The 264,236-nt window shown below is 45.3% G+C and overlaps 2 protein-coding genes across 7 annotated transcripts; one reads left to right on the forward strand and one right to left on the reverse strand.

The window, feature by feature from the left end:
* The first annotated feature begins 18,672 nt into the window (after positions 1–18,672).
* pebp1 (phosphatidylethanolamine binding protein 1) lies at positions 18,673–33,153 on the forward strand. The gene is made up of 4 exons (XM_038791305.1): positions 18,673–18,916; positions 19,909–20,018; positions 22,862–22,962; positions 32,771–33,153. Exons 1-4 carry the CDS (start codon positions 18,674–18,676, stop codon positions 32,986–32,988), a joined length of 672 nt encoding a protein of 223 aa, XP_038647233.1. The 5' UTR covers position 18,673; the 3' UTR covers positions 32,989–33,153.
* A 7,242-nt stretch (positions 33,154–40,395) lies between these two features.
* On the reverse strand, positions 40,396–233,528 carry taok3a (TAO kinase 3a). Of its 6 annotated transcripts, XM_038791229.1 has the most exons (22): positions 233,315–233,526; positions 217,013–217,150; positions 209,419–209,527; positions 201,653–201,885; positions 168,425–168,496; positions 168,148–168,249; positions 160,362–160,407; positions 155,624–155,720; positions 150,907–151,020; positions 138,478–138,569; positions 120,833–120,926; positions 120,301–120,382; positions 105,846–106,013; positions 95,444–95,647; positions 88,998–89,135; positions 74,346–74,582; positions 69,217–69,345; positions 67,840–68,043; positions 64,064–64,303; positions 57,521–57,733; positions 43,433–43,615; positions 40,396–41,474 (listed from the first exon to the last, which is right to left on the reverse strand). In XM_038791229.1, the coding sequence occupies exons 4-22, from the start codon at positions 201,782–201,784 to the stop codon at positions 41,313–41,315; spliced, it is 2,709 nt and encodes a 902-aa protein (XP_038647157.1). In that variant the 5' UTR covers positions 201,785–201,885; positions 209,419–209,527; positions 217,013–217,150; positions 233,315–233,526; the 3' UTR covers positions 40,396–41,312. The 6 variants fall into 6 exon arrangements, with proteins under 6 accessions (XP_038647157.1, XP_038647167.1, XP_038647147.1 ...); XM_038791239.1 differs by lacking the exon at positions 217,013–217,150 and having other exon boundaries at positions 201,653–201,871; positions 233,315–233,527; XM_038791219.1 differs by lacking the exon at positions 217,013–217,150.
* Positions 233,529–264,236: the final 30,708 nt, after the last annotated feature.

Raw genomic sequence — 264,236 nt, forward strand, 5'->3', positions numbered from 1 at the left:
GCAAGAAATATAAAATAAAATACATACCAATTTCTTACATTCATCACAGTGGCAAAGTCAGGATGATATGTGATTTGGAGGTGGAGATGTTCCCATGCACCTATGCCCATGTTCTTCTAAATAACAGAGGCAACGAGCTTGGAAAAGTATTATTGAAGGAGTCTGCACAAGTTTATGCAGTGCATCATGTACATGGCAGATGCTGCAGCCACAGCACTATCCATTTTAATACTGTGGCTACCAGGGCAGGTCAAATGCCAGGAATCCTACATGGAGTAACTCACCTTCTGACCCCCCCCCCCAAAGCCTGTTAACCATCTATTAGGCACAAGTCAGGAGTGTAATGGAATTCTGTCCACTTGCCTGTTTGAGTGCAGCTCCAACAACACTCAAGAAGCTCGAAACCATCCAGGACAAAGCAGTCCGCTTGATTGATCCCCCTTCCACAAACATTCAAACCCTCCACCACCGATGAATAGTGGCCGCCGTGTGTGTAGTGATCCTCACTTGAGTGTGTACAGAAGGGGCTGATGGGAAATGGAAATACCACCAGGGGGCAGCACGGGGAAGTATAAGGGTGACGCCGAAGGCCCTCCCCCTCACTTGGGCTGAACTGACGGTGAGGAGAACAGTGACGGAAGTGAGCTCAGGGCTGCTAGTGTGGTCAGGCCTCGTTGCAGAGCATAGAGAAGTGTAACCTTTACAAGTGCAGTTCTGTAAGTAAGAGCTGACGCAATCATTTAAGTTGTGTAGCACAATAAACCTTCCTTCAACTACTGGATGACTTCTAGCATTCTTTCCAGTAACATAACATGGTACAGGAGTGGCTTATTTGAACAGCACTAGATAGATCAGGTTAGAGACCAGGTTAGAGACCAGAAAGAACCAACGCAACCAGCAAAAGCAACAGGCCGGCCGCCCGACTGTGGAAGACTTCGCAGCATTTTGATTCCAGACAACCTACTGAAGCGATGGATCGCACGCTACTTCCAGGGATGCTGAAAATTAACGGTGATTTAAATAGTAACTGGAAAATGTTTAAACAGCAGCTTCAGATATACATGGCAGCTATGGACTTAAATGCAGCCACCGATGATAGAGAAATTGGACTATTACTCTCATCGCCAGGCCAGCAGGCGATAGACATTTATAACTCTTTTACGTATGGTGATACTGAAGATAAAACTAAATATCAAGTGATAGTGGCAAAATTTGATGACCACTGTAAATCTCAATCAAATGAAATCATGGAACGATTCAACCTGAGTAACAGATTCCAAAAAAACGGGGAGACTATCTCCAATTTTGTCACAGATCTCCGCTTGCGAGCACAAGGCTGCAACTATGCTGATGTAACAGACTCAATCATCAGGGATCAATTAATCTATGGTCTTTCCGACGAAAATCTAAGGGAATCATTAATGCTGCAAAATGACTTAACGCTAAAAACCACGATAGCAAAATGCTTACAACAGGAGCAGAAAAATCAGCAGTACCTGGAGCTTCTTGAAAAACAAAACATGGCGAAAACCCACCACTAGGCAGACGTAAGAATGGTGGCCTCTCCTCACAGGCCTTCTCTTCCGGTGGCTGGCGCCCATAACAGCACGTCTGCGCATGCGCGCAATCCGGACAGACCCGACCCTGGAAGGACCCATGTGCATTACCCACAATACCGGCCCCAGTATGAAAATCGCGCTGCACATGCGCGAACGCTACAAACGTGTGACGCCACGGACGTCATGACGTGTCACCGCTGTGGCACTGCCCATTTAAAAGGGCAACGTCCTGCACAAGGGAAAAGGTGTCTAAAATGCTCCACAATGAACCATTTTGCCTCCCAGTGTCAGTCCACAGCCAAATACTACTCTACAATGCAAAGGCATGGAAACTTTAAAATATGCACAGTAGATGCAATGGACACTCCGGGACCCGAAGAAAATTTCTCCGACCACGAAGAGTTCCACTCCTGGGAGAACACGTATGGCGTTGGAATCATAAATGTCACAGCGGAACCACATGAGCTGACCACACAGCCTCGATACGTGCATGCCATCGAATTCACAAGCGAATGGAGTGCCACGGTGCAAGTCAACAACTCCCCCATTACGTTCAAGCTGGACACGGGAGCATCCGCAAACTTGATGACAAGCAAAGATCTTGCATCCATCCCAGGGACGCACGAGATGCTACCTGCTGCATGCAAGTTAACAGATTACAATGGGAACCAGATCACCTCGAGGGGATCATGCCGCCTATAAGTTGCCAACAAGACAGTCACAACAGGACTACGATTTGAGATTGTGGACGACAAAAGAACTTCACTGCTAGGTGCTCAAGCCCGCAAGGATTTGCGGCTAATTCAAAGGATCTTCATGCACGCGGCTGACTCATCACGACTGGCCAATGACATACAGCTTCTTCTCAGTGAGTATCCCGACGTCTTCTCTGGCATGGGTACGCTACCCTACAAATACAAAATCCTGCTCATAGAGGATGCAATACCGGTCATTCATGCGCCAAGGAGGGTACCAGCTCCGTTGTGGGACAAGCTAAAAGCTGAACTCCAACACCTCCAATCTCAAGGCATTATATCACAAGTCACACAGCCAACTGACTGGGTCAAGAAGCCATCTGGTGAACTCAGAATCTGTTTAGATCCCAAGGATTTGAACAAGAACATTCGCAGGGAACACTACCCTATTCCCAAGCGAGAGGAGATAACAAGCGAAATGGCAAAAGCTTGCATATTTACCAAACTTGATGCCTCACAGGGCTTCTGGCAAATGCAGCTCGATGATTCCAGCCAACTGCTGTGTACCTTCAACACGCCGTTTGGACGGTACTGTTATAATCGGATGCCCTTCGGGATTATATCTGCATCCGAAGTATTTCACCGAATAATGGAGCAGATGATAGAAGGCATTGAAGGCGGCCGTGTTTATGTTGATGACATCATAATATGGTCAACGACAGAGGAAGACCACATTGCGCGGTTAAAACAAGTCTTCCAACGAATCCACCACTTTGGTCTGAAGCTCAACCAGGCCAAGTGCACCCTCACATGGTCCTCTCTGACCTTCCTGGGTGACACGGTGAAGCCGGACGCTGAGAAGATCGCAGCAATTCAGAGCATGCAGCGGCCACATGACAAGAAAGCGGTGCTCAGGTTCCTGGGATTCATCAACTTCCTAGGCAAGTTCATACCGAACCTAGCAGCACGGACGACGGCGTTAAGGCAAGTGATAAGGAAGGACACGGAGTTTGCCTGGACCCAACATCACCAAGATGAATGGGATGATCTGAGACACCAATTGATGGTAGCTCCAACGCTGGCATTTTTTGACCCGGCAAAACCTACAAAGATCTCCACCGAAGCCAGTCAACATGGAATTGGTGCGGTGCTACTGCAACAGAATGACCAGTCGGACTGGGTCCCAGTGGCTTACACTTCGCGAGCGATGACCGCCACAGAGTGCAGGTACGCACAGATAGAGAAGGAGTGCCTAGGGCTGATCACAGGCGTGACCAAATTCCACCACTATGTGTACGGTCTTCCCACGTTTCTCGTGGAAACTGATCACAGACCGCTGGTAAACATCATCAACAAAGACCTCAATGACATGACGCCGTGCCTACAACGCATGATAATGAAGTTGCGGAGGTACGACTTCACGCTGGTCTACACCCCTGGTGAGGACCTAATAATAGCTGACACATTATCCCGAGCCATTGACGCTGACAATCCGCCTCCGGCTTCCATTAATGATGTGGAAGCTCATGCACAGTGGTGCAGGGAGACACTCCCAGCAACGGACGATAGGCTGCAGCAAATTCGTCAGGCGACACGGGAAGATGCCACCCTCCTTCAAGTCATGCACAACCTTCAGCATGGCTGGCCAAGAGGGCGGTGCCCACAGTTTTAAAAATCCAAACTGAACTGTCCATGGTGGATGGCATCATACTGCAGAATGACAGAATCGTCATCCCACTGGCGTTCCAGGCGGACATGCTCCACAGGATTCACGAGGGGCACCTTGGTGCCTAAAAGTGCAAAAGGAGAGCACGACAATCCGTTTATTGGCCTGGGATAAACAAGGACATAACGAACATGGTGCTCACATTGGACACGTGTCACAGACATCGACCAGCACAATGCAAGCAGCATGAGATGGCTCCGTCACCGTGGGACAAATGCTCTTCAATAGAGATGTGCGGACAACGCTACCGGCATTACACTCCGCCAATCCCGATCACTCGCCAGACCCGGACAAGATGCGTCACCAACGACAGGTACAAAAGCAGCACTATGACCGGCAGGCAAAAGTACTGCATTTGTTAGCAATCAACGACACGGTGAGGTTGCGACACCCGGCTGGGGGGTTGGTCTAACATAGTGACAGTTCTCCGCCAAATATCGCCACGATCTTACGTTGTGAAGTCTGACGATGGAACACTGTTTCGACGCAATCGCCGAGACCTGCTAAAGGTTATTCCTCGTCAACCTGCATTTCCAACACTAGATCTGCAGGACGCTGTCATGCAACATCCTGAAACTCCAGCAGCGGGTGTCCATATGGACGTAAAAGACTCTGGATCTCCATGCCCACTCAGGAGGTCTAGCCGGATCAGACGTGCACCCAGCCGTCTGAACTTGTGAACATGGACGCTCTGCTCTGTCTTTGTATATAAAACTAACTGTGTTTGAATTTGTGTTTAGTTACGGCTCTGCAACTATGGAAACAAAAAGTGAAAAAGGGGGATGTAGTGATCCTCACTTGAGTGTGTACAGAAGGGGCTGATGGGAAATGGAAATACCACCAGGGGGCAGCACAGGGACGTATAAGAGTGACGCCGAAGGCCCTCCCCCTCACTTTGGCTGAACAGACGGTGAGGAGAACAGTGACGGAAGTGAGCTCAGGGCAGCTAGTCTGGTCAGGCCTAGTTGCAGAGCATAGAGAAGTGTAACCTTTACAAGTGCAGTTCTGTAAGTAAGAGCTCACGCAATCATTTAAGTTGTGTAGCACAATAAACCTTCCTTCAACTACTGGACGACTTCTAGCATTCTTTCCAGTAAAATAACAGTGTGTACCATCTGTGGTGAATGTAACATGGTAATTCACATTGTATCTTTATAAGCACAGTAGCGTTATCCGACCACTAGGGGGAGTAGCTCTGGGAATGCTCAGGAGCTTGTACAGGGCTCCACCCTTGGCTCCGCCCACGACTCCTCCCTCTTGTGCTGCTGTATAAATACCCTTGTCCAGAGTCAGCCTGCAGTTCACCGAGAGTTCATCAACGGGTAACAGGCTGGCTCTGTAGTAAGTAGATTAAAGTCTATATTCATATCGGAAAACACGTGTCTGGTGAATTGATGGTTCCATCAATTTAATCTACTTAAGAACAGTCAAGATCCATCATGGAATCGGCCCTCAAGCCTGGACCTCGACCCGCAGGATGCAGAGGCAAAAGAAATCTTCTCCCACTGGCTGCGGTGCTTTAAGGCCTACCTGGCAGAAGCGAGCACAGCCGAAACAACAGAGGAACAGAAGCTAAGTCTACTGCACGCGAGGGTGAGCCACCGAATCTCTACGCATCTAAACTCGGCCGGTTCATATACTGCAGCGCTAGCGGTACTCGATAAGATGTATGTAAGGCCCATTAACGAAGTTTACGCACGCCATGTGTTCACGACTCGCCGCCAGCGGCCTACAGAATCACTCGCCGAATTTTTAAGGGAACTCAATAATTTGTCAAATGACTGTAATTATCAAGCGGTTACCGCGGCTGAACACAGAGAACTTGCTGTACGCGATGTTTTTGTAGCAGGCCTCAGGTCTAATTATGTGCGCCAACGGCTGCTGGAAAAGAGGGCCCAAGACTTAGAAACGACTGTGGAAGCTGCGACCACGATGGAGGTCTCCTTCCGCAGCCTTAACTCATTCCCCACGGACCCCGCGACCCAATTGTGGGCCCCCGACCAGCGACACCCCCAGGCCTCTGCTACGCGGCCGCCCAGCCACCATGCTGCGCCAGCCAGCCATTATTCTGCTCCAGCCAGCCACTATGCTGCTCCAGCCTGCCATTTCTGCGGCCAGAACCAGCACCCGTGGCAGCACTGCCCGGCCCGCAACGCGACCTGCAGCAGCTGCGGGCGGAAAGGCCACTACGCAAGAGTGTGCCTCGCTAAAAGGGCCCCAGCTTCCAACTCCCCAGCGGCACGAAGTAATCGATCCCCACACCCGCAGGCCCGCGGGGCCCGAAACGCTGCGGCCTATGCCCCGACTCCACCCCCTCCCGCCACGTGCGATCCATGGGGGCCGCCATCTTGGCAAACCTCCACCGCTCTGCCGGCCACGTGCGACTCATGGGGGCCGCCATCTTGGACACCATCTTCCTCACTGCCCGCCACGTGCGATCCACGGGCCCGACCTGCATCTCCACGCTCGGACAACTCATCGGAAGAGTACGACTATGAACTCAGAGGACAGTCATCACGGGGCCACTCCAGCACAGCTGATCGAGCCGCTGACTACCCGCAACTCAGCGCAGTCACTCTGGACCAATCACGCCCGAAGCATCTGCGAAATTCGATGGCAGAAGTCCAAATCAACGGGTACAAAACGCCATGCCTCTTCAACTCCGGGAGCACTGAGAGCTTCATACATACAGACCTGGTAAGATGCTGTTCGATCCCCGTTTTCCCCGTGCAGCAAACTATCTCGCTCGCTTCAGGCTCCCATTCGGTCCAGATCCAGGGGCGCACCGCCGCGACACTCACGATCCGAGGCGCTAGCTACTCAAAATTCAAACTCTACGTTTTGCCCAAACTCTGCGCGCCACTCTTATTAGGCCTAGACTTTCAATGTAACCTTAAGAGCCTCACCCTCAGCTTCGGCGGGCCCCTGCCCCCACTCACTATCTGCAGCCTCGCTATGCTGCGAATCCCCCCCCCTCCTCTCTTTGCCAATCTCACAAAGGACTGTAAACCCATAGCCACTCGTAGCAGGCGGTATAGCCTGCAGGATAGGGTATTTATCAGAACAGAGGTCCAAAGGCTTCTCAGTGAGGGGATTATAGAGGCCAGCAATAATCCCTGGAGAGCTCAGGTGGTGGTCGTTAAGACCGGGGAAAAATTCCGCATGGTTGTCAACTATAGTCAGACCATAAATAGATTTACGCTCCTCAACGCGTATCCCCTCCCCAGGATTGCAGACATGGCAAACCAGATCGCCCAGTACCGGCTCTTTTCCACGGTGGATCTGAAGTCTGCATACCACCAGCTCCCAATCCGCCCGGAGGACTGCCACGACACGGTATTCGAGGCCGAAGGCCGCCTCTTCCACTTCCTCCGGGTCCCTTTCGGCGTCACTAATCGGGTCTCGGTGTTCCAACGAGCAATGGACCGAATGGTGGACCAGTACGGGCTGCGGGCCACGTTTCCGTACTTGGACAATGTCACCATCTGCGGCTATGACCAGCAGGACCACGACGCCAACCTCCACCGTTTTCTCCAGACGGCACAGAAACTGAATCTCACGTATAACAAAGAGAAATGCGTTTTCCGCACAGACTGGCCATCCTCGGCTATGTCGTGGAAAACGGAGTCCTGGGCCCAGATCCGGACCGCATGCGCCCCCTCTTCGAACTTCCCCCCCCCATTGCCCCAAGGCCCTCAAACGGTGCTTGGGCTTCTTCTCCTACTACGCCCAGTGGGTCCCTCAATACGCGGACAAAGCCCGCCCATTCTTTAGGGCCACACGATTTCCCCTGTCAGCTGAGGCACGCCAGGCCTTCGACGGCATCAAGGAGGACATCGCCAAAGTGGTCATGCGGACGGTGGATGAATCCACTCCATTTCAGGTAGAGAACGACGCCTCAGAGGTAGCGCTAGCAGCCACACTAAATCAGGCAGGGAGACAAGTTGCATTTTTCTCCCGTACCCTCTCCGCTTCAGACCTCCGACACTCCTCAGTCGAGAAAGAAGCACAAGTCATTGTGGAGGCTATTCGTTACTGGAGGCACTACCTCGCAGGTAGGAGGTTCACCCTCATCACCGAGCAAAGATCGGTTTCCTTCATGTTTGACAACTCGCAAAGGGGCAAAATTAAAAACGACAAAATTCTGAGGTGGAGGATCGAACTCTCCACCTATAGCTACGATATTAAGTATCAACCCGGGAAGCTCAACGAGCCTCCGGATGCCCTATCCCGCGGGACATGCGCCAGCGCGCAGATTGACCGATTGAAAGTCATCCACAATGACCTCTGCCACCCGGGGGTCACCCGGCTCGCCCACTACATCAGAGCCCGAAACCTGCCTTTCTCCAACGAGGAGGTAAAAGCGGTCACCAGGGACTGCCCGATCTGTGCGGAGTGCAAACCGCACTTCTATAGACCAGACAGGGCCCACCTGGTCAAGGCTTCGAGGCCCTTTGAACGCCTCGCGATTGATTTCAAAGGGCCACTCCCCTCAACTAACAAGAACATTTACATTCTAAACGTCGTAGATGAGTTCTCCCGTTTCCCATTTGCTATCCCGTGCCCCGACATGACCTCCCACACAGTCATTAGGATGCATAGCATCTTCACCCTGTTTGGTTTCCCCAGCTACGTACACAGCGACCGGGGTTCGTCCTTCACGAGCGACGAGCTGCGTCAGTACCTGCTCGACAAGGGCATTGCCTCGAGCAGGACTACCAGTTACAACCCCAGGGGGAACGGGCAGGTGGAGAGGGAGAACGCGACGGTCTGGAAGACCGTCCTACTGACCCTCCGGTCTAGAAAGCTCCAAGTCTCCCAGTGGCAGGAAGTCCTCCCTGACGCGCTCCACGCTATTAGGTGCCTTTTGTGCACAGCGACCAATCAGATCCCTCACGAGAGGCTCTTCATTTTTTCCAGGGGCACTACCACGGGGGTCTCACTTCCGGCATGGCTGAGGACACCGGGCCCCGTGCATCTGAGGAAACACGTCAGGGCACACAAAACCGACCCCCTTGTTGAAAAGGTGCGCCTGCTCCACTCCAACCCCCAGTACGCATTCGTCGAGTTCCCTGACGGCCGTCAGGACACTGTATCCCTCCGGGATCTGGCACCCGCCGGATCCAGCGCCCCCTCTACACCCACAGAAGGACCTCTCACCCTACACCCCATGCTGCCACCCCCTCGCGCTCCCGAGCCCATGAGCTCGCTCCACCAGTTCCGTGCACCCACGCCAGCCAGCCCCCAGCGCCCTCAGTCGAAGCAGGAGAGTATGAAGCTCGGATACAACCCTCCCTGGAGTCCGCCATCGTACCCCAGCACACAACACCCATCCAGCCACCGCAAGAGACTGCAACCCCGGTGCTCCGCAGATCACAGCGGACAGTTCGACCACCGGACAGACTGACTTTGTAAACCACCACCCCCGCCGGACTTGATTTTTTTGCAGGGGGTGAATGTGGTGAATGTAACATGATAATTCACACTATATCTTTGTAAACGCAGTAGCGTTATCCGACCACTAGGGGGGGGGGGGTAGCTCTAGGAATGCTCAGGAGCTTGTACAGGGCTCCACCCTTGGCTCGGCCCACGACTCCTCCCCCTTGTGCTGCTGTATAAATACCCTTGTCCAGAGTCAGCCTGCAGTTCACCGAGAGTTCATCAACGGGTAACAGGCTGGCTCTGTAGTAAGTAGATTAAAGCCTATATTCATATCGGAAAACACGTGTCTGGTGAATTGAGGGTTCCATCACCATCTACAAGATGCACTGCAGTAACTCCTCAGACAGCACCTTCCAAACCTACGACCACTATAACCTGGAAGGACAAGGGAGTAAATACCTGGGGACCCCACCACCTGGAGGTTCCCCTCCAAGTCACTCACCACCCTGACCTGGAAATATATCGCCATTTTTTCACTGCCACTGGGACAAAATCCCTCCCTAACAGCACAGTGGGTGTATTTACACCCGAAGGACTGCAGCGGTTCAAGAAGGCAACTCACCACCACCTTCTGAAGGGCAACTAGGGATGGGCAATAAATGCTGGCCTAACCAGCGACGCCCACATCCCGCAAATGAATTAAATAAAGTGCCATGGTGACTGATAGAGCATTGTGTGGGGGTTATGGATTGTGAACAAACTTATTGGGCAGAAGATATGGGTGTGGGGAGCACGGTTTACATTATGAATTGAATAATAAAGTTTTCATGACTTTCTGGTTTCTTCCAGCCTGATGCCACTTGCCTCAGATGCAGTGTACCTTTTGCAAAATCACTGCTGTTGGGACACAGAGCTAGCTTTATGTAATCATTATTTCATAGAATCATAGAATTTACAGTGCATGAGGCTATTTGACCCATCAAGTTTACACCGGCCCTTGAAAGAGCACCCTACTTAAGCCCACACCTTCTTTGGACACTACGGGCAATTTAGCGTGGCCAATCCACCTGACCTGCACATCTTTGGACTGTGGGAGGAAACCGGAACATCCCGGAGGAAACCCACGCAGACATGGGGAGAACATACAGACTCCACACAAATTGAACCCAGGTCCCTGGTGCTGTGGAACAAGTGTTAATTTCTGTGCTACCGTGCCACCCTTATTTGTTGCTGGATATTAGAAATAATGTAGAGATTTAAGTATGATTAATTTTTGTTTCTGTGTTAAAAAGGGTTAAACTTCAATTAGTTTGTCTTAAACACAGGTACTTGCATTTATGCGGGTTTTGGTTTCATATCAACTTGTAGGGCAGCACGGTAGCACAAGTGGATAGCACTGTGGCTTCACATGTTCGATTCCCCACTGGGTCACTGTCTGTGCGGAGTCTGCATGTTCTCCCTAGGTCTACGTGGGTTTCCTCCGGGTGCTCCAGTTTCTTCCCACAGTCCAAAGACATGCCGGTTAAGTGGATTGGCCATGACAAATTGCCGTTAGTGACCAAAAATGTTAGGAGGGGTTATTGGGTTACGGGGAGAGGGTGGAAGGGCTTAAGTGGGTCGGTGCAGATTCAATGGGTCAAATGACCTCCTTCTGGACTATATGTTCTATGCTGTGCCTGTGTTGTGATTCAAGGGTTTATGATGTGAAAACAAACAAGCATTAAAGAATGACTCAGCTGTTGCTTAGCAACCAGGGGTCACTTTACGGTAGAAAGAAATGTTGAATTTAATTTTAAGCTGGACCCAATAGCGTTTAGAATTAGATAGCTTGAGAGGAAGCGGCACTCACAGACACTGCAAGAAGAAGAGAGGCAGGATTATAGAGTAATGGCAAGAAAGCATGTCCCAGAAGTTAAAGAACAGAAAGTGCTGGAAACCAAAGAAAGGAAAGAGAGCCCAGGAAGACGAAATCCAAAGGGTCAAAGTAACTGTAAATTGAACAAGGTACTGTTCATTGAAGTTAAAGGGGCAGAGATAGAGAGGCTTGCAGTTAAACAGTAGATATATTCTATAACTTGCGTTACCCTTCAAAATTAGTGTGCATTTGAGAAGATATAGGCGGGATGAAGGAGTATTGTGTTATAGTTTGAGACATCCTGAGTGAGTACGCGGTCAATTCCAAACCCACAGGCCCCGGAGTCCCAACATAAATGAATTAACCAATAATTTAATAATAATTATTTTTATTGTCATATATATGCTTACATTGCAATGAAGTTACTGTGAAAAGCCCCGAGTCGCCACTTTCCGGCGCCTGTTTGGGTACACAGAGGGAAAATTCAGAAAGTCCAAATTACCTAACAGCACGTCTTTCATGACTTTTGGGAGGAAACCAGAGCACCCGGAGGAAACCCACGCAGACAAGGGCGAACGTGCAGACTCCACACAGACAGTGACCCAACGGGGAATTGAATCTGGGACCCTGGCGCTGTGAAGCCACAGTGCTAACCACTGTGCTACCCCGTATAAATGTTTTGGGATTTTTGACCCCAGGCTTCTCCAATGGCTTAGAGGCACCAGATTTGTAATTAAAACACAAAAATTATGTTTATTTACAAGAGATAAACACTTAATGCAGATAATAGATCAATGGTCTGCTAATGTAATTATTCCCTCCTCCACCCTCTACCCACACATACACACAAGACAGACACACAGTGGAGTAGGGAAGGATTAAAATAATGGGGAAATTAAATGGGGAAGTGGGATGAGTATCTTCGCTGCTGAGTTTGTTGTCTCTGCAGTCGACTATCTTTTCAGAACGTGGAGTGTTGTAACCACCAGCTGGTTTGGATCTTCTAGCCAAAACAATCAGGCTTGGTTCTCAGGCTGTGGAATCCCGTCTAGAATGATACTTTAACTTGGGTTGAGCTGAGCCTCATCACTGAACATGCACTTCAGGACTGTTTAATTGCTTTTCTGTTGTCAGCTTCACCAGACGTGGCCAACAGTTTGTCTCAGTTTAACACAGTATCAGAGCAGCAGCTTTCATGTGGCCTTGTAGGAACATAAGAACTAGGAGCAGAGGTAGACCGTCCGGCCCTTCGAGCCTGCTCCGCCATTCTATAAGATCATGGCTGATCTTTTCGTGGTCTCAGAACCACTTACCCGCATTCTCGCCATATCCCGTAATTCCTTTATTTTTCAAAAAAACATCTACCCTATCTTTAAATATATTCAATGAAGTAGCGTCTACTACTCCTTTCGGTAGGGAATTCCATACTTTAACCACCCTCTGAGTGAAGAGGTTCCTCCTTGATTCAGTCCTAAATCTGCTCCCCCTAATCTTGAGGCTATGCCCTCTTGTCCTACTTTCACTTACCAGTGGAAACATCCTTTCTACTTCTATCTTATCCATTCCCTTCAAAATTTTATATGGTTCTATTAGATCCCCCCTCAACCTTCTGAATTCCAGTGAATATAATCCCAATCTACTCAGCCACTCCTCATACGATAACCCCCTCAACTCCGGAATCAGCCTAGTGAACCTCCTCTGCACCCCCTCTAGTGCCAGCACATCCTTTCTCAAGTGTGGAGACCAAAACTGCACACAATACTCCAGGTGTGGCCTCACCGGCACCTTGTACAACTGCAACATTACCTCTCTGCTTTTAAACTCAATCCCCTTCGCAATGAAGAACAAAATTCCATTTGCCTTCCTAATTACTTGTTGCACCTGCAGACCAACCTTCTGTGACTCATGCACAAGTACACCCAGGTCCCTCTGCATAGCAGCATGCTGCAGCTTTTTACCATTTAAGTAATAATCCGTTCTATTGTTACTCCTACCAAAATGCACGACTTCACACTTATTGACATTATACTCCATCTGCCAGACCTTTGCCCACTCACTCAATGTGTCAATGTTCCTCTGTAAGGTTTTACAGTCCTCAGTACACTTTGCTCTGCCACACACCTTCGTGTCATCTGCAAACTTGGATACCTTACACGTAGTTCCCAACTCCAAATCGTCTATATAAATTGTAAATAATTCTGGTCCCAACACCGATCCCTGAGGCACACCACTCGTCACTGATTGCCAGCCAGAATAGCACTCATTTATTCCCACTCTGTTTCCTGTTAGACAACCAATCCTCTATCCATGCTAGTACTCTACCCTTAACACCATGCATCCTTATCTTATGCAGCAACCTCTTGTGCGGTACCTTGTCAAAGGCCTTTTGGAAATCTAGGTACACATCCACTGGGTCCCCTTTGTCTACCTTGCTCGAAATGTCTTCATAGAATTCCAAGAGATTCGTCAAGCATGACCTGCCCTTCATGAATCCATGCTGCGTCTGTTCAATGGGACAATTTCTATCGAGGTGCCCTCCTATCTCTTTCTTGATAATAGACTCAAGCATCTTCCCCACGACAGAGGTTAAGCTAACCGGTCTATAAATCTCCATCTTTTGTCTACTTCCCTTTTTAAACAGTGGCGTCACATTTGCTGTTTTCCAATCCTCTGGGACTGCCCCAGTGTTCAGCGAATTTTGGAAAATTACCGCCAGTGCATCTGCTATTACTCCAGCCATCTCTTTCAGTACCCTGGGATGCATTCCATCAGGGCCAGGAGACTTATCTATCCTGAGCTCCATTAGCTTGCCCAACACTTGCTCTTTTGTGATAGTAATGGTTTCCAGGTCCTCACCTACCTTCTTCTCTCGGTCAATTGCTGGCATGTTATTACTGTCCTCCACTGTGAAGACCGATACAAAATATTTGTTCAACGCCTCCGCCATTTCATCATATCCCATAACTAAATGACCACTCTCATCCTCTAACGGACCAATGTTTACATTAGCCACTCTTTTTAGTTTTATATAATTATCAAAACGTTTGCTATCTGTCCTTATATTCTGTGCCAGTTTTTTTTCGTGTTCTATCTTACTTTTCTTTATGCCTTTTTTCGTGGATTTCTGCTGACCTTTAAAGTTTTCCCAATCTTCTAGTTTCCCGCTGATCTTGGCCACTTTGTAAGCCTTCTCTTTCAATTTGACAGCCTCATGTATCTCCTTAGACACCCATGGTAGATTACCTCTTTTCTTACAATTCTTCCTTGTTACTGGAATATACTTTTGTTGAGCACTATGAAAGATTTATTTGAAGGTACTCCACTCCTCCTCAACTGTCCTACCATAAAATATTTGTTTCCAGTCTACTTTAGCGAGGTCCTTCCTCATTCTATCGTAGTCCCCTGTGTTCAAGCATAGGACTCTGGTATTGGATTCTATCATCACATTCTCCATCTGTATACTAAATTCAACCATGCTGTGATCACTCCTCCCAAGAGGATCCCTAACGATGAGGTCATTAATTATTCCTGCCTCATACACAGGACCAGATCTAGGATAGCTTGCTCTCTCGTCAGTTCCATTACATATTGTTCCAGAAAACTATCCCGGATGCATTCAACAAACTCCTCTTCAAGGCTACCCTGACCGAGCTGATTTGACCAATCTATATGCAGATTAAAATCTCCCATGATAACTGCTGTACCCTTTTCACAGGCATTAGTTATCTCTTCATTTACTGCCCGTCCCAGTGTGATGCTATTATTTGGTGGCCTATAGACTACACCTATCAGTCTCTTTTTCTTCTTAGAATTTCTAATTTCTACCCAAATGGATTCAACCTCATTCTCCATAGAACCTATATCATCCCTCAATGCCACCCTGATGTCGTCCTTGATTATTAGTGCTACTCCACCTCCCTTACATACCTGCCTATCCCTCCGAAACATCTGGTACCCCATGATATTTAACTCCCAGTCATGACCATCCTGCAACCATGTTTCCGTAATGGCTATCAAGTCATATTCATTTGCGATGATTTGTGCCGTTAATTCATCAACTTTGTTACGAATGCTATGAGCATTCAGGTAAAGTGCCTTAATGCTGACTTTCTTATCATTATTAGAGAAATTGGACATCATGAGATGTCCTAAGTTATCCTTCCTTTTTGCTTCATTCCTAGTCTGCCTTGAACTTAAACCCACTTGCACACATGCTAACCTGCTGCTTATCCTTCCATTTAACTCCCTACTCCCTGTCGCTTTCCCTTTCCCCCGACTCAGAAGTCTAAAGTCCTACTGACCACCCTATTTATCCTTTTCGCTAGAACACTGGTTCCAGATCGATTCAGGTGGAGACCGTCCCAACGGTACAGATCCCCCCGGTTCCAAAACTGGTGCCAATGCCCCATGAAATGGAATCCCTCTTTCCCACACCAATCCCTTAGCCACGTGTTTACTTCCCTAACTTTCTTATCCCTATGCCAATTAGCACGTGGCTCGGGCAGTAATCCAGAGATTATGACCCTCGAGGACCTGTTCTTCAATTTCCTTCCTAGTGCTTGATAATCCCCAAACAGGTCCTCCACCCTAGCCTTGCCTATGTTGTTAGTCCCAACGTGGACCACAACAACTGGATCCTCCCCCTCCAGTATCGTTTCAAGCTGGTCGGAGATGTCCCGCACCCTGGCACCGGGCAGGCAACACACCATGCGGGACTCCCTATCCGGCTTGCAAAGGATACTATCTGTCCCTCTAATTACAGAATCCTCTATAACAACTACTTGTCTTTTTGCTGCCCCCTCTTGAATGGCCTTTTGCACCATTGTACCATGGTCAGCTGGCTCATCCTGTCCACAGCCCTTTTCCTCATCCGCACAGGGAGCAAGAATCTCATACCTGTTGGACAAGGTCAAGGGCTGAGGCTCCTGCACTCCTGAACTCCGAATCCCCGTACCTGCCTCACTTACAATCACAGCCTGTTTTTCATGAACACTTACTGAATTTGAATTACTTAATCTACCGGGTGTGACTGCCTCCTGAAGCAAAACGTCCAGGTAACTCTCCTCCTCCCGGATGTGCCGCAGAGTTTGAAGGTCAGACTCCAGATCATCAATTCTGATCCGGAGTTCTTCCAGCAACCAACACTTGCTGCAGATGTGGTCACTACCATTCACAATGGGATCAGCCAGCTCCGACATCATACAGCTACAACACATCACCTGTCCAGCCATCTCTACTTATTTAATCAACGTTTACAAATTTATGTTAAATAATTTCTAGTACTTCTCTGCTAAATAAAAGCTTAATTCAACTACTATAATACTCAATAATAAACTTATACCAAATAAGAGTTTAAAAAAACACTACCTTATCAAATTGGTTAGAGGATCTGGTGTGATTTCATGTGGCCTTGTGATCATGTGATCTGGTAACCTTACAGGGAGAGAAATCCAGAAATTTCCTCCCAGTTCTGTCTTCAGGCTTTAAATACTCACTAGCTGGATAGAGAGAAAACACTGGTTCCTCTGTCTACCTGGAGTGAGATCGAGCCAAGATATTAGAGAGAGAAAGTTCCACCCTTTCTGGGAGGGACATTCAACAGACTTTTACTCAGCTCCCAGGTTCAGATCAAACACAGATAGTCACATAGCCAGGACCCTTCCAGAACAATTTGGACCAATCTGCATTGAGTATTTGCCAAGTCCCAGGATTCCAATGGAGCCGATTGGCTGCAGGACAAGTCCATCAAAATGTGACACCACTGGACCAAACCAAATAGCACATTGCCCTGGGTGTGTCCTTGGGCGAGAGCACGTAGTACCTTGCACTGGGGGTGTTTCTGTAATTGTCCAGATACAAAGTTTAAGTGCCAAAAAGGACAAGGCATTATAAAAGAAAATAAGGGGACTGACAAGGATTTACAAGAGATGCCTTAATCTTTTCATGTTTAATAAATATTTTATTCTTTTGTAAAAAGCTATTTGCCAGTCCTGTGACTCTGTTCATCCACGTTTCTAAAAACAAAAGTAAAAGTTATGGTCTATTGAGACAAGGGTTCCATTCTGAGAAACCTTCTTGTAACATCAGCTGGGATTGTTACACTGCACTGCTGCCCACAGTCGAAACGAGGGAGAGAAGAGTACATGTTCCATCTTCCGACCTGAATCACATTCTCACTCATGCTCCCCTCTTTTAGACCTGGCATATGTTCTTACCATAGTCGCTAAACCCCTGCCCTTTTCTCACCCCAATGTTCAGACAGATAAACAGCTGGTGGATGTGAAATAAAAAGCAGAAAATGCTGGAAATTCTCAGCAGGTTTGGCAGGATCTGTGGAGAGAAGTGCTGAGAGTGGCCAATAGGAATGGAAGAGGGCTGAGCCAATTGGAATGGAGAGTAGTGGGTGCGGAGAAGCCAATAGGAATGAAGTGTGCAGAACAACCAATACAAATTGAGCGCTGAGAGGAGCCAAGAGAAATGGACGGTTGAGAGCTGAAATAGAAAATGCTGGCCATCTCAGCATGTCTGACAGCACCTGTGGCGAGAGAACGGAGCTAACAGTTCAAGTCGGGATGACTCTTTGTCAAAGCTAGAGAGAACTGGAAATCAAATGAGATTTATGCTCTGTGGGGGAAGGACGGACAGTGTGAAGTAGTGCTGCTGGATAGAGGGACAGCGATAGGTGGAGATTGGCAAAGATGTTGTGGACAAAAAGGACAAAGGGAATGTAAATAGTGATGATAATAACTAAGAAGGGTGCTGATATTGGCACATCAAGAGATCAGAATGCGTTATTGGCAGAAGACGTAAGCAGTGCATCAAAGGACAACATGGAACAGGGAGTAGATGGTCCTAGTGGGGTGGAGACAACGGTGAGGGAAACTGGATCAATGGAAAATATTTGAATAAATTAATAGAAATAAAATTGGGATAAAGGTGGAGGAGACAGTTCACAGTCTAATTTGTTGAAATCATGTTAAGTCCAGAAGTTGTAACTTATCAGAAGATACAATGCTATTCCTCCAGTTGGCGTTGGAACAGAAATGCTGGAAAATCTCAGCAGGGCTGATGGACTGGAGGGCTGAAAACAACCAAATGAATGGAGGGCAGGGAAGCCAGTAGGAATTTCGGATGGGACAGCCAGTAGGAATGGAGGATGGGGCAGCCAGTAGGAATGGCGGATGGGACAGCCAATCATGATGGAGGATGGGGCAGCCAGTAGGAATGGAGGATGGGGCAGCCAGTAGGAATGGCGGATGGGACAGCCGGTAGGAATGAAGAATGGGACAGCCAGTAGGAATGAAGGATGGGACAGCCAGTAGAAATGGAGGATGGGGCAGCCAATCATGATGGAGGATGGGGCAGCCAATCATGATGGAGGATGGGGCAGCCAGTAGGATTGGAGGGCAGTCCAGCCAATAGGACTGGAGGATGGGGCAGCCAGTAGGAATGAAGGATGGGGCAGCCAGTAGGAATTGGGGACGGGGTAGTCAATAGGGAGGGAGAGGTGGAGGCGCGTGCTGGGGTGAAGCTGCAGCACGGCGCAGGCATATTAGCAGCGAAGATGGCAGTGAATCTGGAAGAGTGGACTGGGCCTCTGGCCCTGACCGAGGTCGACGTGAAGCCGGCACAGCCGCTCCAAGTCAGCTATGGCGCCGTGTCTATAGATAAGCTGGGCAAGGTGCTGACCCCCACCCAGGTACTGACTGACTAAATGCGATTGACAAGGTGAAGATTGTGAAGAGCTCAGCGTGTTGGAATGAATCCAGCGAAGCTTCTAGAAACGGCTGAGACCGGGCGAGCTGCACTGACCTTCACTTCACATGCTGGGGGAGGGCGGGGGAACAGTCTTTGTTTAATCTAAATCTCGGAAGCCAGCTGCATCGGTATGTTTGTTTAATTGGCTGCAGTACAAGCTGCTGCTCTCTTGCCTCTGGCTGCTCCTGCTGGCTATTTACCCGCCCCCCTCCCTAGCGGCAAACCTGCAGATTAAATATTAACAGATCCCTTTGGGAAATGTAATTTTTTTTTTGATGGCCATTGCCAGCTGCCAAGACCCTCGGGACACATCGTCTTGTAGTCTCCTGTGGTGCTGCGTGTGTCGGACGGGGGATTCACCTCAGCTGCCGTCTGGTCCTGTCTAGGTTTAGCAACACGTGATGCTTGTAGGCCGGTTATTTATATATGTTTTATGCTGGAGGGGCGGGGGTGGTAAAATTCCTCTGGACACTTCCCCCATCCCGCCTCAATTTAGAGTGAGTGGGAACTATTACTCTGTATCCTTTCTGTTGAATAGCAAGGCACCAGTATTTAAACAGTCCGCCTGAACTGATTTAGTGCTGACCAGATGTGACTCTGAGCTCCTTCCGCCAAGATCATGATAATTGCAGCTTTCGGCCCATATTTTCCATCCCATCCAAAGATGCCATTTCAGGGTTTTGGCCTGCAATCCCAGGAATTACTGCTACAATCCATCAGGATAAAACGAACACTCAATGCATGTTGCTCCACTGGTTTGTGTGAAGAATTCTTCAGTGGGACTCGATCTTTTCCTTTAACTTAGCTTGAACCCAATCCTATCGTTGCAGCTTTAATTTAATATAATTTTTACTCTTCCACACCCCTAACTATCCTGTTTGACCTGACTTCTTTTCAGGGCTGATCTTAAAAGCATTTGATTTGTACTTTCAGGTGCAGAACCGCCCAGCCAACATTAACTGGTCCGGAGGTGATCCAGGCAAGCTTTATACTTTGATTCTAACTGACCCAGATGCTCCAAGCAGGAAGGCACCAAAGTTTAGGTAGGTTATTCTTGCTTATAATGAAAGGGCTGGGGTTGGAATATTTTCAAAGTCCACCTCTTAACTGACAAAGAAACAAAAGTTTACTACAGTACTTGTTAGAATGTTGAATTCCCAGAGATGTCAAATTTGAAAATGTGACATTATGCTTGTAGATTGAATTAAGGTTACTTCCAGCAGGCAGATATTATTGTTTGGGCACTGAGTCTCCTTACTTGGCCCTAACAATATGCTTTAACCTTCATTGCAAAGATAAATATTGATGTGGACTACTGCTTGTTTCACACCGGTTCATCCTTCCATTTAAAAACCTACAATCCTTGTTTTTGTGCCTGCCGTCCCTACCCCAGTATCTAATTTGGTCATGAATGATTTGGGTCTTAATTTCCACTATTTTACCTCTTTCTATGTAAATGTGCTTCTGAAAATCAGTCCCGTACTTGCTTTTAACCACTTTGTTCTTAAACCCTGTCCTACAGTTGAAAGTACCCAGAGCTAACCTTTTCTACACCTTTTGGTACCTTGTGTACTTCCATATTTATCGTGGGGAAACCTGGATTGAATTTTTGTCGCACTAACTGTACTTGAAATGTCTCAAATGAGGGGTTCAATTTTACTTAGTTTCCATTTTCGTGAAAATAGGAGTATACTTTGTACGGGTTGTTATAGTTTCAATTTTGCTCCCACATGCAGAATTTTTACTGGATCTATGAGACAAAATGTACTATTTTATATTATGAGATGAGGGGGTGGAGGGAAATGGGAGGTAGTCTGGAATGGTTTTCCAGCATATTCTGTATTCCCTGTCTATTATTCATTAAAATCACTGAGCTAGTGTTTTAATATAGCATTGTATTTACATAGTTTAATACCAGTCACTGTTTACAGTGAGTTGCAGCGTACAATTTTTAGACTCCCTTAGTAATGCCCTTAATGGGCTAGCCTCCCCTGTAGGGAGGGATGTTGGCTCACCTAAATAAAGTGTTATAAAGCAGAGAGCATATGGGGGATGGAAAATCACCAATGCTATCAAAAAATACCTATTCACTTTGACCGAACACCAAAACTTAAACCTCCTTAGTTTGCAAAAGATTCTGGACTTCCTAACAGGACTGAGCTTACTAGTCATCTTGGATGTTCTAAAAAATTACTGAATATATTTAAGCTTGTGTTATATTAAATTTTAAAATATTGCAGCATATGTTTTCCGTTTTTCTCTATTAAGAGAAAGACAACTTAACTTTCAATTTGTTGTAGATTTGCAATGTTATGATCCACAGTATTTGATGCTGGAATCATACAAATTGCTATTTAATGCAAAGAATTTCAAGGCTCAGTCTTGGAGTCAACTCTGGATCAATCTGAAGTGGTAGCAACCCCCCATTGCACACCCTTTCCCCCCAGTAGAACGTTTGTGACAAACATCTCCAGTAAATGCATTGGAAGCAGTTCAGAAAAGGTTTACCAGATTAATACCTGGTTTATAAAAGGTTAGACAGGCTAGGCTTGTATCCACTGGGGTTTAAAAGAGATGACTTGATTGAAACATACAAGATCCCGAGCAGTCTTGACAGGGTGGATGTGGAAAATATGTTTATTTTGGGAGAACCTACAACTAAGGGGTCACTGTTTTAAAAATAAGGGGCCGCCCATTTAAAACTGAGGTGAAATGTTTTCACTCGGGGTCGTGAGTCTTTGGAACTCTCTTCCTGAAAAGGTGATGGAAGCAGAGCCTTTTGAATATTTTTAAGACAGAGGTGGATGAATGCTGGATAAGCAAGGAGGTGATTGGCTATTGAGAGTAGGTGGAGTGCAAATTTGAGGTTGCTATCCGATCAGCCATGATCTTATTGAATGGTGGAGCAGGTTCAAAGAGCTGATTGGCCTCCTCCGTCTTGTTTGTATCTAAATGTTGATAGGTTACAGTCTGCCTTAGCCTTTACTTTTCTTGTATTTATATTAATTATATACACATTTCTTATGGAGTGGGGTGCTTTTATGAGAGTTATATAACCACTTTTTTAAAAATAAATTGCTGATATAAAGTTGCATATTGTAAGGCTTTAAATACATAGCTTTCAAATATAAGCAAACTAAAACCAAACGCTTACTAGAAACACATTGTACAGGCTGTTAACTTTCTCTTTCTACAGTTGAGTTGTGGCGGAATCTTTAATATTTGAGAAGCAACAGTGGAATATTTTCGGGTTCCGGTTTGCCTGTTTCTGCTCTTGGGGTTATTGCATTCAGATAACAGAGCTGGCCTGATGTGCTGACGTGTGCTTCTCCCCACACCAATTTCGATAATCTCATTGCCCCATGTGCAGAAACATGAAAGTCTGATTTCATGTTAGATCGGGGAATTCTGCACTGTGATTATTGATCATGCATTGAGTAGCTTATTAAACATGTGTTCTTCGTTGCCGCTCCAAACTGCATCTTATTTACACCCCCCCCCCCCCCCCCCCAAAATCTTCAACTCCATCGTTGAACCCAATGTTTAAAGAATGGAATCATTTTTTAAAATAATAATAACAATAGTTTGTCACAAGTAGGCTTCAATTAAGTTACTGTGAAACGCTCCTAGTTGCCACATTACGCGCCTGTTCGGGGAGGCCGGTACGGGAATTGAACCCGCGTTGCTGGCATTGTTCTGCATTACAAGCCAGCTGTTTAGCCCTTTGTGCTAAACCAGCCCCCTGACCTTGTTCACCTTCTGCTCACTAACTTCACTGAAAATCTCTTCATTTTTAAACTTTGCTTTCATTTCTTGTTTAGTTAAATGACAAAATTCTTTGGTGCAGCACGTTGTCCAATTATTAATCTTGTTCTTTACTTGTTAGGGAATGGCATCACTTCATTGTAATCAACATGAAAGGAAATGATATTAACAGTGGAGAGATTCAGTCTGACTATGTTGGCTCAGGTCCTCCTCAAGGAACTGGTGAGTACATAATTTGGAAATATAAATTTGATATGTTTATAATTAATGATCCACATTAATTTTAGTTATTATCCATTTGAGTTCATTTTGTGGCAAATGTCAATCAACATATTCTCAAACGTTTTGAGGTATGTTTTCCATGTGTCCAGTGAACAAAAAACACTTCTGAAATACTCAATTTAGTAATCACAAACATGCTATTTGGAGACTAGTGGTGCAGTATTGGCATATTGCACTTTTCATCCTTGGAACCTGGATTCAAAGCCAGCCCTGATTTATGGGGAAAGTCCATTCTAGCTCTGACTGAGGCATCTGTCCTTTAACTGACTGGAGAGAGAGCACCTTGAACATAAAACTTTACAGGAGCATTATAAAGCACAGCACCAGGGGCTGGAGAGAGAGCAAACCTGGTACAGAGCTCAGGGCAGAACAGTGCAGTGAACCTTCACTGAATCCAGAGGTGAAACTCAGGATTCAGAAAGTAAAACGGAGCAAGAGGAGGCAGCTGATTGGGTCAGTGGGGGCAAGTGCAGGCCAAGGCAGGAGTGCTGGGGCATTAGTTGCAGGAGCACTAGTTGCAGGAGCACTACAGTATAGAGTGAACACGTCTGTGTGATATCACAGGTAAGTGACTGGTAGTCAAGTCATTCTCTCCTTCTACCTTTGACTTTGGAAGTGAAGGCTAGGTAGGGAATCAGAAATTGAGAAGTGGGGCAGCACGGTGGTGCAGTGGTTAGCACTGCTGTCTCACGGCGCCGGGGACCCAGGTTCGATCCCGGCTCTGGGTTTCTGTCCGTGTGGAGTTTGTATTCTCCCCATGCTTGCATGGGTTTCACCCCCACAATCCAAAGATGTGCAGGGTAGGTGAATTGGCCATGCTAAATTGCCCCTTAATTTGAAAAATGAATTGGCTACACTAAATTTATTAAAACAAAAAAAAAGAAATTGTGGGAGTAAGTGAAGGCTATGTATGGAATCAGAAATTTCAGGAAGTAAAGATTAATGGTATAAGTAAAAATAAATTGAAATTCTAAATTAAATAAATTCCAATCAAATAAAATATGGATGCAGGGACAGGCAATATGTTGTAGCTGTAACATGTGGGAGCTGTGGACCCCATTGTGGTTCATTGGGACCACATCTGTAGCAAACGTTAGTTGCTCGAGGAACTTCAGCCCGGTTAGTGAGCTGGAGTCTGAGCTTCGGACATTGTCACAGAGGGGGAGTTACATGGATAGTGTTTCAGGAGGCAGCGACACCCCTTGGATTAACTGCCTTAAATTCTGTCAATGGCCAGGGACAGGAGGGTGTGACTGCAAGTGTGGCAGGTAGAGGGATCCAAAAGATAATACTACAGAAGCCTCTGCCCTTGTCCCTGTCCAACAGGTATGAGATTCTTGCTCCTTTGATGGTCAAGAGGGTACTTTTAAGGAGGATGAACCAACTGACCAAGGCACTGTGGTTCAGGGAGCTGCTCAAGTGGGGGGAGAATAGACAAATGTAGTCGTAGTTGGGGATGGTATAGTCTGGGGAAGACATTGTTCTCTGTAGCCAGGATCAAAAAGTCTTGACGGTCGTATTACCGACCCGGTGCCAGGATTTGTGGCATCTGCTCTGGCCTAGTGAGAAGCTTTCAGGGGGAGGATCCAATGTTTGTGGTCCATGTCGGCACCAACAACATAGGCGGAAGAAGGTTCTGAGTCGGCAGTTTGAGGAGCTAGGCACTAAATTAAAAGAACAGAACTGCTATGGTCATAATCTCTGGATTATTACCTGAGCCACGTGCAAATTGGCAAAGGGTACGTAAAATTAGAAAAAAAGACTGTGGTTCAAATACTGGTGTGGGCAAAGTAGGCATTGGTTAGTGAGACATTGGCATCAGTACTGGGAATGTAGAGTCTGTACCGTTGGGATGGCCTACATCTGAACCATGCTGGGACCGGTGTTCTTGTGGACTCTATAACTAGGGAAGTGATTGATTGATTTATTTATTGTCACATGTACCGAAGTACAGTGAAAAGTATTTTTCTGCGGCCAAGGGAACATACACAGTACGTACATAGTATGCCAAAAGAATAATCGACAAAGTACATTGACAAATAGTACATCAACAAATAGCGAATGATTACAGTGTGGAACAGGGGCCAAACAAAGCAAATACATGAGCAAGAGCAGCATAGTGTCATGAATAGTGTTCTGACAGGGAACAGATCAGTCCGAGTGAGTGTCGTTGAGTCTAGCTGTGGGGAAGAAGCTGTTCCTATGTCTGGATGTGCGGATCTTCAGATTTCTGTATCTTCTGCCTGATGGATGGGTCTGGAAGAGGGCAAAGCCTGGGTGTGAGGATCACTGACAATGCTGTCTGCTGTACTGAGGCAGCAGGTGGTGCAGACAGAATCGATGGGATGGTGGCAAGCTTGTGTGATGCGCTAGGCTGAGTAATACACCCTCTGCAGTTTCTTGCGATCTTGGGCTGAGTTGCCATACCAGGCTGTGATGCAGCCGGATATGATGCTCTCTATCGCACATCTGTATAAATTTGTGAGCATTGATGCAGACATGCTGAATTTCTTTAGCTTCCGTAGGAAGTAGAGATGTTGTTAGGCTTTCTTGACTGTTGCACCAACATGAGTGAGTGGACCGGTACAGACTGTTGGTGATGGTGACCCCCAGGAACTTAAAGCTATCAACCATCTCCACTCTGGAGCCATTGGTATAGACGGGGGGGGGGGGGGGGGGGGGGGGGGAGAAGAAAGAGGGGGGTGCTACACCTCGGAAGTTGATGATCGGTTCCTTGGTTTTGCTGACATTTAGAGAGAGGTTGTTTTCGGTACTCCATGCAACCAAATGATTTATCTCCCTTCTGTAGTTTGATTCGTCATTGTTTGAGATACGACCCACCACGGTCATATCATCTGCAAACTTACAGTTCGAATTGGGGTTGAAACTTGCTACACAGTCATGTGTGGTTATAGGGAGTACAGCAGAGGACTGAGCACACATCCTTGCGGGGCCCCCGGTGTTGAGGACTATTGTAGAGGAAGTGCTGTAACCTATCCTGAAAGATTGCGGTCTGTTGGTGGAGGAAGTCGAGGATCCAGCTGCACTGGGAGGGGTCAAATCCAGTATTGCAGAGTTTGGTTACTAGTCTTGTCGGGATAATGGTTTTGAAGGTGGAGCTGTAGTCTATGAACAGCAGTCTGACGTAGGTGTCCTTGTGGTTGAGATGCTCGCGTGTTGATTGGAGGGCCTGGGAGACAGCATCTGCTATGGACCAGTTGAGGCGATAGGCGAACTGCAATGGATTGAGGCTGGCATTGATCCGTTTCATGACAAGACATCAGGGCCACTGGTACTGGTAGTCGTTGAGGCCTGCTATCTTGTTCTTCTTTGGCACTGGTATTATGGGAGTAGTCTTGAAGGAGGTAGGAACCTCGGTGCAGAAAAGTGAGGTGTTTAAGATGTCTGTGAATACACTCGCCAGCTGGTCTGTGCAGGATCTGAGTGCTTGCCCTGGAACTCTTGGGCCCGTCGCTTTCCGTGGGTTCACTTTCCTGAGAGGTTGTAATAGTTGGTAAGGGTGTGTCCAGGGCTGTTGGGGCAGGTGGCACTGATGTATTGACTGTCTGTTCAAAGCTGGCATTCACCTTGTTCAGTTCATCGGGGAGGGATGCTCCAGCCCCAGCCCCAGAGATTCCACCTAACCTTGCTTTGTAGTCCGTAGTCTCGTATAAGCTCTGCCATAGACGTCATGGATTTGTGTTGTTGGCCTGGGACTCTAGTTTGATCCATTATTGTCTTTGGTGTCCCTGGAACTCTTGTAGAGGTTGTGGTCGTCGGATGTGAACGCCTCCATCTGAGACTTCAGCAGGGAGTGAACCGGTCGGTTAAACTAGGGTTTCCGATTGGGGAACACCCGTATTGTCTTCTTTGGTACACAGTCCTCAACACACTTACTGATGGAATTTGTGATTGTGATGGGGTACTTGTCCAGGTTAGCTGCTGTGGCCTTGAATGTTGACTTTTGGGTACTCGTCCAGGTTAGTTGCTGAGGCCTTGAATGTGGACTTTGAGAGGGCTTTAAACTAAAATTGGGGTGAGGGTTCAGTTGCTTGGAAAATTAGGAAGTAAAAGTTACAAGTGCAGATTAGTGATCAGTCTGGGTGTCACCCGAAATGAAATGAAAATGAATGAAATGGCTTATTGTCACGAGTAGGCTTCAATGAAGTTACTGTGAAAAGCCCCTAGTCGCCACATTCCGGCGCCTGTCCGGGGAGGCTGGTACGGGAATCGAACCGTGCTGCTGGCCTGCTTTATAAGCCAGCAATTTAGCCGAGTGAGCTAAACAGGTGGGGACAGATCATATCATTTTATTGCACCAAGGACTCATACAAGAGCCCTAACGACAAAGTGGGGGGTTCCAAGCACAGGAGGTTTAGAAAATCAGGGGTATACGAGAGAGAGCGGTGGCACAGGATTGTAAGGGGGAACTTGGCTGTCATAGTGTGACAGGCCGGGTCAGGAAACGTAAATAAATATATGTAACATAAAGCAAATCCAGAGTTGTAAACAACTGTAAAAAATCAAAACAAAATTTATCTGAATGCTCGAAACATTTGCAACTAGGTAGGTGAGTTGATAGCACAGATTTCAACATGAGTATGATTTATTAGCTATTATAGAAACCTGGTTGCAGGAAGACCAAGACTGGGTGCTCAAATTCCAGGTTATACAATGTTCCAAAAGAACAGGGGAAAGGAGGTGGGGGAGTGTTGTTAATCAAGGAAGGTTTCAGAGCAGTGCTGAGCTGTGATATAAAGGCAGTGGATAGGGAAGACAAGGGTGGGAGTAAGTTTACAAACCCCCAAAATATGGCCCCTCAAGATCAGCGTAAATGGGGAAATACCAATTATCATGAAAGATTTTAATCTGCATATTGATTGGACAAACCAAACCGGCAAGGGTAGCATAAAAAAAATTTGAGGGGGCAGCACGGTGGTACAGTGGTTAGCACTGCTGCCTCACGGTGCTTGGACCCCAGGTTCGATCCTGGTTCTGGGTCACTGTCCGTGTGGAGTTTGCACATTCACCCAGTGTTTCCACATCAGGGATTGCTTTTTAGAGCAGTATGTTGTGGAACCATCTGGGAACGGGCTATTTTGGATTGGTTTTGTGTAATGAAGAAGGGTTAATAAGGGATTGTGTGGTTGAGGATCCCCTTGGGGGTAGTGACCACAACTCGATAGAATTCCGGATATAGTTGGAGGGTGAACGCTATCGGCCCATAATCAGTGTCTTGAACTTAAATAAGGGAAATTATGAAGATACGAGGGAGGAGTTGTCTAAGGTGAACTGGGTAAACAAGCTAAGATACAGATCAGTAGATGAGCGGTAGCAGATATTCAAACAGCCGGTCCATAATGCTCAGCAGGAGTTAATCAAAAAGAGGGATTCCAGGAGAAAGAGGCAAAATCCATGGATAACCAAGGAGGTCAAGGATAATGTTCAGTTGAAAAGCGAGATATACAAAATGGCATGGGTAGTGGTAGACCAGAGCACTGGGAAGCCTTTAGGATCCAGCAGTAAAAAAACCTCATAAGGGAGAAAGTGAATTTTGAGAGAGAACTTGCATGCAGTATAAATATAAACAGGAAGAGTTTCAACGGATATCTAAGGTTTTTATGGATATACAAACTGTGTGGAGTCTACACTTCTCCCCGTGTCTGCGTGGATTTCCTCCGAGTGCTCCGGTTTCCTTCCACAAGTCCCGAAAAACATGCTGTTAGGTGAATTGGATATTCGGAATTCTCCCGTGTACCCGAACAGACGCTGGAATGTGGCGACTAGGGGCTTTTTACAGTACCTTCATTGCAGTGTTAATTAAGCCTACTTGTGACAAAGATGATTATTATTATTATTATTAATAAATAGGAAGCAGGCGGCGAAGGTAAATTTGGGACGTCTACTGAACGAGGCTGGTGAATTAATAGTAAACAAATAAATGGTTGATATGCTAAATAAATCTTTTGCATCAGCCATCACCATGGACGACATTACAAATACCCCTAAGATATCAGATGGGCTGATTTCAAATAACATGGTCGTACTTCCAAAAATCGCGATCACAAGGGATAGTTAGAGAAACTCAACAGGCTAAGGTGGACAGGTCACCAGAATCCAATGAACTGCATGCTAGAGTTTTACTGGAAGTGGCTGCAGGGATAGTGGACCCATTGGTTGAGCTTTTTGTAAATCGCTAAATTCTGGAAGGGTACCAGAGGATGACCCCCTTGTTCAAAAAGGGAGAAAGATAGAAAGCAGGAACTATAGGCCAGTTAGTTTGACATCTATTATTGACAAGATGCTGGAGTCAATAATCAAAGAGTAAATATCTAATCATTTAAGGCGGCACAGTGGTTAGCACTGCAGCCTCACAGTGCGAAGGTCCCAGGTTCAACCCGGCTCTGGGTCACTGTCCTGTCCATGTGGATTTCTCCCCATGTTTGTGTAGGTGTTGCCCCCACAACCCAAAGATGTGCAAGGAGGTGGTGGATTGGCCATGCTAAATTGCCTCTTAATTGGAAAAGATGAATTGGGTACTCTAAATTTATTTAAAAAAAATGAAAGCTGAATATCATCAAACCTAGTCACCATGGTTTTATGAAAGGTAAATCATGTTTGACAAATTTGCTAAGATTCTTTTGAGGATGTAACGGAGAGAGTAGATAGAGGGGAACCTGTAGATGTAGTGTATTTGGATTTCCAAAAGGCGTTTGACAAGGTGCCACATAAGAGACTGGTGCAAGTAAAAACCCATGGAATTGGAGGAAGTGTGTTAGCATGGATTGAAAACTGGCTCTCACATAGAAAACAGTTAGAATAAATGGGTCCTTTCCAGAGTGGGAAGTGTGAGGTCATGCACTGTGGTAAGAGGAATCAAAAGGCAGATTATCTAAATGAGAGGCTGCTGGTGCGTGAAGTACAGAGAGATCTAGGTGTTTTAATGCATGAATCACAGGAAGCTAGCAGGCAGGTGCAACAAGTAGTCAAGGAGGCAAATGGTATGTTGGCCTTTATTGCAAAGGTGTTGAAGTTACAAAAAATGGGGTTGTGTTGCAATTATACAGGGTGTTGGTGAGACCTCACCTGGAACAGTGTACAGTTTTGGTCCCCTTAACTAAAAAAGGATATAGTAACGTTGGAAGCAGTCCAAAGAAAAATAAATACCAGGCTAATTCCTGGGATGAGAGGATTGTCCTATCAAGAAGTACTAAATAGTCTGTGTCTGTATTCCTTGGAGTTTAGAAGAGTGAAGGGTGACCTTATCCAAAAATACAACATCCCAAGGGGGCATGACTGGGTAGATGATTAGATGTTTTCACTATTGTGAGACTCTCGAGCAATGGAACATATCTGCAGGATAAAGGGCCGGTTGTTTAAAAATGAAATGTGGATTACTCCTTGGAGAAGTTACTACTTGCAGAGGTTTCTGTATCGGTGGGTGGGAAGCGAAGAGGGAGAGAGGCTGGATCATTAGAAGTATTTAAAGTGGAGATGGATAAATATTTTGATAGATGGTGGAGGACTATGGGGAAATGGCACAGAAAAGGAGTTGAGGCTGGTATAGTTTATCCATAATCGTATTGAATGGCAGACTTGAAGGGCCTGGTGGCTTTTTCCTTCTAATTCTTGAACAATCCAAACTGTACTAGTGTCCTTTACCAGCCTTCCTTTGGCCAACTTGTTATTGATTAAGAGGTCATATGTGTAGACTCCTTCCCTCTTGGAACAAAGAGTTAATATCAAGTAGTTACACTAGTTTGGAACTTTTATGTTGTATGTCTACCGAGCAAATACAAGATCATAACATGAATCAGTGCATTTCAATGGTGAGGTGGAGAATGAGTTTGTACAAAGCTAATGCACAACTCACAAATCACCCCCCTTGCTTGAGGTTGTAACATTTTTTGTTCAAAAGCAGTAAATACTGTTGAGTCCAAAATTTGCTGTGTGTAAGTGAGGCTCAATTCCCAGCTTGGGTCACTGTTTGTGGAGTCTGCATGTTCTGCCTGTGTCTGCGTGGGTTTCCTCCCACAAGTCCAAAAAGACATGCTGGTACGTAATGTGGACATTCTAAATTCTCCCTCTGTGTACCCAAACAAGTGTTGGAATGTGGTGACTCGGGGCTTTTCATAGTAACTTCATTGCAATGTTAATGTAATTCTACTTGTGACAAAGATTATTTTTTTTAAACATACATTGTGACCAAAAAAATTTCTTTTTAAACTTACGGCGTTAGGAACTCGTGCTATCGTTTTCCCTATTTGCTACCTCTCTAGCCTGAACTTTGAATTCAGATCTGGCTCTATTTCTCAGATTGCACCACAGTGCATAATGAGTATAGGGACATCTTAACTCGTATTGAAGTCTATCGGTTATTGGAAACAGCTGGAGTCCAGCAATTAGGACTAAATCAATTATTGTTTTCTCTGCTGCCCCAATCCTAGTAAGTAGTGTTTGTTAGGTGAATTGGACATTCTGAATTCTCCCTCCGTGTACCAGAACAGGCGCCGGAGTGTGGCGACTAGGGAATTTTCACAGTAACTTAATTGCAGTGTTACTTGTGATGAGAATAAAGATTATTATTCCTCGCCCATCATTCTGTTCTTGCTGATCTACTTTGGCTCCCTATCTCAAAATGCCTCCAAATTGAAATTTCCATTTTTACTTTTAAATCCTGTGTCTGGATTAGTGACTCAGCAACAAAACCACTGTTATCATGCCTGATCAATTAAGTTTCCCTTCTAGAACGTTTTACCACAAACTGGAAAATATTTTGGCTAGTTTTGAAATATAAAGTCCTTTTTTAAAAAAATGTTTCACTGATTAAGCCCAGTAATTTATTGTAAGTGGCAAATTGATTTTCATTCTCTTTTTAAGCGAGTTATTTACAAAGTAACTTCAGATGGTATTTAAAGTCAGTAAAATTTAAGGTTCCTATAATTGACAATATTGTGGCAACGTCTAGCAGACCATTGGGGTCTCCATTTAAATGCACTGTTAGTGAGTATTCTGTTTTCAATGTTACCGCTGTTTACTGTATCTGCCGGTTCTTATTTGAGGAAGCTTTCGACAGGCTGTCTCCACATTGACTGTTAAACATAGAAACTAGGAGAAGTAGGCAATTTGGCTCTTCAAGCTTGCTCAGCTGTTCAATATAACCATGGCTGATCCTCTATCTCTATGCACATTCCCACTTTCCCCCCCCCCCCCCAATACCGCTTGATGCCATTAAATCTAAAAAATTGTCTTTTTTTTGAATACATTGTGACTTGGCTCCACATTTATCTGGGGTAGTGAATTCCACAGATTCACTACCCTTTGAGGGAAGAAATATTTCCTCATCTGGTCTACCCCGTATCATGAGACTGTGTCCCTTTGTTCTAGATTCCCCAACTAGGGAAACATTCTTTGTGCATCTAGTTTGTCTGGCTCCGTTATAATTTTATATATTTCAATCATATTTCTTATTTTAAACTCTAGTGACTACAGGGACAGTCCCAACAACCCTGGTATCAGCCTAGTGAACCTCCCATTCCCTGTATGGCAAATATATCCTTTCAGGAGACTAGTCACAGCTTCACTTAAAATTGGATTATATCATGTTTAGGGAGGCATGGTGGATGTGAGAACTTTTTGAGCTATGTATTGCAGCACAAGTTGGAACAGAAAGTATTATGATATTTTCTGCATGGTGTTAATTGTTATTTCTCTATGTTGCTTCGTCTTACTAAAATTTTTATTGCAGGCCTTCACCGTTATGTCTGGCTGGTTTATGAACAATCCCAGCAACTGAAATGTGACGAGCAACGGTTGACCAACCGATCAGGTGATAAGCGTGGATCATTCAAAACTGCAGCATTTCGTAAGAAGTACAAGTTGGGTGCACCAGTTGCAGGGACATGCTACCAGGCTGAATGGGATAACTATGTCCCAAAACTCTATGATCAGTTATCTGGAAAGTAATAAGGTGTAAAAACACACCAATGATTTGTTTTTCTTTTTACAAAATATGCATTTCCTTGGAAGAACACAGTTTCAGGCTCTGTACAGCCATCAGTACAGTACAATGTCAATGATGCATAGACCTTTGTGTCTACAGCCCTAAATAAATGTTAAGTTTCAAATGGAGATTTTGTTTTCCTTGTACTTTTCAGCTACACAGGTTGCAATGTGATTTTAAACTTGCATAAATTATCCAAGACATGACAAAATATGGTTCTGTTGCATTCAGTGAAAGGAAGTGATGAGATACTTGTCATTACAAAATTTTGTACTAAAGGCTATGCCTATAAATATCTAGAGCTGAAGTTTCAACTAGTTATTTTCACCTGAAATTGTTCGGTAGCAAAGGGTTTTGGAATTTTAAGCACAATTTACATCCAGCACAAATGTTCCTCAATTGAAATAGGGAAGTTGCTACCAATTGTGCCCATGTAAGTAGACTCTCAGAAGCAGCAAGTTTAATATTTAATTACTAAAGTTGACTAATGTATGGTGCGTCCATCAGGGATGAAGCATTTCATTGGGAAGAAACCGTAAATGCAATCTGAACTTTGGCAAAAGGTGGATTGCAGTTTACATAGAATTAAGATCACTGTTATAAAAACTGTCTCAGCCACGAACAATCGCATAGGACTCGAACCGTGAATTCTTTCTTCTCTTTTATCATTGAATATTAATTTGCCCAAAAGTTAATCTCTTCTACCTGAAATTTACTGTTGAAGGTGAGGATGTTTACCTCTTCCCATTTTTTTTTTTTACATGGGTGTATTTTTAAAATCAAGAAAGATTGTCGGACTTTGCAATCACATGTAAATTAATTGATACCTTCATCCATAAAAATTTCAAGACTCATGATTAATTGAGGGTTGGGAAAGTCCTCCGATATCCATCCTCACCCAGCCATAATTGAGTTAGAATGCCTTTATCTGTGGGCAGATGAAGTACTACTCCCGTTTTGCTGGCTACAACATAGAACATGAAATGATTCTAGCTAATCTTACTCTTGTTCATTTTGGCAAAATAGTAATTGAGAGGTCACAAAGATAGCTCATGTGGGAAGTTATATAAATCATGGTGTCTTACTGTGCGGTCATGCTTTATATTGGTAATGGGATAAAAGCAATTCATTTATGATGCCTAGGATGGCTTGTATCCTACTGTTCTCTATCGATCTTATTTTAAATTGCATCAGTTTTCAGTTGTGAACTGAACCTTTTATTTGTGAATTACTAACATTTTAGTTATGTACTTTAATCTGCAGTTATTTTGAAAATCTTTAAATTAATTAAAAGCCCAGTTAAATGTGTATTTTTAATAGTGAGAGAGATTTTTTTTAAAAAAATGCCCATTCTCACTTTCAAACCAGACAAATACCTGAATCAACATCTGTATAAGTTACCTGGCAATATTGGGGAAACTCAAGTTATTCCTGCATGACTCCTGTGGACTACAAAGGCTATCTACATATGTAACCCAGGCTGACCAATGGGAGCCTGCAACCTTCCTTTCAATTTTTTTAATAAACAATTTTATTGATGTACTTTTGGCATATAAAACAGCAATATTATACCGTAGTGTACAAAAAGCAAATACGACATAATGCAAGCATTGCCTCCCCTCTCGCAAGAACCTGCCTAAGCAATCCCCTACTCTACGCTACCCTAACCCAGCTCCCCACCGTCGCTGACTGTTAATTCTCTGTAAAGAAGTCAACAACCTCTGGGGGGAACCCTGACAGCGATCCTCTCAAGGCAAACTTAATTTTCTCCAGCCTGAGAAAGCTCGCCATGTCCACAAGCCATACTTCAGGGCTTTGACTCCCTCTATGCCAACAGTATTCGTTGCCGGGCTACCAGGGAAGGAAGGGCCAAGACGTCGGCCTCTTTCTCCTCCTGGGCCCTCCTCAACCTCAACAATTGCCACCTCCAGACTCATCGCTACCCTAGTTTTCAACACCCGGGACACGCTGTTCACAAATCCCTGCCAGTACCCCCTTAGTTTAGGACATGCCCAGAACATGTGTACATGGTTCACTGGTCCTCTGGCACATCTAGCACATTTGTCCTCCAGCCCGAAGAATTTGCTCATCCGGGCCACCGTCATGTGGGCCCGATGTACGACCTTGAATTTGATCAGACTGAGCCTGGCGCCTGTTGTGGTCGTGTTTACTCTCCTCAAAGCGTCTGCCCATATGCCGTCTGCTATCCCCCCTCCCCCCCCCAAGCTCCTCCTCCCACTTAAACTTCAGTTCATCGGTCCGTGTCTCCTCTGCTCCCATTAATTCTTTATAAATGTCAGAGACTCTTCCCCTCTCCTCTGGAAACTACCCTGTCCTGGATCCCCCTTGATGGGAGGCGTGGGAAGGATGATACCAATCTGCGTATAAAATCCCACACCTGCAAGTACCTGAAATCATTCCCTCTCACCAGCCCGAGCTTCTCCACCACCCTCATGCTTGGGAAGTTCCCTTCCAGGAATAGATCGCCCACCCTCCGCCATAGTTGGAACCCGGTGTCCATATTCCCCGGGACAAATCGGTGGTTACTGCAGATTGGGGACCAAACCGATGCTCTCACTTTCCCCATATGCCTCCTCCACTGGCCCCGGATCCGTAGAGCCACCACCACTATAGGGCTGGTGGAGTATCGTGCTGGCGGGAGCGGCAGAGGCGCTGTAAACAAGGCTGCCAAACTGATGCCCCTGCACGAAGCAGCCTCCAGCCGCTCTCAAACCGACCCCGTACCCACCATTCTTTTCCTTACCATGGCTATGTTAGCTGCCCAGTAATAGTCGCTAAAGTTCAGCAATGCCAGCCTCATCCGTGGGGACTTTCCCACCCAAACAAATCCCAGGATCATTTTATCTAGCCTCTTAAAGAAGGATTGCGGAATGAAAATGGGGAGACTCTGAAATATGAACAAGAATCTCGGGAGAATCGACATCTTCACCATCTGCACACTCCCCGCCAATGACAGCGGGAGAACATCCCATCTCCAGAACTTGTCCCTCACTTGCTCCACCAACCGGGTCAAGTTTAGCTTATGCAACTTACCCCAGTCTCGCACTATTTGTATCCCTAGGTATCTGAAGCTTTCCCCTACCAGCCTGAATGGCAGCTCTCAGCCTACTCCCCTGACCTCTCGCTTGCACTACCCACATCTCTCACTTTGCCAGGTTCAACTTATATCCTGAGAACCGACCAAATTCCCTCAGGTTTTCCATGATTCCGTCCATCCCTGCCATTGGATCTCACACGTATAACAGGTCATCCACGTATAACGATACTTTATATTCCACTCTTTTCTCTTTCCTCCCTCTGCCCCCCGGACCAGCTCTTTCTAATTCCTTGCAGCTCTCTGAGCAAATGCCAGCAGCTCTAGAGCCAGCGCAAACAGCAGTGGGGAGGGGGGACATCCCTGTCTAGTTGAGCTGTTCATCCTCACACTAGCCTCTGGGGCCTGATATAACACCCTGAACCCAAAACATCCCAGCACCTCCCATAAATAGTCCCACTCAACCTGGTCGAAAGCTTTATCGGCATCCATTGGTACCTCTGCCTCCCTGCTCTCCGGGGGCATCATAATCACATTGAGCAGCCCAGTTTGGTCCTCCATAAGCACATCTGGTAGAGTCCTCAATTCTAGACACCAAGATCTTGGCCAGTAACTTAGCGTCTGCGTTAATCAAAGAGGTCGGCCTATAGGACCCACATGCCTCCGGGTCTTTATCCCATTTCAGTACAAGCGAGATAGTGGCCTGCGACATCGTCAGAGGTAAAACCCCTCTGTCTCTTGCCTCGTTGAACACCCTGTCCAGCACCGGCCCCACTATCTCAAAGCTTTATAAAACTCCAGCGGGTATCCATCCGGCCCCGGGGCTTTACCCGACTGCATGACCTTCAGGCCCCCCAGTACTACTTCGGTCCTGATCGGGGCCCCCAGCCCGTCTACCAACCCCCTACCTACTCTTGGGAACGTCAGTCCATCCAAAATGCGCCTCATCCCCTCCGGTCCCGTGGGGGGGTTCAGAGGTGTACAGCTTGCTATAGAAGTCCCTAAACACCTTGTTCAGTCCTTCCATGTCTCCCACCAGGTTTCCCTCCCCGTCGACTACCTTTCCTATTTCCCTGGCCGCTTCTCTCTTTCTTAGTTGTTGTGCAAGCATTCTGCTGGCCTTCTCCCCATGCTCGTATATTGCAGCCTTCCCTGAAGACAACACCCCCAAACTTGGTCTGCAGCCTCTGTCGTTTCCTAAGTAACTCTGGCATCGGGGACTCCGCATAGCTCCTGTCCATCCGTAAAATTTCCTTAGCCCGTCGATCTGTTTCTGCCCTGTCCCTATGGGCTCGGATGGAAATCAGCTCCCCTCTCACTACTGCCTTCAGCGCCTCCCAGAGCACTGCTACGGAGACTCCTTCAGTATAATTTACCTGCAGGTAATTATGCATGCATTTCCTCAGCCTCTCACACAACGCCTCATCTGCCAACAACCCAACTTCCAGCCTCCATTGTGGGCGCTGAAAGCTATCTTTGCAAATCTGCAGATAAACCCAGTGCGCAGCATGGTCTGAGATGGTGATTGCCAAATATTCTGCACCAGTCTACCAATCTCTTTGTCTTATTTACAAACTACATTAACCACAGGAAGTTTTACATTAATTTTTTAAAAAACCTTTTACTCTGTGCAATTGAATTCTTTGACCTCTTCAGTACTGTGCAAAACGATTTTCTGGACATATTTTGCACCTTATTTGGCATACTCTGAGCTTCACAGGACTTTTCTTTGGGATATTTGGTTGTATATTGCTTTAATACGAGTTTCCTTCTAAGCAGCCTGGAATGAATTAGTACATTAACTGTGAGGGGTAGCATTCACTTTGTTTGAGGGAGGTGATACATAAGCTTTTATTCCATTTTTTGCTCCCTTTTTCTGATCAGCATGGTGCATGAGCTCTGGTTTAAAAATATTTAATCCTTTATTTCTAATGGTTAATGGGCCCAAATTCTTTGATATAGTTTAATCCGTTTTATCATCTGGGATGTGAAATGTCCAAACCACCCAGTAAAAATAAATGAAGCTCTCCCTTATTTACATTACTTGATCAATCTGATCATTTTCAAATACAGAAAGGTGAGGCTGAGCAGATGTTTTGTTCTAATTTTCATAGTAAAGCGAGTGTTACTGCAATTCTAATCCTTATAGTCATTCCCCTTTGTTCAGCCGCTAGAGTTGATTCTCATGACCGATATGTTATAGTACAAGGCAGACTGTTTAAACTGTCCATTGATCCAAGGTGATGTATATGTACTCAACTGGGACGATCACAGTTTCATTTCAAATATTTTGAACCCGTCTCCACCACACTTCTAGGTCACCTGTTCCTGAACCACTTGCTGTGTGAAAGTTTTTCTCACATCACATTGCTTTCTTTGCAAATCCCTAAATCAATGCCCTTTTTGTTCTTGATCCTTTTAAGAGCAGGAACAGTTTCTCCCCATCTGTCCAGCCCACTCATGATTTTGAACGTCTATCAAATCTCTTAGCCTTCTTCGCTCCAAGGAGAACAGTCCCAACCTCTCCAATCTGTCCTCAAAGGCAGTTTCTCATCCATGAAACCATTCTTCTAAATCTCTTCTGCACTCACTCCAATGCATTCGCATCCTTCCTATAGTGTGGCACCCAGAATTGTACAGAATATCCAGCTCGGGTCTAACTAGCGTCATGTACAAGTTTAGCATAACCTTCTTGTTCTTGCAATCCAAGTGTCAAATACTATATGCTTTATTAACTGATCTATCTGACCTGTCCTGCCACCTTTATTGGTCTATGCATGTAGACACCTAGGTCCCCCTTCTTCTGCATTCTTTAAGAATTTTACCCCTTATTTAATATTTTCCTACATGTTCTTCCTCCCAAAATGCATCACATCACTGCATTAAACTTCACCTGCCACCCCTCTACCCACTGCAACTTGTCAATATCCTTTTGAAATTCTACACTCCTCTTCACAGTTTACAATACTTCCAAGTTTTGTGTCATCTGCAAACTTTGAAAATGTTCCCTGCAAACGAAGATCTGGATCATTAATTTATATCAGGTAAAGCAAAGGTCCAAATACTGACCCCCAGGAACACCACCGCAAGCCTTCCTACAGCCTGAAAAATATCAATTGACCATTAGTCTCTGCTTCCCATTACTCAGCCAATTTCTATCCACGTTGCTACTGCTCCTTTTATTCCATGAGCTACAGCTTTTACAGCAAGTCTGTTGTGTGGCACTAAATTAAATGCCTTCTGAACGTCCATGTACACCACATCAACAGCACTGACTGGTTACCTCTTAAAAAACTCCAGCAAGTTAGTTAAACACCATTTCCCTTTAGAAATACATGATGGTTCTTCCGAATCAACACACATTTTTCCATTAATTCTATCCCAAATAATTGTTTATCAAAGCTTGCACAGCACAGATGTTAAGCTGACTGGCCTGCAATTGCTGGGGCTATCCTTACAATCTTTTTTTGAATGAAGACATAACATCTGCAATTCTCCAGTCGTCTGGCACCTCCCGAGTCTAAAGAAGATGGGAAAGATTACAGCCTGAGACCCTGCAATTTCCATTCTCACTTCCTTTGATGCATCTCATCCGGCCCTGGTCCCTTGTCAACTTTCAGTATCAACAGTCTATTCAACACTTCCTCCGCAGCAATTTTGAACCCTTTTAGGGACAGAGTTTCCTTGTCTATCAACATGTCCGGGGTAGCATCTACCCACTAAGCTATCAAGTGAAAAACTTGCAAATTTTGAAGAACTGTAGAAACTAGACTGAGTCTCACCTATTAAAATTGAAGTTAAGCAGGTTTGTTTTAGGGAAAGCCATCAAAATACTTTTCAAATTAAGCCACAATTATATTTTGATCATATTCCACTCGACTTGGCCTTTTAAAATATAATGTTAACTGAGGTGTATAACTAGGAAAGGTATTTGAAAAGGTTCACTTTGAAGAACAAACCCCAAGTTTATGTCTCAATTTTGGGATCCATAAATTCTTAAAACACAGCTCTTCTCTCTGGTCCAGAGAACATGAGCACCCACAATGTGGGGGTTGGTGCTTCAAGAATGACAAAGAATGTCAATTTCCCTCCTGTTAATCTAGCTTGGTTTGAGTTATCAAATGAGTCACTCAATCTTGGATTATAGAGCACTGTAAAATTACCCAACTCCCAGTAACACACATATGGTTATGCAAAATTAACTAGTCATCACAAGTATTTTGACACAATGACTAAGCCAAACAGGATTCCCATTCAGCATTTCTATTAAACTACATCTGAAAAGAAAAATGACTGCAGATTTCAAGGTACAATCTGCTAAAATAACTCTCAACACAATGTGGTGAGCACTTTTATTTACAAATATGATTAAAAGCTTACTTTTGCCTCGACAGTCATGCTATTTTACCTGAAAAAAATTGGAGTGCATGCAATAGTAAAGCATCTTACTGGTTTGTTTTGTAAGAAAATACACAGCTTGTAGTATGAGTAAGCAACATTTATGGTCTAGATGGAAAATTCTATTAGAAGATCCCACTGACAGCCAGATTTACCTCCATTTCCTGAACGAAAAATCATTATAAAATTAATTTGAGGAACCATTAAAATACTTTATGAAAATAAGTAAAAGCTCTCCTGAATTCCATCTATACAATATATATGATAGTGCCTTGGCCCTATTGTGCTACTTGGGTCCCAGGATTCACATACAGTATGCACATCTGCCACAGCAGAAAATGTTTTTTTTTATATATATATATGATTAACACTGGGCCAGGATATCTTTGCCAGCATTTCTTTTTAAAACTCTATTTCCCAGAAGCACTTTGTATGATCGACATGTACATCAAATTCTTTTGTATCAAATTATTCAATCTTAATAAAATTTCCTGATGAATAAATACCAAAAGAAAGCTAGCAGCGAGTAAGATAAGGCTGCAGATATAACATTTGTCTTTCTGCACAGATTTACAAATTATTTGTAATGCATGATCATATAAGCGATGTACATCCTGCTTTCCAATTTCACAAAAAGTATGATTGCACATATATCAATACTGTGTCATTTTAAAAGATGACCAACAAACGGTCAGCGTTCTTGATAACGTTAACAATGGGGCCCTGATTATAAGGAAATTTTAGGACTGTACAGGCACTAGTCCAGAGGTGATGTCTGCCCTCAATAAGTGAGCCCATGATTAAAATACCTGGGCAAGGATATGGCAATGTTTTTCATCTATAATCTTCCTTGGGATAGTCCAATGTAACCAGATTTCCAAACCCAAGACTGAGGCTTTCCATGTCAAAGCTGTCAATTTCCCGCGCTTCCCTTTCCAATAAATTTCGTATTCTTTCAGTGCGTTCCTTCTGAAGTGCAGCCAGTTCCTCTTCAATCTGGAAAGAAATAAGTGGAGAATTATCTTTTAAGAAATTGTCAAGCAACATTTTTCTGTTCCAATAAACGGTACCCAGAGCATTTTTAGAATCCAAACTGAATCAACTTTCTCCCCCAAGTCACCTTCCTCTTCAGGAGACCACTCGGCAAGTAGTTATCCTTCATATGTAAATCTGATGAATGTTGGCAAGCTATCGGGTAACATAAAATCATGACATCCATAAAGGTCAGGGCGTTTTTAGCTGCTCCTGTTATGCTGATTTCACTATATATTTGACAAACCTCATTTAACATGAGCAACTAAACTGCCTTCCAGTGATGAATTGGGAAGTTCTCAGGAAATTCCCAACCTTGCACTTTCTGGAAAAAGGGATGTGACACAGTAATTAAGAAATGTTTTGATACAATATTTCCCGATTATTATTTGGACATGTTTGCTAAACCTTTTGACCAATTATGATCATTTTAAATTTCAGATTAGGATTCAGCTGTTGATGGGATCTGGAGTATAAATTACCTACATTTGCCTACATAATAGCCTGCTTCAAAACGCATGGAGTTGAGATACACAGGTGCTAGATTTAAGATGTGTGTGATTGAAAAACGTAAATTACCACACATCACCATCGACCTAGTGTATGAGACAATCCCATTTTGTTCAAGGCTCCAAAATCAAGTTTTTGCAGATACTTGATGTTGAAGTCAAATGCCTCTCCAGCCATGACATGCTAGATCCACATTAGAGTCAGCCTCAGTTGTTCACCTCACAAATGGATGTTTTAGTTAATGGTACCTATAATGAGGTACAAGGTAATACAGGCTATGTTACAAAGACAGGTGGGAATTTAAGACACTCACACAAAGCAGACCCTGCATGGCGAATTACAAAGATGGTGGCCATCCACATCCATAGTTCACAAATGTTTGGTGCATACATTGATCGTTGTTTTTGGAGGGATTTTCAAAAGGCTGATATATTTGCTGACATCTATGGTAATGATTAAATTCTCAGACATTTCAGCCTAACATTTTATTAAAATTTACTAACTAGAATTTGGCTCAATACAATTTTAAAGTCAATTGATTTTTTCAATAATGCTGCAAAACACAGCGTCTTCTTGTATTACACTTAACTGAGGAAAAATATTGCAAGAATTCAATTATTTGTGCGGTATAACTGATGGAAAGATTAACAAAAGAAAATATTGCATACTTCACAAGTTATGCCAACAGCATCTGATCTCTAAATACAGATACCAAAGAAATCAACAATATTCAACAATATTTTTATTTTGCAGTAATCTTAGCTTCAAAGGACAAGTTAAATTCAAAGTAAAGCTCCCAATTCCTTTCAATACCCTATTAATAGAGTTTAACCACAAAATCTCAAAAAAAGATGAATTTATTTCCAGTAGGAATTTGACTGCAGTAGCTTAAGTTGATTTCACTTTATCTAACATGAAAGAATAGTAAGAAGTTGAAAAGGAAAAGTTCTAATTTAAGACTTATTATACACCACCTATGGAATTCTATCAGTGACATTTAATCTAGTAACTCAGTTGCGAGAGCATAGTCTGGTGCCAACTGATGCCTCCCTCTAGAATGCGAAGCACCAAGCCTTTTATCACCAAAACACGGAAGCGTGATAGTATTAACTCGATTTATCGAGAGACAAGGATCATGGAGGCGATGCCATGCCCCAGACCTCCAATGTGCACCAGGTCAAAATCCCAACATTGCAAACAGTACCACAAAACATTGTATTCAAACTGCTGTGCTATGTTTCTACCCACAGAGAACATTAATGATCTTGTGGTGTTTCATGTAAAAAATGTTATTTCTATTTTATAAAGGGACATCATCACACCACACTTAGCTTGCTACACTTACAAAAAGGTTTGAGAGGACACATGCACTACTATAGACAAGGAAATATGCAGATTTGATTTGAACTGACCTTTTGTTCAAGGCGCGCTCTGCGCAGTGACACAAGCTGCTCCAATTTCTGAAGTTCTCGCTCATGCTGTGCTTCAGTTTGCATCTTAATTTTACTCTGATAGGCATTAAGTAGCTCCATTTCTTGCTGAAGCTGATGTTTCAGGGCTTGGCACTCTGCTTCCTGAGCTTCATCTAACCGGAGCTAAATATTTAAAAAGTATTGTCAATGCCAATACATGCATCGGAAATTTCAAGAACATGATAAGTGTGATCAAGACCTCAGCCAAAAGAATAGTGGATTAGATCTTTACGGGCACAATCTAAACAATTCTTTATGAAGGCAGATTGCATGAATAAGATAACTAAAGTTTATCACACTAGCTTAGTGTTTGAAGGAGCCAAAACCTGAATAGAAACAGAAAGATAAATTTCTCCCATTTCCATCAGATCGTAAGACATAGAAGCAGAATTAGGCCACTCGGCCCATCGACTCTGCTCCGCCATTCAATCATGGCTGATATTTTTCTCATCCCCATTCTCCTGCCTTCTCCCCATAACCCCTGATCCCCTTATTAAATCAAGAACTTGTCTGTCTTAAAGACACTGTGATTTGGCCTCCACAGCCTTCTGCGGCAGAGAATTCCACAGATTCCCCACTCTCTGACTGAAGAAATTCCTCCTCATCTGTTTTAAAGAATCGTCCCTTTAGGCTGAGATAGTGTCCTCTGGTTCTAGTTTTTCCTCCAAGTGGAAACATCCTGTCCACTCTATCCAGGCCTCGCAGTATCCTGCAAGTTTCAATAAGATCCCCCCCTCATCCTTCTAAACTCCGAGTACAGACCCAGAGTCCTCAACCGTTCCTCATATGACAAGGTGTTCATTAAAAAGAATCATTCTAGGGCAGCACGGTGGCCTAGTGGTTAGCACAACCGCCTCACGACGCTGAGGTCCCAGGTTCGATCCCGGCTCTGGGTCACTGTCGGTGTGGAGTTTGCACATTCTCCCCGTGTCTGCGTGGGTTTCGCCTCCACAACCCAAAAATGTGCAGAGTAGGTGGATTGGCCACGCTAAATTGCCCCTTAATTGGAAAAAATAATTGGGTAATCTAAATTTATTTTAAAAAAATCATTCTTCAGAACCTCTTCTGTACCCTTTCCAAGGCCAGCACATCTTTCCTTGGATATGAGGCCCAGAACAGCTCACAAGACTCCAAATGGGGTCTGAGCAGAGCCTCAGAAGTACTTCCCTGGTCTTGTATTCTAGCCCTCTTGACATGAATGCAAACATTGCATTTGCTTTCTTTTTAAAAAATAAATTTAGAGTACCCAATTATTTTTTCCAATTAAGGGGCAATTTAGAATGGCCAATCTATCTATCCTGCACATCTTTGGGTTGTGGGGGTGAAACCCACGCAGACACGGGGAGAATGTGCAAACTCCACACGGACAGTGACCCAGGGCCGGGATTCGAACCCGGGTCCTCAGCGCCGTAGGCAGCAATGCTAACCACTGTGCCACCGTGCTGCCCCGCATTTCCTTTCTTAACTGCTGACTAAACCTGTACGTTAACCTTAAGAGAATTGTGAACAAGGACTCCCAAGTCCGTTTGTGCTTCTGATTTCCTGATCATTTCCCCATTCAGAAAATAGTCTGTGCCTGCATTTCTCTTTCCACAGTGCATAACCTCACACTTTTCCACATAGTATTTCATTGCCCACTCTCCAAGCTTGTCCAAATCCTTCTGCAGCCCCCTTGCTTCCTCAATACCACCTGTCCGTCTACAGATCTTTGTATCATCTTTGATAGCAACAATGCCTTCAGTACCTTCTTCCAGATCATTAATGTACATTGTGGTCCCAGCAGACCCCTGAGGCACTCCACTAGTCACCGGCTGCCATCCTGAAAAAGATCCTTTTTTCCCCGCTCTCTGCCTTTTGCCACTAAGCCAATCCTCTATCCATGCCAGGATCCTACCCTTAACACCATGGGGTCTTAACTTTTTTAATAATCTCCTATGCGGCACTTTGTCAAAGGCTTTCTGGAAATCTAAATAAACCACATTCACTGGTTCTCCTTTGTCTAACTTCCTTGTTACCTCCTCAAAGAACTAACAGATTTTGTCAGACATGACCTCCCTTTGACGAAGCCGTGTTGACTCCGTCCTATCTTATCATGCACTTCCAAGTACTCCGCGATCTCATCATTAATAATGGACTCAAAATCTTACCAATGACCAAAGTCAGGCTAGCCAGCCTATAATTTCCCGTCTTCTGCCTCCCTCCCTTCTTAAACAGTGGTGTTACATTAGCCACTTTCTAGTCCTCTGGGACCCTTCCTGCCTCCAATGATTTCCGAAAGATCACCACCAATGCCTCCACAATTTCCTCAGCTATCTCTTTTAATACCCTGGGGTGTAGACCATCCGATCCAGGTGATTTATCCACCTTCAGACCTTTTCAGTTTCCCCAGAACAGTCTTATTAGTGATGGCCACTGCACTCACCTCTACCCTGATTTCCCTGGAGCTCTGGCATCCCACTGGTGTCTTCTACCGTGAAGAATGCTACAAAGTAACTATTCAGTTCGTCTGCCATTTCTTTGTTTCCTATTATTACTCCTCCAGCCACATTTTCTATGGTCCAATGTCTATTTTTGCCTCTCTCTTACCTTTTATATATTGAAAAAACTCTTCCTATCTTCTTTTATATTATTAGCCAATTTGCACTCATATTTCATCTTCTCCCCCCTTATTGCTTTTTTAGTTGTCCTCTACTCGCTTTTAAAGGCTCTCCAATCCTCTGGCTTCTCACTAATCCTTGCCCTTTGTATGCTTTTTCTTTTATGCTGTCCTTGACTTCCCTTGTCAACCATGGATGCCTTGCCCTCCTCCTCTCAGCATGTTTCATTGCCATTCAACCATTAAGCAAACATTATATTTGTTTAGAGTGAAATTGGTAAACTCCTCCAATCACAAATGGTTAGTTGAGGTTTGGTAAACTCTTCTGCAAAAGGTAATTGATGCCAGATAATTAAAAATCTCAAATCAAGTGTTTTTTTTATTAACTTAAGGTATTAAGGGATATGGGGCAAAAGTTAGGTTGCACGGTCTCCTTGAATAGCAGAGCAGGGTTGATGGGTTGAATGTCTACTTCTATTATATTTCATTTAGAAGCATTTTTTAAGAATAGCAAACGCATACAGTACTTAGACCATTTTAATAAAGATAATGTCCAAATTCACAAGATTCTGGATCCCAGCAATTTTGTACCAGGACTGCAAAATCCTATAAGCTGAGTGAAAATACATTGTCCATGCTTTTTGGAAGAATTTCAAGTGTTCATTTGGAACTTAAAGTATCCTAAGGGAGAAAATTCAAAACAAAAATCTGTGGAGAGAGAAACAGAGTTAATGTTTCAGGTCTGTACATTACCAAGCCCCAAACACTCATTTTAGCTGAAGTGGTGTTTTACTTGCATCTTCTTCAATTTGGTCTACTGTATTCACTGCTCCCAATCCAGTCTCCTCTGCACTGGGAGACTAAATGCAGACTGGGTGACAGCTTTGGGAAACACCTTTGCTCAGTCCACAAGGACGTCAACCTTTCAGTTGCTGCCATTTCAACTTACCATTTTGCTTTCATAGCCACATGTCCATCCTTGGCCTGTGGCAATATTCCAGTGAAGCCCGATGTAAACTGGAGGAACAGGATCTCATCTTTTGTTGAGGTGCTTTACAGCCTTATGGACTTAACAGCGAGTTTAACAGTTTGAGACTGTGAACTCTCTCCATCTTGACCCCCTTTTAAAAAATCTAAATGTTTTGTCTCAAATCATGAGACATTTTACCCTCACATAGCCATCTGTCACTTACGTTTTGCTTCCACACAATGCTGACTTTTGTTCTGCTATTAAGATATTTCACTATCTTACCTTTATGCCACTATCAGCACCCTCTCTCATCCATAATATTAACACTTCTTTTATCTTGTGCCCAAAATACCTTCATCCAATATCCTCTGCTCCGACCTATCTCTGATCTTCTATTTTGTTCCAACCTCTCAAACAATATAAAATCCATCACATTTCTCCTGCTCGCTCTGAAGAGTCAAACGGGCTCAAAACATTAAATCGGTTAATACGAAAGTATTGTTCTGCGTGCAGCTCAGACAGATCATTCGTAAATGAAAATAAAATAAATAATAGGTGGTCTTCTTGAAGCAGGTGGGGACCTCGGAACAGAATAGGGAGAGGTTGAAGATGTGTGCAGACAGATCGGTCAGCTGGTCCGCGCAGGATCTGAGTGCATGACTAAGGACCCCGTCCGGACCTGCCGAGGGTTCACTTTCAAGGCGGCCAATCTTACTTCGGAAGCTGTGACAATGGGTATGGGTGGGTCCAGAGATGCTGGGGCAATCAACAGCGGTTTGATGATTTCCTGTTTGAACCAAGCAGAGAATGCATGAAGTTCATCAGGGAGGGGTGCGCTGCTGCCAGAGATTCTGCTCGGCTTCGCTTTGTAGCCCGTTATGTCGGTTAAGCCTTGCCACAACTGATGAGAGTCAGTAACGCTAGTCTGTGACTCTAGCTTGGTCTGATATTTTCTCTTGGCATCCCAGATGACTTTGCGGAGGTCATATCTGCATTTTTTGTATAGGTCAGGGTGACCTAACTTGAACGCCTCAGACCTGGCATTCGGTAGGAAGTCAATCTCTCGATTAAGCCATGGCTTTCAGTTGGGGAACGTAGGTACTATGTTTGGCACACAGTTGTCTACACATTTGCTGATAAAGTCTGTGACAGTGGTGGCATACTCGTTTAGGTTGATCGCTGAGATCTTAAATCTGGACCAGTCCACTGACTCCAAGCAGTCGCGTAGGAGCTCTTCTATTGCCTTGGACCTGCACAACCTCCTTAACCGGATTCTCCCGCTACAGTTTCTGCTTGTATGCCGGGAGAAGGGGCATTGTCTTCTGGTCCAATTTTCCATAGTGCGGTTGGGGAATGGATCGGTAGGCACCCTGAATGTGCAGCAGTGGTTTATAGTGTTGTCGCCCTTAGTGGGACAGGAGCTGCGTTGGTGGAATTTTGGTAGTACACTCTGTTTCATTGTTATATATAAAAGGTGTACAATTCGCCCAACGCCTTCTTCACTTCTGCTGGGGGGGGGGGGGGGGGGGGTGTAGACCACTGTGATAATGGCTAAAGTGAACTCACGTGGAAGGTGGTACAGTCAGCACTTCACGGTCAAGTATTGCAGTTCCGGGAAGCAGTAGGCCAGGGTCGCCACATCCGAGCACCAGGAGGAGTTGACGAGGAGACAAACCCTTCCACCTTTTGCTTTGCCAGATGATGCCGTGCGGTCGGTGCGGTGTATTGATAAGTCTTCAGGCTGCATAGCACAGTCCACTGAGGCAGGAGTGAGCCATGGCTCTGTGAAACCGAGTACACAGTAGTCTAATACTTCCCTCGGGAGGTAAGTCTATCGTTATGTTTGTCCAGCTTGTTTTCGATTGCTTGGGCACTTGCCAGGAGTATGCTGGGGAGAGGAGTCTTGAAATTGCGCTGCTTTAGTCTCACCTGCAGAACGCCGTCTTTCCTTCGCTTCCTCGCTCGGCGGCTGCGTCTGGATGGTCCCAGGGTCTGATGAGAGAAGTCTGACCTTGTGGAAGGTAGGTGGTTGCAACTGGCGGGGACTGGGTACTGGTTTCATTTTTGGGGTTGCGAGGCATCACAGCCATCACCTTCCACCAGTGCAGACATGCAACTCAGTGGGTGACATTAGTGGACAGGTTTCTGGGGCACAATCTGGATAGCACCACACACTTGTTGATGCACATCAGGCAGAGGCAGGAGCATCCAAGGAGACAGCTGTCGATGGTCAGCTTGTTCCCAGCACTCGGCTGAGTCCCAGTCAGATGCTGGACAAGGTTATCCCAGAGCTGATACAACTGCTGGGACACGGCCATGAGATTCAGGAGGGGATGCCACCGACATTCCGAGTGCCAATTGGAGGATTCCCAAAAGGCTGTGGGTGCAGCATAGAACATTACGGCGCCGTACAGGCCCTTCGGCCCTCAATGTTGCGCCGACCTGTGAAACCACTAAAGCCCATCTACACTATTCCCTTATCATCCATATGTTTATCCAATGACAATTTAAATGCCCTTAATGTTGGCGAGTCCACTACTGTTGCAAGCAGGGCATTCCACTCCCTTACTACTCTCTGAGTAGAGAACCTACCTCTGACATCTGTCCTATATCTATCGCCCCTCAATTTAAAGCTATGTCCCCTTGTTCTAGCCATCACCATCTAATCCTCTGATCATTTTGTATGCCTCAATTAAGTCACCTCTTAACCTTCTTCTCTCTAACGAAAACAGCCTCAAGTCCCTCAGCCTTTCCTCATAAGATCTTCCCTCCATACCAGGCAACATCCTGGTAAATCTCCTCTGCACCCTTTCCAATGCTTCCACATCCTTCCGATAATGGGGTGACCAGAACTGCACGCAATACTGCAAATGCGGCCGCACCAGAGTTTTGTACAGCTGCAACATGACCTCATGGCTCCGAAACTCAATCCCTCTACCAATAAAAGCTAACACACGATACGCCTTCTCAACAACCCTCGCAACCTGGGTGGCAACTTTCAGGGATGTATGTACATGGACACCGAGATCTCTGCTCATCCACACTACCAAGAATCTTACCATTAGCCCAGTACTCTGTCTTCCTGTTATTCCTTCCAAAATGAATCACCTCACACTTTTCTGCATTAAACTTGTTTTCCACCTCTCAGCCCAGCTCTGCAGCTTATCTATGTCCCTCTGTAACCTGCAACATCCTTCCGCACTGTCCACAACTCCACTGACTTTAGTGTCACGTGTAAATTTACTCACCCATCCTTCTACGACTTCCTCCAGGTCATTTATAAAAATGACAAATAGCAGTGGCCCCAAAACAGATCCTTGTGGTACACCACTAGTAACTGAACTCCAGGCTGAACATTTCCCATCAACTGTCTTCTTACTGTGAGCCAATTTCTGATCCAAACTGCTAATTCACTCTGAATCCCGTGACTCCGTACTTTCTGCAATAGCCTACCGTGGGGAACCTTATCAAATGCTTTACTGAAATTCATATACACCACATCAACTGCTTTACCCTCGTCCACCTGTTTGGTCACCTTCTCAAAGAACTCAATAAGGTTTGTGAAGCACGACCTACCCTACACAAAATCGTGTTGACTATCCCTAATCAAATTATTCCTTTCTCGATGATTATAAATCCTATCTCTTATAAACCTTTCCAAGACTTTGCCCACAACAGAAGTAAGGCTCACTGGTCTATAGTTACCGGGGTTGTCGCTACTCCCCTTCTTGAACAAGGGGACATTTGCTATCCTCCAGTCTTCTGCCACTATTCCTGTAGACAATGACGACATAAAGATCAAAGCCAAAGGCTCAGTAATCTCCTCTCTAGCTTCCCAGAGAATCCTAGGATAAATCCCATCCGGCCCAGGGAATTTATCTATTTTCACACTTTCCAGAATTGCTAACACCTCCTCCTTATGAACCTCAAGCCCTTCTAGTCTAGTAGCCTGTATCTCAGGTATTCTCCTCGACAACATTGTCTTATTCCTGCGTGAATACTGACGAAATATGTTCATTTAGCACCTCTCCTATCTCTTCGGACTCCACGCACAACTTCCCACTACTGTCCTTGACTGGCCCTACTCTTACCCTAGTCATTCTTTTATTCCTGACATACCTATAGAAATCTTTAGGGTTATCCTTGATCCTACCTGCCAAAGACTTCGCATGTCCCCTCCTGGCTCTTAGCTCTCTCTTTAGGTCCTTCCTAGCTAACTTGTAACTCTCGAGCGCCCTAACTGAACCTTCACGTCTCATTTTTACATAAGCCTCCTTCTTCCTCTTGACAAGTGATTCAACTACTTTAGTAAACCACAATTCCCTCGCTCGACCACTTCCTCCCTGCCTGACAGGTACATACTTATCAAGGACACGCAGTAGCTGTTCCTTGAACGAGCTCCACATTTCAATTGTGCCCATCCCCTGCAGTTTCCTTCCCCATCCTATGCATCCCAAGTCTTGCCTCATGGCATCATAATTGCCTTTCCCCCAGCTATAACTCTTGCCCTGCAGTATATACCTATCTCTTTCCATCGCTAAAGTAAACGTAACTGAATCGTGGTCACTATCACTAAAGTGCTCACCTACCTCCAAATCTAGCACCTGTCCTGGTTCATTACCCAGTACCAAATCCAATGTGGCCTCGTCTCTTGTTGTCCTATCTGCATACTGTGTCAGGAAACCCTCCTGCACACATTGGACAAAAACGGACCCATCTAAAGTACTCGATCTATAGCGTTTCCAGTCAATATTTGGAAAGTTAAAGTCCCCCATAACAACTACCCTGTTACTTTTGCTCCTATCCAGAATGATCTTTGAAATCCTTTCCTCTACATCTCTGGAACTTTTCGGAGGCCTATAGAAAACTCCCAACAGGGTGACCTCTCCTTTCCTGTTTCTAACCTCAGCCCATACGACCTCAGTAGACGAGTCCGCATCAAACGTCCTTTCTGCCACCGTAATACTGTCCTTGACTAACAATGCCACCCCTCTCCCTCTTTTACCACCTTCGGGCATCGGAACTACATTTTGAGCAGTCCCGATGCACCGCTTAATGACAGCGCCAGTTGCAACGTGGGCTGCATTATGACAGGTCCCTGCCTCAATTTCCAGCCTCTGCACTGGCGTTATCAGCCAGGACCTCAGCGGGTTCCCCTTATCCCCCAAAAAGCAGCTCGTCATTCGTCATCCTCAAAGACGCCAGGGCCCTCAAGAATGTTCGAGGATGTAGCTGTCACGCATGCTCCCTGGGAAGCGTGCCAACATTGCATGATCCAGAGGTGGTGGTCACAGAGTTGAATATTTAAGGAGTAGAATCCCTTCCCATTAATGCAGGGCAGACCCCGATTCCCCGATGCATGCAGGTGACATGAGTACCATCCGTTACCCTCTGGAACTGGGCATCCCGGCGATGACAGAGAATCCTGCAGCCCCGGCATCTTAGTGTGCTTAGTCCAGCTTAGATTTGATATAGTCAGCTGCCCAGCATACCTGGCATCCGTGATTTCACGGATATACTTGTGGGCTGTAGCTTGTGAAATGCCGCACAAGTCCCCGCTCGAGCAATGAACTGGGGGTAAAGTAGTTCAGGGCTGCGGTGATCTTCACGGCCACAGGGAGCAGGTGTCCTCCTCCTCCATGGGGTGCCAAGTCTGCAAGGTCGTGGCACTGGTGCTGCACCATCCCTTTTTTGAGACGGAGCGTCCTGCAGAACATGCTGTCCATCATCTCCTTGAAAGATCAACGATGCCTATTTACGTTGGGCCATCGGTGGCGTCCCCATCTGTGTTACTTCTTAGTCTGATGGGCGGCCAGGATTTCGGAGTGTGCGGCAGCCCCCTGCACATGGGGTACTGCCTCCAGCCTGCGCGATGCCTTCTCTGGCTGCCTGGGTTGCCACCAGCACTGCGGGACCGACACCACCATTTTGGTATCTTTAAGGAATTGGAGGAGGAGACAGATGACAATTAGATAGGGCATCCACCCTGGGACCCTGAAATCCCCCAAGCCTCACCCACCCTTGCGGTCCCGCCTTCTCTCAAAGTGCCATCCACCGAGCCGGTTGTGTTGGAAAGCCTTATTCTGCACACTCATCCACGGCCACAGCAGGTGCTCCTAGACTCCAGCCCCATGCCGGGAACATGAGCGAGACTGTGCTCAGGTGCCCTCCCTTGATCCACACACACCTTTTGGCCATGAGGATATCCCCAATGTGGAAGTCCAGCTCTCGAGTGCTTGATTGTTGGCTGCTGCCTTTATGGTGCCGTCACTTCCAGAGGTCAGGCAAACTGTTAAGGCTTCAAAGTTTGATTGAAACGTGATGCAATATTCATTGTTTGAGACATGGCACGTGTAACCACAAGAATCCACTTGGGAATATTTTATTAAATGGTAAACAGTAATGAATATTTGAAAATCAACTATGGAACATTCCACACATCACACTAACCATTAAACAAAAAGGAAACGTCACCGTTCCATATTGATACCAATACAAAGCTGTATCAGCTCATTTTCACAAAAAAAAAACACACAGTATCAGCCCTCGCAGGTTCCTCAGCAGAAACAGAGGAGAAGCCTCAATGTGTTATCATATCGAGACCTTTGCCGTAGAAATTATCTGTCCAATGTGTTACTTATTTCATGTATCAGTGTCATTCTCCGTCCAGGAGTCGTAGCTGTGTAGGCCCTCCCACACAGCTCAATCTCACTGGAAACAAATCCTGACATCGACATATTCCACTGGCTCTCAAGGTGCAGTTGAACATCCTTGACTTCCAGCGTGTTTAACCTGCAGTGACATGCCAGTTACATGCACCACACCAGCAAAAGCACCAGCAATCTGCGGAAGCATTTCTTCAACAGCATCATTTGGATCAATGCCGTGCATCAGGTCCCTCAGCGTCTTCTTGCTTCAAACCGGATTGCTGTCTGGACTCCAACGGCCCTGAGCCTGGTGATCCAGGACCCAGGAACCATAGAAAGAATTGTCTTTCTTTCTGGCTACAGAAAAGGAAGGAAGCAGCAACAGCAACCTCCAGGTATTTGTAGACACAAGCAGGAGCAAGCACAACCTACAGGTGTGATGCGCTCTCAAATGTTATCACAACAAACAAGGCCAATTCCTTATTTGCAATAGCTTCTGCTGTGAAGATAGAGGCTGCACACAGTCAACAGGAGTTAAAGTGACCATTAGCATAGAACCAAGAACAGAGCTGTCCTGGAAATGTTTGGTGAGACTGACAGGCAGTAATTGCAGTTGCCCCTGCTATGGATACCCAGAGTATTTAAAGATGGTTTGCAGGTCCCACAGATGAAAAGCCCCTCAAACCAAACCAACCCCCTCCCCAACAACCCAGGGGCTACCATGCCCAACCTGCAACACCAGTCCCTGATCAACCCCAACCCCCCATGAGGATTCCCCATTCCACCAGAGCAGTAGGGCGGCAGTTCCAGTGCCCTTGAGCTGCATGCCCAAAAATGGAAATGGCTACTCATCTCCTCCGTTAACGTTTTTAAATAGGAGTACTAAACGACACCCGCATGATTTCTCGCTGGGGGAGCGGTTAATTCCCAGGATACCAATACATTCAACTGTAATCAACTGCAATCTCGCTAATGAGATGGAAACTAATGCAAATTGGGGTCAATGAAATGTTTACCATATGTGGGTGAGATCCGGAACGGGCCGGCACGAATCTCAATTTGGCCTTTCCCACTATTTACCCAGCACACCCAGATTGGCACTGGGCGCAATGCAGTGGTTAAATTGTGCGCATAATCTTTTAAATTTTATCATGAGCCTAAAATAAATGAGAATCCCAAAGATACAAAAAAAACATTTTTGTACTATGTCATGGGAATGTCACTTTAAGAAATGTTTGTCAAGTGGCTGCAATGATGTCATTGTGTGGGTGGAGCTGGGCTCTGGTTCTGCTTTTTACTTTTGCTTTGAGCTGGAAGCTGTTTTTGGCTCTGGGTTTTACTTTCGGTTTTCAGTTGGGGAGCTGCATCCAAACCAATAAGGTGTATTTTGGTCTCTCTCTCTGCAAGCTAAAGAGTGTCTCAAGATCACTGTAAGGAATGCAAACCTACTGTTTTTGTAGGGAAAAAAGGGTGTTTGGCTTATGGATGTTACGGGGTTGGGTTACGGGTATAGGGTGGATACGTGGGTTTGAGTAGGGTGATCATTGCTCGGCACAACATCGAGGGCCGAAGGGCCTGTTCTGTGCTGTACTGTTCTATGTTGTTAGGAAAGTTACTAAGGGTTACCTACAGAGTACTGTATCTTTGGGGGGGTGGTATCAGTGTTGATAGTTGATCAGATGTTTACTGTGTGTTTATAAAATGTTAACTGGATTCATAGAATAAACATTGTTTTATTTAAAAATACTTAAGATCACTGTTGCATCACAGCTGGAAAGTGGGCCCTTGTGCTCCTCATAACCAAAATCTATTAAAAGTTGTGGGTCAGGTGAACTCCATGATATCCTTTGGTGTTCTTTAAACCCTGGCCCATAACAACTAAAAGTTCCATTTCCAGGAGGGAAAATTTAGTAGATGTAACATTAAACTCTCCACTCACTAGCTACCCCAGGGAAGGCAGTGGTGTTGTGGTATTGTCACTGGACTAATAATAATCCGGAGATTCAGGGGTACCCGGGTTTGAATCCCACTCGGGCAGATAGTGGAATTTGGGATCAATAGAATTCTGGAAAAGTCAAATGATGAGCATGAAAACCATTGTCGTAAAAACCGATCTGGTTCACTAATGTCCTTTAGGGAAGGAAATCTTTCATCCTGGTCCGGTCTCGCCCACGTGACTCCAGATCCACAGCAATTGGTTGACTCTTAAATGCCCTCAGGGAATGGCAGTAAATGGTGGCCCAGCCAGCGGCATCCATATCCAATGAACAAATTAAAAACACTTCTGAAGGTATCACAATTTCAACTGGACCTACTGGAATGGCATAGAGCGAAGCCACCAAGGGTCATAGAGGTGCATCAACTGCAGTACTCCTCTGAAATTAATATTTAGGACAGAGCCAGAAATTACCTGACTTCCTGAGTCACGGCTAACACCAAGATACAAGAAGGGATTGTAGAATTGCAATCCCCTCCAACTAGACTCAATTAACTATAAAAACACCAAAACCCATGGACAACATGAAAACACAGAGGCAGGCTATACAGTATGGGATTAATTTCAAACATTCCAACATTGGAGCAGAATTGATACTATGAAAGTACATTGGAACATTATCACAACAGTGGTACAAGATAGCTACCATTAGATAACTCAATTAAGAAGCTAAATGGCACCATGCAACAGCTATCACACAAATAACATTCAATGGTCAAGGAGAGGAACTTTTAATTGTCCGTCAGTTTGGGAGATAACTCACCTTTATTGAGTCCATTGTTTTAGTTTGTCTAGACCAAGGCCAACAGACTAAAAAGAGATCAAAAGGTATTAAGCACTGACCATCCGACAGGACGACTTCAGGAAATACCATTCAGCAGTTGTTCACCTTTCAGCAGATGGTTTTCAGGAAACGTGTTTATGATATTTCAATAAGAATCATCATAAAAAGACCATGATCGAAGGGTCTGGCACTGCAGTCAAGGAGACTCAGTAAGAAGTCTTACACCACCAGGTTAAAGTCTGACCGGTTTGTTTCGAATCACTAGCTTTCGGAACTTGGCTCCTTCCTCGGTGGCTTCGAAAACTAGTGATTCGAAACAAACCTGTTGGACTTTAACCTGGTGTTGTAAAACATCTTACTGTTCTCATCCCAGTCCAATGCCGGCATCTCCACATCAAGGAGATTCAGGAACGATCGTCCTGATTTGCAGACCGACAACATTTTTTGGTAGGGTTCAGCCAAATCAGAGTGGCACTGGGGCTGAGGTGTTAAAAATAATTTAAGGGTAACACCCATGTCCTTAGAGGATTTGGATTGAGTTGAGGAAGGTTTGGACAGAACCATGGGGTTTTTCAGTAGAGGTTTTTAAATAAGTCATGATGAATTTTATGTCATTTAAATGGAAGCTGAGGTTAAATTGTGGAGGGAATTAAACTGAACAAACAAATTAAGTGTTGTGCTGTTACACTTTTATAGAGCTCTTTGCATTAGGGCCTGAGAAGCATTTTTTTAAATCAACATGCCTGGTTGAGCCAAACCCTGTGCAACTTTGTCCTTTATAAAATCCTAAAGTGAAAAACCATCAGTAAGGGAAAACAAGAGTGTGAATCGCTTGCAGGACTTGGAAGAAATATTGGGGAGGATTGAACATTCAAAGCCTTATTCTTATCTAATAAAATATGTGCAAAAATTCAACTAATCAACATAGGTTAAGGGCAAAGATTAGAGACAATTATCCGTTAAGGTACAGAGCAGTTTTTTCTTAGATATCAAGAGCCTTTAAAGAAATATGCTACTTCAAGACAGATTACATACCGCCTGTGAGGCCATCATCTCATTGATACTTTGTTCATACTGTTCTGCCAGGATTGCCAGTTTCCTTGTCTGTTCCTCTTTAAGTGCTTTTAGGACCATCTTGTGGTCACTTTTTGCAGTTACCTCCAGCTGGTGGTTCCTCAGTGCTTTGTACTGTTTTGTTTGAACTTTACAGGTGTCTTGGAACTGCTTTTTTATCTGTAGCTCCATAGCCTGCACAGAAGCATAAAGCAAGAGTCACGCTGTGTAGGAACCTTTAAATTGGCTGTGTTTTGAAGAAATAGCTTGTGACATAATTACAATATGCTTAAGCAAAGTACGATTTTACTGGCAGACATCTACTGCAGTGTTTTTTTTAAAAAAAGAATTGTGAAAAACTGATCAGAAGAGATTCAGATCTAATCAGGAGAATTTAACATTGGCAATTGATCATTAAACCTCTAAGGCCACATCAGGGAAAATAGTACAAAGTTAAAAGTATATTTTAAAAATAATTTTAAATATATAAATAAAAATATATAAATATATATATATTATATATATAAAAATATATTATATATATGCCTTAAGCCCAGAAAATCAAACGTAAAATAAGAATAAGTGGAGTAAGAAATAACAAAAGACATAAAAATGTTGGTGAATGCAGTTCATTGGCCTCCCAACAGATGTTGGGACAGGCTAATCTAACCAGAAAATTAAAGAAGCATGTAACACAACAGGTATCGCAATATTATTTGGAAGAATTTTAATCTTCATATAAGATTGACCAAACAAAATTGTAAGAGTAACTTGGAGGACAATTTCATAGAATGCAGTTATGACAATTTTCTGGAACCAACTGGAGAACAATTTATTTCTGACATGTTACTGTGCAATGACACAGGGTTAGTTGACAGTTTTATGGTAACGGATCTTCAGCGGAGTATTGACCATATCATGTTGATATTAAGATTGAGAACCGTATAGTTAAGTCTGAAACTAGGGTTAAATTTAAACAGTTAATTATGGATAAGGGAGATGAATTGGGCAAGACAAATTGCAAAATTAGGTTAAAATGGTAGCAGATAATTCACAATTCTTAATGAACATATGCTCGCTTGGAGGATAAAAGCTCCACTGGAAGAGTGGCAGCTTTGGAGCGGTTTGGGATTGGACAAAGATTTGTGGACTGCGTAAAGCTACTATTCAAGGAGCCGAGGGCGGGTGTCCGCACAAATAACATCAGCTCGAGATACTTTTCTCTCCACCGTGGGACTAGGCAGGGATGATCGCCCTGCTGTTTGCACTTGCGATTGTGCCATTGGCCATTGCATTAAGAAGTTTGGAGTGTGTCAAATTGGAGGAGCATTGGGGCACAAACTAAATCTAGACAAGTGAGAGTATTTTGTGGTGTCTCGGCCGGGGTTGGGGGCAGGGGTGGGGGGGCTGCCTTTCCGTAGGGCGGGGACTCACTTCAGATACCTGGGGGTGCAGATTGCCCGGGAGTGGGGGAGGGGCTCCGCAGGCACAACATTTCTAGTTTTGTGGGGAGAGTGAAAGCTGATCTGGCAAGGTGGGATGGTCACCCTCTGTCACTGGCGGGTCGGGTACAAGCTTTTAAAATGAAAGTGTTTGCCGCGATTTCTGTTTATTTTCCAATGCCTGCCGAATTTCCTGTCAAAGGCATTTTTCAGAGAAATTGAAGGAATGATTACCTTGTTTATATGGGGACGGAAGGTGGCCAGAGTTAGAAAGGTGCTGCTACAGAGGGGAAGGCAGGCAGGGGGTTTGGGTCTTCCGAACCAGATGTATTATTACTGGGCGGCGAATGTGGAGAAGGTGCGGAGCTGGGTCAGAGGGATTGATTCCCAGTGGGTCAGAATGGAGAAGAGTTTGTGCAGTGGGTCGGGATTAAAGGCACGAGCAGCAGCGCCGCTCTTGATGACCCCAGGGAAATCTTCAGGGAGTCCGGTAATAATACCTTCATTGAGAATTTGGAGGCAGTTTCGCCAACACTTCCGGTTGGGGGCAGGGTCAAGGGAAATGCTGATTCGGGGAACGACAGATTTGAGCCAGGGAAAGTGGGATGGAAATTTTCGGAAATGGGAGAAGGGGATTAAGACACTAAAAAATTTGTTTCTTGGGGATCGGTTTGCAGGATTGAAGGAGCTGGAAGCGAAGTATGGGCTGGAGCAGGGGGAAATGTTTAGATACATGCAGGTTCGAGATTTTGCCGGAAAGGAGATACAGAGCTTCCCGGTGGAGCCGGCCTCCACATTGCTGGAGGAGGTGCTGCCGACAGGGGGACTGGAGAAGGGGGCAGTGTCGGCAGTTTACGGAGCTATTTTGGAAGAGGAGAAGGCACCATTGGTAGGGATCAAAGGAAAGTGGGAGGAAGAGTTGGGAGAGGATATGGAGGAGGGGTTCTGGTGTCAGGTGCTCCGGAGAGACACCTCCACCTCGTGCGCTAGGTTGGGGCCGACACAGCTGAAGGTGGTATATAGAGCTCACCTCACGAGGGCGAGGATGAGCCAATTCTTTGAAGGGGTAGAAGATGCGTGTGAACGTTGTTGGGGGGGTGGAAATCATGTTCATATGTTTTGGTCCTGTCCAAAGCTGCAGGATTACTGGAAGGAGGATTTTTGGGTAATCTCTAAAGTGGTGCATGTGAAACTGGACCCGGGCCCTCGGGAGGCCATATTCGGGGTGTCGGACCAGCCGGGGTTGGAAACGGGTGCGGATGTTGTAGCCTTCACCTCGTTGATCACCCAGAAGGCGGATCCTGATGTGATGGAGAGCAACCTCTCCATCCTGTGCCCTGACGTGGCAGATGGACCTGTTGAATTCTTGACTCTTGAGAAGGTTAAGTTTGAACTGAGGGGAAGGATGGAGGGGGTTCTACAATTCATGTGCATTATTCATTCTGCACTTTCAAGAACTGGATAACATCGAACATTAGATGGGGGGGGGGGTTGGGGGAGTTAAGGAAATTCAGTTTGTGTGTGTTAATGGCGACTATGGGTGATTCCGGATTCCTTTTTGTCATTTGTTTATATGAACATGCGGGCTGACGTTTGGTGGGAGGATGGGATTGTTGTTATTGATATGGGGATTGTCATATTCGTTACTGATTATTGTTGGTGGGTGTAAATTTGGGAGAAAATGTGAAAAAGGAGGGGAATAAAAATAGTTTTAAAAAATTTTGAGGGGCAATGCAATATTTAAATGTTTGCTGACAAGACAATACAAACCTAGGGAGGTAAGCAAGCTGTAATGAGGATTTAAAGTGTCTACATAGGTAAACAGATTGGTTAAGCGAATGGGCAACAAGGTAGCAAACGGAATACAATGAGAAGTGGGAAATTATTTCAAGTTGCCACTTTACACTCTTTCTACTAAAATGTATCACTTCACACTTCCCTACATTAAATTGCATCTGCCATGTCATGTCCTCCTATAGTTTATCATCATTCTCATTGCTAATTACATCTCCACAAATTTTTAAATTGTGCCTTATATACCAAATCTCGGTCATTAATATGTACTACTGGGGAACTCTCGAAGAAAATAATTCAACAAGTATTCTGAGGGTCCAAATATACTAATCATATAGAGCTCTACCATCAACTTTATTTGCACCATCTTCAAAAAACTTTAGGACTTTTGATATTGATCAGTAACGTGGTTCTGTTTTCATTGTCATCGAACAAATGTAATTTGTCAGTTTGTCGGACCAGTTGAGAAGTGTATGAGAGCTGATGACTGCATAGATAACTTGTCCAATTTTATGGTGCACACAATCAACTTGTTTCAAACCTTTTTTGACACAGTCCTTATCTAAAAGAATTTCAGGTTTCCAGGAAAAGGGATTGTAAATTTAGGTTACTGGGAAATCAGACTCTGATCTCAGGTTGTTAAGGAAACAGAAGCTGATTTCAGAAGCAGAGCAGTATAGAAGCAGAAGCAGGAGAGGGCGTTTCTGGCACAGCTTTAAAGGAAACCTGAAGGCTGGATTTAGTGATGAGATAAGAGAAGCAAAGTTGCTGTTTCAGTTATTTTTGAAGGGGCGGATGAATCATAGCTAGCCATTTGATGAAAACCATGCCCATGGGACTCGGGTTGGTTAGGAGCATCTATTGGAGGCGAATCAAGTGGTTAAAAATTGCACGTAGATAGAAATTGGGACTTTACTAGTGGAAGAGAAAGTTCTGAAGGACTGAGTAGCTGAATATAAATTCATGAGATCTATCTTTTTGTCTCAGCACTTTAAAGTGTAACTTATAGTTACCACTGAATACAGTTTGACTGTTAGTTTTCAATAATGTTGATTTTGATTTGATTGTTAAGTGAAATCTTGTCCACTGGTTTCTTCTATTTGGGTCATTTGGTTTGGTTCTTTCAGCTTATTGGCCTCCACAGTGATCATAACACAAACATCACCAAGTATCCCCCTTTAGAGAAAGGCATCACTAATAAAACATTTTCACAAAAGATCCATTTCAGCTGAAATTTGAAAAAAAATTATAATTTTATCCTCAATGGTACAATTTATGCCATGCAGTGTTCACTGGTTGCACAAGGGCCTTGTGTGCATTGACTGGTATCACGGGAACCCTCTCCAGGGCCACCAGAGAATATATAGACAAACGGTTGGAGAGACTCTAAGTAGTTACAACTGTCGCCTCCCAGCTGCAGAAGGGTAAGTAGCTTGGGTATCCATGAAGTGACTCTTTTAAGGCTTTAAAGGCCACTGCTCTATGCAGCACTCCACACCTCATGTAATCACTGATGCACAAGAGCCCATCACTGAAGGCACTACCTATACTGAACGACAAAACTGCGTGCCAAAGTAATCCAACAGGTCTGTTCAGTAGAATGAGATCTCCTCCCAAACCAATCCAGACTGGTTTTCATTAGGTTCTTGCCACATTCATACTACCCCATTCTACTATTCCCTAGAAGGGATACATAATTTTTTATGTTATTTCTGTTGTTTCATGAGCTTGCAAACACCTAGGTCAGATTGACATTCTTTTTAAATGAACATACTATGCTTGTTTCCAGGTCTTTGTCTCATTGCTGTACAATGATTTCTTCATCTTTTTAGAGTTTAGGATATGAATCATGAACCAACAAACCCAGTTTTTAATTCACTGTCTGTTAAGTACCTCACTGCTGCATATTTTCAAAATCCTCAAGGTTTCCTGCTAAGAAAGCTATACCAAATCGTAGACAATTCCACCTGATTCTTTCATGGTAAACTTACATTTGGAGCTCCTTAGGAGAGGACTGAAGTTTAAAGTGGAACACAGATTACCATTAATTCCTCATAAATGTAGTCTTCACAAGAAAGTTATTTGTATCATTTTCCTTTCTATCTCTTTTTCAGCCTCATATGGAGCACGTGCAGACAAAAACAACAATACTATGCAAATATGACTTTGCAAACCTTTATTGTTGCCTACATGGTCAAATTCAGGCAACACGGGAGCACAGTGGTTAGCATTGTTGCTTCACAGCACCATGGACCCAAGTTTGATTCCCTGCTTGGGTCACTGTTTGTGCGGAGTCTGCACCCTCTCCCAGTGTCTGCGTGGGTTTCCTCCGGATGCTCTGGTTTCCTCCCACAAGTCCTGAAAGACGTGCTTGATAGGCGAGTTGGACATTCTGAATTTTCCCTCAGTGTACCCGAAAAGGTGACGGAGTGTGGCGATTAGGGGATTTTCACAGTAAACTCATTGCAGTGTTAATGTAAACCTACTTATACTGGAGAAAGGGGTAGTGTCGGTGATTTACAGAGCTATTTTGGAAGAGGAGAAGACACCACAGGAAGGGATCAAAGCAAAGTGGGAGGAAGAGTTGGGAGAGGATATGGAGGAGGGGTTCTGGTGTCAGGTGCTCCGGAGAGTGAATGCCTCCACCTCGTGCGTGAGGTTGGAGCTGATACAGCTGAAGGTGGTATACAGAGCACACCTCACGAGGACGAGCCGATTTTTTGAAGGAGTAGAAGATGCGTGTGAACGTTGCGGGGGGGGGGGGGGGGGGGGGGCGCGCTAATCACGTTCATATGTTTTGGGCCTGCCCAAAGCTAGAGGATTACTGGAAACAGGTTTTTAGGGTAATTTCTGAAGTGGTGCATGTGAAACTGGGCTAGGGCTCCCGAGAGGCTATATTCGGGATGTCGGACCGACCAATGTTGGAAACGGGTGCAGGGGCAGATACTGTAGCCTTCGCCGCGTTGATCGCCCGAAGGAGAATCCTGGTAGGTGGAGAGCAACCTCCCCACCCTGACATATTTGTTACTGATTATTGTTTATTGTTGGTGGGTGTAAATTTGGGAGAAAATGTGAAAAAGGAGAATAAACAATAATCAAAAATAATTTTTTTTAAAATGTAAGCCTACTTGTGATACGAATAAAGATTACATACTAAATTTGTATTTTCCGGTCACCTAGGAATTTTCACTAGAAATTATAGAAGAGTGCAGAATCACTGATTCCATCAGTCTAATGAAGATGTTTGGATATCTCATTAACTGTATCGTATGAAAAGTCCACCTCATACCTTTAGGCTCTTTGGCTGTTGTCGGAGTTCCAGGACATGTTTTCTGTGTAGTTCCCGCTCTCGGCGGGTATTATACTCTGTTTGGTTCTCCAGCTCAGTCTGATGCTGCAAGCGGATTAGATCAATCCTAAGTTTTTGCAACATGTTAAGTTGTCGAAATTCAAGCTCTTGTGTGGACTCATCATGACGAATTAACATGGCATGCTCCATCTCCTTTTGCGTTTGCTTCTTATTCACTTCCTATTAGACAGTCATATTAAATGTTTATATTGTGCATGCATTTGAAGTAATCCAATAAATTCAGCAGCTACGCCATGTTCTTATATTAGGCAATTTTAGTCTAACTTTTAAAAAACACACAAAAATCTCATGTTGGCCCGAGTTCTGGAGAATCTCCTCTGCACCTTTTCAAGGAGCCTCACATTCTTCCGAAGTGTGACCCTGTTGTGGCCTAATCAAAGCTTTATGCAAGTTCAGCACAACGTCCCTGCTTTTGCACTCATTGTCACTAGTGAAGCTCATATGCATTGCTAATTACTTTCTCAATATGCCCTGCCACCATCACAGTTCTGGCACATGAACCCCCAGATGTCTCTGTCCCCTATCCATTCTGCCAAATTCCATTGCTTCTCACCTCTCAATATTAATTCCAACTCCATGTGTCGGCCAACTCTGCCAGCCTATTTCTGGTTGCAGTTCACTGGCATCAACCTCACTGTCCGTCACACCTCCAAGTTTGGAATTGTCAAATTTTGAAATATTACATTGTATTCCAGTATCCAAGTTGGAACTATTTTATTACAGAATCTACTTTTTACCTCATCTGAAAATAAACCATCTATTATGACTCTGTTTTCTGTTGCACCAGACATTTTTTTAATGCAGACTGACACGGACCCTACTAATCCATAAGGTTTAATTGTGTTAACCAGTCTTGTATGTGGTATTTTGACAACATCCACTGTTTTCCCTTCACAAACCTTTTTGTGTTACTTCATCAAAAAATTCAATTAGTCAAGTACAATTGTCCTTGACAAATCCTTGTTGGCTATCCTTAATTAATTTAATCTTTCCAACTGCTGTTCGCAATCCTTAATTAATTTAGTCTTTCCAACTTTGGTGAAATAAAGCAGGTAACAATGGAAAAGCAAACTGAAAAGTAAATATATTTGTATAATTATTTTCTTGAATAAGACTGCTCAGAAATTAGTTTGAGTCGCTGCTTTGGTCTTCAGTTTTATGCTGAACTGTTTTACCTACCAGATGATACATTAGAACCTATGAAACTTGCTGAGGACCAAATACATATTTTATTATTTTGTTATTTACAGACAGGAGGCCATTTGGCCTATTGTGCCCGCATCGACTCCCAAAAGACCTAACCAGCTAGTCTCATTCGCTAGCCCCATCTCCGTAGCCCTCAAAATGAATCAATTTCAAATATGTAACCAGCTCTTTTGAAACCTCCCATGGAATCCACCTCCACCACTTTCCAGGCAGTGCATTCCAAATCCTAACAACTCAGAATAAAGAAGTTTCTCATCAAACTCCTAGCTCTTTGCAGACCATCTTGAAATTATGGCCCTAGTCACTGACGTAGCAACTAGTGGAAACAGAATATCCTTTTTTACCCTGTCAAAATTGTTCAGAATTTTGAACACCTCAATAAGGTCACCTTTTATCTTCTCTGCTCCAAGGAGAACAAGCTCAATTTCTCCAATTTTCCTTGTATCTAAAATTCCTCATTCCTGGTAGCATTCCAGTAAATCTCCTCTGCATTCTCTCTGGGGCTTTAACATCCTTCCTTAAATAAGCTGCCCAGCACTGAGCACAATTCTCCAAATGTGGTCTGACCAATTATTTGTACAGGTGGTAGCATCATTTCCTTGCTTTTATACCCTATGCCTCTATTACCCAAGAGTCCGATAAACCTTAACAGCTGTTTCAACTTGCCTGGCCACCTTCAGTGAATTATGCACTTGAACCCTGAGGTCCCTCTGCTCCTGTACTCCCCTTGAGTTGTATCATTGAGCTTATTCCCATGTTTCTGCTACCAAAATGCATTATCTCATATTTTGCTGCACTGAAATTCATCTGCCAGATGTCTGTTCAGCTGGCCAAATTGTCAATGTCCCCCTGACATCACTCAGCGGCATCCTCACAATTCACTATTCTCTGTAGCTTAGTATCATCTGCAAATTTAGGTATTTTGTCCTCAACACCTCTAGATCATTATCAGAAAAAACAGGGTCCCAACACTGAGCCCGAGGGAATTACACTTTCAACTAGTCTTCAATCTGAGGAATGCCCATTAATAACTACCCTCAATTTCCTATTTCTCAGCCAACTTCTAATCCATGTTGCGTCAAATGCTTTCTGAAAGTCCAAATACACAACATCCACGACACTACCCTCATCCACTGCCCATGTGACCTCGCCAAAGAACTCAATTAAATTTGTCGACAAGACCTACCCTTGACAAAGCCATGCTGACTGTGTAGTATTAACTTATTTATTTCTTGAGTGTATATTTTCATTAACTTTGTATGTTTCTAATGTTACGGATGCCTGATCAACCCTCAACAATGGCCAAGATAGTGAACCAGATGCTTAACGTATTTAAAGTTTTAAGACTGTGAAAAGATTGATTCGTTCCAGAAGTGATAATAAAATAAATAGGGATTTGTTATTTTATAAACAAACTTTATTAAAACAAAAGAAAACAATATTTAAACTTTTACTTCAGCTAACACCAACAAATTACATGCAGTTTCTTAGCCTTAACACAAATTCCCATTAAACCACACCGCACTTGAAATGCAGCTCTTGTTCTACTTACACAAACAGACAACGTCAATACTTGCATTTGCGAAGCACTTTATTTCTGTTAAGGATATTTGTTCAGAATCTTTTTTCCAAGTCTACCTCAGTGGCAACTTTCATGACCTTCCTGGTCGATTCCACAGCCTTCACTGTTACTGTTCAAACAGCATTTCCTTTCTCTCTAAGTTCCGCCCACCCGCTCAAACCTCTCTCCTGAGATGGCCAGGCTTAAATCTCTTTTCGTTATCTTGGCTGATTACCCACTCCTAATTTTACAAAAGAACAGAGCTATGCCATTTATATGCAACTACCAGTCCATTGACAGACAAATAGGTTATCAGACTCTGATAGGCTGACGGCTGGTCCTGAATGACGATAGATCTTGAGTGGATCTTCCTGACTAACCGGGACACCCTGTGCATTCTCACTAACGAGGTTTACGTTTGAATGGGACAAGGTAACTCAGGCTGTAGGCGTATCCCTCTGACCCAACTACTAGCAGTCTTTTCCTTCAGTGTGTTTAACCCCTAAATTGCCTGCTACATCTTGGACCTCATTTCTGGACCCAAGTACCTAATATCTCCCCATCATGACACTAAATTATTTTTGAACACAAATAATTCAGAATAGGCCCGATGACAAAAGATTTAGCCTAATTTGAAAATGAAAATTTCTTATTGTCACAAGTAGGCTTCAAATGAAGTTACTGTGAAAAGCCCCTAGTCGCCACATTCCGGCGCCTGTTCGGGGAGGCTGGTATGGGAACTGAACCGTGCTGCTGGCCTGCCTTGGTCTGCTTTAAAAGTCAGTTCTTTAGCCCTGTGCTAAACCAGCCATTTGTGTTGTATGGCATTCATTTGAATCATCAATGATCCCAACATTAAAATAAAGTGGATGGCATTAAATGAGGAAGATTAGTACAAAAACATTTTGCTTTTTTGGTAATATTTTACCTCACGTAGATGCTCCTGCTCCAGACTGTGTCGTATCATCATCAACTTCCGCTTAAGCTCCCGACAGTTTCGATCATACTGCAATCGTTGACGGCCAAGAAGTTGGGATTCTTCTTCTGCCTGTGTGTGCTGAAGATTTTCCTTATGCCTGGATAATCGCTCTTGCTTTTCCTTCTTCGGTGTACTGTGATCTTCATTCATCTCCTGTACAGATTCAAATATTTGAGTCATTCCTGTGAACCATTTCTGTTGCTTCTGCCAATTTTTTTTATCCAAGCTGACATGGACCCTCCTAATCCATGAGCCTCAATTGTGTTAACCAGTCTTGTATGTGATATTTTGTCAAACACTTAAAATCTATATAGTCAACAACCCATCTTCCTTCATCAACTTTTCCTGTTTCTTCAAGAAATTCAATTAGTCAAGTAAAATTGGCTTTTTACAAATCCTTGCTGGCTATCCTTAATTAATTATTTTTTTCCCCAAATGCCTGTAGTTTGTTTTAAGCTGATTGTTGTTTCTAGAACCTTACACATCACTGATGTTAAATTGATCATCCTGTAATTATTGATCATCCTGTAATTAGTAATTATCCGTAAACACTCACTTTTGTCACTCTCCAATCATGTATCACTGTCCCACAATCTAGGAAAGATTGGAAGATTATGTATGGCAAGCACTTCTGCTATCTTCACCCCTACTTCTCTTAGCAACCTGAGATGCAAGTCACCCGGACCAGGTTACTTAACCACTTTCCCTTCATCAAGCTTTAACAAAGAATCATCCAGTCTCGAAACATTAGCTCCTGTCTCTCGCTACATATGCTGTCAGACCTGCTGAGATTGTCCACTATTTTCAGTTTTTGAACCATTTCACTTATGTTGTCACTTTGAAAGACCACTACTTTAGGACCAAGATTATTAGCTAACTTGTCCAAAACTATTTACTCTCCAGCATTTGCACTCAGCTAATCAGGATCATTACATGGGCTGGCAATCGTCAGTCGAGGCAAGCAGAGCTAATGTTGCAGGTCTGTGACTTTTACATCAGTTCCGATGAACAGTTACAGACCTGCCTGCAATGTTAATATTGTTTCTCTCTTCACAGATGTCGCCAGACCTGTGTTTCGAGCATTTTTTGTTTTTATTTCCGAGTTCCAGCATGTGTAGAATTTTGCTAGTCATTAGAAACGTGAAGTGATTTATCATGAAAATTAATTGACTGATTGTTATTTGCAATTGTAATTGGTGCCATTTGGTCTCCAGATCTTCTGCCATCTCACATCCAATATACTACCAAAAAGCCATTTATATTATAATTTTAAGTGGTGACGAACAACCTGCATCCCAAAGACCTTCCCTCCCAGTTCACACTTGCCTCTTTAATCTTTTCTTTACAAAGTTTGTACTGGCGTTTCTGATTTTCTAGGAAGGTGGTCAGTTCCTTTTTCTGTTGGGCTGTAATTTGCTGCTGGATTTTCTTCTCATCCTGTGCTGCGCCTTTCATCTGAAAAGAACAAAATTAATATTTAGCATGCTGACCAAAAGGCTCGTTTATTCAACCTGATGATAAATGTATACTTTACACATAAGTACTGACCATTGGTTTTCCAGTGCACAGAGAAACAATCTTTGGCCATGTGAAAGCAAACAAAAAATTCAAACCATCAGATTACTCTGAAATTTGGGATCCAATCAGTTAAGCAACACAATCGGATGTGCAAAGAAAGGAGGATGCAATTTCTTCAACATACCATGCAGTGTAGTTACATAGTCATGGATTTTAATGATTGTACACCGAATGAATAGGGCTATTTTAATTTGTTCAGTAACAGGGTCTTAAAATTAACATTTTAATGCTGATTTGACTTGGAGAGGGAGGTCAGGATGAAGCATTAGAAATGAGACACAAGGTGTACACAGAGGACTGGGAGAATCAAACAGCATGTGAATAAGGGACTAAACAGGGGATAATGTGAGGCATACCACAGTGCATATCTGTAAATGCCCAGAACATGATAAATAATGTTGGTGAACTGAAGGCAGAAGTAGACAAATGGAATTATTATAAGGTGCAATATCAGACACCTGGCTCAAACAAGGACTAACGTGCATTTAATATTGCTGGCTATAACGTACTCAGAAAATATATTGAAGGAAACAAGGGACGTACTTGAAATTCAAAAAGAGGATGTATTGAGTTAAAATTGAATAGAGGAACCTTTCCATGGCTGGGTGTAAAACGTAGGCTAGCAAATAATTGGAAGGAGATAGAGAAGCATATTTAATGGAAAACAGCAGAAAGATGCACTAACTATAGAGTTGTGATAATGGGAGAGTCAATTATTCCAATGTAGACTGGAAAAATAATAGTGAAAGAGCAAAGTTGGAAAGAATTCCTGAATTGTGAACGATAAATTTCTTAAACACACTGCTTGCAGTCCAATGATGCAGGAAGCGATGTTGGATCAAGTTTTGGGGAAGTGGGAGAACATTTGGGAAACAGAATCACAATATTAGGTTTAGAGTACGAATGGAAAATGACAAGGGAAAATCAAATGTGATTACATATAGAACTGAAGGAGAATAGGTTTCATCAGGTTGAAAAGGGATCTGGGCCAAGTGATTTAGAATCCAGGTAATACAGTAAACGTGCAATGAGTGACCTTCAAAAGAGGAGGTGGTCTTGGTATAGAGGACACATTCCTACAAGGCGGAAAGAGCATGTAAAGCTACAGTTCCCTGGACAAGTAAAGATAAGCATCATAGAATCCCTACAGTGCAAAAGGAGTCCATGCAGCCACTCAAGTCTGCACCGACCCTCTGATAGAGCACCCTACATAGGCCCACTCCCCCGCCCTCCCTCCATAATCCTGTAAGCCCATCTAACTTTTTGGATACTAACGGGTAATTTAGTATGGCCAATCCACCTAACCTACACAGCATTGGACTGTGGGAGGAAACCCATGAAGACACAAAGAGAACGTGCAAACACTACATAGTCACCCGAGGATGGAATTGAACCCTGAGGCCGGAATTGAACCCGGGTCCCTGGCACTGTGAGGCAGCAGTGCTAACTAATGTGCCACCGAGATTAAAATGAAACCGAAAAAAGAAGCTTACAATAAAGGTCCCATTCATTATTCAATGGAGGACCAAGCTGAATACAAAAACCATACAGAAGGACTGAAATAGGGAGAAGACCAAAGAGACTGAATGCTAATAAATTAGCAGGTAAGCGACCCCAAATATGTTTCGTAAATATAAATATTGAAGGGTAGTCAAAGGAAGAGTGGGTTGATTCACGAAAGAGGAGGATTTTGCTAATGCCATAGTAATGGCGGTTGTAGAGAAATGTGTTAATTTAAAAATAGAACAGGTCTACCAAATCTCAAAGTAGAAAAATTACACGGTATAGACAGGATGCATCTTAAGTGGCAAAGAGAAGCAAGGATGGAAATTGCAGAGGGTGGCTCTGCCCACAATCTTTCAATCTTCCTCATATACCAGGATGATTCCAGAGGACTGGAGGAGTGAAAATGTTACACCCATTCATGGGGAACAAGAAGGCTGTCGATCAAAAGTTCATGATGGGGAAACTTTGAAGCAATGATCAGGCCAAATTTGTCATTTAGAAAAACATAGGTTAATAAATGACGGCGGGGAGGAGCTGAAAACGAAGTGGGAGGGGGAACTGGGGGAACAGATCGAAGACGGGACATGGGCTGATGCCCTGGAGAGGGTAAATTCTTCCTCCTCGTGTGCGCGGCTTAGCCTCATCCAATTCAAGGTGCTGCATAGGGTCCACATGACTGGGATGAGGATGAGTAGGTTCTTTGGGGGTGAAGATAGGTGTGCCAGGTGCTCGGGGAGTCCAGCGAACCATGCCCATATGTTCTGGGCATGCCCGGCATTGGAGGAGTTCTGGAAGGGGTGGCGAGGACGGTGTCAAGGGTGGTGGGATCCAGGGTCAAGCCAGGAAGGGGACTCGCGATCTTTGGGGTTGGGTTAGAGCCGGGAGTGCAGGAGGCGAAAGAGGCCGGTGTGCTGGCCTTTGCGTCCCTAGTAGCCCGGCGAAGGATTTTGCTACAGTGGAAGGACGCGAGGCCCCGAAGCGTGGAGACCTGGATCAATGACATGGCGGGCTTCATTAAGCTTGAGAAGGTTAAATTCGCCCTGAGAGGATCGGTGCAAGGGTTCTTTAAACGGTGGCAACCTTTCTGGCTCAACGATAGGGTACTGGGACAGTAGCAGCAGCAACCCGGGGGGGTAGGGGACGTTGATTATGTTGGCTTATTTTATTTAAATTTGATTTATCTAATTTTAATTTATGGTTAAGTTCTCTTGTTTGGGTGGGTGGGGGGGGGGGGGGGGGGGGGGGGAGTGTGATACATGTGATGTTACGGTATGGGGGGAATTGTGGGTGTTATGGGGCTGTTAGTTGCATATTACTGCTTTTTGCTATACTTGTTGTTATATTTTTATATGTTATATGTTCTGTAAAAAAATTCCAATAAAAATTATTTTTTTAAAAAATGACGGCGGGTAAGAATTTGTTAAAGGCAAAATCGAGTTTGATTAATTTGAGCAACTCTTGGCAAGGGTGCAAAAGGCCAGTGTGGTTGATATTATATGTATGGATTTCAAAGGCATTTCACAAAGTTCAACATAAGAGACTTAACAAAATTGAATCCCATGGGATTAACTGGACAGTGGCTACAAGGATACAAAACTGACTAAAAATTGGGAATAGTGCTGAACATCCCTTACACGCCCCCATTCCCCGTAACCTAACCTGCACATTCCTGGACACTAAGACGCAATTTAGATTGGCCAATCCACCTAACCTGCATATTTTTGCACTGTGGGCAGGAACCAGAGCATCCAAAGGAAACATAGATCCATACAATGAAACTAAGGGAGTTTTCAATTATCTGGACGTTTACATGGCTCCAATCACTTCCTACTCCCCCTCAGTTTTGGATTAGTGATATGGTCTTATATGTTTTCCTCGGCGTTGGGGCTCTGTCGAGGATTCCTTGTGTGGACTCTTCTCATGAAGCTCCCTGTGGAATTTAGTCTGCTGGTAGGATCATTAGCTTCAGCAGGCAAGCCTGGATACTGAACGCTGATCTATTGCTACCATGCGTTTCATTACTGGAACACTACGTCCAACACCACTTCCATGGCTCTCTGTCCTGGCAAACATAATTCCTCCACATATCCACCGACTTGCAACAACCCACAAAATTATAGGAAAAGTTTGCAATGTTCCCCCCTACTTGCCATTCTGTGCTGATATATTCAGCCCACCCAAGGTACAATTCCCATCAAGGAGGCCAATCTGGAGAAACCCTCCCACACAGAACTTCAATGCAAATTCCATCGGGACAAATGATTGAAAATCATTGGACATGACAAACAAGTTCCTGGTCTAAAACCGAAGCGCTGCCTGATTTTAATCTTCCAAGGCAAAAGTGTCCACCTTAACAGGTTCAGGACCGTCCCTGCTTGGCCAACTTCCACAGATGGGACATTAGTGTTATTATGGGCCAGGGTTTAGAAAACTCTGAAGTATATCATGGAGTTAACCTGACACAATTTCTAATAGATTTTGGTTGTGGGGAGCACAAGGGCCACTTTTCAAATGTGATGCAAATGAGACCGTAGGAATCTTTAAACAAAATACAACGTTAATTTTTATAAATCCAGTTGCCACTTCATAAACACCCACATTAACATCTTATCAAATACTAACACTGGTACTATCCCCAAAGAAACTATTCTATAGGTAACCCTCAATCTTTCCCAAGGGGCTGGTTTAGCTCACCAGGCTAAATCGCTGGCTTTTAAAGCAGACCAACATTACGGTTCGATTCCCGTACCAGCCTCCCCGGACAGATGCCGGAATGTGGCGACTAGGGGCTTTTCACAGTAACTTCATTGAAGCCTACTCGTGACAATAAGTGATTTTCATTTCATAAGACAAATACCCTTTTTAAACACAAAGATCAGGTTTAAATTCTCTACTGAGAGCAGTTATCACTTTTAAATTAGCAAGTGATTTGAAGACATTCCTTTGATACAGAGACACCAGAATTACACCTGGTTTCTCTGGATGCAGCTCCCAATCTGCAAAACTAAACCAAACGCACCCTGTAGCTGCCAGCCCAGAGCGAAAGTAAAGCAGACAGACAGCCCAGCTCCACCCACACTCCGACATCACTGCAACTATTTGATAAACACCATTTCTTAAAGGTATATCCGCTACAGCTATTTGATAAACACCCATTTCTTAAAAGTACTCTCAAATGACAGGATCAGCCCCTAATCTGCCTGTGGGAGAGAAAGACTATGTAGCACATCATAGAAGAATTACCAATCCACAGACTCAGCGGAGGCCTATCGACACTAAACAGCACTGGACTGGAAGAAACTGCTTGGCTTAGGGACTTTGAATTCAATAAATAAAAATAAGTTTTCCTCAAAAGCCCTACCATAACTTACCTCTTTTTCCACAAAAATCTGATGTTTCTTTGCCAATTTCTCCAGTTCAATAGATGCATTGTTACATTGAGTCTCTACTTCCTTCTCCAACTTGAGACGATGTTCGTCCATCTCGGCCTTCAACTTATTCTCTAAAGCCATCAGCTGCTTCTGGTGCTGTCTTCGCATCCGTTTGTAGCCCGACATCTGTTCACGTAACTCGTTTTCCTGTTCATGCTCATGGATCTGTCTTGTAACCTAGTATCAAACATAAAATGATAATGGAATGATGAATTACATTTATTAAAAAATAAAGGAAGCATCTGAAAAAAAAAAAAAATATTAGGTTAGGTTACATTATTTAACAGATTCTTTCTTGGAAGGCAGTCACACAGGTTTAGGTAAAACAATAGCTGTCTGTTTCGAAAAACCGTTGAAAAGATATATCACAGTCTGATTAATATCTGTACATCTGGGACAGCCTGAGACATCAGGATGTCCTTGATGCATGACTTATACATGGTCACCATTCCAAAAGGTCATTCATAGCATTTAGCACAGATAAAAGGATCAAGGCCACTCATTAATTTCAAACTATTCTATATCAATGCAGTCCTTTGGAGAATTTGGTTTGATTGATCAACAATCTGAGGGGCAAACAGAAATTAAGTTTGAGAAGGAGCACAATTTTTTTTGCTGTATCCTATTGAGTGTTCTGCATTGTGAACTAATGTTTGCCTGCCTGTGCTCAAGTCGCCTGTATGAAGATAGCAGAACTGTAACTAAATAATTTTGACCAAAGTAGTGATCTACCTCATGATCACATTAAAGGCCATCATAGAAGAAGCATAATTTTTTTCATTTTCAATGTCAAACAACATAAACTAAAGGATGTCCCGACGCGTGGTACATTGGCGAGACCATGCAGACGCTGCGACAACGAATGAACGGACATCGCGCGACAATCACCAGGCAGGAATGTTCCCTTCCAGTCGGGGAACTTCAACAGTCAAGAGCATTCAGCCTCTGATCGCCGGGTAAGCGTTCTCCAAGGCGGCCTTCAGGATGCACGACAACACAGAATCGCTGAGCAGAAACTTATAGCCAAGTTCCGCACACATGAGTGCGGCCTCAACCGGGACCTGGGATTCATGTTGCATTCATCCCCCACCATCTGGCTTGGGCTTGCGAAATCCTACCAACTGTCCTGGCTAGAGACAATTCACACCTCTTTAACCTGGGATTCCCCTATCTTTGGATATGTAAAGATTTAATTACCTGCAAATGCTCGTGTTCTAAGCATTGTCTGGCATCTCTGAATTTGTCTATATATGTGTTTCGGGAACATACCTCTTCATTCACCTGAGAAAGGAGCAGCGCTCCGAAAGCTAGTGTTTGAAACAAACATGTTGGACTTTAACCTTGTGTTGTAAGACTTCTTACTGTAACATAAATTAAGGTAAGGTGTTTGTACTGGACACTGTTCATTTACCAGTTTGATGTTTAACAAATTTGACAATTGGTCTATAGTTTGTACATGTATGTAAAAGCCAGTAAGCTCGAGTATCGTAGCAAATGATTTCTACTTAACTCCTGCATCATGCCATATTTAATCAGATGTAGGGCAAATAAATGCATACTCTGGATTTGTTGGAGATACCAAACCTGCTTACAGGAGTGGCGCTGTGCTGATCTAATGACATACCAAGCATAAAAATGTCAAAGTTTAATAGATTCCTCTTGAAGCTCATGGATCTATCCTGTAATCTGTTGCCAAACAGTAAATTATTGTAAAGTGGTCACTAATTTAAAATGAAAATCAGCATGGTTTTGTAGCAATGTTGCATACCTGATTGGAGATCACATTTCCCAATTGTGAGAATAATATCTACACAAGTTTAAAAAGAGGTTATGGCGCACAACTAACTAAAATTCAATGCACACTTTCTCAACGGAGATTCTAGCAAAAATACTATAAATTTCTAGCATTGCATTTTGGTTTCCAGGCCAGCAGCACTCATTATCCCAGGATCTAAATACTGCTCTCTCACATTTTCCTTCCAATTTGCTAACTTCAGGTCATTAGACATTTAAAAACTGACTGCCGCAGAGATTATTATAGCTAAATAAACTGCATAACACAGATATTACATTGCACATGGGGAATAAAACAGCAATTAGTAACTAGGGATGTCTTGGTTTAGTGGTAGGTATCTCAATTGAACAGCCCCAAGGACAATTGGAGCGATAAATTGGGAATGCAGAAGCTCTTTTCAAACTATGGGGAAACAAACTTGGATTCTGGCACATGCATGCTCCTCTCTTACAACTCCGGATCAAATGACTCGCACCAGCATTGAGGTTTTCTGATGTCAGTATATTCCAATGTCAAAAACATGACATAGGGTGGCAACCATGACATGGTTCCCCCAGAGTAGTTAATCAACCAGCTCAACTCTGCTATGTGGAAGATACCAAATACAAGAATTCTACTGGTCCATCTCACTTAATTTGGAGTTAAATATATCAGGGAGAGTTAAGAAGAGCGAGGAGAGGACACGAAAAGTCGTTGGCGGATAGGATCAAGGAAAACCCTAAGGCTTTCTATAGGTATATCAGGAACAAAAGAATGACTAGAGTAAAATTAGGGCCAATCAAGGATAGTAGTGGAAAGTTGTGTGTGGAATCAGAGGAGATAGGGGAAGCATTAAATGGATATTTTTAGTCAGTGTTTACACTGGAGAAAGACAATGTTGTCGAGGAGAACACTCAGGTTCAGTCGACCAGGCTAGATGGAATTGAGGTTCAAAAGGAGGAGGTGTTAGCAATTTTAGAAAATGTCAAAATAGATAAGTCCCCTGGGCCAGATGGGATTTATCCTAGGATTCTCTGGGAAGCCAGGGAGGAGATTGCAGAGCCTTTGTCCTTGATCTTTATGTCGTCTTTGTCGACAGGAATAGTGCCGGAAGACTGGAGGATAGCAAATGTTGTCCCCTTGTTCAAGAAGGGGAGTAGAGACAACCCTGGTAATTATAGACCTGTGAGCCTTACTTCGGTTGTGGGTAAAATGTTGGAAAAGGTTATAAGAGATAGGGTTTATAATCATCTTGAAAAGAACAAGTTGATTAGCGATAATCAACACGGTTTTGTGAAGGGTAGGTCATGCCTCACAAACCTTGAGTTTTTTGAGAAGGTGACCAAACAGGTGGATCAGGGTAAAGCTGTTGATGTGGTGTATATGGATTTCAGTAAGACGTTTGATAAGGTTCCCCACGGTAGGCTATTGCAGAAAATAAGGAAGTATGGAATTGAAGGTGATTTAGCGGTTTGGATCAGTAATTGGCTAGCTGAAAGAAGACAGAGGGTGGTGGTTGATGGCAAATGTTTATCCTGGAGTTCAGTTACTAGTGGTGTACCGCAAGGATCTGTTTTGGGGCCACTGCTGTTTGTCATTTTTATAAATGACCTGGAAGAGGGTGTAGAAGGATGGGTTAGTAAATTTGCAGATGACACGAAGGTCGGTGGAGTTGTGGATAGTGCTGAAGGATGTTGTAGGATACAGAGGGACATAGATAAGCTGCAGAGCTGGGCTGAGAGGTGGCAGATGGAGTTTAATGCGGAAAAGTGTGAGGTGGTTCACTTTGGAAGGAGTAACAGGAATGCAGAGTACTGGGCTAATGGCAAGATTCTTGGTAGTGTAGATGTCAGAGAGATCTCGGCATCCAGGTACATAAATCCCTGAAAGTTGCCACCCAGGTTAATAGGGCTGTTAAGAAGGCATTTGGTGTGCTAGCCTTTATAAGCAGGGGGATTGAGTTTCGGAACCACAAGGTCATGCTGCAGCTGTACATAACTCTGGTGCGGCCGCACCTGGAGTACTGCGTGCAGTTCTGGTCACCACATTATAGGAAGGATGTGGAAGCTTTGGAAAGGGTTCAGAGGAGATTTACTAGGATGTTGCCTGGTATGGAGGGAAGGTCTTACGAGGAAAGGCTCAGGGAATTGAGGTTGTTTTCGTTAGAGAGGAGAAGGCTGAGAGGTGACTTAATAGAGACATATAAGATAGTCAGAGGGTTAGATAGGGTGGACAGTGAGAGTCTTTTTCCTCGGATGGTGATGACCAACACGAGGGGACATAGCTTTAAATTGAGGGGTGATAGATATAGGACAGATGTCAGAGGCAGTTTCTTTACTCAGAGAGTAGTAGGGGTGTGGAACGCCCTGCCTGCAATAGTAGTAGACTCGCCAACGTTAAGGGCATTTAAGTGGTCACTGGATAGACATATGGATGAAAATGGAATAGTGTAGGTCAGATAGGCTTCAGATGGTTTCACAGGTCGGCACAACATCGAGGGCCGAAGGGCCCGTACTGCGCTGTAGTGTTCTATGTTCTATGTTCTAGACCACAGGGTGGCGCCAATGCCTACTTGGCACACGACAAGGATGCACTGACTCGCCTCAGGGCCTCCTCCCATAATCCAGCTTCCAACTTCCCACCCAGCTCTTCTTCCCACTTTCTCTTCATCTCCCCAATCAGGGCTCCCTCCCACTCTATCAGTTCCTTGTAGATCTCCAAGACCATCCCCTCTTTTACTCATGTTCTCGACACCACATTATCCTGTAGCCCCCCGGTGCGGGAAAGTCGAAACCTGCCTTTGCACAAAATCTTTCATTTGCAGATACCGGAACCCATTCCCACCTGGCAACTCAAACTCCTCCTCCAGCTTGGAAAGGCCCCATCAATTAAAAGATTTCCAAATCTTTCGATCCCCGCACACTGCCACCGAAACCCCTCATCCAGCCCCTCTGGGGCAAACCGATGATTACCACATATTGGTGCCCACACCGATGTCCCCTCTAACCCCATATGCTGCCTTCACACCCTCAGGGCTGCCACTCCTACCGGGCTTGTGCAGTACCTGGCCGGCGAGAACGGCAGAGTTGTCGTTAACAGTGCCCCCAAACTCGTGTCTTTACATGAGGCTGCCTCCACCCGCTCCCAAACCATCCCCTCCCCCACTACTCATTTCCTGACCATCGCAATATTTGTTGCCCAATAATAATTCATAAAATTCGAAGAGTCAGCCCCACTCCAGCAACATCTTCATCATCCGCGGGGTTTTACCCGCCCAGAGAAATCCTGAGATCACCGCATTTACTTTTTTAAAGAACACCTTGGGGTTAAAAATTGGAAGACTCTGAAAGATGAACAAAAACCTCAGGAGGACTGTCATTTTCATTGACTGTACCCGCCTGCCAATGACAATGGGAATGCATCCCACCTCCGAAAGTATCCCCTCATTTCTCCACTGACCGACCCAAATTCAGCTTATGCATCTGCTCTCATACCTGTGCTACCCGAATACCCAAATATCGAAAGCTCCCTCCCACCACCTTGAACGGCATCTCCCCCAATCTCTTCTCCTGCCCCCTCGCCTGGACTGCAAAGACCTCACTCTTACCCATATTCAATTTATTCCCCGAAAACCGACCTCTAATATCCCCATAATCCCTCCAATCCTCCCCAGCGGGTCTGAAATGTATAAAAGTAAATCATCCGCGTAAAGAGAGACCCTGTGCTCCACCTACCCCCTGCCCCGTACCATCACCACCTGACTCTCCATGCTCTCAGTGCCATTGCCAGCGGCTCTATAATCAGGGCAAACAGCTGTGGGGTAAGTGGACAGCCCTGCCTCGTCCACTGGTGTAACCTAAAATAATCTGATCTCACCCGGTTCATCCACACACTCGCCACCAGTGCCTGACATAACAATCGGACCCAGTCCAAAAAACCGTGCCAAACCCAAACCGCTCCATGACCTCTCATAAGTATTCCAACTCCACTCAATCAAAGGCCTTCTCAGCATCCATGGCCGCCACCACCACCTCAACCTCACATCCCTCTGGAGGCATCATGATCACATGAAGTAACCTCCTGATGTTGGCCGCCAGATGAATCCCCTTAACGAACCTCATCTGGTCCTCCCCTGTTATCCCTGGCACAGTCCTCGATCCTCAAGGCCATGACCTTCGCCAGCAGTTTGGCATCCGCATTTAACAGGGAGATCAGTCTATATGACCCACATTCTTCCGGATCCTTATGTCACTTTTAAATGAAGGAGATCGACATCTGTGACAACGTCGGGTGGAGTACTTCCAGCTCCTTTGCCTCATTGCAAGCTCTTACCAACAGTGGTCCCAACACCCCTGAGAACTTCTTGTAAAATTCCACCGGTACCCGTCTGGACCAGGGGCCTTACCCGATTGCATCGTCTCCAGCCCTTCCACTACTTTTGCCAACCCAATTGGAGCCCCCAGGCCTTCCACCAACTCCTCATCCTCCTTCGGGAACTCCAACCTTGCCAGAAACCACCTTACCCCCTCCTCCCTTGCTGGGGGTTCCGACTCGTACAATTTACTGCAGAAGTCCCTAAACACCCCATTCACCCCTGTCGGGTCCAAGACAGTATTCCCACCTGTGCCCTTCACTTTCCCAATCTTCCACGCCACCTCCTGGTTCCTCAACTGGTGCACAAGCATCCTGCTCCCTTTCTCCCCATACTCATGTACAGCCCCTCTCGCCCTTCTCAACTGTCCCACTGCCTTACCCATAGATACTAGCCCAAACTCCATCTGCAACCTTTGCCATTCCTTTAGCAGCCCCGCCTCCGGGGCTTCCGCATATCTCCTGTTCACCTGCAGGATTTCCTCCACTAGCCTTTCTATCTCAGCCATCTCTGCCTTCTCCCAATACGCCCGAATCAAAATAAATTCCCCCTTGACCACTGCCTTCAGTGCCTCCCAAACCATACCTGCTGAAACCTCCCCCGTGTCATTAATCTCCACATACCCCGAATGGCCTTCCTCACCGGCTTGCACACCTCTTCCTCCGCCAACAGTCCCACATCCAGCCTCCTGTGGGCGAAGCCCACCTCCCTTTGTTCACTTGTAGGATCACCCAGTCCAGGACATGATTCGACAACACTATTGCCAAATACTCGATATCAACTACCCCTGCCTACGTCTTGTCAAACACAAAAGAGTCTATTCGGGTATACACCTTGTGCACATGGGAGTAAAAAGAAAATTCTTGTCACCCTAGGTTTCCCAAATCTCCACAGATCCACTACCCCCCCCCCCCCCCCCCACCCCACCCCCCACCCCATGTGCGCCATGAATCCCCAAAGCTGCTTGGCTGTTGCTGACACCTCCCCGACCTCGAACTCGACCGGTCGAGTCTCAGATCCAGTCCCCCCCCCCCATAATTAACTGATGAGAGTCCAGGTCAGGGATCCTCCCCAGCACCTGCCTCATAAATTCAACATTGTCCCAGTTTGGAGCATAGATATTTATTAACACCACCGGCATCTCCTCCAGCTTCCCGCTCACCATAAACATACCTTCCCTCAGAGTCAGCCACTGTACATCCCACCTCAAACGCCATCCGCTTATTGATCAGAATAATGGGCAGCACGGTAGCACAGTTGCTTCACAGCTCCAGGGTCCCAGGTTCAATTCCCGGCTTAGGTCACTGTCTGTGCGGAGTCTGCCATGTCTGCGTGGGTTTCCTTCGGGTGCTCCCGTTTCATTCCACAGTCCAAAGACTAGTTAGTTGGATTGGCCATGATAAATTGTCCTTCGTGTCCAAAAAGGTTAGCTGGGGTTACTGGGATAGGGTGGAGGCATGGGCTTATCAGGGTGCTCTTTCCAAGAGCCAGTGCAAACTCAATGGCCCAAAAGGACTACTTCTGCACTGTAAATTCTATAAAAATGACCACCACCTTCGTTTTAGAGTCCAATCTCAAATGAAATACTTGCCCAACCCATGCTTTCCTCCATCTGGTCTGGTCCCTTACCCTCAGGCGAGTCTCCTGTAGCATGGCCGCATCCACTTTTAATCTTTTTAAATGTGCAAACACAGGGGCCCTCTTGACCGGACCATTCAACCCTCATGTTCCACGTGATCAGTCTGGTCGGGGGCACCAACCAACCTTTCCCGCCCCCACACACACACACTTGCCGATCAACAATTGTCCCACGACCCGCACCTCCTCAGGCCCGCCCTTGAGCACCCACCATCATCGAATCATTGATCCTTCTCCCATTACATTTTAAAATCCCTACCTCCATCAGCAGTACGTTCCACCCCCTCCACCCAGTTCCCCCAACAACAATCACTGACACCATCTCCCCACTAACCTTCTGCTCACCCCCCACTGAGCTTCCATGAACTAGCCCACCCAGCTAGCTTGCCAGCCCCCGCCCATGGCGCCTTGCATCCAACCCGCCACGGATTCTCCTCTCCACCGCTCAATCATCCTCCTAGTGCAAACAAAAACAACCCCTCCCCAAGCCATTCAAAGAGATCAACACCCCTTCTTCCAACAGAGAACAAAAACAAACCTGAAGCCGAAAAAAATGGCCCCAAACGCAAATTTAACACGAAAGTCCACATTCTCCTGCCAGTCCATTGTCTCTGAAAAATTCTATCACCTCATCCAGCTTCCCAAAGTACAGCTCCTGGCCTTCATAGATCACCCACAGATGTGCCAAGTACACCAACCCAAACTTCACCCCCTTGAATGGAAGGTTGTGACCAGTGGTGTTCCACAGGCATCAGTCCTGTGGCCTTTGTTGTTTGTCGTGTACATAAACAATTTGGAGGAAAATGTAGCCGGTCTGATTAGTAAGTTCGCGAATGACACCAGGGTTGGTGGAGTGGCAGATAGTATTGAGGATTGTCAGAAGATACAGCAGGACATAGGTTAGAAACCTGGGCAGGGAAATGGCAAATGGAGTTCAGTTCGGACAAATGTTAGAGAGGAAATATTCCGTAAATGGCAAAACTCTTGAGAATATAGAAAGTCAGAGATCTGGACATGCATATCCACAGATCTTTGAATGTGGCAGCACAAGTGAAGGTAGTCAAAAGCCTACAGAATGCTTGCCTTCAATGGACGGGGCATCGAGTATAAAAACTGGCAAATCATGTTTCAGCTGTATAGAACCTTGGGTCGGCCGCACTTGGAATATTGTGCACAATTCTGGTGCCACACTACCAGAAGGATGTGGAGGTTTTGGAGAGTTTGCAGAGGAGGTTTACCAGGATGTTGCTTGGTCTGGCGGGTATTAGTTATGTGGAAAGGCTGAATAGACTCAGACTGTTTTCATTAGTAAGACTGAGGTTGAGGGGAGAACAGAGAGTCATCTAAAGATTATGAGGGGCATGGATCAAGTGGATGGGGTCAGTCACCAGGGGGAGAGGTTTAAGGTCAGTGGAGCAACGTTTAGAGGAGATGTGCGAGGCCAGTTGTTTTTTTTTTTACAGAAGGTAGTGAGTGCCTTGAACGCATTGCTAGGGGAGGTTGTGGAAGCGGATACATTAATGGCTTTCAAAAGGCATCTTGACAAACACATGGATAGGATGGGTATGGAGGGATATGGCACAAGGCAGTGCTGACGGTTTTGGTAACGGTTGATATCATGACTGGTACAGGCTTCAAGGGCCGACGGGCCTGTTCCTGTGCTGGATTGTTGTTTGTTCTTGTAGAGGGCTGCCTTGACCTTGTTAAAACTTGCTCTTCTCTTGCACCCAGCTCTGCACCCAGGTCCTTGGAAACAAGGATTTCGCTGCCCTCCCACGTGCAGTGACTGGTCTGCCTGGCCCATCTCATGATCCGCTCCTTGTCCAGGAAACAATGCAAATGCACCACCATTGCCCTTGGCAGCTTGTTACTCTGGGGTTTATTCATTAGAGCCCTATGCGCTCCAGAGTCCGTGCGAATGCACCCTCTCAGAGCAGCTTCTCCAGCATCCTCCCCACGTACACGCCAGCGTCGGCTCCTTCACTCCCCTCCAACAGGCCCACAATTCTAATATTCTGCTTGCACGATTGGTTCTCCAGATCTTCGACTTTCTCCTGGAGCCTCCTCGGCTGATCTCACATCAGCCCCATCTCGCTGCCATCGAGGCAAACTGCTCCTCATGTTCTCCCACCATCTCTTCCAGCTTTTGGATCGCCTGACCCTGGGCCTCCAGCTTAGTCTCCACGCAGTCGATCACCGCCTTAATCGTATCAACCACCGAGCCCAGGTCCTCCAGATGTTGCTGGGTGAACGTCCCATTTAGGAAACCCACCAGCTGCTCTGTTGATCACTGAGCCAGCAGGGCCATTCCCTGAACCTCCGCCATGTCCAAGTGCGTCGCAGGCACCGCACCAACTCTTGCAGTCTGATCCCCTTTTTTGCAACCGCTTCTGGCCTCCAGCTCCATATACCAGTGGGTCAATCTCTTCCACTCTCTCCAGCACCCTTTTTGCCTCTTCACATTTACCCCCTTACCGGGGAAATGGTCTGAAAAAAAACGCCACGAGCGGGAGCCACCAGATGTGTGACCACTCACACCATGGCCGCCACCATTAGTCCCTCACCACAGACCGTTTAACACCTTCCAAACCCTTAACCTAGAAGGACAAGGGCAGCAGAAACATAGGGACACCACCATCTGCAGGTTCCTCTGCAAGCCACACACCATCCTAACTTGGAACTATATCACTGTTCCTTCACCATCTTGAAGCTCCCATCCTAACAGCACTGTGGGTGTACCAACACCACTTTGCACTGCAGAGGTTCAGCAACAGCTCACCATCACCTTCTCATGGGCATTTGGGATGGACAAAAAAATGCTGGCCTTTCCAGCGACACCTACAGCTGTTGAAAGCATTAAAAAGGTGGCTCATTTCTCTACTTTCCTTTTTGTGCAACATTGTTGCCATCCGCAGTGTGTTATTTCTGGGGGTAGATCTTACTCTGGGGTTAGTGGTGGGGCTGAGCAGCATAGTGCCCCTCCCCCATAAAATCCTGTCCTGTGACTGCACTAAAAATGTATTTTTGGATTGGATTTGTTACAGGGCAATAATTCAGAAAATTAGGAACAAAATACATTTTTAGTGCAGTCACATTACATGATTTTATGGGAGAGGGGCACTATGCTACTCAGCCCCACCACCAACCACAGAGTAAGATCTACTCCCAGAAATAACACACTACGGATGGCAATGAGGAGGCAACTGTGGGCCTGATTGGTCAGCAGCTTTTGTTGTCCTGACAATAATGGGTGCTGTCAGGACTGCAAACAGGCCCACGATGGAAGTCCCAATAGATCCCAGACTCAAACAAGTCAGGGATAATGAACGGAAAGAAATGGATACCTTGAGGACGAGGGGAAGGGAGCGTGCTGGTGAGAAGGAATGGAAGGGTTACTATTTATTTTCAGGTGGGGGGGGGGGGGGGGGAATGCTGTTCAACTCCAATGTGCAAAGGACCCCCCCGTGCCCAAATGAAGATCATACCCGCCCCTTGAAAAGAAAAAAAAACTTATTTGGCAAAAATGGTCTGCCCATTCTGCCTGCTTGCCCACGCCAACTGTGTTACCTCATGGACAAGCTCAATTGACTTAATTCTTTATTTACATAGCGCAGGAAGGCTGCCGATTTGGGTGCTTGCCACCCATCCCTCCTTATTATGGATAGCTCACGTCTGGGCGAGATGTTGAAGGCTAGCCACCCCTCATATTTTACATCCCCTTCTCCCAACTGGCTAAAAACACACCTGCTGGAAAATCCACCCCAATGTTATACAAAGTTTCATTAGTTTAAAACAGGCATACAATTTTTGCTGTGGTACTTATTCTATCAAATAAATACTGCATGCAAATTGTATACTTCCATATTATTAGAAGTGCAAGCCTAGTGTAGAGGATAAGGTACGGTAGGTAGAACACAACAACTGAAATTTTGAAAGCGGAGAAAAGATAGAGTGATTTTAACAAGCTGAATTTTAAGACATTTTTCCATTTTAAAAATATTGAGCAAACCTGAATTTTCACTTAGATAGATCTCTGCTAAGAGTAGTGGAATTCAAATTAACCTGGATGGACAATCAAATTGAATTTCCCTCGGTACATGCATTTTAACTTGCTCTGAACTAGACACAGTGAACTATAAAAAGTGAATATGAAAATCTCGAGTAGTAATGTCTCCCCATCGTTCAAGAACAGTAGTAATAAGAGTCTTGAAGAACTCAGCCAAACTGTCCTCCTCAGCTTTATCGTACCCACTTGAAAGGCGCGATCTACCGGCCTGTTCACGTGGCGGGATATTCTGGTTCCAAGCTGGCGCATGGGTTTCCTGGCGACGATGGGTGCAGTCACTGGGAAATCCCGTTGACAAGGGGCAGCAGGGTAGCATGGTGGTTAGCATAAATGCTTCACAGCTCCAGGGTCCCAGGTTCGATTCCCGGCTGGGTCACTGTCTGTGTGGAGTCTGCACGTCCTCCCCCTGTGTGCGTGGGTTTCCTCCGGGTGCTCCGGTTTCCTCCCACAGTCCAAAGATGTGCGGGTTAGGTGGATTGGCCATGCTAAATTGCCCGTAGTGTCCTAATAAAAGTAAGGTTAAGGGGGGGGTTGTTGGGTTACGGGTATAGGGTGGATACGTGGGTTTGAGTAGGGTGATCATGGCTCGGCACAACATTGAGGGCCGAAGGGCCTGTTCTGTGCTGTACTGTTCTATGTACTGTTCTATGTTCTAATGGCGGAGTCGGTAATTCCCACTGGTGGGCCACCTCTGCCACCGAAAAACAAGTGGTGGGTTGGTCAGTAAATACCGCCCGAAGTCCCCAAGTAAAATCTGTATAAAATTTAGTTTCTTGGAGCAATTCTGATTTGGAATTTTGAAACAATGCAAACTGTGAAAAACTAGCAATTGTAAAAAATCTTTTGACTAGAACATATGAGATTTAATATATTTTTTGACAAAGTACAACATAGTGGGAAGGGATGAGCAATGAATGAAGTTAAAAATATAAACCATTATCTAAAATGAGAGAAAAACATTAAAGTGCATTTAATTAGTTATTTCTCTAATCTGTATCCTATATTGAAATATATTGTACACTGCAATATTTGAATATTTGAAACAGCAGTTAGGGAAAAAAATGGGTCAATAGTTGTGACAGCTCATTATGTCCTCATGCACACAGCTAGCCAATATGGTTAGGCCTGCTGGGGACAAGAGTTTCCTATTTTGTATCTGAAAATATTAAAATGTATTAACTATATAATCACCGAAGCCAACTCAACCAGTGGAAGAGCAACTATAAACTGGCATGACTCGAATGATGGGCACACCTAATTTCTTAGAAGTCAACAGCGAACGATTGAACGAATATCTGGTGAAGAAGTGAAACAACACAGTTGCATTGAAAAAAATCAATTGTTTTAGAATAGGTAGATGAAATGGATGAAGGTAAAACTTCTCTGCATACAAAAAAGGAAAAACGTTCTTCTAAACCATCAGGATTGTAGAAGCTCATTGGGGCAGAATACCTCATTGCAAAATTAGAACATTAGCTGCTCATATTATTTCACTCATTGATTTTGATAGGCACAAAGTCATGAGCAGTCTGATAAGGGTTTCTGCTGCCTGAACTTTGACAATCAACATTGAAAAAAAAAGAAAAATCCATCCATCTCAAAGTGCTTCCCCCACAAGACGACTAGATTTTTAAGAATGACAAAATATTTTCATAAATCTGCTGTGGAAGGTTTTGACGTTTTCGGGACTGAGGTGACTCAAGTGCTCAGTCTACACATTTCACAAGCCCTTGCTGGAATCACTAACACGAATAAATGGAAATCGACCACTTTTGTACACACCATTTTCTTAATGCAACAAGATATTCAAAATCACAATCATGTTAAATGCTCCAAACAGTACTGACTAATAGAAGATGCAATATGTACACCTGAAACAAGTGAAGTTTTACAACTTCCACCTGAAAAATAGTTAAAACAAAGACGGAATGTGAAACCAGATGTACTGTGGTATATGCAAACACTACCATTGAAACAATGCCCTTTCACCTATAACTACAGCTTCAAATTGCTATTTAAAACACATGGATTTTTAAAATACATATCAAAATGTTTTCTCCAGAACTGGCAAACTGATACTCCGAGAGCAACCAACCATGGGAGCTCTGAAGAAAGAGGAGTCCGTTTTAATTTTATTTTTTAAATCACTACAAATTTGAGAGCCAGAGTGGACTTAAAATCTAAAATCATCTGTTTATAAGGTCCTGAAATATTTGTTCATCTCTGTATATTTGATTCAGCGAAGAAATTATTTTACTGCAATTCTGTCCACATAAACCATTCACATTCTTAAAGCTGACAAGTAGGACACAGAATAAAACATTCTGCAAGTTAGCATTAAAGGGCATTCTTCTGACACAGAACCGAGACATACATATATTATAAAATATGCCTATACATTAAAATGCTATATACTCTCTTTCAGGCTCACGTTTGTTACATTAGAGACAGCCATCTCACTGCTTCAACAGATTACCCATTAGAGATTACATTAAGTCTCTGCAACCATAAATCCTCTAAACATTTAGAATATCTTAAAATGCTGAGACTCTGCTACATTTGTTTAAGCATTTTAAAACATTTTAAAAAAGCAAAAACCTCTCAGATCTTTTATGATACAGATAAAATCTGGCTCACAATTAGTGAATGAAGAAACAAATTATGCTTTGACTAAAAATAAACATGGTTAACTAGCCTAAATGGTCACTGGAGAAAAAAAATCATTTGTTTTACATTACTTACCAGAGATGCTGTTCTGATTGTAGCAAAATGCTCTCGGTTCTTAAGGAGAGAGGCCTGACTATGGAGAGATGGTGTAGGCCGCAGATCAGGCCTGATGTCTTTCTGGCCTGCTTCATCCCTTATGAATACATGATCCTGCTGAAATGGGATAAAACAATACAATGTCAAACTGTGTGCTTTCCCTGCTGGATATCTTTGTATTACCTCTGCTTCTTTTGCAAGCACTGTATGAAATGCACAGTTAGCTAGCTGTACCAGTCACTGCAGCTGAACAGTGAGATGAATAACCAACACATTGCAGGAGAGGAGTCAGCTGATCAGTAGTGGGATGCTTCTTGAATCTCTGGCAGACCTTCAGCAGCACAAATCTTTTGCAACACTTGGAAGCTTATTTTCTTATTTGAGGAAAATGCATATATGAATTCATATTTTAACATTACATTAATGTTTTGATATCTAAATTGGCATAAAAACTGGCATCACAAAGGATAAGAAATTATACATTTGTTATCTGCTTCAGTATGTCCACAAATTCTGTTATCACAGCAATAATAAAATCATACCTGCGCTTTGTGTAATTATTTTCAAAGTACTGGTCAAATTTTAAATTGCATGTAGGCCCTTATTAATAAAAAATTGTCTCGTACTAATACAGCTGGTCATCTTTATTTCAATTCTCCTCCTTGAAATACTTAATTAAACTAATTGGATTCATAAGAAAAGCTAACAAAAGAACTAGAAACACAATTAGTAAGCATCAGTAATGAAAATAAGTTCTTTCAGTAGCAAATGTTTTTAAATTACAAGCTTTCTGGTAAAAAGGAAATATTTTCCAAAACGGACAATAGGAGCTCGGGAGACAAAGAAATTGCCGCAACATTCATTATACCGAAAAGAAACCCAAGATGGTAAATGCCACATTGAACCTTCGTACAGAATTACATGCCATTTATGGCAGTGCATTTTAACTCCAAAACTTTCATAATTGTTTAAATTAAAAGTACACCGGTACTGGATTTGCGTCCAAAAATACTATTAACTCCACTCAAAGTTTCACAGAACTGATACGGGGCATAAGTAGGCCATTTAGTCATCGTGTCTGTACCAGCTCTCCAAACGAGCATCCTGACTTCCTGCATTCCCTTGTCTTGTCCCCAAACTCTTGCGCATTGTTCAGATTCAAATAATCATCTAGTGCCCTCTTGAATGCCTCTATTGAACCTGTCTCCACCACACTTCCAGGCAATGCATTCCAGACCCAAACCCGTGAACAGGTTCTCTCACATTACATTTGCTTTGTTTGCAAATCACTTCAAATCTATGCTCTCTCATTCTTTATCCTTTTATGAGTGGGAAAAGTTTCTCCCAATCTACTCTGTCCAGCTCCATGATTTTGAACATTCCAAATCTCCTCGCAGCCTTATTCTCTCCAAAGAGAACAGTCCCAACCCCTCCAATCTATCCTCATGACTGACATTTTCTCATCTCTGGAACCATTCTTGTAAACCTCCGGCAGTCTGATTGTTTTCTGAATTAAGTCTCCAACTCATCAAATACTTATTGCTGCCAATGCCACTCACAGCAACTTTGCTGGAGTTGGATGAATACTCTCATCTTTTTGCACCTACACAGGTAACTCCAGATGGATTTACAGCAGCATTTCACAGCTCATATACTGCAACTCCAGATCTACCTTTGCCATGGAATTTTAAGTAAAATCATAATCCCCAAAATTATAATTATTGCAAGTAAAATTAAGGCAAACCTAAAAATTGAAGAACTTGCTGCACAATCCACTTCCTTAAATAAGAAAAAAAGTTGATTTGATCTTTTGACTTGTATTTTGGGGACATGAAAATGGCAGCAACCATCCAACCCTATCAGAATTTTCACAACAGGTTTAAAATAGCTTAACATAATTGAATTCAGAGAGAAATAATTCCACAATTCCAACTATTGAAAAGTATTATTGAGGAGAATAAAATTAATTGTTGCAAGTGTAAAATATATCGTATCTAACAAGCACTTTTAATGAAAAAATTTGGCCTTAATCATTTGAAGATTTATATTTCCTGTCAGCAATATTGATAAATGTATTATTGTTGCCATTTGGGAATGCCAAAAATGAATAACTCCATGGGAAAAGTTAGAATCCTTTAAAATTCAATACTTGTGATAAGAATCACTTCAATTAGAGTATGTCCAGTTTGACATGTTACCAAGGAAATAGATGTTCTTTAGTTTCTTTTGGGTGTTGTAGGTTGATTACTGAAACATGGCTATGGGAGGGGCAGGACTGGCAGCTCAATGTTCCAGGGTACAAATCCTATTGGAAAAATAGAAGACGACGCAAAAGAGAAGGAGTTGCGTTTTTGATTAGGAAGAATATCACGGCAGTACCGAGCAGGGATATATCCGAGGGTTCACCCACTGAATCTATTTGGGAAGAATTGAAAAATAAGACGGGAGAGATCACTTTGATAGAATTGTACTACAGGCCCCCAAATAGTCAGTGGCAAATTGAGGAGCAAATATGTAAGTAGATTACAGATGGCTGCAAGAAAAATAGGGTGGTAATAGTTGGGGACTTTAACTTTCCCAACATTGACTGGGACAGCCATAGCACTAGGGACTTGGATGGAGAGTAATTTGTTGAGTGTATTCAGGAGGAATTTCTCATTCAGTATTTGGATGGCCCGTCGAGAGGGGGGGCAAAACCTGACCTCCTCTTGGGAAATAAGGAACAGCAGATCACAGAAGTGTTAGTGAGGGATCAATTTGGGAGCAGAGACCATAATTCCATTAATTTTAAGATAGCTATGGAGAATGATAGGTTTGGCCTAAAAGTTAAAATTCTAAATTGGAGCAAGGCCAATTTTGATGGTATTAGACAGGAACTTTCAAAAGTTGATTGGGGGAGTCTGTTGGCAGGCATGGGGACGGTGGTAAATAGGAGGCTTTCAAAAGTGTGTTAACCAGGGTTCATGGTAAGCACATTCCTTTGGAGTGAAGGACAAGGCTGATAAAAGTAGGGAACCCTGGATGATTCGGGATATTGAGGCCCTGGTCAAAAAGAAGAATGAAGCATATGACAGACATCGGCAGCTGGGATCAAGTGGATCCCTTGAAGAGTATAGAGGTTGTCGGAGTAGAGTTAAGAGAGAAATCAGGAGGGCAAAGTAGGGACATGAGATTGCTTTGGCAGATAAGGCAAAGGAGAATCCAAAGAGCTTCGACAAATACATAAAGGGCAAAAGAGTAACAAGGGATAGAGTAGGGCCTCTTAAGGATCCACAAGGTCATCTATGTGCGGATCCACAAGAGATCAGTGAGATCCTAACTGAATATTTCTCATCAGTTTTTACTGCTGAGAAACGCACAAATGTTTGGGAAATTGGGGAAATAAATAGCGATGTTTTGAGGAGTCTACATATTACAGAGAAGAAGATGCTAGAAGTCTTAAAGCGCATCAAGGTAGATAAATCCCCAGGACCTGATGAAATGTATCCCAGGACATTGACCAGGGATGTACTCTGGCTGTCTAAGGCACTGCTCAGACCCCATTTGGAGTATTGTGAGCAGTTTTGTGACTCGTATCTAAGGAAGGAAGCGCTGGCCTTGGAAAGGGTCCAGAGGAGGTTCAGAAGAATGATCCCTAGAATGAACAGCTTGTCGTATGAGGAACGGTTGAGGATTCTGGGACTGTACTCGGAGTTTAGAAGGATGAGGGGGTATCATATTAAAACTTACAGGATACTGCAAAGCCTGGATAGAGTGGATGTGGAGAGGATGTTTCCACTTGTGGGAAAAACTAGAACCATCTAGAGGACACCATCTCAGACTAAAGGGACGATACTTTAAAACAGAGATGAGGAGAAATTTCTTCTGCCAGAGGATGGTAAATCTGTGGGACTCTTTGCCGCAGAAGGCTGTGCAGGCCAAATCACTGAGTGTCTTCAAGACCGAGATAGATAGGTTCTTGATTAATAAGTGGATATGGGGTAATGGGGAGAAGGCAGGAGAATGGGGATGAGAAAAATATCAGCCATGATTGAATGGTGGAGAGACTCAATGGGCCGAGTGACCTACTTCTGCTTCTATGTCTTATGGGAGGCTAGGGAAGAAATTGCAGGTCTCCTAGCACAGATATTTGAATTGGCGAAAGCCACAGAGTTGCCTGAAGATTGGAGGGCAGCAAATGCTGTGCCTTTGTTTAAGAAGGGTCGCAGGGAAAAGCCTGTGTGAGCCTAACGTTTGTGGTGGGTAAGTTGTGAGAAGGTATTCTGAGAGACAGGATCTACAGGCAGTTAGAGAGACAAGGACTGATTAGGGACAGTCAGCATGGCTTTGTGAGTCGAAAATTATCTCACAAATTCGATTGAGTTTTTTTGAAGGGGTAACCAGCAATGTAGATGAGAGCAGTGCAGTCGACATTGTCTATATGCACTTTGGCAAGGCCTTTGACAAGGTACCACATAGTAGGTTGTTGCATAAGGTTAAATCTCACGGGATCCAGGGTGAGGTAGCCAATTAGATACAAAATTGGCTTGATGACAGAAGACAAAAGGGACTTGTAGAGGGTTGTTTTTCAAACTGGAGGCCTGTGACCAGCGGTGTGCTTCAGGGATCAGTGCTGGGTCCACTGTTACTGATATTAATGATTTGAACGAGAATTTAGGAGGCATGGTTAGTAAGTTTGCAGATAACACCAAGATTGTTGGCATAGTGGACAGTGAAGAAGGTTATCTAGGATTGCAATGGGATCTTGATCAATTGGGCCAGTGGGCAGATGGGAGTTTAATTTAGATAAATGATGCATTTTGGCAAATCAAATCAGGGTAGGACCTACTCAGTTAATGGTAGGGAGTTGGGGAGAGTTACAGAACAAAGAGTACAGGTTCATAACTCCTTGAAAGTGGAGTCACAGATGGACAGGGTGGTGAAGAAGGCATTCGGCATGCTTGGCTTCATTGGTCAGAACATTGAATACAGGAGTTGGGACGTCTTTCTGAAGTTGTACAAGATATTAGTGAGGCCACACTTTGAATACTGTGTACAGTTCTGTCACCCTATTATAGAAAAGATATTATTAAACTAGAAAGAGTGCAGTAAAGATTTACTAGGATACTACCGGGACTTGATAGTTTGAGTTATAAGGAGAGGCTGGATAGACTGGGACTTTTTTTTCTCTGGGGCGTAGGAGGCTTAGGGGTGATCTGGAAGTATTTGTGGGATGAGCTGATGAAAAACCTTATACAGTTACATCAGCAGCTAGATTAATTTCTGACCCTTTAGTGTGATGATATTGAGGTGCGGGTACAATGTAGCATTTTGTGAAATTGAAATAACCTCTTTTAATGCCAATAAAGTTGCAAGTCAGGGCATTGCACCTCCACTCACTCCCACACAGATTTGAAAGCTTCACAATATTTAAGCAATGTAATACTTACCTGGGTTTGGCAACATTGAAAATTCTAAAATTCCTGATATGGATTCTAAAATGAAGTACAGGCCCTATCAAAACTAAGGGTTTATTGTCCACTGATAACAAAATACTTTTACATATAACTACATAGATTTAGGTATCAGAGATCAATTTTCATTTGATCAGAAGGGACGAAGTTGTAATTTCACTAACTTCAGAATTGTTCAGCAGAATTTTGCTGTAACCTTTTTTGATTGGACTAATTAAAACAGTAATTTGAATGAAGCAATTGCAGAATAAACTGCATAAGAAAAGCTCAAGTTAGTCACTTACAATTTGAAACCAATTAATTACATACACATTATAAGTATACAACTTTTTAAAAACAAATGACATTCTTAAATCAGTGGGTACAATCAGCAATCCAGGTGAAAAGTTGTCCACTTTGAGCGGTTCAATTCTGTCTGCGGATGACTGTGTGGGGTTTGCACTTCCTCCCAGTGTCTGCGTGGGTACCTCCGGGTGCTCTGATCTCCTCCCACAGTCCAAAGATGTGCAAGTTAGGTGGATTAGCCATGCTAAATTGCGCCTTAGTCGGTTACAGGGATAGGCTGGAGGTGTGGGTTTAAATAGGGTGCACTTTCCAAGGGCCGTTGCAGACTCGATGGGTCAAATGGCCTCCTTCTGCACTGTAAATTATACAAAATCCTAGATCTTTAGATCACAATGGGGTGAATTTCTGCAGGGCTCCTCCCATTTCCTCACCAGCCTCTGTCTCCAGGTTTATTACGCTGAAGTTTTAGAGGATAATTGGGTTAACCCTCACTATGGAATTTAATATTTAGGAATTACAAAAACCAGAGTGTGGATGATTGATCTGTTGATCTGAAGTTATTTCCAAACAGTTAGTTTTAGCTTCCATGAAGCTCGATTTCTCTAAAAAGATTTAAAAACTTTATTCCATACATTTGCAGAACACTTCAGAGCAGCAACATTTCCAAACACAATACTGCAAACCTACCTTTCTGTGGATGACGGAGACATTAGATTGCAAGGTGTTATCACCATCATGCATCATGGCGATCTCTGAGCTATCATCAAAGACTTCATGCAGACTGTTAACACTGCTATTCTGGCTGCCTGTGCTGATCGACATACTGGGAATGGACTGATTACTTCCCAGGCTATCTACTTTACTACCTAAGCTTGCACCATGCTCACTGTCCTGCAAGATAGAGGAAAGCAATGTTAGTGTAAGTGAACATGCATTAGTGATGACATGCATTTAAAAATCACATGCACTGAATAGAATTTCTCATTATTACAGGAGGTTAAAACAATCATTATCTGATAATTCAAATAATTCAGTTAGAGCAAGTAAGCAGAACCCGGTCCAAGACCCCAGCAGAGAGATTGAATGTGAATAATGTTCTACTTGAATGACCACAGAAATTTAAATGTTCTGAGGACTGGATATGGGTTTCGGCAAGGTCAAAAACTTTTGGTGAATGTTTCCAGTGACAAATTAGAGGCGGTTTAGGGTGGGGTAGAAGAGAAAGGCCCATCATCTTGTATTAAAAAAAAACTCCGTATCATCACTAAGGGGGAAGAAGAAAAAATATTTTTGCCAATTCGCTTAAGGCATCATACATTTAATTCATCTCAAACTGCTCCCATCACCATTTTCATAGCAACCATTGGTTATATGCAACTCAAAATGTTTTATAGATACAATTCAAAGATTAAAAGGTACATCTATCATTATACTGCACCAATACTTGGAATTTTTAACCATCCAAGCAAGCATAACATGAATAGCTGATATGTTCATCATACCTTACTGAAATCTTTGTGATAGCTTTGCAGTCATTGAGCTGTGTTAAAAGGTGAAATTGTGGGGCTGTAAAGTGAAGCAAGAACCCTATTTAAAGATTAGCAGCCCTCATTTGGGGTGACAGTAAAAAATTTTATGGCATCAGTATGTTCAGCTGAGATAAGGTAAATTATAAAAGGCTGAATGGCCCCTTCTGATCAATAATCAGTAAACTTTACTGGAAATAGCCCTTATGGATTTCAGGCAAGGAAGGAATCAAGCTCATCAGAAATGCACGCACAGTGATGGGCATGGGTGGTAGGACCCAGTAGAACCTTAGCCTAGACTGTGCTCCTTCAAGAAAGAAAATGATGGGGGTGGGGCAATGATATGTATTTTATAATCACTGCTTTTAATTGGTTGAAATAATGTGAATGGAAAGGGTATTCAAATACACAATTTTGAAACATCTGAACACATTATAGCAACGTACAATACACAGCACAAAACACTGTCCTGTCTTTACAATATTCATAAACTTCAAAAGCCTATATGGTACCGCAGAGACACCCAGAAGTTAACGTTTCTAAGACACAAAGTAAATGTTTAAGCAGTATAGAGATCGCCATTAGCTGAACCCATGTTAGCTGTCCATATGAAGATTTTCAACCTAGAAGGGAGGTACCTGAAAAGTATGCAGTATAACAGGTTGGGAAAGATACATCTAAAAGTGGTAGGCGTGCGCGCAGGCGGAGAAATTGAAAAATGTGGAGGAGGTACCAAGACAGACTCGCGTCCTTGTGGAGGCTGAAATGGCGATTGTCGGAGACAGGAACAAGAGCTCAAGGCGAAGTTGGATAATTCAGAAAATAAGTCCAGGTGAATAAACCCAAGGCTGGTGGGTCTACCGAGGGAGTTGAGGGCGCAAGGCCGACTGAATACTTCACTGCAAAATTTTCCCAATTGATGATCAATGATTTTTTTTTTAATTAAAATTTAGAGTGCCCAATTAATTTTTTCTAATTAAGGGGCAATTTAGCATGGCCAATCCACCTCCCCTGCACATCTTTGCGTTGTGGGATGAAGCCCATGCAAACACGGGGAGAATGTGCAAACTCCACACGGACAGTGACCCAGAGCCGGGATCGAACCTGGGACCTCGGCACCGCGAGGCAGCAATGCTAGCCACTGCGCCACCGTGCTGGCCTTTGATGAGCAGTGATGAAATATTTGCAGTGCCTGAGTTGGCAAGGCATACAGGGCTTTGAGGAAAAAAATCACGACCAAATGAGCCACCTTGAGTAGTGATCATTTGGTTTCATGCTTTTCAAGAGAAAGGAGCAGGTCCTGGAATGAGCCAAGAAAGCCCGAAACATCAACTGGGACATCAACGTGGTAGGGATTTACCAGGACATTGACACGGAACTAGCGAAATATCGGCCGGCCTTCCATAAAGTGAAGATAATCCTGTTTAATTGAGGAGAGTGATTTGTGGTCGTGTACCCAGCGAAATGAAGGGTCACATTTGACTCAAAAGATTTCTATTTCGAAACACCCGAGCAGTCGGAGGACTTTATCAAAGATCGTGGTCTGGACATGGCTTGAGGGATGCAGGCAGGGGGTCGGTCGGTTGGGATGTTAATATTTGACTGTTTCTTTTGTTCATGTTAAGTTGTTGAGTTGGGCTAATGGTGGAGGTGTTTGGATAGGGTCATTTCCTCTGTTTGTTCTTCTATAAGATTTTCCTTCTTTACAGGCTTAGTAGCTTCTGGGACAACGGAGGGAGGAGGGAATGGGGGGTATATCGTTCCTCAGTTTAAGACCTTTTTTTATTATGGGTGCGAAAGAGGATCGGGGGGGGGGGGGGCGAAATGTACTTGGGGCAGATATGAAGGCGATGGTTAAGGACTAGGTGGGACCTAGAACAGAACAGAACAGTACAGCACAGAACAGGCCCTTCGGCCCTCGATGTTGTGCCGAGCAATGATCACCCTACTTAAACCCACGTAACCCGTAACCCAACAATCCCCCCATTAACCTTACACTACGGGCAATTTAGCATGGCCAATCCACCTAACCCACACATCTTTGGACTGTGGGAGGAAACCGGAGCACCCGGAGGAAACCCACGCACACACGGGGAGGACGTGCAGACTCCACACAGACAGTGACCCAGCCGGGAATCGAACCTGGGACCCTGGAGCTGTGAAGCATTGATGCTAACCACCATGCTACCGTGAGGCCCCACCTAGGGTGGGCTGGTCACCTAACTAGTGCTAGAAAGTTAGCTAGTTAACGGAAGTCATGGGGGAGATGGGGCTGCGATTTATTGGACCAGTTTGGTTAAGTTTGATGGGTTGGGGGGTGGGAAAGAGAGAGGAAGAGACTGACAGTGACCAGTTATCTTTTTCTGCTCCACCTGTAGGTGGGATGGGTCGCCATCTTAGGTGGGCCTGCAGCTTGGGAATCAATGATGAAGCTATGACATTTTTTGGTGGTAATGACTGACTCGAGGCTGGAGGGAATATGGCGAGAAAGCAAGTCAGCTACTGACAAATAAACTGAAGAAACAGGTGGCTCAGCCAGAGATTAGGACATGGGGGTGTGTGAGGGCGGGCGGGGCAGGGGTGGTCTCGGATCAGAAGGTAAATGAGCTATTTACGGTCGTTTACCAAAATTTATACAAGTTGGACCCTCCACAGGATGGGCAAGATATGGTGGAATTCCTTGGTGAGTTGGAGTTTCCCCAAGTGGAGGAGAAGTTACGGGAGGGCTTTGAAGCTCCGCTGGAGTTGGATGAGATCAAGCAGGCGATGAAACCGATGCAGCTGGGGAAGGCACTGGGACCCGACAGGTTCCTGGTGGAATTTAATGAAAAATTCCTAGGTCTATTAACCCCTCTATTGTTAGGAATGTTCAGGGACTCTTTGGAGAAAGGCACTTTGCCACAGACGCTGAGGCAGGCTTTGATTTCTCTGATCTTGAAAAATACAAGGACCTCTTAGAATGTGAGCCACGTCGGCCAATCTCCCTATTAATTATGGACGCGAAGCTGTTCTCCAAGGTGTCGCATTTAGACTGGACCCTTGTCCACTAGAGATGGTGGGGAAAAGACCAAACGAGTTTTGTTAAGGGGCGGAGGTTGACAGTGAATGTGAGATGACTGTAGAATGTGGTGTTGCTCCGGTGGAGGGTCGGGTACCAGATATCTTAATCTTGTTCGATGGAGAAAAGTCATCCACCCGTGTTGAGTGGGACTATCTACTGGTGTTTTAAGAAAAATTTGGGCCCAGCTTTGTAGCGTGGGTGTGGCTGTTATGTAGGGCCCCATTTGCCAGTAGTTGCACTAACAAAGTGGGTTTCAGCACCCTTCCTCTTCTCTTGTGGTCCCTCCCCCCCCAAACCGGGTTGTGCAGTCCTTTGGTTCTTCAGCTTTTTATTTTCCCTGGCTTACTCCTCGTTGCTGGCCTCAAACAGGTGAAAAAATGAAAAATGAATGGAAATGAAATGAAAATGTAAATCGCTTATTGTCACGAGTAGGCTTAAATGAAGTTACTGTGAAAAGCCCCTAGTCGCCACATTCCGACGCCTGTTCGGGGAGGCTGGTACGGGAATTGAACCATGCTGCCGGCCTGCCTTGGTCTGCTATAAAAGCCAGCAATTTAGCCCAGTGTGCTAAACCAGCCCCTGTTTTTGGAACAAGCCGATAAACTGCCCCCAAGTATCCTGGAAGCCTTCCTCTGACCCTCGGATGGCGTACTTAACCTTCTCCAGGTGGCCAAAATCCAAGAGGTCAGCGAGCCAGTCTGCAGCTTTGAGCAGTGCTGCCAATCGCCAGCCAAGCAGGATTCTCCGGCGTGCGATTAGGGAAGCAAAAGCAAGGGCATTGGCCCCCCTTTCCCCATGTGTAGCTCTGGCTACTCCGAAACCCCGAAGATTGCCACTATTGGGCATGGCTTTACCCTCACCCCCCACAACCTTGGACATTGCCTCGGGGAAGGCTGTCCAGAACCCAGTAAGCTTGGGGCAAGCCCACAACGTGTGGGTGTGGTTGGGCGGGCCCCTCTGGCACCGTTCACATTTGTTCTTCACCTCCGGGAAGAACATACTCATTCGGGTTCTGGTCAGGTGCGCTCTGTGCAGCACTTTGAGCTGCATTAGGCTTAGCCTCGCGCAGGAGGAGGTGGAGCTCACCCTGCTCAGTGCTTCGCCCACATCCCACCTCTGTCCCCAGTTCGTCCTCCCATTTTTGTCTGGTCCCATCCACTGGTGTTCGGGCTCTGTCCAGTAACTGTCCGTATATTCTCCCACATAGCCCCCCCTTCTCACTGCTTGTGCCTATCAGGTCCTCTAGTAGTATGCTTTCTGGGGCCCCGGGGTACCCTACTGTCTCTTTGTGGAGGAAGTGCTTTATTTAGAAGTGTCTCAATTCCTGTCCTCTTGATAGTTTCCACTTCCTCGTCAGTTCGTCCAGTGTCGCCAGTCTGCGCCAAAGTAAAGTCCCCGACCGTCAGTGTACCTTGTTGAGGAGGGTGGAGTGCTGTTGTGGCCAGGGCCCGGAGGGCTGTTCCTTTACAGGGTGCCTCCTCCATTTGTACCCAATCTGTGTCGGGTTCCTGTACCCATCCCCTCACTTTTTCTGCCGTTGCTGCCCAGTGGTAGTATTGTAGCTTCAGTAGAGCCAGGCCCCCTCTGACTTTCCCTCTTTGCAGTGTCGGTTTGGGAATTCTCAGGTTCTTGCCCCTCCCCACACAAACGTCATGATTAGCCTGTCTATGTTTTGGAAAAAGGCCTTGGGGATGAAGACTGGGATGGATCTAAACAGGAAGAGGAACCTTGGCAGTGCGTTCATCTTGATCGTCTGCACTTTTCCCGCCAGGGAGAGTGGGAGTGAGCCCCACTGTTGAAGGTCTTTTCTTACTTCCTCCACAGGTTGGTCAGGTTCCACGTGTGGATCTGTGTCCAGTCTCTGACTATCTGGATCCCCAGGTAACGGAGTCTGTTCTGGGCCGTTTTGAACGGGAGCCCTTTCAGCTCTGTCCCTCCCCCTTTTGGGTTCACTGAGAATGTCTCGCTTTTGCCCAGGTTAAGTTTGTAGCCCGAGAAGGTTCCAAACTCTTTCAGTATTTGCAATATTGCCTTCAGTCCGTCCTGTGGCTTTGAGACATAGAGGAGGTCATCTGCTTATGGTGAGACTCTGTGCTCTCGGTCTCCTCTCCGGATTCCCTTCCAGCTTTTTGGGTCCCGCAGGGCTATCGCCACGTGTTCGACCGCTAGCGCGAACAAGAGTGAGGACAGGGGGCAGCCTTGTCTTGTTCCTCTCTGTAGCTGGAAGTATTCAGAGCTGGTGGTGTTAGTTCGGACACTCGCTTTGGGAGCGTTATACAGGAGCCTCAGCCAGGGAGTGAATCCCGCTCTTAGCCCAACACCGTTCTAGTACCTCGAGGAGGTAGCTCCATTCAACTCTGTCAAAGGCCTTTTCTGCGTCCAGGGAGGCGATCACCTCTGGTGTTCTCTCCCGGGTTTGGGGGGGGGGATCAGGTTTTTAAAATCTTTTTTGGGTATTAGTGAGATTGTGGCCTGCGCTAGCGTTGGAGACAGAGTGCCCCCTGCCAGTGAGTCTGCGAACACGTCCCTTCGGTGTGGGGCCAGGACTGGTGCAAATTTTTTGTAGACGTCCGCCGGGAACCTGTCAAGTCCCGGTGCCTTCCCTGCCTGCATGGAGCTGATGCTCTCCATGATTTCTCCCAGGTCTATTGGCGCTTCCAGCTCCCCCCATCTGTCTCTCTCTCTCCCCCCCCCCCCCGCCCGCCAGTTCCAGTCCGTCTAGGATGGGGAGGAATAGTTAGAGGTGGGGTGAAACACAGGGTCTCGCAGTACGCCGATGGAGGCAAGATGGCACAGTGGGTGGCACTGTTGCTGCATAGCTCCAGGTTCCCAGGTTCGATTCCCGGCTTGGGTCACTGCCTCTGCGGAGTCTGCATGTTCTCCCCGTGTCTACGTGGGTTTACTCCGGGTGCTCTGGTTTCCTACCAGAGTCTAAAGATGTGGGGGTTATGTGGATTGGCCATGCTAAATTGCCACTTAGTGTCGAAAAGGTTAGGTGGGGTTACTGGGATAGGGTTGAGCTGTGGGCTTAAGCAGGGTGCTCTTTACAAGGGCTGGTGCAGACTCGATGGGCCGAATAGCCTCATTCTGCACTATAAATTCTATGATTCTACATGTGAACGATCCTGAGGCATCAATAGGTAACATTACGGGAATCGTGCAGCATTTTGGGGACTTTTCTGGTTTCAAGATAAATATAGGAAAGAGTGAATACTTTGTGGTTGGGTTGGTGAGGCAGGGAGGGGGTTTAGGGGGCACCATTTCGGCTAGCTGCAAGTCATATTCGGTATTTGGGTGTCCAGATAGGAGGGGACTGGGGGGTTTTCAGGAGGTTGAATTACACAAATCTGGTGGTAAAGGTGAAAGTGGACTTGAAAAGATGGGACAGTCTCCCATTAATTCTGGCGGGCAGAGTGCAATCGGTTAAGATGAACATCTTGCTGAGACTTTTATTCTTATTCCAGTGCCTTCCAATATTCTAACCCAAGGCTTTTTTCAGAGAGATTGATAGTCTGGTGACTGGGTTCATTTGGGCAGCTAAGAGTCCAACAAACAGGATGACATTGCTGCAGAGGGAGAGTAATTAGTGAGCTTGGCCTTGCCAAAGTTTCTATACTTTTTTTAGGCAGCTAATGCTGAACGGTGCTAGAGTGGTTTGGAGATTCCGATGAGTTTTGGGTTCGGGTGGAAGCAGAGTCTGTGATGGGAGCAAGCCTAACAGCGCTGGTATCAGCTCCGTTACTGGTGGCGCCAAAGACTAAGTTGGTCGTAGTAGCCACGTTAAACATTTGGAGGCAACTCCACCATCACTTTAACTTGAGGGCCGCCACTAGGCTCACATCCATCTGTGTGAATCAATTATTCAAACTTGCTCGGTCAGAGGCGAAATTTAGGGAATGGAAGGGTAAATGTTTAGAGAAAGTGGGAGACTTGTGTTTAGATGGTCAGTTCTCTAGCTTAGGGTAACTGAGAGAAAAGCATGGGCTCACTGATGCTGATGGGTTCAGTTATCTCCAGGTGCACAGCTGGGTCAAAAAGTACTTTTCAACCTTTCCGACGAAGCATCCTTCTACCTTGCTTGAAATAATCTTCTCCTGCTCTGGTTCGGATGTGGCCAGCATGTTAAGTACGTACCAACGAATGATGGGGGAGGAGATGGGCTCTGTTGAGGGTGTGAAGGCAAAGTGGATGGAGGAGCTGGGACCAATCTTGGAGGAGGTGGTTTGGAGTGAGGCGCTGAGTAAGTTGAGTCTCACCCATTGAAAATGCTGTTCCGGGCACACCTTACGAAGGATAAAATTAGTCGATTGGTTGAAGGAGCGGATGACAGATGCGACAGCGTCCAGGGAGTCCGACACATCATGCGCACATGTTCTGGTCATGCTCAAAGCTGGTGGACTTCTGGAGGTCCTTTTTTGAGACTACGTTGGCAATTCTGAACATTGGATTGGAGCCTTGCCCATTAGTGGCGATATTTGGGGCTTTGGTTATGCCACAACTCCAGACGGGTGCAGACATACTGGTGGCAAGGAGCCGGATCCTCATGGGCCGAAGGTCGACTACACTGCCAAGCGCCTCGGGGTGGCTGAGTGACTTGGGAGTTAAATTTACCATGAGAGGATCAGTGGGAGGGTTTCACTGCAGATGGCGGCCATTTATATAGTACTTTAAAGAGCTCGTCACTGTTAACTGATGGGTGGGGTGCCCGTTTATCTAGTACTTTAAAGAGCTGGTACTGTTAGCTATTGAGTGCGGGGGGGGCGGATTTAGTAACTAAATTTTACTGTTGTAAGGCAAGTGGGGTGGGGGAGCGGTCTCTTACTGTTCAATTGTTATTCTGTGTTTTGTAGGTTTTGTATTAAAATTGTTTAGAAATTTCAATAAAAATATTTCCGAAAGAATAAAGGGCAAGTAGGACAAGTGATTCAAACTTGTGAGTGGCAAATTTAGATTGCTGCAAGCACCGTCTCATACAATGTCATAATAAAGCAAAACAGCCCAGAATCTCATAGTAAATAACTGAATACTGCAATGAGTGAAGACAGAGAGATTTGGTCTTCCACATCCATAATCATCTTGTGACTACGCTTTTTTTTTTAAAAAAGAGCAATTTAACTATATGCAATTTATTACTAATCTTAATAAATAACTTCTTGGACGTCACCTAAGGGATAGCGAGCTGAACAACATTGAATTCATTCGCGCAGCTTTTAGAAATTTTGGTACTAGTACAGAAAAATTACTTTTTCAATAAAACTCCAAACAAAGCATTGATAATTATTCAAATTTACTGAGTTAATGTAAAGAAATATTTCCCCCTTGCTTGTCCTCTGTTACTCCTGACTCGACTAGAAAACACGTGTGCTGAGGGGTCTGGTTCCATATAATATTCACCAATTGTATTCGCCCAAGCAATATTCTTATTTTGTAAGGCTAAATGGTATGTGGTGCTGAGTCATTCATTCAGATGGGAGGCACCACAGGTGAGGTTGGTATCTTTTCTCAAATTCCCACGTAAATGGCGACTCTGGCTGGGAACACTCAATAACAAAATCAGGAGCAGATATTGTACAGAGGTTTCCTGCACCAAAGAAGTTGACAAAATTCAAATCTCCCCCCACCCCCCGACTATCATCCCAGCTAAAATTCAGGAATGAAACCTCTTTCTTGGTGTAATTGGCTTATTAGTACAGCAGTGAATTACCCATAACGCTATCAGGAATATAAAAACAGTACTCTGTTTGTACCCTCTGTTCATTCGGCTCACCCTCAGTTTACAAAAAGCATTGTAAATGAAAAGTACAAAAACTCAAAAGTTGACAATTCCTTTAGTCACCAGAAGGTTGAATTTTGAAATGTTGACACAATTCTTTCATTGAACTCTAGCTGTACTTGAGTAGTGCAGCGATAAAGCTGTACAGGTCAGAAGGTCTGAGTTCATTTTTCTGAGTTAGGTAATTGATCTTAGCCGAAATTAGCAATTCGGCACTGAAATTCGTTTAAATATCCACTGACTGGACAGGGTGGGAGAAGAGCAAAAAAATTATTGCTAGCCAGAATTTCTAATGATTCCTCTGAAAAAGCATGTATTTGGATACCAAGGTAGATTGGCTTCACCTACGATGCCCTGCACAAATATTGCTGCACTTCCAGTGTTTTGTTTTACATATAAAGAAAGAGCTGCTGACACTTGAGGAACCAAACTTTAGGTTGGGAATGTGCAAAAGGAAGAAAATTAGAGAATTACTTTAGGACAAAACATTTGGCTTCTTTGTTCAGTTAAATTGATGGTCGAGGCTGAAACATTCAGCTCATTTAAAAGGTACCTGGGTCTGCATCTGAAGTGCTGTAAATGTACATGGGTATGGAGCTGGAAAATGGGATTAAAATGAGCAGTTTGTTCCCTTTCCCCTTTTTTTGAATGCCCTCTTTCTGCACCCTGATGTTTCTATGGTTTTTATTTTGATTTTAATCCATCACTTTAGCACCTAATTCATCTTACCTCCTCTTCCTCTTGCGATTCTGCTGTTGGACCATTGCGAGTTTCTTGAAAAAGAATTTTTTTCATTTTTCTATATTGAAGATTATCCAGCTCTCGAACAGCATCTTTTGTTCTTGCAATAAGGTCACAAAGAACTCTTTGTGGATGTTCCCGGCGAACAAAATCATGCTGATAAGACAGACATAGCAAATTATCAATGTCCAAAAGCTGAACAAAAATCGGTGCATGATTATCTATATTATCTACAGAATATAAAAGAGAATGCTGGAAAATACTTCCTCTTCATTATTTAGGAAAAAAGATCAGTTTGGGAAGCAAACCATGTGCAGTATATTTTAAAAATGGTATTGTGATTTGTACACAAAAGTAATCTCAATGTAACTGAGCAACTGAACACATTTTCAATGTTTGTAGCAAGATTTTTATTTTCATTTAAGCATTCTTGTGATGTTCATCGTGGACTATGGGTAAATTTCAAGAAATGTGTACTTTCCAGCCAGTGTTCGAAGCAATTATCCAGACTGTAATTGGAATATTTATGGACACATGTAGGTACACATTGCTGTAGACGATGTATGGGCAGTCTACCCATGCTACAAATGCACCATTCCCTTTTCACACATCGAAAGCATGAACCAGAATGTTAACACTGTATGTCGCAAGTATAATATGAAACACAATTGACTCATTAGCACATAATAATATTTTAAGATTCATTAGTTGTATTCTTTCCAGTAACAAATCAGGTCAGATTCCATGTATATCAATTCCAAAATGGCTACTTGTGTGGCTTGAAAGAGAACATACAAATATTTAAGTAGCTGTCGTTATTCTTGGTAGCAAATAAACATGAAATGAAATCATGGAAATATGGATTGTGAATACTATGTCTAATTCTTCTCACCAAGACAAATGTGAGCTATTAAGAGTTGGTGTAAAAAGAAAAGCAAAGTTCTCCTGTGAAAGAAGAGAACTGATATGCTACTTGAAAAAGTTGGACAATGGCTGCAAGATCATAACTGAAGGCAACTTGAGGTCCATCAATAGTTCTTCAGACAAATGTAATGTGCTTTCAGGTAGAGTCAGAGTGAAAATCCTTCAGGCATTTTAGAAACTGACATTTTGATGTAAGAACTAGGAATGACCAAATATGCTTCATTCCTTTTCTTTATAGTACTAAATGACACAAATTTGGATAGTGATTGGGTATGCAATTCAAGTGATACAGGGCACACAATTCATACATTAATATGTAAACAGTGGCAACAAAAGTCGAAATACTCAGGTCTTGTAGAGTTGACTCTGCAGGTTGATTAACTTAAAAGGTTAACTCGGTTTCTTTCTTCATATTTGCTGCCAGGCCAGTGTATCTCCAGCATCCATAGTATTTTACTTTCAACTAGTGGAATGTTTTACTCTCTCGAGTACACCTTTTTAAAAAATAAATTTAACAATTTTTGCCAAATCCTTTTTAAAAAAATGTTTTCAGTGTTTTCCTTTTCATTTATCAGATAGCTTTTACATTTTGGGATTTGGAACCACTTTTTCCACATGAAGGATGTGAAATAAAAGCACAATGTTGCTTTTTTAAACTAAAATCACCAAAATTAAAAACACACTGGGGCATTAAGCAATGTTTCAACCAAAACCAAAGACAATAATCAAGCTATCAAATTCTGCTAAGTGGCAATTATCAGAAGACAATCGAGTTGGAAAACCCTAGTGGTTGAGTGATCCAGTGAACTCAGTAGGGATTTATCTGCTGTCAATTTGCCTCTGTGGATGGGTACAGGGAACTTAAATTAAGAGCGAAAACAAAAAAAAAAGGACAGATTCAGATAATTAGAAAGCAGATGGTTACTTAGGTGTTTTTTGAGTTAACCAAGATGACCAACTGATATGATAAGTTATTTAATTTGTATCATACAAAGACAAGCTGGTTATACAGTAGTCCCCCGTTATACCGCGCCCCGCAATACCGCGGTTCTCGATATACCGCGGGGGGGATTATGGACCCCAACTGTCAGTTGTGTCAATTTCAGCGGCCGGCTGATTATTTCAGTGAGAGCAGCTTCCCTCTCTGGATCAAAGTGAGCCGGCCGCTGAAATTGACACTGCTGGCTGCTCTCTCCCTCCAATCAGAAACATTAAAACTTAAAAGTTGGATTGGAGGGAGAGAGCAGCCAGCAGTGTCAATTTCAGCGGCCGGCTCACTTTGATCCGGAGAGGGAAGCTGCTCTCACTGAAATAATCAGCCGGCCGCTGAAATTGACACTGCCGAGGGGGGGGCGGGTGTTGGGGGGGAGAAGAGGGGGGGCGGGTGTTGGGGGGGGGGGGAGGGAGAAGAGGGGGGGTGGGTGTAGGGGGGGGCGGGTGTTGGGGGGGGGGAGAAGAGGGGGGGTGGGTGTAGGGGGGGCGGGTGTTGGGGGGGGAGAAGAGGGGGGGCGGGTGTTGGGGGGGGGAGAAGAGGGGGGGCGGGTGTTGGGGGGGGAGAAGAGGGGGGGCGGGTGTTGGGGGGGAGGGTGTTGGGGGGGGGAGAGGAGGTGGGGGGGAGAGGAGGGGGGGCGGGTGTTGGGGGGGGGAGAGGAGGGGGGGCGGGTGTTGGGGGGGAGAGGAGGGGGGGCGGGTGTTGGGGGGGAGAGGAGGGGGGGCGGGTGTGGGGGGGGAGAGGAGGGGGGGCGGGGGTTGGGGGGGGGGGGAGGGGGGGGGGGGTGTTGGGGGGGGAAGAGGAGGGGGTCGGGTGTTGGGGGGGGAGAGGAGGGGGCGGGTGTTGGGGGGAGAGGAGGGGGGCGGGTGTTGGGGGGAGAGGAGGGGGGCGGGTGTTGGGGGCGGGGAGGAGGGGGGCGGGTGTTGTGGGGGGGAGAGGAGGGGGGCGGGTATTGGGGGGGAGAGAGGAGGGGGGCGGGTGTTGGGGGGGAGAGGAGGGGGGCGGGTGTGGGGGAGACCCCCCTGTGGGTGTGGGGGAGACCCCCCTGGGGGTGTGGGGGAGAGAGGGGGGCCCTGCGGGTGTTGCGGGAGAGAGGGGGGTCCTGCGGGTGTTGGGGGGGAGAGGTGGGGGGGGCGGGTGTTGGGGGGAGCGGGTGTGGGCGGGTGTGGGGGAGACCCCCCCTGTGGGTGAGGGGGAGAGAGGGTGGACCTGCGGGTGTTGGGGGAGAGAGGGGGGCCCTGCGGGTGTTGGGGGACGGGGGAAGAGAGGGGGGCCCTGCGGGTGTTGGGGGACGGGGGAAGAGAGGGGGGCCCTGCGGGTGTTGGGGGACGGGGGAGGAGAGGGGGGGGAGGGGGCGAGCCGGAGGGTGTGGGGAGGGGGCGAGCCGGAGGGTGTGGGGAGGGGGCGAGCCGGAGGGTGTGGGGGGACAGGGGCAAGCTGGACGCTATGGGGGAGAGCAGGAGGGTGTGGGGGAGAGGGGGAGAGGGAGCGAGCCGGAAGGTGTGGGGGGAGAGGGGGCGAGCTGGACGCTGTGGGGGAGAGCAGGAGGGTGTGGGGGAGAGGGGGAGAGGGAGCGAGCCGGAAGGTGTGGGGGGAGAGGGGGCGAGCTGGACGCTGTGGGGGGAGAGGGGGCGAGCCGGAGGGGGCGAGCCGGAGGATGTGGGGGGAGAGGGGGCGAGCCGGAGGGTGTGGGGGGAGAGGGGGCGAGCCGGAGGGTGTTGGGGGGGAGAGGGGGCGAGCCGGAGGGTGTTGGGGGGGGGAGAGGGGGCGAGTCGGAGGGTGTGGGGGGGAGAGGGGTCTAGTTGGAGGATGTGGGGGGAGAGGGGGCAAGCGGAGGAAAAAAAAGAAATTGACACTGCCGGCTGCTCTCTCCCTCCAATCAGAAACATTAAAACTTAAAAGTTGGATTGGAGGGAGAGAACAGCGGGCAGTGTCAATTTCAGCGGCCGGCTGATTTCAGTGAGAGCAGCTTCCCTCTCCGGATCAAAGTGAGCCGGCCGCTGAAATTTTAATTGGATCCACGATGGGGGTTTTAAATTTATTTAAAAATCTATGCTAGCGCTTCCCATTGTGAGTCTACGGGGGTCTGACCTCTCCCCCCGCCCCCCGTAGCCACTCAATGGGAAGCGCTAGCATAGATTTTTAAATAAATTTAAAACCCCCATCGTGGATATCCGCGGCTCGGTTGCAACGCGGGTGGCTGTCTTGGACCCCAACATCCGCGTTATAAAGGGGGACTACTGTACTAGTTAAATGAGTTACAATTACAACTGTTATTCCATTTACTTGTTGTCTGAGAAATAAAACAGCTTAATGATATTTAGTACTTTAGATTCTTTTGAAAGAAAATTTTGGGTATACATGTGGAGACACTTGACAGAGCCATCCAGACTTGAAACGTTAGTACCTGTGGAGAGGGAAGGGAGCTATCAGACCTGCTGAGATTGTCCAGTATTTTCTGTTTTTGTGTAAGGGGAAATTAATGTCCAGTTTGGTTCACAAGAGCATCCTATTGCAACCGTGAGTTGTGCTGTTTTATGGTTAGAGATTAGGATTTGGCAGTACAAGCATACTACTAAACAGGGACCTCTAAGTGTAATCAGACAACAGACACTAAGTAAAAGGAAATTTCATGATAGGTAATCAAAAGCTTGCTCAGAGAGGTTTGCTGTGAATATCTCTCAAAGAAGGGAGAAAGGTGGAGAGGCAGAGACATTTAAGAAGGGAATTCCAGAACTTGGGACCTAGACAGTTGAAGGCACAGCTATCAAAATGATGGATCAAAGGAAATAAAGGATACATAACCAAGAGAGCAGATCTGAAGTTCATCAGAGATGCATTGGAGCATTTTTTTTGTTGGCTCAGGAGAACAGCTTTTATAAATTGCACCATCTCCAGTCTCTCCGAACAGAATCTCCAAGCCATGCTTGACACCTTCATGGAAGCATACCAAAGAATTGGCCTCCGCCTCAACTTCATGACTCAAGTCCTTTACGAACCCACCCCAGAGCAAGATCCGGTCTCTCTCTCTCTCCATCAAAATCAACAGAGAAACTCTATAAAACGTGGAACATTCCCCACCTGGAGAGCCACCTCTTCTCCAAGACCGACATGGATGCAGAGATCCAACATCATATCCAATCCATGAAAGCCTTCCAAGGGCGAGCGTCTTTGATGACTGCAACATGCTTGCTGACACGAAGATCTTTGTGTGCAAGGCAGTCAGTCTCCCAACTTTTCTATATGGCTCAGAAACTTGGGATTACATACAGACTCCACCTCAGACTCCCAAGGCCCTGGAGAGATACCATCGACGCGGTCCAAGACGGATTCTCAGAATCAGCTGGGAGGACAGGCATACCATCAGTGTACTTGAAGGAGCTTGGAACATCAGCATCGAGGCCATGATCATTCAAAACTAACTTCTCTTGGCCGGCCATGAGCTTAGGATGTTAGAGTTCCGACTGCCAAAGGAAATCTTCTTCACTCAGCTCAAGGAAGGCTCTCGAAGAAGAGGATGACAAAGGAAGTACCTCAAAGTCATCTTAAAGGCTTACCCCAAGAAATGCAACATAGACGTCAGTACCTGGGAGACCCTGGCTCAGAAGAGACCTACCTCAAGGAACCTTCTGATTGAAGGGACACAAATCTTTGAGGACACCCAACGGCAAGAGGAGGACCGGAAAAGGAGCCTGAGGAAGGAATACCTGTGATGTGGAGTTCAAGGACCGATCCCACCTGCCTAAGTTGCGGCTTCAGGTTCGGGCTCACCAGTCATGCAAGAACCCATGACCATTAACATGGAGTTTCTTAGGTGGACAATCATTCGAGTGATCGCTGAAGATGATTTCACAAGGGCAGCACGGTGGTGCAGTGGATAGTACTGCTGCCTCACGGCGCCGAGGTCCCAGGTTCGATCATGGCTCTGGGTCACTGTCCATGTGGAGTTTGCACATTCTCCCCGTGTTTGCGTGGGTTTCGCCCCCACAACCCAAAGATGTGCAGGGTAGGTGGATTGGCCACGCTAAATTGCCCCTTAATTGGGAAAAAAATTAATTGGGTACTCTAAAATTTAAAACAAAAAGATGATTTCACTTCGTGAAAGAAATGTAATTGGAGCAAATATTAAAATAACCAGTTTTATATTTGTTTCTCATTTATGTTCATCTCTCTCTCTCAAGCCTCCCCAGGAGACCACAAGTTCTGAAAATGAGCTGCTTAATGACAAAGGAAACACAAGTGACGAGAGCGACAAATTACTGCCCTTAAAACGCTAGTCTCTCTTTGCAATTCATTGCATAAAATGAAATATCCACCAATAAGTGGCACAGAAACAGGCCTTTTGACATAACTAGTCCCTGCGAGTACTTCAGCTCCACTCAAGCCATCTCCTATTGCGACTCATTTAACTCTGTCAGAAGACCCTCAGTTCAATTCTTCATCATTTGCTTCTCCAATCTCCCCACAAATGTACCCCGACAAGTCAGCTCAAATGCTCCTTATAATGTAAATTCCACATTCACATCAAGGTTTCTTTTGAATTGCGCATTTGATTTCTTTGTGGCCATATTTTATTGATGGCCTCCAGTTTTGCTGTTCTCCAGAAGAGACGACATCCAGCTTTTCATTCTTTCCTGATCGTATTAACTTTTTGCAGTTCTGGCATCGTGCTTGTAAATTTGTCTCGCATTCTCTCCGGTGCCAAAACAGCTTTTTAAATGATATGGTGGCCAGAACTGTACAGGTTTTGATAAGTTTAGCATACTTTCTCTACTTTTATTTCAATCCCTCCAGAAATAAAACCTAACATTTGGCTTGCTCGTTTAAAAACAAGATGGCCTCATTAATCTGCATCACTACTTTGTGATTTGTGTATTTGTATCCCTCAAATTCATTTTGCTTTGCCATTAAATTTAGATTCTTATTTTTAAAGTAATATGTGACCTCATTTTGCAAATCATCCTTAAGGGAGTGTGAAGGGAGAAGTTTCCTATAATCCAGACAGCCATCAAAATTCATAACTGTCTGAGGAAGAGATATTAAAAATGCAAGTCCTGGATGTTGAAACAATGGCTGCCATAGACAAACACAACCAAAGCCTCTTTGAAATACACAATGGGCAAAGTATTTCAAGGCAAGGCTGTCCAACCACCCGAGAGATTGCAAGTGACGCAGGTGGTATCAAGGAAATCTTCAGCAGAGAAAACAGGCTGATGGCTTTGCTCTTTCCCTGTCTCTCTTTTGAAATAAGTGTAATCTGGTTCATGACGCCACTTCTACCAAAAACCAGTGAACCAATATCTCATAATAATTGCAACAACTGCATCTGACTGCATCAAAGAAATCAGCTAACTCAAAAAGGCCTTAGTATTTAAAATCTATGCCCCGACAAAGGCACTTAATCGTATATTCTATCGCTTTTTTCAATTGGATCCCAACTTACTTCATCTTTAATACCTGTGTGCATGTGCCCTTCTGATACAAAAACCTTGTAACTCTAATAATTTTAAAAAAAAACTCACTTGCACTCTCAGTAGTGTCTTTACAGGGATTTGTAGCTGCAGTCAGAATGATAGACAGGCCTGTGATCACCGACTCCTATTATTTTCTGCATGGGGTTTGTGTGCCCCAACAAATTCCACAGGTTTTTTTGCATAACACCCTGCAATCAGCACTGGGTACAGTCACATGGGGTGCTAGAAAGGCACCATCAGACCCTAAAAACATTCAGGGCATCCTGCCACAAGTACCCCCATGACTGGGAAAAAAAAACTAGGTTTTCTTCGCCAGTCCAGTGATTTTACACCATTTGAATTAGTTTACAGACACCAAGTGAGAGTCCTCTGAAGCTAATCGAGGAAGAGGGGAGAAAATCTCCATGTTAGACCATGTAAGTGTTCCATGAACGATTCACGAGAGCCTGTGATGTGACACATGGACACTTAAAAATCGCCCAAACAGCAATCAAAAATAGGCAGATGGGTCCAATCCGCTCAGCCAGGAGACTACATGCTCCTGCCAATGTTGGGTGCACCCCTAAAAGTCCAGTTCAGTAGCCTCTACAGAGTAGCAAAGCAGCTCAAGCAAAGTAAACTGTCTAACTAATACCCCAGATCGTAGGAGAAAGCAAAGGCTGTCATGTCAACATGGTGAAATAATATCACAGCTGAGAATATGACAAGCAGGTTAACGTTCTGTCCAATAACAACAGACACGGAGGACGAGCGGAACAGTGAGGGCAAAATGGAATGAGATGTGGATAAGGCCCACACTGAACCCCCCTACTGTCCAGCTAGAAAACACAAATTCTAGTGAAAGTGGATACCATATTCATCTACTTAAATGCAGAGCAGTGAGGAGACCTGCCAAGATTTTGAGCCATTTTGATAAACAAGTCTGTGTTAGCAGCTCCAGACTTTAACTATGCATTTAAAGTAGTCAGACAAACATCAGAAACAGTATTCTACAGTAGAAAAAGAAACCCTAGGTTTATTTCTGCCTCTCAAACGCCGAGATACATCTCTGAAATGGATATAGACAAGACGTCAGTCTATACAAGCCACACCCATTTAACCTTTGTGGAGAAGTTCAAAATTCAAGAATGAAAGGTTATTCCTTTGGGAGTTTGTTTTACCAACCAGATTGTCTAAATATTATGCACGCTGCAGGGAAGTCGAATGCGACTGCGACCAGAACATAAAGAGACCGAGTTAGACCTGATGGGACAATCCAGATCATGGTTAAGAGAATGAATGGAAGTGAATGCATTTTTTTCGTTTTGTATTTTTAATGTGTAATGAAATTAATTTTATTTCAGTGTTTTGTGATGGGGGTGGTGGCTCACTGCTATGCCCTTTTATGTTTTTGAAAATATGATTTTTCATACTTTTAACTGACTGGAAACTTTGCCATTTGGACTGAGACAGGGCAAACTACTTAAAAATGCACGGTCACAGTCCAATATGAAGGTGAGAAACAAACAAACCACCTTCAGGGGAGTGTGATGAACGAGACACCGCCTATAATTCAAACATACATCAAAAATCATAACTAAAAGGCATTAAAATGCAAAGCACTGGATACTGAAGCAACGGCTGCCACAGACAGATGACCAAAACCTACTAGAAATACACAATGGGTTAAGTATTTCAAGGCAAGGCTGCCTTTGAGACAGATTGCAAGAGACACAGATGGTGTCAAAAAAGTCTTCAGCAGAGGGAACAGGCTGCACAATCTACCTCTTTCTCCTTTGAAATAAGTGCATCCTCAGTTTGAGAAGCCTATCAGTGAACCAAGATCTCATAATAATGGCAACACACATTCTACATCTTGACTGCATCCAAAAAAGCAGCGAACTTAAATAGTGTTTAAAATCTAGACCGTCCTGGAGGAACACAGATTTTTCAACTCAGTGAATCAAGAGATATGCAGAGGACGCAGGGGAAGTGGAGTTGAGGCACAAGATCAGCCATGAGCATACGGAATGGTAAAGCAAGCTAGAGGGTCACATGGCCTTCGACTGCTCTTATTTCTCATGTTCTAACGTCCTTGGGTTTTCAGGTTATTGACCAATTATCTGGTTTCAAATGTTGGGGACATGATTAAGAAGTTTGCACATGGTACAAAGAAAAGTAGCATATGGAATACAATCCAAAGAAGTGCAAGAATTAATTTAGGAAGTGCATGCTCAATAAATGGTGCAATACGGGAGAGTGTAGAGAAACAGAGCACTGAGTGCATGTACCCAGATTCTGAAAATAGCAAGACAAGTAGATCAGGTGGTTAAGATGGCAAGCCACATACATTTCTTAACTAGCCACAACACAGAATACAAGAATAGGTAGGCTATGGAAAACGGCATTAAAAAAATTAGGCTATAGCGAAAATACTGCACACCGTTCTGGTCATCACATTACAAGAAGAATATGATCACATTAGAGAGAAATTTAGCTAGAAGGAAAGACTGGATAGCCTGGGGCCATTTTCTTTGGATCAGAGGCAGTGGAGGAGAGATTTAATTGAGGTGCATAAAATTCTGAGGGGTTGAGAAAAGTAGATAAGAGATCAATACCAGGGGCATAAATTTCAAGAAATTGACAAAATTAGAAAAGGTGTTAAAGGGAATTTTCTTTTTAACCCAGAATAGAACATAGAACAGAACAGTACAGCACAGTACAGGCCCTTCGGCCCACGATGTGCCGACCATTTATCCTAATCTAAGATCAACCTAACCTACACCCCTTCAATTTACTGCTGTCCATGAGTCGCTTAAACGTCCCTAATGACTGACTCCACCACCTCTGCTGGCAGTGCATTCCACGCCATCCACCACACTCTGTATAAAGAACCTACCCCTGATATCTCCCCTATACCTTCCTCCAATCACCTTAAAATTGTATGCCCTTGTGACAGCCATTTCCACCCTGGGGAATGTCTCTGGCTATCCACTCTATTCATGCCTCTCATCACATTGTACACCTCTAACAAGTCACCTGTCTTCCTTCTTCGCTCCAGTGAGAAAACCCTAGCTCCTTCAACCTTTCTTCATAAGACATGCCCTCCAGTCCAGGCAGCATCCTGGTAAATCTCCTCTGCACCCTCTCCAAAGCATCCACATCCTTCTTATAATGAGGCGATCAGAACTGGATACAATATTCCAAGTGTGGTCTGACCAGTTTTATAAAGCTGCAGCAAAACCTCTTAAACTCAATCCCCTTGTTAATGAAAGCCAACACACCATACGCCTTCTTAACAACCCGATCAACCTGGGTGGCAACTTTGAGGGATCCATGTACATGGACCCCAAATCCCTCTGTTCCTCCACACTTTCAAGAATCCTGCCTTTAACAGGATTCTGTATTAAAATTCTGCCTTTATCCTGTATTAAGCATTCAAATTTGACCTTCCAAAATGAATCACTACACATTTATCTTGGTTGAACTCCATCTGCTACTTCTCAACCCAGGTCTGCACCGTAGTAACCTGCAACAGCCCTCAACACTATCTACAACTCCACCAACCTCCATGTCATCGGCAAACTTACTAACTCACCCTTCCGCTTCCTCATCCAAGTCATTTATAAAAACCACAAAGAGCAGAGGTCCCAGAACAGATCCCTGCCCAACCTTCATCAATGTGTCTCGTCACATCCTCAAAGAATTCAATGAGGCTTGTGAGGCATGACCTGCCCCTCACAAAGCCATGCTGACTATCTTTAATCAAACTATGCTTTTATAAAGCATAAATCCTATCTCTCAGAATCCTTTGCAATATTTTGCTCACCACAGGCATAAGACTAACTGGTCTGTAATTCCCAGGGATTTCCCTATTCCCTTTCTTGAACAGTGGAACAACATTCGCCTCCCTCCAATCACCCGGTACTACTCCAGTGGAGAGTGAGGACGCAAAGATCATCTCCAACGGCGCAGCAATCTCCGCTCTCGCTTCCCGTAGTAATCTTGGGTATATCCCGTCATGGGCAGAGGACTTCTCTTTCCTGATGCTTTTCAAAATTCCCAGCACATCCGCCTTCTTAATGCTTTTCAAAATTCCCAGCACATCCGCCTTCTTAATATCAACCTGTTCAAGTCTATTAACCTGGTTCACACTGTTCCCATGGGCAACAAGTCTCTCTAGTGAATACTGAAGCAAAATATTCATTTAGAGCCTCCCCTATCTCCTCAGATTCGAGGCACAAGTTCCCTCCACTAACCCTGATCGGCCCTACTCTCACTCTGATCATCCTCTTATTTATCACATAAGTGTAGGATGCCTTGGGGTTTTCCCTAATCCTTCCCGCCAGGGCTTTTTCATGCCCCCTTCTAGCTCTCCCAAGTCCATTTTTGAGTTCCTTCCTGGCTACCTTGTAACCCTCTCAAGCCATGCCAGATCCTTGCTTCCTCAACCTTAAGTTTCCTTTTTCCTTTTGACGAGAAGCTCCATTTCTCATCATCCATAAGAACATAAGAACTAGGAGCAGGAGTAGGCCATCTGGCCCCTCGAGCCTGCTCCGCCATTCAATTAGATCATGGCTGATCTTTTGTGGCTCCTTCCAAGGCTCCTTCACCTTACCATTCCTTCCTCGTCTCAGTGGAACAAAACTATCCAGCACTCGCAGAAAGTGCTCCTTAAACAATCCCCATATTACTGTTGTGCATTTCCCCAAGAACAACTGTTCCCACTTTATGATCCTCAGCTCCTGTCTAATAGCAGTATAATTTCCCCTCCCCCAATTAAATACCTTCCCATACTGTCTGTTCCTATCCCTTCCATGACTATGGTAAAGGTCAAGTTGTCACCGAAATGCTCTCCCACTGAGACATCTGACACCGGAATGTTGTGGGGATTTGGAACTCGCTGTTTGATAGGGTGCAGAGGCTGAAACCCTCTCATTTTAAAATGAAAAAATCCTCAAGTGCTACAAAAGCTGGGAAAGTGGAATTTGGCTGAATAACCATCTTGGCTGGCTTAGCCACAACGGGCTGAATGGCCTCCTTCTATGGCATGAGATTTGTTTCTATGCTAGTTCAGACTTTAAACTGTTCTCACTTCAATGGTTTAAGATCCAGCAGCAGGCTTTTGAAGAATTGGTTTAATTAGTTATAAATTAACCAGAGCATAAAAAGATAACCCCTTGACAAATAGAGAATCAAATCTAGCATCCAATGCAACCAACTAAATTATCTAAAATCTTCCTCTCGTTAACAAACACAGCGTGTCACCACTTTGCAGAAAGGAGAGAAATAAATAAATATTTTTTAAAATTGAAACACTTGACAATTGACTTGGATAGTTCAATAAATTAATTTCAACCACTTCTAATCTATAATTTTCTATTTTGAAAATGTAAGTAACTAGCAATGACTGAGAATTCAGGTTACTCAGCACTGAGTAGTTAACATGGTAACACCTTAATCTACAACCTTTGTCTACCAGTACACAGGGGACTGATTTAACACCCCACATCTCCCTAAGCTGATGTATTTAAGTTTACAAGTCCAAATGCATCGTTTCTTATTTAAAATTAATTGAATCCGTTTTGTTTTAATTTGTGTTAACAAATTTGAAGTGCTTATGAATTCTTAAACACACATTAAAGCCTTGAGACTCATCAACACAGCCCAGTCCATCACGCAAACCGCCTCCCATCCATTGACTCGGTGCACACCTCCCACTGCCTTGAGAAAGCAGGCAGCATAATCAAGACCCCTACCACCCAGGTTATTCTCTCTTCCAACCTCTTCCATCGGGCAGGAGATACAAAAGTCTGAGAACACGCACTAACAGATTCCAAAACAGCTTCTTCCCCGCTGTTACCGGACTCCTGAATGACCCTCTTATGAACTGAACTGATCTCTCCATGCATCTTCTCTACTGAGTAGCAATACACTGTGTATTTATCGTATGTCCTATGTTTTTCATGTATGGAATGATCTGTCTGGATTGTATGCAGAACAATACTTTTCACTGTACCTCCCTACACATGACAACAAACCCCAAATCCAAACAAAACATAGGGAAATTACTGGTTTAAAAACTGACCATAAATTGATGCAAGGAAGGCTGCCAGGCCAACTGTGCAGCGAATTCAAAAAAAAATTCAAGAAATGAATGGATGACACTGCAGCCAAGAATAGAATAGTTTAGCCTTTAATGCTATTAAAGCATGGAAGAGATGACGTGAATTTTTTTTAAAGATATCGCATCGGCCAAAGTGCACCACAAATTTGAGAAATGTATTGCACTGTGGTATAAAAAGGCCATGAGTACCAATACAATCAAAATGCTCTTTTACTTTGACATGAATGCATAGTACTTCCCAATTTTCACATCGAGAAATTATGCAGAATTTATTATTAGTTAACCACTTTGGAGAGGGGGGCGAGGGAAAGGTGAATTGGTTTAAACATATAAATGTTTCAAAGGGACACTTCTAAATTTTATAAGTAATCAGCTATGAATCGCTCAATAATTTATTCATTTTTAAATTCTGAATCCAACAAATCAAGAGCATCCATAGTATTCACCAACGTATTTTAACCCATAATCCTGGTAATTAAACAGCAATGGCTTCTATGCTTATAATTTATTTTGAAAAGTGTGTTGTAGATAAAAATATAGATGGGCATTTAGCAGTTACTCACTGCGTTGGATATTTGTCCATATAATCAGTGGCCAAAGACAAAATTTTATTATCCTTTGTTAAAGTTGTTTTAAAATGTTGATTACACAGGTCCTGAACATGCTGAAGTTCAGTTGATGAACTGGATAATTAATTTTAATTTCTATATTATACTTTTTGAGAACACTGTGAAAGATAAACAAACCAATATTCGGAAAATAGACTCAAATACCACACCTGGTAAATTATTTCTAAGTAGGGTACAATTACAGGGTTTCAATACATTGCACTGAAATTAATGACAAACAAATGCATCATTTATTATTTAAATTGAATTTATTTTCAGTGATTGAAGACTGTGAATATTTATAACTGATCAGTACGGAATAAAGTACTCAGGTTCTTACCCGCAGAAGCTCCAATGATGTTGGTCGATCCTGTGGAATCTTCTGCAGACAGTAATCCACAAAATTTCTAAAAAAGTGAGACCTACCAAATATAAATCTGAAATTAGAAGCATTAAAATCTATTTTCAGCAACAATGTTTTTTTCTGAATTCCTTCATACTCCTACTTTCAGGAATCCATCAACAGCATAAATTTAAACTGTTTCGTCAGTCTCAAGATAACACAAAAGAGGTACCAACTTTAGATACTCTATTACCACCATAAAATGCAAACCATAAGTCAGTATATTAAGAAATTGAAATTTAAAATATCTGAGCAGTGGGATAACAAAACATACATAGGACAAAACAGTAATGACTGAACAGCGGGCACATTTGGCAAACATACCGATGAAGTTCCGAGTTATTCCGACAAGTTAGGATACTTTAAAATTTCTCAAATTAAATACAAATGCCAACAAGTACAAAACATAAAGCATTTAAATATTATGTAAACTAAAAATTTAACTTGAAAAATCCATTAATGAACTTACCATTCATTTGATTGAAGAGTTGGAGATTCATTCTGGGCAATGTGATATAAGGCACTCATTGCATTCATGTTGAACAAAGGTGGTTTGCGTTCAGCTAAGAAAAATACAATCGTGAGAGCGTGTTGAAAAATTGTCTTATAGCTACACTGGTCAGTAATAAACCCATGTGGATAAGAACTGTTGTCATAGAGAGTAATCCTATTTTAAGATCACCTGTTCAACCTAATAAAGATCTATTGTATGGTAAACAGACAAGGTACAATGTTTCATTGAGCATTCACAATTTTAAAACCATTTTATTCTATGAAGTCAAATACAAACTAATTTTGCTCTTTAAACATTGAATCATGTATTTAAATAAAATTAAGCATTATGGTTTTTTTTTAAATTGATTTTTACTGGATGTAGGCTTCGCTGGCTAGACCAGCTGCCTTCTTGAACCACTGCAGTCCATGTGGTGTAGATGCACCACGGTGCTATTAGGGAGAGAGTTCCAGGATTTTGACCCAGCGACAGTGAAGGAACGGCGATATACATTCAAGTCAGGATGGTGAGCGACTTGGAAGGAAACTTCCAGCTTCCATGTTCTAAGGTATTTGCTGCCCTTATCCTTCTTGACTAGTCGTGGGTTTGGAAGGTGTTGTCTAAGGCACCTTGGTGGGTTTCTGAAGCCCAACTTGTAGATGGTCCACATTACAGCTACTGAGAGTTGGTGGGGGAAGAGTGTGAATGTTTGTGGAAGGGATGCTAAGCAAGTGAGTTGCTTTGTCCTGGATGGTGTCGAGCTGCTCGGGTGTTGTTGGAACTGCCCTCATCCAGGCAACTGTGAAGTATTCCATCACACTCCTGACTCATGTCTTGTTGGTGGTGGACAGGCTTAAGGGAGTCAGGTGGTGAGTAACTCGCCGCAGGATTCCTAGTATCTTAAATGTTTGCCTGCCAAGCTGATTTTGAACCCCAGCCATCACTTACACACACTGCAATGGTTCAAGGTGGTCGCCCACTATGGGTTTCACAAGGATAACGACTTTCCTCACTACTTCTCCCAATCCTTCTATGCCAATGGTTTGTCAGGCAATTTGTATAATATTCAGCACTGGATAAGCAGAGACTTCCTCCAAGTATCGAGAAGACTGAAGTCGGTCTTTGGTCTCCACCTCAAGCTCCAATTCTGAGCAATTGACTTCATTCAATTTCCTGCCATCTGTCCTAGGCTGAGTTAGACTGTTCACAACCTGGTGACATATTTCAACCAGAGCTGAGCCTCTGACCACATATACATCACCAAAGCCGTTCCATCTCTGTAACACTGTCCAATTCAGCCCCATCTCAGCTCACCTCTCGCTCAACCCCTCACCCCATCTTACATAAACCCAAGGTCCTTTAAAACTTTACTGGCCATATCCTAATTTGCACCAAGCCCTGTTTACCCATCGCTCCTGGGCTTGCTGATGTGCACTGACTTCACATCCTGAAACTCATGCTTATAAAATTTCTCATCCTTCTAGCTGTAGACATCTGGAGTCTCTGCACACCTCTAAATCTGGATTTTCTGAGCATCCCCAATTTTTGTAGTTCGCCCCTTGACAGCCATGCCTTCAGGTGCATGGGTCATAAACTCTTGAATTTCCTCCATGAACCTCTCCACCCTCTCACCTCCTTGAAGATGTTCCTTAATCCAATCTGCTGCAATATCTTGTGTGGCTCGGTATCGAATGTTTGACAATGCTCCGGTGAAGCACCTTGCAGCTTTTTTTCTACATTAAAGGAGACATGTGACTTCCGGTGGCGGCCATGTAGGAGTAGGTCGCACATTTGATAGCTACCACCTGCGATGGACTTTTGGACCTTTTCCCCCATGTTTTTCTACGGATTTTATTGGATAAATCGGTGAAGAGTGAGACAGTAAGGAGAAATCTCCATCCGGTGTATGGAGAATTGGTGAGAAGACAAAGTCCTATAAGGAAGACACGAGCAGAGCTGGTCACGCGGGAAAGCATGGCGGAGAAACAGGGCCGCGGGGAGACGGAACAGTGGTCGATGGAGCAGCTGATGAAGTTTTTAGAAGATTGCTTCGCCAAGCTGACGAAGGACACGCTGGACCCGATTAAGGCTTCGATTGATCAAGTTGCGCAGAATCAAGAGACCCACAGGAGAGCAATCCAGGTGGTGGAGAAAAAGGTGTCCGAGCACGAGGATTACATAACCGTGCTGGAGATCAAGATGGAGATGATGAATGACCGCCAGAAAACAATGCAGGAGAAGCTGGAGGACCTGGAGAACAGGTCCAGGAGGTAGAATCTTAGAATTGTCGGCCTCCCTGAAGGCAGTGAGGGATTGGATGCAAGCACTTATGTGACGGACATGCCGGAGAGGTTGATGGGCGCTGAGGAGTTCCCTCGGCCCCTCAAAGTGGATAGAGCACACAGAGCCCTCGCGAAGAAGCCCCAAGCGAAAGAGCCGCCGAGGGCCATGGTGGTACGCTTTCATAGTTTCCTGGACAAGGAACACGTTCTGCGATGGGCCAAGAAGGTACGGAGCAGCAAATGGGAGAACTGTGAGCTGCAAATTTATCAGGACCGGGACCCGGATCTGGCCAAGAGGAGAGCTGGGTTCAATCGGGCAAAAACGGCCCTCATTAAGAAGGGGATGAAGTTTGGGATGCTGTACCCAGCCCGTCTGTGGGTCACGCATGAGGAACGGGACTTCTACTTTGAAACACCAGACGAAGTATGGACTTTTATTAAAGAAAAGAGGCTGGAGGCAAATTAAAAGACACAAAAGCCTTGGAGAAGTACTGTGGTGGCGATTTGGTGAGCTGAGCTGTATAAATATAAGTAGTGCTATGTATAATAAGGGCCTGTTTGGATGGCTAACGGAAACTTTGTCTTGCAGGGAGCTGGTTAGAGGGGGGATGGGCTTTGGGGTTGGTTCTATTTTTTGGGTGATTATTTTTCCAAAGTGGCTGTTTCTTCACTGTTTTTCCTGATGTTTGTTAACTGGGGAATGTGATGCTTTTAAAATGTTTGTCCATGTGGAGGGAGAGGGGAGAGAACAATGGGGTGGACAGACTGCTTAATGCCAGTGCCGGGCGCTATCATGTCAGCATGGGTCAGCTGACTCTCTGAAGCATGGGTGGGGGTGAGCAGGTGTTAACTTGGGGGATTAGGTTTCTAGTGTTGTTGCCGGGAAGGGGGGGGGGGGGGGGGGGGTGCTTTGCTGACAGGGTAGGAACTGTTACTAGGGGACAAATGGGAGGTCGGGAACGGCGACTGTCCGAAGCGTGGGGGCTCGAGGAGGCGGCGGGCACGAGCTAGAGGCTGGCCTAAAAAGGGTGATGGCTAAGAGAGAGAGAGAGAGAGGCTGGAAACCCCCCCCCCCCCCCCCACCACCCCCAAATGAGTGGCATTCGAGGCAGGGAGAATTGTGTCAGACAAGGGGGGTGTAGGTACATAATGGTGAGTGGGAGGCTGGACGGGATGCGGGTGGTACTCGTGAACATATATGCTCCGAATTGGAACGGTGTGGAATTTATGAGGTGGGTTGTAGGTAAGATCCCAGACTTAGAGTCACAGAACCTGATCATGGGAGGAGAGTTTAACACAGTAATTGATCCGGAATTGGACTGGTCAAAGTCCAGGACAGGGAGGAGGCTGGCTGTGGCAAAGGAATTGAAGGAGTCGTGGAACAGGTTGGGGGGGGAAGAGTAGTAGTAGACCCATGCACGGCCAAGGGCGACGGAGTTTTCCTTGTTCTCACATGTCCACAAGGTATACTCTCACATCGACTTTTTTGTTCTGAGCAGGGCGCTAATACCGGAGGTAGTGGATACTGAATACTCGGCAATCGCAGTGTCAGATCATGCCTGGCACTGGGTGGATCTACGGGTTCGTGTGGAGAGAGGGCAACACCCGCTGTGAAAATTGGATGTAGGGTTGCTAGTGGATGAAGCATCTGTGGTCAGGTGAACAAGTCCATCCAGAATTACCTAGAAACACATGATACAGGTGAGGTCTCCGCAGCAACAATCTGGGAAGCTTTGAAGGCAGTGGTCAGAGGGGAATTAATCTCTATACGGGCCCACAGAGAAAAGGCGGAACAGGCTGAGAGGGATAGATTAGTGGAGAAGATACTCCAGGTGGACAGGAGATACTCGGAGACCCCGGCGCGGGGCTACTGAGGGAGCGGCGGAGTTTGGGCTGTTGACCACAGGGAAAGCGATGGAACAGTTGAGGAAGGCAAGGGGGGCAATTTAGGAGGATGGTGAAAAGGCAAGCAGAATGTTGGCACACCAGCACAGGAAAAGGGAGGCGGCCAGGGAGATAGGTAAAGTAAAGAGTAGAGGCGGGAATACTGTCCTCGACCCAGCGGGGGTAAACGAGGTGTTTAAGGACTTCCGACTCATATAGTAAACTATATGAGTCGGAATCCCTGGCTGGGGTGAAGGGGATGAGGCAGTTTTTGGATCAGTTGAGGTTCCTGAGGGTAGATGAGGATCTGGTGGAAGGGCTGGGAGCCCCAATTGAGATTGAGGAAATAATCAAGTGCTGGAGGGCATGCAGTCAAGTAAGGCCCCGGGGCCTGACGGCTACCCGGTGGAATTCTATAAGAAGTTTTCAGAGATGTTGAGCCCACTGCTGGTGAGGACATTTAATGAAGCAAGAGAGAAGGGAGTCCTCCCCCCAACAATGTTGCAGGCCTCGATTTCATTGGTCCTGAAACAGGAGAAGGATCCGGAGCAATGCGGGTCACACAGGCCAATTTCTCTTCTGAATGTGGAGGCCAAACTGCTGGCTAAGATACTGGCCACAAGGATAGAGGACTGTGTCCCGGGGGTGATAGGAGAAGACCAGACGGGATTTTTAAAGGGCAGGAAACGCAAGGCCAATGTTCGAACGCTTTTAAATGTTATTATGATGACCTCAGAAAGAGAAGAGGTGGAGGTGGTGGTAGCGCTGGATGCGGAGAAGGCTTTTGATCAGGTGTAGTGGAATTACCTGTGGGAGGCTTGGGTTTGGTGTGGTCTTTATTGACTGGGTGCGGTGGCTCTATCAGGCACCAGCAGCAAGTGTGCGTACAAACCGTCTGAGGTCAGGGTATTTTAAACTACACCAAGGGACGAGGCAAGGGTGCCCCCTGTCCCAGTCACTGTTTGTTTGTTCTGGTCATAGAGCCATTATACTCTCGGAACTGGTTCTGTGTTGGGGGGAGGGGGGGGGGGGGGGGGGGGGGGGGGGGGGGGGCCGAGGAGGAGGAGAGAAGCACCGGGTCTCACTTTACACAGATGACCTGCGCTTGTATATTTCAGACCCGTTGGAGGGATGGGGGAGGTAATGCAAATCCTGGGGGAATTTGGCAATTTTTCAGGGTATAAATTGAACATGGGGACAAGCGAGATGTTCGCGATCCAGGCAAGAGGACTGGAGAAGAGACAGGGAGAGCTGCCGCTTAGAAGGGTAGGAAAGAGCTTTTGATATCTGGGAATCCAGGTGGCCCGGGAATGGGAGGGACTGCACAAGTAAAACCCCTCCCGGTTGGTAGAACAAATGGAAGGGGACTTTAAGAGATGGGACATGGTCCCGCTATCACTGGCGGGGAAGGTACAGACCGTGAAAATGACGGTCCTCCCCAGATTTCTGTTTGCCTTTCAGTGCCTCCCCATCTTCATCCCAAAGGCCTTTTCAAGCAGGTGAATAAGGTTATTTCGGGCTTTGCGTGGGCTGTTAAAACCCTGTGAGTGAAGAAAGTGTGGCAGCAGCGTAGTCGGGGGGAGGGTGGGTTGGCGCTGCCAAACTTCTGCAATTACTACTGGGCGGCTAATATAGCCATGATTAGGAAGTGGGTAGTGGGGAAGGGGTCAGCATGGGAGCGGATGGAGGTGCTTCATGCAAAGACACCAGTTTGGGAGCACTGATAACAGCACCTCTTCCGTTCTCGCTGGCCCGATACTCCAGAAGTCCGGTGCTGGTCGCAGCTCTGAGAATCTGGGAGCAACGGAGGAGATGTAAGAGATTGGAGGGAGCATCGGTTTGGACCCCGATTTATAATAATCACGGTTTGTATCGGGTAGGCTAGATGGTTGGTTCCAGAGATGGCAAGGGAGAGGAATTAGAAGGATGGGGGAATCTATTTATAGATGAGAGCTTTCCCAGCTTGAAAGGCTTGGAGGATAAATTTAAATTGCCAGCTGGGAATGCGTTTAGGTATTTGTAGGTGTGAAACTTCTTGAGAAAACAGGTGCCGTCCTTTCCACTGCTGCCTCCACGGGGGATACAGGATAGAGTAGTCTCCAGTGCCTGGGTGGGAGAGGGGAATGTTTCAGATATTTACCAGGAGCTTTTGGAGGCGGAGAAAACTCCGGTGGAGGAGCTTAAGGGTACGTGGGAGGACGAGCGAGGAGGAGAGATAGAGGCGGGTCTATGGGCAGATGCCCTGAGCAGGGTTAATACCTCATGTGCCAGGCTCAGCCTGATACATGACAGCGGCTACGATGAGCAGGTTTTTCGGTGTAGAAGATAGGCGTGCGAGGTGCGCGGGAAGCCCAGCAAATCATGTCCACCTGTTTTGATCATGCCCGAAGCTCAGAGGGTTTTGGAAGGGTTTTGCTAAGGCAATGTCCACGGTGCTAAAAACAGGGGTGGTGCCGAGCCGGAGGTAGTGATCTTTGGAGTGTCTGAAGAGCCGGGAGTTCAGGGGGCGAAAGAGGTTGACGTCTTGGCCTTTGCCTCCCTGGTAGTCCAGAGATGGATCTTGTTAATGTGGAGGGACCAAAACCCCCGAGTGTAGAGACCTGGGTTAGTGATATGGCTGGGTTTCTCAGTCTCGAGAAAATAAAGTTTGCCTTAAAAGGGTCAATAGTCGGGTTCACTCGGAGGTGGCAGCCGTCCGTCGACTTGCTCGGAGAAAATTAAAATGTCAACAGATGCAGTATTCCGGGGGGTGGGGGCACGCATTGTTGTTTTATGGTTGAGGTGCGTGAAGATTGAGATGGGGGGGGGGGGGGGAGAATGTTTCTTATACCATGTTGATGTCATTGTCTATGTCATTTTCATAAACATTTTCTAATACCTTAATAAAAATATTTTTTTTAAATTAAAGGAGATATGCATGCACTGTTCATAACAGTAAAGAAATGCAGCTGATGAATGATGCAGCTTGATGTAATCCTCAACTCCACTTTCTTGCCTTATTGCCATATCCCTCGATTCCCTTAACAATTAAAAATCTGTCTTTCTCAGCCTTGAACATATTTGACGACCCAGCCTCTACAGCCCTCTGCGGTAAAGAATTCCACAGATTCACTACCCTCGGAGAGAAGAAATTCTATCTCATCTGTCTTAAATGGGCGATCCCTTACTCGGAGATAATGCCCTCTGGTCTTCGACTCTCCCACAAGAGGAAACATCCTCTCAGCACCTATGCTTTCAAGCCCTCTGAAAATTCTATGTCTCAAAAAGGTCACCTCTCATTCTTCTAAACTCTAAGCTCACCTGCTTAACCTCTCCTCATAATAAAATCCCTCCATACCCAGGATCAACCCAGTGAACCTTCACTGGACTGCCTCCAATGGCAGTATAACTTGCCTCAGAGAAGACCAAAATGTTCACAGTATTCCAGGTGTAGTCTAACTAATGTCTTGCATAGTTTTAGAAGGACTTCTATTTTTATATTCCATTCCCTTTGAAATAAAGGCCAACATTCCATTTGCCTTCCCAATTACCTGCTGAACTTGCAGGCCAACTTGTGATTTATGCACGAGAATCCCCAAATCCATCTGTGCTCCTGTTTCAGCATCTTTCCCATTTAAATAGCATTCAGCTCCTTTATTCTTATCACCAAAGTGCAACTTCACATTTCCTACATTATATTCTATCTGCCAAGCTTTTGCCCACTCACCGAATCTGCCTATATCCCTACCTATTTTTGTGTCATTTGCAAACTTGACAATTTTGCATTCACTTCCCTTATCCAAGTCATTAATGTATGATGAATAATTGTTGCCCCTACCGATTCCTGTGGCACTCCACTCGTTACATGTTGCCATTCTGAAAAGGCCCCTCTTATCCCAACGCTGTCTTCCATCAGTTAGCCAATCCTCTATCCATGCAAGTCACTTTTTGTGTGGTACCTTATTGAATGCTTTTTGGAAATCCCAATATTTTACATCTGCTGGTTCCCCTTCATCTACCTTGCTTGTCATCTCAAAGAATTCTAATAAATTTGTCAAGCACATATTAGAAAATACCGACTTATTCCAAGATATTTTTTATTTACCAGTTTTCTCCTCAGCAGTATACCAAGTGCCGCTGGATAATTTCCCAAAATGTATTTGTGGAAAGGGAACCACACATTCTTTTACACTTATGAAATTATTATCTTAATTGTTTTAGTAACACATCACAGCATGGGAAAGATAAAAGAAAAACAGAGGCTATTTGAACTTTGCTGCTACTGTGAGCTTTGTACAACTAACTTATTTCCCCCCAAAATAAATAATTGCACGGGGTACTCTAGAAACGACCAAAGTCATGACATTGGCAGCAGCTGAATCAGAATCTGATCACCACTGAGTGACTCTTATCTACAATAAATCCAGCTAACATGGCACAGACCTTGACACAGATCGCTATTGGATTTGCACCAGGACCAGGATACAACCCTTGTAGCTTTTCCATTCAACGCATAAAGCTGTCTGTGCATCAAGGTCAGCCATACTGCCTAGGCAGATAAGAAACAGCAGTTCCCCAACTCCATTAATAGGTGGTGTTGTGTGTTCACTCAGATAGCAGAAGCGAAATGAACGCAGCCAAGAGACCATTTAAATTACTGCACTTTTGACGTGTGAGAATAACCCAGGATGAATAACCTCTCACCATTTGAAAGTACTCCAGAAGATCATGTAGAGTTTCATAAAGAATGAATTTTTTCAAAAGGCACTGGCATTCAATATCGGTGCATAAGCATCCATCAGATGATAGATGCAGAATGAGAAGGCGTTCAAAGTTACTACTAGTGAAGAAAGGAGCGTAACAAAGTGCATCTTAACCACCCCTCCACTGCCCCCCACTTTGGTTGGTATCTTCTTCTCCATATCCTGATCTTTGCCTTCTCTGCAGATAGAAAAGGTGTGTCCCTGCATACTAGGTCAGACAAGCTCTACAGTCTGACCGGACTGATAGAAAAGACAATTATCGCACATCTTGATCAAAGAACTCCTCTACGTTGAAGATGCTGCACTAATTGCTCAGATGGAAACTCAGCTGCAAGGACTCATGGATTGTGCTTTCCATGTCTGTAACCTGTTCTCTCTTACCCAAATCACCAAGAAAACCACGGTTATGGGATAGGGTGCCACACCTCTGTCCTTCTTCACACTGAACAACTGCCTGCTTAAAGTGATGAACAAATTCTGCTACCTTGGGTCCATGATGACAGACAACCAGTCTTACGATGCCAAACTTAATACACACATACAAAGCAGCTACCACCTTTGGTCGACTCACAAAACGTGCATGAAACATCCTCTCAAAGACAAATCTCCAAAGCTTGCTAGCACTCATCAAGCCAGGCTGGGTGGGGGGGCACATCAATTTCAGTGGCTCAGGCACACTCGCAGGATGGAAAGCAGCAGACGCGTTCCCAATAACTTTTGATATAGTGAGATAGCTGCCGCCAGACAACTAATATACTGCATTTGTAGCAGAACCAGCAAAAAAACATGGATTGGTCTCTTCAGCCATCAGCAAAATGCACTATATGAAACTCTCTCACCCCTAACTGTATATTTATCAGCTTAACTAGATGGAATAATGCTGATGGCGACAACATATGGGAAGCAAGAATAGAAAATATTGGCTGGCTGGCAAAATCTAATTCACTGCAAAGGAACTTGTCACTGAAGTAATTAATGAGAGCAGATCACTTGACAAGAGATTTGGAAAGAAGATTAGGAGCTGTTCAAAGTAAAATGCAACAGACTGCACCAATGACTACTGCTTACAATTTGTCAGAATATCCAGATGGCCTCCAACACAAGGAATGATTGTGGCATGCATGATGGGATCAAAAAACAAGCTCATCAACAAGGAGAATATTTCCAATGAAAACAAAGGCAAGGGAGGTCATCACCGACTGCAATGTACAGATAGAAAAATGGGTGAAACCCCGAGTTATAAACCAGAGAAAACACTGTCACAAAGGCACTCTAGAGTAGAGTATCTCTGTCATTGAAGAGCTAGATGGCGAACCCATGGGCGAAGGAGCTTGGCAAACTATTGACAAAGTTCCAGGTGATGATGCTATTCTGCCCGAAAACATCAAGTCCAGGAAACCAGCACTTCTGCATGATCTTCTGACTGCTGGAGGGGGAGGCAGTGCCTCAGGATATGCATGATGCTGAAGAATATGGCCTTGTTCAAAAACAAGGGCGACAACAGCAGTTGCAAACTGCAGATCCTGGCTGAATATATCTAGCCCAAATCTCAGTGTTGTTTCAGAACTTGAAATGACAAAATCGATTTGATGTTCAGTCCAACGACATGTTGTCTTCTTCAACCTCACCAAGGTACCTGATCATGTGTGAGCAGAGGCGGTCAATTTAAGCTGAAGAAAAACGCCTGTCCCCTGAAGCTGTTCAGTGTAATCTCTTCTTTCGAGTGGTAAAGTCTTGTGGCAATATAGAAACCCTTCAAGATCTGCAGTTGGGTCAAACAGAATTCCATCCTGGCGCTGACACTGGCATATCTTCCTTATTACTGCGCTCGCATGCATTCAGTTCATCTCCAGAAGGTATCAACTTACATACCAGAACGAACGGCAAACTATTCAGGTTTGCCCACCTGAGGTCAAGACAAAGTGTACCAAGTCCTCAAGGACAACTTCAATGCCGATAACATTGCACTAGCATGGTGTACCGAGGTGCACCTTCTTCAGCAAACGGACAGACACTCTCATAACTGTGAAGAGTTTATTTTACCATAACATCAGGAGGGCTTGGGTCATGGTCCAGGATGTTGCCATGTCATGATCAATTAGCATTGAAAAAAGTGATGCAGGAGGTTGTTGTTAACTTCATCTAGGTTCCATAATCAGCAGCCATCTGTCACTTGATGCTGAAATCAACATGCACATGGCAAAAGCTTCAGTTGTTCGACACAAGCTTTGTATAGAACAGCAGCAACCTGACAAGAGGACAATAAACTGGGAGTCTGTTAAGTCTGAATCCTCAGCATACTCCTCTTCAATAAAGAGATCTGGACAACATGCATGGGCAGGATAAAAGGTTGAACAGTTTCCAACTTTGCCATCTCAGATGTTTTCTTGGCAGGAGAAAGTCACCAATTCAGGAGGTCCTGGAGCATGCCAATTCAATAAACATACACTCATGACAGAGTCAATGACATCTGAAACATGTTTATCAGATGAAATATGGTCACAGACCGAAAGAACTGTACAGGGAACTGTTCACTCGGTCACCAACTGCTGGATGCCCTTACCTCTGTTGCAAGGACACCTCTAGTGAAATATGAAGATTGTGGATATGAATAAGGAAAGCCAGCAGATGGTCACTAATACTGGAATCTTCTAGAGGCTGTTTGGAGGGGCCTCAGAAGAGGCGAGAAGAAAAGCCTCAGCTCATTGAGAAAACAGTCCAGAGAAAACAGAAGTTAGCAATTCCTACAGATTCTCAGCCCACTGCTATTAACTGCAGCAACTGTAGGAGAGGCTGCCATGCTAGGGAAGAACCACTATGCAATACTTAATAGAGATACCACCAAGGGGCAAACCATTGCCTCATGAAACAAAAGGCTGATAAGGATGAATAATTCCATGAAAGCGAGAAAAGTATTAATATAATAATCTACAGTAGTTGATTTTAGAAATGGGGAAAGAGCATTTAAAGTAAAAAGTAATAGTAAAGAAAATGGTTAAACTACAGTTAAGAGTACTGCAATTGTTCTAAAACTGGTGCAGAAGCTTTTGTTTAATTGCGTCATTTTGAAAACCTGGATGGGATTTCTGAATCCAAACCGCAAAAGGAGAGCATAATTATGACACAAATTTAAAGTGTTTTTTGGGAGTGGAGTTTGAAAATTCGGACGTGACAATCATCTGGATGGATTCGGAGGTTAAATTCACAACATTCACTTGGGATTCAGAGCGGAGGGTGTATTTGCTTTAAAGGGACTGTATGTTATTCAGATGTTCTTTGTAATTAGTGTTAATTATGGCAGCACAGTAGCAGTGGTCAACACTGTTACTTCACGACGCCGGGAACCCAGGTTAGATTCCCGGCTTGGGTCACTGTGTGCGGTGTCTGCCTGGGTTTCCTCCAGGTGCTCAAGTTTCCTCCTCCCACAATGCCCAAAAGACGTGCTGCTTAGATGAATTGGACATTCTGAATGGCGAACAGGTGCCGGAGTGTGGCGACTCAGGGCTTTTCACAGTATTTCATTGCAGTGTTAATGCAAGCCTACTTGGGACACTATTAAAGATTATTATTAATCCTTAAACCTGTGAATATTGATAATGGGGGGGGGGGGGGGAGTAATGGAGTATCGTGTCATAATCCAAATGTTTCATGTTTACTAAAGGTTTTTTTCTTTTGTTAAAACTAATTAGCGGTCCTGTGACTCTGTTCCTCACGTTTCATAAAAAAATAAGTTAGTCTTTTGAGCCAGGGTTCCATTTTGGGATCTTCCCATCCAGTTATATCAACTAGGATAGTAACAAAAGATTACCATGGAAAAGTAACAGTGCAGTAAGAGGCCATTCAGCCCATTATGTCTGCACCAACCAAAGAGAAAAAAGAAACAAGCTGCTCAGTTTAACCCTATTTTAATTCTCAGTCAGTAGCGTTACCGATTACAGCACTGCAAATGCAGATCCAGATACCTTTTACCCGAGTTGAGCATTTCAGCCTCAACTATTAACTCAAGTCGTGAAATGAAATGAAAATCGCTTATTGTCACAAGTAGGCTTCAATGAAGTTACTGTGAAAAGCCCCTAGCCGCCACATTCCGTCGCCGGTTCAGGGTGGCTGGTACGGGAATTGAACCGTGCTGCTGGCCTGCCTTGGTCTGCTTTGAAAGCCAGCTATTTAGCCCTGTGGTTTCCTGTCGACTCTGTCCAGGTTCCTCAATTCTGTATGCCTCAATTAGGTCACTCCTTAGCCTCCTCAGTGCAAGGAAAATTTTAAAAGATTGGGAGCTGAGAGTCAGAGCGGAGATTTTAAAAAGCGATAACTGAGAGTCAGAACAGAGATTTGACAAGAGCGAGAGCGGAGTGTCAGAGGGGATATTTAAGAAGTGCGGGAGCTGAGTGTCAGAGCGGAGATTTTTAAAAAGTGAGAGAGATGAGAGGGACATCGCTGGGCAACGGACTGAGTTTGAAAACAATTCGGGAGAGACGTCGCAAGAAAACGCTAAGTTCATTGGCTGGTAAGTAACTACTGATTTGCATGACATATTGTAAATCATTTCAGATTAAAGGTAAAAAGAGAAATGTTTTGCAGATTATAAAGACTAAAACTAGCTGGAAATTGTAAAAAAGCAAATTAATCTAATTAAATAAATTAGAGGTGCAGGGCCAGATGATGTGTTGTTCCTGCATTACGTGGGAGCTGGTGGACCCCATTGTGGTTGCCAGTGACCACATCTGTAGCAAGTGTTTGTTGCTTGAGGAACTCCAAGGAGCTCAGAGTTGATGAGCTGGATTCTGAGCTTCAGACGCTGCAACACATCAGCGAGGGGGAGGGGTACCTGGACACAATCTGGGGCTGGTTTAGCACAGTGGGCTAAACAGCTGGTTTGTAATGCAGAACAAGGCCAGCAGCGTGGGTTCAATTCGCGTACCGGCCTCCCCGAGCAGGCGTCGGAATGTGGCGACCAGGGGCTTTTCACAGCAACTTCACTGAGGCCTACTTGTGACAATAAGCGATTATTATTATTTCATCTGGGCTGCAGAGGAACTTGAGTGGGAGGGTAAAGGTCCAGTTGGCCTGATCCACGTAGGTACCAACGACATAGATAGAACAAGAATAGAGGTTCTGCTGAAGGAACATGAGCGGCTTGGGGGTAAATTAAAAAATGTAAAATTAATAGCCTCAAAATAAGGGGAAGTAGATTTAGGACTGAGGACAGGAGGAACATCTTCACCCAAAGGGTTGTGAATCTATGGAATTCTCTGCCCAGTGAAGCAGTTGAGGTTCCTTCATTTTCAAGATAAAGATAGGTCGTTTTTTGAAGAATAAAGGTGTTATAACCTGCCTGTTTACCACTGGCTGGGGACTAATGGCAATCCCACAATCCTTAGGGAGTATGAGCTTCCCCAATGAGGGGGGCGGAGAAATCAGGAGCAGATTCCCTGCATAAATAGAACTGGCCAGTATGTAACCAGCTAGAGAGGAGTGAGAAGCAAGAGAGTTACTGCTGCTGTTGTAAATAAATGTTATTTCTTTCTATTCCACAACTCGTGCTGGATTCTTCATGGCCCTCACAAAAAAAGTATGGTGTTCGGCTGGGAAAGTGGAGATGAGTCCACAAAAGATCAGCCATGATCTCATTGAATGGCGCAGCAGGCTTGAAGGGCCAGATGGCCAACTCCTGCACCTAGTTCCTATGTTCTTATGTTCTTACTACCCGAGCCAGAAGCTAATTGGCACAGGGCCAATAAGATTAAAGAGGTAAATCTGTGGCTCAAAGTGTGGTGTGGGAGAAATGAGTTTCAATTTATGGGACACTGGCACCAGTGCTAGGGAAGGAGGGGCTGTTCCGATGGGACGGTCTTCACCTGAATCAAGCGGAGACCAGAGTCCTGTCGAATCCAAGGGGGCGGTCAACGCAGGGTGTTGTAACTAAATGTGCGCAGTATACAAAACAAGGTAAATGAGCTTGTTGCGCACATTGAAATTGGCGGTTAGGATATTTTGGGGCATCACAGAGGTTTGGTACCAGGGGATCAGGGCTGGGGATAAATATCCAAGGATATGTGCCCTATCGAAAGAACAGGTAGGTGGGCAGAGGGGACGGGGTTGTATTGTAAGTAAGAAATTAACTTAGATTGATAGCAAGGAGTGATATAGGGTCAGGAGGAGTAGAATCTGTGTGGGTCGAGTTGAGGAATGCAAAGGAAAAAGAACCTGATGGGGGGGTCAGGTACAGGCCCCCCGAGCAGTAGTCAGGATGTTGTGCTGAAAATTAATCAGGAAATAGCAACGGCATTTAAGAAAGGCAATATTAGAATATCATGGAGTACTTGAATATGCAGGTGGGCTTGGAAAATCAGGTTGGTAGCTAATCCCAAGGAAAGGAATTTGTGACATCACTACAAGATGTTTTTTGGAGCAGTTTGTGGAAGAGCCCACTAGGGAACAAGCAATTCTGGATTTAGTGATGTGTAATGAGGCAGACTGGATTAGGGAACTTAAGCTGAAGGACTTTTTAGTGGGCAGTGACCACAATATGATAGGATTCACCCTGCAGTTTGAGGGGAAGAAGCTGGAATCAGATGGAACGGTTTTAGGTAACTGCAAAGACATGAGGGAGGAGCTGGCCAGAGTTGACTGGAAGGGGAGCCGAGCAGGGAAGACAGTTGAACAGCAATGGCGGGAGTTTTTGGAGGTTATTCGGGAGGCACCACAGAAATTCATCCCAAGGAGGAGGAAACATGCTAAGAGAAGGACAAGGCAACCATGGCTAACAAGGGAAGTCAAGGACAGCATAAAAGTAAAGGAAAAAGCATAAATGTGGCGAGGATTAGTGGGAAGCCAGAGGATTGGGAAGTCTTTAACAGCAAGCAGAGGACAACTAAAAGGGAAATGGAGGGGAGAGAAGGTGAAGTAGGAGTGTAAGCTAGCTAGGAATATAAAAGATTGCAATAGTTTTTATCAAAGTAGAAAAAGTAAGAAAGGGGCCAGAATGCACAATTGATCACTGGAAAATGAGGCTGGAGTCATAGCAATGGGGAACAAAGAAATGGCAGAGCAACTGATTAGGTACTTTGCATCAGTCTTCACAGTGGAAGACACCAGTGGCACATCAGAACTTCAAGAGAGTCAGGGGGCAGAGGTGAGTGAAGTGGCTATTTTTAAGGAGAAGGTGCTAGGGTCACTGAAGGGTCTAAAAAGTGGATACGTTACCTGGACCGGATGGTCTACACCCCAAGGTTCTGAAGGAGATAGCTGAGGAGATTGTGGAGGTATTGGTAGTGATCTTTCAGGAATCACTGGAGGCAGGAAGGGTCCCAGAGGATTGGAACATGGCTAATGTAACACTCCTGTTTAAGAAGGGAGGGAGGCAGAAGACAGGAAATTATTGGACGGTTAGCCTGACTTCAGTTGTGAAGATAAAATCTATTATTGAGGGTGAGATTGCAGGGTACTTAGAAGTGCATGGTAAAATAGGACTGAGTCAGCATGGCTTTGTCAAAGGGAGGTCACGCCTGACAAATCGGTTAGAATTCTTTGAGGAGGTAACAAGGGAGTTCGACAAAATAAAACCAGCGCATTTTCAGAAGGCCTTTACAAGGTGCCATATAGGAGCCTGCTAAATAAGACAAGAACCCGTAGTGTTAGGAGCAAGGTACTGGCACAGATAGAGGATTGGATGACTCAGAAAAGGCAGATAGTGGGGATAAAGGAGTCCTTTGCAGGATGGCAGGCGGTGGCTAGTGTTGTTCCGCAGGGGCCAGTGTTGGGACCACAGCTATTCATGATATACATTAATGATCTGGAAGATGGAACTAAGGGCAATGTTGCTAAGTTTATGGATGATACAAAGATATGTAGAGGGACAGATTATGTTGAGGAAGCAAAAAGGCTGCAGCAGGACCTGGACAGGCTAGGAAAGTTGGCAAAGGAGGGGCAGATAGAATACGATGTAAAAAGTGTCAGGGTTATGCACTTTGGTAGGAAGAATAGAGGCATAGACTATTTTCTAAATGGCAAAAGGCTTCGGAATTCAGAAGCACAAAGGGACTTAGGAGTCCTAGTTCAGGATTCTCTTGAGGTTAACATGCAGGTTCAATTGAGTTAGAAAGGCAAATGCATGGGCAGCATGGTGACGCAGTGGGTTAGCCCTGTTGCTTCACGGCGCCGAGGTCCCAGGTTCAATCCCGGCTCTAGGTCACTGTCCACGTGGAGTTTGCACATTCTCCCCGTGTTTGCTTGGGTTTCGCCCTCACAATCCAAAGATGTGCAGATGTGGATTGGCCATGCTAAATTGCCCAAAAAAGGTTAGGCGGGGTTACTGGGTTACGGGGAAAGGGTGGAGGGTGGGCTTAAGTAGGGTGCTCTTTCCAAAGGCTGCTGCAGACTCGATGTTTCGAATGGCCTCATTCTGCACTGTAATTCTATGATTCTAGGAATAGACACTGGCTGTACATAGACAAGAGAGAAACTATGTCGAATGGTCCGATGATTATTCAGGACCATTACTTCACCCAAGGATGCCCAACGATTTTAATTAAAAAATAGATGAGAAAAATGATTTGCTGAATATCAAGCAAATGATTCACTCAGCTTTTGAAAACATTATGGTCCACCAATATAAATTAATTGATATGAGGTTGCCGGTAAATGAAAATAATGACTATTTAAGGATAGCATAGCAAAAAAAATGTGCATATCAATACAATAAAATACAAACCAAGTTCAATGGATGTTATCCCAAGAGACCAGACATCAACTTTTCCATCATATTGTCCCTCATCCATTGCAAGGATCACTTCTGGGGCCATCCTATTAAACATACACAAAAATATAATTTGGTATTCTCAAATACATTTACCGGTAAAGTTGTCAAAATCTCAGAACTAAATCCTGACTAAAGGAATACCATACTATTGCACAAATCCATGAGTTAAATCAGGCAATATGTTACCCAAAATAATGTGGAAAGAAGTGCACATCAGGATTGTCATGAAAAACCTGTTCCTATTACTAAGACAGTTAAAACAGCCGACAATAAAGCACATCTGAATTGCTCTTTTTCCTTTTATTAAAAAACATTTTATCAAGGCATTTATGATTTTAAACAATACATATTGACACATAGATCAGTGCCCATCCTACACTTATCAAATCTGCTGACAGTTTAGTTTTCTCCAAAGAAGTCACTAAACGGCTGCACACCACCTCCAGATGAACCCTAACATTGATCCTCTCAGGGCGAACTTAATTTTCTCAAGTCTGAGAAGCCCAGCTGTGTCACTGACCCACAACCCTGATTTTGGATGCTTCGAGTCCCTCCACGTTAATAAGATCCGTCTCCGGGTTACCAAGGAGACAATGGCCAAAACGTCAGCCTCTCTCGCTCCCTCGACTCACGGGTCTTCCCACACTCCAAAGATTACCACCTCTGGACTCGGTGCCACTGTTGTTTTTAGTACTATGGATATGACATCCGCAAATCCCTGCCAGTATCCCTAAGCTTCGGACATGCCCAAAACATATGGACATGGTTTGCTGGCCCTCCCGCACACTTGACATTATCCCAAAAAACTTGCTCATCCGGGCCACCGTCACGTGTGCCCGGTGAACCACCTTGAATTGTATCAGGCTGAGCCTGGCAATGATGAGGACATGTTGACTCTGCTCAGAGCATCCTCCCACAGACCCGCCTCTACCTCCCCTCCCAACTCATCTTCCCATTTGCGCTTTAGCTCACCTATCTGAGTTTCCCCCCACTCCATGAGTTCTTTATAGATATCCAAAACCTTCCCCACCCCCAGTTTGTAAACTACCTTGTCCGGTATCCCTGTGACGGAAGAAGCGGAAAGGTCGCAACTTGCCTTCACACAAAATCCCTTATCTGCAGATATCAAAACCCATTCCCTACCGGCAATTCAAACTCTTCCTCCAAATCCTCTAAACATGGAAAGCTCCCAACAATAAATAGATCCCCCAGCCTCTCAATCCCTGCTCTCTGCCACTGCCGAAACCCCCATCCAGCCTCCCTGGGATAATCCCGTAATTATCACAAATGGAGCCCACACCGAAGCTCCCTTGACTCCCATATGTTTCCGCCACTGCCCCCAGATGTTAACATGTACTAGATGCTGTGGTATGAAGAGGCAAGAGTTCAGCTCCTTTTTCACCAACACACCTTTAATGGTTTAACTCACTCTGCACAGAACTCTACAGATCATCACAAGCTCCAGAGTCCACCTGAAGCCCCTTTACATATCAGTGTCAATCATGAACACTTAACATAAATGAGACAACTAATTGCAATGTCTCTTAACCCATTACTAACACAGACTCTCAGGGCCGCCACCACCACCAGGCGTGTGGAGTACCAAGCCGGCAAGAATGGCCAAGGAGCCGTTACCAATGCCCCCAAACTTGTGCCCTTACATGATGCCACCCCTACTCGCTCCCACACCAACCTTCCCCCCCCCCCCCCACCCACACAAAACCAGAGATCACCCTATTCACCGGGCAGCACGGTAGCACAGTGGTCAGCATTGTGGCTCACACCCCAGGGTCCAGGTTCGATTCCCTGCTGGGTCACTGTGCAGAGTCTGCATTTCTCCCGTGTCTGCCTGGGTTTCCTCCGGGTGCTCAGCTTCCTCCCACAGTCCAAAAGCGTGTAGGTTAGATGGATTAGCCATGCTAAATTGCCCTTAGTGTCCAAAAAGGTTCGGAGGGCTTATTGGGTTAAGGGAATAGGGGTGAAGTGACGGCTTAAGCGGGTCAGTGCAGACTCGATAGGCCAAATGGCCTCCTTCTGCACTGTATGTTCTATTCATCCGCTTATAAAAGGCCTATGGTATGAAGTAGGGTGGCACTGGAAAACCAAACAGAAACCTCGGGAGGACTGACTTTTTATGGTTGTATCCTCCCCGCCTCCCACCTCAGAAAGTCCTCCTTCATTGTTCAACTAGCGGTGTCAAATTTAATTCATGTAATTGCTCCCATACCCATGCCACCTGACTTCCCAAATAACGGAAGCTCCCCTCCCCCACTTTAAACGCAGCTCCCCACGTCTCCTCTCCTGCCCACTCGCCTAGATGACACGAACCTCACTTTTCCCCATATTTAATTTGTACCCCGAGACACGGTCAAATTCCCCTGAGATCCTCATAATCTCCTCCATCCCCAATGGGTTAGAAATGTACAGGAGGGAGGAGGGAATTGGGAGGCTCCCGTTTAAGAGGGCAGTGAAGAGTTTCAGATACCTGGGGGTGCAGGTGGCCAGGAGTTGGGGGACTCTCCATAAGCTTAATTTTACCAGCTGGTGGAGCAGATGGAGGAGGAATTTAAAAGGTGGGACATGGTGCCGCTATCGTGGCGGGTGTAGGAGTGCAGTCCGTAAAATGACGGTTCTCCCGAGGTTCTTGTTCCTTTTTCAGTGTTTGCCCATCTTTATCCCTAGGGCCTTTTTTAGAAGGGTGACTAGCAGCATCATGAGCTTTGTTTGGGCGCATGGGACCCCGAGGGTGAAGAGGGTCTCTTGGAGCGGGGGTAGGATGGCGGGGGGGGGGGGGGGGGGGGGGGGGGGGGGGCTGGTGTTACCCAATCTCTCGGGGTATTATTGGCGGCCAATGTGTCGATGGTGCGCAAGTGGGTAATGGAGGGGAAGGGGGCAGCATGGAAACGGATGGAGAGGGCGTCCTGTGGAGATACAAGCCTGGGGGCCCCCGTAACGGCGCCGTGGCCGCTCCCTCCTACGAGGTATACCACGAGTCCGGTGGCGGCGGCTACCCTCAAGATTTGGGGGCAGTGGAGGCGACATAGGGGAGAAGTGGGGGGCTCGATGGAGGCTCCATTAAGGGGAACCATAGATTCGTCCCGGGGAACATGATGGGGATTTCAGGGTTGGCACGAGCAGGCATCAGACAGCTGAGGGACCTGTTTATTGATGGGAGGTTTGCGAGCCTGGGGGAGATGGAGGAGAAATTTGGGCTCCCCCCGGGAAACATGTTCAGGTATCTGCCAGGTAAAGGCATTGCTAGACGGCAGGTGGAGGGGTTCCCTTCGCGCCCGCGGGGGGGGAGTGACAGGGTGCTTTCGGGGGTCTGGGTCGGAGAGGGGAAGATATCTGATATCTACAAGGTTATGCAGGAGGCGGAGGAGGCGTCAGTAGAGGAGCTGAAAGCTAAGTGGGGGGGAACTGGGGGAACAGATTGAAGACGGGACATGGGCTGATGCCCTGGAGAGGGTAAATTCTTCCTCCTCGTGTGCGCGGCTTAGCCTCATCCAATTCAAGGTGCTGCACCGGGCCCACATGACTGGGACGAGGATGAGTAGGTTCTTTGTGGGTGAAGACAGGTGTGTCAGGTGCTCGGGGAGTCCAGCGAACCATGCCCATATGTTCTGGGCATGCCCGACACTGGAGGAGTTCTGGAAGGGGGTGGCGAAGACAGTGTCGAGGGTGGTGGGATCCAGGGTGAAGCCAGGATGGGGACTCGCGATTTTTGGGGTTGGGGTGGAGCCGGGAGTGCAGGAGGCGAAAGAGGCCGGTGTTGGCCTTTGTGTCCCTAGTAGCCCGGCGAAGGATCTTGCTACAATGGAAGGATGCGAGGCCCCCAAGCGTGGAGACCTGGATCAATGACATGGCGGGTTTCATTAAGCTAGAGAAGGTCAAATTCGCCCTGAGAGGGTCGGTACACGGGTTCTTTAGGCGGTGGCAACCTTTTCTCGACTTTCTGGCTCAACGACAGGGTACGGGGACAGTAGCAGCAGCAACCGGGGGGAGGGGGGGACGATGACTATGTTTGTTTATTTAATTTTAATTTATTTTTAAGTTTTTGTTTGTTGTTCATTGGGGTTGGGGGGGTGTGATACATGCGTCGATACGGTCTGGGGGGTGTTACAGTTATTATGGGTTATTTTGCTGCATTTCATTGTTTGTCGTTATGTTTTTATTTTCTGTAAAAAATTCCAATAAAAATTATTTAAAAAAAAAAGAAATGTACAGGAGTAGGTCGTCTGAATAATGAGACGTGTGTTTCATCTCCCCTCGCCAAGGCAAACAACAGTGGGGAGAGAGGACATCCTTGCCTTGTCCCTCAGTGCAATTTAAAGTGGTCCAAACTCAGACGATTCATCTGCACACTCGCCACCAGTGCCTGGTGTAGCAACCAAACCCAGTCAATAAAACCCTGCCCAAACCCAAACCACCCCATGACCTCTCACAGATAATTCCATTCCACCCAGTCAAAGGCCTTTTCTGCGCCATAGCAACCATCCTCTGCCTCCCCCCTCGGAGGGCATCATGATCATATTTAGGAGCCTTCTAACATTGGCCGTTAGCTGCCTTTAACAAACACAGTCTGGTCTTCCTCGATCATCTCCGGAACACCGTCCTCCACCTTTGAGGCCAAAATTTTGGCCAGCAATTTGGCATCGACATTCAGTAGGGAGATTGGTCTGTATGACCCACATTGCTCTGGGTCCTTCTCCCGTTTCAGGATCAATGGTATCAAAGCCTGCGACATTGTTGGGGGAAGAACACCTTGCTTCCCAGCCTCATTAAATGCCCTCACGAGCAGCGGGCCCAGTATCCCAGAGATCTTCTTGTAGAATTCCACTGGGCCTTGCCCGACTATGGCCTCCAATCCTCTACTACGTCCACAATCCCGATCGGAGCTCCCAACCCTCCACTAACCCTTCCTCCACCTTCGGAAACACCAACCCTTCCAAAAACTTGTCCCCTCCATCCCAGCTGGGGATTCTGACTCGTACAGCCGACTGTAAAGCTCTTAAACATCCCATTCACCCTGCTGGGTGCAAGACTGTTCCCCCTCTGTCCTTCACTCTTCCTATCTCCCTGGCCCCTCCCTCCTCCTTAGCTGGTGTGCTAACATCCTACTGGCCTCTTACCACACTCATTTATCGCCCCCCCTCGCCTTCCTCAACTGCCCCACCGCCTTTCCTGGGGATAGCAGACCAAACTCCAGCTGCAGCTTCTACCGCTTCTTCAACAACCCCACCCCAAGGGCGTAAGAATACCTTCTATCTACCTGGATATTTCCTTCACCAGCCTATCCATCTCTACCTTTCCCTATGAGCCCGTATCGAAATTAGCTCCCCTAATCACTGCCTTCAGCACTTCCCATGTCGTTGCTGCCAAAATTCCCCCGTGTCTTTTATCTCCAAATAATTCTGGATGGCCCACTCACCCGCCCGCACACCCCTTCATCCGCGAACAGTCCTACATCCAATCTCCATTGCAGGCTCTGACCCCCTCCTTGCTCACCCGCAGATCCACCCAGTGTGGGGCATGTTCCAACATAACAATCAGCAAATTGAAAAAAATCAATCCGGTACACTTAGTGCACATGGGGGGAAAAAAAAGTCAGAATCCAGCAGAGGGCAGCAGAGCAGAGCTACTGATCAGCTGTTCTGGGGAAATTTGCATACGTGCAGTGCGGTCAGCCTAAGTTGAAGGTGAACCTGCGAAGGAGACCCAGGAGTTTGAGTGAAGGCAATCATCCAGCAGAGCAGAGCTACTGATCAGCTGTTCTTGGGAAATTTGCATACGTGCAGTGCGGTCAGCCTAAGTTGAAGGTGGTTTGTGGAGGGGCTGTTGGCAAGTGACAGTTAAACCCGAAACACTTTGTGAGTGTTTCCCACACTACCCTCTCTCTAACTAACCCCCCCACCCCACGGTGGTTGGGAAGCGGGAGCAGGGGCTGTCGTGAAGGTGAGTGAGTGCCTTTAATTTGCTTACCTTTTAGCGGGAGCAGGGTTTGAGGTAATATCAGGTAAGCTCTTCTTTTCTTTTTCTTTTTCTTGTTTTTTTTTTTAAATCTAGAGGTGATGTCAGGGAAGGCAAGTACAATGCTCCTCCTGCAGAATGTTTGAGGTGAGGGACTGCCGTCAGGTCCCTATAATTTCATCTGGGAAGTGCATCCAAACTCCAGCTCCTCAAAACCGTTGTTAGGGACCTGGAGCTTGAGCTGGATGAACTTCGGATCATCGGGAGGCAGAGGGGGTCATAGATAGGAGCTTCAGGGAAGTAGTTACACCAAAGACTGGAGATAGATGGGTAACTGTAAGATGGGACTGGGAAGAAGCAGTCAGTGCAGGACCCCCTGCGGTCGTTCCGAGTAACAAGTATACCGTTTTGGATACTTGTGGGGGGGCGGGACTTACCAGGGGTAAGCCATGGGGTACGGGCCTCTGGCACGGAGTCTGTCCCTGTTGCTCAGAAGGGAAGGGGGGAAAGGAGTAGAACATTAGTAATTGGGGACTCAATAGTCAGGGGCATAGATAGGAGATTTTGTGGGAGCGAGGAGAGAGACTCACGTTTGGTATGTTGCCTCCCAGGTGCAAGGGTACGTGTGTCTCGGACGTGTTTTCCGGGTCCTTAAGGGGGAGGGGGAGCAGCCCCAAGTCGTAGTCCACATTGGCACATAGGTAGGAAAGGGGACAAGGATGGCAGGCAGGCTTGGGAGCTAGGATGGACGTCAGAGCGAGAACAAACAGAGTTGTTATCTCTGGGTTGTTGCCCGTGCCACGTGATAGTGAGATGAGGAATAGGGAGAGAGAGCAATTAAACACGTGGCTACAGGGATGGTGCAGGCGGGAGGGATTCAGATTTCTGGATAACTGGGGCTCTTTCTGGGGAAGGTGGGACCTCTATAGACAGGATGATCTACATCTGAACCTGAGGGGCACCAATATCCTGGGGGGGAGATTTGTTAGTGCTCTTTGGGGGGGTTTAAACTAATTCAGCAGGGGGGGCATGGGAACCTGGATTGTAGTTTTGGGGTACGGGAGATTGAGAGTATAGAGGTCAGGAGCACAGATTTGACTTCTCAGGAGGGTGCCAGTGTTCAGGTAGGTGGTTTGAAGTGTGTCTACTTCAATGCCAGGAGTATACAAAATAAGGTAGGGGAACTGGCAGCATGGGTTGGTACCTGGGACTTCGATGTTGTGGCCATTTCAGAGACATGGATAGAGCAGGGACAGGAATGGTTGTTGCAGGTTCCGGGGTTTAGGTGTTTTAGTAAGCTCAGAAAGGGGCAAAAGAGGGGGAGGTGTGGCGCTGCTAGTCAAGGACAGTATTACGGTGGCGGAAAGGATGCTAGATGGGGACTCTTCTTCTGAGGTAGTAGGGCTGAGGTTAGAAACAGGAAAGGAGAGGTCACCTGTTGGGAGTTTTCTATAGGCCACCTAATAGTTCTAGGGATGTAGAGGAAAGGATGGCGAAGATGATTCTGGAAAAGAGCGAAAGTAACAGGGTAGTTGTTATGGGAGACTTTAACTTTCAAATATGACTGGAAAAGATATAGTTCGAGTACATTAGATGGGTCGTTCTTTGTACAATGTGTGCAGGAGGGTTTCCTGACACAATATGTTGACAGGCCAACAAGAGGCGAGGCCACATTGGATTGGTTTTGGGTAATGAACCAGGCCAGGTGTTAGATCTGGAGGTAGGTGAGCACTTTGGAAACAGTGACCACAATTCGGTGACCTTTACGTTAGTGATGGAAAGGGATAAGTATACCCCGCAGGGCAAGAGTTATAGCTGGGGGAAGGGCAATTATGATGCCATTAGACATGATTAGGATGTGTTGGTTGGAGAAGTAGACTGCAAGGGTTGGGCACACTGGATATGTGGAGCTTGTTCAAGGAACAGCTATTGCATGTTCTTGATAAGTACGTACCAGTCAGGCAGGGAGGAAGGGGTCGGGCGGGAAACCGTGGTTTACCAAAGAAGTGGAATCTCTGTTAAGAGGAAGAAGGAGGCTATGTGAAGATGGGGCGTGAAGTTTCAGTTGGGGCGCTTGATAGTTACAAGGAAGCGAGGAAGGATCTAAAGGAGAGCTGAGACGAGCAAGGAGGGGACATGAGACGTCTTTGGCAGGTAGGATCAAGGAAAACCCAAAAGCTTTCTATAGGTATGTCAGGAATAAAAGAATGACTAGGGCAAGAGTAGGGCCAGTCAAGGACAGTGGTGGGAAGTTGTGTGTGGAGGCTGAGGAGATAAGCGAGATACTAAATGAATACTTTTCGTCAGTATTCACTCAAGAAAAAGATAATATTGTGGAGGAGAATGCTGAGACCCAGGCTATTAGAATAGATGGCATTGAGGTGCGTAGGGAAGAAGTGTTGGCAATTCTGGACAAGGTGAAAATAGATAAGTCCCCGGGGCCTGATGGGATTTATCCTAGGATTCTCTGGGAAGCCAGGGAAGAGATTGCTGAGCCTTTGGCTTTGATTTTTAGGTCATCATTGGCTACAGGAATAGTGTAGAGGACTGGAGGATAGCAAATGTGGCCCTTTGTTCAAGAAGGGGAGTAGAGATAACCCGGTAACTATAGGCGGTGAGCCTAACGTCTGTGGTGGGTAAAGTCTTGGAGGATATAAAAGATACGATTTATAATCATCTAGATAGGAATAATATGATTAGGGACAGTCAGCGGTTTTGTGAAGGGTAGGTCATGCCTCACAAACCTTATCGAGTTCTTTGAGAAGGTGACTGAACAGGTAGACGAGGGTAGAGCAGTTGATGTGGTGTATATGGATTTCAGTAAGCGTTTGATAAGGTTCCCACGGTCGGCTATTGCAGAAAATACGGAGGCTGGGGATGAGGGTGATTTAGAGATGTGGATCAGAAATTGGCTAGTTGAAAGAAGACAGAGAGTGGTAGTTTGATGGCAAATGTTCAGAATGGAGTTCAGTTACGAGTGGCGTACCACAAGGATCTGTTCTGGGGCCGTTGCTGTTTGTCATTTTATAAATGACCTAGAGGAGGGCGCAGAAGGATGGGTGAGTAAATTTGCAGACGACACTAAAGTCGGTGGAGTTGTAGACAGTGCAGAGGATGTTGCAGGTTACAGAGGGACATAGATAAGCTGCAGAGCTGGGCTGAGAGGTGGCAAATGGAGTTTAATGTGGAGAAGTGTGAGGTGATTCACTTTGGAAAGAATAGGATGTTTTTTTTTTTTTTTTTTTTTTTTTTTTTTTTTTTTTTTTTTTTTTTTTTTTTTTCGGGAATATTTGGCTAATGGTAAAATCTTGGAGTGGGATGAGCAGAGGGATCTCGGTGTCCATGTACATAGATCCCTGAAAGTTGCCACCCAGGTTGATAGGGTTGTGAAGAAGGCCTATGGTGTGTGGCCTTTATTGGTAGAGGGATGAGTTCCGGAGCCATGAGGTCATGTTGCAGTTGTACAAAACTCTAGTGCGGCCGCATTTGGAGTATTGCGTACAGTTCTGGTCGCCTCATTATAGGAAGGACGTGGAAGCTTTGGAACGGGTGCAGAGGAGATTTACCAGAATGTTGCCTGGTATGGAGGGAAAATCTTATGAGGAAAGGCTGATGGACATGAGGTTGTTTTCGTTAGAGAGAAGAAGGTTAAGAGGTGACTTAATAGAGGCATACAAAATGATCAGAGGGTTAGATAGGGTGGACAGCGAGAGCCTTCTCCCGCGGATGGAGGTGGCTAGCACGAGGGGACACGCCTTAAATTGAGTGGTAATAGATTAGGACAGAGGTCAGAGGTGGGTTTTTTACGCAAAGAGTGGTGAGGCCGTGGAATGCCCTACCTGCAACAGTAGTGAACTCGCCAACATTGAGGGCATTTAAAAATTTATTGGATAAGCATATAGATGATAAGGGCATAGTGTAGGTTAGATGGCCTTTAGATTTTTTCCATGTCGGTGCAACATCGAGGGCCGAAGGGCCTGTACTGCGCTGTATCGTTCTATGTTCTAAAACTCCTTCGCTCTTGACCGTCCAAACCTCCACATGTCTACCCCCCCCAAATCTGTTCCATAAACCCCTTTAGCTCTTTCGCCACGGCTGGCACCCTCCCTTTCCTTGAACTCGTCCAGCCCAACCTAGGATCAATGATTGTATTGAAGTCTCCCTCCCGATGATCAGATTATGCGAGTCCAGGTCCTGGATCTTCCCTAACACCCACCTCATAACGTGTTGTCCCAATTTGGTGCGTAAATATTCACTAATACCACCGGCATCCCCATCCAACCTCCAGCTTACCGCTCACCATGATATATCCCCCCCCGCACCATTCAATCCTCACTCGACTGCCCATTCAGCCGTCATGTTCCATGTGATCAGCCTGGTCGCCTGATCAACCATCACCCTTCTTAGGTCAGCCTCCAAATCGCACCGGGCGCCTACGCCTCCTCAGGCCCGCCCTCGGGCACCCACTGTCCTCGACCTCCAATTTGTCTCCCAACGCTAGTCCCTCCCCTGTCAGCAGAACAATTCCCCCCCTCACTACAAAAACAACATTCCCAATCCCCCATATCAAATTAGTCACCTGCTCGCTCGCCCCCCCACTCCCCCCTGCGCTTCTGTGAGCTAGCCCCCCGGCTAGCCTGGTAGCCAAGGTAGCCCATAGCGCTAAGCATCCTACCCCTAATGTTCTCCCTCACCCCTCCAACAAAATATCACAATCCCCAACACAAAGAAGAAAATACCACCCACCATCCCCCCACAAGAACAGAGTTAACCCACAAAACTGAGCAACTGCCCCAAAAATTGATACAAAGACACTCCATACACAGCTCAAACAAAAACAATTTAACAGCACAGGCACAGAATTACTCGCCCCCAAGTTTAGTGTCCTCAATCACCTGCCAGTCTCTTGTCCTTGACAAAGTTCATCGCCTCATCCGGCGATCCAAAATAATGTTCTTGACCCTTGTAAGTGACCCACAAACGAGCTGGGTACAGCATGCCGAACCGCACGCCCTTCTTGAAGTGGGCCGATTTAATCTTGATAAAGCTCGCTTTTCTTTTGGCCAGTCCCACACGCAAGTCCTCATAAATGTGCAGCTCTCAGTCTTCCCATTGCAGCTCCTCGTGTGCCTGGCCCACCTCAAGACCTGTCCCTTATTCAGGAACCAGTACATTCGCACCACCATCGCCCTCGGCGGCTCATTCATCCGCAGCTTTCTCGCAAGCGCTCTATGTGCCCTGTCCAGTTCCAGGGGTCGAGCAAACTCACCTTCGCCAAGCAGCTTCTCAAACATACGTGCCACGTATGTCCCTACATCCGATCCCTCGATGCCCTCTGGGAGGCCAACGATCCTTGAATTCTGGCTGCCTGACCTGTTCCCCAAATCCTCCACCTTCTCCTGCAGCCTTTTCTGATGGTCCCTCATCAGGTCCATCTCCATTGCCATCGCGGTTTGCTGGTCCTCGTGATCAGCACCTTCTACTCCACCTTCTGGATCGCCAGTCTCTGGGCTTTCAACCTCTGCCCCACCCGATCAATCCCCGTCTTAATCGGGTCCAGGTACTCCTGTCTTTGCTTGGCAAAACTCTCCTGGAGGAATTTCACCAGCTGCTCCGTTGATCACTGGGCCGGCAATCTCAGCTCCTAAACCTCCGTCATGTTTTCCTGTGCTGCAGGCTCCACTCTCTTCTTTGCCCAACAATCTATTCTTTGCAGACCACTTTGGGTCCATGACTCCATAAACTGGTGGGGGATTCCTCTTGTCGGCCTCACCAGTCTCCACTTGTACCGGTCAAATCCCCCATAAATCGGGGAAAGGGTCCCAAAAGTCCACCACAAGCCGTAGCTATCAAATAAGCGACCCCTCTACCTCCATATGAATCTATGGAATTCCTTGCCCAGTGAAGCAGTTGAGGCTCCTTCATTAAATGTTTTTAAGGTAAATATAGATAGTTTTTTGAAGAATAAAGGGATTAAGGGTTATGGTGTTCGGGCCGGAAAGTGGAGTTGAGTCCACAAAAGATCAGCCATTATCTCATTGAATGGTGGAGCAGGCTCGAGGGGCCAGATGGCCTACTCCTGCTCCTAGTTCTTATGTTCTCACTCCATGGCCACCCCAGAAGTCTGAATTGCTCTTTTCAATTTTACCATTCCACCCTATTACTTAACTCTAGATCATCCCAACTGATATAGACCTGTGATTCAACCTGGGATGTTCCTTGATTGTCAAGCTATTAGGATAGCTGGCATGTCCAATTTCTAATCACGCCTATAATGTTAAATGTCAATGTTTTGCCAGAGTTAAAATACAAGCACGCAGTACAGTGGCTGGGCCAAAAATCTAAATCATTGCTGATATGTCTCTTCAAAGAAGCAACTCCCTACTTAAACGTTATTTACATTTCACTTACCAGTAGGGCGTCCCTACAAATGAATTAGCAGGGGATACTATAGAGGCAGATCCAAAATCAGCCAGTTTGACTTGTCCTGGTTCAGTTAGTAAAATGTTTCCTGCCTTTATGTCTCTGCAAAAAAACAAAAAACATTAACATTCCCACATATCTGGTCATTCAAAAAGCTCGGTTTTGTCAGCCTTGGCTCGAGTTCGACAATCTCAGGTCCAGGTTTAAGCCACATTCCAGAGACTGAAGAATATAATCCAGGCTGATGTTTTAGTTCAGTGCTAAAATGTGATAAACCAAAAATTCATCTTCTTCCCAAACATCCCATGGCACTACCTGCAGAAAAGCAAAGGGGCATTGTCGCATGATCTTGGTCAAAACTAACACCACTGAATCAGACTATTTGGTAATTTATCTTATGTTTGACGGATCCTACTATCTGCAGATTGAATGATGAAATTGTTTGCATGTGACTAAACTTCAAAATTACTTCAATGGCAAAAAAACACTTTTGAGCCATTCTTTTGATGTGAAAAGTATATAAATGCAGGTTCTCACAATCTATACTCATAGTACAGTAAAATGCTTAAAGGTCTCAAAAAACTAGAATCCCAAACCAGAACTTTTGAAATTCGGGTTGGATTTCATGAATTTGACAAGCATTCTGTCAGCTAATTTTTTAAAACAATTATATAAAACTACAAAGGTTATATAAATGACAACAGCCAGATCATTTTAATTGAAATGGGAGGAAACGACTAGGAAGATTACAAGTTTTAAACAGATTGGGCTGCCTATTCAAAATTATCACCCTCTTGAGGAAGCCGGGCATTAAACAAGAGCTTCAACCTCCAATTTCTCTCTCAAACTCACCCAAATAAAACAAATTTTCTACTGTATAATTTAAATCTTTAGTTTACAGTTCTCAGGGTTCCTATTTATGATTGCTAATATCTCAGCTGCAATGATCACTAGACTAGATAGGAAACGGTTAAGTGGATTAAAAAAAAACACTCATGCTCTTTGTTAATTCTTGATGAAAATATCAACTGGTTGGGTCCAACTGCAAAACATTTATAATGGAACAGTTTGCTCATACTCATTGTCCACATAACACATTATTAATGGTGCTGGGGCAAGGTACCAGAACTATTACCCAAAGTACCACACTTTCGCCATGAATGAGTACCTTCAACAAACTCAGGGAATAAAACGGAGGAGAGAAAAGTAAAATAAATAGCATCTGAATTGATTACAGTGAAATTGAAAGTACAGGGTGGAGACTGTAAATTTATTTTTAAAAATTATACTGGAGATGAACAATGTCATGCCTTGCCCTGTTTCAACAATGGCAGCAGAAATAGAAATGCTGGAAAAGGTTTTAATTATTTTCCTGAAGGAATTTCTGATTTTGATAATACAAAGTGGTGGTGAGAAGAATCCAGAATTTGACTAAACCCATTTTGCAATTATACCACCAGATTTCATGCACCATTGTCAAAGCTGTTGGAAAATATGCAACAGGGAATTATTGAAACCCCTCATGTAGAGTGGCTGAATAAATCAAATGTATATTGTACTATGGGATTTTTACCAGCACATTGGACATCTAATTCCTTTAACTTAAATTCTCATTTTTATCTTCATTATTTACAAAAAACCAAAGGTGATAAATTTGAGCCAAATGCCAGGATGAGACAAAGATTTCCCAAAAAAGAGTTGGAAGGCACAGAAGGGTACGGGGCCAGCAAAATTTGGGTTGTTCTGTCATGTGGAAGGAGGGTGAATCCACATCTTATAAACGGTGTGGAAAAAAACTGGAACATAACAAATATCATTTTTTTCCTTCATAATCTACATGGAATGCAACTTAGGCTAGAAGACGTACAAGCAGAATTAGGCCATTCGACCCATCGAGTCTGTTCTGCCATTCAATCATGACTGATACGTTTCTCCTGGCTGCTCCCCATAACCCCTGATCCCCCTATTAATTAACTTCATCACTAATGTCCACATATTTTAGATAGCTTGTGCTAACAAATCTTCCTTCCTTTAAGGTATTCCTTAAAACAAGGAATTTTCAAAGTCGGGGTCATGATCCGCGTGGGTGTCAGGAGGGTCGCAGAGCCATCCATTGCGGCGTTCCCGATTGTGGGAATTAACATGCAACGGCCGCAACAGCCGGCTTTTAGAAATGTCGGCAAGGAGCGGCTTAAAAAATGACGTGCGCAAACGTCTTTAAAAATGCGGGCGCGCTGCACATGCAAACCTGCACATCAGTTCACATGCCCGGAGCCCTGCGCGAAGTACCGCCTCCTCCTGATATCAGCGCCACGACTCAGGGAAAGATTTTTTTTTTCTAAAATTCAATCAGTCTTCCTGCCTGAAACGAGGCAGAGAGCAGATCACACGCCTCGAACAAGGACGTCACAGGCTCTGGGCGCGATTAAGATTACTCCATTTTATCAGTAGCAAACGAGCAACAGGACTGAAACATTTAAAATGGTTTGTTTTGTATACAGCGAGAAGGCCAGAGACACAACCAGGCCAAGATCTCAGAACTAAATCTGCTGGAATGAGTGGTTCAGGAGAATCGACAGCAGGACAAAGCAGTGGTGATATGAGCTGTTCAGAATTGTCTACAACAGGACGGAGCAGTGCTGGTGATGAACAACCCATACAGAAATGTAACATTGAATGACAAACAAGTGATATCTTGAGGGCCAAGCAGGTTTACCTGTCGCATTAAAAGTAAGCGAAAATGGTGGGTCACGAAGTTTGGGTGCCGTGGGTCGCGACAGTCGGCTGGTTGATAAAAATGGGTCCCCAGAAAAAAAGTTTGAAAAACACTGCCTTAAAACCTACTTGTTCCCCGTTCTAATGCCCGCTTTAGTGACTTGCGACAAGTTTTGTCTAATAAGGCTGTTTAGCAGAATGTTTTAATACGTTAAAAGATGCTATAGAATTTTTTGTTATTGTTTCCAAACTAGCTGTCCCATTAATAAGCAAACTGGCAAATAAAAACATATAAGCATATAGACAACCAAGTTAAAGAGTCAAACTGCATGGTCCTGGAAATCACATGCCAACTCTCAGGCCACAACCTGGGCATTTCCACTGAGGCAAGAGGTTTTAACTGCTGTTGAGGAAACAATGATTAAGACAATAGTTCAGTAACCCTTCAAGTTGAGTTTGTCTATTTTTAAGAAGTAGAATGATTTGTAAAGCCACTCAGGAGATTGGACGTTCTGCCTCCTATGTTGGAAGTTCCTTTTATCCCAGTGGATCTTTCTCTGAAATCTCTTTGTCACATTACACCCAGTGTTCCAATGAAAATCACAGTGACATTAATTGACGGGTTGTTTTATATGAAAGGCATCTTATGCATTCAATAAATACTACGCCAGTGGTAAGGCGAAGCTCCATAAAAAGCCAATTGTTAAGTAAATAGAACTTAAGATCATTCAAGATGCAATTGTACTTTTCCCAGTTTGTAGATTCAGTTCTGAAGCATAACATTTTAAGATAGTTCTACGTCTGCGACAAATCTCATTGATTTTGTGCTCCAAGCCCATACTGATAAAATGTGGTATGTATTCACACATGGGATCCTGTCCTTTGCAAACAAAAATAACATGCTCATGCATTGCACCTTTTTCAACTAACAAAAGGTTGGGTTCATTCCGCATGGCAATGCCTTGACTAGAGTCAACTTGCTTGGCTTGAATTCAAACCAAAGCTTGGCAATTAATTGTTCCCTATAAATAGTGAGTTCCAGCTGATCATTCTGGGGCATGAACTCAAGCCAAACTTTAAGTTAGCAACATACATGTATACACTTTCCAAGGTCACTAGATAATCATCAGAAAAGAAGCTATTTGTCGTTTTCATATTCATTCCGGAGATCAGCTAATTGATCTCGGGGATCAAACTGGTCAGTAGGTCTCAATAGCAGTAGGAAATCTAACCAAAATCTTTGCCTCTAGGCCAAGTTTGATTTATCTGGCAAATTTGACTGAAATCTTATTTACAAGTCAATAAGAGACAGAATTGCAATAACCAGTCAGAAAGAGGTATTTCCGTTATTTCCTGAAATTCATTTATTCTTGAAAATTGGTGTGAATTTCTGGAATGATAAATCACAGCACTATCTTTCTGGAATGATAAATCACAGCACTATCTTATCACTTTTGCCAATCAAGTTTAAATCTAGTTTCGTCTAAGAGTGCTCTCCACAGTTTTGGTCATATCACAAGAAATACGTTTGTGCATTAGAAGACAGGAAGCAACTTGATAAATGCAATGGGATTGACCTACAAGTAAAGATCAAGAAGCCTGTGCTTTCAGATCTAAGTGACAACAAGTTAAAGGGCACCTAATTTAAATGGCTGGTACATAAAATTATACTGCAAATATAAATTACTTCAAAATAAACCAAGCAAATAGGGTTCAAAGATATGAATGTAAATTAGTGAAGTAAACAAGAAATTTCAGAGAAAGCTTCACTGTGACAAACGTTTGGAATAAACTACAGATAAATACCAAAGGTGCTGGAGTCATTCAAAACTTAAGGCATTGCCATGATGTAGTAATTAATGTAACAGTAACAGCTCAAGTTTTGACAGATCAGTTTTCTCATGTACCATAATAGACAAGGAATTTCAGAGCTCTCTTTTAAAAAGGCAATCAAACAAAAGTAATTTAGTTTATAGTTGTATAATCTCACCTGTGAATCAAATTATGAGAATGCAGGTAGGCCAGCCCCTGCAAGGCACCATGGGTAATGGCAGCAATTTCCACTTCCTGAAGTGGTTTCTTGTGAACTATGAAGAGGAAATAAAGTTTGGAAAAATCAGAATTTCTAGACATATGCACCACACTTTCCTTGCTTGTGTCAAAATTCTGGAAATAAAACCTGTCACAAAATTCTAATATTAAAAAGTAGTATTAAATGGACAATAAAATATTGCAACACTAAGCAACTGAAACAAACTTGTCGTAAATTTGTTTCTATACAGGGAAGGAATTGCAACATAGACATGTGTCAAGAATAACTTTTAAATTTCATAGAATCATTGAAAAGTTACAGCACAGAAGGTGGTGATTCGGCCCATATTGTCCATGCCAGCCTCAGGACAGCCCAGGTGCCCTTTCTAATCCCACCTTCCAGCACCCATGCAGCTCAGAGCATTTAAAAGTGAAGATCGAGATACTTTTCAAAAAGAGTTTAGGGGCTCTGCCTCCACCACCAACTCAGGCAGTAAATTCCAGACTCCCACTCCCTCTGTGCAAAAAGGTTCTTCCCCATGTTCCCTCTGCACCTTCTGCCACTTATCTTGTATCTATGTCCCCTGGTTTTAGAATTCTCCACCAAGGGAAACAATTTTATCCTATCCATCCTATCTCTTCCCCTCATAATTTTGTACACCTCAATTAAGTCACCCCTCAGCCTTCTTTGTTGCAAGGAAAATAATCCCAATTTATCCAATCTCTCCTTGTAGCTACACTTTTCTAGCCCTGGCAACATTCTTGTAAACCCCCTCTGCTTTCTCTCCAGAGGAATAACACCCTTTCTGTAATGTGGCGACCAGAACTGCACTATATTCCAGTTGTGGCCTCACTAGTTTTTTAAAAAAAAATACAATTCCAACATTATATCCTTACTTTTATATTCTATACCTCTGCCAATGAACGAGAGCATTCCAAATGCTTTCTTAACAACCTTGTCTACTTGAACTGCTGCCTTTAGGTACCCGTGTACTTGTGCGCCAGATCTCTCACTTCATCTACCCTCCTTTAGTATATTCCCATTTAGTGTGTACTTCCGATAACTGTTTGACCTTCCTCAGTGCATGACCTCACACATGCATGTTAAATTCCATCTCCTACTTTATCACCCACTCCACCAATCTATGTATATAGTTTTGGAGATTATAGTTATCCTCTAAACTGTCCACACTTGGCCAATCTTTGTGCCGTCTACAAATTTCCCAAACATGCTCCCCACTTTCACATCCAAATCTTTAATATATTACACAAACTGTAAGGGTCCCAACACAGAGCCCTGTGGAACGCCACTTCAAACAACTTTCAAATTGCAAGGGCAGCCATTGACCCTTTGTTACCGAATTTAATAAACTAATTTAAATTTATCTTAAATGTTTTTCTTCCAGTGAACCGTGGCAGCACGGTAGCATTGTGGATAGCACAATTGCTTCACAGCGCCAGGGTCCCAGGTTTGATTCCCCGCTGGGTCACTGTCTGTGCGGAGTCTGCACATCCTCCCCGTGTGTGCGTGGGTTTCCTCCGGGTGCTCCGGTTTCCTCCCACAGTCCAAAGATGTGCAGGTTAGTTTAATTGGCCATGATAAATTGCCCTTAGTGTTGGGTGGGGTTACTGGGTTATGGGGATAGGGTGGAGGTGCTGACCTTGGGTAGGGTGCTCTTTCCAAGCGCCAGGGCAGACTTGATGGGCCGAATGGCCTCCTTCTGCACTGTAAATTTTATGATAACTCATGGTGAAGCAACTGCCATGAAATAGAAAAGACTTCAGATAATGAATGTAAGCATCAAGAACTTTTTGGTCAGGTACAGCATATATCATGGAACTGAAAGCAGATCCAAAACATTTTGCCAGAAAAGCTCAAATTTTGAAAATTTACGTGTATGCACCAATATGTTGCACCATGTAGCAAAATACAGATTCGTTGCCACATGTTCATCTTAGCCATAGCAGGGGAGGCAGTCATTTATAAGTTGGTGAGAAAGAAGTTTCAAAACATATATAAAGCAAGCTATAGAACCCTCTTGTCTGCTTTCCGAAAACCTATTGCACAGACAAACTATGCACCAATCTCCAACTGCCCACTTGGTTGCTGCAAAGGCTTCCAAAGAAACAGGAAGTTTTAATATACGAGGTGGAAGAAAATTGCAAACATTATTCAGAAACAAGAGGAGGCAATTCAGTCTGTGACTGCTTCAATAATTTGATAGCTTTGAATGCTTTTAATTCCAATTTTCCATCCTTTCTCCATATCCTTTTATCTGGATCACATCACTGGTTTACTTTCAACTGTGCATCATTTTTCTCACTTATGCAATTAGAAGAAAAGCTGTCCTCATATATACCTTGTCAATTTTCTTCATTTCTTGCAATAGCTTAAATAAGGTCACTAATTTTCAGAAAATATAACCAGCAATCTTATATCGTGCTTTAGTTTCCTCTTCCCCAGTATATTAGTCTGGTGAAATGTTGCTCAACTTCAAGACCAGTATATTTCTTTCAAATAAAAGCGAATTACTGCGGATGCTGGAATCTGAAACAAAAGAGATAATGCTGGAAAATCTCAGCAGGTCTGGCAGCACCTGTTGGGAGAGCAAAGAGCTAACGTTTCAAGTTCAATGACTCTTTGTCAAAGCTAACAGACAGAGAAAGTGGGACTTTCGCTGTCTGTTAGCTTTGACAAAGAGTCATCGGACTCGAAATGTTAGCTCTTTTCTCTCCTACAGATGCTGCCAGACCCGCTGAGATTTTCCAGCATTTTCTCTTTTGCATATTTCTTCCAAACTAAGGGCATACAGAACTGATATTCCATATGGCTTATGTGGATTTTCAAATTATTTTGTTTATTTCTTTCATATATTATTTCCATTACACAGTCCACAAGCACAAAGTTAAAATTACAGATTTTGTGGCGATAACAGCAAAGCCATCAGTGCTCATCGAATTCAAAAGCAAATCAGACAGCAACTTGTGCCATGCAATTGAAATGTGGAAAGCAGGATGTTGCTATCCAATTTGTGTTGCTCCTCCACAAGCTTTGATACAATGGTAGCTCGCTGAGAGATTCAGCATTCAAGCATGCAACGGTTGTGATTATCTACTCACTAGACACCCAACAAACATTCTAAGAAATGTTATGACATGTCCATTCAAGGATAAATGGTTTTGTAATGGTGTGAAGAGCCTTAATTATAACCTCCTGGAACTTTACATGGAGTCTCATACTTTCAGATTTTAATTATGGCTGGGGGTACTGGGTTTAAAAGACTAAAAATTGAAAATTATTTTAAATCCTTTTCTTGTTTCAACAAGCGGGATTTTCCGGGGCCCACTACCCCAGGATAGAAATTCCGAAGTCAATGGGTCTTTCTTTTATTAACAAACATTTTGAGGCATTTATTGTTTATAACAACAAAAGATACAAATACACACGTAAACACAATTCAGTGCGTAACCCCCCCCCCCCGCCCCCCCTCAGCCAAACCATACTTCAATGGATCTTTCAATTGTCCACAAAATTGCCAGCCCTACCCACAATGATTGCAGTGGCAGGCGGGACGTTTAACCCATTATCTCTTAATCTCATCTTTCTGACCCTCATTTATGTAAATGATTTTACACTGAACTAAATTTAGTAACTTTGATTTGTGTTGTGTGACTCCTTATTCTTATAGGTTGATGGGACATGCTGTTGCTTGTCCTGCTCACACTGGTCCCAAAGGCTCTGCAGAGGACTCTACACTCTTCCAGAAAGAAATCTTAGCAAAAGGTTACAGGGCAGCAATCTGGGTCTTCAAATTTTAACCAAGTTGAGTTTAAAAAAGCAGTTTAAATTTAAAACACACATACTATAGGGGTGCTCATGTTTTCCCATTCTTTCTTCACAATGAGATAAACATTACGGTAACATAATGGAAGGGTTCCCCGGTTGAACTTCAAAATAAGGTCGTCAGATCTTTTACATCCACCACACAAGACAGATTTCAAGGCCAAGCCGCTGAAAGGGGAGTTTAAGCCACCACCTTCTGAATCAGAAGCGAGTGCCATCACTTAGCTACAGATGCCCTTCAAATCGAGAAAATGTTTCAAAAGGCATTAGAGGAAAATGCATGATTAATTACTTCAATTTTCTTCCTTTCTGAAAGCACATATTTCTTTCATTTCTGGTCATCCTTAGTCCCTTCACTCTAACGGCTTTCTTTTACACGGGAAGGTCTATATTAGTTTGGGTGTGCTATGAGATTGTTGAAGATATCAGAACCAAGTCTATTCCTGGACCCACTTAGTTTCAGACCTCCACTTCCAGGTGATTGTTCAAAAGCAGCAGAATGCAGACTGATTCTCTTTTTTTAATCCAAGAGCACAATGGCCAATTGTAAAGGCCATCTGCTATATGAACAAATTACATAAATTAACCCACTAGTTTGGAAATTGAATATTTCTCCTATAGGTGGCTCGTGAGAGATTAGACAAACCCATATATAGACGGAAACTTTGATTCACACCCTTATTATTTCTTGCAGGCAAATCTTTAGGGTACTGTAAAAAATGTATATGCTTACATAAAAGTTGAAATATAACTGAACTGGACAATAGTGATGTACTACATTTGAATACATGAATTTATATTTGAGACCAAACACTTGCACAATCTTCAGTTTAATACCATGAAAGAAACTGACCTTCCAATAAATCAGAAGTTGACCCTAGGCAGTATTCCATAACCATCTGAAATTAGATGACAATCTTAATTAAGGAGCATGTATGACATTGCATGTATTACGGCAAAATTTTGATTTAAAAATGAATTAGGTAAATATTTTTTAGAAACAAAATTTTAAGAGTTGCACCCACTGTTCAGCACCAAAAGAGACCATTCAAATCAACGGTCCACACCAGTGTTTATGCCCTAAATGACATTCCCCCACTGTACTTCATCAAACTTCATCAGTATTTCCTTCGATTGTTTTCTCCCTCGTGTTCTTATCTAACTTTGCCTTATGCATCTATGCTATGTCTTAACTACTCCTTGTTGAGTGTTATTAATTAGAATCTCTAAAACAGAGCTGAGTACATTGCTCCAGCTGAAGACCAAATGGACTCCAGTTATGAATTCAGAAGCGGAATTTGACTTCGCACTTCAAATGTGCAGCCACATGAAAGGGGAAAATATGTCCATTACTGAAACAGGAACCACCTCCAGCAGCATCTTTATAGGACTATTGGAGGGCCACTCTATAAATCTCCAACACATGTTCAACTTCGAACTAAAAATTATTAAATCAGATTTACATTTTGTAATAATCTTTATTGTCACAAGTAGACTTACATTAACACTAATGAAAGTTAGTGAATCTCCTAGTCGCCAACCTGCGGCGTGTTCGGGTACACAGAGGAAGAATTCAGAATGTCCAATTCACCTAACAGGACTTGTTCGGGACGTGGGAGGAAACCAGAGCACTTGGAAAGAAACCCACACAGACATGGGGAGAACGTGCAAACTCTGCACAGACAGTGACCCAAGCCGGGAATCGAAACTGGGACCCTGACCAAGAAAGTAGCAAATAATTTCCATAATTTTGTAATGAGTTGAGATAATGGAATTTTATTTCTATTTAGGGACCTCCAGTATTTAACTATATAGATAAATGTTTGATTCAGAATAAAGATAATAAGGATGAAAATAATGAGGATGCACCCAAATTGTTGAAAAAGTCAACTATCTTGTCGAGTTGGGATACATCCAAGGTTCTAGAGGGGAATGAAGATGTGAACGATAGAGACACTGGACACAATCTTCCATTCTTCTTGGATATAGGGATGGTGCCACAGGACAAGGGGATTGCAAATGTTACATCCTTGCTTAAAAAAAAAGTAGTCAGGTAAATCTGCCAGCCAGCCAAAGGCCAGCGGTAGGAAACCTAGACAACAACCTGGAGTATTGTGATGCAATTCTAGGCACACTTCAGGGAGGATGTCAAGATCTTGGAAAAGGTGAAGAGCCGATTTATTGGAATAGGAGTGGAAGTGAGTGATTCCAGTTAGGTGGAGAGCAAAGAAGCTGAGGTTGGTCTTCTGAGAGAAGATATCAAGAGATTTGTACATCATCATAATTTGATTAGAGTGACATGGAGAAACTGTTCGAACTGAAGGATCAGTAACCAGATGAGACCGATTTAAGTTGATTAATAACAGAACCAGAGCTGACAATTTTTATTTATACAGTTGTGGTCTGAGTGGGTGGTGGAAGCAGATTCAATAGGTAAGTACTCGAATAGACAAAAAAAAAATTCATAAAAGATTTACCATACCCTCGAACCTCAATTGTTTCCCTCCCCGACTAGTACCTGCCCTCATCTCCTCTGGAGAAACTGTCACCCTACACAATGTCCAAGTTTATAGTTCCCAACCATGCTTCTACCTTCGTCTCAAGATCCAACAAGACTGCCAACGTAGCGCATTGTTTCAACCTATTCTTGCTCCATGGAATTTACTTTTTCCTACCTCAACTATTTTTGCTCCCTTTGCTCAGTCCTCTTTGATGCCCTTCTGCACTTCCATTTTTCTGACCCTAACACCTCTTTTTTTCATGATAAGCGCCCAGTCCCTCGACATCTCCAGCTCCCACTGGAATGATCTACAAGCATTCACCCCTTCCTTGAACAGGGGCCTCAACTAGTTCCACTAACTCTCCTCTGCCTGCTTAACTTGCTCTCAGATTAAAGAACTTCTCATTGGATCCACACACATCCTCCAAACAGGAGATGTTGCAATGGGAACCTGTATGAACATAGAACATAGAGAAATACAGCACGAACAGGCCCTTCGGCCCACGATGTTGTGCCGAACTTTGTCCCAGGTAATCATAGATCATAGCATTTTGGCCACTTAGGGCAAGTTATCATGGCAAATCCACCCAACCTGCACATCTTTGGACTGTGGGAGGGAAATCGGAGCACCCGAGGGAAAACCCAAGCACACAGGGGGAGGATGTGCAGACTCCACACAGACAGTGGGCCCAAGCCAAAATCGAACCTGGGACCCTGGAGCTGTGAAGCAATTGTGCTATCCACAATGCTACCGTGCCGCCCTTAAGAACAATGAATCTACACTCCTTATTCTACCATAATCCATGTACCTATCCAATAGCCGCTTGAAGGTCCCTAACGTTTCCGACTCAACTACTTCCACAGGCAGTGCATTCCATGCGCCCACTACTCTCTGGGTAAAGAACCTACCTCTGACATCCCCCCGATATCTTCCACCATTTACCTTAAATTTATGTCCCCTTGTAATGGTTTGTTCCACCTGGGGAAAAGTCTCTAACTGTCTACTCTATCTATTCCCCTGATCATCTTATAAACCTCTATCAAGTCGCCCCTCATCCTTCTCCGTTCTAATGAGTAAAGGCCTAGCACCCTCAACCTTTCCTCGTAAGACCTACTCTCCATTTCAGGCAACATCCTGGCAAATCTCCTTTGTACCTTTTCCAAAGCTTCCACATCCTTCCTAAAATGAGGTGACCAGAACTGCACACAGTAGTCCAAATATGGCCGTACCAAGGTTTTGTACAGCTGCATCATCACCTCACGGCTCTTAAATTCAGTCCCTCTGCTAATGAACGCTAGCACACCATAGGCCTTCTTCACAGCTCTATCCACTTGAGTGGCAACTTTCAAAGATCTATGAAAATAGATCCCAAGATCTCTCTGCTCCTCTACATTGCCAAGAACCCTACCGTTAACCCTGTATTCCGCATTCATATTTGTCCTTCCAAAATGGACAACCTCACACTTGTCAGGGTTAAACTCCATCTGCCACTTCTCAGCCCAGCTCTGCATCCCATCTATGTCTCTTTTCAGCCGACAACAGCCCTCCTCACTATCCACAACTCCACCAATCTTCGTATCATCTGCAAATTTACTGACCCACCCTTTAACTCCCTCATCCAAGTCATTAATGAAAATCACAAACAGCAGAGGACCCAGAACTGATCCCTGCGGTACGCCACTGGTAACTGGGCTCCAGGCTGAATATTTGCCATCCACCACCACTCTCTGACTTCTATCGGTTAGCCAGTTCGTTATCCAACTAACCAAATTTCCCACTAACCCATGCCTCCTTACTTTCTGCATAAGCCTACCATGGGGAACCTTATCAAATGCCTTACTAAAATCCATGTACACTACATCCACTGCTTTACCTTCATCCACATGCTTGGTCACCTCCTCAAAGAAGTCAAGACTTGGAAGGCAAGACCTACCCCTCACAAACCCATGCTGACTATCCCTAATCAAGCAGTGTTTTCCAGATGCTCAGAAATCCTATCCCTCAGTACCCTTTCCATTACTTTGCCTACCACCGAAGTAAGACTAACTGGCCTGTAATTCCCAGGGTTATCCCTATTCCCTTTTTTTGAACAGGGGCACGACATTCGCCACTCTCCAATCCCCTGGTACCACCCCTGTTGACAGTGATGACGAAAAGATCATTGCCAACGGCTCTGCAATTTCATTTCTTGCTTCCCATAGAATCCTTGGATATATCCCATCAGGCCCGGGGGACTTGTCTATTCTCAAGTTTTTCAAAACGCCCAACACATCTTCCTTCCTAACAAGTATCTCCTCGAGCTTACCAGTCTGTTTCACACTGTCCTCTCCAACAATATGGCCCGTTTTGTTTGTAAATACTGAAGAAAAGTACTCGTTCAAGACCTCTCCTATCTCTTCAGACTCAATACACAATCTCCCGCTACTGTCCTTGATCGGACCTACCCTCGCTCTAGTCATTCTCATATTTCTCACATATGTGTAAAAGACCTTGGGGTTTTCCTTGATCCTACCCGTCGAAGATTTTTCATGTCCTCTCTTAGATCTCCTAATCCCTTTCTTCAGTTCCCTCCTGGCTATCTTGTATCCCTCCAGCGCCCTGTCGGAACCTTGTTTCCTCAGCCTTACACAAGTCTCCTTCTTCCTCTTAACAAGACATTCAACCTCTCTCATCAACCATGGTTCCCTCACTCGACCATCTCTTCCCTGTCTGACAGGGACATACATATCAAAGACACGCAGTACCTGTTCCTTGAACAAGTTCCACATTTCACTTGTGTCCTTCCCTGACAGCCTATGTTCCCAACTTCTGCACTTCAATTCTTGTCTGACAGCATTGTATTTACCCTTCCCCCAATTGTAAACCTTGCCCTGTTGCACGCACCTATCCCTCTCCATTACTAAAGTGAAAGTCACAGAATTGTGGTCACTACCTCCAAAATGCTCCCGCACTAACAAATCTATCACCTGCCCTGGTTCATTACCAAGTACCAAATCCAATATGGCCTCCCCTCTGGTCGGACAATCTACATACTGTGTTAGAAAAGCTTCCTGGACACACTGCACAAACACTACCCCATCCAAACTATTTGATCTAAAGAGTTTCCACTCAATGTTTGGGAAGTTGAAGTCACCCATGACTACTACCCTGTGACTTCTGCACCTTTCCAAAATCTTTTTCCCAATCTGTTCCTCCACAGCTCTGCTACTTTTGGGGGGCCTATAGAAAACTCCCAACAAGGTGACTGCTCCTTTCCTATTTCTGACTTCAACCCATACTACCTCAGTAGGCAGATCCTCCTCGAACTGCCTTTCTGCAGCTGTTATACTATCTCTAATTAACAATGCTGCCACCCCCCCCACCTCTTTTACCATCCTCCCTATATCCAGGGACCTCCAACAACCATTTCTGCCCCTCTTCTATCCAAGTTTCCGCGATGGCCACCACATCGTAGTCCCAAGTACCGATCCATGCCTTAAGTTCACCCACCTTATTCCTGATGCTTCTTGCGTTAAAGTATACACACTTTAACCCATCTCCTTGCCAGCAAGTACTCTCCTTTGTCAGTGTTACCTTCCCCACTGCGTCACTACACGCTTTGGCGTCCTGAATATCAGCTTCCTTAGTTGCTGGACTACAAATCTGGTTCCCATTCCCCTGCCAAATTAGTTTAAACCCTCCCGAAGACTACTAGAAAACCTCCCTCCCAGGATATTGGTGCCCCTCTGGTTCAGATGCAACCCGTCCTGCTTGTGCAGGTCCCACCTTCCCCAGAATGTGCTCCAATTATCCAAATACCTGAAGCCCTCCCTCCTACACCATTCCTGCAGCCACGTGTTCAACTGCACTCTCTCCCTATTCCTAGCCTCGCTATCACGTGGCACCGGCAACAAACCAGAGATGACAACTCTATCTGTCCTGGCCTTTAACTTCCAGCCTAACTGCCTAAACTTGTTTATTACCTCCACACCCCTTTTCCTACCTACGTCGTTGGTACCAATGTGCACCACGACTTCTGGCTGCTCACCCTCCCCCTTCAGGATCCTGAAGACACGATCCGAGACATACCTGGCCCTGGCACCCGGGAGGCAACATACCTTCCGGGAGTCTCGCATGCGACCACAGAATCTCCTATCGATTCCCCTTACCATTGAATCTCCTTTTACTATTGCTTTTCTATTCTCCCCCTTCCCTTCTGAGCCCCAGAGCCAGACTCAGTGCCAGAGACCTGGCCGCTAGGGCCTTCCCCCGGTAGGTCATCCCCCCCTAACAGCATCCAAAGCGGTATACTTGTTTTGAAGGGGAACGGCCACGAGGGATCCCTGCACTGTCTGCCTGTTGGTTTTCTTTCCCGACTGTAACCCAGCTACTCTTGTCCAGTACCTTGGGTGCGGCTACCTCCTTGTAACTCTTCTCGATAACCCCCTCTGCCTCCCGGATGATCCGAAGTTCATCCAGCTCCAGCTCCAGTTCCCTAACACGGTCTCTGAGGAGCTGGACTTGGGTACACTTCCCGCAGGTATAGTCAGCGGGGACACCGGTGGTATCCCTCACCACCTACATCCTACAGGAGGAGCATGCAACTGCCCTAGCCTCCATCCCCTCTTACTTTACAGAATATAGCTGCCCTGTAGACCAACTGGACCTCCGCCCTCCGACTCTGCTTCCAGTCAGTTGCACTCTGTAAACTCCTGGCTCCCTTTCTCGCTCTTTGCGGAAAAGAAATGAAAGGAGTACCTTGCTCCCTCCTCACCTAACTCCCTCAGTCACCAAACTCTCACTGTAGCACTCAAATGCACCAAGTTCAGCACTCCAGTGCAAACATTCATACTGTATGAATCCTAGCTATGTATTTTATTCCTTGGGCCATCATTGCACTTCTATTCAAGTTCCCTCACTCACCTCTGGTACATTTACAATTGTGTTGGTTGCCACTTCTTGACATGTATCCATTTCTGGATTTGCTGTCGATCCACATCTGCTATAAGCCACCCCACCCTCCTCTTTGGTATTCAAAAGGAGTACATCCAAATATCTATATCCCCCACTTTCTTTAGTATTCAAAAGGAACTGATCCCTCCCTCCATCCTGGTCTACTCTTGCAGCGTCCCCAAAATCCACCTCCATTCCCCAGCACTTACTTGTGCAAGCGCAGGAGATACAAAACCTGTCCTTTTGCTCCTCCATCCCCACCATTCAGTCCCACAAACTCCATCCACATTTTCTGTACTTCTTTCAACTTTATATACTGTATCTGATGCAGTCTCCTCTACATTGGCAGAGACTTTATGCAGATTGAGTACACCACTTTGTTGAACACATCTGAAGTGTGAACCTAAGCTTCTGGTCACTTGCCATTTTAGTTCACTGTACCACTCTCACGGACTTCAGCCTGCTTTGTTCTAGTTAAGCTCAACCAAAGATTGAGGATCAGCACTGTATCTATTCTGAACTTTGCAACCTTCGGAACCCATTATTTGAAAGCATATTTGTTTCAAATCATAACTAATGCTCCTATTTTTCGAAAATCATTGTGCTATTGCTATTTATAGTTCCTCTAAACCAATCTATGTTGTTTTACTTAACCCACTGTTACTCCATTTCACCCTGCACCATTATTCCTTTAATCACTCCAGCCCTCTACCCATCCTTTTCTCCTCAAGTTACCACATTTCTGTACTTTTGCTCAACTCTTGCATCTCCAACTTCTTCCAGTTCTGACAAAATATCAAGCACAATTGTTAACCTTTTCTCTCGCTCCAGATAGTGCCTGACCTGAACATGTCTTGCATTTTTTAACTTTTTATTTTAGTTTTCCAACATTTGCAGTATTTTTCTTTTTAAAAAAATCAAAATTTAACCCAAAAATATAATGAACTCCAGTGAAATTTGGTGCCCACTCTGCATTCAAAATGATTTGCATTTTACAGTTGAATGACTACATGTAGCATTTGAATGTTTAGTTGATTGCAATAAAGCAATTGACTGGCGATTTTCACCAATGGACATGATGGGACACTGCTGCATATCAATTTCCAATTCTGAAACCTTTCTTATATTTTATTTCCCCATTTTATCCATTGAGGTTACTAATTGTACAATATGGTTGGATGAAATTTGGAAGCATTGCCAACTTACCCAGGCAGTGTGTTCCTTCAGGTAACAACCTTTGTATTCTATAGTATTTGGATGTTTGAGCTGGCGGAGAAATTTTACTTCTTTGATAATGTCCTGCCATTTCTGAAAATAATCCAGGTTAGGTAAATTATAAAATGGATTTTTATAAACTTCACTGAGAAATATTAAACATATTTACTGTCACTAGTTACTGCACAGCAACATACTACTTCCTTCAAAAATCTCTCACACAATAAAAATGTTTTTCTTAAAAATGCTAAATTAAAATATTCCTTACCTCCGTTATTTGTTTACCACTATAGGACATCTTCTTGACTGCCACCACCTCAGATGTGCGAGCATTTCTGGCCTGAAGGTTAGAGAGACAAAAATACTTACAATTAATGTGTTCTTATCGTAGCCCTGTTAAAAAGTTACACACCCGGAACATGAACACGGTTTCTCTTTCCACGGATGCTACCAGACTTGCTGAGTATTTCTAGCATTTTCTAGAATTCCAGGATCTGCAGTATTTTGCTTTTGTATTAGTATAAAATTGGAGAATTTGAGTGTTCAGATATTGAAGCTATGTTCAGAGTTTGTGGTGTGGATAGGGAACAGAAGCAGCAAATTCTAGCCCTGGAAAGAAGAATTGAGTTTTCCCCCCAGTATTGAACAGGAAAGAAATTGCAATCATCCAACATTTGGCGTCAATGAATCTGACCAATTGATTCACACAAAATAGTGTTCTTTACATCTAGAAATTGTCTCTGACACCTCAAGCACAAGTACACAAAAGATAGCATGTAAACTTTTAAAAAGTGGGGATAGGATAGGAGAAATCATTGCTCATGACTTTATTTAGCAAATGCAAAGTCCCTAAGCCAAGCAGTTTCTTCCGGTCCTGCTGTGTTGAGTGTGGATAGGCCTCCACTGAATCAGTGGATTGGATATTCTTCTGTAATGTGGTGCAGTTTGCTCTCTCTCACAGGCATATAGGGGGTGAGCATTAATGCCCCATCGGTGAAGGTTGGCCAAGCAGAGGCCGTGGCCAGTCCTGAACTTGCTCAGGGTGGACCACTCAGGGCATGTGTGCACGTGCAGTATTCTGTTACTGAGTATGAGCGCGCAAGTGCTGAGGTTCGGGAGCTGGTGGTAGCTGCACCCCATGTTGAGCCAGCTAGTTTGGCATTTAAGTTTTTTCTGGACTTAACCTTGGTTGCAGTCGTTTTTAGAACGTCAGTGTCCTATCTTAGGTCACTCAGAGGTCTGTTGGGAGTTGGGTGGTGCTTGAATTTGTAGCCATTCATTTGGATGTTAAGCTCTTTACTTGCTTTTGCATTGTAAGAAATGAGTTGGACACTTTTTTTGCAGGGTTTGACTCGAGTCAGCTTCAAGTTTTGCGTTCTTCAAGTTTTGACAAGTCCTCGTTTAGGGTCCAGTCCAAAGTGTTAAAGTCGGGGGCTTGAGTTGGGAGGCAGATGTCATTGGCATGACTAATCAGAGTGAAACTAATTGGGAGGCTGTTTTCTGCAGATGCGTAGATGAGCCACAGAAAGGGTGAGGTCATTAGGTCTTGTCAAATGCAATGGAGCAATCAACCATTTGTTCAAGAGGAATCAGTGATTTTTACCAAGTTGATCTCAGTACTGCAGCAGAAGTGAAACTAAATTAAAATGAGCCAGAAAGAAAATTTGGAGAGATGCACAAAGCTAAGTAGAGACAACCCGAGTCATGCATGCACATCTGACATTACAACGGTGTGTAAGCTTAGATGATGGAGCTTGTAGTGTGACTCCCTGGTGTCAGTCATTCTCTCAGCTTACTGCTAGCCTGGAGAAGGTCTGGAAATCTATGGTGGTAGGGGAAGATTTAGGTTTAGTATGACTTTTGTATTCAATGCCCTATTACAAAGTCAAGTAAGTAGTCATTTGTTTTCTTAACTGCCTCAGTCTACCTTCAAAGATTTACGTATGTGAACCCCCCCCCCCCCCCCCCCCCCCCCCCCCTCCCACATCCCAGATCGCTCTACTCTTGCACCACAATGCCACCTGTCCCAACCCCCCTCCCAAATCATTTATTTTTAGTTTAGATTCTTTGGGAGAAACTGTCCATACAGTATTGCTTCACACTTATCCGCATTAAATTGTATCTGGCAGGCGTCTGCGCATTTCACCAGTCTACGGCTTCCTAAAATCCTGCTCAATTTGTTAAGCAGTACGTCATGTACCATCGGCGATTTTACAAATTTGTACTCCCTGCACCCATTCCAGGTAATTTCAGTCGGAAACTAAGTTCTGGTTGTACAGTTCCCTCGTTTTACCGGTCTCTAGGATGCCAGACTGTTTGTTTGACAGTTCAGTACCGGATCAGCAAAAACCTTTTCAAAAGAAGTTCCACCATCTTTAGTGCCTGCCATGAACACAATTGTCCTCGTCCGGTAATTTGCTCTATATTTTTTTTAATTCATTTATGGAATGTGAGCATCACTGGGTAGGCCAGCATTTATTGCACATCCCTAACTGCCCTTGAGAAGGTGGTGATGAGCTTCCTTCTTGAATCGCTGCAGTCCATGTGATGCAGGTACAGCCACAGTGCTGTTAAGGAGACAGTTCCACGATTCTGACCCAGCGGCAGTGAAGGAATAGTGGTATAATTTCAAGTCAGTGTGGTGAGTGGCTTGGAGGGGAACTTCCAGGTGGTGTTCCTATGTGTCTGCTGCCCTTGTCCTTCTAGATGGTAGCTGCAATGGGTTTAGAAGGTGCTGCCTAAAGAGCTTTGGTGAGTTCCAACAGTGCATCTTGTAGATGGTACACACTTTGGATGGTGTGGAGCTTTTTGAGTGTTGCTGGAGCTGCACCCTTTCAGAACAGTGAAGTGTATTGCATCACATTCCAAACATCTGTCTTGCAGATAACAGATAGGCTTTGAGGAGTTAGGTGGTGACCTGGTCTTGCAGCCACAACATTTGTATGGTCAATGATAAACCCTGCCACCCCCACCCCACCCAAAGAATGTTGATAATAGAGAATTCAGCTATGGTAATGCCATTAAATGTCAAGAGGCAATGGTTAAATTCTCTCTTGTTGGAGGAGATGGTCATTGCATGGCATTCGTGTGGCACAACTGTTATACTTTTCAATTGTCAGCTCAATCCTGGATATTGTCCAGGTCTTGCTGCATTTGGAGGTGGACTGCTTCATTATCTGAAGAGTTGCGAATGGTGAACATTCAGCACAAAACATCCCACTGATTAAAAGTGAATAACATTTAAAGAAACAATTCAAATAGTCCAACAATAATAAACTCCCATGGAAAAACAAAACTCAGCAAGACAGACCCATCCATGGCTCACTCAAGAAGTTAAGCTTGGTATTAGATTCATAGAAAAGGCTTACAATTTTGAAATAAAACAGTAGCAAATCCGAGGATTGGGAGTGTTTTAGAAACCAGCGGAGGGCAAGTCAGAAATATCAAAAGATATTATAAGAGTTTTTGTAATTATGTAAGACAGAGAAATAAGGAGTCCAGAAACTGTCCCCTGTTCCTAGATTGCCCAACCAGTGAAAACACCCAGCCTGCATCCAGTCTGTCCAGCCTGTTAGAATTTTATACTTTTCAATCAGATCCTCCCATCCTTCTAAACTTGTGAATACAGGTCCAGCTGAACTAATCTCTTCCCACAGGACAGTCCCACCAACCCCAGTATCAGCCTAGTGAACCTCCGCTGCACTCCCTCAATGGCAAGTATATAATTTCTTAGGTAGGGAGACCAAAATTGTACGCAATATCCCAGGTATAGTCTCACCAAGGTCCTGCATAAATGCAGTAAGACATACATGTCTACTTCTAAACTCAAGTCCTCTTGCAATGAAGGCCAACATACCATTTGCCTTCCTAATTGCTTGCTGCCCCTGTCTCTCCGCTTTCATTGACTGGTATACATGGACATCCAGATTGTTTTGTACAACCACACTTCCCAATGTATCATCATGGTAACATGAGACCACAAAGGAGGTAGTCGAATGTGTTGTTGAAAAGGAGGATCTAAATATGACAACAGTAACTCAGCAGAACAGTAGTAACAGAAATAACTATGAAAACAGGAGCACTAGTAAAACAGGTCTTGCTTACAGGTCATGCTCTTCATAGAATCATAGAATTTGCAGTGCAGAGGGAGGCCATTCAGCCCATCGAGCCTGCACCAGCCCCTGGAAAAAGCACCCTACTTAAACCCAGGCTTCCACTTTATCCCCGTAATCCAACCTAACCTTTTGGACACCAAGGGGCAATTTAGCTTGCCAATCCACCTATCCTGCACATCTTTGGATCATGGGAGGAAACCCACGCAGACACAGGGAGCAAGTGCAAATTCTAGACAGTCACCCCGAGGCCAGAATTGAACCTGGGACCCTGGAGCCGAAAGGCAGCAGTGCTAACCACTGTGCCACTCCCCCTTGCACATTGAAAAACCAGCGAAATCTCGCACATGCTCAATAGACCCCAGAAAAACAATGACTTAGGAGAAAGGCTTATAAGAACACTCTGTACTCAAATTGACACACTAACAATCACCATTTAAATAATACTCTTCCATTCTGTTTTACACACCAAATCCCATCATGGCAGATGGTGAAATTTAAATTTTAAAAAATCTGGAATTGAAAGTCTAATGCTAACCATGATACTATTGTCAATTATTGTAACCATGATACTACTGTTAATTGTTGTAACCATGATACTATTGTCAATTGTTGTAAAAACCCATCTGGTTCAATACTGCCCTTTAGGGAAGGAAATCAGTCTTCTTTACCTGGTCTGGCTGACACGTGACTCCAGATCCACAGCAATGTGGTAAAATACCCTCAAATACATCATTGAACTTTATTCCAACTGCAGGCATGAGTAGAATTCCAGAGGTGAGATGAGAATGACTTCACTCACCATTAAAGCAACATTTTCAGAGAATTCAGTGTAGAAGGAGGCCATTCGGCCCATCGAGTCAACCCCGGCTCTTGGAAAGAGTACCCTACCCAAGGTCAACACCTCCACTCTATCCCCATAACCCAGTAACCCCACCCAACACTAAGGGCAATTTATCATGGCCAATCCACCTAACCTGCACATCTTTGGACTGTGGGAGGAAACCGGAGCACCGGGAGGAAACCCACGCACACACGGGGAGGATGTGCAGACTCCGCACAGAGTGTGACCCAAGCCGGAATCGAACCTGGGACCCTGGAGCTGTGAAGCAATTGTGCTATCCAAAATGCTACCGTGCTGCTCCATTTGACCATGTGTGACACCAAGGAGCCCTTTTATACCCGATGTAACTGGCTATCGTGAGAAATTCACTGGCCAGACCAGTATAGCTGTGCAGAAAAGGAAGATGTTTGTGGTACCATTTAAGGCTCTTTCCTCTATCACTCAGCCCAAAAATGTATTCTGTGTATGTTATAATCTGCCTGCTTACCACTGGCTGGGGACTAATGGCAATCCCACAATCCTTAGGGAGTATGAGCTTCCCCAAGAAGTGGGGGGGGGGGGGGGGGGGGGGGGGGGGGGGGGGGGGGGGCACGGAGCGGAGAAATCATTAGCAGATTCCCTGCATAAATAGAGGTGGCCAGTTTGGAACTAGCTAGGGGGGGAGTGAGCAGCAAGAGAGTTGCTGCTGCTGTTGTACATAAAAATATATATAATATGTGTATATATATATATATATGTATGTATATATATATGTGAATAAATGTTATTTCTTTCTATCCTTCAACTCGTGCTGGATTCTTTGTGGCCATCACAAAACTGGCGACGAGGGTTAAAGTGAATAGCTGTCTACGCTGCGGAAGCTACCTCCCTGGATTTTTGTTGGATACAAGGTGGTAGTTTTTTTTCTGTTACATCATGCCTCGGTATGGACGTTTGGGTGTTTTTGATGCTGCGCTGGAAAGTTGGAACCAGTACGTACAACAGATGCGTTACTATTTCCGGGCAAACAACATCACCGAAAATGAGCGTCAGGTGGTCATTTTGCTCACCGCCTGCGGCCCGCATAAGTTTGGGGTGATTAGGAGCCTTACCTACCCAGCTGCGCTGGACACCAAGACATTTGATGAACTTGTGAACTTGGTGGGGCAACATTTTAACCCAACCCCATCCACGATAGTCCAGTGTTACCGGTTTAATACTGCTGAGAGGACCCCAGGAGAATCCCCTTGCAGAGTTTCTATCCAGGCTACGCAGGATTGTGGAGTACTGTGACTATGATGAGACCTTGTCAGAAATGTTACGTGACCGTTTAGTTGTGGTTTGCAGTATTAGCAATGCGGCCAAACAGAGAAAGTTGTTAGCTGAGCCAACATTGACTTTTCAACAGGCCATCCAAATAGTATTGTCCCGAGAGAGTGCAGGATGGGGAGTGCAGGAGCTACAGGGAGTGGAGGTGCACGCCTTGGGGGCACAGCCCTTTCCGTCCAAAAGTGTCTCCCCGCACCCCTGCGGTAACTTGGGTGCGGCGGCATCTGGATCGACGCCAGTGGCCGTCGGACGTTCCTCCCCAAAGAGAGCCTTCTCCAGAACCAATGGATGAGGAGCCATGTCAGTGTCGGACTTGTGGGCACTGATCCCGTCGTGGACGATGGTCCTGCGGGCGCCAGAGACGCCGTCATTACAACAGAAATTGGGGCCAGCCCAGGGGCCGTACCTTCTATTTGGATGAACCTGCCGCGACTAAGGTGACAGTACGGGTCAATGGTCACCCGCTTGAGAAGGAGTTGGACACTGGCGCAGCTGTCTCCACGATCGCCCAGAGGACATTCGACCGCATCGAGCAGGGTATACATATCCTTACATTAACCGACACACAGGCCAGGTTGGCCACCTGCACAGGGGAACCATTGGACATTCCAGGAACTACGATGACCCCTGTTGTCCATGCACGGCAGGAGGGGCATTTCTCACTTATCATGGTGCGCGGCCATGGGCCCAGCCTGTTGGGTCGGGACTGGTTGCACCATTTGCGTCTGCAGTGGCAGCACATCTTCCAAATACGTTCTAGAGGGTTGACAGAGGTCCTAGGACGGTACCCAGATGCATTCCAGCCCGGTTTGGGGGGGGAAAAAGGGGCAGTAGCCCATATCCAAGTCAAACCAGGAGCCACGCCGCACTATTTCCGGGCGCGCCCGGTGCCTTACGCCTTGCTTGAGAAGGTAAAAGGGGAGCTCACTTGTTTGGAGTCCTTGGGTATTATCAGGCCTGTCCATTTCGCTGACTGGGCAGCACCAATTGTACCTGTAATAACGCCAGATGCCACAGTTTGCTTGTGCGGAGACTATAAACTTAGTGAATACGGCTTGACCAATATCCAATGCCTCGCATAGAGGATCTCTGCGCGAAGCTTGCAGGTGGACTCTCGTTCACGAAATTAGTTATGAATCACGCCTACCTACAATTGGAGCTGGACTCTGCCTCCCTGCCATCTGTAACTATCAATACACACCGGGGCCTGCATGAATATACACAATTGCCCTTTGGGGTATCCATTGCCTGTGCTATTTTTCAACGCCTCATGGAGGGCATCTTGAGAGGTTTACTGAGTGTCGCTGTCTACTTAGACGACATTTTGATTACATGGACGTCGCAGTAGAAACCGCTAAGGTTTGCACCCCGTCGCAGAGAAGGTGCGTGCATTTCAACAGGCCCCCGCCCCGACTGACATTTCGCACCATCGTTCTTTTCTTGGCCTCGTAAACTATTACGCGAAGTTCCACCCCTATCTCGCAACTACGCTGGTCCCGTTGCACCTTCTGCTAAAGAATCACCACACCTGGGTTTGGGGTCAGCCGCAAGAAACCGCTTTCCGGTGGGTAAAACAACAATTGTCGTCGTCTGGGTTATTAACCCACTATGATCCTGGAAAGCCTTTGCTCATCACATGTGATGCATCCCCCTATGGTATTGGGGCCGTCCTGTCCCACAAGATCGGCCAAGCGGCCGATAGCTTTCGCCTCCCGCACACTGACTGCAGCGGAAAACAAGTATGCGCAGATCGAGGAGGGGGGCCTGGCTGTGGTCTTTGCAGTGAAACGCTTCCACCAGTATGTGCATGGTTGCCACTTCACTATCGTGACTGATCATAAGCCTCTGCTGGGACTTTTCCGAGAGGATAAGCCAATACCGCCCATTGCTTCTGCACGGATCCAGCGCTGGGCTTTGTTGCTCGCTGCCTATAAGTATTCTCTGGAGCACAAACCAGGAACCCAGATAGCGAATGCCGACGCACTGAGCCGATTGCCTTTATCGACCGGCCCCATGTCGACCCCCACGACCGGTGAGGTGGTTGCAACCTTAAATTTTATGGATTCCTTGCCTGTCACGGCATCACAGATCTGTGAGTGGACCCAGACGGAGCCAGTCCTGTCAAAGGTTCGGCATATAGTCCTGTATGGTGGGCAGCAGACAGCTCCCAGGCGAGTTGGGGGCATTTTCCTCCAAGCTGTCAGAATTTAGCATGGAAGACTGTATCCTCTTGTGGGGGATGCATGCGATTGTCCCGGAAAAAGGACAGGAGCTGATGCTAAGGGACTTGCACAATGGGCATCCGGGAGTGAAAATGTTGGCCCGGTGTTATGTCTGGTGTCCAGGCTTCAACACCGACATTGAGAGGTGGCTCAAAACTGCTCCGTTTGCCAGGAGCATCAGAAGCTTCCGCCGGCCACGCCCCTACATAACTGGGAAAGGCCAGAGCAGCCATGGGTGCACTTGCATGTGGATTTCGCCGGCCCTTTTCAAGGATCCATGTTCCTCCTATTAATCAATACCCAGTCTAAATGTTTAGAGGTGCATAAGATGGTAGGCACACCGCCTTGCACAACATTCGAGAAAATGCGTTTGTTTTTCAGTACGCATGGCCTCCCCAAGGTGCTGGCCACGGACAACGGCACTCCGTTCACAAGTGAGGAGTTTGCAAGGTTCATGAAGATGAACAGCATACGCCATATCCACAGCGCTCCATACCACCCGGCTTCCAATGGGTTGGCGGAGCGCGCAGTGCAGACATTCAAAAGGGGCCTAAAGAAGCAGTCTTCCGGGTCTATGGACACGAGACTGGCTCATTTTTGTTTTCATACAGGACCACTCCATATGCAGTGACTGGGGTAGCTCCTGCGGAACTCTTAATGGGCCGGACACTTCGCACCTACCTTAGCATGGTTTTCCCGGCCACTGGCGCAAAAGTATGCTGCACCCAAGAACGGCAGGGACATGGTTTTTCTCAGCATCAGCCGATTCGGCAGTTTGGGCCCGGTGACCCCGTGTTCGTTCGAAATTTTGCTGGTGGTGCCCAGTGGGTCCCTAGTGTTATCCTTCGCCGAATGGGCCCTATCACGTACCAGGTGCAAGCCCAGGGTCATCTCCAGCGCAAGCATGTAGACCACGTTCGGGCCAGAAGATCATTTCTTCCAAAGATGCCCCGCCCTAGGAGCTCATTTCTACAACCAAAGACCAGACACAGTGGAGAGTATTCCTCACAACCTTCCTCTGGTGCTGCACTAAAGCCTGCGCAGGTCGTTGCAGAACCGTGTGGAGATAGAGACACCGAGATGAAGGAGACAGCGGACTCAGACTCCGAGATGGAGACACAGGACGCCTCAGAGGGGGAGTCCTCGGGCCCATGGGCCGTGGATGTACAACTGTTACGCCGTTCATCAGTGAAGCGCCGTTCTCTATCTCGTTACACGCTGCCCGATCCAGCGCCTTGTGCAAATGGTGTCCGGCCTGCGGCAAAACGAGTCTGACACCCTCCTTCGCCAGGTTCTTCGGTGGATTCCTTGGACTTTGAGGGGGGGAATGTTATAACCTGTCTGCTTACCACTGGCTGGGGACAATTGCAATCCCACAATCCTTGGGGAGTATGAATTTCCCCAATGAGGGGGCGGGGAGGCGGAGAAATCATTAGCAGATTCCCTGCATAAATAGAGCTGGCCAGTTTGGAATCAGCTAGAGAGGAGTGAGCAGCAAGAGAGTTACACATGTATGTTATTGTAAATAAATGTTATTTCTTTCTATCCTTCAACTTGTGCTGGATTCTTTATGGCTCTCACAAAACTGTAGACGAAATCACTGATTCCTTGGGATTAGCGATTGTCTTTTGATAGTTTTACTGCATGTCTCAATCCCAGTTTAGTTCATAGTATATTCAAAATTAACCTTTTCTCTACACTATTTACTATCTTGCATAGCTCCACAAGATCACCTCAAAGCTCTCCTTTCACTGAAAAACACAATCTTTCCAGTCTTTCTTCGAGAGAAGTTTGTCATCAATATCTCATGAATCCATGCAACAAGAACAGGACAATACCAAAGATGTGCAGGTCAGGTGGATTGGCCATGATAAATTGCCGGCCTTAGTGTCCAAAATTGCCCTTAGTGTCCAAAATTGCCCTTGGTGTCGGGTGGGGTTACTGGGTTATGGGGATAGGGTGGAGATGTTAACCTTGGGTATGGTGCTCTTTCCAGGAGCCTGTGCAGACTCGATGGGCCGAATGGCCTACTTCTGCACTGTAAATTCTATGTAAAACAAAAAATTGCAAAGTCTGAGCACCATTTTCTCCAAGTTATATACACAGTAACTTCATTGCAGTTTTAATGTATGCCTACTTGTGTCAGTAAAGATTATTATTTTTAAAAATGCTTTGGCTTTATAATGCAAAACTCTATCGATGTGGTTGATTGCCACTCTGCATTGCTTGGACATTGCACACCCTACGCTGTCCCCCAAGTTATTTCATTGCCATTCATAGCGATATCTAGGTTAATGATTTTTATTCTTTTCCACATTTAGAAAGTTGCATTTACATATCTACAGTTACATATCTACAGTAAATTTAATCTTTGTTTCAGCATTATTTAGCTTCTTTAGATTCAGATTTGCCAATTTTGTAAAATTTAGCTTGCCTCCATTAATTCCACATTCCCGCCTCGAATGTGGAGGCATATAAAGTGACATTCGCATCGGATGTCAAAAATCCAAGTAACTGATGAAGATTAGAAACAGTGATGCTCCTAACCCAAAGCCCTGCAATCAGTAGCTGGATACTTTGCTCCAGGAATGACGTCACGCACCAATAGGGATTTTGTCTATTAAAACAACCTTTATTACTAACACAGTATTAATAGCTTTAACCTTATAAATACAAAAAGCTTTAATTACCAGTTCAACAATGCTTATTGATACAATGACACAAATGTCCCTTAATTGCTAACTTTCTTTCCACTCAAATAAACACCCATCACGAGCCGAAATCCACTTTTAAATAGTTAGACTCAGGGATAGTTGCTGGAAGATGTCTTGGATAAACCACTTTGAAAAAGTGACATCCTTCAGAATCCAGCTGCAGATTTTTGCCCGTCTCAACTTATTGTTTAAACTGCCTATCTTGTTCACAGGCAAATCTTTCACTCAACTTCTTCAGACCAGCTGATTCTGGTATGCCCCCAGTCAAATCTTTAACTGAACTGTTTGAAAATAAACCGCTAGTCTGTCTACATATAGATCTTTAACAGAACTGTATTGAGAACAGCTGCTCGTCTTCTGTTCACATCCCAATCTAAAACTAAACTGAAACCTCCATCTGACTGCTTCAGCCCCTAGCTCCTCCCATTAATTACATCATCTCACTAAACTGAACACAATATCTCGAATTGTCTACTCCCCAGGGAATCCTATAAACCAAAGCCCATGAACCTAAACTTTCAGAATGCTTTAATTACACTTCTTGTAGCCACAAAGCCTTATTGCCTTGCAAACCAGGATTTTGAAAAACACTACTGCAGCTATACATTACACACATTAACCCAGGCCTTTAATCTTTACTGCACCAAAAACATATTATAATAATAATCTTTATTAGTGTCACAAGTAGGCTTTACATTAACACAGCAATGAAGTCACTGTGAAAATCCCCTACAATACATCTGAAATTCCCACGTTAATCACATTAAAAAAGCTAGCCAAGTGAAATTTGGTCCTATAAAAATAGAGTCTGGGAATTAATCATGTAAAAAGAGATTCGGATGAATTGAGCAAGTATTTTGCACTGGTCTTCACTATAGAGGATCAAGTAACATCCCAGAAATGGCTGTAATCAGATAATGGAAGGGATTAAGGAATTCAAATATTACAACACGCAAATGGTACTGAGCAAACTGTTGGAGCTGTGGGCTGACAAGTCCACTGTTCTGGATGAACTTTATTCTCGGGTCTTAAAAGAAGTGACTAGTGAGATAATGCATTAGTTTCAATTTTCTGAAATACCATATATTCGGAGGACGGTTCCATTAGACTAGAAAATGGCAAATGTAACTCCTTTATTCAAAAAGAAGGGAGACAGAAAGCTGGAAACTACAGGGCAGTTAGCTTAATTAACATCTGTCAGAGGGAAAATGTTAAAAGATACTGTCAAAGAAGTTCGAGCAGTGCACCTAGATAAATTCAAGGTTATCAGGCATGAAACAGCATGGTTGGAGAGAGGGAAATCATGTTTAACCAATTTATTGGTAAAATTGAAGTAATAACATATACTGTGGATAAAAGAAAAATGCGGTGCATGTACTGTACTTAGATTTCCAGATGATATAGGATAACGTGCCATGTCAAAAGATTATTGCAGAGAATAAACGTTGGTAAGGTAGGGGTAATATATTGGCATGGATTGAAGATTGGCCAGCTGACAGGAATCAGAGATTGGGCAGAAGTGGGGCAAGAGTCATACGGGTTCAAAACATTAACTCTTTCTCTCTCTATAATGTTGCGAGACCTACTGAGCTTTTCGAGTAATTTGTTTTTATTTGGGTCATTTTCTGGTTGACAAGATGAAACAAATGGTGTGCCATAGGAATCAGTACAGGGGCCTCAATATTTTACAACTTACGTGAATGACTTAGATGAAGGGACAGATGACACAGAAGACACAAGGAGGCTACAAATATATATATAGACAGGTTAAATGAGTGGGCAAAGATCTGGTAAATGGAGTATAATGAGGGGAAATGTTGAATGGTCTTTTTTGGCAGGAAGAATAAAAAACCATATTACCCAAATAGTGAGAGATTGCAGAGCTCAGATGTAGACGGATCTGGGTGTCCTAGTGCATATGTCACAAAAAATCAGATCGCAGGTACAGCAAGTAATTAGGAAAGCTCACAATGTTATTGTTTATTGTAAGGCGGACGGATTAAAAAAGTAGGGAAGTTATGCTCCACTTATACAGGGCATTGGCAAGTCTACATCTGGAGTATTGTAATCGGGCACGCATGCGCAATGCGCCCGCTTTTTTTTTTTAACGGTCGCAGCTTTTTGTTTTACAAGTTTGGGGAGATTTTATTCATTTATTTTATTGATTTTATTTTTCATTTATTTTATTCATTTTTTTTTAACAAGTTCGTGGGGGGTTTATTGGATATAAATTTACCAAAAAAAATGCAGAACCTTGGACAGATGGGGACTCCATACTTTCCGACACTGGAAGGCTTCACTTTCATTCAACAGGTTCCACTGGAAGAGTGTACGAGCGCCAAAGGGACCCAAAACCATTTCCTCCATTTTTGTCAGCAGCAAACAAGGCAAGAGAAAATGGTGGTGTTGCCATCTCAGGTGGCCACCTGCAAAGGACCATGGGAATTATGGCCAACCCAGGACTCAGACAGACTCAGAGCTTGTGTGTGTATTTGTAACTCAGTTAACCAGACCCAATCGAAACTCCCGTTCGTTTGCATTCTAATGGCCCAGAACAAAAGGACTGTACTCAGGTAACCGATATAGACACATTGGCGCCACTCCCTTTGCTCAGGGAGCCCAAACCGCAAGGCCAATGACCGCTAAGGACAAACCCAGCCATCAAGGCACCCGCCCCTTTATTGGCCAAAATCAAAGGCAGTGATCGAAGCCTGTCCAATTATTGGGTTCAAGTAAAGGACCGCCCCAAAGAGCGCGAAATCCCAGAGGGATAAAAGAGCGACAGTCATGTGTTTGGTCTCTCTTGGCCCCGGCCTACGCCTAATACCAAGTGTATTACGACCAGAAGACAAGTTCAAGACCAACGATCGCTACCAGACGGATCAGCCCAGCAGAAACGAAGCCACTTCTTCTATCCAGCCACGCAAGATCCGAACAAAGCCCTTATTCAATTGCGAAGAGCCAGTTGGCCTGAAGTTAAGTATAGGTTATTGTAGTTGTTAGGTGTAGTTTAACTTGTAGTGTTTTATGTTGCATGTCGAAGTAATCTTTGTGTACAAATAGACTATCTTTGAACTGACTAACTGGTTGTTCAATCACTATCCGGTAAAGCCTTGTGGTGGTATCATTTGGTACCTGGAGACTCTGTAAAGCAATATTATTAATAACTGCCATATCTAGTTAATTTGATGACATTATTGGTGGCGATTGGTGGGATAGTATTCCACTCATTAAAAAGAGCAACATTATTGGTGACTCACGTGCCGATTGGCAACTGTGGGTCGCGAAGGCCGGCCGAGGCGGGTCGCGAAGGCCGGCCGAGGCGGGTCGCGAAGGCCGGCCGAGGCGGGTCGCGAAGGCCGGCCGAGGCGGGTCGCGAAGGCCGGCCGAGGCGGGTCGCGAAGGCCGGCCGAGGCGGGTCGCGAAGGCCGGCCGAGGCGGGTCGCGAAGGCCGGCCGAGGCGGGTCGCGAAGGCCGGCCGAGGCGGGTCGCGAAGGCCGGCCGAGGCGGGTCGCGAAGGCCGGTCGAGGCGGGTCGCGAAGGTCGGCCGAGGCGGGTCGCGAAGGTCGGCCGAGGCGGGTCGCGAAGGTCGGCCGAGGCGGGTCGCGAAGGTCGGCCGAGGCGGGTCGCGAAGGTCGGCCGAGGCGGGTCGCGAAGGCCAGCCGGTTGGTAAAAATGGGTCCCCAAAAAAAGTTTGAAGAACACTGCTTTGGACACAAAATCACGGAGGTCAGATTCCTCCATTTTGTAGCTGCTGGCAAGCAAAGGTCCTGACAGAGCTGAAGATGAATCGTTTTGTAATATGGAAGTACGGTCCACAGATAAAAACAGGCCAGGGCTTCACAACTGAATCTGCTGCATAGCGCTGATCAGGAGAGTCCACAGCAGCACAAAGCAGTGCTGATGTGAACTATATAGAGCTCCAGGGCCTCTGGTGAGCAATCCATTAAGCTGATGTCAGGAACAAAGCAGTCGATTTCTTGACGCATGTTAATTGTGCCAATGCAAATCAGGATGCAAAGCCTGTGTGTGTTATAGCACAGTGGTTAGCACTGTTGCTTCACAGCGCCAGGGTCCTAGGTTCGATTCCCGCTGGAGTCACTGTCTGTGCGGAGTCTGCATGTTCTCCCAGTGTCTGTGTGGGTTTCCTCCGGGTGCTCCGGTTTCCTCCCACACGCCCCGAAAGACATGCTTGTTAGGTGAATCGGACATTCTGAATTCTCCTTCAGTGTACCTGAAACAGCGCCGAAGTGTGGTGACTAGGGAATTTTCACATTAACTTCATAAGCCTACTTGTGACAATAATAAAGATTATTATAACTAAGTACTGACGAATGAAAGTTTAAAACCCTCAAAATTCAAAGGCATTTGAAGACCAAGCATGACGAGTTAGAGGACAAACCTCTTCATTATTTTCAAAGGATGCAGTGAGAAGTTAAATCGTCAGCTGAAGTCCTTTGCAAAAATCTGACATTGAATGACAAAGCAAGTGAGATTGTGAGGACCAAGCAGGCTCACCTGTTGCAAAAAAGGTAAGCGAAAATGGTGGGCAACAGAGGCATGTGACGCGGGCCACAAGGGTGGTAAAAGTGGGTCCCGGGAAAATAAGTTTGAAAACACTGGTGCACAGTATCTGGTCCACAAACTCAAATTGGCTACCTGTGCTCTGTAACATTGCGCCACCACAAATCAGCCATGTGCCTAACACAACACAACTGCAAGAAAGAATACACAAAACTCCGGATCTACCACTGGTAGAAGACATCGTCCATCCACCTAGCAAACGCATTATCTCAAGGCTGCCAATCTGGACAAACCTGCCAGAGCCAGGCTGTTCTGCTGTGGACCTGTTGCACAACACCAACAACACAGTCCAAAATCAGCACTAGTTTGATGGTCCTACGTTGGAAATTCTATGCTTCAACCTGCCTTGTGATAAATGAATCACACGGAGCACGTTTTTCCAATGGAGTCGGACCCTGTTACAACAACCTCATCCATTGGGGGCACCGTGACTCACCTCTGTGCAACTGTGGCAGAGTGCAAACCATAGTGCATATAATTGACAAGTACCCCGACCTATGCTTTAGTGTCAGTCTCACTGCCCTCCACCAGGCGTTGAGGCTGTCGCCAACTGGCTGGAGAATTTCAAAAATGACATAATCAGTGCGTACAATAGTGGTATTTGTAATTGATCTCCTTATTTAAAGGAGATAAATGCATTGAATGCAGGGGCCTTCCGGTGACGACATGTGAAAGCAGGTCGAATAAAAGGTGGCTCCCGCTAAGGTCACGGTATTTTGATCCTTTTTGCCCAATTTGGTTGAGAAATTTTGGGTTCTAACCAGTAGTTCGGTTGTTTGGGTGTGAGAGCAGGGCGAGGCACTGAAGGACGTAGAGGAGGCCTTGATGAATCAAGAGGATCAGCTGGTCTCGTTGGAAGCTGAAATACTGCTTATGACAGATAGAAACAAAAAAGTCAAAGTCAAAATAAAAGTCGAAGTGGACAATATGGAGAACAGGTCAAGGCATATAAACCTGAGAGAGGTAGGCCTGCTGGAGGGAGGGAGGGCTCGAAGTCTATCTAGTATTTCTCGAAAAAGGGCAGCACGGTGACGCAGTGGTTAGCACTGCTGCCTATGGCACTGAGGACCCGGGTTCAATCCTGGCCGCAGGTCACTGTCCGTGTGGAGTTTGCACATTCTCCCCGTGTCTGCATGCATCTCACCCCCACAAACCCAAAGATGTGCAGAGTAGGTGGATTGGCCATGCCAAATTGCCCATTAATTGGAAAAAATAATTAGGTACTCTAAATTTAAAAAATAGTATTTCTCAAAAATGTTCTCTCGGCTGGTGAGCGGAAAAGAGATATTTTTTCTGCTGGAGTTGGGCAGGGCGCACCGGGCCTTGCGTCAAATCAGAGGCTGAATGAATCACCGCGCACAATGATTGTGCATTTTCACAACTACCGGAGGAAGGAGCTGGTCCTGGAGAGGGCAAAGAAGTGTTGGAATATTCACTGGGATGGAAATACGGTGCACATGTACAAGGTCGCTGGTACTGAACTGGCGAAGCGCAGCCTTGAACAGGGTGACAGCATATAAACCTCAGAGTGGTGGGCCTATTGGAGGACGTGGAGGGCTCGAGGCCTATCGAGTGGTGCCTATTGAGGCCTGCGCAAGGGTATGCAGTTCAGAGTGATGTAACCAGCGCATCGGAGAGTCTCGTTGGGTTCAAAGGACCATTATTTCAACTCTTCGGAGCAGGCCGGGGCCTGTGTCAAGGAACAAGAACTGGGTATGGTTTGAGGAATGTTGGCGGGTGGCTATTTTCTTTCAGTACAAGTTGGGCGGTGGTAATTATGAATATTGTAATATTGTGAGTTATGTTTGTTGTTCTCTTTGTGGCCTTGTTGTTTGACCTGGGCGACGGGTGAGGTTCTTTGTTTCTTTTTTCTCTTTAGGATATTAGGTCCATGGGGGATGGTAGAGAGGGTTTTTTTGATAGGGTAATTGGAGGGCGAATCATGGTGTTATGTTGGGACTTAGATATGGGAGGAGACGTGGGCGGGGGTGGGATCCTCGGACTTTGTTCTGGTTATTTTTGCTGTTGGACCTTAGGGGAGGGGGTGCAAACACCTTGCTAGTGCTAGGGGTTAGGCCAGTAAACGGGAGTGGTGTGGGGGAGGGGCTGCGACTTATTGGGCTAGTTAGGCTAGGCTTGATGGGTCAAAGCATGTGGATGGGGCGGGGGTTAATGGAAGCGGCAGGTAGTCTGCTGACCTGGAAATGGAGGGGGTGCTGGCAGTGAGCAGAGGCTTTCCTTTATTTCACCCTTGGGGTGGGGCAGGTTGCCATTTTTGGCGGTCCTGGGGCTTGTCGGCGAGTGTATGACCCATCACAGCAGTGGTAATGGCTGACTTCAGGGAGGTTTGGGTGACAAGGTTGGTCACCTGGAACGTGCAGGGCCTGAGAGCAATTAAAAAGATGAGGTGTTTTGTCCATCTCAAAAGTCTGGGAGCCGATGTGGTTTTTTTTTACAAGAAACTCACCTGCAGAACAAGACCAGGTTCGCCTCTGGATGGCCAGGGTTAGCCTCTGGATGGCCAGGGTTAGCCAGGTGTTCGACTCGGCCTTTGACAGTAGAGCCTTTTGGGGGGGGGGGGGGGGGGGGGGGGGGATTCTCATTAATAAGCAGGTTTTGTTTCATGTAGAGAGGGTGGGGTGGCGGTGGGGAAGAATTGTGTGTTAGGGTGTTAGAGGGGATACAAGTGGTTCTAGTGAACGTATATGCCCCAAATTGGGGCAGTGTATCATTCAGGAAGCAGTTGTTGCCAGCGGTCAAGCAACGTAATTTGCTTGATGTCCATGGACAAGGCAATGCGGCAATTGAGGCAGACAAAAGGAGCAGTATACAAATATGGGGAGAAGGCGAGTCGGCTCTCAGCTCATCAAACGTGGCTCCAGGAGGGGGACAGGGAGATTGTTCAGGTTTGGGACTGGGTGGGTAGTTTGGTCTCCGCCCCAGAGAAGATGAATGAGATGTGCAGGGCCTTCGACAAGGAGCCTTATAGGTCAGAGCAGCTGGGGAATGAATGGCGGATGGCGAGTTTCTGGGGAACTGGAGTTTCCCAAAGTGGGGGAGGAGCTGGAGGCCTCATTAGGTTTGGAGGAGATCTATGTAGCACTGAAACTGATACAGGCAGGTAAGGCACCGGGACTGGATGGGTTCCTGGTGGAGTTTTAGAAGGTGTTTGTGGATCAGTTGGACTCTCTGTTCTTGGGCATATTCAGAGACTCCTTGGAGCAGGGCATCCTCCTAGAGACATTGAGGCAGACATCCATCTCGCTGCTCTTGAAGATGGACAAGGACCACACAGAGTGTAGGTTGTACCGTCCGATTTCCCTGACTGTAGATGCCAAATTGCTGGGCAAGGTGTTGGCATCAAGACTAGACTGTGCCCCCCAGAGGTAGCAGGGCAAGATTAGACAGTGTTTATGAAGATGCGGAGATCGTTGGCGAATGTGCACCAGTAGCTTAATGTGGTGCTTATTCCTGCGGCTGGTCCGGTGCCGGAGGTCACTATCTCTGGACTTGGAGAAGGCGTTTGACTGGTGGAGTGGTTACCTCTTTACAGTATTGGAAAAATTTGGGTTCAGTCCGGGGTGCGGCCGCTATATGTGGCTCCATTTGCGAGTGTTTGTACTAACAATATGACCGCTGGGGCCTTTCGCTGCAGCATCGGCATACCGAGGCAGGGGTGTCCCATGTCTCCCTTTGTTGTCTGCGATGGCAATTGAGCCACTGACCATGGTGTTGAGGGCCTCTAGGAATGGAATGGGATAATTTAAAGTCGGAATGGAACACAGGGTAATGTTATATGTCGCTGACTTATTATTATACGTTAGGGATCCGGAGGCATTTTTTGGGAGTATTATGGAGATTCTGCAGCGCTTTGGAGTTTTCTTGAGCTACCTGCTGAACATATGGAAGAGCAAATTCTTTGTGATAGGGGCACCGGGGCGGGGAACTCAGTTGAGGGGATTGTCATTTCAATTGACTGGGACTAGCTTTTGGTATGTGGGTGTGCAGGTGGCAGGGGATTGGGGATGGTTTCGGAAGTATTATCGCTGCCAGGCCGAGTCCAGTCGGTTAAGATAAATATCTTGCACAGATTCCTATTTTTGTTCCAGTACCTCCCAGTGTTCCTGCCCAAGTCATTTTTTTGAGAGCTGGACCGACTTATTACTGGCTTCACGGCTGGCTCTCATTTGTGGTAACCACCTTTTCAAACAGGCAAAACTAGATGTCATATTTGGTGCATGAAGGGAGAGAGGGTTGGAGAAGGGGGGAAAATCTATTTTTGGAGGGGCGGTTTGCCAGCATGGAGGAGTAAAAGGAGAAATCTGAGCTAGTGAACATGGACCGGTTCAGATACCTCCAGGTGCGGAGCTGCGATAAGGAGTTTTTTTTCCAGCTTTCCCGGTAGTACAAGCATTTACCTTGTTGAAGCGGATTCTATCCTGCTCAGGATCAGAGGAGGGCAGTATGTCCAGCATGTACCAGTGATTAGCGGGCGTGGAGTTGAGTTCGGTGGAGTGGGTGAAGGCGAAATAGGTTGAATTGGGGCCGATATTGGAGGAAGAGGTATGGAGTAAGGTGCTGAGGGCAAGACAGCCTTATTCAGTTGAAGGTGATATTTCAAGCGCACCTCACTGAAGTGAGAATGAGCCAATTTTTCAAAGGGGTGGAGGACAGGTGCAAGCGCTGCTCGAGGGGGCCCGCGCACCACACATGTTCTGGTCGTGTCCCAAGCCGGTGGGGTTCTGGAGGTCCTTTTTGACACTGTCGGTGATCCTGAAAGTAGGGTTGGAACCCTGCACAACGGTGACAATCTTTGGGGTCTCTAATGTGCCGGATCTGTGGATGGGGGCAGGGATGGATGTCCTGGCCTTCGCTTCATTGGTGACACAGAGGGGGATCCTATTAGGCTGGAGGTTGGCAGCACCACCGAGTGCTTCAGCGTGGCTCAGGGACTTGGGAGTTTTTGCACCTCGAGAAGTTCAAATATATCGTGAGGGTTCGACTCAGGCAGCCGTTTATATTGTAGTTATTTTGTCACCGTTAGTTGTTAGGCGATGGGATGGGGGTTATTCATCTCTTATGGGGTTAGTTTTACAAAGAACAAAGAAGTACAGCACAGGAACAGGCCCTTCGGCTCTCCAAGCCTACGCCGACCATGCTGCCAGTCTAAATTAAAATCTTCTACGGTTCCGGGGTCCGTATCCCTCTATTCCGATCCTATTCATTTATTTGTCAAGATGCCCCTTAAACGTCACTATCGTCCCTGCTTCTCCCACCTCCTCCGGCAGCGAGTTCCAGGCACCCATTACACTCTGTGTAAAAAAACTTGCCTTGTACATCTACTCTAAACCTTGCCCCTTAAACCTATGACCTCCTCGTAATTGAGAAAACCCCCTAGTAATTGACAAACCCCCTAGTAATTGACAATTTTGTTGGTTTAGGGAGGGGGGGTGGGGGAGTGGGGTTGGTCTTTTGAAAAAAGTGCTCATGTCTTTTGTAACTTCTGAATAAAATGTTAAAAATTTTAATAAAAATAATCCCAAAAAAAAATAATTGAATGCAGTTTTGAGAAGGTTTACAGCACTAGCACCTGGAAACGGGCAGGTTACCTTATGATGTACGACTGGATAAGCTCGGTTTGCTGGATTTTAAAATTTAAGGGGCGACGACTGAAACACACAAGACCCTGAGGGGCATGTTTCCTCTTGCAGGAGAATTTAGAACTAGAGGGTCACTGTTTAAAAATAAGGGGTTGCACTTCTGGTTGCGGCTATGCGGAGCTAAGCCGCATGTTCGGCAGCTCCCGCCAGGAACGGACTTTTGGGCTCTTTTTAGGGCGCCCAGCGGTACTTTTTCGACGGTTCCCGGCGTGGGAATGAATCAGCATTTCCCCAGCAGTAGATGGCCTGGACCAGGATTGGGGCGAGCAAGATAGCGGTAGCAGCGCCAAAGCAAAAGCGAGGGAAGAAGCACAAGATGGCAGGCCGGCGGAGACCAAGAAGCATGGAGGCAGTGGGCGCAGGAGCAGCAGGAGACTCTCCAGTGCTGCTTCTGGTAGCTCAAAGCGGAATGCTAGAGCTGTTGAAGGCTTCCGTCGACAAGCTGCTGGAGACTCAGACAGCCCAGGGGTTGGCAATCCGGGGGATCCGCCAATAGGCCTCTGAAAGAGGGGATGAGGCCTCAGCCCTCACGGTAAAGGTGGAGATGCATGAGGCGCTCCATAAAAAATGGCAGGAGCGGTTCGAGGAGATGGAGAACCGGTCGAGGCGGAAAAATTTGCGGATCCTGGGCCTTCCGGAAGGGCTGAAGGGGTCAGACATGGGGGCCTATGTGGTCGTCCTGCTGAATTCGCTGATGGGAGCTGGGTCCTTCCAGAGTTCCCTGGAGCTGGAGGGGGCCCACAGAATACTGGCAAGAAGGCCCAAGCCGAATGAGCCGCCACGTGCGGTGCTGGTGCGGTTCCACCGGTTCGCTGACCGGGAGTGTGTGCTCAGGTGGGCCAAGAAGGAGCGGAGTAGCAGGTGGGAGAACACGGTGGTACAGATCTACCAGGACTGGAGTGCGGAGGTGGCTAAGAGGAGGGCCGGGTACAACCGGACGAAGGCGGTGCTGCACAGAAAAGGAGTGAAGTTCGGCATGTTGCAGCCGGCGCGCTTGTGGGTCACCTACAAGGACCGACACTTTTACTTCGAGTCCCCGGAGGAGGCGTGGGCCTTTGTGCAGGCAGAGAAGTTGGACTCAAACTGAGGGTTGGGTGCGGGAGTCTGTATGTAACTGTGTTATTTTCTGAGGGGGGGCTTTCTGTTTAATGCTGGTTCTGTGTCGTTTTCAGGGTGGGTGGGGCACTGTCTTTTTGCGTGGGTTCGGTGGATGGGCTCACGGAGGGGGGTAGACTTGCAGTGTGGGGAGCTGATGGTGGGAAGGGGGGCTGGGGCCCCGCGAGGGGACTGGGCCGACAATGGGAGCTGCTTTAGAGGAGGCGGGGTCGGGCAAGTGGAAAGCGCGGGCTTTTTCCCGCGCTGAGGGTTGATGGGGGCTGGGTCGGAGCTGGGAAGCGCGGGCTTTTTTCCCACGTGAGAGCAGGAGGGGGAGGAGGAGAGCCTGCTGGTGGGCACTGGAGAGGAGGAGTAGCCCCACGCTGGGAGGGGTCGGAGGAGTGGCGGGAGTTGCCGGGGTCAGCAGGCTTATGGGAGTACTATGGAGGGAGTAACGCGGCTAGGGGGGGGTCCTAGCTTTGGGGGGGGGGGGGGGGGGGGGGGGGGGGGTACCGGGTTGCTGCTGGAATGGCCAGGAAGGAGCTGGAGTATGCAGGGGGGGGCGAGATGGGGGTTTGCCGCCGTGGGGAACGGGCCGAGCGGGGTGCGCGGGCAAGTGGCGGGCATTGGAAGGGTTATGGCTAGTCGGCGGGGGAGGTGGGCAGGGAGCCCCCTGATCCGGCTGATAACCTGGAATGTGAGGGGACTGAATGGGTCAGTCAAACGGGCACCTGAAGGGGCTGAAGGCGGATGTGGCCATGCTTCAGGAGACGCACCTAAAGGTGGCGGACCAGGTTAGATTGAGAAAGGGATGGGTAGGCCAAGTGTTTCATTCAGGGCTGGATGCAAAAAAGCGGGGGGGGGGGTGGCGATCCTGGTGGGAAAGAGGGTGTCGTTTGAGGCGGCGGATGTGGTGGCGGACAGAGGCGGGCAGTATGTGATGGTGAGCGGCAAGCTGCAGGGGGAGCGGGTGGTGCTGGTCAACGTATACGCCCCGAACTGGGACGGTGCGGGTTTTATGCGGCATGTTGGGCCGCATTCCAGATCTGGAGACGGGGGGCCTGATAATGGGGGGGGGGGGGGGGGGGGGGGGACTTCAATACAGTGCTGGATCCGCCACTGGATCAATCCAGGTCCAAGACGGGTAGGAGGCCAGCGGCGGCTAAGGTGTTGAGGGGCTTCATGGACCAGATGGGAGGGGTGGATCCTTGGAGGTTTGCGAGGCCGAGGGCCAGGGAGTTTTCATACTTCTCCCATGTGCATAAGGCCTATTCCCGGATCAATTTTTTTATTATGAGCAGGACGCTGATTCCAAGGGTGGAGGATGCCGAATATTCGGCGATAGCCATTTCGGATCATGCCCCGCACTGGGTGGACCTCGAGCTGGGGGAGGAGAGAGACCAGCACCCGCTCTGGCGCTTGGAGGTGGGGCTGCTGGCAGATGAGGAGGTGGGCGGGCGGGTTTGAGGATGTATCAAGAGGTACCTGGAGGCCAATGATAATGGGGAGGTCCGAGTGGGGACGGTCTGGGAGGCACTGAAGGCGGTGGTCAGAGGGGAGTTGATCTCTATCCGCGCCCATATGGAGAGGAGAGAGCAGAGAGAGAGGGAGAGGCTGGTGGGGGAGTTGGTGAGGGTGGATAGGAAATACGCGGAGGCTCCAGAGGAGGGATTGCTGAGGGAGCGGCGTAGTCTTCAGGCCAAGTTCGACCTGCTGACCACCAGAAAAGATTGGTGGAGTTAAGGATATGGGAGGGAATGTGGTGCAAAGGGGGGTAGGCATCAATGGGGTCTTCAGGGACTTTTATGAGGAATTGTATTGGTCTGAACCCCCAGCGGAGGGGGGGGGGGAATGGGGCGCTTCTTGGACCGGCTGAGATTCTCGAGGGTGGAGGAGGGACAGGTGGAGGGACTGGGGCAGCCGATTGAGCTGGAGGAGCTGGTCAAAGGGATAGGTAGCATGCAGTCGGGGAAGGCGCCGGGGCCGGATGGGTTCCCGGTCGAATTCAATAAAATGTATGCAGACCTGCTGGGTCCCCTGTTGGTTAGGACCTTCAAAGAGGCAAGGGAGGGAGGGGGGGGGGGGGCTTTGCCCCCGACTATGTCCCGGGCGCTGATTTCCTTGATCCTTAAGTGGGACAAGGACTCCCTGCAGTGTGGGTCATACAGGCCGATCTCGTTGTTAAATGTAGACGCCAAGGTGTTGGTGAAGATCTTGGCCACAAGGATAGAGGACTGTGCGCCGCGGGTCATCCACGAGGATCAGACGGGGTTCGTGAAGGGGAGGCAGCTGAACACCAACATATACGGAGGCTCTTGAATGTTATAATGATGCCGCCGGTAGCGGGGGAAGCGGAGATAGTGGTGGCGCTAGACGTGGAGAAGGCCTTTGATAGGGTTGAGTGGGGGTACTTGTGGGAGGTGCTGGAGAGGGGTTTGTCAGATGGGTGAGGCTGTTATATGAGGCCCCAATGGCGAGCGTGGCCACGAATAGGAGGAGATCGGAGTACTTCCGGTTATATCGAGGGACGAGACAGGGGTGTCCCTTGTCCCCTCTGCTCTTTGCGTTGGCAATCAAACCCCTGGGCATGGCGCTGAGGGAGTCGAGGAACTGGAGGGGACTGGTGCGGGGTGGGGAGGAGCACCGAGTGTCGCTTTATGCAGATTACTTATTGTTATATGTGGCGGACCCAGTGGGGGGAATGCCAGAGGTGATGAAGATTCTCAGGGAGTTTGGGGACTTCTCAGGGTACAAGCTCAGCCTGGGGAAGAGTGAGCTGTTCGTCGTGCACCCGGGGGACCAGGAGGAGGGGATTGGTAGGCTCCCACTAAAAAGGGCGGAGAAGAGCTTTAGGTACCTGGGAGTCCAGGTGGCCAGGAGCTGGGGGGCCCTACACAAACTTAACCTTACAAGGCTGGTGGAGCAAATGGAGGAGGAGTTTAAAAGATGGGACATGTTGCCGCTGTCGCTGGCGGGTAGGGTGCAGTCAGTCAAGATGACGGTGCTCCCGAGGTTTTTGTTCCTGTTCCAGTGCCTCCCCATCCTTATCCCGAACGCCTTCTTTAGGAGGGTCAACAGGAGCATTACGGTGTTTGTGTGGGCGCATGGGACCCCGAGGGTGAGAAGGGTGTTTTTGGAGCGGGGCAGGGATTATGGGGGGGGGGGGGGCTGGCTGGCGCTGCCCAACCTCTGTGGGTACTATTGGGTTGCCAACGCAGCGATGGTGCGTAAGTGGGTAATGGACGGGGAAGGGGCAGCATGGAAGAGGATGGAGATGGCGTCCTGTGTGGGCACGAGCCTGGAGGCGCTGGTAACGGCACCGCTGCCGCTCCCTGTGGTGGCGGCTACGTTCAGAATTTGGGGGCAATGGAGACGGCACAGGGAGGAGGTGGGGGTCTCGATGGGGTCCCCGATACAGGGGAACCACCGGTTTGTTCCAGTGAGAATGGATGGCGGGTTTCTGAGTTGGCACAGGGCAGGTGTTAGGTGGTTGAGGGACCTGTTTGTAGACGGGAAGTTTGCGAGCCTGGGTGAGTTAGAGGGGATGTTCGGGCTCCCCCCCGGGGAACATCTTTAGGTACATGCAGGTAAGGGCGTTTGCCAGATGGCAGGTGGCGGAGTTCCCTCTGTTGCCCCCGCGTGGGGTCCAGGACAGGGTGCTCTCGGGGGTGTGGGTTGGAGAGGGAAGGATTTCGGACATGTACCAAGTGATGCAGGGGGTAGACGAGGCCTCGGTGGAGGAGCTGAAGGGTAAATGGGAAGAGGAGCTGGGCGAGGAGATTGAGGAGGGGACGTGGGCGGATGCTCTGGAAAGAGTGAACTCCTCCTCTTCTTGTGCGAGGCTTAGCCTCATACAGTTCAACGTGCTGCATAGGGCTCGCATGACCGGGACGAGGATGAGTAGGTTCTTTGGGGGCGAGGACAGGTGTACTAGGTGCTCGGGGAGCCCAGCGAACCATGCCCATATGTTCTGGACATGCCCAGCGCTGGGGGAATTCTGGAAGGGGGTAGCAAGCACGGCGTCGAGGGTGGTAGGATCCAAGGTCAATCCAGGCTGGGGCCTCGCAATATTCGGCGTTGCAGAGGAGCCGGGAGTGCAGGAGGCGAAAGAGGCCGGCATCCTGGCCTTTACGTCCCTAGTAGCCCGGCGGAGGATTCTTCTTCAGTGGAAGAATGCGAGGCCCCCAAGCGTGGAGGCCTTGATCAGTGATATGGCAGGGTTCATCAAATTGGAGAAGGTGAAATTTGCCCTGAGGGGATCAGTACAGGGGTTTTTCAGGCGGTGGCAACCTTTCCTAGATTTCCTGGCAGAACGATAGGGGAAAAAGGGGGGGGGGGGTCATTTCTGTGGGTTGGGTTGAAGGGACGTGTATATGTGTTCTTTGTTTATGACGGGCGTTAATCTATTTCTTCTTTTTTTTGTATTTACGGGGGGGGGGGGGGGGGGTTTGCTCTCTTTTTTGTTAATATTTTCTGTTATTGATATTTTGTAAAAATCTGAATAAAAATTACTTTAAAAAAAATAAGGGGTTGCTCATTTAGACATACGAGGATAAATCTTCTTTAAGACGGTCATGGGTCTTTGGACTGCTCTTCCTCAAAAGGTGGCGGAAACGGAGTTTTTAATATTTTTAAGTTATAGGTCGGTACATTCTTGATGAGCAAGGGGGCGAAAGGATTTCAGGGGCAGTGAAAATATGCAGTTACGGTTACAGTCAGATCATAATCTATTCAATAGCAGAGCAGTTTCGACAAGTCCAGTAACCTATTCCTGCTCCTAATTCGTATGTACGAATCACTGAATCATCAGTGCATCCTAATTCAATAACCAGAATTATGAACAGTATTTATTCCATGTGGGATTTGGACAATGTCCTATATACAAAGAACTATACAGCACAGGAATAGGCCCTTCAGCCCTCCAAGCCTGCGCCGATCACGAGTCCTATCTAGACCAACCGCCTGTACCCTTCTATACTCTGTCTGTTCATGTGCCTATCCAGGTAAGTCTTAAAGGTCGCTAACGGATCTGCCTAAACCACCTCACTTGGCAGTGCATCCGAGGCCACCACCACACTGTGTAAAAAATACTTTCCCCACATATCTCCACTGAACCTGTCCCCCCTCACCTTGAACTTGTGCCCCTTGTAATGTTCAATTCCACCCTACCTATACCCCTAAGAATTTTGTAAACTTCTATCAGGTTGCCCCTCAGCCTCCTTCTCTCTAAGGAGAACAATCCCAGTTTATTCAATCTCTCCTCATCGCTAATACCCTCCATACCAGGCAAGATCCTGGTAAACCTTTTCTGTACTCTCTCTAAAGCCTCCACGTCCTTCTGGTAGTGCAGAGACCAGAATTGGCCACAGTATTCCAAATGTGGCTGAACCAACGTTCTATACAACTGTAACATTATGTTTGAGCTTTAATATTCGATACCCCGTCCTACGAAGGCAAGTATCCCATATGTTTTCCTCACCACCATTTCCACCTGTGCTGCCACTTTTAAGGATCTGTGGACCTGCACGCCCAGAACACTGTCTCTATGGTCCTGATGGTTCTGCCATTTATTTTACAGCTCCCACCTGAATTGGATGTACCAAAATGCATCACTTCACATTTGTCCGGGTTAAATTCCATCTGCCATTTCTCTACCCATTTTTGCAGCCTATTTATATTCTGTTGTATTCTCTGACAATCTTCATCACTATCCGCAACTCCTGCAATTTTAGTATCATATGCAAACTTGCTAATCAGACTTCAGATGGCTGCCATGGAGTAGGAGGTCACACATTTGGTAGCTCCCGCTTGTGATGAAACTTTTGGACCTTTTCTCCTGGTTTTTTTGGAATTTCACTGGATAAATCGGTGGAGAGTGAGACAGTGAGGAGAAATCCCCCACCAGTGTATGGAGCAGTGGACTAGAAGTGACCGTGTAAGGAGACATAGTCAAGTAAGGAAGACGCGTGCAGAGCCGGCAGTGCAGGAAAGCATGACGGAGTCGCAGGACCCTGGTGCGGTGGCACAGCGGTTGACGGTACAGCTGGTGAAGTTCTTTGTGGAGCGCTTCGCCAAGCTAAAGAAAGATACGCCAGAGGCGATTAAGGCATCGATTGATCGGGTGCAACAGGGTTTAGAAACCCACAGACGGGCTATTCAGAAGGTGGAGGAAAAGGTATCTGAGCAAGAGGACCATTTAACCACTTTGGAGGCCAAGGTGGGGCTGATGAAGGACCACCAGATAAGGTTGCAGGAGAAGTTGGAGGATTTGGAGAACAGGTCCAGGAGACAGAGCCTGAGGATCGTCAGCTTCCCTGAGGGCAGTGAGGGCTCAGACGCGAGGGTGCATTGGCAAGTATGCTGGAAAAGTTGATGGGGCATTTATGCGACCCTTGGAAGTGGACAGAGCACATAAAACTCTTGCAAGGAAGCAGCGAGCAAATGAACCGCCGAGGGCGATGGTGGTGCAAATGCACCGGTTCCTGAACAAGGAACAGATTTTGCGGTGGGGCGAGCAGGTACAGAGCTGTGTGTGGCAGAACTGTGAGTTGCGCATCTACCAGGATCTGGGCGCACAACTGGCCAGAAGGCGAGCCGGATTTAACAGGGCAAAATCGGCCCTCTTCAAGGGGGTGAAGTTCGGGGTGTTTTATCCAGTGCGTTTTTGGGTCACGTTTGAGGGCCAGGAACTTTATTTTGAATCACCGGACGAAGCTATGAATGTTATCAAGGTCAAAAAGCTGGCAGGGGGATTAAGGTCACTGAACCCTGGGGGCGGGCATTGCGGTGGCGATTTGGTCAAAAGCACCTCGGTGTTGTTTTAAATATGCAGTGCTCTCTGTTGTTGTTATTTTTATTCTGTTGGGTTATTGTTGTTTCTTGTTCCCTTTTTCTTTCTCTGATTGCTTTTGCCCCTTCAGATTGAGAAAGGAGTGCATTGGCCAGGTATTTCATTCAGGGCTGGACTCCAAGACCGGGGGGGGTCGCAATCCTGATTAACAAATGGGTGGCATTTGAGACAAGGAGAATCGTGTCGGGGAGGGGGGGGAGAGAGAACAGGTACATTATGGTGAATGAGGGGATGCGGGTAGTACTCATGAATGTATAAGCACCAAACTGGGATGATGTCGGGCTAATTTCAACTGCACCGAGGGACAAGGCAAGGGTATCCCCTCTCCCCGCTTTTGTTTGCTCTGGCCATAGAGCCATTGGCTAAGGCATTAAGAGTTTCCAGGAACTGGAAAGGGGTGGTCCGGGGCGGGGGGGTATGCGGATCATAGGAGAATTTGGCAGGTTCAGGGTGTAAATTGAATATGGGGAAAAGCAAGAAGTTCGCGATCCAGGCGAGGGGGCAGGAGAGGCAACTGGGAGAGCTGCCGTTGAGAATTGTAGGAAGGTGTTTTCGCTATCTGGGAATCCAGGTGGCACGGAAATGGGAGACATTACACAAGTTAAACTTGTCCCGGCTTGTAGAACAAATGAAGGAGGACATTAGGAGATGGGACATGCTCCCGCTGTCACTGGCGGGGAGGGTACAGACCGTTAAAATAACAATTCTCCGCAGATTTCTGTTTGTCTTTCAGCGTCTCCCCATCTTTATCCCAAGGGCCTTTTTAAAATGGGTGAATAAGGTGATTTGAGGCTGTGTGTGGGCGGGTAAAACCCCGCGAGTGAAAGAGGTGTGGTTGGAGCGTAGTCGGGGGGAAGGTGGGTTGGCGCTGCCGAACTTTTGTAACTACGACTGACCGGCTAATAGAGCTATGATTAGGAACTGGGGAAGGGGTCGGCATGGGAGCGGATGGAGGTGCTTCATGCAAAGACACCAGTGGGAGCGGGAGTGGGTAGAGGCAGCATCGTGTAAGAACACATGTTTGGGGGCAATGATAATGGCACCTCTGCCATTCTCGCCGGCCCTGTACTCCATAAGCCCGGTGGCAGTGGCGGCTCAGAGTCTGGGGGCAATGAAGGAGCATCGGTCTCGGCCCCGATTGTGCCGGGAAAACTGGATGAAGGTTTTCGGAGATGGCAGAGAGTAGGAATTTAGAGGATAGGAGATCTGTTTATAGACGGGAGCTTCCCTAGCTTGAAGGATTTGGAGGAGAAATCTGAACTGCCAATAGAGAATGGGTTTAGATATCTGCAGATAGGGCAGCATGGTGGTGTCGATGTCCCAGGTTTGATCCTGGCTCTGGGTCACTGTCCATGTCGAGTTTGCACATTCTCCCCGTGTTCGCGTGGGTTTCACCCCCACAACCCAAAGATGTGCAGGCTTGGCGGATTGACCACGCTAAATTGCCCCTTAACTGGAAAAAATGAATTAGGTTCTCTAAATTGAAATAAAAAAAGATATCTGCAGGTACGGGATTTTCTGAGAAGGCAGGTTCCGACCTTCCCAATCCTGCCACTACGTGGGATACAGGACAGGGTAGTTTCCAGAACATGGATGGGAGAGGGGAAGGTATCTGATATCTACAAAGAACTTATGGAGTCGGAGAAACTCAGATAGAGGAACTAAAGGGCAAGTCGGAAGATGAGCTGGGGCAGAGATTGAGGCGGATGTGTGAGAAGGACTTAAGCAGGGTTAACACATCCTGATCTTGTGCCAGGCTTAGCCTGATACAATTTAAGGTAGTCCACCGGGCACACATGACGGTGGTCCGGATGAGCAAGTTTTTAGGGATAGAGGACAGGTTTGGGGGGGGGGGGGGCAGCAAATCATGTCCGCATGTTTTGGGCATGCCCAAAGAGGGTTTTGGTAGGGTTATGTCCACGGTACTTAAAAACATGGGTGGTGCAGAATTCTCACATGGCGATCTTTGGGGTGTCGGAAGATCCGAGAGTCCAGGGAGCGAGAGAAGCTGATGTTTTGGCCTTCCCTCCCTGGTAGCCCGGAGACGGATACTGTTAATGTAGAGGAACACGGAGCCCTGAAATTAGAAACCTGGGTTAGTGACATGGCTGGGTTTCTCAGTCTCGAGAAAATAAAGTTCGCCTTAAGAGGGTCAATCTTAGGGTTCGTCCGGAGGTGGCAGCCGTTCCTCGACTTTCTCGGAAAAAATTAAAATGTCAGCAAAGACAGAAATCTAGAGGTTGGGGGGGGGGGGGGGGGGGGGGGGGGTTAGGCTATTGTTTCATTGTTAGGGGTGCGAAGAACGTCTTGGGGATGGAAATGATTTTTGTACCATGTCTGTGTTGCTGTTATCGTTATTATAAAAACTACAAATACCCGAATAAAATGTTTGTTTTTTTTTTAAAACGTGCTAATCAGACCCGCTACAACTTCTTCCAAGTCATTTATATATATTATAAAGAGCAGAGGTCCCAGTACTGATCCCTGCGGAACACCACTGGTTACAGATCTCCATTCGGAAAAACACCCTTCCACTGCTACTCTGTCCTCTATGGCCAAGCCAGTTCGGAATCCATCCAGCTAGTTCACCCCTGACCCGATGAGATTGAATCTTTTGCACCAGCCTGCCATGAGGGACCTTATCAAATGCTTTACTAAAGCCCATGTAGACAACATCCACAGCTCTTCCCTCATCAATCATTTTTGTCACCTACTCAAAAAAGTCAATTAAATTAGTGAGACATGACCTCAGTCGTACAAAACCATGCTGTCTGCCACTATTAAGACCATTCTCATGTCAGAACCTCTTCAGATTTGCACTATTGCAAACTAGCATCTCATTTTCTTCTTTAAAATGAGAACCACCAAACATTGTGACGGCTGTTTCATAGATTTCTCATTTGTATCCTTTTGATTTCTTTCATTCAGTGCCACTTCTATTTGACCTACATTATTATTTTAGACATGAAAACATGATATTTTTCCAGACAACTATTGCTCCGATGCTTCTATGTTTGGTTGTCTTGCTTGTTGCTAGTTTCAGTTCATCATCAAAAAATCCAATCTAGATAGCTAAAAGTCTCACATTTGTTATGTGTAAGTAGGGTATATTGAACGGGACCAAGAAGCAAACATTGGGCATTGGGAAAATTTGATATGCTATAGGGAAATAGTTAAAAAAACAAGTTTTGAAAATATCGTAACTGCAGTCGAAATACAAGTTTGTATTGCTTTGAGTCAAGGTTAGATTATTAGTTTGCAGCTCAGCGGTGAAACCTTACACCAGCCTCTCAGCTAGACTGCAAAGTCGGTACAGCAAGTAAGTTAGATACCAATGTGAGTGATGGTCAAGACCACCATTCAGAAGTCACAATTCAAAACTTGTAAACCAATAGGGAACAAAGAAGGAGGTGGTGTCAACCCGTACAGGTACAAGGTTGGTATACGGTTATGCTCTCTCTCCTTCTTTGTTCTCTTTCCAGTTGTTTTCTTCCTTATGCCCCGCTGGGCTTTTGTTCCTTTTGTTTAGTATTTTTGAAGTAAACTCAATCCCACACTACCACCGGACCCTTGGCTCTTATTTTAAAAAGAGATCCTGCACATGCAAAGTACAACATCTGGGAGGTCCATGTAATTGTCTTTACAAATACATCTATAAAACTATTCTCACTTTTTCCAGTCATTCAATGATTGATTGTTCATTCTGCAATTAAGTGAAACAGATAAAGTTATATTCTCTGGAAATAATACTGGTTACCCACCTACCCCATTTACCCCATTTTATTCCTCTGTAAATTGACCACAATTGATGGAGAATGCAACATCTCGTTCTGAGAGGCAGACAAAGAAAAGGGTATGTAAGCAGATAAGAAGACAGAAATAGGAGAGGAGGTGCAGTAGCTGATTAATAGGTCATTATAGTGCTATATTTTTCAGGTGCTGACAGGATTAAGGAGTTTTAAACAAATTAGTGTCATTCATAGCTAATTGACACTTGCAAAATTCAGTTCTTGATTTGGTATTTCAAAACATAGACCGGTTCATTGATATTTGCATCTGAAGTCAAAACGTACACTTATGGATGGGTTTAAACAAGTTCTCACTTACAAAATAAACGGCTCCAAAGCTTCCATGTCCAATTTCATGCAGGTCAACAAACAGTTCCTCTGGGTCTTCTTTAAAGAACAGTTCTGAAACTTCTGGATCTCTCGTTGCCCCTTTACGTGTTGAAGATGGCATTCTTGCCAATCAAAGCCTTGGAAGGATTGGTGTTGGGTTCACAAATTTCTCCCTTCATCGACAAATGCTATTTAAAAACAGCAGTGGCTGTAAAAGATGACCTGAACAATAAGGGAAAATAATAAATACTGCAACATTTCAGTTCAGTTCATTTGCTTTCTGAAGTGATAAATATTCCAAGAATCAACTTTACATTGAAGTGAGAGATAGTGGAGTGCACATTATATTCCAGGAATAATACATCTATTGACAACATCAATATATATTCAAGACTGGCATCTTGCCCTGTGTTCAAAACAGTTGTGTGTGACGGAAGCATTTGTTTCCATGCAGACGGGCGATGGACGGTCTGGGGAAGAAGCTGAAAGCTCAAGGGAAGATAATCCAGGATCTTGAGAAGGCACGACGGACCAGAGCGATGGGATTGGAACTTAGAGTGGGAGGGTAAAAATCCAGTTGTCATGGCCCATGTCGGTTCCAATGACATAGGTAGAACAAGGACATAGATTTATTGGTTAATTGCTTAGCAGAGGTTCTGCTAAGCGGGTATGAACAGCTAGGAGTTAAATTAAAAAGCAGAACTAAAAAGGCAATAATCGCTGGATTAGTATCGGAGCCACGAGCTAATTGGCATAGGATCAATACGATTAAGGAGGTAAATGCGTGGCCCAATGATTGGTCTGGGAGAAATCGGTTTGAATTCATGGGACATTGGCACCAGTACTGGGGACGAGGGGACTTGTTCCAAAGGATGGTCTTCATCTGAATCATGCTGGGACCAGAGTCCAAGCGAATCGCCACACTACCAGAAGGGATCAGAGAGGGTACAGAAGAGATTTACCAGGATGTTGCCTGGTATGGAGGGTATTAGCTATGAGGAGAGGTTGGATAAACCTGGTTTGTCCTCACTGAAACCAAGGAGGTTGATCTGAAAGAGGTCTACAAAATGATGAGAGGCATAGACAGAGTGGATAGACATTTTCCCAGGGTAGAGGGGTCAATTACTAGGGGGCAAGGTTTAAGGTGCGAGGGGCAGAGTTTGGAGGAGATGTACGAGGCAAGTTTTTTTAATATACACAGAGGGTAGTAGGTGCCTGGAACGCGCTGTCAGAGGTGGCGGTGGAAGCAGGGACGATAGTGACGTTCAAGGGGCATCTTGACAAATACATGAATAAGATGGGAATAGAGGGATAGGGACCCCGGAAGCGTAGAAGATTTTAGTTTAGATGGGCAGCATGGTTGGCTCAGGCTTGGCGGGCCGAAGGGCCTGTTCCTGTGCTGTCATTTTCTTTGTTCTTTGAATCAGGTAACAAAGGCTGTAGATAGGGCTTTACACCAAGTAGGTGGCCCCGGGGGAGGGGTCAGTCGTCAGGGAAACTATAAAAAAACAGTTTAAAGGCGGGGTAAGAGTGCAGGTTAGCAATGTGATGGATGGTTACCAAAAAATAAAAGTGAGGGACAGAACAGGTGACTGTCTTTATGCACGAAGGAATTATAGAAGAGTAGAGAAATCTAACAATAAAACAAATTTAAAAGCTTTGTATCTATATGCAAGAAGCATTCGTAACAAACTGAGCTAACGCCGCAAATAGAAATAAAAGGTTATTACTTGGTGGGGATACAGAAACGTGGTTACAGGGAGACCAGGTCTGGGAATTGAATATCCAAGTGCACGCAGTATTTCGGAAAGATAGGATGAAAGGAAAACGAGGTGGTGTAGCCCTGCTGGTGAGGAAAGGGATCAATGCTGTAATGAGAAATGACATAAGCACTGGAGATCAACATGTTGAATCAGTCTGTGTAGAAATAAGGAATAATAAAGGGAAGAGGTCCTTGGTAGAAGTAATCTATAGGTCCTCAAACAGTAGTTCTGCAGTGCGGCACAGTATAAAAACCAGGAAATACTGGGGGCTTGCAAGAAAGGTACGGCAATAATAATGGGTGCAATAATAATGGGTGTTTTTAATATGCACATAGCCTGGAGGCAGAGTTCATTAAACGCATCAGAGATTATTTCCAGGAACAATATGTTGGGAACCAACCAGGGAGGAGGCTACTCTCGATTTGGTATTGTGTAATGAGGGGAGATTAATTAATGACCTCATAGTTAAGGATCCATGAGGTAGTGACAATAGTATGATAGAATTCAAGATTCAGTTTGGGGGTGAGAAAGTGGATTCCCACACTCGTGTTCTGGAATTAAACAAAGGAAATTACATAGGCTAGAGGTCAAATTTTGCCCGTAAAATTGGGCAGGAAGGCTAAAAAGGTAGGTCAGCTGATGAGCAGTGGCAGTTGTTTAAGGAGATACTCAATTCCTCACAACTAAAATATATCCCAGTGAGGAAGAAAGATGGGAAGAGGGGTAAAACATCCATGGCTAAACAAGGAGGTGAAGGACATTACAAAGGCAAAAACTAAGTTCTATCACATTGCAACGGCCAGTGGCGGACTGGAAGATTGGGAAGCTTTCAAACATAAACAAAGGGATATTTAAAAAGGAATTTAAAAATGCTTAGGTAAATTACGAAAAAAAACTCACACAAATTATCAAAAGGATAGCTAAAGCTTCGACACATATAAAAGGGAAGAGAGTCGCCACGGTCAATGTTGGCCCCTTGGAAAATGAAACTGGTGAGTTAATAGTGGGGAACACAGAAATGGCAAAGATGCTAAAACAATACTTTGCCTCAGCTTTCATGGTAGAGGACACCAATACGATTCCGATTGGAACGGGCAATTCAGCGGTAATAGAAAGGATGGAATTTGGAACAATCAGCATCAATAGGGAAACGGTACTCAACAAACTCTTGGGATTGAGAGCAGATAAGGCCCCAAAGCCTGATGGCCGACATCCTAGGGTGTTAAAGGAAGTGGCAACAGAGACAGGGCAGCAGAGACAGTGGATTAATTGGTTATGATATTCCAAAATTCCATGGACACGGGATAGGTTCCAGTGGATTGGAAAAATGTTAACATAACACCTTTATTCAAAAAGGGAGGGAGGCAGAATGTGAGAAATTACGGATTAGTTAGCTTGACATCGGTGGTTGGAAAATTGTTAGAATCAATTATCAAGGACGTAATATCAGGTCATTTGGAAAGCCAAAGCGCTATCCATCAGAGTCAACGTGGTTTTATGAAGGACAAATCATTTTTGACTAATTTGTTTGAGTTCTTCGAAGATGTAACAAAGTGGATAATGGGAATCCTGTATATCTGGACTTCCGGAAAGCATTTGATAAGGTGCTGCACAGAAGGTTCATTCACAAGGTGAGATCACATGGGATTAGAGGCAATTTATTTGCTTGGATAGAAGACTGGCTGACGGACAGGAGACAGAGTCGGGATAAATGGGTCTTTTTCTGGAAGGCAAGATGTATCTAGTGGGGTGACAGATGAGGAAAAACTACTTCTCCCAAAGAGTTGCGAATCTGTGGAATTCGCTACCCCAGAGTCCAGTGGATGCAGGGACAGTGAGTAAATTTGAGGAGGAGTTAGACAGATTTATAATTGGCAATGGGTTGAAGGGTTATGGAGAATGGGCAGGACAGTGGAGTTGAGGTCAGGATGGGATCAGCCATGATCACATGGAGGGTTGTTATGCTCGGGTTCCTAAATTGCCTACTGCCGCTCCTAGGTCATGTGTTCTAGGGAGAAAATGCTCTGGCTGATTTCACAATCCAGCTCTTAGTCTGTAACATTGTAGGTAGATGAGGAACATATCAGCCATGATAGAATGGCGGAGCAGACCCAATCAGCCGAATGGCCTAATTCGGCTCCTATATATATTACTTTGTGCATCCCAAATTCTACGGCAGATGTTCAATGCACTCCGTGACGTCATACTGAAAAGGTATTGAAAAACAGAGGCAGATTGTTCAGCACCACCAACTTGTGCACTTGCAACTTTGCCATTGCTTCTTTTAGAAATCAAACAGTTTCCAGCACCGTCCCAAGCATAGCTGTGCCAATTTATAAGAGACTGAGGCCACATACTGACTTGGCAGAATGCAATGGGCCTCAAGTCTTAGCTTACCTGCTCTAATCTCCATCGATGCTGCCAAGTTTGAGAACATCCCTATGTCATCTGGGATAAGGATCATCAATTAAAGGAGAGGCTGGAAAAGCTAGGAGTTTTCTCTTTTGAAGCAGAGGCGGTTAGAAGATAGCCAAAAGGGTTTTGGTGACAGTAGATATACTGTTGGCATATACTGTTCATGGGCAGCACGGTAGCACATGGCTTCACAGCACCAGGGTCCCAGGTTCGATTCCCCACTGGGTCACTGTCTGTGCAGAGTCTGCATGTTCTCCCAGTGTCTGCATGGGTTTCCTCCGGGTGCTCCGGTTTCCTCCCACAGTCCAGAAACGTGCAGGTTAGGTGGATTGACCATGCTAAACTGCCCATAGTGTCTAAAAAGGTCAGGAGGGGCTATTGGGATAGGTTGGAAGAGGGGATTTAACTGGGTCGGTGCAGACTCGATGGGCTGAATGGCCTCCTTCTGTATTGTATGTTCCATGTGGGTCAATAACCAGAGCTCACAACCTTAAAACAATTCGCAAAATGTCTAAAGGCCAGATGAGGAGCACTCAATTCACTCAAACTGGACATGATCTGGAACACTTCATCTGAAGGTCTTGGAAGTCGATGACATAATTAATCTTAAACGGGCAGCACGGTGGCGCAGTGGGTTAGCCCTGCTGCTTCATGACGCCAAGGTCCCAGGTTCGATCCCAGCTCAGGGTGACTGTCCGTGTGGAGTTTGCACATTCTCCCGGTGTCTGCGAGGGTTTCGCCCCCACAACCCAAAGATGTGCAGGCTAGGTGGATTGGCCACACGAAATTGCCCCTTAATTGGAAAAAATTAATTGGGTACTCTAAATTTATAAACAAAAAACAATTAATCTTAAAGAGAGTTGGACAGGTGATCGAGAATGATTATGGACGAAAAGTGAAGTATGGGATTGAGCACAGCTGTTATTTCAAGACCAGCACAGTCACATGTGGTCGAATGGAGTCTTCTGTGTTACAAGTGTCAATACCACCTTTCATAACAAATAATTGCTATTTTGTTGAATTAAAAAGAGGATAAATAAATGTGGGCCGGGATTCTCAGGTCTTTGACGCCAAAATCGCGTTCGGCGATTGGCCGGAGAATCCACATCAGCGCCGAAATCGGGGACAGCGCCACTTTTGCGAAGCACCACCCTCTCCAAAACAGCATACTTAAGGAGTATACCTCATGCCATATGGACGGCCTCAGGACATTACCCGAGGCCTTCCCCCCGAAGGGCCGAGTTCCCAACAGTGTGCGTCTCTCATGCTATTTTTTATTGGGAACTCTGTGTGGTGGCTACAGACCGAGTCTAGCGCCCCACAGTCGGGGGAGAGCCGATCCGCGGGCAGAGGGCTTTGGCAGGGGGCACTGGTGAGGAGTGGTCTGGGGGTGGAAAGCCTGGCCAAAGGGGGGTACTATTTGGCAGGCTGGGTCCACGCGCGGTGGCCGCTGTGCGCATGCGCTGCCACTGACCTGGCAATTCTATCGGCAGCTAGAGCCAGGTGCTCTACGCTGTATGCCTGCTAGCCCCCCACCAGATGGGATCGGTGGCCATTTTGCCGGTCATAAAAGGCCACCATTCCCTCGTCAACGTCAGCACTTAGTCGGACTCGGAGAATCCAGGCCATGTTTATTGAATACAAATTGTCAAACTAAATATAATCATCACATGCATTTAAATGAAGTCAGTATAGATTAAAATAAAATAGGAGATAAATGCAAATTTAATATAAAACTAACTGATATCCATTTTGATAAGCAATCGTGAGGGCTAGTTCAGCTCAGTTAGCTGGACATCTAATTCCTGATGCAGAGAGAGGCCAACAGCGCAGTACTGGCTGAGGTTATTCATTAAGGCCGTGCCTTCTCAACCTTGCCCTTCACCGAAGGTTTGGTGATCCTCAGGTTAAATTACCACCAGTCAGCACTTCCCTGATCATCTGAGGCTATGGAGACTTTACTACTATACTGAAAAGAAAGCCCGCTAATGCATACAAGCCTCAACACGCTAATCAGTACAGGATCATTAACGACCATGGCTGGGCATTCCAGACTGACGAGATTTTTGCTGGTGCTGCCTGCTAGGGCAACACAAATAACATGAATGACTTCCACATTTGTTATTCATTTTGTTTTTAAAACCTTCCTATTGTTCTTTCTTGGTGGAGTAGATTACCTTTTTAAAATTATACATTAAAGTAGTAAAATAACTGAAATAGGAGTAAAACAATTTGGTCCTGGTTTTAGGAAGAATAACAAGTTTAGTTCAAGTTTATTAATATTCTTCTTCTAACAGCCTAATGGATAAAGATATTGCTAGAGTAGAAGGGAAGATCCTTGGTTCAGCTTCTGGTCTCAGTAAGTTGCAATAATTGGAGTGCTACATCAGGAACCACCTCTTGTCAACATACTTTGACTTGGAAGGGGAGCAAAATATCTGTAGCAAGACTGAGCCTCCATGAGAGAATGAAAATAACAACAGCAGCTCGGAAAACTGCCCTTCCTAGCCTCCATTTTTTAAAAAAGGTTTTCATGGATATGAAAGGTTTTCATGGATATGAAAGGTTTCCATTTAGCTGCATTCTTTCCTCTGCCAATTACATGATCAACATTTAACTCTGCCAGGATATTTATGGAAATAGTCTTCTGGGATGGCTGTTTTTAAAGAAAGATTCCAATGTGCACTGCACAAACACTGCTTCTTATTCTGCAAGTTGCAGCATTGACCCCATTCCAAAAACTGAAAAATTCCACTCACATGCTCTCCAATTTATTTATAATCCATCAAGTTACATTTTTCTTCAAACTACTGTAACCCTGTATTTCTTCTAATTTTTCTCCTCTTTTAAAGATCTCATTCATAACTTGTGCTATGTTTTGGAGTTTAAAAAAAAACTCAACTTTCAAAATTGTGATTTCATTAATGAAAATCTTGTTGAGATCATCTTTCATCCAAACACATTATGAATGTGGCTGCATCTGACATGTTAAAATACAAAACCTTCTAATATACAAGCATATTTACTGGTTACAAAAACGAGCATCTGCATTGACAAATCTTAAACTACTTCTCGTTCTGAAACAAGAATTATAATGCAACAATCCACAAAAAACAAGATTAGCCTTGAATTCCAAATAGTGTTGAGATTCATCAGCCTCAAATTTTAGCAAAAGAATTTATTTATTATTTTGTGTTTTCTGTATAAAATGTTGAAAACCTAAAAAGTATTTTTTTACAAAGTTGATGATAACAACTGGATTTGGATTAAGGATGGCAGTTTTGTCAAAAGCATTGGGAAATGGACCTGATTGGAGGGAATACAACGTCATGGCACCTCTTTAGAGAACAGCGTTATTGACATGGAACTATCAAGTGTTTGCAATATATTGCCAATAAAATCTACAGTAATTCAGCACACACTTCCAAGTATAAAGATTGAAAATTTTCAACATATAGCACACGAAAAGTTTAAGTTGAACTTCAATAACACCTAGCCAAAAGATTCTGAACTCTGACAACTTTGCTCTTTCCCTCATTTCTGTAAGGAAAATATTTTTTTAGTAAGTGAAACATACCTTTCAAAATGATTTACTTAAATATCTTGCTTCAGCCGCTGCATATCAGGGTCATATTTTGTTTATTCAACAATTTATTTTCTTGGATCTTGCAGTTCACACAAGGCACCTGTAAAGAAAGACCTCTTTTTAATGTAAAAATGCATCTTTAGCTCAAAATAGCAGGTCTAAAACAGTGTTCTGTGATACAGCACAGAATTGATTGTACACGAAACCTAAAATTGCCTGCAGCTTCCAACATCCCTTCATTTAACATTTGGAGCAGCATTTTGCCATTGACTATAGACATTGACTACTACATCCGAGATGTCCAACATAATTTCTGCATATTTAAACAATCCTTTCCTCTCAGATTAAACCACTTCTAAAGGTGATATGAATAGAAGGGAATGAAACAAAACCAGTTCTCCTACATGTTGGTGGTAAGAAATATTTTCTCCTTCTATGATTTTATGGCATCTCATTTAACACTCCCCATTCCAAAAATAATATCTAGTTCCATTTTAATCTTAACCTGATCAGGAATGCAGACTCAGTGGGTGCTAAAATTAAAGACAACACAACATTTGTTGTAGTTATTATCAACAAAGTGTAAACAGCACACAAGGTATGTTAACTACAAGCTATAGTTAACCATTGTTAAAACGTCAGACCCTTGTGTCTGCGTGGGTCTCACTCCCACAACTCAAAGCTGTGTAGGGTAGGTGATTTGGCCATGCTAAATTGCCCATTAATTGGAAAAATAAAAAAAAAGTTAAAGGGTCAGAGGGAGACAAAGGATACAGAACTCCAAACATGTCCTCAAACGTGCATGGAGTGGTGGTGTGGATTTTGAAAGTTAGAACAGATATAAATCAGCCAGCTTCTGCGTGACTTCAAACCTGTGACTGCAGTTAGTCACCTATTTCCCAATATAATCCCTGAATGAAACATTTCAACTAGAATGAAATAGGTTTGAAATGAGAACATTGAAGGGAAATTGGGGATGGGCAACAAATGCTGGCCTCGCCACAATGCTCACATCCCATTAAAGAATACAAAAAAAACTTGAGAAACTTGCTAGTCTCAAGCACATTTTGGTACCAGGACCGTCAGTTAGTCATGCACCGAGCAGAACATTTTTTTAAACATAAATTTAGAGTTCCCAATTCATTTTTTCCAATTAAGGGGCAATTTAGCGTGGCCAATCCACCTACCCTGCACATTTTTGGGTTTTGGGGGCGAAACCCATGCAAACATTGGGAGAATGTGCAAACTCCACACGGACAGTGACCCAGAGCCGGGATTGAACCTGGGACCGCACCGAGCAGAACATTGTAAGTAGTCAGTGGAATTTCAACATTTTTATACAACACTGCACTGTCAGAGAAATCATCAAGATGTCATCACTATTTAGTAACGTGCACTTGCAAAACTTCACAGACAATTCTGTGCAGTATTCAGAAAATTTATGCTATCACTATCCTTTAATAGTTTTCCACGAATAGACCCATCAAGAGTAATGAAGAGAATTAAAGTCACCACAGCAACAGGATTTGAATTTAGTTTAGAAATGAGGACAGGGCGAGGGGAGTCTTCTGTGTTTGCACTAAAACAACCGGGTTGTATAACCAGTTTACTGTGGGTTTAACCCCATCACACACACCAGAGACATCTGCCAATTTCAGTTTCCTTACACCAAATCTTAATTAAAATTAATAAGCTGCAGAGGCAAGAGGAAGAAAGCGGGCAAAAAAAAAAACCGAAAACAACTTGCTTCAGAGCATCCTTCACAACTTCAAGTCATCTCAAACCCACCTTACTGCCAACAAAAATTTAGGGTTCCAGGTCAGCTAATTTTCACTCAGTTAAACTGCATAAATAGCAATGGTAAATGGCCAAATAATCTGTTGGTGGCAATGGGTTAAGGATTAAATATTGACCAGGACAGCCAAGAAGTTTTCATTCTTCTTTGAAATTTGTCATAGGTTCTTTTACATTCACCTGGAGAGCTTTGGAGCTTGAACATCACATCAAAAGGTTTCACTGATGGTGCATCACTCACTTAGAATTACATTCACTTAGGCATTAGAATATCAAACTAATGTATCTACTCAAGTCTCTGGAATGAGGCTTTTGAACTCAATGTGTTTACTAAGTAAGAGTACGACCACCAAGGCAGCAGTCAATCCAGCTCTATAATTTGATACAATACTGCTATTGCTCAATGCCACTTTTCTGAAGAAAAAAATGTACTTTTGAAGAGTGAAAATTAAACATAACAACAGTAAATGTTGAAGCCCACAACATTTAATAAAGGGCAGTGGCAGAATTAACATAAAAGTGGTTAGGGCCAGAAAGCAAAAACTATTGCAAACTGTTGTATTTCAGGCTGGAGGAAATATATAGTGGTGCCCCTTGGGGCTGGTATTTGGACCACTGCCCTTTCTCAATTAGCAATCTGGGCTTGTGTATAGATGTAATTTCAAGGTTTTCCAAAATATGGGTGATGAGGATGGCAGAAGATGATGTCAAAATAATATTGATAACATCAAAATACAAATAAGGAGGAGTGGGCCATTTGACCCCTCCAGCCTGTTCCACCATTAGTTAAGATCATAACTCCACTTTGCTGTTGGCCTTGTATAACCCCCAACTCCAGTGCTGATTAAAAATCTGAATATATTCAAAGCTGAGTAAGACAATGACCCTGCCTCCACTGTTCTCCGGGTAGAGTATTCCAAAGATCAACAACCGTCAGAACTATTTTCCTCATCTCAGTCTTAAGTGAGGTCCTTATTTACCCTGATTCTAAACCCCACCATGAAGAAAAAAATCCTCTCTGTTTCAATAAGAGCACCTCTCATTTTTGTAAACTCCAGTGACAATAGGCTCAATCTGCTCAACCTAGAAGGGTCTAGTTTCTGAAAATTTGCTCTCTCATTAAAAATAAATCCTTTGGATCAAATTGCATCATAATTTTCAGCATTTGGATCTAGCATCAAATAGAGTAGCACATCTACAATACATGTTATCTAGTCTGCAGGCAATTGAGCTTCCAACATGGAAATGGCCATGGCAAAGAGATATTGCCTCTGCATCATACCAAGCGTTAACAGTCATCAAATGCATGGTTTTCCATGATCATTTGAGAGACTCAAAGACAAAACTCTTCAATAAGTTTATTAAATGTTCACAGAGTCAAATTGCTTGATAATTTTGCTGGTCATTGCGCTGTGTTGAATGAATTGATGCAGACTACAAAATTCCAAGGTTTAACCGCTCAGCTGAGCAGTTAGTTCACCTCAGTTGCAACATATTGTTCAGCAGCAGAGGGAGCAATAAAAATAGCCAGAGTTTTGTTCTTGATGGGAGAGCAGGATTAGGCATGCCCATGAAGACTTCCATATTTCAATATTCTGCTAACCCAGAAATTAACCACCTAAAGCACGTGGTGGGAAAGTCATCCAACACCCTAGAATTTCCATTTATCATGTGTTAGTGCATTCTGGAGAGATGTGAAAGAGGAAAGAGGTATATATGAACACCAAATTTTCTAACTACCCAAAAGAAATGGTGGCCCAGCACTCCATACCAAATCAAATTCAAAGGGCTAAAATGCTTTCCATTTTACTACCTACTTGTTTAAACTAGCAACTCATCAACATAAATATTGTTTACGGGCACATTCTTATTTTAAGAGATTAGTTGGATATACTATCATACACAAATACTGGTCTTGCAATAGAGGGAAAAGGCTACTTTGTTGTATATAAATAAGCAAGGTCATTATTTCCAACAAAAAAGGCAACAGAATTTTAAAAAAGCTCAAGATACCATTTTAGAGATGAGCAAGAAAACATTACATTAGTGTACACACAAATACTAAAAATACATAGCCCATCAGTATTTGTGAATGAATAAAAAGCCACATCCATAATAGGAGGACACCAAGATTGAAAAGGGAGGACAGGGGACAAAATAAATAAGTAGTGATTAGGTGAAGCAAAATTTGGTTTTGAAATCCTGTGTAATGCAAAAATTAAGTGAAGCTAGAAGGGGCTTGAATCATGGGTATGTCCTTGGACCTTCCAAGCTATCTGTGCTCCCCCAGTTCAAGCCGCTTGCCCATCCCCAGTGGCTGCTCTGCCTTCACTTTCAGAGTTTCACTTTCAGCAGTATGATCCTCTGGAATTCCCTCTTTATTTGCCTTTCTGCCTTTTAAAATACTCCTTAAAACCTACCTCTCTGACCCACGAGCCCTCATATCTCCTTCCAAGATTTTGTGTCAAATTTAATTTGATATATCACTCGTGAAGCACCCTGGGATGTTTGTTAAAGGCACTACATAAATGCAAGCTACTGCTGTTGGGAGTTGTGTGTCAGGAGCATAAATAATCATAGAATTTACAGTGCAGGAGGCCATTTGGCCCATCGAGTCCACACTGGCTCTTGGAAAGAGCATCCTACTTAAGCCCACAGATCCACCCTATCCCAGTAACCCCCACCTAACCTTTTTGGACACTGAGGGGAATTTATCATGGCCAATCCACCTAACCTGCATATCTTTGGACTGTGGGAGGAAACTGGGGCACTCGGAGGAAACCCACACAGACTCAGGGAGAACATGCAGACTCTGCACAGTGACCCAAGCCAGGAATCGAACCTGGGACCCTGGAGCTGTGAAGCAACTGTGCTAACCACTGTGCTGCCCACAAATGCCATTAGCAGGGTCCTTCTGACATAAATTACCAGGCCTTGATGGCAGCTTCATGATTAATTTTCATTTGTAGCACAAATTCAGCAATTTCAGGACATCAATTAATTTCAGTGAAGAGGCTCATGGCAGGGTTACAATTTTGTCAGTTTTCTTGAGGCTAATGCAAAACAGTGAACATTTTTCAACAATCTGCAGATAATTTAGAACTTATGGTATTGTTGAAATTCTGCAACATAACCACACTACTTGTTCCAGGCTACCAACGTCTAAAATGAGGTGGGATATCAATTGGATTTCTCTGGATATCTTTCACATACAATAACACAATGACACAAGGAAAAAAAAGTATTTGTAAAGCATTATAATCTGCCATTTATGGCTGCCTGGAAGAAAATGATCACATTCTGGCCAAATTGTCTATGTTGGTGTTCATATCTCATGCAAATCTCCTGTCACTCATACCTCTTCCCACCCTGCCCCAAGAACTATTTATACGCATAAAGCCTCCCACTAAATGTGTTAACGTTAGATGCTTCAACCACACAATGTGGCAGTATATTCTCATTAAATTCTGCAAAGGAATTCCTTCTGTGTTATTTAAAATTCATTTCTGCAAAATAATATAACACATCACGTTATTTTCCAAAATCACCACTTTCAACACATTTCCTATATAGATGAATTTGAACTCCACCAAGGTGCATGTCTACATATGATTATAATATTATACGGAGGCCTAATAAATAACAAGTGTTTCCAAGTGACTACTGTACAAATACAAAATTGGGACAGATTTTGGCTTTACGGTCATGTAGTTTGGGTGGCAGGGAGTGGAGCTAGGTTGAAAATAAAACACAAACAGCCATCATTATACAGGTATACCACCAACACCTTCTTCTTCTTTAGGTGATCACTCACAATCATTGTATCATTGTCTACCTAAGAAACTCCATGTTACTGGTAATGAGTTCTTGCATGGCTGATGAGCTGGATCGTAGAACCGTAACTTCGTCGCACACTTGCCATTCTTTCCTGGAGGTGGGATCGGTCCTTGGACTCTAGATCGTTAGTATTTCTTTCTCTGGCTCCTTTGCCGGTCTTCTTCTTGCCGTCAGGTGTCCTCAAAAGAATTATGTTCATTCAATCAGGAAGTTCCGCCAAGTAGCATCATAGTTCTGAGCATGGGTCTCCCAGGCTTTGACATCTATGTTGCATTTCTTGAGGCAAGCCCTCAATGTGTGTTTGAAGCACTTCCATTGTCCGCCTCTTGTCCAGGAGCCTTCCTTGAGCTGGATGAAGAAGATTTGATTTGACAGTCGGGACATCCTAACCACCTGGCTGGCCCAGCGGAGGTTCGTTTTGGATGATTATGGCCTCAATGCTAGTGCGCTTGGCTCATTCAAGAATACTGATGTTAGCACGCCTGTCCTCCAAGCTAATGCGGAGACTCTATTTCACACGGCATTAATAGTATCTCTTCCAGACCTTCAGGTGGTGTCGGTACATAGTCCAAGTATCTGAGCCGTAAAGAAGAAGAGTTAGGAGGACAACTGCCTTGTACACAAGGATCTTAGGTGTCAGCACAGATGTTGCAGTCGTCAAAGACTGTCACCTTAGGTGTCTGAAGGACGCACTCATGGATTGGATACGTTGTTGGATCTCCACATCAATGTCAGCCTTAGAGTCGAGCTGGCTCCCCAGGTATCAGAAGTGTTCCATGTTTGGTAGGGCTTCTCTGTTGGCCTTGTTGGAAGGAAAGACCAGATCTTGTTCTGGGATGAGCTGGTAAAGGACTGGATTCTTATTGAGGTTGAGGCCAAGATCGATTCTTTGGTATGCTTCCACAAAGATGTCAAGCAAGGCTTGGAGACTCTTCAGAGAGACTGGAGGTGGCTATGTCATATCACGAAAGATATCAGTGTTGATTTCTTCTCGGATTTCACTCCAACCACCCTGTAGACAATGTCCATTCCACCGGGAAGCTTTCTCTTGACAAGGTGAAAGATGGTGGCGCTGAAGATTGAGGAAAGGGTGGAGAAAAGGTTTCAGGTGCCCTGTTGCTGTGCGGTTATTCGCTCACATTTCTCAACAACTTTGTGAGCGGAAATGTTTAAACATAAAACGTGCAATTGTTACTGACGCTGTATATCTCAAGGTACTGCGCTCCACCAAAATCTGGGACAATTGTGTAAACCTCAACTTTATATTTAAAAGTGGCAGCACGATAGCGCAGTGGGTTAGCCCTGCAGTCTCACGGCGCCGAGGTCCCAGGTTCGATCCCAGCTCTGGGTCACTGTCCATGTGAAGTTTGCACATTCTCCCCGTGTTTGCATGGGTTTCGCCTCCACAGCCCAAAGATGTGCAGGTTAGGCAGATTGGCCATGCTAAACTGGCCCTTAATTGGAAAAAATGAATTGGGTACTCTAAACTTATATTTAAAATCAAGAAACTGTAGATGATACAAGAGAAGTGTAAAAAAATAACATTTAAATATGAACTAATTACCAAATAAATAGCTCGCACAAGTCCATTTGCCCAAATACTCCTTTCAGGTTAGCAGCATTTCACTTGCACTTTGTTCAATTTGGTTTATTGTATTCGCTGCTCGCAATGCAGCCTCCACTACATCGGGGTGACTAAACGCAGACTGAGTGACCACTTTGGGAACACCTTCGCTCAGTCTGCAAGCATGACCCCAACCTTCCTATTGTGTGCCATTTTTAAAAATGAATAATCTTTATTGTCACAAGGCGGCTTACATTAACTGTAATTAAGTTACCGTGAAAAGCCCCCAGTTGCCTGTTCGGCTACACGGAGGGAGAATTCTGAATGTCAAAATTACCTAACAGCACATCTTTTGGGACTTTTAACTCAGCACCTTGGTCTCATACTCACAAGTCCGTACTTGGCCACGGGCAATGCTCCAGTGAGGCCCAGGACAAGCTGAAGGAGCAGCATCTCATCTTCCAGTTGCGCACGTTATAGGCCTCATGACTCAATCGCGAGTTTGGCAACTCGGCATTTCTCCTCCATCTAAAACGCCAATTTCTTTCTTTTAAATATTGCACACATGTATTGCCTCAATGCAAAGCACTCCCTTCCCTTCTCACAATGGGCCATCTGTCTTTTGTTTCTAAACTTACTACCTTTTTTGCAGTTTCTCTATAAAAACTGGCAAGTTATGCTATAGTTGTATGGAACCTTGGTATGGCCACACTTGGAATATTGCACACCATTCTGGTCACCACACCACCAGAAGGATATGGAGACTTTGGAGAAGGTGCAGGGAAGGTTTACCAGGATGTTGCCTGGTCTGGAGGGTGTTAGCTATGCGGAGAGGCTGAATAGACTCGGGCTGTTTTCATTAGAAAGACGGAGGTTGAGGGGTGACATGATAGAGGCCCGTGGAGCAAAATTTAGAGGAGATGTGCGAGGCAGGTTGCTTACAGAGGGTGGTGAGTGCCTGGAACGCATTGAGATGGAAGGTTGTGGAAGCAGAGACATTAACGGCGTTCAAAAGGCATCTTGACAAACACATGGATAGGATGCGTATAGAGGGATATGGCACAAGGAAGTGCTGAGGGTTTGGGCAAAGGTTGGTATCATGACCGGTACAAGCTTGGAGGGCTGAAGGGCCTGTTCCTGTGCTGTTCTTTGTTCTTCATACCTTCTCCATCCTTTCAGTTCTGATGAAGAATCCATGGACTTGGACCCTAAACTCGGTTTCCTTCCTGATGAATGCTGGCAGACCTGAGTGTTTCCATCATCCTCTGTTCTTGTTTCAGATTCCAGCATCCATAGTATTTTGTTTATTTTATTACACTAAGCATATAATTGGATACAAAACAGATGTCAGACTGTACAGTAACCAAGTTTAGAATATTGCTCCTCAATGTTCTCTTCTCTCCTGAAGTTATTAGCCTAGATTTTGCAGTCAGCAAACATTATTTGCCATTAACTTAAAAGAAAGCATGCCAACAAGATCTAGCAAGCTCCTTGACATGGACTACTAATTTTGTTTTAAACTGTGGAGTCTCTTGGTTTCGTCCTTTGAATAAATAATTGGGATGTCAAGATTACTTTTCAAAGAAAGTTGCTGAATTTGACCAAGACAGCAAGAACCAGGGTTTATTTCTGGAGGGATAGAATTGAAAAATAAACTTGCACTAACTTTGTTCAGGCAACATATGGAGCACTGCATATAATTCTAGTCGTCATATTATAAAGAGACACTGGGGCTGGTGCAAAAAAGATTTCAAATAGAATCAATGAATGGTTATAGCCCATTGGAGGCCATTCTGCACGTCCTCTGTGCCAGCTCTCTGCAAAACCAAGGCATCTGGTCCCACTCCATTGCCCTTTCCTGTAACACTGCAAATTATCTCTCTTCAGGTACTTACCCTTTTGCAAACCTCAACCACATTCAGGCAGCGCATTCTAAATCCTAACTACTCAGATCCTAACCACTCACCATGTAAAACGTTTTCTCTCATGTTGCTGTTGCTCTTATACCATTCGGATGTCACGTGGGTGTATAGGGGACTCTATAGTCAGGAGCACAGATAGTGCTGCTGTAGATGTGAAAGAGCCTGCAAGATGGTATGTTACCTCCCTGGTGCCTGTGTCCAGGATGTCTCTGAACGGGCAGGGGGCATGCTGAAGGGGGAGGGTGAACAGCTAGAGGACGTGGTACAAACTAGTAATAATGACATTGGCAGGAAGAGTGACAAGGCCCTCATGGCACCGAGGTCCCAAGTTCGATCCAGGCTTTGGGTCACTGTCCATGTGGGGTTCGCACATCTTCCCTGTGTCTGCGTGGGTTTCCCCCACACAACCCAAAGATGTGCAGGGTAGGTGGATTGGCCATGCTAAATTGCTCCTTAATTGGAAAAAATGAATTGGGTACTCTAAATTTATTTTTTAAAAGAGTGACGAGGTCCTGCAGCAGGAGTTCAGTTGGTTAGGTTAAATAGTTAAAAAACAAGATTTCTAGGGTTGTCATCTCAGGATTACGCCCAGTGCCATGTGCCAGTGAGGCTAGAAATTGGAAGATAGTACAGCTGAACAAGTGACTAAACAGCTGCTGTAGGAGGGAAGGTTTCAGATATCTGAACCATTGGGATCTCATTCCAGGGCAGGTGGGACCTGTATAAGAAGGACGGGTTGCATTTAAACTGGAAGGGCATAAATATCCTGGCCGCTAGGTTTGCTGATGTCACATGGGAGGGTTTAAACTGGTGTGGCAAAGGGGTGGAAACCGGAGCAATGGGTCAGAAAATGAAATAACTGAGGCTGAAACTAGAGAATAGGGCCAGTAAGACTCAGAGGAAAAGCAAGCAGATGTTGCTGAACACAGTGGGACTGATGGTCTGAAGTATAACAGGCAAGGGAGATGAGTGCAGAGCTTGGATTAGTACTTGGAACTATGATGTTGTTGCCATTACAGTTGGTTGAGCGAGGGACAGGATTGGCAGCTAAACATTCCAGGATTTAGATTTTCAGATGGGACAGAGGGGGTGTAAAAGGGGTGAGGGAGTTGCACTACTGGTTAAGGAGAATATCACAGCTGTACTACGGGAGGACACCTCAGAGGACTCGTGCAACAAGGCAATATGGATATAGCTCAGGAATAGGAAGGGTGCAGTCACAATGTTGCGGGTTTACTACAGGCCTCCCAACAGCCAGCAGGAGGTAGAGGAGCAGATATGTAGGCAGATTTCGGAAAGGTGTAAAAGCAACAGGGTTATTGTGATGGGTGATTTTAACTTCCCCGATATTGACTGGGACTCACGTAGTGCAAGGGGCTTGGATGGGGCAGAGTTTGCAAGGAGCATCCAGGAGGGATTCTTGAAACAATATGTAGATAGCCCAACTAGGGAAGGGGCCTTTCTGGACCTGGTATTGGGGAATGAGCCCAGACAGGCGGTTGAAGTTTCAGTAGGGGGGCATTTTGGGAACAGTGACCATAATTCAGTAAGTTTTAAGATGCTGTTGGCTAAAGACTATAGTCCTCGGGTGAAGGTGTTAAATTGGGGAAAGGCTAATTATAACAATATTAGGCAGGAAGTGAGAATCTAGATTGGGGACGGATGTTTGAGAGTACATCAACATCTGGCATGTGGGAGGCTTTCAAATGTCAGTTTTTGTTAATTTAGAGTACCCAATTTCCACCCCCCGCCCCACAATTAAGGGGCAATTTAGAATGGCCAATCCACCTACTCTGCTACTCGAGTCGTGGGGGTGAGACACCCAGCCACGGGGAGAATGTGCGTGCAAACTCCACACGTGCAATGACTCAAGGCCGAGATCGAACCCAGGTCCCCAGTGCTGTGAGGCAACAATGCTAACTATTGCGCCAACGTGCCTCCCTTTCAAATGTCAGTTGATAGGAATTCAGGACCAGCGTGTGCCTGTGAAGCTGAAGGATAAGGATGGCAAGTTTCAGGAACCTTGGATAACGAGGGATATTGTCAACCTAGTCCAAAAGAAAAAGGAAGCATTTGTAAGGGCTCGAAGGATGGGAACAGACAAAGCCTGTGATGAATATAAGGAAAGTAGGAAGGAAATAAAGCAAGGAGTCAGGAGGGCTAAAGAGGAGAGAGAGAGATCGTGTCTCACTAACTTGATCGAGTTTTTCAAGGAAGTGACGAAGATGATTCATGAAGGTAGGGCAGTGGATGTTGTCTACGTGGATTTCATGGCAGACTGGTACAGAAGGTGAAGTCACACAGGATGAGTGAGCTGGCAAGATAGGACCTTTGCTGCTTTTAGCATATCTAAATGATTTGGAGGAAAATTTAACTGGTCTGATTAGTAAGTTTGCAGAAGACAAAGGTTGGTGAAATTGCGGATGGCGATGAGGACTGTCAGAGGATACAGCAGGATATAGATTGGTTGGAGACTTGGGCGGAGAGATGGCAGATCATAGAATTTACAGTGCAGGAGGCCATTCGGCCCATCGAGTCTGCACCAGCTCTTGGAAAGAGCACCCTACCCAAGGTCAACACCTCCACCCTATCCCCATAACCCAGAAACCCCACCCAACACTAAGGGCAATTTTGGACACCAAGGGCAATTTATCGTGGCCAATCCACCTAACCTGCACATCTTTGGACTGTGGGAGGAAACCGGAGCACCCGGAGGAAACCCACGCACACACGCAGACTCCGCACAGACAGTGACCCAAGCCGGAATCGAACCTGGGACCCTGGAACTATGAAGCAATTGTGCTATCCACAATGCTACCGTGCTGGGAGTTTAATCCGGAAAAAGTGAGGTAATGCAGTTTGGAAAGTCTAATACAGGTGGGAAATATACAGCAAATGGCAGAAGCCTTAAGAGTATTGACAGGCAGAGGGATCTGGGTGTACAGGTCCACAAGTCCTGAAAATGACTCTGCAGGTAAAGCAAATTGTCAAGCAGGCATACAGCATGTTTGCCTTCATCGGCTGGGGCACAGAGTATAAAATTTGGCAAGTCATGCAGAAGCTGTACAGAACCTTAGTTAGGCCACACATGGAATATAGTGTTCACTTTTGGTCACCACACTACAAGAAGGATGTGGAAACTTTGGAGAGGGTACAGAAGAGGTTTATCAGGATATTGCTTGGTATGGAGGGCATTAGCCATGAGGAGAGGTTGGATAAACCCAATTTGTTCTCACTGGAACGACAGAGGTTGAGGTCGACCTGATGGAAGTCTACAAAATTATATGGGGCATAGCCGGAGTGGATAGTCAGACGTTTTCCCCCAGGATGGAAGAGTCGATTACCAGGAGACATAGGCTTATGGTGCAAGGGCAAAGTTTAGAGATGTGCACAAGGGAAGATTTTTTTTTGACACAGAGGTTTGTGGGTGCTAGAACTCACTGCTGTAGCTGGTGGTGAAAGCAGGTGCGATAGTGACGTTTAAGAGGCATCTTGACAAATACATGAATAGGATGGGAGAGGCATACGGGGTGTGCGTGGGTTTCCTCCGGGTGCTCCGGTTTCCTCCCACAGTCCAAAGATGTGCGGGTTAGGTGGATTGGCCATACTAAATGGCCCGTAGTGTCCTAAAAAGTAAGGTAAGGGGGGGTTGTTAGGTTACAGGTATAGGGTGGGTACGTGGGTTTGAGTAGGGTGATCATTGCTCGGCACAACATCGAGGGCCGAAGGGCCTGTTCTGTGCTGTACTGTTCTATGTAAGTGTAGAAGGTTTTAGATTAGACGGCTAGCATGGTCGGCGCAGGCTTGGAAGGCCGAACGGCCGGTTCATGTGCTGTACTTGCCTTTGTTGTTCTTTGTTCTTCAATCTACCCACGTGACTGAAGTCCTTCTTCCTTGGGTCTATTCTCTTTTATTCCTCTCTTCCTTGGGTTTATTCTCTTTTATTCCTCCCTCTAAAACAGGGGTGGGCAAACTACGGCCCGCCAAAGGTCTTTATGCGGCCCACCAAGATCAAGTCATTTAATTTTTTTTATAAGGTTAATGGGGGGGGGGGCTGTTGGGTTACTGGTATAGGGTGGATACGTTAACTTGAGTAGGGTGATCATTGCTCGGCACAATATCGAGGGCCGAAGGGCCTGTTCTGTGCTGTACTGTTCTATGTTCTATATGAGGCGCCCAGAATCATAACCGGGTGAAGCGCCATTTTTGAAAAGTAGAGAAAAAGAGGGCTAAAGGCAGGATGCCGCCGGGGGAAGCGCTGAGGTATATGCCACACGCTAATTGGTTACAACCGGGACTATTAATTAATATACTATGCGGCCCTTTAAAATTGTGAATTTCTGAATGTGGCCCTTGCACGGAAAAGTTTGCCCACCCCTGCCCATACCCTTCCTAAAGTCCAGTGCCCAGTATTGCACACAATACTCCAGTTGATACAAACCAATGTTTCATAAAAGGCGCATTATAATTTTCTTTATTTTGTACTCTTATCCCTGTATTTATAAAATCCAGGATCTCATAAGTTTTTAAACAATTTGTCCTGCTATCTTCAGTGATTTAAGCACCCCCTCGGTTTCTTTTCCTGCTTTCCCCCTTTCGAATTGTGTCCTTTATTTTAAAATTTTCCAAGACTATCGTTTCTGAAGGTTTCCCAACCACTGAGGTAATACTGATTGGTCTGTGGTTGCTGGGTTTATCTGCCACCCTTTTTGAACAAAGGTGGCATTTTCTATTCTCCAATCCTCTGGAGGACTGCAAGATTGTTTCCGTCCCTTCACAATTTCCTCTGCAGGAGGCCATTCTGCCCATCAAATCTGCACCGGCCCTTGGAAACAGCACCCTACCCAAGCCCATATCTCCACCCTATTCCCGTATCTCCACCCAACCTTTTTGGACACTAAGGGAAATTTAGCATGGCCAATCCACCTAACCTGCACATCTTTGGACTGTGGCAGGAAACCCATGCAGACACGGGGAGGACGTGCAGACTCCGCACAGACAGTGACCCAAGCTGGGATCGTACCTGGAACCCTGGCGCTGTGAAGCAACTGTACCAACCACTATGCTGCCCTGCCACCCCTGATAAATGTGAGATAGTATATTTTGGTGGGAAGAATAAGGAGGTCACTTATTACTTGGAAGTGAGAGCTGGGGTAGAGAAACAGGAGGATTTCAGACTAAGTTGCACCACAGGTTTGCAAGGCCATAAAAAAAGCAACGGAAATACTATCTTTTTTTCCTTGAGAGATAGAACTGAAAAGTCAGGAAATTATGCAAAACATGTGCCAAATCTTGGATGGACCACACTGTGCAAAAGGTTGCCACATTTTAAAAAGGATATGGTGGCATTGGAGGAAATATAAAAACCAGGAAAGGACAGATGAGCAGGATTTCTTTTCCCTTGGAAAAAGGAATGTTGAGTGACCTAGTAGAGACATGAATTAGGAGTAGGCCACCAGGCCCTTCAAGCCTGCCCCGCCATTCAATATGATGATGGTTGATCTATGCCGGCCTCAATTCCTTTTCTGCGCCATTTCTCCATAGCCCCCTATTTCTCGATCTATCAAACATTTATCCACCTCCTCTTTTAAATACTTCTAATGATCCAGCCTCCACCACTGTCCAGGGATTAACCATAATCTGCAACAAGAAATTTCTACACACCTCAGCTTTAAATGACCGGTCCTATATCTTGTAGCTTTATCTCCTGGTTTGAGACTCTCCCACTAGTGAAAACGTGTCACCATCTACCCTGTCAAACCCCTCAGGATCATGTATGTTTGAATAAGGTCACCCCTCACTCTTCTGAATTCCAAGGAACATAGCCAGACTATTTAGTCTCCCTTCATCGGACAACTCTCTCATCCCAGGAGTTAGTCTGGTGAATCGCCTTTGGACTTCCTCCAATGTTACCATATCCTTTTTTAGGTATGAGGACCAAAACTGTATGCAGTATTCCATGTGAGGCCTCACCAACACCCTGTACAATTGCAACAAAACCTTATTTTTAAACTCCTTTGCAATGAAGGCCAAATTGTTGTTTGCCTTAACTACTTGTTGCACCTGCCTGCTAACTTTTTGTGATTCATGTACTCGAACACCTAGATCCCTCTTTAACTTCACTCACATGCATTCTCTCTCTATTTAGATAATAATCTGCCCTTTGATTCCTCCTATCGAAGTGCATAACCTCACACTTCCCCACATTAAACTGCATTTGCCAGGTTTTCGCCCAGTCATCCAGTCTGTGTATCCATTACAGAATCACAATATCCTCTCACAACTTGCTCTTCCAATCATCAACAAGATTATAATCTTATATTCTGTACCTTCCTCCAGGTCATTAATGTAGACATTTGCAGGTCAAGTACTGATACCTGCGGTACTCCACTAGTTACATCTTTCCACTCCAAAAAGGACCTATTTATTCCAACTCTGTTTTCTATATGACAACCCGTTTACAATCCACGCTAACACGCATCCTCCAATTCCATTGGCTTTTACTTTATGCACGAGTTTCTTATGCGGCACCTTGTCAAATATATTTTGGAAATCTAAATTCATTACATCTACAAGTTCCCCTCGGTCTATTCTCCCTGTTAGATCCTCAAAGAATTTGAGCAAATTTGTCAAACATGATTTACCCTTCAGAAAACCATGTTGACCATTTGATTATAATCAGCTTTCCTAAATAATTAGCTATTTCCTCTTTGATTATTGACTCCAGCATCGTGTTCGTAATGATGTTAAACTAACTGGCCTATAGTTCCCTGCCTTTCTCCCTTTTTGAACAAGGGGGTCACATTGACTGTTTTCCAATCTTCCAGTACCATCCCAGAATTTAGCGAGTTATAAAAAATTTCAACCCTAGGTTTTGATAGAGTACATACAGGAGACCTGTTTGTTCTTGTGATCAAGAGCAGAACAAGAGGCCATCATTATAAAATAGTTATCAAGAGATCCAATAGCGAATTCAGAGGAAACTTCTTCACTCAAAGAGTGGTGAGAATATGGAACTCATGACCACAAGTAGCTGAAGCAAATAGTATAGATGTTAAGGGAAAGCCAGACAAGCGTAGGAGGGAGAAGGGAATCAATGGTAGACTTAGATGAGAAAAGATGGGAGGGGTTCAAGTTAAACATAATGCCGACATGGACTGATTGGGCCAAATGGTCTGTACCAATTATCCTATGTAATTTACAAGGTTGATATCTTAAATGTGTGATTTATACGTATTTATGTAATTACATGTAATGTGCAACTTAACCCTCCTCGTTCCAGTATTATTAGTGAAATGGTGCTGCAAACTCTCTCTGGCCAATAACTCCTGAGGCATGGTGTCTAAAACTTAACAAAATAAGTACGATGGTTTCTGACCAAGGATCTGTACAACTCGTGCACAACTTCCTCCCCTTTGCATTTCAACCCTTAAACACAAAGGCCAACATTCCATTAGCCGTTTTCATCTCACCCATTCACAAAAGCAGAAAAACAATTTAGCTGAAGTGTGATATTGCAACAGACCGGAATCAAAGTTACCATTGGTTCATAAACTACAAATCTTCATATTCTAAAGTGTGTAATTGGAAATAATGAAGTCAACCTTGCACAATTCTTCACAAGATACAATGCATGATTGTTATTAAAGCAATAATCATCATTCTTTTTCAACCAGACGTTGGGAGTACTGCAATAGGCCATCATACATTTGCTGATGCCAAGAGATTTTGCTAAAGAGCAGAGTTTTAAAATATCTTTAAAAAAACAAGATTCAATTCGACATTGAAAGCCATTTCAGCAAAACCATCCAACTCAATGTTTGTATTTTATGGATATCCTAGTTTAGAATCGGTGCAAAGAAAGTTCACAAATTTTGGAAGTCGTGGATGACAAAGTAATCAATACTGAGGAAAACTACAACAAATTACAGCAGGACAATCATAAAATTTCAGAATGGCAAGCTAATTAGCAAAGTTCAAAACAAAAATTTTGCTTGTAGCAGCAATTGTCAGGTTATTCTCACAGGCTTAAATAATGAGCACAACTATACTTATGTAACTAAAATATCGTGCAAACCCAAAAACTTAAAACGCAACAATTTCAACCAGTCATATTTTTGAATTTCCCCCCGCCCCCAAAGTGGCTCAAACTAACATTCAACTGAATGAGCAGCACATGAAAAAATACATAATTCTTCCAAAATCAAGAAAAAACAACAAGCTTACGGAGTATTGCATGCTTCATTTTGATTTCACTGGTCGGCATAAGTAGCACAACACAACATTGGGCCCTTTGATGCATGGCTGTTACTTAAACAAGTAAAATGTTCTCATTGCATCTTTCCACATCTCCCATCCCATTTGACTATTCCTCCAATTACACTTTTTCAAAGTTCATTTTTACGGAATGTGGGTTTCGTCAGCTAAGCTAGCGTTTAATGCCCATCCCTAGTTGAGAACGTAGTGATTACCTTCCTCTTGAACTGCTGCAGCCCTTGTGATGGTAGGTACACCTACTGTGCTATTAGGGAGAGAGTTCCAGGAATTTGACCCAGCAATAGTAAAGGAACAGCAACATATTTCCAAGTCAGGGCGGTGAGTAACTTGGAGGAAAACTTCTAGGAGATATTTTTCTGGCCGAGGGTTTGCACTGCATCTTGTGGATGGTACACACTGCTGCAACTGAGTCGGTGGTGAAGGAAGTAAGGGGTGCCGATCAAGCTGGCTGTTTCGTCCTAGATGGCGTCAGACTCTTGAGTGTTGTTGGAGTGCACTCATCCAGACAAATGGGGAGCATTCCATCACACTCCTAACTTGTGCCTTGTAGATGGCGGAAGGCTTTGGGGAGTCAGGAGGAGAGTTACTCGCCGCAGGATTCCTAGGCTTTTAACCTGCTCTTGTTGCCACAGTATTTATCTGGCTGTTCCAGTTCAGTTTCTGGTCAGTGGTAACCCCCAGGATGTTGATACTGGGGAATTCAGTGATGGTAATGCTATTGCATATCAAACAGCGATGGTTTGATTCTCTCTTATTAGAGATGGTCACTGCCTGGCATGAATATTACTTGCCACTTGTCAGCCCAAGCCTGCATATTGTACAGGTTTTGCTGCATTTGTATGTAACAGCTTCAGAGACTGAGGCTTCACGAATGGTGTGGAACATTGTGTAATCATCAGCGACACATCCCCACATCTGACCTTGCGTTGAAAGGAAGGTCATTGATGAAGAAGCTGAAGATGTTGGGCATGGGTCACTATCGAGGAACCTCTGCAGTGCTGTCAAGGACCAAGATGACTGAGCTTCAAAGCTTCAACAGCAGCAACCATCTTCCTGTGTGCCAGATATGACTCCAACCAGTAGAGTTTTCCCCCTGATTCCCATTGACTCCAGTTTTGCTAGGGTTCCTTAAAGACATTCTCGATCAAATGCTGCCTTGATGTCAAGAGCAGTCACCCTCACCTCTAGACGTTTTGCTCTTTTGTCCATGTTTGAACCAAGGCTGTAATGTGGTCAAGAGCTGAGTAACCCTGGTGTAACCAAAACGGAGCATCAATGGGCAGGTTATTGCTAAGTGTCACTTGATAGCACCATTAATGACCCATTTCATCGCTTTACTGATGATAGAGAGTAGACTGATAGGGCAGTTACTTGGCCAAGTTGGATTTGTCCTGCTGTGTGTACAGGACATACCTGGACAATTTTCCACATTGCCGGGTAGATACCAGTGCTGTAACTGTATTGGAACAGCTTGGCTAGGGGCATGGCAGGTTCTGGAGCACAAGTCTCCAGTACTATTGCCGGAATATTGTCAGGGCCCAGAGACTTTTCAGAATCCAGTACCTTCAGCCTTTTCTTCACACCCTACCAAATAAAGTTTTTTTTTAAAAATATATTATTTACCCAGAGACAAGGAAGTTCCTATCTGAGTCAACATTGTGTACTGGAAACACTATTATAATGAAACCTCTCAAAACATTAGGAATAACCTGGTCAGTTATATTACGTTTTTAACTCTTGTTAAACTTTATTCATAATTAAGCTGGGCTCCCAAATTCAGCTGCATAACAAGGAGTGCACTCCACTGTGCATTAGATGTAGCACAAGGCACCAGGTAAACACATTTTTCCTCTTTCCTAAATTACTCATACCCCCAGAAAACTTTTACCTAACTTCCATCTTTTTTCATTGACTTCATCATTTGAGATAGGAACTGGCGAAAAGAAACATTTTTATTGACTGAAAACAATTTTTTTTTTAAATGTTGATGGGGACACAGATACAGCAAGTTCAATCTTGGATACAAGTGTCTCAAATCGGTCCGACTGGTAGATCGGAAGAAACCGTTCCTATTGACAAAAGGATGAAGAACCAGAGACAATGACTTCAGTGGTTATCACTGTTGCTTCACAGCGCCAGGGTCCCAAGTTCGATTCCCAGCTTGGGTCACTGTCTGTGCGGAGTCTGCACGTTCTCCGTGTCTGCATGGGTTTCCTCCGGGTGCTCCGGTTTCCTCTCAAGTCCCGAAAGACATGCTGTTAGGTGAATTGGACATTCTGAATTCTCCCTCAGTATACCCAAACAGGCACCGGAAAGTGGCGACTAGGGGCTTTTCAAAGTAACTTAATTGCAGTGTTAATGTATGCCTACTTGTGACACTAAATAAAGATTATTATTATTATTATTATTATTATTATTATTATTAAGGCGAATAGCAAGATTTCGAGGTAACATCAGGAATATTCCTGGGTATTTTTATGCAAAGAGATGTTAGGATCTGGAATGCACTGCCCGAGTGTGATGGAAGCAGATTCAATCATGGCTTTCAATGGGGAATTGGATAATTACCCAAACAGAAAACAATTGCAGGGCTACAGGGAAAAAGGGCAGGAGAGTAGGACTAATTGAGTTGCTCCAATAGAGAACCGATACAAAGACAGTAGCTGAATGGTGGTGTCTAATCTAAGACAGCTTTGATAAAGAGTCATCAGACTTGAAAAGTTAGCTCTGTTTTCTCTCCACAGATGTTGTCAGGCCTGCTGAGATTGTCCAATATTTTCTGTTTTTATTTCAGATTCCAGCATCCGCAGTAATTTGCTTTTATTTATTCTAAGACAATGTTGGACACAACTAGAAGAGAAGTCAAGCACCAGTTTTGACTGTATATTATTTGGCCGGCTAATCAAGGAGCAGTACTTCAAGGAACACCTCAACCCACGAACCAAATGAAGCTTAATGTCAATCTAAAGCCAAAAGTATTTTTGTAAGAGAATTAACAGCAGTCATCATACTCTGGATGGAAGTAGGCTTTGTGTTGTGGAAGAGCAGATAGGGATACACGTTCACAAGACATTCAAGGCAGCATCTCAAGTTTATGTGACTAAAATAGTTGGCATAATTTTAATTCAAGAAGCAGAGAATATACCATTATGATACAATTATTAGCCTAAAAAACGTAACACTTTGCGACTGCAAGTGTACATACCAAATCTATTTCAAAATTCACGATAAAGGTGAGAAAAATTCACAATTGTGAAGTATGGAGAAAAACCACAAACATCTCCAGCAGATCAGCGTGAAAGCACAACTTTTCAGTAAGTGAAGAATGAGGCAGCACTGCACATGATGCAAACTGAACAGCAAACTAAATCTGGACAATGCAGATCTCAGTTACACTGGTTCATTTTTCATGCTGAAAGTTTTGAAGCTGCAAAGTGCTCAAACCTCAGTTAATAGTACGGCATATAATGCTCAACACGACAGAAAAACTGGTGAGACTGCTATACAAATGCACTAGGATGGTATGAGAAACATAAAAATTAGAGAGACTTAACATTGATGATTTAATTTGTTAGAACAATACAGAATATGGGGCAGTGTATCTGAAATGTTTAAAATCACAAAGCGTGAGCCAGGGTACAGATAAGCAGACTGTAGTTGAGCAGCCACAGACAAGATTAAATGCAAGATTTAGAACAGAAGACAAAAGAAATATCTCACAAAACTGTGATGCCTTGGAATTTATTTGCAGGATTCATGATTGGTAGAAACTATGTCAACAATCAAGATTAAATTGGATACATTGATGAAAGGAAAAGGGAGGAAGGGATTTGGAGAAAGGTCAGTAGATGAGATTAGAACTGCTTGCTCACTTGGAAGATAAAAGTCAACAAACCTGTTTGTGTTGCAATTTCTATCTATTCGTATATTTTAAAAAGGGAGGGAAGGAAAGACAGTAAAGCAACTGAAGCAGGTAAACCAGAGTCTGAAATAATTCTCCTTCACAGCAAAATTATTTGATTGCATATCTGTACATCTCATAATTGCTATCAAGATTACAAATTCATCGTACACATTAATGCAAGCCTAATCCTATATTCAAGATCATGATTTTTTTTTTGAGTACTTTCTTCTTTTCATATAAATTCTCCATGTGATACCATTCTCCAAAAGAGATATTGATGTTTCTAAAGCATGGCTTCCCAAACTGCTGTTTACAACCTTCGATGGAGTTGCAAGGGTGCCTACCTGAAGGTAACAATCCTGGCTGGGGAAGGAGATTGCCCAGTCTGGAGGGCTCTGGCTGGACAGACCTGGACCCACTGAATCGATGCTACGAAACAGCATGGGGTGAATGGCGATTCCAAAGTGCTCTTTAACATCAGAAACCCATTTTTAGTGGAGTGGGCCGAGGATGTGCATTGGCAGAGGCCAACAAGTGTAACTCAATCACCGACAATGCTGGAAAAAGGTGTTTAAGCCACTGAACCCGGAAGTTACGTGGCGGCTTGAAACTTTATTGTATTGCTGGTCCTGTTTGCCTGTTGCACAGGCTCTTACCCAGGCTGGCGACTCTGCTTTACAGGCATCAACAACTAGAAATATGGGTTAGGAGGAGTAGGCCACTCAGCTTAGCTCAAAAATATCATGGCTGTACTGATTTTAACGTCAGCTTCCCACCTAACTCAGAAAAAAGAGGGTGATGCGGGGAAGGAGAGAAAAAGCTAAAGGGAGGTAGGAAGAAAAGCAGTCAAGTGAGGGGGGGTGGGGGGGATGTGGGATGACAGATTGCTGTGTAGGGTGAATGGGTTTGGGAAGAGGTGTTTGTGTGTCTGTATGTATATGTGGGAGGGGAGGAACAGTGAGAGGTGTTGGGAGGAGAGGCACATGCGTACCATGGGGAAAGGGGGGGGTAATTAACTTGTGTGGTGGGGGTCAGGAAGAGGGATTTCATGGAGTCCATCATCCAGAAATATGGAGAGCTTGGTAGAAACGTACAAGAGCAATAAAATAGCAGCTTTACAAAGTACTTAAAAACAGATGTCCACATTTATATCATCCATATGTTGATCTAAACTAGGAATAATTTATGATATGACGTTACTGTGCTGCTTTACTGCTGTTTTGTTTTGGCATCTGGGGTCATGTTAATTTTCAGGTGTTAGATCGCAGTCACTTTGGGAAACACTGCTCCAATGGCACTTGCAATCACAATTAATTATGCACATAGTATATCTCGGTGGATATACTTAACATTGTCTGCCAGAATATGTCCCCAAATGTAATTCCAATGTGGCCGTTATGATGCAGATAAAATGTACAATAAAGCCAATGTAAAATTCCACCTGAATGTACTTTCCCATCACATGACAATAAACATCAACTTGACAGCAGGGATAGATGTCACATTATAACATTCAATTCTCCCAAATGGAACAAATCATCCTGTAAATTATAAACCTGTTGCAAATTACAGCAGAGAAAAAAAGTTAAAAGTTCATTGCGCAGTTGCACACAATCTTCCTGCTGAATGGCATTTTAAAAGGCGTCACATTGCACAGCAAAGCTGCTGACGGAACAGGTGACCCGATTGAAAACGTCCCGCAGCAAGACTGAGAGCAGTCAGAAATACCGGGCATGCAAAGTGGTAAAGTCCTCCCAATCAGTGCAGTCCGGTGCGAAGGTAAACCAAAACTAAAAAAGAGCCGAGGGAGACGTGCCCAGGGGCACCGGATGGCTGAGCGAAGAGAATAGGAGGAAATGCAAAGCTGCCTTCACCATACGATTTTATTTCACCCAATACCCTGAAGCATCCCAATGTGCCCGGACACAGACACATCCAGGAAAGGATCCAGTCACTGTATATTTTGAGGGTCAGTCATCACCTGGCCCGCAAACATTAACGGGGGGGGGGGGGGGAGCATGTTGGGTGAGAATACCAGCAGCCCCTGCCAGCTCCGCCCGCCAACGCATCAACACAGACAGACACTCTCCTATTGATTTACAATAAACAACAAATGAATAAAACCTCCGCCCGGTCGCTGAGGGGCAACATGGGGGAGTTCGCAACCCTCCCTCCAAACAGCTCTTGGGAACACGAGCCCCGCCCGACTCGGGCTGACCCGCGCCGTGGCCCCACACAGGGAGGGAGTGCAAAGGAAACTTCCACTCACTCCCCCGGTAACATCCGTTCACCGGGCCAACACAGTTCTTTCCGCCCGCCCCGGGGAGCAGGAAGCGGGCGCACCTCCCGGGACGGAGACACTCGCCACCTCGAACCGACGCCCCTCCAACAGTTACGCTCTTCTCTCCACCCACCCAAAAAAAAACACCGACTCCCCGGTGGTAAAGGGCCCCGATTGAGGGAGGGGGTGAGGAGTCTTTGCTCTCGTGTTCAGGCACAGCCCGCCCCGGTATACTTCCCCCTCCCGGGCTGGCCGGGGGGAGGAGGTTAGTGCCGCCGGTTAGCTCCCCTCCTCCGGTTTTTACTCACCTCGCTTTCTCTCTCAGACACGGAACGCAGTTCGACTTCCTGGTGAAGGCCAAACGGCGCAGGCGGAAACGCATCTAGTGGCGCTCCTCCTCCGGGTGACTGACAGCAGCTCCTTTCCTCCCCGCTCAGTCTTGTCACCGAGATCCCGGCGCCTGCATGCCGCTCGCTCGCGCGCACTTGCCAGCCGCGCGCGCTCGCCCCAACCGACACTTTCTTGCCACCACCAATATGGCCGCCGCCTCCCCCTACTCCCTCCCGCCAAAGAAACCCCGGGCGTTCTGCAAGAGAAGACTCCCTGGCACACCCCCGCCTCCTGAACCGTACGGGCAGTGACCGTTCTGCAGGTTACTGGCTGGGTGGAGCACTCACTCGAATAAAGTGAAGTGCTGCTGATTTAGAGAGAAAAAAATAAAACGAGAGCAAAATCAACTTTTCCAGATGTTGTCCCTTTATTATTTAAATGAGTTCACACCACATGTTTCATTTTAAATCTCAAACCAAAGTGAGTGAAATGGGTTAGGTACAGGTCAACCATGATCTAATTTGAATGGCCGACTGTTGCCATAGCCTAAGGCAAAGTTTTAATTTCATCGGGTAGCATGGTGGTTAGCATAAATGCTTCACAGCTCCAGGGTCCCAGGTTCGATTCCCGGCTGGGTCACTGTCTGTGCGGAGTCTGCACGTCCTCCCCGTGTGTGCGTGGGTTTCCTCCGGGTGCTCCGGTTTCCTCCCACAATCCAAAGATGTGCGGGTTAGGTGGATTTGCCATGCTAAATTGCCCGTAGTGTCCTAAAAAGTAAGGTTAAGGGGTGGGGGGTTGTTGGGTTACGGGTATAGGGTGGATACGTGGGTTTGAGTAGGCCGAAGGGCCTGTTCTGTGCTGTACTGTTCTATGTTCTATATTCCAATAACTGCATAAAGACATTCAAATGCATCATTATTAACTCTTGTTCCCTGTGGGTAGCACGGTGGTACAGTGGTTAGCACAGCTGCCTCTTGGCGCCAAGGTCCCAGGTTCAATCTCAGCTCTGGGTGACTGTCCATGTGGAGTTTGCGCATTCTCCCTGTGTTTGCATGGGTTTCACCCCCACAACTCAAAGAGGTGCAGGGTTAGTGGATTGGCCACGCTAAATTGCCCCTTAATTGGAAAAAATGAATTGGGTACTCTAAATTTATTTTTAAAACCTCTTGTTCCCTCTGTCCACATTTTCAAAATCCACAATGTCCTTGTTTTTTCAATGCTTTGCCAACTAAGCTTGAACAAATTTCCATCAGACAATAAATCCAGAAGTGATTTCCAAAAGCCTTAATCCACGTCCCTTTTAAAAGTACATATTATTTAAGATGGAAGTATAAAACAAGGGAACATAATTTAAATCAACATAGGTTATAATCAGTGATCATGTTAGAGATTATTGGAGCAACTTTAACATCAAAATACCTGAGTTACATTCCAGAAGAAACATTGACAACATGAAAGTCACATTTCCCCATTTTATTTACTTTAAAAGGGAATAGATGTTATTTTCAAACTGAATTTGAAAAATTTATAATGGTAAATATTTACTGTGATGCAGAAATGGTGGAAGTGTTTGTGACATAATTTTTTCAATATTTGTTACTTCAATGCATTGCACATTTAAGAGAAAATAAACAGCTCTGACGCAGGGGTACATCTAAAACATTAACTTTCTTTTATCTTGCAAGATTCTGTCTGGACCTGCTTTCTCTATTCAACACTTTCTGTTTTTGTTTCAAATGAATAGCAAATAAAGTGTTGACTCTGATGTAAGTTAATTAATGGAGATCTTAAACTGTATTAACAATGCACTGCAAAGTCAGGAGGGCTAAAAGGGGTCACAAAAAGTCATTGGCAAATAGGGTTAAGGAAAATCCCAAGGCGTTTTACACGTACATAAAAAGCAAGAGGGTAGCCAGGGAAAGTGTTGGCCCACTGAAGGATAGGCAAGGGAATCTATGTGTGGAGCCAGAGGAAATGGGCGAGGTACTAAATTAATACTTTGCATCAGTATTCACCGAAGAGAAGGAATTGGTGGATGTTGAGGTTGGAGAAGGGTGTGTAGATAGCCTGGGTCACATTGAGATCCAAAAAGACGAGGTGTTGGGCCTCTTGAAAAATATTAAGATAGGTAAGTCCCCAGGGCCCGATGGGATCTACCCCAGAATACTGAAGGAGGCTGGAGAGGAAATTGCTGAGGCCTTGACAGAAATCTTTGGATCCTCATTGTCTTCAGGTGATGGCCCGGAGGACTGGAGAATAGCCAATGTTGTTCCTTTGTTTAAGAAGGGTAGCAAGGATAATCCAGGGAACTACAAGCCGGTGAGCCTTACATCAGTGGTAAGGAAATTACTGGAGAGAATTCTTCGAGACAGGATTTACTCCCATTTGGAAGAAAATGGACGTATTAGTGAGAGGCAGCATGGTTTTGTGATGGGGAGGTCGTGTCTCACTAACTTGATAGAGTTTTTCGAAGAGGTCACAAAGATGATTGATGTAGGTAGGGCAGTGGATGTTGCTACATGGACTTCAGTAAGGCCTTTGACAAGGTCCCTCATGGCAGACTGGTACAAAAGGTGAAGTCACACGGGATCAGGGGTGAGCTGGCAAGATGGATACAGAACTGGCTTGTCATAGAAAGCAGAGAGTAGCAATGGAAGGGTGCTTTTCTGATTGGAGGACTGTGACTAGTGGTGTTCTGCAGGGATCAGTGCTGGGACCTTTGCTGTTTGTAGTATATATATATAAATGATTTGGAGGAAAATGTAACTGGTCTGATTAGTAAGTTTGAAGGCGACACAAAGGTTGGTGGAATTGCGGATAGCGGTGAGGACTGTCAGAGGATACAGCAGGATTTAGATTGTCTGGAGACTTGGATGTTTTGTGGCCGTGTTTGAGGAGATGTTTGTCACCTGGGTGGGGTGAAGGGGGTGAAAAAGGGAAAAATATGTACAAACTCTATAGCTGTGTGTTGGGGAGCTTGTTTTCCAAATTGTCTATGTTTTCTAACCTTTTATAGATATTTTTTTAAAGAACAGATGTATAGAAGCACTGTCCCTGGGGTACATTATTGCAACGTTTCATCAGTCCAAGCATAACCAATTAAACCTAAACTTATGTTACCTACCCCTCAACGCTACAGTTCATCTCCTGGATGTGATGGGCTATGACTGGCAAAGACAAAAGGTAACCTTTTACTCTCCCTTATCACAAAGATTCAAGTCTTCCTTTTCCTCAGATGTGATGCTTGTCACAGAGCTTAAAGGTTTCAGGGCACAAGCATTAATTGACATCCACCTTAAAAATGTGAAGGTCCTCAAAGTAAATGATGCTAAAAAGATACAAGAGAGGCCTGTGGCATATTGCACTGTTGCACTACCTCATGGAACAAGAGTGAGAGTGTTGCACTTCTGATTTCTCATGTCTTAAGTTCCTAATGTGCAAAATATGCGTGAGGAGGTTAAACCAGAAGGTAAACATCTCTTCACAAGGAGCAAAGAAAATGAATCCAGAGATCATTCATAACTGAATCACATGCACAGCACCAATTATTCTTGGCAGAATGGCTGACATTGCCTCAGGATCCTAATCATTGTTCAGCAATCTTTGTCAGACGTGTCTGACACTGACTGTAAACAGGGTTTTCTCATGCAGTTAAAATTTTCCCCCCACCCTCTACCCTCACAATTAAATAGCCTGCCAATATTCATACATGAAGAATGATTATGAAGAGAACCGGTACCTACCAAAGTGCACCCCAAAAAGGGGTTCATACCTTCCGGAGAGGAGAGAAAGGGAGGAGAGAAAATTGAAAAACAAGAATTGGGAGAAATGAATGAAATAGAAAACTGGGAGACTTGTGATTTTTCAATGATTACACTTGAGATGTGAGATATTTTTCGCACTCATATCAAGCTCATATCAAAGCTCCAAAACTTAGGACTTGGCTCTCCACTCTGCAACTGGATCGTTGACTTTCTGACCAACAGACCACAATCAGTAAGAATGAACACCAACACCTCCTCCACAATAGTCCTCAACACCGGTGCCCCGCAAGGCTGCGTACTTAGCCCCCTACTCTACTCCCTGTACACACACGACTGCATGGCAAAACCTGGTTCCAACTCCATCTACAAGTTTGCTGACGATACGACCATAGTGGGCCGGATCTCGAACAACGACGAGTCTGAATACAGGAGGGAGATAGAGAACCTAGTGGAGTGGTGCAATGACAACAATCTCTCCCTTAATGCCAGCAAAACTAAAGAGCTGGTCATCGACTTCAGGAAGCATAGTACTGTACACACCCCTGTCAGCATCAACGGAGCTGAGGTAGAGATGGTGAGCAGCTTCAAATTCCATGGGGTGCACATCACCAAAAATCTATCCTGGTCCACTCATGTCGACGCTATCACCAAGAAAGCACAACAGCGCCTTTACTTCCTCAGGAAACTAAGGAAATTTGGCATGTCCACATTAACCCTTACCAACGTTTACAGATGCACTATAGAGAGCATCCTCTCGGGCTGCATCACAGCCTGGTATGGCAACTGCTCGGCCCAGGACCGCAAGGAACTTCAGAGAGTCGTGAATACCGCCCAGTCCATCACACGAACCTGCCTCCCATCCATCGATTCCATCTACACCTCCCGCTGCCGGGGGAAAGCAGGCAGCATAATCAAGGATCCCTCCCACCCGGCTTACTCACTTTTCCAACTTCTTCCATCGGGCAGGAGATTCAGAAGTCTGAGAACACGGACGAACAGACTCAAAAACAGCTTCTTCCCCACTGTCACCAGACTCCTAAACGACCCTTTTATGGACTGTCCTCATTAATACTATACCCTGTCTGCTTCATCCGATGCCAATGCTTATGTAGTTACATTGTATATATTGTGTAGCCCTATTATGTATTCTCATGTACTTTCTTGAATTCTGATCAATTCCCTTTCTTCCAATGTACTGAATGATCTGTTGAGCTGCTTGCAGAAAAATACTTTTCACTGTACCTCGGTACACGTGACAATAAACAAATCCAATCCAATCCAATCCACTAGATCATACTTTCCAGCTATTACTTCTTTTGGTTCCGGATAATCTCATTCTTAACACTTGCCCTGAATTCTATATCATTGGATTTGCATGGGCGGCACACGGCACAGTGGTTAACACTGCTACCTCACGGCGCTGAGGACCCGGGCTCGAATCCCTGCCCTGGCTTACTGTCCGTGTGGAGTTTGCACATTCTCCCCGTGTCTGTGTGGGTTTCACCCCCGCAACCGAAAGATGTGCAGGTAAGATGGATTGGCCACGCTAAATTGCTCCTTAATTGGAAAAAAAAATTGAATTCGCATGAAAAATGTGTTTTTTTCTGAAGGTTTTCCTTCAAAAGATAGTTAAACTTGGCTTGCAATTCTCTTCACATACAGCGTTTGCAGTCTTTTGCCAGAAACCTAGATCCCGCAGAAAATGTTTCCCCACCCACTCTGGATCAGAATTTATCTTATACTGAGTCAATTATTATGCACTGCAGCATGAAGTGATTCACAGCTCGGTGACACTGCTTGCCTGCAGAACTGCATATGACTCACTGAGAGATCAGGAAACAAGCTTTGGAAAATGTGTAGGTGGATTGTGACCTGCGATTGTGTTTTGGTGTGCTTTATCTCGTTATCCTTTTCCCTTTATCAACTTTATTTCTAGTGATTTCTCCTCCCCCATCATTTAGACAGACTTTGAGGCTGCAAGTATTGTTTATTTAATTTTGAACAGTGATTACATATCTAGAGTAATTAATAATCAACAGTAAGTGTACAAATGTATAAACATTATCCTGTGTTTGTTTCTGGTTATTATGTGCACAAGAGATGCAACCTTGAGTACAAGCTTGAATCAGTGAGGTATATTGTACACCACGAGAGTCTGTTCCATTGCCATCTGTTCTGCTTCATTGCTTCCCTGACTTTAAGAATCCAGTAATAACACTTTACTTTCTATAAAGCTGTTTTCTGGTGGGTTTTGACCATTTTTTGCATTAGAATTAGCCATTTCCTTCTCGTGCTGCCTCCTACCCCTTGGGCTAACTTTCAAGAAACAGACTCTATCTAATGTGAACTTTTGGAAATTGAATTTAAAAAGTGGACACTGTGCCTTCCTACAATGGGTGCTGGAAGATCATGTGACCTCTGTTTGTGGTTTCTGAACAGACAGAATTTTCCGCTCCGGAGACCAAGTGCAGTGGCAGACGGGAGAGTGAGCATGACTCCCGCTGGTTGGTGGGGGGGGGGGGGGGGGGGGGGGGGGGGGGGGGGGGGGGGCAGGTTTGCCTCACCATATCATCTGCTTTCCAGCTCACCATTTATTCGCCAAATCTTATGGCCCTCGTTTACCTCATGGGTCAAAGTATCGGCTGCCATGTTTAAACAGCACCCACACAGAGCAGGACTTGTTGATGTGAGTGATGCCCCCCCCCCCCCCCCCCCCCCCCCCCCCCGCCCAAGAAGAAGCAAGCCCTCTGATATGAATTTCAGCAACAGGTACCTGGAGAAGTATCTCCAGGTAGTCCACGACTAGTGGGAAGTCCTCTCGCCCCGCGGTGGGAGCCGGAGGCCCACCAACCTCACAAGACAGGCTTGGGAGGAGGTCTCCAGGGAAGCCAGCATCTGTGGATCTCAGAAAAAGATCGCCCTCCAGTGCCAATAAAGGATGAATGATCTTATCTACTCGGCCATGGTAAGTCAAACTTCTCCTGACTCTCAACTTACATTCCTATCAGGCCTTCAGGCATTTGCAAGACTACAGTCCACACAGATCTCACACACTATGAGCAGAAGGTTCATAACCACTGATTCTCTCACACTCCTTAACATCTTCACCATTTTCATCTTCAGTCCTTACATAGGACCAATAAGCACACAGAGCAGCCAGGCATGCTTCTCATCTGCTCTTGCATCCGTCTTGCTCACAGTCTACCAATCTGTCTTTCTGCAGAATAGATCTTCAACAACAAGAGGGAGAGATCTCAGAACAGAGTGGGGGAGAGATGGAGTGGGTGCGAGTATTCAGGCTACTCATCCCCTTTGAGAAGCAAGCAGCAGAGCTGACTGACGAGGACAGGGACCATTCCTGGCCGAAGGCAAAATTGATATCTCCCAACAAGCCATTGAGTGTCCTTCCAGTAGTCATCAGTGTTAGGATCTCAGATGAGAACCCAACTATTTACATATTGTAACATTGTGAGGAAATGTTACTACATCACCAGAGTGATAACACTGACCAATAGGTATCTTTTATGATGAAACATTTATTCAAATGGACAATTAACCACATGAACAACAGAGAGATAGTGTTACAGTTAACAGTTACAGCAATTCTTAAGTAAAAGATAAACTTTAATTTACTTCCTAAACCTGACACTATATTCCAATTAAGCAAACCAATATATATTCAATACCACTCATGAATAAAGTTAACAACCAGGTTTTTACTGGCTTTTCTCTGTGCATAATCTTTGGAGAAAGACCTGTCAGGATCAAAACTAAAAGACCCCTTTTCAAATTAAAATCATAGGAAGAACTACCTGTTCAGACAAACTTGGCTCCACTCCTTAATCACATAATCTGTATAATAAGGTCTTCTTCTGTCTCCTCCCACAAGATGTCCCATGACCTGTTTTGCCAGGACCAGGCACAATACCCCTCATAAATTATCTACACCCAAGGTGTCCTTTAAACGTAAACAATATCCCATTAACAGAACGCCTCACCTGAAAAAACAATAATTACCACACTTTTATGACTCCTTAATTACAGCTTTAACAGACATATTGTCTATATGCACCTTAACGCAGGTTTTGATAACATTACCACAAAAATATCAAATATGGAAATTTCTTATATTCATCACATCAACCACTCGCTGAAATTGGGAGTGCTATTTAATGTAAGTGACGGTCTAGCCAATCATTAATTATCTCTTCTCTCTACTACAGCCACCAGCAAGAAATTGTAATGGGAAATCACCAGCCAACTTCAGAGCACCTCGGATGAGGAGACTGAGGAAGCATCCAGGGAAGATCTGTCACAGCATTCACCTGCACCCTTCAGCAACACAAAGACATATACCTCAGTGGGTCCTAGTATTCGAGTAGCCTCAGGGTCACCATATGATGGGCGCAACACAGAAACAAGTGGTCGCAGTGACAGCCAACATAGGAGAACTGTTGGAGGCCAGTCTCCTGCTGAGTTCAAGCATGTTCGATGACAAGCGTTCTGACTTGGCCATCAGAGTATTGTTGGAGCTCCCAAGACAGGCAGTGGAACAGTAGAGAGGGTTGGCAGAGGCGGTCACCAGATTATAAAAAAGGGTGGAGGCATCCATACATGTTTGTCTGATATAGTGGCACAAACGTCTGAGCATTTAATAGTTTTTTAAAAAATAATCTTTATTGTCACATGCAGGCTTACATTAACATTGCAATGAAGTTGCTGTCAAAAGCCCCCAGTCGCCACATTCCAGCGCCTGCTCGGGTACACAGAGGGGGAATTCAGAATGTCTAATTCACCGAACAGCATGTCTTTCGGGACTTGTGGGAGGAAACCGGAAACCGAAACCCACGCAGACATGGGGAGAACGTGCAGTCTCCACACAGACAGTGACCCAAGCCAGGGAATTGAACCGGGGACCCAGGAGCTGTGAAGCAACAGCTATCGTCCTGCCCATTGAGGGCACCATTAGAAGGATGGCATCTATCATGGATCCCCTGGTTCAGCACTTGATGTGGATGTGTACTCTGACTTACACACCATCTCTCTAGCCATGACTGGGATCCATCAGTGACATGACGAGAGGGGGAATAGGGCACCTCAATCTTTGGGCAGCACGGTAGCATGGTGGTTAGCATAAATGCTTCACAGCTCCAGGGTCCCAGGTTCGATTCCCGGCTGGGTCACTGTCTGTGCGGAGTCTGCACGTCCTCCCCGTGTGTGCGTGGGTTTCCTCCGGGTGCTCCGGTTTCCTCCCACAGTCCAAAGATGTGCGGGTTAGGTGGATTGGCCATCCTAAATTGCCCGTAGTGTCCTAAAAAGTAAGGTTAAGGGGGGGGGGGGGGGGGTTGTTTGGGTTACGGGTATAGGGTGGATACGTGGGTTTGAGTAGGGTGATCATTGCTCGGCACAACATCGAGGGCCGAAGGGCCTGTTCTGTGCTGTACTGTTCTATGTTCCTCCAGATGACCATTGTCCTCAAGGAGGCAGGGAGGGCCCAGAGGCACCCACAAGAAGCAGGAGTGTCAGCCAAACACCCAGGGCAATCCACACAGGACACTTCAAGGGTGGCCAACCACTCCAAGTTACCTCTACCTGTGACCCCCAGCTGCTCAAGCCAAGGTGGATGCACCTGCCCCACAGCAGGGGAGCTAAAGCAGGTCAGCACCCTCCAGGCCACGGGTCTCCAGAGGGCGAGTGCCAAGGTAATCTCTTCTATGTGAATGGCTCTTCTGTGTGAAGAAATGCTCTAAGGTCATCCAAGTATAATAGGTGCCCGCTCCTCTTCCTCATCACTTATCTCCCATCATGTCCTTCAGGTCTATGGTGTCCCGCTCAATCTCAATTCAATAAGTCACCTTTATGTTCACAGAATCAACACGGACAAAGCCAGTTATTCCATCAACTTAGTGATTGGGCCACTGGTGGTCAGGTACAGGCGGTTAAAATGAATGTGTTGCCGCGATGTCTGTTTATTTTTCAATGCCTGCCGATTTTCCTGCCAAAGGCTTTTTTAAGAGAGATTGAGGGAAGGATTACATCGTTCATATGGGGAAGCAAGGTGGCCAGAGTTAGAAAGGTGCTGCTACAGAGGGGAAGGCAGACAGAGGGTTTGGGTCTTCCGAACCTGATGTATTGCTACTGGGCGGCGGATGTGGACAAGGTGCGGAGCTGGATCAGAGGGGTTCCCAGTGGGTCAGAATGGAAGAGAGTTTGTGCAGGGGGTCAGGATTGAAAGCACTAGCAACAGCGCCGCTCCCGATAGTTCCGGGGAAGTACTCAGGGAGTCCGGTAAAAATAGCTTAATTGACAATTTGGAGACAGTTTTGCCAACGCCAGGTTGGGGGCAGGGTCAAGGCGAATGCCGATTTGGGGGAACCATTGATTTGAGCCAGGGAGGTGGGAAGGGAATTTTTGAAATGGGAGGAGAAGGGGATTAAGACACAAAAAGATTTGTTTCTTCGGGGTCGGTTTACAGGATTGAAGGAGCTGGAAGCGAAGTATGGCCTGGAACAGGGGGAAATGATTAGATTCATGCAGGTTCGAGATTTTGCCAGAAAGGAGATACAGGGCTTCCCGGTGGAGCCATCCTCCACATTGCTGGAGGAGGTGCTGACGACAGGGGGACTGGAGAAGGGGGCAGTGTCAGCGGTTTACGGGGCTATTTTGGAAGAGGAGAAGGCACCACTGGAAAGGATGAAAAAAAAGTGGGAGGAAGAGTTGTGAGAGGATATGGGGGTGGGGTTCCGGTGTGAGGTGCTCCGGAGAGTGAATGCCTCCACCTCGTGTGCGCGGTTGGGGCTGATACAGCTGAAGGTGGTGTACAAAGCACATCTCACGAGGGCGAGGATGAGCCGATTCTTTGAAGGAGTAGAAGATGTGTGTGAACGTTGCGGGGGGGGGGCCACTAATCACGTTCATATGTTTTGGTCCTGTCCAAAGTTGGAGGATTATTGGAAGGAGGTTTTTCGGGTAATCTCTAAAGTGGTGCACATGAAACTGGATCCGGGCCCCCGGGTGGCCATATTCGGGGTGTCGGACCAGCCAGGGTTGAAAACGGGTGCGAAGGCTGATGCTGTAGCCTTCGCCTCATTGATCGCCCAAAGGCAGACCCTGTTGGAATGGAGAGCAACCTCTCCACCCTGTGCCCTGGCGTGACGGGGGGACCTGTTGGAATTCTTGACTCTTTAGAAGGTTAAGTTTGAACTGAGGGGAAGGATGGAGGGGTGTGGTGAATATAACACGGCAAATTCACACTGCATATTGTAAGCGCAGTAGCGTTACCCGACCACTAGGGGGAGTAGCTCTGGGAATGCTCAGGAGCTTGTGCAGCCTTGGCTCCGCCCACGACTCCTCCCCCTAGTGCTGCTGCATAAATACCCTTGTCCAGAGTCAGCCTGCAGTTCACAGAGAGTTCATCAACAGGTAACAGGCTGGCTCTGAAGTAAGTTGATTAAAGCCTAGATTCATATCGGAAACACGTGTCTGGTGAATTGATGGTTCCATAAATTTAATCAACTTAAGAACAGTAAAGATCGATCATGGAATCGGCCCTCAAGCCTGGACGCCTGGAACTCGACCCGCAGGATGCAGAGACTAAAGAAATCTTCTCCCACTGGATGCGGTGCTTTAAGGCCTACCTGGCAGAAGAGAGCACAGCCGAAACGACAGAGGAACAGAAGCTGAGTCTACTACACGCGAGGGTGAGCCACAGATTCTCTACGCAACTAAATTCGGCCGGTTCATATACTGCAGCGCTAGCAGTTCTCGATAAAATTTATGTAAGGCCTATTAACAAAGTTTACGCACGCCATGTGTTCACGACTCGCCGCCAGCGGCCTACAGAATCACTCACCGAATTTTTAAGGGGACTCAATAATTTGTCAAATGACTGTAATTATCAAGCGGGTACCGCGGCTGAACACAGAGAACTTGCTGTACGCGATGTTTTTGTAGCGTGCCTCAGGTCTAATTATGTGCGCCAACGGCTGCTGGAAAAGGGGGCCCAAGACTTAGAAATGACTGTGGAAGCTGCGACCACAATGGAGGTCTCCTTCCGCAGCCTTAACTCGTTCCCCACGGACCCCGCGACCCAATCATGGGCCCTCGACCAGCGACTCCCCCAGGCCTGTGCTCCGCGGCCGCCCAGCCACTATGCTGCTCCAGCCAGCCACTATGCTGCTCCAGCCTGCCATTTCTGCGGCCAGAACCAGCAACCGCGGCAGCACTGCCCGGCCCGCGACGCTACCTGCAGCAGCTGCGGGCGTAAAAGGCCACTACGCAAGAGTGTGCCTCGCTAAAAGGGCCCCAGTTCCCAACTCCCCAGCGCACGAAGTAATCGTTCCCCACTCCCGCAAGCCCGTGGGGCCCGAAACGCTGCGGCCTAAGCCCCAACTCCGCCCCCTCCCACCACGTGTGATCCATGGGGGCCACCATCTTGGCAAACCTCCACCACGCGGCCGGCCATGTGCGACTCATGGGGGCCGCCATTTTGGACGCCATCTTCCTCGCCGCCCGCCAAGTGCGATCCACGGGCCCGACCGGCATCTCCACGCTCGGACAACTCATCGGAAGAGTACGACTATGAACTCAGAGGGCAGTCATCACGGGGCCACTCCAGCACAGCTGATCGAGCCGCCGACTACCCGCAACTCAGCGCAGTCACTCTGGACCAATCACGCCCGAAGCATCTGCAACATTCGATGGCAGAGGTCCAAATCAACGGGTACAAAACGCCATGCCTCTTCAACTCCGGGAGCACAGAGCTTCATACATCCAGACCTGGTAAGACGCTGTTCGCTCCCCGTTTTCCCTGCGCGTAAAACTATCTCGCTCGCTTCAGGCTCCCACTCAGTCAAGATCCAGGGACGCACCGCCGCAACACTCACAATCCGAGGCGCTAGCTACTCAAAATTCAAACTCTATGTTTTGCCCGAACTCTGCGCGCCACTCTTATTAGGCCTAGACTTTCAATGTAATCTTAAGAGCCTCACCCTCAGCTTCGGCGGGCCCCTGCACCCACTCACTATCTGCAGCCTCGCTACACTGCAAATTCCCCCCCTCCTCTCTTCGCCAATCTCACAAAGGACTGTAAACCCGTAGCCACTCATAGCAGGCGGTATAGCCTGCAAGATAGGGTATTTATCAGAACAGAGGTCCGAAGGCTTCTCAGTGAGGGGATTATAGAGGCCAGCAATAGTCCCTGGAGAGCTCAGGTGGTGGTCGTTAAGACCGGGGAAAAATTCCGCATGGTTGTCGACTATAGTCAGGCCATAAATAGATTTACGCTCCTCGACGCGTATCCCCTCCCCAGGATTGCAGACATGGTAAATCAGATCACCCAGTACCGGCTCTTTTCCACAATGGGTCTGAAGTCTGCAAATCACCAGCTCCCAATCCGCCCGGAGGACCGCCACTACACGGCATTCGAGACCGATGGCCGCCTCTTCCATTTCCTCCGGGTCCCTTTCGGCGTCACTAATGGGGTCTCGGTGTTCCAACGAGCAATGGACCGAATGGTGGACCAGTACGGGCTGCGGGCCACGTTTCCGTACTTGGACAATGTCACCATCTGCGGCTATGACCAGCAAGACCACGACGCCAACCCCCACCGTTTTCTCCAGACGGCACAGAAACTGAATCTCACTTATAACAAGGAGAAATGCGTTTTCCGCACAAACAGACTGGCCATCCTCGGCTATGTCGTGGAAAACGGAGTCCTGGGCCCAGACCCGGACCGTATGCGCCCCCTCTTAGAACTCCCCCTCCCCCATTGCCCCAAGGCCCTCAAACGGTGCTTGGGCTTCTTCTCCTACTACGCCCAGTGGGTCCCTCAATATGCGGACAAAGCTCGCCCACTCTTTAGGGCCACGCAATTTCCCCTGTTAGCTGAGGCACACCAGGCCTTCGACTGCATCAAGGAGGACATCGCCAAAGCGGTCAGTGGATGAATCCACTCCATTCCAGGTTGAGAGTGACGCCTCAGAGGTAGCTCTAGCAGCCCCGTTAAATCAGGCAGGGAGACCAGTCGCATTTTTCTCCCGTACCCTCTCCGCTTCAGAACTCCGACACTCCTCAGTCGAGAAAGAAACACAAGCCATTGTGCAGGCTATTCGTCACTGGAGGCACTACCTCGCAGGTAGGAGGTTCACCCTCATCACCTACCAAAGATCAGTTGCCTTCATGTTTGACAATTCGCAAAGGGACAAAATTAAAAACGACAAAATTCTGAGGTGGAGGATCGAACTCTCCACCTACAATTACGACATTAAGTATCGACCCAGGAAGCTCAACGAGCCTCCGGATGCCCTATCCCGCGGGACATGCGCCAGCGCGCAGATTGACCGATTGAAAGTCATCCACAATGACCTCTGCCACCCGGGGGTCACCCGGCTCGCCCACTACATCAGAGCCCGAAACCTGCCTTTCTCCAACGAGGAGGTAAAAGTGGTCACCAGAGACTGCCCGATCTGTGCGGAGTGCAAACCGCACTTCTATAGACCAGACAGGGCCCACCTGGTCAAGGCTTCTAGGCCCTTTGAATGCTGCGCGATTGATTTCAAAGGGCCACTCCCCTCAACTAACAAGAATGTTTACTTTCTAAACGTCATAGATGAGTTCTCCGGTTTCCCATTCGCTATCCCGTGCCCCGACATGACCTCCCACACAGTCATTAGGGCCCTGCATAGCATCTTCACCCTGTTTGGTTTCCCCAGCTACGTACACAGCGACTGGGGTTCGTCCTTCATGAGCGACGAGCTGCGTCAGTACCTGCTCGACAAGGGCATTGCCTCGAGCAGGACTACCAGCTACAACCCTAGGGGGAACGGGCAGGTGGAGAGGGAGAACGCGACGGTCTGGAAGACCGTCCTACTGACCCTCCGGTCTAGAAAGCTCCAAGTGGCAGGAAGTCCTCCCAGACGTGCTCCACGCTATTAGGTCCCTTTTGTGCACAGCGACTAATCAGACCCCTCATGAAAGGGTCTTCATTTTTTCCAGGGGCACTACCACGGGGGTCTCACTTCCGCCATGGCTGAGGACACCGGGCCCCGTACTTCTTAGGAAACACGTCAGGGCACACAAAACCGACCCCCTTGTTGAAAAGGTGCGCCTGCTCCACTCCAACCCCCAGTACGCATTCGTCGAGTTTCCTGACGGCCGTCAGGACACTGTATCCCTCCGGGATCTGGCACCCGCCGGATCCAGCGCCCCCTCTACCCCCACAGAAGGACCCCTCACCCTACACCCCATGCTGCCGCCCCCTCGCGCTCCCGAGTCCACGAGCTCGCTCCACCAGTTCCACGCACCCATGCCGGCCAGCCCCCAGCACCCCCAGTCCCCGGTCGAACCAGGAGAGCATGAAGCTCGGATACAACCCTCCCTGGAGTCCGCCATCATACCCCAGCATACAACACCCATCCAGCCACCGCAAGAGGCTGCAACCCCGGTGCTCCGCAGATCACTGCGGACAGTTCGACCACCGGACAGACTGACTTTGTAAACCACCACCCCCTCCGGACTTGATGTTTTTGCAAGGGGTGAATGTGGTGAATATAACACGGTAAATTCACACTGTATATTGTAAGCGCAGTAGCGTTACCCAACCACTAGGGGGAGTAGCTCTGAGAATGCTCAGGAGCTTGTACAGGGCTCCACCCTTGGCTCTGCCCACGACTCCTCCCCCTAGTGCTGCTGTATAAATACCCTTGTCCAGAGTCAGCCTGCAGTTCACAGAGAGTTCATCAACAGGTAACAGGCTGGCTCTGAAAGTAAGTTGATTAAAGCCTAGATTCATATCAGAAACACGTGTCTGGTGAATTGATGGTTCCATCAAGGGGTTCTACAATTCATGGGCATTATTCATTATGCACTTTCAAGAACTCGATAACATTGAATATTAGATGGGGGGGAGGGGGTGGTTGGGGGGAGGGGTTTGTGTGTGTTCATGGCGACTATGGGTGATTCCGGATTCCTTTTTGTCAGTTGTTTGTGTGAACCTGCGGGCTGACGTTTGAGGTTTGGTGGGAGGATGGGATCGTTGTTATTGATATGGGGATTGACATATTTGTTACTGATTATTGTTTATTGTTGGTTGGTGTAAATTTGAGAGAAAATGTGAAAAAGGAAAATAAATATATCTTTTTTAAAAACTTGGTGATTGGGCAATTCATATGAAGGATTTGCATCTGAGGATTATATAATGCCATCTCATGAGTGTAGATTTTCAGTTTTGTTTATTCCCCTGTTCTCTATGGATATAATAGGTTTTATAGTCATAGAATCATAAAATTCCTACAATGCAGAAGGAGGCGATTTTGCCCATCGAGTCAGCACCGACCCTTGGAAAGAGCACCCAACTTAAGCCTAAACCTCCACCCTAACCCGTAACCCAAACTAACCTTTTTGGACATGTTGGGGAAATTTAGCATGGTCAATCCACCTAACCTGCACATCTTTGGACTGTGGGAGGAAACTGGAGCACCCGGAGGAAACCCATACAGTCTCGGGGAGAAAGTGCAAACTCCACACAGTCACTGTCACTTGAGGCCAGAATTGAACCCGGGTCCCTGCCTCTATGAGGCAGCAGTGCTAACCACTGTGCCACCATGCCGCCCATCAACCCGCATTGGAGTCATTCCAACCCAGTGTATTTTTCAACGGCTTCCATGTAATTAATGTCTGTCAGGCTTGGGTGTGAGTTACGGTTGAATTAATAGTTTGGAATCTTAGCTATTCATGGTGACCTGCAACATGATGGCATGACCACATTTACAGCTAAAGTTTACCACGACAATGATTCCCACTCTCCACTTGTTTGATGCAGAGCAATGGTACTAGTTAGCACTTGGTGACTCCTGAAATGTCCGCTAGACGACCACGACTTAATAAGGTTAGAGATATGTGATGAGCCTCAGATGCCCGCCTATTACATTGCTGGTTTGTATTTGAAGTTCTGGATAACGAAGCGAGACAAATACCCTCTGCTGGCTCTCAGAAAGGCAAGCAACATGGTTATCTGATTATGAGTGCTATTAATATCAGGGCTTCCTCGTGCTTATCTTAATCTTCTGGAATAAAAATGTGGTGGCCTCTAATGGGATGAGAGAGAAGCACCAGTGCAACTGCTCTTTGTCATGCTTAAATGTGGTGTCGAGACTGACTGGGTCAACTCACTCCCAGATGCCATGGCATTGCTGGATGTGAATTTGAGAAGCTCCCAAAAAAGGCTGGGTTATTTGTTCTGGACAGTGATCAGACGATGGTGCTGTTGAAGCTCTTTCTGTGTGCACAAAGGTAACCTGCTTTCCAGGCTCACATCCATGATTGACAGTGACGGATCATAGGTCCAAAAGAGTGATCTAATCCTGGGACCCCGTATTACTCATGCATGAGATATGGCTTGTGGAGAGATGCCGCAGTCCAAATTCAGATCAATCCTCAGATGTTCAAGTGAGAACCAGTGATTGATGATTATCCTCCTTGAGGTGCCTTGCAACTCTCCAGGCATACTGCCATCAGTGCGCCAAGGCTTCCAGTGCTGCTCATGCCTCCTGAAAGCTGCCACAGTGAACTGTTGCCGTGATGCTTGAAAAGACAGCGCCATGTCTAATTTCTTCACAGTGAGCGCTGGTAGAGTTCTTATCCCATATTAGAATGGCCACCATGCTCCACAGGTTGTTGAGCCTTCCAAGGATGAGGCCATCATCACCAAAGATTGTGACTACACATTCTGTGATTCATTTCCTTCATTAAGATGTTGAGGATAGGAAAGAATGTCAACCCTGCATCCAGGAGACAGGTGAAATGGTTTTCGATGAGCTTGTCGTCCTCATTGCCCTGGAATCTTGTTGCTTTTTCTCCCAAGTCTGGCCCGTGCTATAGCCTCTTCCTGTATATGTCTGGGAGGTTACTTAAGAATGCAAATAGCAGGTTGGCTGTCCTCTGGAAGGTATTTAACAGGCAGTGGCTGCCAGATGTCTGTGCCATGAGAATAAAATATCAAATAAAGTCTCTCAGTAAGCAAATCAGAAATGGTATGTTGATAAGTTATCAATCATTCTCCCATCAATCACTCCAGCGCCAATCCCATTATGTGCACAACGGGAAGAACTGAAACTTCCCATCACTTTAACAAAATAGCTGGAGGGGAGTTGAGACCTTATTATCCTATGCAGTAATCCAGGAGGCATGAAGAGGAAGGTTTAAACAGATTTATTCTAAACTCAAAGCCGTGCCCACAGCGGACAACACATCCTGGGACTAACAGAACTCCCAGTCCAGGTCTGGAACGGTAATTTTCAAAAAATAATTTTATTCTCCTTTTTCACATTTTCTTCCAAATTTACACCCACCAACAATAAACAATAAGCAGTAATAAATATAATGTCAATTCCCATATCAGCAACAACAATCCCATCCTCGCACCAACCCCCAAACAACTCCCCACATTTAAACAAGAACAAATAACAGAAAGGAATCAGGAATTACCCATAGTCACCATTAATACATGCAGTCCCCCTCCCCCCAACCCCCCACCCCACTAATGTTCGATGTTATCCAATTCTTGAAAGTGCATAATGAATAAAGCACATGGATTGTAGAATCCCTCCATCCTTCCCCTCAGTTCCAACTTAACCTTCTCAAGAGTCAAGAATTCCAACAGGTCCCCCCGCCACGCCAGGGTACAGGGTGGAGAGGCTGCTCTCCATCAACAGGGTCCGCCTTTGGGCGATCAACGAGAAGAAGGCTACAACATCTGCCTCCGCACCCGTTTCCAACCCCGGCTGGTCCGACACCATGAATATGGCCTCCCGAGGGTCCGGGTTCAGTTTCATGTGCACCACTTTAGAGATTACCCTAAAAACCTCCTTCCAGTAATCCTCCAGCTTTGGACAGGACCAAAACATATGAACACGATTAGCGCCCCCCCCCCCCCCCCCCCCCCAACAACGTTCACACACATCTACCCCCTCAAAGAGCCAGCTCATCCTCATCCTTATGAGGTGTGCTCTATATACCACCTTCAGCTGTATCAGCCCCAACCTCGCGCATGAGGTGGAGGCATTCACTCTCCGGAGCACCTCACACCGGGACCCCTCCTCCATACCCTCTCCCGACTCTTCCTCCCACTTTGCTTTGATCCCTTCCAGTGGTGCCTTCTCCTCTTCCAAAAGAGCCCCGTAAACCACTGACACTACCCCCTTCTCCAGTCCCCCCGTCGTCAGCACCTCCTCCAGCAATGTGGAGCCTGGAACGGTATTTAAAGGACTTTGTAATGAGTCCCAGCTGGGTGGACCTCCGCCCATTACCATGAGAACTTGTACTCCACGAACCCCAAAGGAAGATCAATAAGTGATTCCCCATGGTCCTCGTGAGGGTTATCACACTCCACAAGAGAACACAGCAAGGCAGTCTGAAGGCAACATGACACATAATGGAACCGCTCCTCCAGCAAGATGAATAGAACCCTGCCTGAACAACCAATCAGCCCAGGCAGTGTGAGGGAGAGGGGCTACGTTGTCTTCACCTGCAAAGACCTGTCTCTGTAGAAACTCAACCGTGACTGTGCCTGGAAACCCAGAAAGCTTCCAACTTGCATTCATCCAAAGAACCATGAGAGAGAACCCAACCAAGGCTGCATCTTAAAGGACTGAAAATTGAAGGTGTGATTTACTTCTTTTATTTCTGGTAATATCATGGTGTGTGAATGTGTGTCAGCACGCATGAAGGAATGAGTATGTTTTGCTATGTTTACATTTTGGGGTGTACTGATTTAAACATAACCAAAAGCCTGTTTTGTGCTTATCACTGAAAATTGCAAATTTACATCTCTCAAAATGTTTAAAATACTTTCGCTAAAACACATCCTGTTGCAGATAACCGATAGGTGAGGAGAAAAGGGAAAGGTTGTCTCACCCTCTCTTTCCCCAAAACAGGTTGTTTATCTCGGTAGCCATCTGACCCCTGGTATTACTGGCAGTAACCTGGCCAACACTAGAGTCAAAATCATCTGAACAGGGTGGCTGTCCTGACATTATAGCTATCGGCATTTGCATATGATTGCCACAAACTGAGATGATACCTTGTCAGGTGATGCCAACAAATTGCTTAATAAATTCCTTACAGGCAGTTCATCAGCCCCTATTTGATCTTACGCTAGTTAGATGGGGACTGCTGTCCATGGTGCAGTGATTGGGACCATTTCTGACTGTACCCTGACATTAGTGCTACTTAAGGTGATGCGGATGCAGAGCATGCCTCAAGCACTATATGCTGAAGGGCAAATTTCACACAGGGCCCCTAATTATGCTCAGCTAATTGACCAAGCTGTCATTTGACAGCTTCTTTACTGCTCCCAGTCTTGGGCTTCTTGCGTTCAAATAAATTGAAATCTGACAGTCTGTAGGCAAGAATCCCCTTCCAAAAATTGAAATAATCAGGTCATGGTTGAGAGGTGAGTATGGGATTGGTTTCACAAAAGGGTAAATCATATATTTTTGGAAGACAATTAAAAAGTAAGTGTCATGCTACCTGTCATTGAGAATAGTGATACACCATTATAATTGTGGTACCAGGTACTGGCATTGACCAATAGCTACATAGATCGTGTCAACCAGGGCCAAATGAATCTAAGACTGCGAGGCAAAGTAACATTTCAACGGAACTTAAAAATAAGTAAATCTTTAGTTACATTTTCTCTCCATTTTTTAAGTGTGTGACTATAAACCAGCTAATCAGCAAAAACAAAAGAGGTGGCGGACACTGTCATGGAGACAAGTAAAAGTGTTTTTGCTAAAGAAGTGGATGTGGGGAATGAAGCAGAATATAGGGATCATCAGGATATCAAGGGTCTGTTCTTCTTATTGTTGGGATTCTACTGGAATCCCAACAATTTGTAAGGTGGAGAAGTACAACTACTAAACCACAGGAGTATAACACTAATCAATATGTAACTCTTATTGGAAAACAAACTAATTCAAACACATAATTAACTGTATTATTAACAAAGACACAGCTTTACAATTAACAGTTAAAACAATTCTTAAATAAACTTTAAAAAAACTTGAACCCACTATCTACACATGCTACAATATATTCCAATTAAGCGACCCAATACAGTTCAAATGCCACTTACAAATAAAGTTATCAATCAGGGTTGCTTGCTTTTCTGTGCAGATCTTTAGAGCGAGATCCTTTTAGGAATAATCTGAAAATCCGTCTGTCTTGTAAAACAATCCTGTTCAACTTAAAATCATATAGGAGACTGCCAAACTACAGCCAGACCTCCCATTAATTACATACTCTAATTAACAATCATAAGGCATTCTCCAGTCTTCTCCAACGAAGGTGTCCCATCACCTGCTTAGCAAGGACGAAACATAACCCCTATTGTTTAAAAATAAATTGAGAATACTCAATTATTTCTTTTCCAATTAAGGGCCAATTTATTGTGTCCGATCCACCTAACCTGCACATCTTAAGAGTTGTGGAAGTGAAACCCATGCAGACACAGGGAGAATGTGCAAACTCCACACAGACAGTGACCCAGAGTCGGGATCGAACCCGGGTCCTCAGCGCCTAGACAGCAGTGCTAACCACTGCGCTACAATGCCACCTAAACACAATCTCTCTTAATCGATCTACATCCCAGGGAACCTCCTGAACATAAAGAATATTCCATTCACCATCTATATGTAAACAAGTAAATGGTTAAGATTATCTCACATTTACAGCTTGTTCACAGCTTTAGCAGACAAACTACGTGTATGTATTTGAATTCAGGGTTATTAATAACATTCCCACAAAAAAGCATAAAATACAGCAATTTTGAATGAAATTGAATGGAAGATATGCATTTCAAAGGCTGTCAAGGAATTTCAAGTCCTTTTATGTGTACTTGACCTTCAAGAAAGCTTCTGACACTTGAAACAGCTGCTGCTTTAAACACTTTTGTCTGAGGCAGCAGATATTCGGAAATGGGCAGTGAAAATGTAGCGATTTTTCACTCTACTGCCTGGACTGCTGTTCAGCTTTCAGGCAGGGGTGTCTGATAGGAAGAGTCTGTAATGAGGTGGACTAATCGGGAGGTCTCTGATGGGGGGGATCTGATGAGGGTATTTCTGTTGGGGGTCTTGTTGGGGTTTCTGATGTGGGGGGCTTGGGAGGTCTGATGAGGGTCTCTGTTGGGTGGGTCTGGTCACCCTCATGTGTGCGTGCTGTAGGGGGGGAGGTGACCCATTATTCCCATGGTGATGGGGCGGGACCGTCCACTCAAAATGGTGGTCCAATACCAGGATTCCAACAGACTCCCGTGAGCTTCCCTCCATGCACCTTCCTTCGTTCCATAACTCCAGAGAGCCTTGATTTCCAAAAATCTCAGTTTTTAAATCTCCAACCGACGAGGCCTCAGCTGATTTCTGGGGAGAGAGTTTCAGATTTCCACTACAAAACCTTCAAGTGAAGTACTCCCTGGCCTGACACCACTCTCAAGAGGCCCAGTTCCACTTTCAAGATTATGATCATTTATTCTGAATCACCACACCAAAGGAAATAGCATCTCTCTCATACCTCATCACCTTCCCCCAAAAAGTCAAACACCTCAATCAGATCATAACTCACTTTTGAACACTCAAGGGAATGTAAGCCTCACAAATTAGTCTTTTCGACTCCGATTTTATTCTGGTGAATCTTATTGCCCCACCTCCAAGGTCAGTATTCCTTTTGGAAGTGTAGTGCTCAAAATGGGATGCAACCCGTGTATTAGGGAAGGGTCAGCAGGAGGAATAAGTTCCAGGTTCTCTGCTGCATCTGTGGAGGTGAAGTTAAAGCTAGAAAACCCAAGTCCAGCACCAAGTGCAAAATGCTCCAGGGGAGGATAATTCACTCTGTATGGAAGGAGATGGCAGAGATAGTTGGTGTAATATCCAGATACCAGAAATGTTGGGGGCACAGGGTTTAGTGGGAGGGAGGAACTGAAGGAGCTCAATATTAGCAGAGAAATGGTGTTGGGGAAATTAATGGGATTGAAGGCTGATAAATCCTCAGGGCCTGATAATCTACATCCCACAGTGCTTACGAAAGTGGCTCGAGAAATAGTGGATGCATTGGTAGCCATCTTCAGGATTTTATAGACTCTGGAACAGTTCCTGAAAATTGGAGGATAGCTAATGTAACTCCACTATTTAAAAAGGGAGGTAGAGAGAAAACAGGGAATCATAGACCAGTAAGCCCAACGTCAGTGGTGGGGAAAATTCTAGAATCCATGATCAAAGATTTTATAGCAGAGCACTTAGAAAATAATGGCAGGATCGGAAAGTGTCAACATAGATTTATGAAGGGGAAATCATGCTTGACAAATCTATTGGAAATCTTCGAGGGTATAACTAGTAGAGTTGACGAGGGGGAGCCAATGATGTACATTCCCGTAACAGCCTCCCCGAACAGGCGCCGGAATGTGGCGACTAGGGGCTTTTCACAGTAACTTCATTTGAAGCCTACTCGTGACAATAAGCGATTTTCACTTTCACTTTCACATTGGACTTTCAGAAGGCTTTTGACAAAATCCCGTTTAAGAGATTAGTGTAAAATTAAATTGCGTGGGATTAGGGGTAGTGTATTGAGGTGAATAGAAAATTGGTTGGCAGACAAGAAACAAAGAGTAGGAATTAATGGGTGTTATTCAAATTGGCAGGCAGTGAACAGTGGGTACCACAGGGATTGGTGCTAGGACCCCAGCTATTCAGAATATATATTAATGATTTAAATGAGGGAACAAAATGGCATATCTCCAAATTTGCAGATGGCACCAAGTTGGGTGGCGGGTGACCTGTGAGGAGAATGCAGGGGTCCTTCAGTGTGATTTGGACAAGTTGTGAGGTTATCCAATTTGGTAGCAAAAACGAGAAGGCAGACTATTATCTGAATCGCCATAAATTAAGAGAGAGGAATGTGCAATGAGACCAGGGTATCCTCGAACACCAGTCACTGAAGGTAAGCATGCAGGTACAGCAGGCGGTAAAGAAGGCAAATGGTATGTTGGCCTTCGTATCAAGAGGATTCGAGTACAGGAGCAGGGATGTTTTGCTGCAACTGTACAGGGCCTTGGTGAGGCCACGCCTGGAATATTGTGCGCCATTTTGGTCTCCTTATCTGAGGAACGATGTTCTTGCTCGAGAGGGAGTGCAGTGAAGTTTTACTAGACTGATTCCTGGGATGGCTGGACTGACATATGGGCAGAGATTGAATCAGTTAGGCTTGTATTCGCTGGAATTCGGAAGAATGAGGGGAGATCTCATAGAAATCTATAAAATTTTAACAGGTGGAGACAGGGTAGATGCAGGAATTATGTTCTCGATATGGCTGTGTAGAAAACCAGGGGTCACAATCTGAGGGTACGGGGTAGACCATTAATGACAGAGATGAGGAGAAATTCCTTCACCCAGAGAGTGGTCGGCCTGTGGAACTCGTTGCCACAGCAAGTAGTTGAGACGAAAACATTATATGTTTTCAAGAAGCAGTTAGATTTAGCACTTAGGGCGAAGGGGATCAACGGATATGGGGGTAAAGCGGAATGAGAATATTGAGTTCGATGATCAGCCATCATCAAAATGAATGGCGGAGCAGGCTCGAAGGGTCAAATGGTCTCCTCCTACTCCCATTTTCTATCTTCCTACCCATCATCTCAAGGACTACCAAAAGTGGCTAATAACATCACACAAGTAGCAAAGTATAGGTTCTGTTGCCAATGCACATTGTGAGAACCCTCACAAGTACCACAGGGCATTGTTGATTGATCTCCCCACGGATCCTCAATAAACTACAAGAGCTGAGTGTAGAAGATGGCAGCATCCTGTGGGGAGTTTGAATAGTCATCCCCTACCCAAGTTGCAGCCCAATCCTGATGGAATTACACATTGGACACTCCAGGGTATCCAAGATGAAAATACTCATAAAGAGCTATGTCTGGCGGCTGAGGCTCGATAGAGACATTGAGAATCTGATGAAGCAGTGCTCCTTGTGCCAGGAGAACAGAATCTCCCACCTCCGGCCTCTTTGCACCCATATGAATGGCAAGGAAGACTATGGGTACGGGTGCACGTGGACGCCATTGGCCTGTTCTTGGGGTCGGTCTATACAGATACATTAATAGCGTTCAAAAGGTATCTGGACAAATACATGGATAGGATGGGTATAGAGGGATATGGCACTAGGAAATACTGAAGGTTTTGGCCAAGGGTGATATCATGACTGGTACAGGCTTGGAGGGACGAAGGGCCTGTTCCTGTGCTGCATTGTTCTTTGTTCTTAATATGGTCAATGCCCAATCAAAAGGGTTAGAAGTACATTGCATGTCCTCCATGTCTTCTCATCCAACGATAGGAAAACTCCGGCAAAGGTTCTTACCAATAGCATACCAGAGGTTCTTGTATCGGGGCAGCACGGTAGCATTGTGGATAGCACAATCGCTTCACAGCTCCAGGGTCCCAGGTTCGATTTCGGCTTGGGTCACTGTCTGTGCGGAGTCTGCACATCCTGCCCGTGTGTGCGTGGGTTTCCTCCGGGTGCTCCGGTTTCCTCCCACAGTCCAAAGATGTGCAGGTTAGGTGGATTGGCCATGATAAATTGCCCTTAGTGTCCAAAATTGCCCTTAGTGTTGGGTGGGGTTACTGGGTTATGGAGATAGGGCGGAGGTGTTGACCTTGGGTAGGGTGCTCTTTCCAGGAGCCGGTGCAGGCTCGATGGGCCGAATGGCCTCCTTCTGCACTGTAAATTCTATGCAATCTATAATGGTACTCCTTTTACCAGTGAAGAATTTTAGACATTCATGAAGTTGAATGGCATTAAACACATCCGAATGGCGCCATACCATCTATCGTCTAATGGCCTGGCTGAATAGGCAGTTCAAACATTCAAAATCGGAGTGAATAGTCTGCTGGTTCCCTAGGTACAAAATTTGCCCAGTTTCTCTTTAATTAACGGCCACGCTGCTCACAAAGACCCAAGTCGCACCATCAGAACTGTTAATAGCACGACGACAGCGAACCAATCTCAGCCTGCTGTTTCCCAACTTTTATGGGGGGAGGGGGTGGAAGGCAGAGTAAAAGCAGGAGACCCAAAAAATGAACTACAATATCAGAATTCCTGAAAGGACCTTCAGAACAGGAGATACAGGCTGTGTGTGGAACTTTGGAGATAGCTCACAATGAATCCCAGGAGTCGTGCTGGAAATGACTGGTCTAGTTTCTTACAAAGTCAAAGTCCAAGGGAAAGCTGTGACTAAAAACCTGGGCCACCTCAGAACTAGGGAACCCACTCCAGCGGGTACAATTTCAGTGGGGACAACGTCCTTGACACCCGCTGTGACTACCTCAGGCAAGGGGACTCAGCCGATGGGGTACCTGAGACTCGTTTCCTCCAATAATAAAGATTTGCTGTCCAAAATGGAGACTAAGGTGATTGATCCTTCACCAGAGGTCAGCACCGAAGACGAGCCTCTGTCTATGGCCCTTCGGCGCTCAACAAGGAAGTGACTATCCCTGGTCCACTTTATGCGCTCCCATCCAGCTACACCTGCCGCCAACTTAAGGCCTTGTGCCAAGTGATGAAAGTGACCTCATCGCCGCTGGAGTGAGAGGGATGATTCGGTCTTGAGGTGGGAGGGATGAGATAACCCTCACGAGGATCAAAGGGAATCGCTGATTGATCTCCCCGTGGGCTTCGTAGAATACGAGTTCCTGTGGTGAGTAGACGGTGGCTCGTCCAGCTGGGGCTCGTTAGCGGGGCCTTTCAACATAATGCCCAGACCCGGACCGGCAGTTCTCGATTGTCCTGGAATGGGAATTTGTTTTGTGTGCCTTGGTAGCGGCTTTATTTTCAGTTTAAAATAAACCAGTCTGGCTTTTCACTCTGTGCCTCCTGGAATTATTACACATATCTAGCATTCATTTAGCCTTCACTAAGTTCCTGACCTATTTTACTCTGTATATGAGTTTTAGAGAAACTCGTTAACACAAAGAGCAGCAGAAGCATACGCCATTTGCAATTATGTATCACCTTAAATGTGGAAACTTTCACCAGGCACTTCACAAATGCAAACTCAGGCAAGAAAATGGAGGCATTAGCAAGGATTACTGAAAATTGTCTGATGGAAATTTGATTGGAATGAAAGGATGTGGAAGAGAGGTGTGAAGCTGATGACTATAATGTAGGTGGGTGTGTGTGTCTCACCCCATGCTCTTGGAGGATTCCACAGGAGTGGAGGAACTGAATGGAGGTTAAGCTAATTAATGTATCTCGCCGATTGCACAATGTTTTGTTCCTGAAGAGATTTTCTCTAGTTTCCAAATTACTGCCTTTCTATCTTCAGAATTGTTCAATATTCCTCACAGCTCAACCCGAAATACAAACTGCAGCCATTGGTGGCTCGTTCCCCCACTCCACCTTCCCACACAATCCAACAATCCCCACCAGAAAGGACAAATAAACAGATAAAAAGATAAACTGGAAAAGAGACCAAAGACCTGCAGAATACGAGTTTCTGTCTGTCTATTTTCAGTTTAAAAAAATCTTAATTCCTGTTGTTATTTGGTCAACTCCTCTGTATGCAATAAATAAGACAAATTGCTTATGTAAACAAATTGCAATATAATTACAGATTCTGACCAATGGAAGGGTGCTTCAGTGCCACCACTGATGAGAGGGTGTAATAAGAATGTGAAACGTTTACGTAGCCAGTTTTCATTATACTCTCGCTTTGCACATGGGAACTGAAAATTCAGTGTGTGAAAAGCAGGCGAAGGGCAGCTGAGGGAAGACGGTGGTGGTTATACCTTCTTCTGGAGAGGAAAATCCGAGGATCAGATTGGGATGCATCGAATTGGATTCACCGACCGTCGACCGAGTGTCGAGTTCCCTGTCGGCATCAACGAGCGCCTCATGACCCTCCGTCTAAAAATTGCCAAGAACCAGTAGGTAGCGATCGTGAATGCCTATGTCCTAACCCAAAGAAAGGTATGTGGATTATGGACACCATAATCTTCAACATTCCTTTTTAAAAATAAATTTAGAGTACCCAATTATTTTTTTCCAATTAAGAGGCAATTTAGCGTGGCCAATCCACTTAACCTGCACATCTTTGGGTTGCGGGGATGAAACCCACGCAGACACGGGGAGAATGTGCAAACTCCACACGGACAGTGACCCAGGGCCGGGATTCGAACCCTGGCCCTCAGCGCCATCGGCAGCAGTGTTAACCACTGCTCCACCGTGCTGCCCCATCTTCAACATTCCGAAGGAAGATAAGATCATCCTCCTTGGGGACTCAACACCAAGGTTTGAAAGGACTCAAAACTCTGGAAAGGAACCATCGGAAAGGAAGGAGATGGGAATTGCAACTCCAATGGGGTTCTCCTGCTCAACAAATGTGAAGTACACCAGCTTGTCATCACTAGCACGTTGTGCTGCCAAAAAGACAAGTTCAAAACTTCCTGGAGACATCCACGATTATAGAACTAGCACATGATTGACTTTGCCATCGTTCGATAACGAGACTAAAAGGATGCCCTCATCATCAAAGTGATGAGGCGTTCATAGCGACGTCGCTTTTTGATCCTTCGATGTCGGCTCTTCCCATCATTGTGAAGCAGAATTCACCAAGCGTTGGATTGTTCACCCACTAATAGGGAACGTGAGCTGGGATTAGACCGTCGTGAGACAGGTTAGTTTTACCCTACTGATGATTACAAAGTGTTGTTGCAATAGTAATCCTGCTCAGTACGAGAGGAACCGCAGGTTCAGACATTTGGTGTATGTGCTTGGCTGAGGAGCCAATGATGCGAAGCTACCATTTGTGGGATTATGACTGAACGCCTCTAAGTCAGAATCCCGCCTAAAAGTAACGATACCCTAGCGCCGCGGATCACTTGTTGGCCTGGGATAGCCGACTCCGGTCGGTGAGGAGTGCCACCGGATACAGGACTGGAGCGCGGCCGGATTGGCGCTGCCTCTCTCTATAAACGCGCACAATGTTCATGGAGAACCTGGTGCTAAAATATTCGTAGACGACCTGATTCTGGCTCAGGGGTTCGTACGTAGCAGAGCAGCTATCTCGTTGCGATCTATTGAAAGTCGACCCTCGAGCCAAACCTTTGAAATTTAAAAGCAAAAAAAATCAAAGTGATGAGCAGCGCAGACAACTGCTGGACAGACCACCAGCTCATCTGCTCCTCTACGTCCATCAAACTCCATCAGAGGCAACGAAAGATAATGAAATAGCTCAGAAAAAAGATCAACGTTAAGCAGCTTCAAGAGCCAAGCATGCTAGTGAACTTCCAACAATGTCGTCTTCAAATTCTCTAAAGTGTTCTTTCTAATGGAGTGGAGGAAAACTGGAAACACCTGAAGACAGCCATCATCTCAAACTGTGAAGACACCATCGGTCACAAGACCAGGAAACACCATGACTGGTTCGTTGAGCATGCCCACACCATCCAAGACCTCACTGACAAAGAGGAAAGCTCTTCACGCCAGGCAAAATTACATAACCAGCAGGGCAAAGGGGAGAGATCATTAATCAGCCAAGGTGGAGGTACAAAGACAAACTAGGGAAATCAAGAACCAATGATGGACTGAGAAAGCTAAGGAGCTGCAACGTTTTGCCTACAAGCAGGATGCCCGGGTCTTCTTCAGTTTCACCGAGACACCATATGAACCCAACACCTTCGGCTTCAAACCAGTGTGGAGTAAGGGCAGAACTCTCTTGAGAGGCAGAGAAAACATTAGCCTTTGATGGAGAGAACACTTCAAAGAAGTCCTAAACCATGATACAATCATAGATGGGGACGTGTTTGAGGGGATTCCTAGCCCCCGCCATCAAAAGATGATCTTGAACTTCCACTAAGCGCAGACAAGGTCGAAGTCGCCATTAAACCCGTATAGAATGGAAAAGCCGTAGGAGTGGATGGAATATCATCGAAGATTTTCAAACCTGAGAGAAGAAGTCACCCATTATCTCCATCAGCTGAACCTGAATATCTGGGGCATAGAAGAAATTCCTGCAGACCTCAGGAACATAAGAACATAAAGAACATAAGAACAAGAACTAGGAGCAGGAGTAGGCCATCTGGCCCCTCGAGCCTGCTCCGCCATTCAATTAGATCATGGCTGATCTTTTGTGGACTCAGCTCCACTCTCTGGCCTGAACACCATAACCCTTAATCCCTTTATTCTTCAAAAAACTATCTATCTTTACCTTAAAAACATGTAATGAAGGAGCCTCAACTGCTTCACTGGGCAAGGAATTCCATAGATTCACAACCCTTTGGGTGAAGAAGTTCCTCCTAAACTCAGTCCTAAATCTACTTCCCCTTATTTTGAGGCTATGTCCCCTAGTTCTGCTGTCACCCGCCAGTGGAAACAACCTGCCCGCATCTATCCTATCTATTCCCTTCATAATTTTAAATGTTTCTATAAGATCCCCCCTCATCCTTCTAAATTCCAACGAGTACAGTCCCAGTCTACTCAACCTATCCTCATAATCCAATCCCTTCAGCTCTGGGATTAACCTAGTGAATCTCCTCTGCACACCCACCAGCGCCAGTACGTCCTTTCTCAAGTAAGGAGACCAAAACTGAACACAATACTCCAGGTGTGGCCGCACTAACACCTTATACAATTGCAACATAACCTCCCTAGTCTTAAACTCCATCCCTCTAGCAATGAAGGACAAAATTCCATTTGCCTTCTTAATCACCTGTTGCACTTGTAAACCAACCTTCTGTGACTCATGCACTAGCACACCCAAGTCTCTCTGAACAGCGGCATGCTTTAATATTTTATTGTTTAAATAATAATCCCGTTTGCTGTTATTCCTACCAAAATGGATAACCTCACATTTGTCAACATTGTATTCCATCTGCCAGACCCGAGCCCATTCACTTAACCTATCCAAATCCCTCTGCAGACTTCCAGTATCCTCTGCACTTTTCGCTTTACCACTCATCTTAGTGTCATCTGCAAACTTGGACACATTGCCCTTGGTCCCCAACTCCAAATCATCTATGTAAATTGTGAACAATTGTGGACCAACACTGATCCCTGAGGCACACCACTAGCTGCTGATTGCCAACCAGAGAAACACCCA

Source organism: Scyliorhinus canicula, chromosome 1 (assembly GCF_902713615.1).
Source record: "Scyliorhinus canicula chromosome 1, sScyCan1.1, whole genome shotgun sequence".
NCBI lineage: Eukaryota > Metazoa > Chordata > Chondrichthyes > Carcharhiniformes > Scyliorhinidae > Scyliorhinus > Scyliorhinus canicula.

Coding starts and splice junctions, on each gene's coding strand:
- pebp1 (XM_038791305.1), top strand. CDS start 18,674: ATGGGGCAGCCAGTAGGAATTGGGGACGGGGTAGTCAATAGGGAGGGA. Junction 18,917..19,908: donor AGGTGCTGACCCCCACCCAG/GTACTGACTGAC, acceptor TTGTACTTTCAG/GTGCAGAACCGCCCAGCCAA. Junction 22,963..32,770: donor AGGTCCTCCTCAAGGAACTG/GTGAGTACATAA, acceptor TTTTTATTGCAG/GCCTTCACCGTTATGTCTGG.
- taok3a (XM_038791239.1), bottom strand. CDS start 201,784: ATGCCATCTTCAACACGTAAAGGGGCAACGAGAGATCCAGAAGTTTCA. Junction 120,383..120,832: donor ACTCTTCAATCAAATGAATG/GTAAGTTCATTA, acceptor TATATTTGGTAG/GTCTCACTTTTTTAGAAATT. Junction 95,648..105,845: donor AATCGCAAGAGGAAGAGGAG/GTAAGATGAATT, acceptor TCTATCTTGCAG/GACAGTGAGCATGGTGCAAG.